This window comes from Macaca thibetana, chromosome 3 (assembly GCF_024542745.1).
Source record: "Macaca thibetana thibetana isolate TM-01 chromosome 3, ASM2454274v1, whole genome shotgun sequence".
Classification (NCBI taxonomy): domain Eukaryota; kingdom Metazoa; phylum Chordata; class Mammalia; order Primates; family Cercopithecidae; genus Macaca; species Macaca thibetana.
In genome coordinates this window covers 120,119,285-120,407,642 of record NC_065580.1, presented here as the reverse complement: position 1 = coordinate 120,407,642, position 288,358 = coordinate 120,119,285, and the positions used below count along the sequence as shown (strand labels likewise).

The window sequence follows — 288,358 nt, the reverse complement described above, 5'->3', positions numbered from 1 at the left end:
TGTGATGTGGTTGCAGCCCCTGTTTCCACCAGGAGTCATCCTGCCTCTGGATCACAGCTTCCAATCCCTGGGATCTTCCTGAGCTTTGGAGTTCTGGGCATATCTGGCTTAGACTCTCACCTTCTACTGGCACTGTGGAAAGGTGCTCACCTTTTTTATTTTTTTATTTTTGAGATGAAGTTTCACTCTTGTTGCCCAGGCTGGAGTGCAATGGCATGATCTTGGCTCACTGCAACCTCTACCTCCTGGATTCAAGCGATTATCCTGTCTCAACCTCCTGAGTAGCTGGAATTACAGGCATGCGCCACCACGCCTGGCTAATTCGGTGTTTTTAGTAGAGATGGGGTTTCTCCATGTTGGTCAGGCTGGTCTCGAACTCCTGACCTCAGGTGATCCACCCACCTCAGCCTCCCAAAGTGCTGGGATTACAGGTGTGAGTCACTGCGCCTGGCAGGTGCTCCCCTTTATGCCATCAGCCAAGGAGACCACATAAGTCAGTACTTTTCCCCCACCTCAGCACGGTTGCTAGCTGGAGAGGATGAACAAGCATTGCTTCTAAATGGAATGAAGTTTACATTTGTTTGGGGAGCACCTTTCTCTCTTGTGGTGATCTGTCCCTCAGAAGTTGGTTACTGGCCTGCATTTTCCCAAAGGCCTGGTAGCCTGATTTCAACCTGAGAAGTGGTTCCTCTTTGGCATTTAAAGACCACTTCAGTTTCCGTTGCCACGTGAGATGTGCAATCCCAGATTGCTGAGCAGGGCTTTGGCCACAGGCTTCCTGCCTGCAAAGGAGAGCCTGGTTTTTTATTTGAAAGAGAGCAGGAGGCTCTTGTGTAGAGAGTAAGGGGAAATCATTAAGTTGTCCATAGTTACCAAAGGATATGTAAGAAATATGTTCTCTAAAGTGGAAATTGCTACCCTTGGGTAACAGGAAAAGGCTGACCATTACATTATAAGTAGGAAATGGGAGATAATGAAATCGATGCCAAGCACACAGTGCAACCTCGATAAGGGAGTTTGCATCACAGCCCTCCCAATTCATTTTCACAGATGGTTCTTCTCTCAGGCATTTAAACTTTGTCTCTAATATTAATCGGTGAAATGAAAAAAGAGATTTGCCCAGTTGTGGTTATTGTTATTGGAGACTAATACCAATAAAGTGGTAGTAAAATATCCCCACAATATCCTCTAACATTGGAAACAAGCTCAAGGGCTGAAAGCTGACTTGTGAATTCCCCCACCCTCTCAAATGCTGCTGGTTCTAAGGTCTTGTGGAAATGAGAGAGAAGTCATTTCATTTAAGTCTTAATGGACCCGAGCTTTAAACAGTCGGTGTACACAGCCTCAGCATGTCAGGAGAGGCCATAGGTAAAGTCTGTAAAAGAGATTGGCACACCAAATGATTCACCCAATATATTAGGTAGGCAGCTGTAATGCAGGCTCCTTCCATATACGACTATATTCACAGAAGGTCTTGATCCTCAGTGATCGTTATTATAGAATTGTAATGCCAGCAAGTACCCAGAGACCACCTCTTCATATCACAGGTCCAGGCTGTTCCTTGGCCTAGCAAGGGATAGTCCACAGGTTAGGAGCCAAGCTGGGAGAAAGACTCCCAACTCCCATCCCAGAAGGAGTGCCACACAGACCCCCACAGCCCAGCCCTACCCGACCTATCCTCTGCTGTCATGGTAGCTGTAATGTGAGGTCACCAGGGTTCCCAATTCCCCTGGCGGTTGGGGAGGCCTTCACAGTCAGGTCTGTGGGACTGGTGACTTCTGGAATCTTATACCCATGGTCCAACACACTGCCTGTGCTTGGAAATGGCTGTAATCTAACCTAATATACACACAAGAAAACCAAAGGTATCCTCAAAGCATGATAAAAGAAATGGATGGTGTGAAGCTCCCAGTCAGCAGCAAACCCCAAGGGCATGGAGCTCCGGCCTGGATTCCTCAAGACAGAGAGCCATGGAGATGGCAGTGCTGGGTTGGGCCGAGGTGTCACCAGATCCAGCCCTCATGTCAGAAAAGGAAATGTTTGGGCCCCAGGGGAAATGGCTGGTCCAGCATCACTGGGGACATCAACTGGCTGAGCCAGGCTAAGGACCCAGGGTTTCTGGGTGCTTGGCTGCCACACTCTCCCTATGGCACCTTGAGGGGCACAGAGCACCCTGCTCTGGGTCAGGGAAGGACAGCCTCCTGAGCTGCCTGGATGTGCTAGTTAAGGCACTCTGGGGCCAATCAGAGTCACCTCCAGGGAGTTTATGTAAAACAGCAATGTTTATTAAGGGGAGGCACAGGTCTCTCTCTGAACCCACAGGAAGCTTTCAGCTTTTTTGCACTACCTCTGTCTCACACACACACATATCTGTTGGTGTCTGACTCTTTCTCTATAGACCAGTGTTCTTTGCTCCTCACTGCTTATGGTAGAATATTCCATAAATTCACCCAGCCAAGACTCTTTCCATCTCAACTCCACAGGGATGCTGAGTTTGAAGGTGCTGGTCTCTGATGCTCACCTGCAGTTGCAGGTGGGGGCTGGCAGGTACACCTGGTTGAAAATTGGACAATGAGAGGCTGTTCCTGAGACTCCAGGAACTTGGACAGAGTTGTAAATGGACTCCGCAGACATGTCAATAGGTGTCACTACATCTAGGGATCTGTGTCCTTCCCCAACACCCAAGGCAGCCTCACCCAATCCAAGTACTTACCAACCTTATGTTTCTGTCCTCTCCACTCCAATGACAGGCACAGGGCCCTAGAGGAGTGAATGGGGGACTCGCCACATGCTCACGCAGCCCTGCCTTTGCAGGCTCTGTCCTCACTCCAGGGTCACGCGCACCCCTCGGGAGAGATTCCGGGAAGCAGCCTTTCCTGCATTAATGGCCATGATGCTCCCTCTGTCCAGTGGGAACCTCCAGCGGGCCAGTGTTGGGGATGTGCGTATCAGTGAGGTGAAAGGTCTTCTTCTACAAACTGCATTCTGGCTTCAAAATAACCCAAGTTCCCCCCCTGGAACATGAGCATTGAAGTTCATGGTCCCTGACAGCAGCCACGGGGAATAACAAGGCATGTGAACGAGGAGCCTGGGAGGCAGCCCATGTCTTCTGTGTATTGAAAGGCAATTTCCCAACTCTCCTTTCTGGCCCACTGTGCAGTGCTGCCTTTTCACAGGAATTTCTGAACTGTCCCCAACTGGTCTCCTGGCCTCCCAATTCCCTATTCTCTAATCCAGGCTCTGCCATTGGCTCTACCGAGCTTTACAAAGGTAACTGTTTCCTTTTCTGTTTTAACCCTACCAAGGCTCCCCCAGGCTGATGGGTTCAAGTCTAAGTTTGAAGCAGAGCTCTAAAGCCCTGTGTGACCTGGGGCCTTTGCCCTCCAGCCCTCTGCAGACATGCTCCAATCCTGGGACCGCAGTGAGCACTCCAGCCAGTGCAGAGCAAGCTGGGGGGCGTGGCGAGCCCATCTCCAGTGACAGGCGTGCTCTCTGAGGGCTTCCTGGGCCTTTCTCTCAGCAACTCCAGCATTGGGACCAAGGCGGGGACGTTACGGGTCCTTGATCCTGTTTGATGCCATGACTCTGAGTGGTGAGGGGACATAGATCTATTGCAGTTTTAATTCTGATGGGTGAATTACCTAGTTTTGGTCACACAGAACTTGGCTGCAGTTTTAGAAATTAAATGGTGCGTCTCCACATCTCTTTATTACAACTGTTGTTACTTAGGCCCCAGGAAGTGCCAGGGTCCAAAACTGTAAGCAACAGTGTCTGAGGACTGTAAGGTATGGAGGGACCAAGGAGCTCATAGAACTGGCACTGATTGAATTCTTGTCAATGCCCGACTCTGCTAGGCCATTTATAGATTATCTCAGAGGGACAGATGGAAAAACTGGCAAAGATAAGGCGAGTTTAATGACTGCTAATATCCAGAAAAGGACAGGCCTCAAGGGAAAAAGCTATGGGGGAGAGAGGCCTGCTCAGAAGAGCGCGGCAGAACGCAGGCACATGCCGCACTTGTCTCCACCTCAATCTTTGCTGAAAGATGAATCCTTCCTGGAAAGCATCATGCCACAGTCAATAGGATTCACCTGTCCAGGGCTTGCTGTGAGCAGAGTCCCTGTGCTCTCTGGAAAGCAGAGGCACATGGCTCTGGGGACACTCTCCCCAGCTTTTCACCAAGGAGGAAAATAAATGAGGCCTGGAGAAATCCCTGGTACCTCTAGGTCTGGTATGGGAGCAGTTCTGTCGGAGTTCCCAGTCGTACCGCCCCATCTCTGAGGCTCCCCTTTGTGCTAAGAAGGGTGTGGGGACCCCAGAGAGTATAGCAGCAGCTGCTCCTACCCAGGCACCTGGGGGCAGCTGATTGACCAGAGACAGCTTCCTTCCAGAGAGAGGCAGTGCCTGAGGCTCCCTGGAAAAACACTCAAGTGCCTCAGCCCCTTAACAAAATGTCCTTCCAGAAACAAGAACTTTCTCTTTTCAACTCAATTTCAGTAGCTGAGCACCTGCCAGGCTATGCTTCAGGTCCAACTTCCTCATCTTCCTTGTCCACCCCGATGCGATCTCCCTTCCCAGGGGCTTATCAGGCCTCAATGGATTTGACAATGACTACTTGGCCTGGCTTCAGTTTCCTGCAGAGGCCAGGAGACCAACAGCTTCTTCCCTTCATGCTGCTGAGTTGATTAAAGTAGCTCGTCTTTATTTAGTGGGAGCTGTGAGCCAGGCAATGCGATAATTTCATCATTTTATGTACTAAACCTGGTGCTACCCTCTGCTTTACGGATGAGGAAACTGAGGCACATAGGAGGAGGTGATCTGCCGGGATTTTGCCCAAGACAGCTGGAATCCCAGGGTGTGCTTCAAACCTACACTCTTTCAGGTCCTTTCTGGGAAACGGAAGGCAGCTTGTGTGAGGAGATCCACGGAGGGGTTGTAGGGGGAGGGAAGAGAGCACAGTAGAGGACACAAGATGCAGCGTGTCCCCGAGTGGCCAGGAGAGGAGCTCAGCCCCTCCCACGGCCCTGGGGTCAGCACCAAGGCCTGGTTTGTGTGAGGGACACGGTGTAGACAAAGAGGGCTGGGAGGATGCAATTGCCACAGTGTGTGGTGGTGGATTGTGCTAAATTTGTTGAGACTGATATGAAGAGGAGTGGGGAGTGAGAAGGCACAAAAATGTGCACATGTGGAAAGGCCCAGAATAGCAGAAGGGCCTGCACTCTCCAGCCAGGGAGGCGAAAACCCGTCCCACTGCCTGGAGCAGACCTTGTTGGGAGGAAACGGAGGCAGCTGGTGAAGACCAGGCGCTCTCCAACCCTGGGCAGTTCCTCTCGTGTAGAAGCCAAGGTACGGATGTGGTTTCCAACTCTCTGGAGGCCCCAGAAGATATGTATCCTGGCCTCATGCACGCTTGATTGAGAGATAAGTGTTGGCATGGAACCGAGGGGAGCGGGGTGCCCAGCACATGTCCCCACTGCTCCCCACTGCCCAGGCTGATGCCCGAGGTCCCCCTGCCTTATGCACCCTGCTCCTGCCCTGCCCTTCCCCTAACCCACATCCTGCTGCTGCCTCAGCCCGGCTGGAGCCCCTGCCCAGGCCAAGCACTGTGGCTATGTCTGTCCCATGACCACGGACAGGGTCCCTTTCGTTCTCCTTCCTACCTAGGCCACATCTGTTCTCTGTGGATAGAGAAAAGCCACAGTGTGAGAGCAGAAGTATTGGAAGGATGTGTGCCCCGTGTGCTCACCTGCCCGCCTGTCCCATCTCCTGCCCCATCCCCTGCCCCGGCCTGCCTCCCACTCTTTCTCTAACACCTGCCCCATCCCCTGCCCCAGCCTGCCTCCCACTCTTTCTCTAACACCTGCCCCATCCCCTGCCATGGCCTGCCTCCCACTCTTTCTCCAGCATCTTCCCGTCCCTCTTAGTTCTTGCTCCTGTGCCTTGGGTCAGGCCATCCTCTCCCCTCTGCAGGATGCAGGGCTCCCATCTGCCCTACCCACCCTCCCGGCTGGGCTCTACCTTAAGCCTCAGCTCCAGCTTTGTCTCGTGGGCTGCTCAGGGCCAGCCCCGCTCTGTCCCCTGCTGGGTACTCTGTCATATACTTCCTCATTTTATTGGCACCATCTCTTTATGCATCTGTTGTTCTTCACTGAATATATGGTAACCTCACAGACCTGGGCCATTGCTCCTTCATCTTTTCATCTCAACACATCTCACAAGAGCCCTGTACAGTAGAAAGAGTGGCCCTCACAGGGCTGACCATGCGCTCAGGCTGGCGGTCCTCTTCCCAGCAGGCTCTGGGAAGTGAGTGTCAGCTCCTGAGTGCACCCCTTGGTGGTCTTGGGATTGTCTGCCAACATCCCCTGGTGTATCGTAAACAGGACTGAGAGCTTACGAAAGTGCTCTGCCACCTCTAACATGAGCTTCAGCCTGCAGGTTATCATTATCCACGCAAGACCTGTGGCAGGATGGCACGTGGGCAGGCCTGGGTAGAAGGAGAGAAGAAAAGGGGAAAGAAAAGGAGACTGGGAGGGTATAGGGCAGGTAGGTTCTGCAGGGGCCATCGGATTCTACCTTGGTGACAGGAAGTTGCCTCACTGGCCCAGGTCTCAGCTTCCCTAAGCATGGGAAGTGACCCTTTGCCTGCTGGGGTGCTAGAAGCATTTGCAGTCAGCAGAGCCCAGAGCATGCGTGCTGACACCTGTCTCCTGATGCCAGCATGCGGACACCTCCTCCTGATGCCAATGTGTGGACACCTCCTTCTAATGCCAGGGTGAGGGCGCCTCCTCCTGATGCCAACATGCTGACACCTGCCTCCCAATACCAGCGTGTGGACACCTCCTCCTGATGCCAATGTGTGGACACCTCCTGATGCCAGCCTGTGGACACTTGCCTCCCGATGCCAGCATGTGGATGCCTCCTCCTGATGCCAGTGTGTGGACACCTCCTCCCGATGCTAGTGTGTGGGCACCTCCTCCCGATGCTAGTGTGTGGGCACCTCCTCCCAAGGCCAGCGTTTGGCCCCTGCCTCCCGAGGCCAGAGTGCAGACACCTCCTCCTGATGCCAGCATGCCAGCACCTGCCTCCCAGGGCCAGTCGTCTTTCCTGCTGCACTGCAGGTGACTCCTGGTTGTGCCAAGTTCCATCTGTGGAAGGGGCTCCCTGGCAGGTAAACATATGGAACCAACCTTGCTGACTGCAGGTCTACCCTTAAATTTGGCCGAATTCAGCTGAGTCTGTCCTGGAGTGAAATCCTCCTGCCAACTGGAGGGCAGGAAAGGGACTGGCACACACGACCTGGCCTCCAGACAGCTTCTCTGGCCACTTGTGGATTCCTTGGTGTTTCTCCCTTCTATCTCAGAAGCTGCCACGTGCATCAAAGCTGTTCTTATGGTTGTGTACAGATCTCGCCTCTCCGTACCAGACATGCTTTGATGTTTTGAAAAAGTCTTTAGAACCAAGCACAAGATTTTGTAGTTGTGACTAAGGAAGGAGATAAACAAACCCAACAATATTATTACAAATAAAATTCTACCACTTTGCCTTTGTTGAGTAACTTCAGCTTATTTGATACCAGCTTATGAAGAAGGACAGTTAGGTATTTATTATGGCATTTTAAAGAGGGCTAAAGTGACTTGTTCACACCTAGAGAGTGGCAGAGAAAGTGTTAGAAGTTCTGTCTCTAGTTCATATGCTTCTCCCACCCTGGTGAGCAGAGACCACACATCCCGTCTTGGCCATGCTGTCTTCCAGTGTTCAAGAAGAGTGAGGTTGAAGGTAATCTTGGGTAAGAGATTTCTGGATGCAGCAGGCCATTGCACAAGGCTGCTTGGTCAAGCCTTCGAGTGTCCTCTCTGGCTCATGCTGGGGACACAGTTATTGCAAAGGTGATGCCCGCACAGATAAGGAGAGATTTGCGTAGTTCCTCAGCCAGTTTGCACACATTCCCATTTGACCCAACTCTCAGGTCATGAAACCACTCGCTCACGGGAGAATTCAGTGAAAGGCAACCGTCCTCCCGCCTCCTTCAAATTCTGTCTAATTCTGACAAGTCGCTGAGTGGTCAAGCACAACTCCTAGTGGGCAGAGAATGTTTCACTTTTATCAGCAGAATGAACCATTGTTAGGAATGCATGTTCTGGAGACACAGAGGCCCAGCTGCCAGTTCCATCATGTTCTGTGTGACTTGGGCAGATAATTCACTTCTCTGAGTGTTAGTTTCTACTTCTGGAAAATTGTGATCCTGATAGCATTTATTTCAAAAGACTACTGTGAAAATGAATTAGAGTCACATATGGGAACCGTGACAGCCGTTTAAGTGTGAGCTGCGGATGCTGTTTCTGGCACAGCCCTTGTAACGCAGGGTGGTATATGGAGACGCATCCTATGAGACAAAGTCTCCAGGTCAGTCTTTTCCATCCTCTAGGGAATCATTTTATTTGTACTTCAATGTAAAGTATGACTTTGATAATTATTTTTGCAGAGAGTCATTAATAAGAGGATGGCATGAATGAGCCCCGGCAGTGACTCACGTCACTCTCCAGGTTTTCTATCTCCATCAGAAAGGATGGGGTTGGGTTGTGTATGTCCTCAGTCCCTCCTGCCTCCCACTTTTCAAAAGGCTCAGGCTACAGTCAGTGTGTGTAGAAGAAAGAGTGGAAAGGTATGAGCTCTGCTCAGAGAAGCACAGAAGGAAAACGTCTAACCAACAGACTCAGTAGGGAGACGGAGCCAGGAGTCGATGGAAGTGACAGCCAGGCACCGAGGGGTCCACGGGCAGGATGTACGGAGCTGTGAACCCCTGCCACTATGCTGGAGCACGTGGCGTGTGGTAGTGACCCTGGGCAAAGACCACATGAAAAGTCACAACTAAGTCTTACACACTTACAAGACGTATGCACTTATTCTGTGTGAGTCATAAGGCCACCTTGCCTACATGACCTGCCAATTCAATGAAAAATATGCTAAATTATAGCAATCAACCCTGTGTAATAAATATTTTGTTCTCTGAGGAAAAACCCCAAAGGTCTTTCTAGCAGGCAGGCATTTACGATTATGAAACACTCCCCTCTGGGTCTCCCACGCAGGTTCTGGGATTCCACACTGACTGCTGACTATATCAGACTGGAAATAACCACAGCTCTAGTCCCACATCTACCATGTGTGTGCCCTTAGACAAGATTCCTCATCTGTATATTACCTGCCTCTTATTCTATAATTTATTATGTTATAATGACCAAATTAGGGATAATATATACCTATAAATTACCTTTTTTTCAAACAAGGTGTCATGACCAAAATAAAGACCTGGTGTTATGTATTTGAAGCCACCTTACATTTTTGCCTTGAAGCCTTTCTAAGATTCTGTTAAAATGTTTGAAAATATTTTGTTCCTAAAAAATAGACACCAATACTTTTAGACGACAGTTTCTTGAGAAAAATGTGGAATAAGTAAGGTCGTGAAAGTTCCTTATTGCAGACGGCATCACAGCTATGGCTGCACTGCTATGGCTGAAGCCTGGAATCTGAACAGAATACAGAAATGCTTTCTTTCATGCTGTGTTTTTCTCCTCGAAGAGAGAAAAGATAACTATTTCGATCAAACAAGATGGTCCACCTGTTTCGGCTGTGGACTTGTTCTATCCACTGTTGTTGGACAGGACTCAGGACACGGGGGTGCCCTTCTCAGTTAATAAAGACAGCGATGGCTTTAATTAGTGCTAAGGGCATAAAGAAAGAAAAGCTGGCTGGGTGTGGTGACTCATGCCTGTAATCCCAGCACTTTGGGAGGCCGAGGCAAGTGAATCACCTGAGGTCAGGAGTTTGAGACCAGCCTGACCAACATGGTGAAACCCCGCCTCTACTAAAATTACAAAGATTAACCAGACGTGGTGGCGCATGCCTGTAATCCCAGCTACTGGGGAGGCTGAGGCAGGAGAACTGCTTGAACCTGGGAGGTGGAGGTTGCAGTGAGTCAAGATGGTGCCACTGCACTTCAGCCTGGGCAATAGAGCAAGACTCCATTGAAAGAAAGAAAGAAAGAAGAAAGAAAGAGAGAAAGAGAGAGGAAGGAGGAAGGAAGAAAGGAAGGAAGGAAGGAAGAAAGGAAGGGCGGGCACAACAGGGACAAGGTGAAGAATGGCAGATGACAACCTGGAGAAGCAAAGGGCTTCTTATGTCTCAGATGACTTAGACCAACAGCCCCAGCGCCACGGAAAGGGCAGCCTGTGGTGGGAGGGAGGGCAGATTAGGACAGCCTGGGCTGTGGGGGCTGACTGCATGAACTGAGAAGGAGGCACCTTTTTTTTTGTTTGTTTTTTGTTTTTGAGACAGGGTCTTGGTTGACAGGTACTATTCTGTACCTAAGTGTGTGTGCGCCCTCAGCTGACATCCATCTTTTGCCAGAAAAGTCTTGATGATGTTGTCCCTCAAATCTCCTGTGCAGTGCTGGGATTTCACACATTGGGCCTTCCCATGGCATTTCACCCCAGAACCCACTTTTTATTCTCCCTGCCTGACCCCAGCACGCCTCACCCAGCAGTTAGTTTTGAGGGACAATACTTTAAAACTTCGTGGCCTCCCTCACCCATCTTCTGGCAGCCAGCCTCCTGTCCTGGACTGACGGTGGCCCTCCACCCAGGTCCCTGCTCTCCCTTCGCCCTGCATCTCTCTTCCACAGAGCGTGTCAGCTCCACAGCATCCCCCAGGGCGGCAGGCCCGACTCACAAACCTCCTGGCTTCCCCTAATTCTGGGAGTCAGAACCAACATCCTTCCCAGCCGAGTTTCCCACACCCCACCCAAGGCCGCTTCTCCATCTCCTCCCTGCCTTTCCCTTGGCCTGGAACGGCCACTCCTTTCCCCCAGGTCTTGCTCAAATGTCACTTCCTCAAAGAGGCCTTCCCTGCCCACACCCGCTGGCCTGCGCCACTCAGCTGGAGTAAGTCTCTTGCCAGCGCCAGTGGGAAAGAAAATATCCGCATTCAGGTTTTGTCTTTGCTGCTGTTTCTGGTCAACTTCCTCTCATTGGAAGCAACATTCCCTGAGGGGAGTTGGTTGTAGCCTCCCCAGTTTCAGCCCCAGTGCTGCAGCGATGCCAGCCTTGGAGTGACCACAGGGTCAGCCCAGAATGAATGAGTTTGAGGTGAACAACCTCATACCTGCTTTTCCTAACCCCTCCTCTTTAAGCTCCTTGATGGAAATCTTTGCTGGTTACATCTCTTTGCATCTATCTCTGCCTGCTCCAGCACCTTCCTCTTCCCCTGCCACCCTCCCGGGAGCATGAGCTCCCCATACGCTGTGCACCCCAGGGTGTTTCTGCCCAGGGACAGGCTAATGTGCAATGAGGGCTGCGGCCTAACATGGACGAGAAGGCCTTGGGTCCTGGTGCCAGAGCACTCACCTCTCCCTCCTTCTTTGGCATCGTGGCTTTCCCCATGGAGGTCCCATCATCTGCCGCTGCTGCTTTGCCTTAGAAAACTCAGGGACACTCACTGACTGCCCCTGTTCCGTGCCCCTCATGCGTCCATACCACGTGGCAGCTTACAGGGTACCCACTCCACGCGGGAGCTTAGGCAGATCCTGATGGGACAGAGAAACAAAAGGAAAAGCCTGTTTCCAGCAGCATTCCAGGGGGTTCCTCTCCTAATCCAGGGGACAGAGGAGCTCACCAGTGATACTGGTGTGAGGGGAGAGGTGTGGCGATAGAGGGTGCTGTGGGAGTTCCAGAGGACCCCATCGACCTGGTGGGGGCTGGGGTGGGTAGCCTAAAGTCGATTCCTTCCCAGATTCACCTGGCCCAGCTCCTCCATCCCAGGAGGGACGCCCTGGCTTCCTTCTTTTGATCCCCTATTCTCCCCCAGCCCGGCCAAACTCTGTGCAATGTGATGAGTTGCTCCGTGTTTAGGGAAGCGAGTCATCACAGGTCCAGCACCCTTCACAAGCTGCCCCATGTTTCTTTTTAGTGTCACCCCACCCCCAATTTTGCACACACTATACACACTGAAACCTCAGTTGACTTCCGTGGCCAGCTATGCAGGGTCTTGTTGGCCAGGCTGCTCCTCTGCCTGGAATAACCTCATCTTCCTCCCTGGCAGGCAAGTGTGAGTCACACAGGGCTTCAAAACATACTAAAATGTCACCTCCTCTTTGAACTCACCTGCCCCTCTTCCTGGCTTGCCCTCCCCCATCCACAGCCGATGCTGTCTCCCTTTGAACTCCTGTCAACTGGGTAAGACTTCGGTGCTGGCATTGCCTAGGTACGTCGTAATAAACAAGTGCTTATTCACAATAGCAAAACCAACCTGGAGCCCATCAACAGTGGCCTAGATAAGGAAACATAATACATATACACCGTGGAATACTACACAGCTGTAAAAATGAAATCATGTCCTTTGCAGCAACATGGATGCAGCTGGAGGCCATTATCCTGAGTGAATTAACACAGGAGCAGAAAACCAAATACTACATGTTTTCACTTGTAAGAGGGAGCTGAACATTGGGTACACATGAACATAAAGATGGCAGCAACAGACATGGAGGATACTAGAAAGGGAGGGAGGGAGGGGGAAAGACTGAAAAACTACATATAGGGTACAATGCTCACTACCCAGCCGATGGGATCAATTGTACCCCAAACCTCAGCGTCATGCAATATATGCACACAACAAACCTGCACATGTACCTCCTGAATATAAAATAAAAGTTGAAGTGAAAGATAGAAAGAAAAAAGAAACAAAGAAAGAAAAAGAGAGAAGGAAGAAAGCGAGAGAGAGAGAGAAAGAAAGAAAGAAAGAAAGAAAGAAAGAAAGAAAGAAAGAAAGAAAGAAAGAAAGAAAGAAAAGAAAGAGAAAGAAAGAAAGAAAGAAAGAAAAGAAGGAAAGGAAGAAAGAGAGACGGAAGGAAGCAAGAGAGAGAAAGAAAGAAAGAAAGAGAAAGAAAGAAAGAAAGAAAGAAAGAAAGAAAGAAAGAAAGAAAAAGAAAGAAAGAAAGAAAGAACGAACGAACGAACGAACAAGTGCTCCGTGAGTTCCAGGAAGGCAGGAGCTGATTTCATTCCCTGCAAATCCCTGTGCCTGGCTCGGTGCCAGCACACAGTGGGTGCTCAAAACATACGGCCTGATGGAAGAAGATAATATGCTTCCATCACTACAATTGTGAAGTCCTTTAAGATAGCAATGTGATAGACTTGACCTCTGTAGAAAGCAAAGCCACGCTGAATAGAATCAGCTGATTTTTTTCTTTTTTAAACATCTGGCGAATGATTTCATGGGATCTGGCTTCAGTTTCCTCCCCCAGATCGTGATGCGGAATTCTATCTGTGGGCTCCACATTGGTTGATTCAAGGACCTAGTCAGTACTGCCACCTGGTGGCCGTTTACCCCATTTGCAGACTGGGCTCTTAAAAACACCCGCACAGTAATTCTGCAATCATTATTTATTTATTTTGGTAAAATTCCCATTTTTCCCCCACTCACAGGGGAAGAAGAAATAGTTTTTAGTGTGAGAGGGAGAGGATTTCCTCACCATTATTTCCCTCCTAAAATCCCATCCCCACCCAGACCTGCACAGTCCACAAGGAGAGCCCATGAAGAGTGGCCTGGCCTTGGTGGAAACCCACAGCACCCTCTGGCTGTCTGCACTTACGCATCTCCGCATCTCCGAGCAGAGCAGAGATCGCCTTGTCAGACCTCCCGCAGCGACGTAAGCCTCAACTCCAAGGTCAGGAGCAGCTCCGGCTGGGGGGGGGCAGCGACCTGTTCTGTGCTCTGCTCCAGGCCCCTAAATGCAGCATTTGATTTCTCTTAGGACAAAATGAAGGCTTGTTAAATATATGTTAAAAAAGTAAGCACAGCCAACCAGTGCCACTCTCATTGCTTTACCTTTCCTTGCAACCCTATAACAGTCAATGGAAAGACAAAATGTGAGCTGCCAATTTCTCCTTCCTGGGACTTCAGGTCGACATCTCCTCATTACAGCCATCATTCCAGAAAATAATGACTATGCTTTTTGTTCTTTGATATTGCAGTGATGATCTAAGCCCTTAAATGCAGGGATTAAGTTCCCCTAAAAAACTAGGGCTATGTCGGCAGGCTGGTCAGACTGTCTGGAAGAGCAGCCAACAGGAAGTCGTAGATTGTCTGTGCTTCTTCTGAGTTTGGATGCGTCTTTACCAGAAAACTATACTGCCTCTGACAGCAGCTTTCAACTCATGATCCTGCCTCTTGTCCCTCTTAGCAAACCACTACCAAGTGGCATTTGAAGATATCAAAAAGTCCCAGCATAGAATTGCTTCATTGTGAGTGCTGGTGGTGTTGGCACACAGTGGGTGCAAAAACGTGGACCCAATGGAAGAGCATTTGCTTTTATCACTCTACAACTGTGAACGTCTTTATGTTTTCTCTGTACCTGAATTGTAGCAAGGCAAGGATTGGGGCTGACTCTGGGATTTGGGGACAGTTAAGGCAGCCAATGGAGTCTGTTGGCAGGAGTATTTACTAGTCCTCCTGCAGGAAACAGAAGGAGGGACCCTGGAAGTGAGGTCCCTGGGGTTCTTGGTTGAGGACTTGAAAGAAGCGAGAGAAAGATGGATCTGAGCCTTTTAGCCTATCTTCATCTGAGGTGAGGTTGTTTTGCTTTGGACCCTACATTCCCAGCAACAGGCTCAGGGGGTACCTCTACAGACCACACAGGGAAATTCACTCATTCATCCATTCATTCACTTAGACAACCGATGATCATAAACAGTTTGCTGCAAGGACTATGCTGGGTGCTGGAAATAGGGGGCAGAGAGAAAATCACCATGGTGCTTGTTTGCAGAAAGCATAGAGCCTCATGGAGGGAAATGGAGATTAACCAAAGTATCACATAAATGACTGTATGATTACAACTGAGAATATTATGAAGGCAAAGAACCTATTATACAAGAGCATAGAGCAGAGGAGCTTTACCCAGCCCAGCAGCCAGCCAGGCTTCACAGAGGAAGGAAATCTTGTATGGAGAACTGATGGGTGAATGGAAATTTACTGGGTAGTGAGAGGGGAGAAGAGAGCCCCCGCAACCTTCTGGAAGTAACAGAGCTACAAAGGGAGAGGGAAAGAGATCTGAAAGAGGCAGTGTGCGGGATAGAGCCTGGGGGAGAAGGCACAATTAGCGCTGGGCGGTCGCCGGCCTGGGCGAGCCTGGTGGACAGCAGCCTACAATGCATGGCCAACCATGCTGAGCTCACACAGAGAATCGTATGAGAAGAGTGCAGGCTCCTCATTGACACACAGGATCTCTGTACTAGAGCAGTGCCTGAGGTAAAAGATTAATAGCTGCGTAATAAATTGTTGAATGAGTAAATGGAAAAATGCTTGGTCTCAGCCTTGGCAGGTGGCTTCTAGCAGGGAAAGCTCCTAGCTCCCTTAGTTTTTCTTCCTTTCCTTATCCTCAAGGAAGAGGGATGCTTTTGTATTGGTCAAGTCCAGGGATATTGATTGGGTCATGTGGTTCTACATGAGCATTAGGCAGAGAGATACAAAATAAACAGGCATTAGGGTGAACACTGTTCTATGCTTTTGCTCTGGTTCCTGTGTTTTGTATTTGCTTCTCCTTGCTGAACATTTTTTCCTGTTACCATCAAAGGGGTAAGAATAATAACAGGGCTAGGCTGAGGAAAACAAAAAAGTAAAGTGGTTTTACTCCTGCTCCCTTCAGTTCAGGCAAGTGGCGTCACTGAAGTGATTCTATGTGGCTTTGAGGCCAACAGTGACACCCAGGATTTTTCTGCTGAGGTTTAGCTTCCCGTGGGAAGCTTGCAGGGGTAGGTTGCTGACCCAGGGTCAGATTCAAAATTTAGGAATGCTAGGTGTCAGTCAGTAATCTCTCTCTCTTCTATTTTCACTCTTGAGGACGGTGTATGACAGTAGATAGTATCAGAGGTGAGCATACAAGAGCAGAAGAATGCAATGTGGCTTTGGGGCTCTCCCATCAAGAAGTGGGGTCCATTTCCTGACCTCTGGGATCTGGACTCAGGAGCAGCCTGTGACTTGCACTGACATCAATGGATAATGAAATGGATGGAGACAGAGTTGTGCAAGTTCCAGAAGCTACGCCTTGAGAGCTCTTGCAGATTTTGCTTTTGACCTCTTGAAACTGCCCTGAGACCACTGGGAAGGAATGCCTGTCTGGTTTTCTGGAGGAAGAGAGTCACATGGAGAAGAACTGAGGCAGCCACCAACTGCCAGACATGTGACCACCAGCTCTGCTGACCCCACAGCTCAAAGAAGCTGCACAGATGAGCTGAGGCTACACTCTTCAGGGAACAATTCACGCAGTCCTGAGAGACAGCAACTGCTTGCTCTTCTGAGCCACCAGGCTTTGAAACAGTTCATTGCTTCTTTTTCATGACATACTCTAATTGCATCATCTTGTTCAAGCTCACAACAACCCTGCAAGGCTCTTATTAATTTTCCACTTTACAGATAAGAAAACCGAGCTTCACATAGTAGATGCAAAACCATTAAGTGGCAGGACTGGAATTTGCACTCACGTCTATGTGGCCCTAAAGGCCACCCTCTCCCCATTTCACTGGCCCATCAAAAACCACAGAGACCAGATAACAAGAGCTCGTCATAGTGCTGACAGCAGAACTGAGGTCCCAAACTGCAGCGTGCTCTGAACTCTTCTGGTCACAGAGCAAAGGCCATCGAAAGGGATCAATAGAAGACACAGGAGCTTCCAGAATGTCAGAGAAAAAGGATGGGCTTGGACTTCTATTGACTTCATTGAGTCAACACAGCAGTCAAAAACTGTTGTGATTGGGGACCCACACCCTGTCTGTTCTTGTTGATCTTTGGACAAACCATTGCAGCAGACTGAAACTTTCAAATAAAGCTTAGAAAAGTGAAAAAAGAAAGTGTGGGAAGAACACCATAGTAAAAGAAAATAGGAGAGATAAATAGTGAGGCAAACGTATCACTGGCATCATGGTCTATCAGATCATGTGCTCAAAATAAGGTTATGGATTTATTCTTAGTGGAAGGACTGGGGCTCATGGCCCGAGTATCATTCACAAAGAAGCCAGAAAACTCCATGTGTCCGCGTGGCCAGAGGCAGGAATGCCCCTGCAGGCACTGGATCGCTAAAGCTGAATACCTGCCAGAGAAGCTTTGCTACCCTAAAGCCAAGGCCAGGTCTTCTAAGAACGCACCAGACCAATAAGGTAACATGTCCTGTGATGGTCTGGTATGGTTATGTGCTTTGCCTAGAATCCAAGATTGCATTATGATGGAATTTCTGATATAGAAAAATTGTAATGTTCAAACATTGTTTTTGAAAATAAAGTGCTTCTTCATTAAAAAATAGTTTAATTGTGGTAAACTACACCTAGCATAAAATGTACCATTTCAGACAATTTTTAAGCATATAGTTCTGTGGCATTGAGTACATTGACACTGTCGTGCAACCATCACCACCAGCCATTTCCAGAACTTTTTCATCTCCTAAACAGAAACTCTGTATTCATTAAACATTTAATCCTCATTCCCACCTCCCCTTATCTCCTGGTAACCACCATTCTACTTTCTCTACGATTTCCAGAACCTTTTCATTTTCCTAAATGGAAACTCTGTATTCATTAAATATTTAGTCCTCATTCATTCTCACCTCCCCCTATCTCCCGGTAACCACCATTCTACTTTCTCTATGAATTAGACTACTCTAGGGACCTTATATAAGCGCAACCATACAGCACTTATTCATTAATGACTGGCTTATTTCACTTGGCTTAATGTACTTAGGGTACATTCATGTCATAGCATGAGTCAGAAGTTCCTTCTTGTTTAAGGCTGAGTAATAGTCCATATTGTGCGTTTACCACAGTTTGTTTATCCATTCTTTTATAGATGGAAACACCCACCTTTTGGCTATTGTGAATAATGCTGCTATAAACATGGGCATACAAACATCTCTTTCAGATCCATTCTTCCGGGAAGATACTGAGAAGTAGACTTGCTGGGTCATATGGTAATTCTATGTTTAATTTTTTTGAGGAACAGCCATGCTGTTTTCCATAGCAGCTGTACCATTTTATATTCCCAACCAGAATGATGATTTCTTCACATCCTTGCCAGTGCTTGTTATTTCTTTTTTGTTATTTTTTTAATTTTTTTGAATGAGTAGCCATCCTAATGGGTGTGGAGCTTCTTCATTTTATAGAATAGGAAACCAAGACATAGCAAATGTTAAAAGTTTCCCTGTGGTCACACAGCTAATAAACGGCAGAGCTGAGAATTGTACCAAGGTGATCTAAATCCAAGGAGCAGGATTTTAAAGTTTTTCTTTCCAGGTTAATGGTGGACAACCTCAGGCTTATGGGATTTCTGCTAATTGTATGGAATTGCTCATCACTGGGAGGCTTGTTCAGCATACGCTGAGGTGAGGAGGAAAACATAAAATACTTCCATCAGTGAGAAGTGAGTCTGCATTTGGTTCACTCAAAAACAAGTCGATAACCTGGAACAGATAAAATCAGAATAACTCCTGACCTTTGGTACAAACGCCAAGGGACTCGAATGTGGATAATTTTGGAAGCCAACTGAAGAGTTGAATTATTACTTGTCTCAATGCTTCCTGCTTTCGGTTGGTTCTGGAAATGGAAGTGCCAAGCCCTGCCAGGAAGTCTTCTCTCGTGGTTTTACTGGTCAGGGCTAATTTAGGAAGTGCTGGAAATCTCGTAGAAACCCCTTGGGAAATTTTTACCTTGTTTTCCTACATAAAAAGTTCCACTCAGTTGTAAAACCTCAGAGATGACATCTGGCCTCCCCACTGGCTTATCTGGGCAAAACCAGGTGTCTTTTCCCGGTGCAATTCAGTATCAGGCATCATAACCTGGGCCGCTTGGGCTGTTCCAGGAGACGGGAGATGTTTTGCCAGGCATTTTGCAGGTTCATGCAGGCGCCTTCTTCCCAGTCCACTCACACATTGCTCTATGACATGGTTGGTAAGATTCCCATCTCACTGTGCAAGACCTTAAGGCTCAGAGAAAATGGGCCAATTTATCCAACACTACCCAGCTAATAAACAGGAAAGTCAGCACACAAACCCAAACACATGTCATTCCCTAAATTATGCTTTTCTCTTTACCCCTCTCTGTTGAGAAGTATCAGAATAATTCCTTTATTTAAGGAGATTTGAGTTCTTACTGTAACATGTGCAATCTTAAATTTCTCCATCAAATAGAAAACACACATGTGGCATGAAGTCCACACTCAGGCTCCCATCCACGCCCAGTGGCTTCTGAGAGTCTCTCCTTTCCTTATGCAATGCCACCTGCAGCCCACCGGCTCCTTGCTGCTCCAGGACAGGCCTGCGCTTCTTGCACCCCCTACCTGTCCTCATGCTGTTCCCTCTGACTGCAGTGCTCCTGCTCATGCCGTTGTCTTCACTTGGCCGGGTCCTACTGATCATGCATGCCCTGTCCAAAGGACCCCCAAAGAAGCCATTCTCTTTCCCTCTTTTCAGTGCTCACAGCATGTGCCCTGGACCTTTTTCTTATGCATCACTGTCTCCCTGCCAGCTCCATGCATGTCTTATTTCACCCCCAAGAAGTCCTGGATGTGAAATGCATGGCAAGCTGAGGACACACCTGGGAGTTCAGGAGATGATGTGAAAGATGGGCCAAACAGTGACAGGGGTGGATGCAAAACAATGGCAAGTTCTATGCAAATCAAAGGAGAAAGGAAAATGTGAACTTGCATTAGAAAATGAATAAGATTTAGAAACCAATATTTGGGGTCGGGTGCGGTTGCTCACACCTGTAATCCCAGCACTTTGGGAGGCCAACGGTAGTGGATCACCTGAGGTCAGGAGTTCGAGACAAGCCTGACCAACGTGGTGAAACCCCGTTTCTACTAAAGATGCAAAAATTAGCCAGGCATGGTGGTGTGTACCTGTATTCCCAGCTACCTGGGAGGCTGAGGCAGGAGAATCTCTGAAACCTGGGAGGCGGAGGCTACAGCGAGCTGAGATCACACCACTGCACTCCAGCTTGGGCAACAGAGTGAGACTGTCTCAAAAAAAAAAAAAAAGTAAAAGTAACTAATATTTGGATGGTGGAGGTTCAGGGCTGTGGAAACAGGGTAGGCAAACATCAGGGAGCAGAGAAGAGGTGGGCAGTCCAGACATGAGGAGCAGGCCCATCTGGTTAAGGTACAGGTTCCTATTAGGACTGACCCAAAGGTAGCGCTGCACTTGTACAGGGTGCCAGACGAGAGACACTTGCCATCAGCAAGAAACAAAATTTTAAGTTTCTTTACAAAACAAAGAACAAAACATAAAGTGAGTATTATTATGTATGGCAGTCGAAAATCAACCATTATTAATACATTTGTTTAATAAATATTCGAGGGTGTTTACCACATTTAATGAATAAGTTAGCCTGTCTTCCTGCCCTCATAGAGCAGATAGTTGAATAAGAAGAATCAGAAGCAAGTCCATTCATTGTCTTTTCACTTAACATTCATTTTGAAAGGATGCCTAGTAATTAACATTATCGAGAAAATGGAATAATCATTTTATCCTGGAAAACTACATCCTACAGGCTTAGTTTTACTGGTGGCAAAATTTTATTCACATTTGCTCAAGAGTACACTTTAAAGGTGGAATATGAAAAGATAAAATTCTAGTTCATTTTCCTTTCCTTAAAATCAATTTTAATAAGTAAGAGCTGAGTGTCTCATGAAAGATTAATCTGATTCTATTCCCTTGAAAAATTAAAAGGTGAAAAATCTTTTACTTATGTGCTATTCTTTTTCATAAAGATACAAGAAAAAAACTTGGCATCTTGTTTTCTAAATCTATGATTCAAATATGCTCTCAGCAGTTTGGAAATTACATGTAGGGTTTGCAAACTCAATTTACATATCCAGCAGTAGTTTGAGTTAAAAAAAATAAATTAGAATCAAAACATCACCTTTCTCTGGAAAACTAAGTACCAAGGCTGGTGGCAACCCCTTGCATGAGTCATGACGATTGCTTTGAAGGTCATTTTCATACTCCCACCCCACAGAGCGCCAGGCGTCAGTTGCCTGCAGCAGGCAGGCCGCTGAGTCAGAGTGCGGCCCTCAGCCTGTCACCCACCTGTGCCCTGGCCTGGTGGCATGACTCATCCCTGAGGCCCAGCCCCTGTGAGCCTCCTGATCCTCCTCCGCAGGATGTGATCTTCCTATCTCCCAGTTCCCAGGCTGAGAGGGCCACCCCCAGGTCTCTTCATCTCACTGGGCCAGGAACAAATGAGCTATTTTTAAGTGGGAATCAGTTTCTGGAGGTCTAAGTCAGTCTTGGGAGTAGATTCTCACTCCTCTGTTCTTGGAGACAAAACAATGTGGAGTTTTTAGTCATGTCGTTGCTTCAGACTAAGAAAATCTGCAGTTGGCAATGGTGAGAGAACTCTCTCTTCCTTGCAGCAGCAAGCCTTCCTGCCCAGGTGACGGTGATGGCCTTAAGAGGCCATCTGTTCCCCTCTCCTGTGGCTCTGAATGGTGGGCAAGGTCGGGCTGGGCCATGGGTCCTGAGGAGAAAGGGGCGGTTCTGGCAATATGGCAGCTGCATCGGGGCCTAGGACAGGTTGAGCCTGGAGGCAATAATGTCGAGTCAGGTTGGGAGTAGGGGTAGCTGAGGTGTGCTTCTGGTTTTCCTCTCTACGTTGCCATCTTCTTTTGTGAGCCAGCCTGAGGAGAGTCTGTTAGAAGTGACAGGTGTGAGCATAGCTGGGCTTTCAGGCTAAAGGGATGAGTTTTGATGGTGATCTCATTGAAAGCAGACTGAAGACTTCTAGAAACTTGGAGGGGTGAGGAGAGCGATGGCTCCTGTCAGGGTGGATCTGAGAGAAGCGAAGCTCTTCTGGGAGCAGCTGCTGGCAGGATGGGACCCATTTTGTTCTTGCTCAGAGGCTGGGCTGCTGGAGACCAGTCGTGTTTACATTCTCCTCATCACAGTGCATTTCTATTACAGACCAAGTGTCATGACATCCTAAGCCCAAGGTTTATTCTTACATATCACTGGTGAAGAACCTAGCTTAGGATCACATGCTGTGAGAATCAATGCGGACTGGAAAAGCCAGGACCCCCTGAGCAAACAGCCAGCCAGTTTAGACTGTCCCTGAAAACCAGGGACAGTCGGGGTGGCAATTTTCCCCATATTTGAATATTAACAATATAGCCTCAGCAAACTGACATCTCCACCTAAATGAATTGCTCAGGCCTTCTGTAGAGAGAATCGTGTGTCCATATCCTTCTTCAAAGTGATGGTTAATTTTGTGTGTCAACTTGGCTACACTACACAGGCCAGGTTTTACTCAAATAACAGTCTAGATATTGCCTTCAAGTTATTTTTTGGATGAGATTAACATTTACCTCTGTAGATTTTGAGGAGAGCAGATTGTCCTCTGTAATGTGGGTGGCCTCATTCTCTTCATTGAAGGTCTTAACGGAAGAGACTGAGTCCCTGGGAAAGAGGAATCCCTGCCTCCAGACTGCCTTTGGACTTGAGCTGTAACATCAGCTCTTCCCTGAGTCTCCAGTCTGCCTGCCTGCCCTGAAGATTTCAAAACGGCTGGCTCCCACTTTCTCATGAGCCAATTCCTTAAAGTAAATCACTCTGTAAACAGACAGCCTATTGGTTCTGTTCCCTGGAGAACCCTGACCAGTGTACCCTGTTGGGTCATGAATATAAAGCATACGAACATGTTTCAGGATCTCACATCTTAAAAGACAAAATAAATCTGTCCCTCGGTCTCACCTCTCCACCAACTCCTGGCCCATTTTTCTCCTGAGGTCACAGGAAATCTCCATGTGGGCCTGGCTCCTGGTTGCCCAGCAGTGCCGGGCATGTACTCTGTCTCAGCCCTGCCATTGAGTCTCTTCCCTCAGGAGATGGCTCTTGTCAGGGCCCTGAGGATCCCAAGCCACGATGGCTGCCAAGGTCGTGCTCCATTCTTCCGGTCTGATTCCAACCACTTATCGGCATTTGGCACCACTTTCTTTTGAAAACTGCTTTTCCTCCAGGCTTCTGTGGACTCTTACCTGGTGGATTTTCTTCTGCCTGTTTCCTTCCTAGTTTCTTACTCATGGTGCTGAAATAGGGCAGTCCCCCCTGGGCTCTGCTCTGGCCCTCTTTCTCCTTTACTACTCTTCCCAGAACCTCCTTCAGGCAAGGTTTGTCCTGATGACCCCCATTCTGTCTCTCTCATCCTGGCCCCTCCCTGAAAATCCAGACCCGCACCACCACCTGCACACCTGGCATCCTATGCAGGCTTCTCATAGGCTTCTCCACCTCCTCAGGGGCAAAGCAGAGCTCGTGGCTCTCAACTCCAGTGAACTGATCTCGCAGTCTCAGTAAACAGATTGACCCAGTGGCTCAGGCCACCCACAGGCATTATTCTTCCCCTCCCCACATACTTCAATGTGTGGTAGTGTTATTGAAATATAATTTTATGCCGTAAAGTTTACTCACTTAAATTGTACAATTCAATGTTTTAAAATATATTCACAGAGCTGTGTAATAATCACTACAATGTAAGTTTAAAATACTTTCATTCATTATTCGTAGTGACTAGTAATCATTCCCTATTTCTTCCCCCAAGCTGATCTCCTCCCCAAGTAATCAATAATTTACCTTGTGTCTCTATAGAGTTACATGTTCTGCACATTTTATATAAGTAGAATCATACCCTCTGTGGCTTGTGACTGACTTCTCTCACTTAGCGTGATGTTTCTGAGGTTCACTCATGTGGTAGCATGTACCAGTACTTCATTCTTTTCATTGTCAAATACAATTCCATTGCATGGACCCACTACATTTTGTTTATCCATTCACCAGTTGATGGACATGTGGGTTGTTTCCATCTTTTTGCCATTATGAATACTGCTGCTATGAACATTCATGTACCAGGGTTTGCAGGACATAAGTTTTCATTTCTCTTGGCTCTATACCTCAAAGTGAAATTGCTGGGTCATATGGTAACTTTATGCTCAATCATTTAAGGGACTGATGACAGACTTTTTCCCAGAGTGGCTGCACCACTAGCAGTGTATGAGACTTCCACCTTCTCTACATGCTCACCAACACTTGTCTACCTTTTTGATTACATCTGTGCTGTCGGGTGACTGATTTGGTGTCCAGTGCTTTGCTGTTCCAATCACCACTGCCCAAGCTTTGGAAATATTCTTGCATGAGAAATCATCACCAACCCAGCCACGACTTTTTAGTAGCTACTGCAGGCAAGTTCCTTTTCTGATGCTCTGAGAAGGCTAAAGAAAAGAGACAAGATGCAATCTTTGCTGTAAAGTGCCTAAATATTTGTTTTTGAGTTAAATACCTTTTAAAACATGGATATTTAGGGTGGGATTATATGAAATCCAGTTAAAAAAAATCAATGGAATGTTTTCCTGGGATCTAGAATCTGAGCAGGCATTGGAAGGATGGAGAGGATTTTGATGGCTATAGGGAAAATAGGTCTTTCCTGGAGGATGCAGTAGCATGAAAAAATACTAACTCTCTAAAGGCAAACAAAGCAGTTTGGTTGCACACTAAGGCTCAGGATACTTCAGTGGTATCCTAGTTTCTGAGATTGGGGGTTACCCTCTGAGAGGTACAGGCATTCCAATTGCCATATTGATATGGCAGCTTCGACAAAGGGAACATTTGGTCATTCATTCCCATTTTATGACTCTTCCCCTGACCTCTTTCCCGTCTCTGCATCTTACCTCATTGTCTGCCCTCCACTCCAACACTGAGCTATATCCCAGTCCTGCCCAGTACCCAACTTTCAACCTGATTTTATGGGTGACTTTCATTAAATAAATGAAAAGAATACTATTTAGGGTTCCCCCCACTCCCCAAGACTACATTAAAATATATTATGCCTATTGGCTATCACTTAATGTTCATATCAAAACTTCTTGCTTCAGGTCAAAACAGAGAGAGAATTGAATGAATTGCCAGGTCATTTTGCCAATGGGGAGGTTATCATTCTGAGTGGTAGAGTAAGGGCTGGGACTGTACTTTAGGAAGACTGACGTGGCAGTGTGTGAAGGACGGTTAGAGAATCAGTGAGTGAAGACCAGGTAAGGAGCCATGGCTTCAACCAAGGTTTTAATTCCTGAAAATCTAACTAGAAAAAAATCCCGTATATCACAGGACAAGTGTGAGTTGTGGAGCTAGAAGTGACTGGACGTGGAAGGGACTGGGGAAGCCAATATGCTTCTTAGCAGAGCTTATTTTTCTCTGACAATATATCGTAGTCTCTCACTCTTATCTGTGGTTTTGCTTTCTTCAATTTAGTTACCTGTGGCCAACTGCAGTCTGAAAATATTAAATGGACAACTCCAGAAATACACAATTCATACGTTTTAAATTGTGTGACATTCTAAGTAGTGGAATGAAATCTCGCGCTATCCCACTCCATCCCACCCAGGACAAGAATCATCCCTCTGTCCAGTGTATCCACACTGTCTCAGCCACCCACTGTGAGTCACTTCACGCTGCCTCATTTATCAGATCAACTGTCACATCATCACAGTACCTGTGTCAGGTCACCCTTATTTTACCTAATGACAGCCTCAAAGCTCATGAGTGGTGATGCTGTCATGTTGTTATAATTGTTCTATTTTAGTATCAGTTATTGTTATTAATCTCTTACTGTGCCTAATTTATAAATTGAACTTTATTATAGGTATTTTTGTTTGGGAAAAATAGTATAGAAAGGGCTTGGTACTATCTGTGGTTTCAGGTATCCACTGGGGGTCTTGGAATGTATCCTCAGAGGACAAGAAGGGGCTATTATAATGAGGTACTAGCATTTCAACAATGTCTGGTTTTTCTTTGTTGTTTTATTTATATCCACCACAGCTTTGTATGGCAGAGACAGATAGTCACCTTGGAAAGGATCTACTTTGTTAAATAAGGTGTTATTTAAGCAAAACATCTTACAATGCAGAAGGATAGAATGAGACTTCTCATTTACCTCTAAACACAGCCTCTTCCATTAGGGATGCAGAACACTAGAGCAACTTAGAAAAGGAACCCAAGGTATGTGGGTAGGAAGGCTGAGACCCTCACATCCCTCTAGCTGGGGTTTTAACTTAGCTTTGCTGTTTCAAAGGAGCTGATTCAGCAGGAGGTCAGGGGCCCAGCTGACACCTGACACACAAAGGTCAGCTGCTTAGCTGACTGCCCCATGATGAGAGCTGAAGGTGAGCCACTCTGGGAGTGGTGAGGGCACATGGTGTGTGAGCCAAGAGCACATCCTGATCATGGGGTCCAGGTACAAGCACCAACATGGCATGTGTTGGTGCCTGGACCAGCCCAGAATTACTGCCAAGTGGGTTCTTTAAGCTGACAGAACCCACTTCTTGCAGCACCACCACCCAGCAGCAAGTGAGTGGAAAGTATGGTGGACCCACCAGGTATCCCATTCCCTATCTTTCTGCTGCAGCCTGGAAGCGAGACTGACCCCTTGGACCAGGTGACCCTCAGCAGGTAAATGCAGGCCTTGCTAATAAAAGATGTTGGGGGCTCGATCAATTAACCAGGAAAAAAAGCATGCTTCCATCTGTACTCAAAGCTGATAAAACAGGTCACGTACAGATATTTAAAAAACGGTTTTCTACTCCAGTATATAAAAATAGCTTTGCTTCTTCAAACATAGCTAATGGCCCATTAGCACTCACGAGGTACAGAAAGACTGACGGAAAGCCAGTATTCATAAGTTTTCTGTATTTGTGAAGGAATTATCGGTGTATCCTGAAAATGCTAAGCAAGTGTTAAGTAATGTGCCTGCTCTATGTGGGTATCTCTTTCCCTGGATGGTGTGCCCTCCCCCATTCAGTGTGATTGTCAAATTTCTGCTCTTTGACTCTCCTTAGCTCTGTGGTCCTGCGCAAAGCTGTACAAATTCGGCATGGGTTCCAGGGTTCTTTGTCCTGTGCCCGCCCCATCCTTCTTGCAATGGCTGTGACCTTTTTGTCTATCAGCAAAGGGAAGGGGCAAGTCTGAAAATGGGTCCCAGGTTGATGATCACAGTTTTTATTGTCTGAAATCTAAGCAAAATAATGTCAGCATTCAGTCAGTTCAGCTACTCACGTTGAAAAGATGTGCGAGACTCAATGAGACGAGAAGCCAGGATCACCTCCTTCTCACATTACTGACTGCTTGGAAATAGTTTGTCAAATTGTATTTATGGTGAGACAGGTTCAAACAGCAGCTTTAGAGCTACCCGCCTGGAACTGTATTGGAAATGGGAAATGATGGGAGCAAGAGAATAATAAAGGGTCAATTAAGGCTCCGGGGAAGATAGGAGAAAAGACAAAATCAGAACGAATGCTAAAATGAATCTGATTTTTTTTTTTTTTTTTTTTTTTAACTATCTTAAAATATAAGGGGAAAGGAGTGCATCAAGAAAAGTAGCTCTGTCAGCACGTGGAGAAAGCAAACTCAGGATGCATAAAGTAACAAATTAATAACATTAATCATAGTCATCATAGCTACCATTTGTTGAGTGATGACAAGTTAGTTAATAATGTTAATCACCATAATCGTAGGCACCATTTGCCAAGTGACTACTCTGTGTTACTGATGGTGGAGCTGGTATTTGAGCTTATGATTTCCAACTCCTGAGCTCCGCTGTTTCTACTTCACCACTGCCTCTAAATGCGGGGACAAGGATGGAGACTCTTTGCCCAAATGCTAGTCTCTCCTGAGTCTGAGTTAGTGAGCCATTTGGGATCTCCAGTGCACCCTGGCCCTGTCAAGCTCATGGGAACTAGGAGGGCCATGGATAGGAACTCCAAATCATCTTTGGAGATAGCCAACTATTTCAGAGAGCCAGCCTGGATTCCTGGCAGCAAGCAGAGAGAGGCCAGGCTGGCCAGTGGGAAGTGATGCCAGGGATTAGGAACAAGGAATGCAAAAGAACAAAACAGGGAAGGGGAAAAGTTGCTGGGCCCTATTGGGCCGCTGTCCTCCATGCAGCAGTGGAATGTAACTCAGACATGCCCACTGGCTCTGATACCCTGCTGCTGCTCATTGGGCACCTCCTGAGGCCGTAACTCCCTTGCACTTCCAAGTTGGTTCAGTCAAGTGCTGTCTGCATTTAAGGAGGACTGAGGCAGAAAGAGAGTGACCATCCATGCCCAGAGGCAGGTGCTGTTAGTAAGGCCTGTGGGAAGCTGGCTGCCAGCAGTGGCTGGAGCCAAAGGTGGGCAGAGCTGTGGGAGCCAGAATGCAGCAGGTGGTAGATGAGGAGGAGTCAGAGCCTATTCATTATTCATCAGGAGGGCTTGCACCCTGTTAGTGTAGGGAAGGGGAGATATGCCCACCACCTTCTGAGGATTCAGCAACTGAGTCTTTAAAATAAACTGACAACAGGCAGACTAACAGGAGAAAAAGTAGACAAATGTATTATGTGCACAGGGGCATCACAGGAAATAAAAGTGAATACTCCAAAACCCAGCGATATGGTATATGGGTCCCCACCCAAATCTCATCTTGAATTGTAGCTCCCATAATTCCCACGTGTTGCGGGAGGAACCAAGTGGGAGATAATTGAATCTCCCACAAGGATAGTCAGGATAATTGAGGGTGGTTTCCCCCATACTGTTCTCATGGTAGTGAGTAAGTCTCACGAGATCTGTTGGTTTTATAAGGGGAACCCCTTTCACTTAGTTGTTATTCTTCTCTCTTGCTGGCCATCATGTAAGACATGCCTTTCACCTCTGCCATGAGTGTAAGGCCTCCCCACTGTGTGGAACTGTGAGTCAGTTAAACCTCCTTTTCTTTATAAACCACCCAGTCTTGGGTATGTCTTTGTCAGCAGTGTGAAAAGAGGCTAACATACCCAGTGAGATTTAGAAGCTTATATAGCCTCTTCATGGGGGAAAGGGAGAGGGTTGTAGGCAACATACGTGAGAGTAATGATTTTTTGGAGAAAGGCAAATTGGCCCTTAGGAGAATAGACGATGGTTGGTGACAAGGTCTGTCTGGGTGTGGTATCACTTCAGCTTTCTCCCCTGTGATGAGAGTCCATCTTCCCTGGATAATGAAACTCCCTGGAAAGGGATTGATGACAACTGAGGTCCTTTGGGAACTCTATCTTTGGACTGATAAGGAGTGTTCATGCTGTTTTGCAAGTGCCTTCAGCTCAGTAACAATATACCAAAGCAGCAGATTTGGGGGTTGCATTTCCTGAACTCCCTCATTAACAATTTTTTTTTCCCAAGATGGTAACTTCCTCCTAGCTATAAATGGATCAAGGGCAAGGAGCATTGCTTGGGAAATCCCCAAGAGTCTGACTGGCAGCTAACAGCCAATCAGTCCAGCATTAGAGCAAAAGCCAAGTAACACTTTATCACATTTCCATAGAGCTTTAGTTTTCAAAATGCCTTCATGCGCACCAATTCATTCCACCCTCATGGAACTCTGTTAAGTCATCACTATGAGCCCCACGTTACCAAGCAGAAAACTGAGGTCCCAAATTTTGCACAACTTTTAAGCAAGGGAGGACAAGTCCAGAACTCTTGTCTACCAATTTCTGCAACTTGGGCCATTTTTTTTTTTTTTTTTGTCTGAGACGGAGTCTCACTCTGTCACCCAGGCTGGAGTGCAGTGGCGGCTCACTGCAAGCTCTGCTTCCTGGGTTCACGCCATTCTCCTGAACTTAGGCTGTTTTATGTGATGATAAAATGTGGATGCTTATGCGTGTATGTTCCAAGACAGTAGTGAGAATACTTTGCAAATAAAATCTACCCAAATTCCTCCACATGTGGTCTATTTAGTTAGTAGTGTGCTTTACAATGGAGAAGTAGGGCGTGGGAAGAGAAGGTAGCAATGGTTGGTCTTCCTCATGAAGAAGTACTCATAACTTTTCTGTTTTCGTTTTGCACTTTAACCAAGCAACACTATATTCCCCTTACAAAACAAATAGAGCTGTGAAGATGTTTCAGATTCCATGGGTGATTTTAAATACCATTATATTTCATGTATCAAGCATTGCTCTCTTAACTGAGTGCCAGGTACATGCTACACACCTGTGTCAGATATTGCGTTTAGCTCCACAGCAGCCCTGACAACATAAGAATCATTATCCCTGCTTTATGAATAAGCCTGAGATTTCCAGAGGCTTAGCATCTTACACTGAGGCATGCAGCTAACAGCCAGTCAGTCCAGCATTAGAGCAAGAGCCAATTCCACATTACCTCTGGAGAGAGAGGGGAATAGAAGACAGTTATATTCAAGTCATATAACTGGAATCACTATGTTGGGACAGAGATCTCTGATTCTAAAGCAATAGAAAACCCTGATGAGGACCCTATTCAAAGTTGTAGACTGGCAACTTCTAGTTGCATCCTCACATAGCAGAAAGCAGAGCAGAGAGAAAGCAAGCACGTGCGCTCTCTCTCTCTCGTGTTTTTTAAAATAAGGGCACTAATCCCATTCATGAGGGCTCCACCCTCATTACTTGATAACCTCCCAAAAGCCACATCACCACATATCGTCACATTGGGATTAGGGCTTCAACGCATGAATTTTGGTGGGGGATGCAAACATTCAGTTTATTGCACTGAACGTGTGTCTATTTGGAAAATTTAATGAGCTAGTGCATTATCTAAAAGGATCAAGTATTTATTTTAATAGGAATATATTGTTAGTACAGCTCACTAGATACTGGGAGATGGAGGGAGTTACAGAGATGAGTGAGATCAGATTGTTGCCTTCGATGGTGCTTACTGCTTACACTCGAATAGGAGGTAGACATGTGCATAAACAATGGAAAGTGAGGTGGGGCAGGACAGGCCAAGTAGGAACTGAGAATGAGAATACCGCCTATTAGCTGGTGGGAATACCACCTGGTTTTCAGGCTGTGGCCCCATTACCTGATAACTGGGGGTAGAGGACCCGCTAAAGACGGTAGCCAAGGAGGCTGGTTAGTGTTTGGTCATTATGGACCCATTAAACAGCTATACCCTAGTCCTCCCGGGGATTTAAAAAACATCTTATTTCCCAGCAATCTGAAGGGCCTTGTTCCTCTGTTTGTTTCCCTCTTTGAGAAATAATCGTTCTCATAATTGCTACACACTCACAATCAGATGTGATGATTTAGCAGCTGATCGTCCCTGTTATTCCTCTCTCTTACAACAAGAGATTATGGAAGCACATATGATTATTATTAGTATGAATCTTTAGAATAGAATTAAAAACTTTTTAAAAACTTCTTATTCAAAACCATGGCATTTGAATAATTTTTGGGCTACCAAACGGAATTTATTTAGGCTAGTTTAAAGGCTAATTGATACAATTTCAATTTCAAATTGAAACACTACTTATAATGCATTGTCATTCATCTTAATGGGTGTTAATGTTGAAACATAATTGCGACTCTTTGAATAAGAGCATCATTAACCCCGTTATTGCTGATCAATGTACAGAGATGCTCTAATAAAAACGCTTGTCCGGTATGACTGGATGTATGATCTGGTATCTCCAATCACGAGCATTTGTGCAAGGAAAAGGGGCCTGCCCAAATACTTTAATGTGTAACTTTTGGATGTTGAGGAAATAAATGATCTAACACATGAAGTGCCTAACATTGTGCCTGGAATGTAATGAGTACTCAACAAACAACTCAGTGGGTAGTAGATTGTGATTTTTGCAGCTGCCCTCTGAAAGTTATTATCTTTATTTTCTTTTCCCAAGCCTCTCAGAGATTCCCACTGGATCTAGACTATATGTTAGCTACAGAAAGTGTCCTGGAATGCATATTAATTGTGGCTGGGCACACTGGCTCACTCCTGTAATCCCAGCACTTTGGGAGACTGAGGTGGGCGGATCCCAGGGTTGGGAGTTTGAGACCAGCCTGGCCATCATAGTGAAACCCTGTCTCTACTAAAAATACAAAAAATTAGCTGGGTGTGGTGGCAAGCACCTGTAATCCCAGCTACTTGGGAGGCTGAGGCAGGATAATTGCTTGAACCTGGGAGGCAGAGGTTACCATGAGCAGAGATCGCGCCACTGCACTCCAGCCCTGGCGACAGTGCGAGACTCCATCTCAGGGAAAAAAAAAAAAAAGAAAGAAAGAAAAAGAATGCATATTAATTGTGATGGTCACTAGCTATTGCATTTCTTGTATATAGCAGGCACTCTACAAAATCTTTGTTATATAGCAATACCACAGAATAGGTATTATTATGCCACTTTACACACGAGGACACCAAGTTTCAAAGATGTTAAAGAAAAAGTCCCGAATTCACACACGAAGTGCCCATTAAGTGGCTAAGCTGAAATGTCATCTGACACTGTGGCCCAGGCTCTTAACAACCATGCTACCACCCACATGGAGGGATCTTCAGGGACAGTGGGTCACGTCTATCTCTGGTCAAAGTTCATGCAGCTCCTCAAATTTCCAGAAAAGGAAAGTGAATCGGCCTGGCTTGCTCTGTCATGCAACCACTGCCCTTTCCAGTTCCCCTTGCCTCAGGCTCCCAGCACCCAAGGAGCCCAGAGCCCACCGCTGTGACCATTTCCCTGAACTGACTCTCCTGCATCCTTCACTATAGTCATCAAAAACACAATGCACTCCACCTCTGCATTCACGCTCGCGGGTTGCAGTTCTAGAGTATTACTGACAGCCAAAATGTTAGGCTTTATCTTTCCCAGATGGTATTCCTTGAAGGTCTCTAGTGGGTACCTAACACCCTACCTCTTAGGGCCATCCCATTTGAGCTCATTGAGGTGGTGAGTGCATTCAATGCCTCCTACTATCAGCCAGCCAAGCTTTGCTTCACTCTCATTTAACCTGCATTTACTGAGAGGACGTGTGTGCAGGGGCTGTGCACTCTGGGTAGTTGTATGTGGACAGATCCAGCCTCTTTTACCAAGGAGTTGCCTGCAGTTTAGTGCAGAATTTCTGGTATAAACAATACAGTAGTACAAGATAATTACTATAACTATTTATTTTAATTGCACACTATGTCCTTATATTATGCTAAGTATGTGCTTAAGATTCAGTCCTCACAGTGTACTCGAAGAAGTTAGGAATATTCTTACTCCATTTTACATATGGGGAAACTGAGGTCTAGAGAGATCAAATAACTCCCTCTAGATTCTAGATTACTTGGTGGTGATAGAGTTAGGGTGTCCATCTCACTAGTCGACCCGCAGAGCACAAGGTTCAAAAGGCCTTACAGAGGATGACAAAGGAGAGAAAATTCCACCACTGACTGGCAAAGCAAGAGAAGGCCACACGGAAGAGGCAGCGTCTAATTATAATCTTACAACTTGAGTAAGAACATGCAGGTGGACCAGAAGACCTAAAAATTCTAGCTGAAGAAAGAGTTTAAAGCTGGGTGGAGGCCAAGGTCGTCTCATGTTGTGGGAAATGCTTGTGGTGTTACTCAAAGCAAGGTTCCTGGTGCAGGCGGGGGCAGTGGGTGCTAGAGAAGGGAAGTGGCAGAGCTGAGGCTGGGCATGTCAGGGAGGGCCCTGCGGGCTATGCAAAGGCTGGGGAGCCCTTGAGGAAGTTGGAGACCCAGGTTAGGAAGCTCATGGTGCCTGTACCTGCTGCAGGGAACAGGGTGGACTGTAAAGAAGATACCTGGGTGTGGGACCAACTCCACAGCTACTGCCGTGGCCCAGGTGGGGCACAAAGAAGACCTGAGGGCAATGGCAGCAAAAATGGAAAAAAGGTTCACTTACTCAATGGGTAGAATGATCAGGACTTCGTGAATAAGTGGACCTGTGTGTGTGGTCGGAGGAATGTATATTTAATGTGCTTTGCATGATAAGCAGCAGAAACTGACTAATGCGAGCAACATAAGGACTGTGTCTGAGGGACACAGTCAGCGCAGCTCACACATATGAAGAGCTGGCATCCCGGCTGCACCAGGGATAAGGCCCAGAGACCCCAAAGGCCTCCAGAATCAACTTTCTAGTCATGCTCATAATGGGATTTGGGTACAAAGTTCCATTTTGTCTTGTCTCTCTTTGACTCTAAGTGTGGCTGAATACCTGAAATACCTGCTATTAGGAGAGACATATGGCCATATCTATAGGAAGCATGAAGTGGGGGCATGGAGGGACAGAAATTAAATCTATTTCCTGGAGGATTGCATGAAGTCAGGTCAAGGGTCCTCTAAGAATGCAATCTAGCCTTCTACTCTAGAAAGGTTTGAGGTGAGCTTTCCATTCTTAAAGCAGAACAATATTTTTTCATGGGTGAAAAATATTAAGATTTATAACATATTAGCTATGATTGTAAAACACAAACCAATTTTAACTCCTCACTATTTAAAAGGAAGTTCATCCATAGCGGTAGTTCTCCCTGGGCAGACTGGGGTGGTGTCAGCCCACTGAGCGTCCGGAACACAGTAACTGCCAGAGTTTGAGGGTTGAGGCGTGGGAACAGATGGAGTCCAAGCATGTTGGCTGAACGTCTAGTGGAGGAGGCATACATTTAGGAGGTGACACACCTGGGACTTTAGCCATGATGGTTACTAGCTGTGTGCTTTGGAGCAAAATTACTTATCTCTGTGAATCTCTATTTCTTCAGAAATTTCAGCAAAATATCAGTTCCAGACTTCACCTCCTTAGAGTCTGATTCAGTAATTTCTTATGAAGTTCCATATTATGAGCAACCACAGTTAAAAACTGATGTACAGGGCTGGGCGCTGTGGCTCACACCTGTAATCCCAGCACTTTGGGAGGCCAAGGCAGGTGGATCACTTGAGGTCCGGAGTTCAAGACCAGCCTGGATAACATGATGAAACCCCGTCTCTACTAAAAATAGAAAAATTAGCTAAGCGTGGAGGTGGGCACCTGTAATAACAGCTACTCAAGAGGCCGAGGCAGGAGAATCGCTTGAACCTGGGAAGTGGAGGTTGCAGTGAGTCCAGATCATGCCGTTGCATTCCATCTGGGAGACAGAGCCAGACTCCGTCTCAAAAACAAAAACAAAAACAAAACAAATAAACAACAACAACAACAACAAAAAACTGATGTACAGGAAAACCCTCAAATTTTCCATGGTCATTTATTTTTTCACTCATTCATTCAACTCCTGTTTTTCCAGCACCCACAATGTGCCTGGGCCTGCGCCTGGCACTGGGGCCAGAGCAATGGAGATGACACATAGGACTCACTATGTCATGGAACTTACGCTCTTAGATGTAGTTATCAATAAATTAATCTGGTCGGAGAAAAATGTCACATCAGCTGTAGGATGGTACCTGATTATCACCTGCTGGCAGCTCCCTGAAACTGCCTTAGCTCCTGAATCCTCAAATGCTTTTATTAGCAATTCTAGAGCTAAAGAAAATCTCCATTTACTACATCCAAGGACACTTCAGTTGCAAATAAATATTCAGCAAACTCACTTCACGTATTACTGTGGGACATTTCAGTAAGCACTGTGTGGGGAGAGGGAGGCCAGCATGGGCCATATGCAATGTTCTTTCTCCAGCCCACCAGTTCTTCTGCTGTACCTACTAAATCACAAGACAACTTTTGTGCTACCTCGTGGCATGTTTCTGAGCATAAATGCGAGTCCCTGGTATTGAGTCGCTGCCATGTGAATGAATGCTTTCCCCCAAAGGGTCAGCTCCTTCCTTCAAGGGGATCATGAGCAGAGCTGAAGTGTGTATCCATGGTCGTGCCTCCCACCAGCTAGAAGGATGAGAAGCAGTTGTCCTTGCAGGTTAGAAACTGCAGACTGCTCCCTCTGAATACTATGAAGACTTAGAACATAGAAATGAGCTTTTTAGACAATTAGGGAACTTGATAGCAGATGAGACTCAGAACTGAATCCAGCAATGAGATGGTTAACATGGACAGCCTGAGTGATATGCATTTCCTTGGGAGCAGAAGTAAGGAGCCCACATGGGAAGAGCCTGGCAGGGTGGAAAGAGGAAGCTGAAGCCTGTGCTTGTGTGGTCTGGGCTGGGGAGGCGTGCAGCATGGAGGGCCAGGACAGGAACAGCCAGGACTTGTGGGACTCTGCAACGCTGTTGCGTTCACAGTGAAAAATAAAGTGACTTGAGAAGCTGAATGTTTTAATGCAGGTTCAAGGGATATGTGCCTCTCTTGGCAGAAATGAATAAGTGACTATTTTAGTTGACAATGACTTTTTTGTTTTTTTTTTTAGACGGAGTCTCACTCTGTCGCCCAGGCTGGAGTGCAATGGTGTAATCTCGACTGACCGCAACCTCCGCCTCCTGGGTTCAAGCGATTCTCCTGCCTCAGCCTCCAGAGTAGCTGGGATTACAGGCATGCGCCAGCATGCCCAGATAATTTTTTTTGTATTTTTAGTTGAGACAGGGTTTCTCCATGTTGATCAGGCGTCTTGAACTCCCGACCTCAGGTGATCCGCCGCCTCGGCCTCCTAAAGTGCTGGGTGTGAGCCACCGCACCTGGCCCTTGACAATGATTTTTATCTGGCATTCCTAATGGCCCTAGCGCCCTCAGTGCCTCTGTAAGGGGCGGGTGGTAGTAAATGTTTGTGAATGAACAACTGGCCTACTGATGGGATTATTGAATAAATCCTAGAATCGTGATTATAATAGTAACAAAATGAAGCAGTACCAATTGCCAACATTGGCTTTGGTACAGTGGAGATGAATTTGGGCCTGGAGGAGGGCCTAGCTCTCACTTCAGCATGGACTAGTAAATAAGAACAAGAATGTTGGTATCGACTGTCTTGGGTTCAACTCCCAGCTCAACCACCTGCTAACTGTGAGACCCTGGATGTATTATTCAATCTCTCCATTCTTTGGTTTCTAAATTTAAAATGAGGTGTAATAGTACTGTCTCTCTCTCTCTCTCTCTCTCTCTCTCTCTCTGTGTGTGTGTGTGTGTGTGTGTGTGTGTGTGTTAAGGGAGTTATATATGTGAGATGCTTAGAATCATGCCTAGAACACAGCAAGGTCTGTGGAATTATTAGCTATTATTATTAGTTGTAAGAGACAAATATACAACATGGGTAAACAGCATCTGGCACAAAATCTCTGTTCAATGCTTATCACCTGTTTCAGACACAGGCTAGCTGGTTACAATTTTATACTGTATTTCACTTCCTTTCTTACCCCCTCACCACTTAAAAATAAATTCAACTCCAAGTATATTCCCAAATCAAATTATATTTAAGATTTCAAATAATTCAGCAGTTACCAGGCAGAGGTGATTGTTCAGTAAGGACAGAATGCACCATGCCCTAATAATTACAGTTTTTAAAAACCTTGGCATTTGTGTTCCCAGTGTATGGAATGGTCCTCTGCCTCAGGCACTTCAATGGTCTTTGATCAAATGTCATAATTTTGCCAGGATCCGATGCATCAGAAACCCACATGGCCATGCTCACAGACACTCTGAGGGCGAAGGGCAGGAGAGACCCCGCGGCGTGGTATTCCAGGAGCCCCTTCAAACCAGGACCACCGCAGAGTCAGCAGCTTCCTCCCTGAGGGGACAGGGGAATTTTAAAGTGGGACCCTTGGGCAATCCCCCGGCTCTTACCCAAACGGTCACAGGGTCTGCAGTGGGTGCAGGACAGTGATGGCTTCTCCTGAGAGGAAATGTGACCAGGGAGAAGTGCTGGATAAAGGGAACTTCTGGGCTGGCTTTGTCCAGAAATTTCCTGTTGAGTGTTTCACTTCACGTTTAGGAAAGGATTGAGGAACTCTTGGGAATCCAGTTAACAAAGGTTTAGAACGCAATGAAAAGAAATTCAACACACATGTCTGTCTCTCAGGGCCTCCTGGGACATGCTGCTGCACGCTAAGGCCAAGGAGACTTGAGTTTTGGCCTTTCTTCTAAGAAATGGAGACAATTTTACATCCTGTCTTAGTTTCTCAACTTGCTGATGGTCCTGAGCACGCACTTGGCATTTGTCTTTTTTTTCCCCCTTTTTCCAGGTTTAAAAAGAAGAAAAAGACAGGAAATACTGGAAGTGGTTCATTTCTTCATGCACACCCATGCCTTTTTGCAAAGTGCACCAGAATAACCACCACCCTTCCACTTTCCTCCAAAATGCTTTCCTGCTTATTCTAACGCTTCATACCAATAACCTTGTCCCAGGCCAGACCCATTGAAATTAAGCAAAACAAAACAAAACAAAACAAACAAAACAAAACAGGCCAGACCAATGAATGTAATACCTCTATTAGAATATGCATTAGAACATCATACAGAAAAGAATCTATATCTTTCAAGGAGAGCATTTTCTTAGTACTTCTCCATAGGTTTCAGAGAGCAATTTTTGGAAGACTGGAGAGAAAAAAAAAAAAAAAGTGCAGGTTTTCTTTTCATTTCATGGATCCTTAACCCATATTTAATGCAGGCTCTGGATTTTAGACACAGCAAGTGTGCTTGTAATTATTTCAAACAGTTAAAAAAGCTAGTTAATGATGTTCAACATAAGTAATCATGTTAAATAGTAAAATTTAATTTCTTAAAAACTTAAATCCTCATATCTTCTGGAATGCATTGTACTGTAGGATGTCTGAGTAAATTAAATTCTCTCCTGCACACTAAAGCATCAATTTCCTTATGGTAATTATCTGCTAGATTGGATCTGTCAGAGGCAGGGAAGCAAGCCTGACATTATACCCTCTTTACAAAAAATGATTACAAAAAATTAAGACGAATGAGTACAATTAAGGCTGTGGCTGGTAAGCCTCTATAAAGCTCTCATGGATCACTCTACAGAAGATACCATTGTACTGGGGACTAAGCTTTTAATGACTAGCCGTATAATCAGGTGAAGTCCATTAAAGAAGGGCAGAAGTAACCGATCACAGAGATAACAGCGAGAAATGATTTTCCGCCAAGTAGAAGCAATTTATTAAACACAAAAACGCATTTTCTAACGGAAGTGTCTGGATGGATAAGGAACTTGGTAAAGGTGACAGGATTTATTTCCTGGAAAGTTTGAAAAAATGGTAATGCACAGGGGTCTATGTGTGCTTTTTCTTTGCCTTTGGAGTCTCAGAGGGTTCCAGGTGGAATTCCCCAGGGTTCTGGCAAAGCCAGCTGCACAGCCAAGTGCCTTCAGGGTCATGCTGCCACCCGCCTCTGAGTTCTCTGGTCTAGATTCCTCAGAAGCTAATTTGCCCAGAGATATCTTTCAATTCTGCGCTGGGCTCTCATGGACTGCACCGTGGATAACCGAACCGTTCATCTGCTGTTGTCAAACCCAGCCGTGTGTGGAAGCGCTTATGGAATATAATTGCATGGCTATCAGGGCCAGCACATCAGTTTAATTAACTCTAAGGCAAAGAAAAAGCAAAATCCCCATGGAATCATGAGGAAAGCTGCCTGATCTCAGGGCATACATTAATAAAGAAAAATGCCTGAGTTGGCGTTCAAGGCCCAGGAGCAGCTACCATCTGGCCATGTCCCGAGTCCCTTCCCTGCTGTCCCAGAAGAGCTCTCTGCTAGTCCTGGTCATGCCTTTTTTAAGGGGGTATTCCTTTCCAAGGACTCTCTCCTCCTTGCAAGTGACTGAGATTGCGGGTCAATCCCTGCTCTGCAGTGTTCTTCCCCTCTAGGTCTCAGTTTTCCTGATCTGGAAAGTGGGATCATTAATGACAGCATGACCTGTCAGGTTTACTGGAGCATACAAGAGCTCCGGGCTTGTTGAGGTGCCGGCACATACATACTATCTGGACTGCAGGATGGCAGCCTTCACCTGGCTTCACCATCAGCTGTGTGTGGCCATCTTGTCCCTTCTCTGTGAGCTCTGTGAGTGTCAGGAAAGTGTTTTGTTTCCCATTGTATTCTCAGCACCCAGTACAAATGCCAGCAGATAGTAGATGCTTTAAAATTACTATTGAATGAAAACTGTGAGGGCACAATTGGAATTTTTCTAGTCATGAGTGAAAACAAGGGGCAATGAATTTTCATTTGTAAGCTTCGGTTTACCTCCATTTGAATGCTATAGATAATCTGGTGTATGGCTTTCTTGCATCTCTGGTACTAACAAAAGCACACAAGCTTTGGGTGAGCTGTGCACATTCAGACTACTAGCTTGCAGACATAAAAGCTATCAGCTTAACTCATGCTTCAGCATGAAGTGTATGTGAGGTAGTTTTCCAATGACAGTTTTCCCGTGGACATGCATGGCATTTCCTGAGGCAATCCCAGGAGCACAGGCAGGCTTCTTCGGGAGAAGTAGCAGCACCACTGAAAGTAGCAGCACCAGGCAGAGGCCAGCTCAGATGGTTATTCGAGGCAAACTGTCATCTCAGTCCTCATCATGGTGTTCGGAACTCTTCGAAGGCTTGTCTGCAGGTTCAGCATGAGTTCCTTCTCTCCCGGCCTGCTCTCTCAGCAGAGCACCGGGCCCAACTGGGTCTGTGTCATTGTTCACACTTGGCATGTGGTTGGCAGGCTTGATCCCTTTCTTTATCAGAAAGACCCCTGAGCATTCTTAAGGTAAAGTTCTCTGAGATGGCTTTTCTAATGTGCTCAGGGAAAATAAACTGCTTTCATTAAACTTTGTTTATATTTCCATAAAAGCACTGCCAGCTAATTGGGTATGTGTCCGTTGCTCCAGGGAGTTAGTTATTTGAAAGCACAGGGCGTATTTTTTATTCTCATCAATGGTCTGGAAATCTTTCCTGATATAACTGGTAGGCAATAGAAAATGATCTTACTCTTAAGTGACGATGAATATAACATGTGTCCAAACGATGGTGCAAATAAGTATTTAGCTATTTGATTGAGCAAGCCACGTTTCCCTCTAAACCCTGGAACCCCGATGGTCTGCTGATTCCTTTCTGGTCTCTTCCCTTATTCCTCCCTGTTGTCACTATTGGTTATTTCTCATAGCATAAGTTTTGTTTGCAACTGTGGTAAAATACTCATAACGTAAAACCTATCATCCTAATCATTTTTAAGGGTATATTTAAATAGTGTTAAATACCTGTCATGCAACCATCACCACCATCCATCCCCAGAACTTTTTCATTCTCCTAAAGTGAAACTCATTAAACACTAATTCCCCATTCCCCTCTCCACCCACCAACCCTAGGAAACCACCGTTCTTCTTTCTGTCCATGAATCTGACTTCTCTAGATACCTCATATAAGGGGAATCATCCTATATTTGTCCTTTTGTGACTGCCTTATTTCACTTAGCACCATGCCTACAAGTTTCATCCATGTTGTAGCATGTGTCAGAATTTCCTTCATTTTAAGGCTGAATAATATTCCACTGTATGTGTAGACTACATGTTGTTCATCCGTCCATCCATTCATCAGTAGACACTTGGCTTGCTTCTACCTTTTGGCTATTGTGGGTAACACCACTATGAATGTGGGTGTACAAGTATTTCTTTAAGATCCTGCTTTCAATTCTTTTGGATATATACCAAGAAGTAGAATGACTGGATTATATATTTAGTTTTTTGAGGAACCAGCAAATTGTTTTACACAATCACTGAACCATCTTACATTCCCACCATCAGTGCACAAGGGTTCCAATTTCTCCATATCCTCACCAATATTTGTTATTTTTATGTATGTATTTATTTTTTGAGACAGAGTTACACTCTTGTTGCCCAGGCTGGAGTGGAGTGGCGTGATCTTGGCTCACTGCAACTTCTGCTTCCCAGGTTCAAGCGATTCTCCTGCCTCAGTCTCCTGAGTAGCTGGGATTGTGGGCATGCACCACCACGCCCAGGTAATATTTGTATTTTTAGTAAAGATGAGGTTTTGCCATGTTGGCCAGGCTGGTCTCGAACTCCTGACCTCAGGTGATCCACCCACCTTGGCCTCCCAAAGTGCTGAGATTACATGTGTGAGCCACCGTGCCCAGCTGTTATTTTTAATTGTAGTCATCCTAATAGGTGTGTAGTGACATCTCATTTTAGTTTTCATTTGTATTTTCCTAATGATTAGTTGATCAGTTTTCATATGCTTGTTGATCATTTGTGTATCTTTTTTGGAAAGACATTTATTCAAGCCCAATTTTTAATTGAGTTATTTGTTATTGCTGAGTTATAAAGGTAATTTATATATTTCAGATAATAGTCTCTTATCAGATATATAATTTGCAAGTATTTTTTCCATTCTGATAGTTGCCTTTTCACTGTTGGTAGTGTTCCCTGACACACAGAAATTTTTAATATTGATGTTATCCAGCTTAATTATTTTATTTTTGTTACCTATATTTTTGATGTCATATCCAAGAAGGCATTGAAAAATTCAATATTATGAATCTTTTCTCTTATGTTTTCTTGTAAGAGTTTTCTGGGATGGATGTGGTGGCTCACGCCTGCAATCCCAGCACTTTGGGAGGCTAAGGCGGGCAGATCACTTGAGGTCAGGAGTTCAAGACCAGCCTGGCCAATACGGCAAAATGCTGCCTCTACTAAAAATATAACAATTAGCTGGGCGTGGTGGTGCACGCCTGTAATCCCAGCTACTCAGGAGGCTGAGTCAGGAGGATCGTTTGAACCTGGGAGGTGGAGGTTGCAGTGAACTGAGATCACACCATTGCACTCCAGCCTAAGTGACAGAGTGAGACTCTGTCTCAGATTAAAAAAAAAAAAAAAAAAAAAAAAAAGTTTTCTGGTTTTAGGCCTTCCATTTAGGTTTTCGATCCATGTTGAAGTAATTTTAGCATATGATATAAGTCAAAAGCCCTAATACTTTTATATAATAATATAAGTGTTATGCTAACAAATTTTGGTCTTTTTAAAAAAATTTATGAAACTCACTTTTCCCTTAAAAGAGCGAGGAAGGGGTAAAGATGACACTGTGACAGACAAAAGAAATCTTATCTTACCACATTTGTATCCAATGACACCCAACTCAACAAATATTTGTAAACTTTGAGTACAAATTTATATAGAAGCAAAGATAAATGCATGCCTTGGGTTTGCACCAGAGTGCACTCTGCTGGAATGTTTGCATTTAGAGCAGAATCTTACTCCGTAATTGACAGTACTGCAAAGTCGAGAGAGGAGCTAGTGACAATGGTGGGAGAAAGCTTTTAGAGACATTGTTGTTGCAATGGGAAATCTGGGGAAACCACTGTTTTTCTGTGTTAAACACTTCCATCACCATTGTGGGATCAGGACATGAGGGAGATACTGTCTCCCAGGAGGACTGAAATGAGTGACCAGGCCCAATAAATTCACATGAAAGTCTTTGAAACTAAAGAGAATTAATGCAAATGGACAGCCTAAGGTGCAGGAGTGGGACCATAGACAGGAAGAGTGCTGAGAGTCAAGAGCTGGAAAGAAGAAACACATTAGAACAGGTGAAGTGCTTGTTTAATACCTTTCATAAACCCTGTGCTATCTGTGGGCAAGTTTCTAGGAGGCCTATTTGCATGAAAGCCCTATGTTCCTGAGCAAAATGGTGAAGGAAGCACCAGGGATGAGAGATCTGGTCCCTGTACCATGGGAAGCTAGACCTGGAGTCACTGGGTACAGTGAAATCTACCAGATAAGCAGACTCTGGCTGGACTGCCTTGGCCTCCCTGGGCTCCAGGTCTGGGCCATTGATTCTTGAGAATAACTTGGGTATAGCACAAATTAAAGCTGACTGAATGCCCTTGGGTTCTCCCAGACACCCAAATCCCTAACCTCTCAGTGATGTTATTGGATGGGGCTTAGGCAGCTATGACCCTTGAGGTTGTGATCTACTTCCTGAAAATGTATGAACTGAAGTCCAAGGTGAGTGAAACTTCTTGGCTGGCTTTGTGCTCAGGGCTCTGCATGTGAGTTCCTCCTCTGTGACTCTGAAATGAATACCCAGAAAGATGACATATACATCAAAATCATCATGACGCTTATCTATTGCCATAAATTGGAGCTTATACCCCTCCCAAATTCATATATTGAAATCCTAACACTTAAGGTGAGGATATAAAAAAGAGATGAGGTCTTTAGGAGTGATAAGGTCATGAGGGCTAAGCCCTTGTCAGTGGGATCAATGCCCTTATTTATAAGGCCCCAGGGAACTTTCTTGCCCCTTCTGCCATGGGAAGGCAAAGCTGGATGGCTAGATCTATGGGCACCTTGACATTGGACTTCCTAGCCTCCAGAACTTTGAGAAACAAATTTTTGTTGTTTATAAACCACTCAGCTTAAGGTTTTTTTTTTTTTTTTTTTTTTTTTTTTTTTTTTTTTTTGAGACAGGGTCTCACTCTGTCACCCAGGCTGGAGTATGGTGGTACGATTATGGCTCACTGCAACCTTGACCTCCTAGGCTCAAGCGATCTTCCAACCTCAGCCTCCCAAGTACCTGGAACTACAGGCATGTGCCACCATGCCCCGCTAATTTTTGTTTTGTTTTGTTTGTAGAGATGGGGTTTTGTTATTGTTGCCTAGGCTGGTCTCAAACTCCTGGGTTCAAGCCGTCTGCCTGCCTCTGTCTCCCAAAGTGCTGGGATTAAGGGCATGAGACACTACACTGGCCAAGAGAACATTGTTGTATCAACCTAAAAAGACCAAGACACCTGTAATTTCAACAAGCACCTGAAGTAATCTACACAGTCTTTATAGGTGCTTCATGGTTGGCAAATATAGTCAGTGATATTCTTGTTAGTCGCAATATCCTAAAGATGGAGATGAAGAACTTCGAAAGTGACAACTTCGCTTCACAGAGGGGTCACCTGAGGCCCAGAGATAACACGTGACTTGCTGGAGCTGACTGAAGGCAGAACTCGCTGTCATGGGCCATCTTTGCTACATCATTTCTGCTCCTATAATTCCTTATAGGCTAGTTGACAGGATTTAGTGATTTCTCAGACTATCATAAAATGCATGCTATCATATCAGGTGCTTTTGCCTAAGTAATTATAGACTAAGTTTTAATTATTTAATTGGCTAAACAATGTTTTGACATGGTGGCAGTCCATACAAGTATTTAATTATTCTGTAGGAAAGTTAATAGCAGGAAAGCATAAACTGTGCTTCAAAATGAATTCAGGAGCCATCTAGGATGTTAAGAGGAGACCTCACCCTCATTTTATGTAAAATCAAGGGAGCAGGTTTTTACTTAATAAACAGATGAAAATACTTTTTTCGAATTAAAATAGCAAAAAGCCAGCTTCATAGTGAAAAAATTTGAGAAGACTCCATGGTGCATTCTCCTTCCCGAACAAAGACACGGATGCAAGTAAGGGGCCCTTAGTGACAGTGGAAATTCTCGAAGACTAGAGCTGGAATAACATGGGATTTTGTCATCAGCGGACAGCATCAGAGGGCAAAGGCTTTGTATAGTGAACAGCTTCCTCCTACCTGGCCAGCTGTGTCAGATTCAGAAAGGAAACTTCCTTTATTTTATTCTTCACTATGCCTCAGCTGCAGCACACTGCCTGAGGGTTTTACAAAAGCCCTCACTGTGACTGTCTCCTGGCAAGCAGGCCTATCAACATGCAAGCTTCTCCCACAATTAGCACACAATGGTGCTCATTCCATACAAAAATCTTCTCCAGGTGTCTGCACAAGTGACCATCCTGCAGAATTCTTTTTAGCCATGCTGTGTGCCAAGGACTCACTAAGGACTCACTTCCATTTGTAGGTAGAATGTAGTGTACGTTTTCCTGAGACATAAGAGGCATTTAATAAATGTTTCCTAAAGTAGTGAAAGATTTAAGTCAGTGAGTTTGGAATTTTTTCAATTCATCCTCAGCATTTTAGGAATCATATGAGACAAGACGGTAGAGGTGTAAATAGATACAACATTCTCTGTCTCATATAGGTGAACTTCAATTTCCTTCTTGTAACTTTGGCTGAGTTTCTGAATATATGCCAGGCATTTTTTTTCTACCCTTAGAGGACATAGTTTCCAGCTGTTTAGGACCAACGGGGCATACAGATAAAATATGTAAAAAATTCATTAATAGATAGATATGTGCATAGGGTGCAATGAAAATGATAAGAAAGGAGTCATTAATTCCCCCAGTGGGTTAGGAGGACTTCACAAAGCATGGGATACTACCACGGGGTCTTTTAAGTTTAGGGTGAGAAAGTTGGTGGGGAAAGGCAGGCACTCTGGGCAAAGGCGAGAGAACCTATAAAGAGGTGTGACACAATTCCTGGCAGCTGCCATGGCAGCAATGGGATGGGATGGGATGGGATGGTGGCAGGTAGAAGGTAGCCTGGAAAGAGAGGAGATGGGGACCATGTGACCATGTTCTGAGAGACCACTGTGTCCTGAATGGGCTAGAGGTTTGTTGTAAAGGAAATAGGAGCCATTGAAGTATTTTTAAGCACAGAATTAAATAAACAAATTCATATTTTAGACCAATCATATAGCAACACTGAAGAAGATGGATTTGAATGAGGATCCATGTTCCCCAGAATAAGAGAAGAGGGAGAAACGGATTGGGGGGGGAGAGAGAGAGAAAGAGAGAGAGGAAGAAGAAGAAGAAGAAAAAGAAGAAGAAGAAGAAGAAGAAGAAGAAGAAGAAGAAGAAGAAGAAGAAGAAGAAGAAGAAGAAGAAGAAGAAGAAAAAGAAAAAGAGGAAGAAGGAGGAGGAGAGAAGGGGAAGAGGAGGAGAAAAAGGAGGAGGAGAGAGAGAGAGAGAGAGAAAGAGAGACCCCACTGAAAGGCTATTACAAAATATCAGGCATAAAACAGTGAGGGTCTAAATTAGAGGAAAATGAGAGACAGGAATGGAGAAAAGAAGATTTAAAAAATTAGTAGATATATTTTTTAATATCTAGATGCAGGGTCCCTGACTACAGAACTGGATCCCTGGATGGGGTATCAAGATTTATTTGTGGGTCACCAGCAGATAGAAGCCAACTGAACACACCTTAGTAGGGCAAGTTGCACACGAATATTATCTTCCTGTGTTTAGTTTCTCTCCTATTCAGAACTTCCTGTAATTGATTCAAACTCATCTTAAAACACTCAGAAATATTTATCAATCTTTTTTGATTGTTATTTACAGGGAAGAGTCCAAAGTTCGCATACTGGCATTTAAGGATCCTTTAAAATCTGGCCCTAGCCTGCCTCCTATTTTCCCTGTACCTGCAGTTCTCAAAGAGTCATTTGAGAAAACTCGAGATACCCCGCACTCATTCAGATATCTGTGAGGTCAAATCACAGACAGGAAAAAAGTCCACTGGGAGTGTGTATTTGGTTGAAGTGTTTGACTAGAGAAGTAGAACCAGTAAGGTACCTATGTTATATGTGTATGTGTATGTATGCGTATGTGTATACACAAACACAGGTAATTTTTTAAATGATCTTAGTACAGAGTGGGCTGGCTAAGCAGCCTATACCAGGCTGCCCCAATTCTGAGGCTGGAGCCCGAAGCCTACTGGCAGGCTGTCAGGCAGGAAGATCACTAGCAGCCTGGAACCACAGTGCTGAGCTGGACAGACAGAAGCCTGTGTCTGCTCTTGTTGCCACTGATCTTACTGACAAGGGCACGTGGTGAAAACTGGGGTCCTTCCTCAGGGAGCAACACACACCTGGCCCAGGAGGCAGAGAAACTGAGGAGGATTCCGAAGAGGGGCCTCTGTTCCCAGCATTTGACAAACAGCTGGAGAAAGTGTGTGTAAGATACAAAATGGCCATTGCCTCTCTCCCACCTTCTAACTTTCTTCCTGAGAAAATCTCCCTTATAGCCCACTCTTACCAAAAACATGCTAGAATGGAAGTTCTGGGGAATGGAGTTCGACTTGGCCAAGATGATGCATTACAAAACCATCACAAAGCAATGGGCCAATCAATTTTCAACAGAACAGTTTCCAACAGCATACGGCAAATAATTTTGCAAAAACTACCTCTTGTCAATTTTTGATACAGAATCAAGGAATAGTATCTGTAATTATCCAAAAAAATTAAAATATTCCTCTCCTTACTAGTTAACTGTGTGAAGCCTGACTTCCTTCATATTCTTCAACCCAAAACACCTATTGCCACAGATTTGGAATGCAGAAACAGGCATGAGAATCTGGCTGTCTTCTGTTAAGTCAGACATTAAAGAGATTTGCAAAAATATACAATGACACTCTTCTTATTTTTTTTTTGTTTTGGGAAATATAGTTATTTTATTTAAAAAGTAATTATTTGTGTTAACATAAAATGACTTTATTATTATGGTTTCAAAATGCATTGATCCAGATTCTGAAATTTCTCGATTTTAATTTATAATACAGTAAATATCAATAATGTAACCCATATGATCAAAAGTCCTTGGGAACCTTAATAAGTTTAAATGGTGTTAAGAATTCCTAAAATCAAAATGTTTCAGATCTCCCCACTTGATGGAGGGAGTCATCAGTTCGAGCGTCTCAAGTGGAGCCAGGAATGTTCTCCTCACTCCTCCGCCTCACAGAACTCCTGATATTCTTCAGGGCTTTGCTGAAGTCATTGACCCCAGGAAGTGTCCTGTTCTCCCTTGAAGCGGGAGCCTCCATTTCTCTCTTCAAGTTTCTTACATAATACATTCTTCTCCTTGGACCTTGCCTCGCCTGTGGGATTTATCTCTGCAACCAGAAAACATCACATGCCCCTGGGGAACCAACCTTCCTTCCCTCCTTCCTTCCTTCCTTCCTTCCTTCCTCCCTCCCTCCCTCCCTCCCTCCCTCCCTCCCTCCCTCCCTCCTTCCTTCCTTCCTTCCCTCCTTCCCTCCCTCCCTCCCTCCTTCCTTCCTTCCTTCCTTCCTTCCTTCCTTCCTTCCTTCCTTGCTTCCTGTGTTCTCTTTTCTTTTCTTTTTTTTTTTTTTTTTGGAAACAGAGTCTTGCTCTGGCGCCCAGGCTGGAGTGCAGTGGTGTGATCTCGGCTCACTATAACCTCTGCCTCCCAGGTTTAAGTGATTCTCCTGCCTCATTCTCCCAAGTAGCTGGGATTACAGGCATGTGCCACCATGCCCAGCTAATTTTGGTATTTTTAGTAGAGGCGGGGTTTCACCATGTTGTCCAAGCTGGTCTGGAACTCCTGACCTCAGGTGATCTGCCTGCTTCGGCCTCCCAATCTTTCTTTAATTTCTTTTCTTTCTCTCTCTCTCCTCTCTCTCCCTCCCTATTTATTTATTTATTTTTCTTTTTTTGATCAAGCTCTCCTGTGTGTCTCAGACTTTTGGAGACACATCCTGGGGTTCATATGCCTCACACTTTAGGAGACACACCCTGGGGGGTCTGTATGCTTTAGGACTTTAGGAGACACACATGAGAGCTTGATTTTGAAAAAAGAAAGATGGTGGCTCCTCATATTCCAGGCTGATGTATTGAATTTCCAGATAAGCAGCCCCAGAACTGTTCATTTATTCTGAAGGGGAATGTGTACAGAGAATAGGATGTTCTTTTGAAAAAAATTTGCACTTCCATGTGACGTGGGGCCCCAAAATTGGAATTAGCGGTATTTTCACAGAAATAGTTTCTCTCTTTTAGTAATATTTAGAATGAGTGGTACTTGACTAAATATAGTTCATAGTCATTTGCAATCGGAATATCAGTGGTCTGACACTGGTTGGAGGCAGATCTCTGCTAGATACCTCAACCCACCACGAGCTAGTGTGTAACCTTGGACATGCTGTCTGGATTCTAGTTTCCTCATCTGTAACATGTAAGAAATGATACCTACCTTGTAGTGTGGTGAAATAACTAGATGAAATACTACCAGCAGACCCACACTGTAAGCAATGAGGCTGCGGAGCAGAGGGAAGCAGCAGACAAGAGGGATGCTGACCAGAGCAATAGATGAAAGAAAATGATCCGAAGGAGAAAACACAGTGAACAAAAAGGGAGTAACTGGGAGGACAAACACAGAAAAAGTATTGGAAATTTCTGACTTTCCATCTTATGAATTTTAGGACTGCTTGGAGTCCTGGGTGACTAACCATCCATCCATCCATCGATCTATCCATCGATCCTTGTTGCAGATATTTGCAAATACCTAATAGTACCTGGCTACATACATAACCCTCATTCACACCAAAAGGAATCAAACATGACTTTCAACAAGAGGAATAAAACCAGACTTGAAGGATCAGGGAAAATAATACATAAACAGGTCCATTCATGACAATGAGATCACTGCTATAACATAGTACAGACAAAACCTAAGTAAGGCGATATTGGAAGTAACATAAATGTGGGGGTTTGAGAGCTCTGGATTCTAGGCTGGCTCCCAGCCTCCAGTGCTGCTGCCCACATGAATCCTGGTATCCCTGGCTCCTCAGCATTGCCAGAGGCCCAGCCTGTCTGGAGTAAGAGGACTTGGTTGGCCGGGCGCAGTGGCTCACACCCATAATCCCAGCATTTCAGGAGGCTGAGGCGAGAGGGATCACCAGGTCAGGAGTTCGAGACCAGCCTGACCAACATGGTGAAACCCCATCTCTACCAAAAATACAAAACTTAGCCTAGCATGGTGGCGCGTGCCTATAATCCCAGCTACTCAGGAGGCTGAGGCAGCAGAAACACTTGAACCAGGGAGGCAGAGGTTACAGTGAGCCAGAGATTGTGCTATTGCACTCCAGCCTGAGCGACAGAGCAAGACTCTGTCGCAAAAGAAAAAAGGAGGACATGGTTTATCGCGATGGCTCCTGGGGCTGGGCAGGGTGGGGAAGAGCTGCTTGTTACACAGACAGTACCTGCAGGCCAACAAGGGGTGCCAAAGCGTGTTTCAGAGGACAATGATTTTTAATATTCAAGATTGTATTGATTGCTTCTAATGTGCCAGGTACTTCTGCATATTCTTTTCTTCAACACCCACAACAACCCTGTATCTTCCTAGTGAGAAATGGGAGTCTTTGAGGACATAAATTCCATGGCACAAATCAGCGTGAGTGCTGGATCCTATGCCCTAACCTCTCCTGGAGCAGACTCTGACGCAGGCCAGGTGCATGGCTTCCCGGGTAGGGCCTAGTGCAGCATACAGCCACGGTCCAAGGGAATAGGTTACGGCTTTATGGTTTTACTGGTATTTCCATGTGAACTTTGAAGTTCTAGAAAGTTAGAAACTTAGGGAAATAAAAGCTAAGTATTAGGGAAAATTTCCACCAAGAAGGCAAATACTCTTGCCCCACAGCCAGAGGGAGGGGTACGTGAGCGTCAATCTCAGCACAGTTGGAATTTCTAGGTTCCTGCATGCGCAGAACGGCTGCTCCTCTCCTCACCCCTGCTAAACGTCCCTCCTCCTGCCTCTCCCTGCCCCCTTCAGTGCTGCCCCTCAGGCAGGAAGTGAACAGGAGCAATTCACTCACAAGAGGTGCCTCCGGGGAAAAGGGGTGCCTCTCTGCAGGGTATGCCAGAAAGGAAGGGGTGCTGTCACTGTGAAGAGGGCTGGGGCTTGCTTTCAGGAGCCCCAGACTCCAGGAACCTTGAAGGACAAACCATGAAGAATTGAAAGGAACTAGAATCAAACCACAACCAACATAAACACGTCACTGCCCTGCCTTAGCTAAGCTAACATTTTCAGCAGAAGAGGGTGAAGGTTTTGTAAAGGTCCTGGTGGTTTGGAGAAATACCCCATGCTCTCACCTCCACAGCACCATGGAGTTCACGCCTGAGCTCCGGGAGCCCTCCCCAGGGATAGCCTGGCATCTGGCATGAGGATCTGGCTGTCAAGCTGCAGGAAAGGCTGGGTCATGCACCCATGGGCAGGGCATGAGCCTTCACAGAGCCTGGACTCCATCTGGGGAGAACCTTCACTTGGTTCCACTGGTTTTCAGAGCCAAGAACTAACTTAACTGCACAAATGGTCAGAGTAGCCCCAAAAGAGCAGCAACCACTTGTCCTTGGATGATTGTGAAGTCCCCTGTGTGTAGATCAAAGGAATCCACATGTGCTCAGGTGGGGCATTTACGCAAGACAGCTCCTCGAGAACACGAGAGGAAGGCGCTGGCCTGCCAGGCCTGGCAGCAGCTGTAAGGGAAGCACGCCTTGGCCCAGTCTCTGCTGTGCATCCCCTTTTCTGGGTCTCCTTCCTTCCCTACTTGCTTCCTCAGCTCCTTGGCTGAGGTTCCCGTCATTTCAGGGCTCTGCCTGGACTTCCGGGGTGTCTGAACACCACATGGCCATCCCCTTGTCATCCTTGGAGTCACAGGAAGCCCAGTGGCTCTTCCTCCCCTGTGTGTATTTCAGCTGGGTTTAAAGCTTTTGCAGGAGAGGTCCTTTTATTTTGCTACTGGTAAATTCATTATTAAATAATTCTTGAAGAGATACAGGCCACTGATTTTCTGCAATTTGCATCACCACACTTTAACTTATATTGAAAGCTGAGCCTTTTGGTCTTCTCGTTTTAGAAGTATATTAATATTTCTGTGACCTTTCCCAGATGGCAGTTGAGACATATTCTTTTAAATAGCAAGACCAAGAAAACCAATAACCTAAAATGAATATTTCTGACCCTAGTTTGATGAGCAAATTAGGAAAGATAAGTTTTTTTTCCCAAAGAAAAAATAAGTCAAGGGGACTTCTAAGTTCAAATAAAATGATATGTCTATATCTATCCATATTCCAAGATATTCAAATATGGATAGATACACAAAATATTGAGATATGAATATATTGATATATAACATGAATGTATGAATATATCCATATTCCAATTTTTGTAGACATGGATTCAGATATATCTTTTAATATGCTGTAGCACTTTACACCCCTTTAAATTCCATATTACACCTTACATAATCTGCTTGCATATTAAAAGGATTACACATTTAATATTTGGATGACAAAATGAAAGATAAGAGAAGCTTTCTGCTCAGCGTGCAGGGCAGCTGCCTCGAGATAGATCAACAGTGAGTACACAGCACCTTCTCTGTCTTCCTGCTGAATGCTCCTCTGTTTCCATAAACATTGGTCCAAGCGTGGCAGAGCCAAACTTGAGAATAAAACTTGGATTTAGGCTGGGCGCGGTGGCTTACACCTGAAATCCCAGCACTTTAGGAGGCCAAGGCGGGCCTGATCACGAGGTCATGAGTTTGAGGCCAGCCTGTTCAATAAGGTGAAACCCCGTCTTTACTAAAAATACAAAAAAATTAGCTGGGCATGGCAGCACGCGCCTGTAATTCCTGCTACTCGGGAGGCTGAGGCAGAATTGCTTGAGCCCGGGAGGCGGAGGTTGCAGTAACCCTAGGTCACGCTACTGCTCTCCAGCCCGGGCAACAGATTGAGACTCCATCTCAACAACAACAACAACAACAACCCTGGATTTGATTTTGCAGCCATGAGCCTGCTTCCTGGAGGGTCCCAATGGCTGAGGAAGGTAGAGTTGCAGTGGTTTCTCCCACCCCTATCCACATTGCTGAGCTCAGTTCAGCATAACCTGGACCTCACGCTTTGAACACTGAGCTTCTTACCAAGGCCTGTGCCTTAACAGAGGCCACTCCACCATGATGCATGCCAAGGAAGCAACCGGAAGGCCAAGACTTTCCTTAGAGACCAGTCCAGGTGCTCCCAGCAGCGTTTGACATGACTGTTATCATTGCAGTCTATTTAGGAAAGCTTTAGATTGTGGACTAGGAGTCTACAATTGCTCACATGGTCTTAGAATCATCCCAGGAAAGGACCCATAGGGGATCTACCCTGAAACACGGACTTTTTAGTCAACTTCTCAGGGAAGACTTTGGTTATATCTGTCTTCTTAGATAACTGAGTATGAAAGCATAGTACTAAGTCATTAAATGTTGGGGAATATTTACTCAATATACTGATTTGTGTTTGGAAGTCATTCTTTCGAGCAGGAATTGGACAACGGTCAGTGTTCTGATACCACCCCCTACCCTCAGCTATCAGACATCAGTTCTCCTTAATTTCTGCTTTGTGCAGCACAGTTCCCACTCAGCCCATAGCCCTGCCCAGAGCTCAGCAATCCTGCATTGGAGCTGTGCTTAGCATTGCGGGGTTGCCATCCCAAGACTATGCCTGGACCCTGCCCATGGGTCCCTCCAGAGCAGACAGCCTCTAGCTTGTGACACTGGCCTTCCAGTGCAGATACCCCAACCTTCCACAATGTGCACCCTGCAACCTCAGGGCACCACACCCTCAGCGTCTCTTCCCCACCCCTCCTCTGCCCAGACACGTCTTCCTGCTTGTCCTCACCCGGCCCTTTGCTGTCTCACTTTATCTTTTATCTTGTGGCTCTGCCCACAGAAGACACAATAAAAACAATCTACCAGCACTAGAAACATAGATTTACACTGAACACTTTTTAGGGCTTTATTTCCAAAGTGTGCATGTAAGGAAGTAAATCTGTTTCCATTTTACAGTTTATAGACTAGAACCAATGGGGTTTGCCCTGGAAACCCAGTCTGGGTAACCAGCCAAGTCTGGGCTGGCACAGAGGAAACCAGCACTCTTCCTGTGCACCTGTAATTAGCAGGTAAGATGAACAGGGCTGAAACAACTCTTCACTGTCAATTTCACCACTCCATGAGGAATCTACATTTATAGAGGGTGAAATGGGAATTGCTTTGACAACAGTAATTGTGAGTATCATATTTAAACCAACCATAATTAAAAAAAAATACAATGGCGTCAAATAAAATCACAGTATTGTTTCTGAGTACCATTTGGATATGATGCATTTTTACACAAAGTAAAAAACAAACAAACAAAAAAAACACTGAAAAACCATGTCACCCAGCCCAGAGTCTACACTGTGCTAATGGGAGCAAATAGATTAAATTTTGAGTAAATTTGGAAAATTTTCACTTATTAGAAAATAATTCTGGGTTGATAAGTTATTTCTACTATTGGATAATTGCCTTCTCTGACCATAAAGGCAATTTGGACAATCATTAGGAGAGGGGTCTAATTTTTTTCCCTAAAACCAATGCTCCATTTTGTGCATGAAACACTCAGGGCAAACAAGTTAAACAGGAAGTCATGTAGGTTTTAGATTTTTCTGTGTCCACTTTAAGACCTTACAGTATTAGGAGATACCTCAGATCCTTCAGGAATAGAAAAGATACAAATTTTATTAAAATGTTGCTAACGCAGGAGGAAGCAGGCACACAGCCCTCAGAGTCATCAGTGGTTGTCAAACTTGAACCTGGGTCAGGATGACTCCTTTAGTGGCTTATTCAAATGTCAGTTTTAAATGTGGAACCCTGGCTCAAGTGTTTAAGCTATCAGTTAATATATTCATTCACTTCAGCTTTGAGCTCCCTGGCAGGCAGGGGGAAGTAGAAGCACTTTACCTTATGTAATTTCACTCCTGTATATATTATAAACCAGCAGATTTTAGAAGAGATTGAGGTGGGTGACTTACATGATTCTCATACTCTAAAACCAGTTTTTTTTTTTTTTTTTCAGGAGGGGCAATCATTTTTCTGTTTCTAAATTATTAAAAGAATGTTTTGGATAGTTTCTTATGTAAGGACCTTTGAAGAGAAAGGGCATTGACTTTATTATAACTTCTCAAGTTTTCCGGTTTTTAAGAATACATGCCTACTGTAGTAACAGTATAAAAGGGCAATCACCTGTAATCTCAGGACTAGTAACTAGTAACCTTTTCTCTACATTCTTCTATGTATACATATATTTAAAATTTAAATATTAAATACACACTGTTGTAATACTTGCTTTTGCATTTGCCAATATTGCATATATATTTTTTCATGATAATCAGTATGAAGCTGTATTATCTTTTTAATGCATATGTTTCAGTATATTAATGTACAACAATTTATCACATTTTCTCTCTCTCTTTTTTTTTTTCTTGAGATGGAGTTTCACTCTTGTTGCCTCAGCGGGAGTGCAGTGGCCCAATCTCGGCTCACTGCAACCTCCGCCTCCTGGGTTGAAGTGATTCTCCTGCCTCAGCCTCCTGAGTAGCTGGGATTACAGGTGTCTGCCACCATGCCTGATTAACTTTTATATTTTTAGCACAGATGGGGTTTCACCATGTTGGCCAGGCTGGTCTCAAACTCCTGACCTCAGGTGATCTGCCTGCCTTGGCCTCCCAAAGTGCTGGGATTACAGGTGTGAGCCACTGCACCAGGCCTATCACATTTTCTTTTGATGGGCATATTGTATTGAACTATGCATCTCAATAGGGAAGACACTAGGTTCAAGAGACTGAAGAAGACACCCAGAGACAGCAAATGAGGCATGGGATTTTATTAGGAGCATACATACAGGGGAGAGAGTCCAATGGAGGTAGGCTGGATAATAGGACTGCCTTAATTACAGAAATGGTGGTGGTAGCCTGGACAACATATAACCACATAACCCAGTGGCGGCAGGCTGGGCAGGAAAATTGCAACTGCTTGCAAAGAGCATGCAGTTTATATAGCATTTTCACTTAACATCCTCCTCCTAGTGAACTCCACCTGCCAACCTTCATGTACCCAAAACTCAGCGCCTCAATCTCTTGTTCGGTCATGTTCCACAGGATGTGACAGGGGCTCAGATGTTTATCATAGATAAGAAACCAATCTCTGTGTTGGCCACTCCCAGATTCCTTAGCTCAGAACACACATCAGGTGCGTCTGCCATAAGGGTCATTCCAAGAGTATGCTTAAGTTATTGCTATCAGTTGTACTTACCCTACAGCACAGTAAGTTGTTCTCATTTTCTCTCAGTTAAATAAAATGCTATACCTTTAATTCTTTATGCAAATATATTTGCTTACTCCGTGATTATTTGCTTTGACAAAATCCAAAAAGTGAAATGACCAAGTTGAAACGTATGCCACTTGTGAAAGCTCTTAAAACGTTTTGCCAAATATCCCCTAGGAAGGTGTTACCCATGTGAACGCCTACTGGTGGTATACAGACATCTATTTCTGCTCATCAGCACCAATTTGTGGGTAAAAAGTAAAATACTACGGTCAATTCTCTAATACTACTGAGGTGTAAAGATTTTATTGGCCATTCATATTTCTTATTTCTTGTTAATATCCTTTGACTTGTTTTTACTAGTATCATCATTTTAAAATCATAGGCTGTTTTTACAATGAGAATATGAATCCTTTGACATATTTTCCTGGCAGTTTTATCTTAAAATTTTGGTTGTATTTTTTATTTTGAAAGTAGCTTTTTATCTCCTTCAGTGTCCTTTTGGGAAATTTTTTTCACACCCTCCACCTTATAAACCAATTCCCCTGAATTTCTGAGTAATCTGTAACTTATCTATTTAAGTCTGTATTCCAAGAACAATTCAGTTAGTGGATCTTTTGTTTCAAATAGTTGTCCCAATACCATCTATTGAAAAAAACCTATCCTGTACTCAGGGGTTCAAAATGCTTTCCTCCGTTTGATTCTAGTTTCCATTCTGCTCTGTGTTGAGTGCCATATTTTTTCATATTATTGTACTTTTGTAATATTTTAATATGCTGCATTCTAACATCCTTATCTGCTAGAATAAGAGTATTAGCATGGATTTTCTTCTGTCTTTCATTTTCTTTCTTTCTTTTTCTTTCTTTCTTTCTTTCTTTCTTTCTTTCTTTCTTTCTTTCTTTCTTTCTTTCTTTCTTTCTTTCTTTCTTTCTTTCCTTTCCTTTCCTTTCCTTTCCTTTCCTTTTCTTTCCTTTCCTTTCCTTTCCTTTCCTTTCCTTTCCTTTTCTTTCTTTCTTCTTTCCTTTTTTTTTGAGGCAGGGGTCTCACTCTGTAACCCAGGCAAGAGTGCAAGGGCGCCATCACGGTTCATTGCAGCCTCAACTTCCAGAGTTCAAGCGATCCTCCTACTTCATTTTTTGACTGTTTTGTAGAGAAGAGGTCTCACCATGTTGCCTAGTCTGATCTTGGACTCCTGGGCTAAAGCAATCCTCCCGCTTTGGCCTCCCAAAATGCTGGGATTACAGGTGTGAGCCACTGCCTGGTAGCATGCATTTTCTGTCTCAGGTGAACTGTATAATTTATAACATCTTTCACCTAAATGCTATAGAAAATGCCACAGTTCTCTGTATTTGGGTCATCTCTGGGGATAACTGAAAGCTGAGAGGGTGACTTTATAGAGAAGATGGTGCCTGGAGGGTAGGGAGTGAGAGGCAAGTTGTTAGTCCGAGGAAGCACAGTTGTGATGGCTCCTGGTGAAAGAAATCATGCAAGACCACAATTCAGAATCTGAAGAGCTGATGCATATCCCTGAGACTATCTCCCATGGCTTTTGTGACTTTTAGTTGTAATGTTGACCACAGAAGCCCAAATACTACAACTTACACCCACAGGTCAGGGTCAGGAACACTGGTAATTCTATGTTCTTCCTTGTTGTGACTGACCTTGGATTCTAGGTCTGTGGTGAGCAGTATTTGCATTTTATCATCACAAGTGAGAAGTCTGAACAAGTTAGAGTGCAAATGAAGAGTCACCATCTCTCTTTTTCTGAATGAGGTCCAGGGATGCTACAGACAAAGCCAACATCCTTCTAGAAGCAGCATTTGGGTGTTCAAGTGCTCTGACAGGTGTCTAGGTATCTGCACTGTAGAGAATGAAAAAGTTATCTTAGCCTGGAAAATGCTAAGATCCAGTATTACTGAAGCCCTGTCCAGGCCCTGAGTGATGAAGAGGTGTCTCAGATTTTGAGCACCACCACCCCCTGACAAAGTGGGCTGCCAGGGATGTTTACTGCAAAATGTAATCTCAGGTACCTACGCTAATCTGCTTCCTGAAGGAGGATAACACTGCCCCATTTGTGTTTTGCTGAGAACGTTTCAGACTTGAAGATTTTTATTTGGGTCTGTTTTTTTTGTTTTTGTTTTTTTTTTCCAATTTACTCTTTCTAAAAATAATTAAACTACAAGATTGGGTTCAGGGGGTGCCATTCCTTTTGCATGCAGGGACGTCCGCCCTCAGGATGGATGGCTGTTGCCCTTCCTCTTTCATCCTGGTAGAATACTCACCATCCAAGTCTGTGTTGTTGTTCGTTGAGGCAATACATGATTCCATCACAAAGGTAGCTGACTTCTCCCTTTCTGTGGGAAAATCAAGAACAAACTACCCCCGAAAGCATTTACACATTTACTTGGAGTTCTGAGGTATAACTATCTTGATCTGAATTTCTTAGAAGAAGTCAGATAGAAACCCTGAGACACTTCAGAAAAGTCTAGAAACACAGGGAGGGTTTTTTTTCTGTTTCTTTGTTTTTATAATTCATTGAAGGTTATCCAATCTGCTGAAAAAATGGAAGAGTAGGAGAGATATAATATTTAAATTTAGAAAATCTCGGTTCTAGTTATAACTCTACTAATTACTAGTTGTGTGACCTTAAATACTTCACTTTTCTTGGCCTTAGTCTATTTTATTCATAAAATGCAAGATATTTGTAAAATGCCTGCTACGAGAATTTATTACGAGGTTGCAGGATCAAATGAGCTAAGGTTTTCAAAAGTACTTTGTAAACTCCAACAGGCTTTGTGTATGTGTATGTGTGTATGCAAATACTATGTAAATATACTTTAGGTGTATATTCCGAAGACCAGAGGGCTCCCCCTCAGCCCACATGCACCCCTGAGAGATTCTGCGAGCTGGTGCTCTCTTTGGTCAAGGCCGGGTCAGGCCACACTCTAACCCAAAGTGGTCCTGACTTAGACCTCAGGACCCTCATGGGGCCTGGGGAACGCTTCTCTCTGAAGGAAACACTGGAGCAGGCCAAGAGAGGGTAGATGTTGTCCCCTTGTGTGATGTCCCCTGCGAGAAAAGAAGAACGCACTTTCTCAGCTCAGTGTTCCCACTGACAGCATATGGATTTTTGACTTTGAGATTCTAAAATCTATGGTCTGCTTTCTGCTGTAGAATCCCTGCACTGAAGTGGTCCGATGTGAAACCTCTAGTTAGACCCAATAATCCAACCCTAAAGAGGAATCTTCTGCAATACAGTCCCTGTTCCCCTGCTGCCGGCGGCTTCGGAGACTGAGCCGCGGCTGGCCGGCGCCCCGGGTCCAGCTGAGCGCTGCCTACCGGAGGAGAGAGGCGGGGCTGGGCAGGGATGCGCAAGCCAGCGGAGAAGAGCACGGACTCCACCACACTGCGCAGCCGGGAGAAGCCGCCTTTATTTCCCACCTCCGCACAGGCCTTCCCCAGGCAGAAGCCTGGACAGCCGGCGCCGGGCAGCCTCCTCTAGTAGTCTATGGTTTCTTTGTCCTTCTTGTTGAAGGGGTTGTAGGGTTTTACAGTTGTGACCAGTCGAGACAGGGGAGCCTGGTGACGGAAGAGGTCAACTGCCATTTCTTTCTGTAAGACGCTGAGGCAGCATGGGGAGAAAAGGAGGAAAATGAGACATAAAAGACATATAAAAACATACAACCTCATCCAACAAATGATACCCATGTGCGGGAAGGGGAAGAGAGCGCGCACTGCAGGCAGGGAGCGAGGATGACTCCTGCTGGGGAGCTCTCGGCTTCAGGGACTGCACCTCTGCGCTGCGCAGAGTTATGGTGGGTGCTAGGAATGGGGGTGATCTGCAGAAAGCCACCCAAGGAACCCGACCGCATCGTGTCTGGGGAGGGCCCAGGGCACGCAGGCGAGAGCTCTCCGGGCTGGGCGGCCGTGGGAATTAAAAGGAGTGTCCTCCGAAGAGGAGTGAGAGGTGGACAGACAAGGCACAGGGAAGCCAGGACAAGACATGGGGCGGGCAGACCTCGCTCAGAGGGTAAGAGGGAACATACTTGCGTCACTCAGAGGCCTGGAGAAGACATGGGTGACATGGGAGTAGGGAACCCGGGCCTCACCCAGTGGCCAAGAGGAAACATGGGTGGAGTGGGCCAGGGCCTCACCCAGAGGCCCCAAGAGAAGACATGGCTGGGTCACTCAGAGGCCAGGAGAAGACATGGGTGGGAGGGGCCCGGGCCTCACCCAGAGGCCAAGAGAAGACATGGGTGGGTCACCCAGAGACCTGGAGAAGACATGGGTTGGGAGACCTGGGCCACACCCAGAGGCTGGGAGAAGACATGGGTGGCAGGGACTCAGGCCTCACTCAGAGGCCAGGAGAAGACATGGCTGGGTCACCCAGAGACCAGGAAAAGACATGGGTGGGAGGGGCCTGGGCCTCCCGCAGAGGCTGCTGTTGAAGGGTGAGCAAGGCCTGGTGTACAGGACTTTACTGGCTCTGCCAGAGCATTTAAGCTGCCTGTTCCCAGAGGGGGCTCATGACTGGGCTTCATTTTACTTTGCTTGTATACCCAGTAGGAACAAATTTGCCCTATCAAGTTTGGTGTGATAACTAAAATAATGTTGTTTAAAAAAGCTTTGAAAATGTGGAATGCTTTGCAAGTGATGTTTTATCCCCTTGGGTTACTGGCATTCCCAAACTCCCTATTCTGCCTGGAGGTGGCTGTCCCAGTATCACAGGAGTTGGGCCAGCTATTATGAGCAATCCCACAAGCCCATGGCCTGAAGTAATTTTGCTGTGAATTTGCTGCTATTTGAATCACACACACAATGCAGTGCTTGTATTAGCAGTGAGTTACAATGCTGGCATGGGAGATTAAAAAATTAAAAATAATTAAAATTAACCTTCTATATAGCGACTCCGTCAAAAATGGCTTTGTTTTATGCTATGATCACCTTGAACTAATATTTTATTTTGCTTTATATATATAAATACACACATACACACACATATATATATTATATGTTGTGAGAAATGGCTGCAGAGGTGGGAAGGCAAGTTTCTGTGAAGGTTACATTCTGGTGGGAAGGTGTGGGCAAGAAACACTGGACTGTCCTGGAAAAAGGGAGCTGGAAAAATCATTTGTGCCTGTGTTCCCCTTGCTCATGACTTTGGAGATTGGTCACATCGCTTCTTCTCCACCTCCAATACACCCCATCTCCTCACTTCAAATCTCTTTCAACTGTCCCTTCCTCTCAGTTTACATTCCATCCCAATATTCATCCTGAGGCACTGTGGGGGCCCTATGTACTTTGCTCCAAATATGGTGTGGGAGTATATGGCCATGGACCCCTTTGTATCAACATTTGAGGCCCAAACAACTTAAAACCTCCAAACCACCAGTACAATTTTCTCGATTACAGAGATCCAGCCAAATGCACTGTTCCTTGTCTCTGCATCAAGAAGATTCAATGGCCTCTCTCTTGTCCCCCTTCCAGTGTACAGCCTGGCAGGCAGGAGCATGTCACTTGACTGCTGGTGTCAGAATCCAGAGCCAGGAGGTTCAGGTTCAGGAGAGAGTGGGCAGGAAGGAAGTGAAGGCAGGAGGCCCGGGAGATTAGCTGTTTGCTTTTTCAAGAAGTTTAGAGGTGAAAGGAACGAGAGGGGAGAACAGGGTGGCAGCTCACAGGGAAGCCACAGGAGACTTTGCTGGGGTTCTTCATAAACAACTGGCCAGCTGGGAGAGGCCAGCACAGCGGGGCAGAAGGGAGGAAGCAGGACTGATGGGAACACAGGACTCAGAGCTCAGAAATAATGATCAATATTTTAGAAAAGTAAGAGCATGTCTTCCTGGGGGAAAAGGGAGACAGCAGTGATGGAAATAGAGCCTGGCATGTGGAGAGGAAGAGGGGACACTAGCAGGGAAAATGAAAGGGTCACGTTGGGTGCCCCAGCAAGCAGGAAGCAAGGCCAGCTGAGAGGGGTGTGGGGAAGGGACTGGAAGCTCGTGTGGCACAGAGAGGTTTGAAGACAGCCACCACAGGAATGGCATTAGCTCTGAATAAGCGAGGAACCCATTGCAGAGGAGCAGTGAGAGTACAGTAGCAGCTAATATTCAGGAGTTCCCAGGGGATGCCCGTGTGAAGACGACTTCTTAGAAATAACAGGAAAAAATGCATCAGATCAAGCAGAAACAGTCAGAAGGAAGTTAGCTCACTACGTTCTCATGACACTCATCAGAGAGAGAGATCAAGGCTCATACTTTCACTGGAAAGTTTTAGAAAAATAAATTATTGTGTTAAATAAAATCAGAGTGATACTTTTTGATGTGAAGAGCCTGGAAGGCCCAATTTTCTGACCACAAGGGCCAGGCCTTCCTGCTAGAGGGCACTGTCCTTATGAAAGCACGGTGAGTTTTTACACGTTTTAATTCCCTCCTGCCCCTCTGCACTGTGCTTTTTCGTGCCAGAAAAAGCCACCACTTGCCAGGAGCTGCTGTTAGGGCAGAAGGCAGAGGTGCAGGCCTTGACACCTGGGCCCAGCACAAGCCATCACTTAGTTGTGGGTGACACTTTGGTTAGTGTCACTTTCTCTAGCGTGTTATCTGCACCCTAAGAATGAGAATCCCAGAGACGCTGCCTCAGAGGGCGCTGGGTTCCCATTCGGGCCATGGATGACAGCTGTATGTGCACTATGTGTGTATATTGAGGGCCATGGATGGCAGCCATATGTGCAGTATGTGTGTATTGAGGGGGATTGCGAGGACCCCCAAGAGTCAGCTATGGCCCTGAATCTGAATGTGAAAGTCTGGCTGAAAGATACAAGTTATATTCTCTGGGAGTAACAGTAAGGGACAGTTTTTCATTTAGAAATAGAGATTTATCTGAAAGATAATAGGAACCTTTTATCACACATTGGATGGCTTGATTATGCGTTGTGTAGATGTGTTAGAACAATAAGAGATCTGGGTGGGGTCTGAGATTTGGGGGTGAGAAGATGGATTGTTAAGAAAAAAAGAAAAGGGATTAGCAGTGTTTATATCTGCACTGACAAAGAATCTCTGGATCGGATCCCTCCTAAATCATGAACCAGCCACAAGGTTTCATCCCAGCTCTCTTTGGACGGTGAGTCTAAATGATCAATATAAGGATGTATTTAATTTTGACATTGTTTTATGTCCCTCACATGAAGTAAATATATATTGCTTGTCTAAATGTCTACCAGCTTTGCCTTTGGAAATGGATTTGTAACATTTCAAAATATGCCTTGACATTGGCCTTGGCAATGATTTCTTGTGTATCACACCCAAAGCTTGGGCTGCAAAAACAAAAATAAGTAAATATGACTATGTCAGACTAACACACTTCTGTGCAGCAAGGGAAACAATCAGCAAGATGAAAAAGCAGCCTACATACTGGGAGAAAATATTTGGGAACCATATATTTGATAAGGGGTTAATATCCAAAATTTATAAAGAACTCATACAACTCAATACATATAACCCAATTTAAAACAATTTAAAACCCAATTTAAAAAATGGGCAAAGGACCTGAACAGACATGTCTCCAAAGATAACAAAAATGGTGAGCCGGTATATGAGAGAGTGCTTAACATTGCTCCTCAGGGAAATACAAACCACAGTGAGATATCACCTCACACCGATTAGAATGGCTGCCATCAAAAAGACAAGAGATAATAAGTGTTGATGGGAGTGTAGAGAAATGATAGACTGTTGATGGGAATGTAGGTTGGTGCAGCCATTATGGAAACAGTATGGGGTTTCCCAAAGAAATTAAACATAAAAATAACGTATTCCTTCTCTGGAGATATACTCAAAGGAAGTGAAATTACCACCTCATAAAGATATCTGCACTCCTGTGTTCATTGCATCATATTCACAATAGCCAAGATATGGACACAACCTAGGTGTCTGTTGACAGATGAATGGATAAAGAAAGTGGAATATTATTCAGCCTTAAAAAGGAGGAGATCCTGCCATTTGCACTACACGGATGGACCGGGAAGTCATTTTGCTAATAGACACAGAAGGAAACATGTTGCATAGTCTCACTTATTTGTGAAATCTAAAAAAGAAATAAAAAGTGAAATATACAGAGATAGTGAATAGAACAGTGGTTATGAGGGATTCGGTGGAGGGTGAGGCAAAAGGAGATGTAGGTCAAAGGATGCCAAGTAGCAGACACGCAGGAGGAACAAGCATGAGACATAAGATCCATCATGAGGACTATAGAGAGTCATAGTGTATCGTATTCAGGATTTTTGCTAACTGAGTAGATTATAGCTGCTCTGACCACAAGGGGAAGGGGAAAATGGGTAACTATGAAGATGACAGATATGTTCACTATAGTAACCATTTTACTATATACCCATATCTCATCGTAATATCATGTTGTTAGGATGATATACACGACAGAATTTATCTTTTTAAAATACAGGCAAATATTGAGACTGGGAAAAATGTGTCTTGAGAAAAAACCAAATGCAAGTTATTAGCCTAGAAAGCCATTGACCTCCTTTTAAAATGTTTCTCATCAGATGGCCTGGAGAGATGCTAGACAATTACCAATCCAGAAAGTGAGAGGCGTTGATAAAGCCTCCTGTTGGCAGGCACCTTAGAAAAGGCCACGCACACAGGGCTTGTGGGATGCATAGAATTGTCTATACACGGTGGCCTACAATGGGCTAGTCGGGGCCTGAGAGCTGCCCCCTATGGTGCCTTTACTGTGCCATGAGGAATGCTTGCTGCCCTCAATTACCTGGCACCAAGCCCCACTCCTTCAAGTCACTGCATGAGCCACTCCTCTGTGAAGTCTTCTTTAGTGCCCCCTCCCAGAGCTGCAGGCAGCTTGTGTGTGCCTCAGTTTCCTTATCTGTAAAATGGGGATAGTAACATTCCCTTCCTCACAGGATTCCTGGGACCGTGACATGAGTTAGCACCCACAAAGCACTCAGCTAACAGAAGTGATTATTAGTGTTAAGACATTTTTCGTCATCCTCTGCTGCAATTGTTTATTTCTCATTGCGAGATGGTGAGCTCCTTGCAAGCAGTTCTTGTGATTTATTGGAGCACAGTAAACATGCATTGACTCAATAAAAGGTCATGTGAATCCACCAGCAAATGGGTGAATGAATGAGAGGATGAGCAGCTGGGTGGACCAGGAGCCACAGCCCAAGAGGCCCATGCATGGCAGCTGCTCCCATTCACAACCATTGCCTTTCTGAAAGTTTAAGCAGCTGATCAGAGCAGGAGCTCGGGCTTGGTACCCATGGCCTGACAGTCACCTCCTCAAAAGCTCTCCCTGACCAGCAAGCTCAATAAGCCCCTTCTGAGGAACTCTCTCCTACATCAGTCTTTCTTCTTCATTTCACTAGCTAAAGTTATTATTTCATTTCTTCACATTTCTTCAGTTACTCGTGTGCTTCTTTACTGTCTATCTTTTGTACCAGAAAATAAGCTCCTGAAAGCCGGGACCTTGTCTGTTCATCCCTGTATCTTCAGTGTCTTGAACAGTACCTGGCCCAGAATTGATGCTCAATAAATATTTGATAAGGCCAGGCACAGTGGCTCATGCCTGTAATCCCAGCACTTTGGGAGGCTGAGGTGGGCGCATCACTTGAGGTCAGCAGTTCGAAACCAGCCTGGCCAACATGGGAAACCCTGTCTCTACCAAAAATACAACAATTAGCTGGGCGTGGTAGTGCATGCCTGTAATTCCAGCTACTTGGGAGACTGAGACATGAGAATCTCTTGAACCCAGGAGACAGAGGTTGTAGTGAACTGAGATAGCACCACTGCACTCCAGCCTGAACTACAGAGTACTCGGTCTCAAATAAATAAATAAATAAATAAATAAATAAATAAATAAATAAAATGTGTGATAAACAAATGACTCCTCTACCAAAAGAATGTAACCTAGGAGAACAAGCTCTCCTTTTGGAGGAGAACTGCCATCCCTCTAGTCTGCCTTCCGACTGTGCTAGCATATTCATCTGCACTGGGCCAGCCACTAGACATCATTCAGACTGTGTTTGCATTTTCCAAACCATTTGCAATGCCAGGAATTCCATCAGGTGCTTTCAAATTTGAGTTATAATAAATGAGTAACGATGTGCTCCTTCTCACTAGTAGCTTCAAATAAAGGAATCTTCAGTAACCTTGCATCTAACATCTCCTGTTTTCTGGGATTTTTTTTTTTTTTTTTTTTTGAGATGGAGTCTCACTCTGTTGCCCAGGCTGAAGTGCAGTGGCACTCTTGGCTGACAGCAACTGCCACCTCCTGGGTTCAAGTGATTCTCCTGCCTCAGCCTCCGAAATAACTGGAATTACAGGTGCCTACCACCACACCTGGCTAATTTTTGTATTTTTAGTAGAGACAAGATTTCACAATGTTAGTCAGGCTGGTCTCGAACTCCTGAACTCAAGTGATCTGCTCACCTCAGCCTCCCAAAGTGCTGGGATTACAGGCGTGGTGAGCCACCATGCCTGGCCACATCTCCTGCTTTCAGTCTGCAAAATGCAGGTTTAAAAATATATGTGACTTTCAACAGAATTTTGTCTTTTCTAAAAAATAAGGTGACTGTTACAAGAAGTAACTATCTGATGTATGTTCCATGTGTCTTCTGATGGTCATGCAGAAAGGTAATGTGTGTGCACAGCTGTGAGTCTAAGAAGCAAAGATGCCATTCCTCTAAAGTGCCTGAAATACCTTCATATGCCCCTTTTGGCCACATTCATAATAACATTAATCTACACCTGGTTTTCAGTGTAATTTTGGGTAAGATTCAAAAGGGAAACACATACAAGGCTTAATAAAGTTCCCCTCAGTAGGAAAACGGAAAATTATCTTTTTTCTGTTTCAGACTTGATGCCACATTTTTAAAAACAATGTAAATTTGCTTTTACTATTTAATTGTTCTTTAATGGAATAAACATAATTAGGATTTCCCCTCCTAATGTATCTGAGCAAATTGAGTAAGAGGCTTCATACTTACCGGTGCAGTTCTGAATCTGGTGATGGGGTTGTTGATGGAATATTAGAATTTGCTGGGTGGGTGGCTGTGAAATGAACCTTGCCGGTATATCCTGGAATATTTGCAGCACTAAAGTGAAGAGTTAAGAGAGGAGGAAGAGAGGAAATTAAAATGATGATTTGTGAAATTGTCATAGTAACTAGCACCCAAATATGAAAAATATAAAGAAAGATGCAGTCTAATTTTTTTTTTTTTCCTGTATAAGGTGTGGAACTTGGGCTGTCCAAAAAGGAAAGAGTGCAGGCTTGGGGCATGCTCATGCACAGGTACTTAGATAACAGCCCTACGCTGGGGTCAATAAAATGTGTTTCAAGTTCATGTTTTCGTAATATTTTAAATTTCCATGTCTTTTATAAACATGACTCACTGCTGACTCTGTTTCATAATGAAGGAAGATATCAGGTCCTCACAGAGCAGCAGACCTATATCCCATATATATTTCTGTAATGCAGACTCTAATATTAATGAATATGCACACTTACATTTACAACATTGTTACTTTTATCAAATATCTTTCTTATCACCATTAATGTACTGTACTACAAATTTCAGATGATTTCCTAAAATTGCCCATTGGAAACAAATGTACCCCAGCATTAATTCTACAACAGTCTGTTTAGTCGAACTCCACTGACTCTTCTGCTTCCCTGTTCTTTTCTCCACCAGGAACAGTGAGAGATAAAAGGAAAACACAAGCGTGAAGAAGCCGTTCTTCAGTGTGTGTAAAAGCTCTCTCTCTCCAGAAAGGGCAAACGAGTATTCAAGAGAAAGGTTTAAGTAGGTAGTTCAGAGGAAGGAATGTGAAGAATAACGAATATTCTTGCCATGATAGCACACAAGGTGGTTTACACAGATTATTTCCTAGGAGGTGGGTAAGGCTTATGGGACAGGCCCAGCGTGAAGCTCCGTCCTGTGTGCTGCAAGGAGTTGAGGAAAATAAGATTTAAATTGTATTTCAAAGTCCAAGAACACACCATTTGCAGATCATGGGGCTCTGTGTAACAGCCTACCATCTTTGCAGAGTCGTATCAAGGCCTTGGCCTCAGCTCACTGTGCTGGCTTCAGGAAGGAACGAGAAAGGCCACCATCATGAACTTGCCCCCAGTGAGGAAAGGGCCAGTGGGCAGCTTGCACATTTCACTCATCTCAGTGGCTTTCACTTGCCATCCTTGGGCCTTTCTCTGAGAGCAGGACATCCCTGTGGCATGGTTCCCTATTCAAATTGGCGCCCAGACAAAATGCGACACAGTAGCAACAAGAAACCTCTGTGGGTGGTGGAGGAATGGTTCTTCAATGGCTGCCTTGGTTATATCCATGACCTTCCCACACGACCAGTAAGCCAAACAAAGCCTTCTCCAGGAACCACTTATCTTAGGAGTAATTTTCAAAATTTGGAACTTATAGGAGTTGCTCCTGAAAGTATCAGGTGACAAGGCAGGCAGAAGAGAGGTTAGTGAAAGGGGTGTGTGCTTAAGGGTTGGGAGGAAGATTCAGACCCCAGTTCCCCATATCATCTCTGGGATCTGGACTAGACATAGTCTTTTGGAGCCTCCTAGCCTCAGCCTGACCCCAGGTAGTGATACCAACCAGAAGGACTTGGGTGAGGGAGAAGTGGAAACAATGAGAAGGGTTCACATAGCAATTTCTTGGTGCAATTGATTTGTGCAAATATCAATATGTTAGGGGGAAAATACGTATCAGGCAGGGAATTGCACTAATAAATCTCCTAATTCTCTTCCAGTTATGTAATTTATGACTCTGTTGGTGATGACTTACTGGCTTGCAGGTGATATAATCAAGGACACCCAGAGACTAACAAAGTGAAGGGAAATTACACCTATGGCAACAGCAGAATAAACAGTACAAAATAACCGATTTTGTGAGACTAGGTAAGTAAGGCAGCTAAAGACTGGGGGAAGCTCACTGCATCGAGAAGCAGGCTTCTGTGGCAAGTCTGACTCTGCCCCTTAACCAACTGTGAAGTTTTACTCCAGTGAAGAAAGCTCTCTGGGCTTCAGCTCAGTCAACTGCAGCATGAAGACAACAACACTAACTTCTTAGGGGCACTCTGGGGATTAGAGGAATTAAATGAATGTGAAAGCAGCTAGCAAATTGTTAGCACTTAATAGATGCTAAACTAATTTCAATTGAAATACAGTAATTTAAAGAAATAAAACATTTACAAAATAAGGGCCATGCACATGGAGATTGCAAAGTTTATCCAGTACAGACAGCTGAAAAGATGCTGAGACAGAGGTTTCCAATAGTGCTGCACACTGATATCTCAGGGGCATTTTTAAAGGTACCAATGCCTGGCTCCCACCCCCACAGTTTTTTTTTTTTTTTTTTTTTTTTTTGAGACGGAATCTTGCTCTGTTGCCCGGGCTGGAGAACAGCAGCACAATCTCGGCTCACTGCAACTTCCGCCTCCTAGATTCAAGTGATTCTCCTGCCTCACCCCCCTGACTAGCTGCTGTTATAGGCATGTGTCACCATGCCCAGCTAATTTTTGTATTTTTAGTAGAGATGGGGTTTCACCATGTTGGTCAGGCTGGTCTCGAACTCCTAACCTCGTGATCCGCCCGCCTCGGCCTCCCAAAGTGCTGGGATTACAGGTATGAGCCACCGTGCCTGGCCCAGCCCCACATTTTAATGTAACTAGTAAGTGGTGTGGCCTGAGCACTGGGACTTTTGACAGCTCTCCAGATGATTCTCCTGTGCTGCTAAATTCAGGAACCTCTGTTTTAGAGTCACACTGTCAAGCTTGCTGGAGGGACCTAGGTGAGTGAACTGAAGCTGCCGAATTCTAGGCAGTGCCCTGCAGGATTTCTTGGAATTTTGTTGGAAAAGTGCAGATGTAAGTTAGAGAGGTAACCCAGAATGAGGCAAAGTTATTCATGCATGCGTCTCTCTGTCAACCATTCATTAAAGCTTCCATGCATGTTACAAAGGAAATCCCCTCCATCTGTGTGAAAGGTTTTTTCCACTGCCTTTGAAAACACCTGCAGAATTAAAATGCCTCTAAAGTCATATCCTCCCATCAGAGCAGTTAATAAGTCAGAGGGATGGACACAGGCCATCTGTCAATCACATGAAGGGCTTGATAAAAAACATTGCACAGCCTCTGTGCCTCTGTGGCATGCAGGTTATTGATGCTAAATGGTATCATATGTTACATTGTCTTAATGCTGTTAGATTACATCATATTTCATAATAACATATCATGAAAGGTAGACTGATTAGCTGCTCAGGCTTGAGAATGAATTCACTTGCATAATAAACTGCCAAATACTTGAAAACGAAAGTCCTCACCCACACTACTTCTAAATCTATTCCATTTAACCCTGGCACATATGGCCATAGCAAGGGGAATTTTGCCATCTTAAGTGCAATACGGTGACCTTATATTAAGAGGAGAATACTCTCTGGGGGACACTTTAGACTGCTGCTGATAGGAGATGTTATTTTTCAGCTGGAGGGAACAAAGCTATTAAAGATACTGAAACATACAAGCTGAGAAATGGATTTCCAGATTAGTCGCATGTTCAAAGAATTCCACTCCCCATTTCAGGAAAAGAAGGAAAAGAAGGAAAAGAATTCCACTCCCCATTTCAGAAAGAAGCAGAGACCCACTTAAAAATAAGAAGTCTTCATTTTTACCTTTGCTCCACAGCTTCCAGTCCTTTAAACACCTTATTTTGTACTCCCTAGTTCCAAATAAACCAGGATTTTGTTCACTAATTGGTACATTTGGATTGTATCAAATTGTATCAAATGTATCAATGTTCACTAATTGATACATATTATTGCCCAAGTCTACAAGGAATTGGTTCTCAACAAAGCATGATAAAATAGAAATTAAGTAATTTAAGAAAATCAAGAAGTTTAGTAACTCAGAAGAAGGGAGTACAGATGGTATGTAAGTTAAATATGAGACAGGAAAAATGTGGAGAAAACCATGTTATATGTAGAATATAGTAGTGTATATGTGCATAAAATTTAGGCATGCATACAAATTCTCACTCTACACTGTAAACATGACTAATAGTCATTGAGTATGTTCTGTGTTCCAGGTACCCTTTTAAATGCTTGATGTAAGTTGACTACACAATAATCTTGTGCCATAGGTCCTATGATCCTGCCCATTTTATAGATGGAGAAACTGAGGAAGAGAAAGTCTAAGTAACATGGCCAGCACCAACCAAGCTGGCAAGTGGCAGAACTGGACCTCAGTGTGATTGAACTGAATGGGAAGGGCCATTGGCATTACTCCCAGCTCAGCCAGGAAAGCCTTGTTAGCTCACGGCGGGCTGCATTTATACAGGGTGGGGTGTAAGTGCAGGTTCAAATCAATGTGACAGTCTTTTATTTAGAGCCATTCTATATCAGGTACAGTTCTAGACAGATATCAAGCTGATTTAGCTCCCAACAGCTTTCACACTAATACTTTTAATTTAAAAAATGCACATTTAAATGTTTAAAGATCCCAAGTGGACAAAGACCGTGGATACGACATAAGGGAGGGGAGTGTGAGACAGACACATTTAATTTCCAGGGCTGCCCTGACCAGCTGTGTGAACTTAGACCTCAACTGAAGTTTTCTCAGGCATCTCACCTATGATTGGCCATCAGTCAGGGTAGCTGCACTCCCTTGGAGGGTGCTGGGGACAATGTGATACAAGTAAAGGCCTGGCACAGTGTCCAGCGTGCAGCAGGTGCAGACCCATGTGAGAGGAGCAGCAGGAGATGGATGGGAGTTAGGGTGGGCAAGGGGAGCACAAAGTGGGAGAGGGAGGAAGAGTAGTAAAGTCCAGGCTTGGACGTTAGGGAGGGTCAGCCTAGAGGGCTGGGAGAAGGGAAGGACTACGGAGAACTGTAAAGGGGATGCAGCTGGAGAGGAAAAGACAGGAGTCCATTGTGAGTTGGGCTTTTGTCTGATTTTATTGTTCAATGACAAATGCAAGTAAAACTGGAATCATTTTGCAATGACTTTTGGTCACTGGATTGCATTTTTCTGAATATCATAAGATGTCGTGGCCACAAGATGTATTTTAGGAATTACAGGTTTATTGATTATTCTCTTCATCTAGTGGGTATAGTCTTTCCTCCTGTTTTCTTGGGATCTTCAATTCTTCCATTTAGAAGGGAATGTAGAAACAGTATAACTCAAAGCTTTTATATTATAACTGAGGCTGGAGCTCCAAGAACCCGTTATTTGCCAAAGGCAGAAGCCACGTTTAATGTGAGTTAAGGCAAGAGCTTGCCCTGGGGATTAAGAGGTCAGTTCTCTGGACTTTTTACCACTCATGAAATGAGTGACCTTGCCTCTTTATGTCATTTCCTCTGGCCTCAGCCTCCTCATCTGCAAAATGGGGATAGAACTGCACCTTCACCTCTGGCCTCATCACATTATTTGAAAAACAAATGAGGGAGTGTGTGAAAGTAGTCTGAAAAGGCAGAAGTGTTGGGCTGATCTAAGGAACTACTATTCATAGAGTTATTCTTTAACCTGGGTTGTGGTAAGGTTTTTTTGTTAAGCTGCAACACAGTCCAGTGGCTGACAGGGAAGCCCCCTTTTGGATGGGAGACATTTGTCAGCGGCTGCCTGGGGGTCCATGTTGGACAATTCCTCTTTATTTGCAAATGCTTCCTCAGATATCATTGAGGTCAAAAAGCACAGTAAATGTGAAACCTTGTAACGTCCTGAGATAAAAGATTATAACTTAGTGGAGGATGGTACCTCAGAGGCAGCTGCCTAGTTTGGAAAAACAAGCAAATGGTGACTGCAAGTGCTGGGTTTGGGGTCAGAAGGCATGGGCTGTGCTGCTCTGTTAGCTGGGCCTGCACCTCACCTGTGCTGAGCCTGTTTATTCTTTGGAAACACAAGGGAGAGATGCATATATGTTAGATCCCAGAGCTCTCTTCCATATATGTAAGATATATATACACACACATACACACACACACATACACACACACACACACACACACACACACATATATATATCTACAATAGAGTCCATTACCAAAGAAAAAGCACCCCAACACCTCTTTCCATATCCTTGGGAAAGGACACAGATCTGCCATTACAGATCATTCAGTTATCATGTTCCTTGTACTGATGACTCATGACTGCAAAGCACTGAAGGTATATGGCACTGTAAAATGGTTACTAAAATGGACTGAGCTTCTCTTCAGACTTGTTCACTGAGCCCTTGCAAAGAATATGGATCTTATATTGAAGAGGATAAAAACATCAGATTTGAAAAACAGGATTCTTTTTTCTCTTTTTTTGAGACAGGGTCTCTGTCACCCAGGCTGGAGTGCAGTGGCGTGATCTCAGCTCACTGCAACCTTCGTCTCCCAGGCTCAAGCGATTCTCCTGCCTCAGCGTCCCTAGCAGCTGAGATGACAGATGCTCAGCACCAAGCCTCGCAAATTTTTTTGTTTTTTAGTAGAGATGGGGTTTCACCATGTTGGCCAGGCTGATCTCCAACTCCTGACCTCAGGTGATCCACCCGCCTTGGCTTCCCAAAGTGCTGGGATTACAGGTGTGAGCCACTGCGCCCGGCGTGATTAAACAGGATTCTTATCTCAGTCTTACCTTAACTTTCTGCTTGACACAGATTATAAGTGGGGATGAATTTGTATCAGTTAAAAAAAATTCCTGAACACTACCCAGATCCAGTCAACAGTACATGTTTGTTGAAGAAACAAAGAAAATTGTTTAGCTATACTGAACTTCAATAATTTTTGTTGAACCCAATGACTGTTTTGGATTCTTTCTATTTCCTAAATTAGTCTCAAGTTATAAGTTAGGAACTGCAGTAGAAACCGTAGAAACCGCATTAATATTTCGAGTTCCTGAACTCTAAATGTCATTTAATAACTGCGCATGCCTACCAAATTCGAAAATAATTTTAACAAGAAAACTCAGGCAACAATTTCATTTTTAGTGGTTTGTTCTAAAAGAATGCATGGATAAGTGTACAACATATATGTAGAGGCTGCTTTTGCTATATTCTTTACAACAAGAAAAGTAGTCAGGGCTTGGGCTACATAAACTTGTTATAGACTTGGTGGGATACATCTAGCCATTAAAAAGATTTTAATATGGAAAAATATTTAGTGCATATTTCAATCTTACATACACACATACACTCCACCTATGCATGCACACGCGATACACTTGTACATATATGTTGCACACATTCATAAATGCATGAGGGGAAGAGTCTAAAAAGAAATCAAACTTTTAATATTGGAATTGAAAATGAAAGGTATTTTACTTTCTACCTTCAAAAATATCTGAATTATTTTCATAATGAACATTTTTGGAAAAAAGTGGAGCTTCAGTGTTAACATTAAAGGTGAGCATAAATACTGAGCATAATCACGGGCTCATCAAACCTCTGTAAATTCACATAACACTTCAAGAAAATGATAGCCATAAGTTTAAGAACGTTTTAAGAATGTTTACATATTCTGACCCCGGAATCCTTTTGGAGGAGTGTCACTTAAGTAAATAACTTCAAATCAAGAAAGAGTCATATAAAGAATATTTGGGGGCATGATTTACCATATCAAAAATGGAAACAATTTACATATGTAACCTAAGTGAATGAGGCAGTTACAGTACATCTACACAAACAGAAGCTATGATAAGCTCATAAAAACATGTACCCATAATTATGTGGTAATGTTATGGTGGTAAAAATGTTCTGTGTAATGTGATCATAGCTATATAAATATACATAAGCAAGATTAAAAGTGTGTATGACAGATGGAAATATGCCAACATGTTAATAATAGTTATATTTTGTGCAAGAGTTTGGTTATTTTGTTATTGTTATTAATATTTCTGTACTTTTTCTTTAATGATCAGATTCAGTTCTACAATAAAAATTAAAACTACTATTTTTAAGCTATTAGCACAATCACTACCAATATAAAAAACACAGAGCATGTCAGATGACTTAGTAACCATAAAACAAAATTAAATGATGAAGGAAATTTTTAAAACTTTTGCCCTGTAGGAAAATTGGTGATTCCAATGCTGAAACCACTTGAACTAGAGAGTAAATGGCCTTGACCCTTGCCTGAAATATGGCTTTTGGGCTGGGTGTGGTGGCTGACACCTTTATCCCAGCACTTTGGGAGGCCAAGGCAGGTGGATCACTTGAGGTCAGGAGTTCGAGACCAGCCTGACCAACATGGCGAAACCCCCATCTCTACTAAAATTACAAAAAAATTAACCAGGCATGGTGCTGTGCACCTGTAATTCCTGTTACTCAGGAGGCTGATGCAGGAGAATCACTTGAACCCGGGAGGCAAAGATTGCAGTGAGCCGAGATCACACTACTGCACTTCAGTTTGGGTGACAGAGTGAGACTCTGTCTCAAAAAAAAAAAAAAAAAAAAAAAAAAAAAAAACAGAAAACAAAAAAAAAACAAAAAGGCTTTCACTAAAAAGGCAAGGGTATAGCAGGGCTTCCCAGCCATGATTAAGTGCCACCAATCATTTAAAAAACCCCTAAAAATACCATAAAGCCATTTCTCTTCAAGAAACTTTAAGATGAAAAAATTCAAGAGGAGACATACTTGCGTTTGAATAGGATGGTTCTCTATTCCTTACTTGGCACAAAGTAAGCTCATGTACTCGTATGCAAATGACATCATATTGTTTGTATTCTCCTGTACTTTGCTTTTTAGCTCAAGCAGTATTGTGGAAACTACATAATAATTTGTTTAGAGATTCATATGTATGTATCAAAACTAGAAAGAAAACTAAGCAAAAGAAAGGCATAAAGTCTAACGAGTTTAACTTCTGAGCTGGGGAAGCAGAAGCATGGGCAATGAAATTGGGGCTACACACATGGTTGAAAACATTTGAGTACGATTCTGTGTGTTACTAGGTGGGGGATAGACAGGTGTTTACTTATGTTATTTGATATGTCATATGTGACACTATATCTTTCTGTGTCTGTCAATATTTTATAAATAAAAATGAAAAGCATTTCTTTGTGTTAACAGGTTAAGATTCCGTTAAAAATTGACAGCGAATCAAAAGAAGAAACTTTGCAACCTTGGAGGCCCTCTAGTGCCCAAATCAGATAAGTACAATTAATGTCTTCAATTCTTTTCTATGATTCTCTCAAAATATCATTTGCTTAAAAACAGAAATTAACAGCAAGATGAGGTAGGAATGCTATACGCCCAATTTATTGAAGTTAAGTGGTTCATTTTTACGTCAGATCTTTAAAATGCTGCCATACTGCTCTTCACTCTCTTTGAAGAAATGACCCCAAAGAATGTTTTGATTCTTTAGCAAGAATGTTTCATAAAACATTTCAAAATTTAGATGTACGTATCAAAGAAGAAACAGTCCTAAATTGTTGTGCCCGAAGAATATTTTAAATTGGCTTTCTTCCTATATCCTTCCTTTAGATTTTTAGAATTATTATGTGTAATAGCAATGATTTCCTTGCAGAATGTACGGAAGAATCCAGCCCACTGACTCCTTCCTCAGGACGAAGCACGGCACGACAGCCTTCAATTTCCTATGTGTAAAAGTGATTCCTCTCGGCCGGGCGCAGTGGTTCATGCCTGTAATCCCAGCACTTTGGGAGGCCGAGGTGGGCGGATCACGAGGTCAGGAGATTGAGACCATCCTGGCTAACACGGTGAAACCCCGTCTCTACTAAAAATACAAAAAATTAGCCGGGTGTGGTGGTGGGCGCCTGTAGTCCCAGCTGCTCAGGAGGCTGAGGCAGAAGAATGACGTGAACCCGGGAGGCGGAGCTTGCAGTGAGCGGAGATTGCGCCACTGCACTCCAGAGCCTGGGCGACAGAGCGAGACTCCGTCTCAAAAAAAAAGTGATTCCTCTCTGTTAGTGATCAGCCGTTTCTCAGATACTTTACAAACATTAGTGATCCCTCCACGATCACCTCGCTTGGTGGCATTTTTTTTCTCACAAGTTTCGGATGAAGAAACTGAAGTCACAGAGATGAAGTGACTTGCTCAAGGGCCCCAAGTGAGTCAATCTCCAAAATCTCCTTTGTGACAAACCACATTTCTTTTAGGAAGCAGGTATCTTTCTTCTTCAGCTATGTTCAATAAAAAGCCACGTTTAAATTCCTTCATTTATAGTAAAGTCCATCATCATATTTCATTCTCAGTAATAAAACATGGGAAATAATCATGAATGGAACTCACCGACTTGTGTTTGTATAAAGAGGCTTAGAGCACCGCGGCTTGGCTAGCGATGCGATGTCTCCCAACGGGTTGTCAACATCATCAGCATTTGTAGACTGCACATGACCACTGTTAGAATGGAAAGGAAAGAAGGCATACGTTTCTTTATAAGAAACATAGAAGAAACCGTTGAACAGTATTCTAACTTCCAAAGGAAATTTATTTGCCAAAATAGATCAAAGGCTCAAAATGCAAAATGTAAAGCATAATGATAGAGCAATTTTCCTTAAAATATATAAAGATGATTTTCTCTTCCTCAGAATGAGCGGTGCCATGCTCCTTGATGTTAAGTTTGAGCCAGAGTGAGAGTAAGGGCTGTTTTGTGTTTCTGAACAAAGAAGCGGGCTGTTCCTGTAGCCCCAGCACAATTCCTTCTTTGGAGACTGGCTAGAGGTTGGGCAAGGAAGAGGCGGTATGCTGGAGATAATAAGGCTAAGGGTGGATGGAAACCCTCGCGGGTGCAGAGGGGCTTGGGCAACAAGCCACGTGCCCTTGGGCCTGAGAGAAAATTGAGAGGCCGAGTTAATGTCAATCAGAGAGAGTTTCAAGGACTTCTGGGGCCACTGGTAGAAATACCAGTCAACTGCAGAGCAGGAGAGGCCGAGTAATGGGAGGGGTTGGGCCAGGACTAAAGGTCCAGATCCCTCCTCCATATTCTTGGATCTACTTTGTTTCAAGGTTTTTCTTCCATTTAAAAACCAAGAAAAGACCCCAACTGGCAGATAATGTACTTTTTTGCCATCTATGGAAAGCCGGCATTAAATGTAGAAAATAAGAGGTGATATTTCCTGCACTTCACTGTTAACGAGCGCCTCATCCCTTCTGCAATTAAAACAATTTTCGTGATTCATAACACCCAATAGTGGTAGCATCCAAGGTATTTTATTTCAAAAGGTAACCTATTTGGAAAAACAAAAAAATACCACTCTTTCTTTCTCTCTCTCTCTCTTTCTTTCTTTCATCAAAACCAAACCTCAGATGGGACTTCTGACATTAAACAGGCACTGTGTGCCATGTAAACATTAGAAATGTGTTACAATGCATAAGTTGTCTTAAAAAGTGAATACAACATGAGTAAGCTGAAAGCAACTACAACCAAAATATAAATCTGATTTTTTTTTTTTTTTTTTTTGAGATGGAGTTTTGTTCTGTCACCCGGGCTGGAGTGCAGTGGCGCGATCTTGGCTCACTGCAAGCTCCGCCTCCCGGGTTCACACCGTTCTCCTGCCTCAGCCTCCTGAGCAGCTGGGACTACAGGCGCTCGCTACCACACCCGGCTAATTTTTCTGTATTTTTAGTAGAGACGGGGTTTCACCGTGTTAGCCAGGATGGTCTCGATCTCCTGAGCTCGTGATCCGCCTCCCAAAGTGCTGGGATTACAGGCGTGAGCCACTGCGCCTGGTCAAATCTAAAATTTTTTTACAAGACTGAGAAACATTACTTACGTGTAGAGAGGAATATATTTACTTCTAGAACTTGAACTCACACTTCAAAAAAAGAGAAGAGAGGCAACTGGGTTATTTACATTAAGTTAATAAACATCAAATTATTACAATATTTCTCTAATTAAGATAAGAGCCTTCAAAGATATCTCATAGGAATTGTCCTTTAAAGGTTTGTGATTTTGAACAGAGACTATTTAAGGATGTAGTTTGCTTTCTCCAGAATGTCAAATAAATGGAACCATATAATAAACTTTTGGGTCTGACTGCTTTCAAAATGTGTTTCAGATTCATTTATATTGTTGTGTATTGCATTTGTTCTTTTTCATTGCTGAGTAGCATTCCATTGTGTGGGCATACTTTAGTATCTTTATCTATTTACCTACTGAAGGGCATCTTGGTTGTTTCTAGGTTTTGGAGATTATGAATCAAGCTGTTATAAACGTTCACATATAGGTTTTTGTGTGGGTTCTTGGAAGGAACATTTACATACAGGAGGCTTCCATTGTGAATAGTATGCTGAAGAATTCTGAGGTGTGGCAGTGCTGACTAACACACATAGCTTTTCATTTGCCAGCTGACTTATAATCAATAAATTAAGTGGATACATGTAAACTGGAATAAAAAAATTATCATCTCCCTGAGCTATTTGCCATTTTACCACATGATACGTAATTAAAAATACCAATATACCAATTAAGTTTTAGAACTAACATTCACATGTTAAGAATTAGTACAAAAAAATTACATTTTAAAAAAGGTATTCAAATGGGATTATCATCAATTTCAGCATGCTATATAAACAAGAATCTCTTTTTTTGGTTTTTTGATTTTTTTTTGAGTTGGTGTCTCGCTCTTGTTGCCCAGGTTGGAGTGCAGTGGCGCAATCTTGGCTCACTGCAACCTCAGCCTCCTGGGTTCAAGTGATTCTTCTGCCTCTGCCTCTCGAGTAGCTGTGATTACAGGCACCTGCCACCACATCCAGCTAATTTTTGTATTTTTAGTAGAGACGGGATTTCACCACGTTGGCCAGGATGGTCTTGATCTCCTGACCTCGTGATCTGCCTGTCTCAGTCTCCCAAAGTGCCGGGATTACAGGTGTGAGCCCATGCACCTGGCCAAGAATCTTAGAATTTTAACTATTTCAATATTTTATTTAAATGATTACTATTCAATTTACACGTTGGAGTCTATAGCAGGGTATTTTACACATTTGACAAAATCATACTTTAAATAATTTTTATCAAAAATCTTACACATCATTTTTAGATATGGTTCAATAAAATGGTAGTTTTCGGACAAGACTCAACATTCTTCTCCGTACTGTCACTATTTGCATTTCTAGATCCAGCAGTCAGACTTGAGTACAGTATTGTGTATTTCCATTTCATTCTTTTTTCTACCAGTTACCAAAAAAATCCCCTTTAAAGGTCACTTTATACTACTTTTATTGAAGTGATGCAATTGTTAAAGATTTTAAAAATGATATCCTTGATATTGATTTTTGATAATTAAAATTTAGCAAAAACTCTCATTAGTTTTGCTGTGGACCAATATCTCCTCCATTTTGCTTTAAATTTAATTTGCATTAGGTAAATATAAAGTTAAATATATAAGATTAACCATTCCACTGAGGTGATGATCAAATTGATCATCTAAAAACCAGAAAATCAGATGAAATTCCAGGGAGCAAAAGATAGAATGAATAATTTTTTTCCAGAATAGCATGTATTTTTCGTAAGTGATGTCTGTCTCTCTCACGCTATTCTTCATAATTGCCCACAGTAGTTATTGAAAAATACATAGTTCCATTTTAAAATTCCATGTGATTTGCTTTTATATTTCCTATTCAACTTTATTTTTGCAAAATGCTGATTGTGATTCAGCACTCACAGGCTTTACCCAACAGGCCTACAAATCACTCATTACACTGTTTAGTAAGATCCTCTCATTAAACTGAACTAGCATAATTGCTTATTTATGTTGGGAAAATGGATCCCTAGCTTTATCATAAGTAAAAATCAAATGCTTTAAAAATAATAAATGTGAAAAGCAAAACTTTGAATATTTTAGAAAAAAAGTTATAAAAGGAGGATATCTTTATTCTTTCAAGGCAGGGAAACAGTCATTAAAATCTTCACAAAAACAACAAAACCTGAAGAAAAATATTGATGAATTTAGTTACATTAAAATTCAAAACTTCAGATAAGCAAAAATAGAAAAGTCTTAAAATAAAAAAGTCACAGACTAGAAGGGGATACTTTGATGCATATTACCAAGAAAGGATTTTTACCCAGCATATTGAACAGAAAAGTTGTGACAATCAATAAGTAAAAATCCAACAGCAAAAGGGACAAAATATATGAGCAGGCAAGTTACAGATGTGAAAATTCAAACAGGTCATAAACTTGCAAAAACTGATCGTTAGTAATCAAGTAGATGTAAACTAAAATCATAATGGAGCACAATTTGTAATTCATAAGATTGGATTTTTTTTTTTAATCTGAAAATTCTAAACACTGGCTGTGATGTGCAGTAATGGGAACCCAAGCACTTATAATGGGAGATTCCATTGTTAAAACTCATTTGGAGAAGAACATGGCAATATGTAAAAAGCAGAGAAGTACACATCACATGACCCAACAATTCTAGACATAAATATGAGTATATAAAACTCAGAAATATTTTTACACTTAGGTATGTGAAGGCATGTGGGCACTGTACCAACTATAGTAAAAATCAGAAAATTATGAGAATGGATGAATAATTTTTGGCACATCCATTTAAAGGAAGACTCTACAACAATGAAAACAAATGCCTAGAAACACAGATGTCAACAGGTATGAATCTTACAAACACAAATATAAATTTTTGTGTAAATTAAAATAATGTAAAACTAAATAATGTAAAATTAAATAATGTAAATTATTTTATATCAATTTTTGTATCATATAGTTACTTTGTGTTCTATTAATGTTTGAAACTATGACTTTATTAGTATTACTTCCTCATATGTACTTTTTTATATGAACAAAATATAAACTTGCATAAATATATGTATGATACCACTAATACTGGGTTTATAAACAAAGAACACAATTCCATATATTGGTTAACAATAACACGTATGTCTTAAAAAATTAAAAGAATGCATGAAAATGTGAACGTCAAATCGAGAATATTAGTCATGCTCCCTGAGGAAGATAGATGTGCTTAGAAAAAAGTACATAGAAATTTTCCATTGTGTAAGTAATATTTTATTTCTGAAGTTGGGGAGCAGATACACAAACTATATCACATTCTTATACATTTTTGTGTACATAAAATATTCAAAACTGAATACAAAATAAAAACAAAGATGATAACCTGTGTTGTGGGTTGTGTTAAGAACAAAAATGAAGAGACAATATTGTGATGTTTTCGAAGGCAGAAACACCAAGTTTTTTTAGACTAAATGTGAAAATTACATGTAAGGAAGTAGTAGTAATAAAACCATAGTTTCTAACATTAATAGAACACAAAGTAACTATATAATACAAAAATTGATAGAAAATAATGTATAATCTATTTTATATAAAGTCCATGGATTTTAGCGACATTATAATTGCTTATATCAAATTGTTTATAAAGCCCTCCCTATTTTATATTATTTTATTTATTTATTTGAGATGGAGTCTCGCTCATTGCCCAGGCTGGAGTTCAGTGGCGTGATCTCAGCTCACTGTAATCTCCACCTCCTGGATCCAAGCGATTCTCCTGCCTCAACCTCCCAACTAGCTGGGATTATAGGCAGGGTTTCACCATGTTGGTCAAATTCCTGACCTCAGGTAATCCTATGCCTAGGCCTCCAAAAGTGCTGGGATTATAGGCATAAGCCACTGTACCCAGCCTATTTATTTATTTTTAAGGCAGGATCTTGTTGTGTCACCCAGGTTGGAATGCAGTGGTGCAATCATGGCTCAGTGCCGCCTGGAACTTCTGGGCTCAAGGGATCCTCCTGCCTCAGCCTCCCGAGTACTTGGGACTACAGGTGCACCACCATCCCTCTTGGCTAATTAATTTTTATTTTTCTTATTTTTGTAGAGATGGGGTCTTACCATGTCTACAAAAGAGAAATTATAACTCATTTTCAATTACAGACCATCCAGGGTGGTCTCTACCTCCTGGGCTCAAGTAATTCTCCCACCTTGGCTTCCCAAAATGCTCCAATTACAAGCATGAGTCACCGCACTGACTTTTCCAAAATGGTTATGGTACATCCAATATTCTAAATGTTAAGGAGGGTAAAGAGAAAGTAAAGGAAGCAGGCACACTGAGCAATTGTCCTGGGATTTGGGTCATCTTCCCAGCCCTAAGGATGTGAGTCAGGGGGGCCCTGGGTTGCTCTCCATCAGAGAACATATTCCTCACCCACCCCTCTAAGCCATGGGCTACAGCACCAGCTTCTTAATTATAATACATGATAATGAAAAACCTAGTGTGAGAACTTCAGGAGATAAAACTTACAAATTAACTGGTTTGACTGGTGCCAAGAAAGATCTTGTTTGAAATCTGTCCCAGAGCTCACCAACCATCTAAAAATAATCATCAAAATCAATGACAGTTAATGAGCACATTATAATTTCTGGTGGATAAGTTCCTGTGCCCTTGACAGTCCTTTCCACATCACAGCCATGTCCCAGGCTCTCTAGGAAACACATTCTTCAAGCTTTCCTAGCACTTCATGGATTCAGTCTGGAGCCACTCATGGTCTTTGCTTTGGTCTCAAACTTCCAATTTCAATTTGTTTTCTCATAGCTGGAATCCATCTCATTATCCACCTGTTTCAGATCGAAACCCATGTGGAAGGTCTGATTTTAGTTTTCATCCTTAGCTACTGTTCTGACTTGGATCCCCTGTAGCCTACCCTCTGCAAACTCAGGCCAGTCTCCCACTTCCAAACCAGGCTAGATCCTAAGCTTTGAATCTCATCTGGCCCAAGAAGGACTTTGGATGCTAGTAGAATTTAACGCCAAGGAATGTGTAATGAAAGGACCAACTTTCACAGGTATAAAAACATTTTAAAGTAGTTTAGCAATCCTTTAAAATTAGCTAGATGAAACCATATATATTTATCTTTTAATTAACTTTTTCTATGTGAAAATCTCAGGTTTGAGTCTTTATATTAAAGCCATGTTTTCCCCCTTTCATTATCATTTTCCTCTGTAAAAGCTGAATAAATTTTACAAGAAAATACGAGCTTCTTAACCTATCATCAATGGACTTCTTGGGATCTATATTAAGAGCTGTATTTCAATATAATTGATTTTCTTTTTAATCTTATGGATTTTATGTACTCAAAAACTTCATTACGGGAAACAGTCCAAGGGCTTAACAAGACTCCTACGCAGTGAGAAGTGGCACAAAAGGATAAAGGAATCAATGGAAGTAGAAGGTACTTTGCAAGCACAAAGCTGAGACATCTAATCCAGTGTTGGGAGGTCAAAAGTGAGGGCTACAATAAGACCTGAAGAAATTCTTGAGATTCACCTGGCATAAATAGGGAGAGTGAGGAAGGCAGTGGAACACTCTTTGCAAAGCACACAAGCTGGAAAAGAGCATGGCAGACTTGAGACTTGAGAGAAGCTCAACAGAGATAGGACACAGAACAGTGAGGAGTGATGTTTGGCCAATAAAGTGGAACAGTAAGAAGTAACAGTAAGAGAATGGGACAGGGATGAAGCTAAGGAGGGAACCATGGACAAATATTGGAGAATTGGATCTGTGTCATGTCAAGGAGTATGGATTTTTTTTTTTTTTAATAAAAAGCGATGGGTTTAATCAGTGGAGTAACACAGATTCACACATGAGGAAAAGTTATCTGGCTATGGCATAGATATGATAATTCATGTGATAAATTCTTCTTGATACTCAGAAATGAAAAGAATGAGTGTCACTAGTGAAAAGTTGGTATGCTTTGTTTTATCACATAATAAGTGATAACATCAGATAGCAATCTATGGATCTTCTCTTTTTGCCATGAAAAGCACAGAGCTAAGATCCAGATCCTGTGTGAAGAACCATCTTCAGCATAGGTTATCTGGTAAAATTATTTCTGTCTTCTTCATTATTTACTCATTCTCTTGCAATTCTAGAAATAAACACAGTCATTGCAAATGACTTTTGAGAAAGAGGTAGTCTTTATATAATCAATAAAAGTTTTAAATATTGAAAATATCAAAGTATTTGCAGTCATCAATAACTTGTATGATTATGGAAATTTCAACTCCATACATATGTGTGTGTGCGTGTATGTGTGTGTGTATATATATATATTTACCTATCTTACATAAATTTACTTCCTTATGTATTGTTAACAACAAGATAAGTATTATTTTGACTTAAAGTTTTGGAACTCATTTCAGTAACAATGAGAAATACGGAGAAGTCTGCTGACCTGAGTTATTGCTGGCAACCCTTTGTATCTTTTCAGAGTAAAACACTGTGAGATGGGGTCAGCGGCCTTTTCCAATGTTGTTTCTTCTGGAACAAGTTTTGGTGGTAGCATCTTATCCCAAGGAACATCTTCATAAGCTCTATGAAGTTATTAAATAGAAACATCTTATGAAAAGCATATTCAATTGGTAAAGTTTATAACAATATTATACTGTGATAAGAAGAATCTGAAGATGACGCCGAGGACCCCTGCCCCTTGGTGTGCATACCATATATAATCACTTCCCCTGGACAGTAGGCAGAGGAAGTGATTATGATGAGATAGTACTCCTGTGTTATGTGATTTTATATGCCCCAAGAGATTGGCACATGTAGTAAAGGTCCCTAATCGGTTGAATTTGAGTTAATCAAAAGGTGGGATTGTCCTGAATAGGCCCAATCTAAGCAAGCAAGCTCCAAAAAGAGACACGAAACGGCAACACATGCTCTTTGTCTGCCCTTGAAGAAACAAATATCAGTCCTACAGCCACAATGAATGGAATTCTGTCAACAACCTGAATGATCTTGGAAGATGAGAACCCAGTCTCAGCTGACACCTTGATTCCAGCTTTAGGGAACCCTAAACAGTGAACCCAGTTGGAATATGCCTAGACTTCTGACCTACAGGACTGCCAGATAACAAAAGCTACTAAATTCCTGCAGTCTGTCACACAGAAATAGAAAACTTACATACATCTTACAGTTTCCAAAAAAATGCTCATTTGACCTTCAGAGAATACCATTAATTTACAAATAAACTATGGCTTAGAAAACTGATTTCCTTTGCTTACGGTCAGCTATTGATCAAAGTCAGGACTCAAATCCACATAATCTGCCTCCTAAGATTCAGCAGCATTCCCAGTATTCCACACTAATGCAGCCAAATTGCACAAGTTTCTTTTAGCATGGTTGAAGGGCTTCAGCCATCCTATGAAATGCAATTATTTCACATACACACACACACACACACACACAAAATATGGGGATCTTCGGAGTTTTGAAAGTTGTTCTTTTTCACAGGCATATATGACAGACACGGTGAAATCAATTCCAATTTGATTGAGTGAAAACCATACAACCCGCATTCTAAAGACTATATTATGACAAGATGGATGGATCCCCAAACCTTCTCCTGCCCTATCCACACTTAGTGCGAAACTTGATCTTTCCATTCTCTGGACAAGGCATACCCTTCCAAAAATTCCCCTGTCAGTCAAGTCATTTTTAAAAGAATTATCAGTGACTGTTACTTCCTCAACACATATTTGTTCAGAGTTGACTATATTTCAAGTCTTGTGCGAGGTGTTTATGATACAAGAGTGAACAAGAACCAATACAAAAATTGTCTCTACCACATAGGAATGCTGTGAAAATTAAAAAACATAATATTGGAAAAGTTAAATAGATCAGTGATGAGTCCATAGTGTTTTTGTTGTGTGTGAACACATTTTGAACTTACTTATCTTCAAATTAGTGTCATAGAAGTACTAAATATAACAAGATATTTTAAATCATAGCAAAGTCTTAAATGTTTTCTAACATATCTGACTAGTATTGTATGTAAGAAATTAATCCGTGAGTTCAATGAAAGCTTAAAAGATACCTCACTGTTTGAGCCTCTGATAAATTTCATAAATATTTTAGGAATTTTCCATGAAGGTAATAAACTTTTCCCTAAGGATACTTTTATATGTTTCAAGATAAACTACTTAATACTCTGATTTGATACTTTGTCTTATAATAAAACTTTTCCATTCTGAGTGAAGTATCATGTCCTTAATCAAAATATTAACTGTTTCTGAGATGATCACAGAAATTTTTAAAATTAAAATCAAGACAAGAATACAATGGGAAATAAACCCAAAAGTGAGAGAGGAATTTAGGGGTCATTTAGTTATCAACCTTCATTTTTAAGATGAGAAAATTGAGACGAAAAAGAATGGAGGATGCCAAAGTCCCACATTCAGCAAGCAGGTATGTTTTGAGCCCTAGAGTTGGATTCAAGATGACTGATGAACAAGGCTTTTTTCTCATGTTGTTCTAATACTTTGAAATCCAACTTGATATCATGTTTTTAAATGTTTTCATAACACCCCTGGGATAGTAGGCATTCATACATGTGTTTCATGACACTATGTTTGGTCATGGGTATACTTTCAATTTGAATGAGAAAAAAAATGAAGTTGAAATGTGAAGCCTGTCTGAAGTGTTCAAAATATGTGAAGAACAAAAGAGTGGGCAGACATGAAGTGCTTTGAGGTCCACACGTGTTGTCATTTTTTTATTCTTTTTGCTGCCTCTCTTTCCCTCTTCATCCATTTCTCTGTGCCATGCCATGTGTTTTGGCCTTCACTCTATCACTCTGCTGAATTCTAAATCCACTAGTAAGCCCCATTATCCATTCTCGGGCCTCATCCCACTTGACCTATTTGCATCATGTGAACTGGCATTCATTACTCCTTCCTGAACACATCCTCAATATGCCTTCCAGGACCTAGACTCTTCATCTTCCTCCTGCCTTACTGGTTGCTCCTTCTCAGTCTCGATTGCTGGCTTTTCCTCTTTCTTTCTCTTTTTTAACGAGGTGCAAAGACTCAGTGCCCTTTGCCTGTCTGACTACACTTCTCCTTTAGTGTTCTCATTCAGTGCCATGGCTTTACATACCTTTCTATAAGCCATGACACCCAGGTTGATTTCTCTAGCCCAGGCCTCTGCCTCAAACTTCAAATCCATATTTCACGCTGCCTACTTGACATATCCATTTGGTTGTCTAATAAACATCTTTATACTCAATGTATGTAAAACTGACTTTTCCACTGCCTTCACCCTGTTATGAAATGGCAACCTCAGTAGATCCAGCTGCATAGTCCAAAGGTTTAGAATCATTTTTGAGTCCTCTTTTTTCCAGATTCATCACAATCAGAAAATTGTGTTGGCTCTACATTCAACATACATCCAGAACTCAACCGTTGCTTACAAATTTTTCTGCCAGCACTCTCCCCCAAGATACCATTATCTCTGTCCTAAATGACAACAATAACCTCCTAACTGGTGTTCCATCTTCTCTCCCCTGCAAAAATCTACTTTGAAAACAGCAGACACCATGATTGCTACCTTCATGTACAAGTCTGATCTTTCCACTTCTCTGCTAAAGCCTCATGTCACTCAGAATGACAGTCCAATTGCTTAAAGTGTCCCACAAGATCTGGTTCCTAGTACTTCTCTGACCTTTCCTTTTGCTACTCCCTCCTCTTACCCTACTGTTACCCTACTCCAGGCACCCTGGCCTTTTGTTCTTTCTTAACATCTTAAGCACACCTCTGACCTGGGCTTTTGCTCCATATTCCTTCTTCAGGGAATAGAGTCACTCCAAGTCTCTGCATGGGTGCTCTCTCAACTCCTCCAAATTTCTGCACACCCCTCAGCACCTGGGGAGGCCTCCCCACGTCTCCTACTTATTACTGAAGCCTGCTACCCTGTACATGTGGGACTCCTGATCTTATCCTGTTCTACCTTTTCTTCGCAGACTTATCCATCACTTTCTAAGATATAGTCTGTTTACTTTCTTAGTGTATTTGCTTATTATTGTCTGTTTCCCTTTTGATATGGTTTGGCTGTGTCCCCACCAAAATCTCACCTTGAATTGTAATAATCCTTACCTGTCTAGGGTGGGGCCAGGTGGAGATAATTGAATCATGGGGGCAGTTTCCCCCATACCGTTCTCGTGGTAGTGAATAAGTCTCATGAGATCTGATGATTTTATAAATGGGAGTTCCCCTGCACAGGCTCTCCTGACTGCCACCGTGTAAGACGTAACTTTGCTCCTCCTTGCCTTCTGCTATGATTGTGAGGCCTCCCCAGCCATGTGGAACTGTGTCAATTAAACCTCTTTGCTTTATAAATTGCCCAGTCTCGGGTATGTCTTTATCAGCATTGTGAAAACAGACCAATATACCTTTATAATGAGAGATCCTGAGAGCAGAGATCTTTGCCTACTCACTGATGTAGCTCATAGTCTAAGACATAGATTCATAATAGGTACTCAATATATTTGTTGATGGAGTCAATGAATTCTCCCCTTTAAACTTTCTCTGTCTTGACTTTCTAGGATGCTGTACTCTTATCCCCCTTTCTCTCTCTTTGACCATTTACTTTCTGTTTTGGTTTTATTCCTCCATCAAGCATAGGTGTGCCTTAAGACTCTTCTTTCAATGTTTATTTTAGCAATCACTATAAGTAAATGTCTGTGTTTGATGTTCTCTGGGTCACTCATGAGATCCAGAATATTGTAGACATAAAGAGGATGTGTCATGAAGGAAAAAGAAATTTCCAAAATCAAAATTCCACTGGGAAAACTGCTTACTTTTGTGTAGAGGACTTGTAAAATGAGTCCTTTGCATTGCATTTCTTGTTTGTTTGAACAAGTGGTTCACTTTCATCCTAGAAGGCATGAACAATAAGTTAAAAGAGACCAAATATAAATGGAAATTGCTATTGTTTTCTAGTCATCATGTTTTCTTTTGGGTTCCTCTTTCTTCGTATTTCTTCTTTCACTCACCTCTTGCATTGACCAGATTTAATGCTTCCCTACTTTTCCTCTCCTGTTTAAGGAATTTACATTGTTTTATTGTCATAATCATTAAATTAAAATTCACAAAAAGTATATTAAAGTTAGTGGAAAGTGAGAATTTAAGAGAAACCACTTGAATTGCAAATATCAGCAAATACTTAGTTTTAGCACAATGTAATTAAAACATTTTTAAAACGTATTGTCTTTTCTTCTAATAACTTAGGGAGAGTAGTTATGAGATACTTTTCTCTATCTTCCAGTTATTTTATCAAAATTAATTAACTAATTATTGTTATAATAATTATTATCTTTAATGGTTACTATTTATTTCAATTTTCAATGATATTTTACCAATTCTTTGCCTCCTTTTGCTTTTTTATTGTACTTGTTTTTTCTCCCCTAGCAACTTGGTTCCATTTTGTTTTTGCTGAATTTCAAGTTTTGTTAATTCTTTCACAAATGTAAACTTTTTCTAGTTCTATGTTTTAATTCACCCCCAGTTTTGAAAAATGTTCTAACTTGGGTTTAAAATTCTAGTTCAATTCTAGTTATGATCTTTTTAGTAACAAATTTATCTAATTGATTTCAAAGATGTATTGTTGCTTTTAAAATACACTGAGTTTAATTGTTTGCAGGTATTCTGTGTCTCTCCCCTTTGCTTATATTTAGGACACTATCTTTGTCTTGAGATTTTTTACAGATTCAATAGAATTTGTTTAGGAAAGGATGTATTTTTGTTCATCTGGCTTAGGACTTGTTATACTTCTTTGATTTAACAATTCATGACTTTCATCAAATATTTCTCCATCTTTATCTATTTACTGTCAATGAATTATAATTATTCTCTTCTTTTAGAATTACTACCAGAAAAATATTGGACTTTTCATCCTGTGGTTCATGTCTCTTAATTTTGCATTGGTTTGTCTCTAATTTCCATATATACCTTCTACTCTACCACTATTAACTTTCATATTTTTAAAATGTGTTTGTGTTGATACATAATAGATATACAGATTTTGGGGGTAAATGTAATGATTTGATACATTCACATACTCTGTAAAAATCAAATCAGACTAATTGGAATATCTATCACCTTAAATATCTATCTTTTCTTTATGCTAGAAACATATGAATATTTCTCCTCTAGTTATTTTGAAATGTGCAACAGATTGTTGCTAACTATAGTCACCCCACTGATATATCAAACACAGTCTTAATTATTGAATCTAACTGTATATTTGTACCCATTCATCAGCCTCTCTTTATCCCCCCTCCACACCCCCTTTCTTGGCCTCTGGTAACCACCAATCTACTCTCTATCTTCATGAGATCCACCATGTTAGCTTTCATATATCAGTGGGAACAAGCAATATTTGTCTTATGTAGTTGGCTTATTTCATTTAACATAATGACCTCCAGTTCCATCCGTGTTGGTACAAATGACAGAATTTTATTCTCTTTTATGGCTGAATAATATTCCATTGTATGTACATACTACATTTTATCTAGCCATTCATCCACTGATGGACACTTAAGTTGAGTCCACATTTTGCCTAATGCGAGTAGGGCAGCAATAAACATGGGAATGCAGATGTCTTTTTGATATATTGTTTTCCTCTCTTTTGGATATATACTCAGTAGTGGAATCACTGAGTCATACAGTATTTCTAGTTTTAGTTTTTTGAGGAACCTTCATACTGTTTTCCATAGTGGGTGTACTAATTTACATTTCTACCAACAGTGAATGAAGGTTTTCCTTTTTCCATATCCTCACCAGCATTTGTTATTCTCTGACTTTTTGATAAAAGACATTTTAACTGGTATGAGATGATATCTCATTGTGGTTTTGATGTGTATTTCTCTGATTGGTGATGTTCAGCATTTTTTTCACCTGCCTGTTGACTATTTTTATATCTTATTCTGAAAAATGTCTATTCATATGTTTTGCGCCTTTTTAATCAGTATATATATAGCAAAAGATATGAATAGACATTTTCAGGATAAGACATAAGACATACATATATATACACAAAGCTATAGAGTTGTGTGAGGTCCTTATATACATTCTGGTTATTAATCCTTTGTCAGATGGGTAGTTTGCAAATATTTTCCCCATTCTGTGAGTAGTCTCTTCACTTTTTTATTTATTTATTTATTTTTTGCTGTACAGAGCTTTTTAGCTTGATGTAGTCCCATTTTTTCTATTTTTACTTTTGTTGACTGTGCTTTTGAGGTCTTACACAAAATATATTTGACCAGACCAATTTCCTAGATCATTTCCTCAGCTTTTTTTCTAATAGTTTCAGAGCTTCAGATCTTAGACTTAAATCTTCAACCCATTTTGACTTGATTTTTGTGTATGGTGAGAGGTAGGGGTCTAGTTTCATTCTTGTGCTGATGGCTATACAGTTTCCCCAGCACCATTTATGGAAAAGACTGTCCTTTTCCCATTGTGTATTCCTGGAGCCTTTGTTGAAGTTGAATCGGTTGCAATTATGTGTCTTTATATCTGGGTTCCCTAATCTGTTCCATTGGTCTCTGTGTCTGTTTTTATACTAGTACCATGCTGGTTTGTTTACTATAGCTTTGCGGCATATTTTGAAGTCAGGAAGCTTTCTTATTTTGTACATTATTGCTTTGGCTTTTCCAAGTCTTTTGTGTTTTCATATAAATTTAGTATTTTTTTCTATTGCTATGAAGAATTGACTTTTCTGTTTATGATTTCGTTTTTTACTTTTTTCTACTCCATGTTTAAACCTGTTCATTATATATTTTTAAAAATTCATCAAAGGTATATCTAGCAAAATAATTTTCTCCTTTACTCCGTTAGTATGTTAAATTACATTGATTAATTTTTAATGGTAAGTGAATATTTGCATTCCTGAGATAAAGTTTACTTGATTATGATATATTTTTTCTATAAATTATTGTTTTTTATTTGCTTTGTAAAGATGTTTGTGTTTGTGTATATGAGAAATATTAATTTATGATTTCCTCTTTTTTTGTAAAATCTATGTCTGATTTTGTTGTATGAGGTAAAGTTAGACTCCTAAAATTGTTGGAGAAGTACTCCCTCTTTTATTTTCTGAAATAACCTACATAAGATTGGTGGTTGTTTCCTGAATATCTGATAACATTTATCAGTAAAACTATCTAGGCCTGAAGTTTTCACTGTGGTAAGTCTTTTGATTAAAAAAAAAAACAGAACTCCATATATAATATATACATATATGCATTTATCATATTCTATTTTATCTAGTATTAATTTTGTTAACTTGTATGTTTAAAGATTTTGTTCATTTTGTCTAAGTGCCAAAAGAACTGGCACACAGAAGTTTGTAATATTTCCTTATCCTTTTTTAGGATCTGTAATTTTTTATATTGGTAATATGTATTCTCTTTTGCCTGATCAGACTAACAATAAGTCTATCACTTTTGTTAATGCTTTCAAAGCAAAACCTTTGGGCTTTAAAAAATATTTAATTGAAAAATAAATGTATATATTCAAGGTGTTCAACATGATGATTTGATACATGTATACATTGTGTAATGATTATCACAGTCAAGTTAATTAACACATCTGTCATCACCCATTGTTATCATTTGTATGTATGTATGTGTATATGTGGTGAGGATGCCAAAAATCTGTTCTCTTGTCACATTTCAAGTAACAAATACAGTATTATTAACTACAGTCCCCATAATATATCTCTGGAACTCATTCATCTTAAAACTGAAAGTTTATACCCTTTGACCAACATCTCTCATTTTCTCCACCTCTCAGCTCCTGTAAACCACCATTCTACTCTTTGCTTCTATAAGCTTGACTTTTTAAGATTCCACATATAAGTAAAATCATGCAATATTTCTGTTTCTGTACCTGGTTTATTTTACTTACAGTGTCCTTCAGGTTCATCCATGTTGTGGTAAATGGCAGGTTCTTTTTCTTTTTATGACTGAATAATATCCTAACATATATATTTATACACACACACACACACACACACAGACACACCATATTTTCTTTATCCATTCATTTGTCTGTGGACACTTAGGTAGGAAATAACTTTTGACTTTTCAAATTTTTTATCTTGTATATCTATCCTCCATTTCACAATTTCTATTCATATCATTTTTAAATTTTCTTCCTTCTTAGTTTTGGTTTAATTTAATCATTTTTCTAGTTTCTTTTTTTTGGATTTTTTTTTTTTTTTTTTTTTTTTTTTGAGACCTAGTCTCACTCTGTTGCCCAGGCTGGAGTGCAGTGGTGTGATCTCAGCTCACTGCAATCGGCACCTCCTGGGTTCAAGTGATTCTTGTGCCTCAGCCTCCCAAGTAGCTGGAATTACAGGCGCCCACCACTATGCCTGGGTAATTTTTGTATTTTTAGTAGAGACAGGGTTTCACCATGTTGACCAGGCTGGTCTTGAACTCCCGACCTCAAGTGATCCACTCACCTCAGCCTCCCAAAGTTCTGGGATTACAGGCGTGAGTCACCACACCTAGCCTTTAGTTTCTTAATATTGAAACATTATTATTAATTTTAGATCTTTCTTGTCTTCTAAGATAAGCAAATAAAGCTAATGTTTCTTCTTAGCAGGGTTTTAACTGCATTATACAAATTTTGATATGTTTTCTTTTGCAATAAGTTTAAATATTTTCTAATTTATCTTGTGACTTCTTCTTTGACCTGTAGTTTATTTAGAAATGTGTTTAATTTTAAAAGATTTGATATTTTCCTAGATGTCTTATGATCATTTATTTTTAATTTGGCTCTGTGGTGGCTAGAGAACATATGTGGGATGAATTCAATACTTTTAAATGTATTAAGACTTGTTTGTGTTCTCACATATCATCTATAGTAGTAAATATACCATGTGCATTTGAAAAGAATATTTAGTGTTTGTTTGGTGTAGTGTTCTATAAATACCAACTACCTGAAGGTGATTGATGTGTTGTTTAGATCTAGGTATTTACTAGTTGTTTTGTCTAGCTGCTTCATCAAGTGGACAAAGGTCTTAAAACCTCCTAAGGTGATCAGTGGAATTGTGTACCTCTCCTTTTTGGGTCTGTTCATTTTTGTCTCACGTATTTTGAACCTTTGTTACTAGATGCATACACATTTATGATTGTTAGGTTTTCTTGACAAATTAACTGTTTTGTAACTAAGCCATGACCCTCTTTATGTCTTGTAACACCCTTTGTCATGAAGTCTGTTTAATCTGATCTCAAAATAGCCACTAAAGCCTATTTATATTTTATTTACATTGTATGTATTTTCCATTGACTTGCTTTCAATGGATTTGTATCTTTATATATCTCAAGTATGCCTCTTGTAAGTAGCATATAGCTGTGTCTTGCTTTATTATCTATTCTGACAATGTCTGCCTTATAATTGGAATGTTTAGTATATTGCCATTAATGTAATTAATGTAATTATGATATATTTAGATTAAGTGTAGCATTTTATTACTGGCTTCTGGAAAACCCTACCTTTCTACTTCTCTGTTCCTTTTCTTTCTGCCTTTTTGGGAATTATTTAAATTTGTCTTTTTGCTTTTTAAGAATTCCAGCTTAAGCCATCAATTGACACTTTAACTATACTTCCTTACTTTGCATTTTAGGGACTCCTCTAGAGAAAACAATATGCATGTTTAACTGTCCACAGTTCACTTAGAGTTAACATACCACTTCACATAACATGTACAAACATTGCAACCTTATGTTAATTTATCACATGTTTTCATCTCTTACTCTACAGTTGTCATACATACATTCAGAGGACAATGTTATACTTTTATTTAAAACAATCATATGAACCTTAAATAAAAGGAAAAAGGTAATATTTTGTTAGGCAGGATTTCTTTTAGTGTACACTTGTTGGCAATAAATTTCCTTCATTTCCTTTACCTGAATTTTTTTATCATTTTAATATATTCATATTTAAACCCCCAAATATATCCATATTCAAATCCCTGGAACCTGTGAATATGTTACTATTAAAAAAGAACAGCCGGGTGCCGTGGCTCCTGCCTGTAATCCCAGCACTTTGGGAGGCCAAGGCCGCAGGATCACCTGAGATCAGGAGTTCAAGGCCAGCCTGGTCAACATGGTGAAACTCCCTACAGAAATACAAAAATTAGCTGGGCATGATGGTGAGTGCCTGTAATCCCAGCTACTCAGGAGGCTGAGGCAGAAGAATTGCTTGAACCTGGGAGGTGGAGGTTGCAGTGAGCTGAGATCATGCCATTACACTCCAGCCTGGGTGACAGAGCGAGATGCCATCTCAAAAAAAAAAAAAAAAAAAAAAAAAAAAAAAGAACCTTGGATAAATTAAATGTAGCAGTGTTTAATTGGGCAGAAAAGAAAGATTCGTGAACAAGGTAGTACTCAACACAAAAGCCATTCAGAGAGTTCCACTGCAAAATGTGGGCAGGGAATATTTATAGCCAGGAAACAGAAGTGACATACAAAAATAGTCTACGTGGTATAGTTCCGTGTTTGCCTTAGTTTAACATGTTTTGCTGGTTTGCAGCCTGTGTGATTGGCTGAAAGCTTGGCTGCTATGATTGGCTGCAACACAGCTGCATGTTGTAAGAATTTACTCACAAGTTGTTAGGTTGCAGTTGGTTCACATATAATTTAGATTACAGTTTATTACATATGTAGGTTAGTTTCAGGCCAAATCTAATTTAATTTAACAATTATTCTCTTTTGCTCAGCCACTCAATTTTGAGAGAGTGACCAAAACCTTAGCACTGACACTCCTTTCTGTCACCTTCATAATGGACTTGTTTGGTCTCTGTATAACATTCGCAATTCATTATATGAAATTAGTTGGATGATTATGTTTTCCTCATGTTTTTGTTACTCTAAGTGTAATGAGATCTTTTGATGTACAAAGGATGGCTATAAATGAGCATTTATGATTCTTAAGGGATATAACACACAAGGGAGACCACTATAATGGCTATTGAGAGGATAATATAAAGAAAGAGGGGAAGTACACTATTTAACAGGAATCTCTGCAAACTAAACTCATCAGAACAAACAATTCAAAATTCAAGCAATAAAGACAGTTCAGCAGTATTTAAGTCTTAGTGGTCATAGTCTGTGTTTGGGGTGGAGTGGCAATTAAGAACAATAGTGTGCCGTAAAATGGTCTGATTTAAAGAGATACCTATTTTTGTAGTTAGCCTGGTAATATCAATCGTAGTAATCTGCAGATGATTAAATGAAACATAGAGATGAGAAAATCTTAGACTAGCCAGCCTTCCCATCCACCATTCGGGATGCCTGCAAATCAGCTGTTAGCTACTTCCATAAACACATCATGTGTTTCTTTTCCCTGAGAAATGTCCGTGGTGCATTCGGTGGTAGTATCTACAGGAATAGCAGTGTTGGCTACCTTTTAAATTAAGCTTTCTGTAGTAGTAAAACCAGGGGGAAGATAAGTGCAGCACTAAGTTCTGTTTAGCACCACATGCAAGATCCCAACATAAGCCAAGAAGAGATCTAACACTGTATGGTGTTCCATTAAGTGTTTTTGCTGAACATGACTTTTTTTTAATCCCCCTTCAGGAGAGTGGCTTCTTCCCATTTAAACCCTGGAAAATATAATTGGCTACAAATTTCAAGATGTTCTCCCAATTTATGGATTACCTTCAAATTCCATACAACTGGCACCATCTACCAACAAGAGTGAGCATCCAGGAACCTCATTAGAAACTTTTCTCAGTGGAAAGTAACTTATCTTCATTCTACTTTAAGGTTAGTATTAATTTTGGTTATTGATCACTTTGGCCTTTGATTATGGAAGGTATTATTGAAACTTTCAGAGAAAGCTATTTGGAAGACAGGAGTGAGCCAGGCCCATTAGCAAGATATGAACCAGCAAGGAGGCAGAACACAGTAAACAAATTCTCCTCAGACCCGATGTATCTGCAGGCCCCCAGGAGCTGGAAAAGAGGGCCACCTGGTGGCATGTGAGCAGAGGCTAGTTACACTTTTTCACCCGTAGGCCTACGTAGCTCCTGAGCCAGGTTCGATGAGAAATTTATTTTCTGTGTGTAGTCCCTTTAAAGCATGCTGGAAGGATGCATAACCATATTCAGTGGAACAAGACCTTACTGGATTTAGCCCAGTGACATCATACAAGCAATTAGTTGTACCCCCATAAGTGATCCCCAGATCTTGAGTATTCAATGCCTGGAAGCACAATATACCTTTTATAGGCATCACTCGGATAGGTTTTTTTTATATTTGGTAGCCATTCTGTTATTAACTGGAAAGGTCAGAGTATTGTTTTCAATAAGCACAGGAAAGCAAGTAGCAGTCATGTCTAGAATATCAATTTCCACTTCTCCTTTGAGGTTTTAGCATGACTGCCACCGGTAACACAGACAAGCAGTGGCATTAGTGGAATCGTTTCCTAATTTGGGGGCATTAGGTACAAATTTAATAATTGTTTTGGTTTCTTACTGGAGTATAAGCCTTTGCTAAAGCCATCCACAAATTACAGTCCATGGCTTTTCCTGTAAAGAAAGGGAAGGATTAGGATGGCAGAAATAGAAAACAGAGGAAAAAGGATAAGGTTTTCGGTTTTCATCATGTCAGAAAAGTCTTGATCTATGGCCTTAGGGTAGCTGTCAATGTCTAGGGTGCCATCTGCTTCTGGGGAAAAGTTTTCCTGGTCAGGTTTACCTTCAAGTCTCAAACAGGTATACATTTCCAGGAGCTTGGAGGGGCCCTTTTGAGTTGTAAGATGTGAACCCAAGGGTAAGCCTTTGATATTTTACTGCAGCACGGATGGCAAGTAGAATTTGGTATGGTCTCTTCCAATGGGGATAGGACCATGGGTTCAATGAGGTCTCTGATGTCATTTTCAGAAGATCCAATCTCCAGGTTCTGGGTTTTGAAAGGTTTGGTTGTTCTCAGTCTGTGGGTCATGGAAGATCTCCTTTACCTCGTGAAAATACACTTAGACATAATGCATTAGGAGAATGGAAGATACATGAGGTTCTATTATTAACGGCATATGCCTTCCAGGAACTTATTCCATAAGGAGTCAATCGATGTTTTCAATTGGGGGTGGATATGATGACCATTAAAGCCGAGGTAATATCTTTGGCCAATGCAATCAAATTGATTCAGTTAATTTTGCCCATTTCAGCTGTAAAATGTCATTTATCTTTTGACCTTTCCAGAAGACTAAGGGTAATAGGGACAATGGTGATGACATTGTGTGCATAAGCTTATTCAACTGCTTTCTAAATTGTCCAGTGAAATAGGTTCCTCTGTTGCTGGAGATTTCTCCAGGGATGTTCCATAAAGGAAATACTTTTTAAATAACTTGTCTTGTTAGTTACCATGATAAGATCAGCTTTCCCAGATGGGAAAGCTTCTATCCATCCAGGTAACATGTAAATATACTGATATCCCACTGAAAATGACAATTGAATAAAGTCCGATAGTGAAAACACACCACCTGAAGTTTTTATTGCTTTCACAGGATTATGAGTTTGACAAACCAAACATTGGTTATAAGCCATTTTATCAATGTGATAACAGTCACCCCATCACTGTTTGTTCGTAATTTGGATCATGCTATCTGTTACTTGATGAGTTGTAGAGTGAACAGCTTTGTGGAGTGCAGAACTTTTAACAGTGGAAGCTTCAAGGACTCAGGAAGTACCTGAAGGAAGTATTAGGCACCCATCTGAGAGCTCTTTGAGTTCACGTTTAACACTGAATTTACAGCCTTTCAGGTATCAATTTTGTTTTTCCAAATCAGGCACACTTAGCAGTTTGTTAAATAGGTCACCATAGGTGAGTTGACTTTGATCAATCTTGTAGAGTTTATTCAAATTTTATATCCTAACAGTTTCAGCACTAGCTGATTAGCATAGAAATCTGTCAGGGAATTCCTTTGATATTCAGGTTTAGTTTTACAGCTATGACCTTCGATCTTAATAATGGCAGTTCATGATGATAAGAGGATAGCAGAAAGGAGTGCATTTGCTTGGAGACTGTTTTTAATGGGGGGGGGTCCCCCTCTTTGTTTCTGTAACATGTCAAAATCATGGACTACTCCAAAAGCATATAACTATCTGTATAAGTGTTCACTGACTTGTCTTTAGCTGTATGTACAAGCTTAGGAGAAACTGACTTATATTGGGTAAGAGTTCTCTTCTGTATTAACTCATTTCAGGTGATAAGATCATACCCTGCCTGGTATTTTCCTTCTGAGTTTTATAATAAGACCCATCAACAAAAAGTATCAACTCAGGATTATCAAAGAGATTATCTCACATATGAACATGAGGAGCCACTATTTCTAACACTACACTCACAATTGTGGTCTTCACCTGCATGAGGCAGAGGTAGTAGAGTAGCAGGGTTAAGTAAGTTGCAACATTTTAGATAGAAGTTAGGAGATAGGAGAAGAATTCCAGAAGATGTTAATCTACTTGCTGACAAATGCAGAGTTTGAATGGAATTTAATATATATTTTTTGCAGTGTGCAAGACTTGCAAATAAAGCTTGTGTCTTAAAAGCGGCTCAGATGAAGCTACCAGTTTGGCTGCTGCTTCTACTGCTTTTAAACAATTAAAATATGCCTTAGCTACTAAGTCCAATCACAGGCTATAAAATGTGATTGGCCTCTTTTTCCTTCATGTGTTTGGGTAAGTACTCCTAATGCCTGAATGTTATTTTCATGAATGAACAGGGTGAAAGGTTTAGCATAATTTGGAAGTCCTAAAACTGAAGACTGTTGTAAGGCTATTTCCATTTGCAGAAAAGCCTGCTCATGGCTGTCTTCTCAAGGTAAAGGCTCTGATACTGAGTTTCTAGTAAGCTAATCCAATGGTGAGGCCATTAGGGCAAAATGTAGGACCCAGCATCTGTAGTATCCTGCACGCTCGAGAAAACCTCTTATTGTTTCTTTTTTTTTTTTAATTTATTAATTATTATTATACTTTTAAGTTGTAGGGTACATGTGCATAACGTGCAGGTTTGTTACATATGTATACTTGTGCCATGTTGGCGTGCTGCACCCATCAACTCATCATTTACATCAGGTATAACTCCCAATGCAATCCCTCCCCCCTCCCCCCTCCCCATGATAGGCCCCGGTGTGTGATGTTCCCCTTCCTGAGTCCAAGTGATCTCATTGTTCAGTTCCCACCTATGAGTGAGAACATGCGGTGTTTGCTTTTCTGTTCTTGTGATAGTTTGCTAAGAATGATGGTTTCCAGCTGCATCCATGTCCCTACAAAGGACACAAACTCATCCTTTTTGATGGCTGCATAGTATTCCATGGTGTATATGTGCCACATTTTCTTAATCCAATCTGTCACTGATGGACATTTGGGTTGATTCCAAGTCTTTGCTATTGTGAATAGTGCTGCAATAAACATACGTGTGCATGTGTCTTTATAGCAGCATAATTTATAATCCTTTGGGTATATACCCAGTAATGGGATGGCTGGGTCATATGGTACATCTAGTTCTAGATCCTTGAGGAATCGCCATACTGTTTTCCATAATGGTTGAACTAGTTTACAATCCCACCAACAGTGTAAAAGTGTTCCTATTTCTCCACATCCTCTCCAGCACCTGTTGTTTCCTGACTTTTTAATGATCGCCATTCTAACTGGTGTGAGATGGTATCTCATTGTGGTTTTGATTTGCATTTCTCTGATGGCCAGTGATGATGAGCATTTTTTCATGTGTCTGTTGGCTGTATGAATGTCTTCTTTTGAGAAATGTCTGCTCATATCCTTTGCCCACTTTTTGATGGGGTTGTTTGTTTTTTTCTCGTAAATTTGTTTGAGTTCTTTGTTGGTTCTGGATATTAGCCCTTTGTCAGATGGGTAGATTGCAAAAATTTTCTCCCATTCTGTAGGTTGCCTGTTCACTCTGATGGTAGTTTCTTTTGCTGTGCAGAAGCTCTTTAGTTTAATTAGATCCCATTTGTCAATTTTGGCTTTTGCTGCTGTTGCTTTTGGTGTTTTAGGCATGAAGTCTTTGCCCATGCCTATGTCCTGAATGGTACTACCTAGGTTTTCCTCTAGGATTTTTATGGTATTAGGTCTAACATTTAAGTCTCTAATCCATCTTGAATTAATTTTCGTATAAGGAGTAAGGAAAGGATCCAGTTTCAGCTTTCTACTTATGGCTAGCCAATTTTCCCAGCACCATTTATTAAATAGGGAATCCTTTCCTCATTTCTTGTTTCTCTCAGGTTTGTCAAAGATCAGATGGCTGTAGATGTGTGGTATTATTTCTGAGGACTCTGTTCTGTTCCATTGGTCTATATCTCTGTTTTGGTACCAGTACCATGCTGTTTTGGTTACTGTAGCCTTGTAGTATAGTTTGAAGTCAGGTAGCGTGATGCCTCCAGCTTTGTTCTTTTGACTTAGTGTTTCTTTTAACTGTAGGCCAGGAAAAATTTTGAGTAGTTTTTATTCTCTCAGGCAAGAAGAGAATTGCTTCAACACTCAGGTTACGTCCTACCAAGTGAACAGTTTTTTCTTAAAAACAGAAGTTTTTCCATTAAAACATTGTGACCCTTATGAGGCCAGCAAGTTGCCATAAAAGGGTATTGAATTTCTCCCCTCTACTTAAGAATAGTCTTAGTTATTTCTGACTCTTTGTTTTTATGTATCTATTTTTTAAAGAACTTTTCAAAATCCCACAAAAATACAGGTAGAATATTGATTTAGATGGCATTGAAACTGTTAGGAAGCTCTAAACTTTTTAAACATTTTAAGTTTCCAGTCCAGAGAATAGCATATTTCCCTGTCTGTTTAGGTTTTAGATTTTCTCTCAACACATTTACTAGTTTTGCCATAGGATTCTTGAATATAGTTTCATAGATTTATTACTCAACAGTGAATAGTTTTTGATACAATTTTAAGTGATAGATTAAATGTTTTAAAACTTTCTGTTTCTTGCTGATATTTAGAATATAATAAATGCATTTCTGAAAATGTTTATTTCTGAAAACCTTCTTCAGTTTCTTTATATCGTAGTAATTTAACTGTATAGGCTGGAGTCAGTGGCAGATTGCCTGAGCTCAGGAGTTCCAGACCAGCTTGGGCAACATGGGGAGACCCTGTCTCCACAAAAAATACAAAAATTAGCTGGGCATAGTGGTGCATGCTTGTAGTCCCAGCTACCTGGGGGGCTGAGGCAGGATGATGGCTTGAGCTCAGGAGATTGAGGCTGCAGTGAGCTGTGATCATGCCACTGCACTCCAGCCTGGGTGACAAAGCAAGACTCTGTCTTAAAAATAAAATAACGGTAAAATAAAATGAAAAGTAATTTAACTACATATTTAGTTGGATTTTTACGTACATAATCATATTATCAAGAATAACCATGTTGTTTAGTCACCTCCAATTTGTATACCATTTTTATGTTTGCTTGATTGGGCTGGCTAAGAACTTCAGTGCTTAGGTGAAGGGAGGAGGAGAAAAGAGGATGTGAAAGAGGACATACTTGCTTGAGACTGACTACAGAGGGGAGGCTTTCAACATTTCACTGTTTAATATTGTTTGATTTACCTTTTCACAGACTTCCATTAATAATTTAAGGATAATTTCAATCCTATTTATCAAATTTTTTTTCATATCTTGAGATGAGTAAATGACTTGTATTTTAATCAGTTAATACAATGAATCACATTTACCCATTTTCTAAAATTAAGCAAACCTTACATACCTGAAATAAACCTAACTTTATAATGATGTATTAACCATTTGTATATTGCCATATTTTAAATGTGCATATATGCTTTTATTTTTTACCAGGCATCTTTTATTACGAGTTCTAGTTTAATTTTGTTCCTATCAGAGAACATCTTTCTATAATTTCAGGTCTTTCGATTTCATTTGATTTGTTTGATATTCCAGAATATAATTTATCTCAGTGAATGTTCTGTGTGCCATTGTTATTTATATTAATTAGATCAAGTTAGCTGATTAACGTTTTTCATATGTTCCATATCCCTCTGTTTTTTCTGTCTACCTTTCCTATAAACTGCTGAGAACAGAGTTTTGAAGTATCTACTAACTGTAAATCTGCCTTTCAGTTCTATCAGTTTTTGCTTCAAGTATTTTGAGTTCTGTTATTAGGTGTATACATTTTAAATATATTTTATGTTCATTTTATGGATTGATCCCTTTCTTATTGTAAAATATCTGACTCCTTAGTAAAATTTCTTGTTCTGAAATTCACTTTGTCTAATATTATTACAGTTAATTCTGCATTAATTTGACTAGTTTTTGAATTATATACATTTTTACATCTCACCTTAAACTTCTATTTATATTTCACATGGTTTTCTTGTGGTCAGCATATAGCAGGGTCTTAATTTTTTTTCTTTTTTTTTTTTTTTTGTCGCCCAGGCTGGAGTGCAATGGTGCGATCTCAGCTCACTGAAACCTCTGCTTCCCAGGTTCAAGCGATTCTCCTGCCTCAGCCTCCTGAGTAGCTGGGATTACAGGCGCCCGTCACTATGTCTGGCTAATTTTTGTATTTTTAGTAGAGACAGGGTTTTACCATGTTAGTCAGGCTGGTCTCGAACTCCTGAGCTCAGGTGATCCGCCCGCCTCGGCCTCCCAAAGTGCTGGAATTACAGGCATGAGCCACTGCACCCAGCGAGGTCTTAATTTTTTATCCAATTAACAATTTGTGACTTTTAAGTTCACTATATTAAATTCTGTTTAACAGTGGACATAATTTGGTTTAAATCTGTTTTTTTTTTCTATTTGTTTTATGTACTCGATTTTTCTTTTGTGTTACTTTCTTTTGAGTTAGTTAAGAATTTTTTTAATTTTAAAATTTCATTTTATCTTCTATTATCTTACTACGTATGCTTTACAATTTTTTTTTCTTTTCTGTTGTTGCTATCTCTCTAGGATTTATAGTATAGATATTTTACAATATACATCTTTAACTCCAGGGTTTACAGGATAATAATATATCATTCCAAAAATAGTGCAAAAAAGTTTAAACAGCATATGCTCATTTTCTTTGTTGTCCCTTATACTACTGTCACACAATTTACTTTTTTATATGCTATAAACCTGAAACACATTACTATTATCGTTGCTTTAAACAGTGATACTTTAAAGAACTCCAAGATGAAAAATAGTATTTTATATTTACCCATATGTTTACCATTTCTGTTAACCTCAATTTATTTCATTGTGTAAACTTGAATTTTCATATACATTATTTTCTTCTGTCTAAAGAAATTCCTTCAGGTCTACTTTCAGCTTTGTTTTTATAAAAATGTTTTATAAAATGTTTCTATTTTGCTTCTAATTTTAAATATTTTTATTGTTAGTTAATATCTTCTTAGTTTCTTTTTATTTATTTTTGTTACTTAAAATATATGCATTTATTTTCTTCTGGCTTGCACAAACTGACAAAAAGCCAGAAGTCATTCTTACATGTGTTTCTTTGTAAATATCTTTTCTCTAGTTGTTTTTAAGATTTTATTTTTATCGCTGTTTTTCAGTAACGTCATTGATGTGTTTTGGGCATAATTTTAAAACATTTTTATACAGATTGAAATTTGTTGAATATTTTGTGTCTTCAGATTTATAATTTTTATCAGTTAGGAACAATTTGTGTCATTGTGTCACCAACCTTTTTTTTCAACTCACTTTTATTCTGAGACTCCAATGCATGTATGTTAGACGTCTTACTAGATACTGTTCCACAGTAACTAATGCTTTATTTTGAAGCTTTATTTTCTCTCTTTTCATCTTGAATAGTTTATGTTGTTATGTCTTTATTTTTACTGATCTTTCATCATGCAAGATCTGCTCTGTTCTTAAAACTACCAACTTATCTTTTACTTCAGATGTATTTTTCATGTCTAGAAGTCCGTTTGCATCTTCACATCATCCCTTGTTATCATGGTTATGATTGTCTCTATGATCTGAACATATGAAACAGATTTGTAATAGCTGTTTGAATACAATAGTTGCTTGGTCCTTTACGTCTATCACTCATAGGACTGTTATTATTGACTGATTTTTCCCCTATGGGCAATATTTTTCTGCTTCTTTGCATGAAAAGTAGTTTCATTTTATTTTTTAAACTGATAACTTATTTTGGACTTTAAGTTGTTGGTTGGTTGCTGGAAGTTGTTTTATTCTTAAGTTTTGGATTTTTTTCCAGCAAATAAAGTAATTGGAATCAGTCGGGTGCTTTTAAAATTTGAGAAAGTCCAGAGCAATCTTTAAAGTTGAACTAGTTAAGCCTAACTACAAAGGTAATATCCTTTTGAAGATCTGACCTGATGTACCTATGTACTATAAAGTGTTTTATTCTAGTTTGTGGGGACATAAAATGTTCCCTGTCCTCTTTGAGTTTCAGGGAAAGCTTACGCCCATTTCTTTACAGTGGGTTTTTCCTTAGCTTTAGTAGTTCCTTCTTTTGTATACACAGATCAGTACCCAAAGACCCGAGCTATCTCTTCTGCATATTTCCAAAGCCCCACTGCTCCTCCACATCCTCATAACTCCCTCTTTTCTGTCATCTTACCCTGCAAATTCTCCATTCCTTGGCTTCTCAGAACTCTAATCTCTCTCTTCAATCCAACAGGAATGTAAAGCTATGTTTGGGTTTCACTTTCCTGGACTGTGGCTTAAAAACTGCCCACCCCAGGAAGCAAGCTGGTGTAATTGTAGGGCTCACATTGTTAGTTTCCCTTCTTTAGAGATCTCAGTCTTTAAGTGCCTTTGGCCAGTGTCTGGAAATGATTTTTTTTTTTTTTTTACAATTTGTCCAGTTTTCTATTTGGCTAAAGCAGAAAAGTAGCTTGAGTGCCTGTTACTTCATCTTCTTTAATTTATTCATTACTTTGCTTATCATTTTTTATTTTTCTTTCCATGCTTTCTTTTGATTTACTTTGCTGTTCATTTTGTAGCTTTTCATTCACCTGGGAAGGGTGCTACTGGCATCTAGTGGGTGAGGTCAGGGGTGCTGCTAATCATCCTACATTGCACAGGATAGTCTCCTTCAGCAAAGAATTATGAAGCCCAAAATTCTGACCATGCCAAGGTCCAGAAACCATGGTTTAACACATTCTGTTCCACTGTTTGGTTTTTGTTCTTCAGGAACTCCAATTATATGTATATTGTTTCTTCTTTGTTTATCTTCCACTTCAACCACCTTATCTTTAACACTTTCAAATATTCTTTATCTCATGTTCATTCTCTTGGATGTTTTTCATTTTTTATTCAATGTCTTTTATTACATTTTTGTTTTTTTCTGTTTTTCCTTTGCACCATTTAATTATTATTCCAAGATCAATTTTTATTATTTTTTGTCACTGATTATTTTATTTGTATTTAATTTTTGGAGTTCTGTATGAAGGCAGACCTTTATAATCTCAAAGACTTATTTGAAAATATGTAATTCAGTTTGGAGTGTTGTAGTACAATGTTTCATTTACTGCTAAATAGTTGATGTGGGAGTAACTGTCTTCACTAGATTGTTTTGATTCTTGTTTTTTGTTTCATTACAGTTGGTTGAATTTTGAATAGATTTATTTTATTTTCTTCCATTCATTTTGTGGATTTTGTGTGGTTTGCAATATTTTTAATTTAATGTTGCTTTCTCTGTCAGTGTAGGAAAATACAATGTCATGTTGATACAGGAACTAGAAACAAATTGTTTAATCAGATAGTAAGGGCAACAGAGTCCTTGGCAGGGTTTCCCTTTTAACAAAAAGCAGCACCCAAATAATTTATTTTCTAACAAAGATCAGCCTGAAAAATCCAGCTGCAAACATAGATAAGCAAGCTCGAAGCTTGCATGTGTGAATGCCGACAGCTGTGTTGATAGGGAAGGGCTACCTGGAAGCCAGGTATATTCAACATGGAGGCTCCATCTTCCCTTTTCTTTGTCACCACGCATACAGTAAAAAGCAAGCAACAAGGTGCCAGTCAGGTAGAGAACCCATCTACATAATAAGATTAGGGTGGCAGTGGCCAGATTCTCATGTGCTATGCAAATGGCACATCTGGTTCAGCCAATTTTGTGTGCCCTATGTAAATCAGACACCATCTCCTCAAGCTTTTTTCACTGCGGAAGTAGGAACCCATTTTCTCCAGGACCCCTCTCTGCACAGAGAGCTCTTCTCTTTCTTTTGTCTATTAAACAACCACCTTGTCCTCACTCTGGTGTGTGTTAATTTTCCATGGCCATGGGACAACAAACCTCGGGTACTACCCCAGACAATGACACCATTTCAATATATATATGTATCATATATATGATAATATAATGTTATCATATATCATATATAAATATATAATATACATTTTATTATGATAAAGATATTACATATATATTTATTATATGTTAGTTGATGATTTACAGATTATAAATATATATTTTACATATTATATATTAGCTTATGTTTTTATATATAATCATATATTATGTAATAATACATAGTAATATATATCTAATTATATATTATAATATATAATAACATGATTATATATATTATGCATGTTAGATATCATATTAGTTATAACTATACATTATAATCTATATCACATAACGTATAACATATTTATATATAATATTTAATATATAATATATGATGTATATATTATAGATAATATATAATGTATATATTATAGATAATATATGATGTCTACACATATAATATATTTATATAATATGTAGTATATATTATATATAAATATAAGTATATAATATATGAAATGTAAAAGTGGTAAATATTATATATAAATATAAGCATATTATATATCAAATATATAAATCTAATGTATCATATACAAATATATAAATATAACATATAGTATATAATATAATATGTAAAACTATATATCAAATATATAAATATACAATATATAATATATAAACTATATACAACATATTAAATATGAATATATTATATATTAAATATATAATAAATATAAATATATATGTTAGAACTCCTGCTGTAATCTATTATTGCTATGTAGAAAAGATCTGTCAAGCCTTTGAAGGTAATCTGTGTTTTTTCCCCTACCTCTGGCTGCTTTTAAGATATTATCACTGATTTTGGTTTTATGAAGTTTTTCTCTGGTTGATTAGGTCTTTACTTTTTAAATTCTTCTGTATTTTACTGCACTCAAATAATATTAAATGAAGAAATTTTACATTTTTAAAATATTTATTAATTTTTTTCATGTTTCTACATGATTAAATACAAGCTTTATTTATTCAGATTTGGAATTACAAAATATTCAAATTGACTACAGCAGAATTGATCCTCAATTCCCAGAATTTTTTGAATGATTGTGTACCGAAAAATCCAGTATAACTTACTTTATTTATTCACCAGTCCTTTTATTCCTGAGATTCTTATAAAAAGTATTGCTTTATAAAAGTAATAGTGTTCTAAATCTGAGAATATAAATTAACATTATTCAAATTAATGTCAATGTTGTATCAACAATATCAATGCCGTATCTATCCGTAATATCACATCAGAAAAATTACAGCTTATTTTATTATTTTGGGTTATTCTACATACGTAGAAATTATTAAATTGCAATTTGAGGTAGCTATAATAAAAAAAAAATCTCTTTGATTCTGACCCTAGTAACCAAAACAATTACCTTATTTTAAAACAGTGTTGGCCTGGCACGGTGGCTCACACCTGTAATCCCGCACTTTGGGAGGCCAAGGCGGGAGGATCACTTGAGGTCTGGAATTCGAGAACAACCAGGCCAACATGGTGAAACCTGTCTCTACTAAAAGTACAAAAAATAATCAGGCGTAGTGGCACATGCCTGTAATCCCAGCTACTTGGGAAGATGAAGCATGAGAATTGCTTGAACCCAGGAGGCAGAGGTTGTAGTAAGCTGAGATCATGCCACTGAACTCCAGCTGGGGCGACAGAACAAGATACTGTCATAAATAAATAAATAAATAAATAAATAAATAAATAAATAAATACTGTGTTAACTTGATGAAATGCTGCCTCTGACACTTAAAGGAAAACATTTCTTATTATTCTTTAGGCTAATATTTATTTCATGAATGAAGTTATGTTTATCTCCTTTTCTAAAATAAAAATATTTTCAACATAAAACTATTTCTGAGCCATAAATAGGTAAATTCCAGTGAAAATGGTTCACATTTTGTAAACAAGTAGGCCCTGACAACATTTTATATATCATAAATCAATCTTAATGGGGAGGCCTTATTCACTTTTATTTTAAAAACATAGTGCAATACTAGAGCTACTGGTGTGAGGGTGCTTAATTAGCCAGAGGCAAAACAAGCCTGAAATTAAGTGCTAGTAATTTATGTTAGTTTTCTAAAATTTAAACAGGTGTCTAATAACAGCAGCTATGATATGACCAGTCTAATGTGCTAAGAAGTGTTTTGTACTATACATCAATCCATATAATTTACTTGTGTCCGAAGAGGCATTTTACAACCCAATCCCCTAAATAATGTCATTAACTTTTTTTCTAATTAATTAGCTACATGTTTCAAATAGATACAAATTTATGTCTTAAGTAGTATGTTTGAAACTAATATAGTAATTTCTAACAAAAATATCAGGGTAGGTATAATCAATGTAAGTATCACTCTTCATAATAACTCCCATCAGCCTGAGTCATCGTAGTCTGAAATCCACCAGTTTTTATTGCCCTTTATCAAAGGGACAATTACTTTTTCTAAACCTTTGTTTAAATCTTCTCTAGCAGTATCTGAAATTTATGTCATATTTTCTATAGTTCACATGTTTGTTGACTATTATCTTGGTATGCTATATCGTGATAATATAGCATAATCTTTCAGGGGAATCTAGGTTTTTCTCTAATACAGTATCTCTTCCACTTTCTGATTATATTCCTACAAACTCACTTGTACACATTATGTATCTTCAGTTTCTTTATAAAATGTTTTCATTTCCAGGTACTCAAATTTATCATCTACCTAATATCCTTGCTGTCTATCTTCACTTTCGAGTGGCTATTTTCTTGCTGGTGCATCTTCTCTCTATTGCTGTCTTCTACATGTTGTGTGTCTACTATTTCATAGAGAAGGGACTAAATTTGCTCTTTGATATCTTTACTATACTTGAAATCTGATTCAGTTGGAATCTCTACCTCTAACTCTAAATGTTCCTTAGTTTCTACTGATAAAAGTAATCACATTGAAGTAGAACTTCCTTTATGTACTAATAAAACTTTAGCATTATCCACATTAAGATTCTGCAACACCATCAGCATCATTCAATGCCTCAATTTCCAGAATTTCTTCATATTTAACAAGACCTGACAAAATATGGCTATTGATGTCCAGATTCCAAATAATGCAATTACCATAATCTATGTTGAAAAATGAACTTTCAGATTTTTCCTTTTTCCATTTTTATGTTCTCCATGTTTTGCCTCCTTTAACTTGAGACTTTTTCTGCCACTACTCTTGGTGCTGGGGCTGAATGCTTCTGTTGCTGTCACCTTTGGCTTGTTTATTTGGAACCATAACTCATCCTCAATGTACAGCAGAGAATGTGAGGGGATGCCTCAGTGAGCTATCAGAAATAAACATTCAGTGGATATAAAAATTGTATCTTAGCTTCTGCTCTATTTCTTCTCTCTTACACTTTTGGGATTCCAAATAAGCATGTGTTCTTTTTTCTCCCTATATCTCCTAGTTTTGTGGCTTTCACTTCTGTATTTTTCATATTTTTGTATATTTGTGCTTCATCATAGTTTCTTCTAATTTATCTACCAGTTCCCCAATTCCCTCTATAACTGTGTCTAATCTATTACTGAACTCATCTATAAAGTTCTTTTGTTTATTGTATTTTTCAGTTCTGGAATTACTTTTACCCCCAATTTTCTTTTCTCTTCCCTTCCTTCCTTCCTTCCTTCCTTCCTCCCTCCCTCCCTCCCTCCCTCCCTTCCTTTCTTTCTTTCTTTCTTTTCTTTCTTTTCTTGTTGAGACAGAGTCTCACTCTGTCATCCAGACTGGAGTGTGGAGTATAGTGGCACTATCTCGGCTCACTGCAACCTCTGCCTCCTGGGTTCAAGCGATTCTCCTGCCTTAGTTTCCCAAGTAGCTGGGACTACAGACATGTGCCACCACACCTGGATAATTGTTGTATTTTTAATAGAGATGGGGTTTTGCCATGTTGGCCAGACTGGTTTTGAACTTCTGACCTCAGGAGATCTACCTGCCTTGGCCTCCCAGACATGTGCCACCACACCCAGATAATTTTTGTATTTTTAATAGAGATGGGGTTTTGCCATGTTGGCCAGGCTGCTCTCCAACTCCTGACCTCAGGTGATCCGCCCATCTTGGCAGCCCAAAGTGCTGGGATTACAGGTGTGAGCCGCTGTGCCTGGTGTAATATTTGTATTTTTAGTAGAGATGGGGTTTCGCCATGTTGGCCAGGCTGGTCTCAAACTCCTGGCCTCAAGTGATCCTGCCTTGGCCTCCCAAAGTGCTAAGATTACAGGTGTGAGACACCATGCCCAGCCCCTCCCCCAGTCTTCTAATTTCCATTTGGTAATTTATAATTTTTTTACAAAAATTGTGAGCTCATTTTTTTTGTCCTTGAACATTTTATGCATATTTGCAATGTATGGACTCAATGTGTGTTTCTGTTTTCTTTCATTTCTGCTGATTCTCACTTACAGTGTACTTTCTCCTTATGTGTTTGTATACTGTTAATTATGTGTTGAACATTACACTTTAAAAGTTTTTGGCTGGGCATGGTGGCTCACGCCTGTAATCTCAGCACTTTGGGAGGCGGAGGCGGGTGGAACAGCATCAGGAGATCGAGACCATCCTGGCTAACATGGTGAAACCCCGTCTCTACTAAAAACACAAAAAATTAGCCGGGCGTCGTGGTGGGCGCCTGTAGTCCCAGCTACTCAGGAGGCTGAGGCAGGAGAATGGCGTGAACCCGGGAGGCGGAGCTTGCAGTGAGCCGAGATCGTGCCACTGCACTCCAGCCTGGGCAAACCAGCGAGACTCTGTCTCAATAAATAAATAAATAAATAAATAAATAAATAAATAAATAAAGTTTTAATAAAAATACTTTGAGATTTAATAAGATAATATCTTCCTTCAAAGAAAAATGTTGTTTACTTCTGTCTGATTTCTGGAAATGAGAGCAGTCTAGTATCACCTTCATCCTAGTTCAGGACTGGAAGTTTTCTTGTTTACTTGGATTAAGCTAGGCTGTAGTCTGTTCAAGTGCTTTCTATTATTAACCTATCCTTACTTGTAGGATTCAGGCCTCCAAGTATTCAGCCCACAGTCATAGGTGTTTTTCATGGATCATTCCAGCTTCTGATCTTTTACTCCTATGAGACCACCGAAAGTTCAAATCAAACTTTTGGTTGCCTCTTCAAAAATTACAAATTCTTTCAGTATCAAAGTGGCCCTAAGTGCTAGGCTTAAATTTTAGAGCGTCTATCCTCTTGTTGGCCTAGTAATTTCTCTCTACCTTATTAGAAAAAAGGAACATTAATCCAGTTGTTTTGCCATTGGAAATATTGGTCCATATTACTTGGCTTCCACTACTGGAAATAATACCTAGATTTATTCACTGCTATAAAAGGTCTAAACGTATTTTAAATTTAAATAAGTATGCTAATAAGCCTTTCCATGACAAGTTCCTACTTCAGAATTCTAGTTTTAAAATAGTTAAAGCATGGAATCTTGCCATAAATTTGTAGCATAGATTTTTTTTAAAAAGGCAACGAGGTCTTCAATTTCTTATAAGTTTCACTTTGATTTGCTCTCACAGGATTTACCTACAGGACCAATGGATCTTTTGATAAGAGTTTTAAGATAGAATAAGTAAAACTAATCAATAAAAATTTTCATTACCCTTGCAATCACATTATGAATTTTGTCTAAATTCAGAATAGCCTAGAACAGACAAAATTGCCACTATTTCTAATACCATAATTTTCTTATAAAAGAAAAATGTGTAGGACAAAGAAAAACATAAAGTCCTACCATGTGTGTGACATCCTGGTTAAAGGAGGCATTGAGGACACGTACTTTAAATGACTCATGCTCTTTGTTTCATGGCCATGTACTGTAGTACAGCTGTTAATATGTGAGAGGTATGCCTCATTTCCCTTTGTGGTAAACTAGAAAGTGTTATTGTGAAGGAAAAGGTGAGAAAAAAAGAAATCAACATGGCACTATACGGGTAAATTCCCAGGCAGATGAATTTTAGAAGAAATACATATAGGAGTTACAGAAATGGAAATTGATTCTTTACAATGTATTCATACATTTACTGCTAATGAATATGGGTTTTTTTGAGGTAATAAAAATCTAAAATTAGATTGTGGTGATGGTTGTACAACTCTGTGAATATTCTAAGAACATTGAATTGCACACTTTAAGGGACTGAATTTTATGGTGCATGACATATATCTCAATAAAGCTTTTTTAAAAAATGTTTTTATATCTCTGTGTATGTCTTAGGAGTCTTTAAGTATCTCAATTTAAGTGCCAAGAATTTAGAGACTATAAAATCTACACAGGAAGATGATTAAGAATATATTCCTTAAATTCTGAAAAATATTTACGTTAAAATTTTGGTTTTATATTTATTATCTGTCTTATCAAAAGTCAGTTACTCAACATCATTGGGCTTCTGTTTTCTCAAATGATATGAGAATAACAACACTACTGGTTAAGGAGCAGGGATTCAGACAGGATTGTTGTTCAAGTGATATATTGTGGGAATGTCCTCAGGCCAAGGGGAGTGAAGACAGTAGAATAGGAGAAGGAAAAGAAGTTAGTGAGAATGCAGTCTCAGCTGGAGAGTAGCATTTATCTGTTGCCCTAAGAAGTCGGTCAGTCATTGACCAAAATCTGAAAGAGACAGCATGAGAAGGTGCAGTCCTGTAGTCTTGTGGCTGTTAGCCTTTCAGTGGTCATCACTCATTGCTACTGGGAATAGACACACTTGCCAGTGAAGGGAGTCTGTGATGGGCACCAGCTGCATCTACTACTCACTCCTCCCCCATGTATTGTAGGAATGATGCAAGGTAATGTATAATATACATTGACTGCAAGGGTCTGCACAATACCTGGAACATAAGAAGAACTATATACATAGTAGCTATTCGTCTAGGGCATACAATATCTAATAACCAAACAATGAAATAAACTAATTACATATATTGTATAATAACACCCAGCAAGAAAATCTTACTGCACATGTTGCCTCCTCATCAAATGTAAATATGTGACTTATTGAGCGTCCTTCATGATGAGGTTGTAAAGGAGTAACCTTCAGCGGGCTTGTCCAACCTGAAAACACAAAACAAGTGAATGGGATTTTGGTTAAAAACACAATAAAAGTTCTTTTTCAACAGAAATATTTACTGTTAGAAGCTAGACTGTGTGATTGTAATTCATTTTTTAATGGATTATTTAATAACTTTTCTGGATCTTTTAGCTGTGAGTACAGAATAGCTCTGGAATTTCTATGTGAGCCTAATTATAATAGTGCAGAATCACTTGTTATTTCTTACTTATTATTGGAAGATACCTATTTGGTACTATACATCGATGTATGTGCACACAGACATGTTGGGGATGGTGATGACACAAGGTGAGTCTGGTTATTTTGCAGATAATTCATGTAATGATAGATCAGAAGTCCTAAAAAACTAACAAATATAAAAAGCAGCCTTCAAAAATATTTGGTACACTGTAATTGGAAGCTTTTATATAAAGATGAAAAACAGGGGCTCCTGGTTTTGAGGTGTCCATAAGCAAATAGAAAGTACAAACATATAAGTAGATAATTTCAATATGGTATGGCAATACAGCAATAGCTGAGCTCAGAGTGCTGTGGGGGGTGCATAGGAAGGATACTTAAGAATACCTAGTCCAACCAGGTTGTCGGGGCTTAGGGACATCTCCCCAAAGATAACACCTGATCTAATCTTGACAATTAAGTAGAACTTGGATGAAAAAGGAGAAGTAGAGGAAGGGTAGTTGTTCCAGGAAGGGAAACAGTATGTGCAATGGTAGTCCTGCTCTGCGAGAGCCTCTTCATGTATATAGAAATTAAAAAATGTTAGGTATAGCACATTGTAAAATGGTAGATGGGAAATGGTAGAAGATAAGCAAAAGAAATAGTCCAAGGTCAGGGTATGAAAACCTCGGACTCAACCTGCAGATGAATTGCCCTTGAAAGGTTTTAATAAGAGAGATTGATTACTTTGGTTTGGGCAGGTGACTAGCATAGGTGAACTGCAGTGCCTCTGGTAGTTTCCATAGAGATCATTTCTCTCATCCCATGGGGGCTTCTGACTTGGTCCTCTACCTCATAGCTTTGTTCCACGAATTAATCCAACTTGGCAAAATGTAAATTTAAAAGTTAAAATTTGAGATCAGGATGGACAGCACAGAGATGTTGAAGCAAGAGAGAGATGCATTGTGAGAGGTGCTTAGGGAAGGATAGGAGCTCCACGGTCATCTGTGGGTGCCACTCTGGTGGAGCTCTATCACAGATGCCATCTATCTAATATTATATATTGTATATATAAATATTATATATGATCTTATATACTTACAAGTATATACATTATATATTACATATAATATATACTTACAAGTATATATATTATGTATGTATGTAAATACTTACTTGCTTGGGTTCCAGAGTGACCTTCCTGAGTTATTTGACCCATCTGAGCCTCATTTTCCTCACCTTTAATGACTATTGCCAGAGTTATAAAAACTATAATTAATGAATACAAAGAAATAAGCGAACTATGGCATGTAGTTTAAGTGCTCAACATGTTTATTAATTAACAATTAGTAGTTGTAATATCATTAGTATTTTTAGTACTAATGTAGTAATGCTATTTTCATGACGATGATAATGATGATGATTGATGATAATTCAGTCAATGTTTGACTGAGAAACTCGGGACAGAATCTGCAATGGGGATTTGCAAAGGAGGAATACAGAACAAGCGGATGCTGGATAGTCTGTGGGTTTAGAAGGGCCAGTTAGAGAGTAGAGTATCAGTGGACCTCAGTGCACCATTGTTGACTTTGAAGCTTGAGGCAATCACATGAGTAGGATATGGGTAGCCTCTAGGAGCAGACAGAGTCCCCTGGCTGACAGTGCATGAGGAAATAAACAGTTTAGATGAAAGAAACTGGATTCTGCAACAATCTGGATGTGCTTGGAAGCTGATTTTTTCCCCAGACCCTCTAGATAAGAATCAAGATAACACCTTGATTTTGGCTTTATTTATTTATTTATTTGAGACAGAGTCTCAATCTGTTGCCCAGGCTGGAGTGCAGTGGCACGATCTCTGCTCACTGCAACCTCCACCTCCTGGGTTCAAACAACTCTCCCACCTCAGCTTCCTGAGTAGCTGGGATTACAGGCACATGCCACCATGGCCAGATCATTTTTGTATTTTTAGTAGAGACGGGGTTTCACCATGTTGGCCAGACTGGTCTTGAACTTCTGACTTCAGATAATCCGCCTGCATCGGCTTCCCAAGGTGCTGGGATTACAGGCATGAGCCACGGCCGCGTCCGGCCAATTTTGGCATTATTATTATCATAGATTCTAAATAGAAGACCCAGATGACATTCCCCAGACTTCTGATCCACAAAACTGTGATTGATGGGCTTCACTGTAAACTTTCCAGTTTGTGTCAATTTGTTACAGCAGCAAGAGAAAACTAATACAGACATAGAGGTGAGAGGCCAAAGCAAAGGGAGGAAAGGAATGCTGAATCCCATAGTAATTTCAGTTTTAAGAACCATGAGGATGATTCTGTCTGTGACACAGCGGACAAAGAAAACTCTCTAGAAGTCTATTGTGCCAAGAGCAACAGGATGGCATTTTGTGGTATCTATCTTATTTGGAGCCATTCAAACAACTGCTTTGAAAAAGCAGGAAATTAGGAGAATAATAAAACTTGAATTCTAACGTTAAGACAGATTAGAAGGACTCTGGACAATGAATTACACCTCAGAGTCATCAAATTTAAGTCTAAGTATGAGGATATCCTTTCCTCCACTCTGTTTCAGTATCTACTATTTGAAAAGCAAACAATTCTGAAACTTAATGGCTTAAGTCAACCACTTATTCTCTCCCGGAATTCAGAAGATAGTTGGGGGTGGTTCTTTCACGTGGTGTCAGTTTCAATAGCTGCAAAGGTTCAAAAATGGCCTCACCCACATGGCTGGCAAGTTGGTATTGACCATTAACTGGGGGTTTAGGTGGGCATACCAGCAAGTGTCTTGTATTTGTTTCTGTGGGCATAGGTTGGTCTTTCACAGGATAGTGACTGAGATCCCAGAGAAGACTCTGAAGAGGACTAATCCCAATGTGCAAGTGCTTATCAAGTCTCCATTTGCACAATGCTTACTAACTTATAATTGGCCTAAGCCAGTCAAATGTCCAGGCCCAATGTCAACATGGGAAGTAAACAGAGTTTATTGGCAAGAGTGGCAGGCACATGCAGGAACAGGGTGAATTGCTGAAGATCACTTTTGGACGAGCTACCATTCATCTCTTCTTCATAACTCACCATCCCACTTCATCACTTTCATACCAAAAAGTAAATGTCAAGTCTTCTGTTAAGGAAAGCACTATAGTATTTTCCTTACTTCTTAGGAATTTAAAATGTTTAAAACCATGATCATATTTTTATTGTGAGAAGGATTCATGTGTAACCTATAAAATGATATGAGTTTGAGGGCATCTGCCATGAATCCTATTTTCCCATAGGCCCTGTTATTTTTATTGTAAAATATCATAATATTGTGCTTTTAAGGAATGCAAAAACTATTATAGCAGAAAAATTCAAGAACCATTCTCTGTATTTTGTCTTCATGTATTTTCTACCATCTACTGGTTATATATAGGTTTTAATAACACCTAAAATGCCCTTTGTTAATGGTCTTACTTGAGTTATCTTTCTTAATACAGCTAAAGTAGATCATGTTTTTTGATTTTTAAAAGGACAACTTTAGGTTTAGTTGTTTGTACATGTTGTTTTTCTATTCTCTATTTTATTTATATGCACCTAATATCAGAGATTCAAAATACAAGAAATAAACATTGACAGAATTGAAAAGAAAACTAGGCACTGCTACAATAATTATTGGATACTTTAATATCCACTTTCAGTAACAGAATGATCAGACAAAGATCGATAAGGAAATAGAGAATTTGAACAACACTATAAAACAATTTGACCTAACAGAACAATTCACCCAACAACAGCAGGATATACATTTTTCTCAAGCACACATGGGACATTCTCTAGAATAGAAAATATTTTAGGCCACAAAACACTTCCTTATAAATTTAAAAGGTTAAAATCATACAGTGTCTTTTCCAGTCGAAATGAAATGAAACTAAAAATCAACAGAAGAAGGGAAACTGGAAAATTAACAGATATATAGAAATTAAACATGATGCCACGAAACAAAGGATCAAATAAGAAATCATAAAGGAAATGGGAAATTATCTTGAGAAAAATGATTTTTGTTTCTTTTTAGACAGAGTCTCGCTCTGTCACCCAGGCTGGAGTGCAGTGGCATGATCTCGGCTCACTGCAAACTCTGCCTCCCAGGTTCACGCCATTCTCCTGCCTCAGCCTCCCGAGTAGCTGGGAATACTGGCGCTTACCACCACGCCCGGCTACTTTTTTGTATTTTTAGTAGAGATGGGGTTTCACCATATTAGCCAGGATGGTCTCGATCTCCTGACCTCGTGATCCACCTGCCTCAGCCTCCCAAAGTGCTGGGCTTACTGGTGTGAGCCACCGCACTCAGCCGAAAAATGAAAATTTAAACAACAAAATTTATGGGGAATGACCTTAGCAAGATGGCAGAGTAGGAAACTCTGAACTTCCTCTCCCCAATTAACAAACTGATTCGGCAACAATTCATGAACAAGTTGCCTTTGTGAGAAATACAGAAACTAACTGAAAGGCTCCTGCACCTTGACAGAATGCAAAACAGATGCACTGAAGCTGATATGGAGATTTGAGTCACCCTCTTGCAGATTCCCTGCCCCTGGTGCAGTACCAGACAATCAGGAAGAGATTTCCTAGCTCCCATATTCACTCAGGATGTTCTCCCCTCGATTGGTTCCCATGTTTAGCACCCCAACTTTTCCAAGGGGGCTCCCCCCAGGACTGGCTTCTGTCTTGCCAGTCCTGGAGCCCTGAGGGGTTTGATACAATCTAATGATCCCAGAGTGAACAGAGATTGCATTCTGGACTGGTAGATAGCACAGACTCTCCCATATGCTCAGCACAGAGTAAGCAGATTTTAAATAATCCTCGCTTTCAGCCCCTAGAAAAGGTTGATTCACTCATGTGTTCAGCCCCCCAACTTCTTGGTAGTTGCCTAAAGAACTAGGATTTATCTTACCAGTCCTGGAACTCTGATAAATTCAACATAGTTTAACCCCCTGGGGGAAGACGCAGAAAGCAGGCTAGGCTTGTAGATGCCACAGATCTAGATCTAGAGATAGTCATCATAGATCCAAGAGTTGATTCAGGATCGCAGCTTCTCTGGGGCTGCCCCAAAAAACAGTATCTGTCTCACCAATCATGAAACTCTGATGAATCTGGCACAGTCTAGTTGCCTATGGGATAATGGAAATGGGAGTTTGGGCTAGTAGACACCATAGCTCACCCCCTCCTCAGCATAGAGCAAGTGAACAAAAATCCCATCTCTCAGATTCCCTTGGGAAGGAAAACAGTTGGCAGAGGTTCCCAAATCTCTGGCCAGGCTGAAGGGTGAAGGTCTTCTCATTTTCAAGACCAGGTCATGAAGAATGGAAGAAGTGCCTGTTTTGTCTAATGTGCGAACACCTCTACAGTCAAGGAAAATGAAGAATCAGGCAAAGATCCTCCAAACAAAGGAAGAAGATAGATTTTCAGAAACCAATCCTAATAAAATGGAGTTAAATAATGTACCCGACAGAAAACTGTCACAAAAAAATGTTCACCAAGGTCAAGAGAATCATAAATGCAGGAAGAGATAGACAGCAATACAATAATGGTAGGATATTTTAGTACCTCACTTTTAATAATGAATACAACATCCAGACAGGAGATCGATAAGGACATAGAGTACTTGAATAAAACATAGGCCAAATAGACCTCATACACACAGAAATTTTGGACATATGCTACAACATGGGCGAACCTGAAGGACATTATGGTAAGTGAAATAAGCCAATCACAAAGGACAAATAATATGTGATTTCACTTAAGTTAGGAAACTTAAGTAGTCAAAATCATAGATAACAGAAGATATAATGGTTGTTGCCAGGAGTCCATAACTCCTGGCAGGGAGGGAAATAGGGGGTTGTTTAATGGGTAAAGAGTTTCAGTTTTGCAAGATGAAGTGAATCCCAGAGATGGATGGTGGTGATATTTGCACAGTATGAATATACTACTTAATACTAATTAACTATAAAAATGGTAGTGGTGGGCCGGGCGCGGTGGCTCACGCCTGTAATCCCAGCACTTTGGGAGGCCGAGGCGGGCGGATCACAAGGTCAGGAGATCGAGACCACGGTGAAACCCCGTCTCTACTAAAAATACGAAAAATTAGCCGGGCGCGGTTGTGGGCGCCTGTAGTCCCAGCTACTCGGGAGGCTGAGGCAGGAGAATGGCGTGAACCCGGGAGGCGGAGCTTGCAGTGAGCCGAGATCGCGCCACTGCACTCCAGCCTGGGCGACAGAGCGAGACACCGTCTCAAAAAAAACAAAAAAAAGGTAGTGGTGAATGTCTGTATCACCCCAAATTCGTGTGTTGAAGCCTAACTCCCAATATGATGTTATTTGGAGGTGAAGCCTTCGGGAGGTAATTAGCTTTAGATGAGGCAAAGAAGGTAAGACCTCCATGATGGCATTAGTGTTAAGTAGAGGAAGGGAGACTAGAGCACTCTCTGAGGATGCAGGGAGAAAGAAGCCTTCTATAAACTAGAAAGAAGGTCTTCACCAGCAATCAAATATACCGATTCCTTGATTCTTGGCTTCCCAGCCTCTAGAACTATGAGAAAAAATATCTGTTGTTTCAGCCACCCAGTCTTTAGCATTTTGTCATGCAATGTGACTTAATACAATGGTTTAAAAAAAGAAAGACATACAAAGTGGTATCAATATTGATATCAGGAGGCCAAAGCGGAGGACAATCAAGGAAGTGACAATAGACAAGCTCTATTTCTTCTGTGATAACAAAGATTGGATCATCTACTGCAATGAGAGGCAGAGTTCTATAAAGGATTTGAATATAATTAGAATAAGTTTAGAAGAGTTAATTGGTAGATGATAAAAAGAGGCAACTGGATCAAGAAAGGAAGTGCTAAACTCAGTAAAAGGTCTACACAAGTTTGGAATGGGGCAAGAAGAAATCAGCAATATCATATTTTATGATCTTTCTTTGATATTTGTGAAAGTCCACTGAAGAGCATACCGGTGTGTGATGAAATTAATTCTGAAATGTCCGTCTTTATGAAAATGTATTAGAAATAATGTGTTTTTAGGTTTAAAACCTGAAAGTACTTATCATTTACAATTAATGATTGTTTCCAGGATGTACAAAGTCATTGAAAGCCTAGGACAAATTATATTGAACTCTGTCCCCAAATTGCAGGTATTACTTTTTGAAACTCTTAATAGCTAATAATAATAGCTACTATTAATGAAATGTTTTATCAGGTTTCAGGGATTCTGCTAAGCACTTTACAAGTGTTAATTCATTTGACTCTTAAAAATGTATAAAAGAAGTACTATTATTCCTAATTTATGTATGAAGAAACTGAAAATTTTGGACTTCTTACAATCTGACATTAATTCTTTATTTTAGGTATTTTTACATGAATTACATAAAATGGCCCTTACTATTATCTTATGAAGTTTTACTCTTAGGTGAGTTTTACAAGTGAGGATACACAGGCATAAAGAGAATAGTAACTAGCCCTGGGTTGTACAGCAACGTAGTTTTTTGCCAGAGTTCAAGGCTAGATAGTCTGAGTATAAAGCCTGTTCTCTGAATTCCTCTGTTTCACCGATTCAGGCAGTGAAATACATGGGATAGATGAGCTCCATACTTGGTTCTGACTTGGTGGTGCAAAGTCTGTTAACACCATTTTATCCCTATGTTAGCTTTGCTAAATCATTTCTTCAACCTATCATTTCTTGGAATAATGTTTAAAAGTCTTCTTCCTATAGCATCTGGTCCTTTCCTTTTCACAAGCTAAAAAATGTTGATCTTTTTACATTCCTGTCTGCCAGACAGCTTTTATACAGGAAATAGTACCTATGGCTTTCTTTTGGAGGTGTTTCTTATCATTTAGAAGAACTCCATTTATAGGAGTTCTTACAGAGAAACCACATGGTGCAGATGTCAGTAAGGAGTCATCAATCCTGCCTCCATTGGTGTGGAGCTATTTATGCAGTTTGTTTCATTTCAGCTTCTGTTCTTATTGGAACCAAAAAGTTTATGTTCAAGTACTTAAATTTTTCCCATTTTATTTCAATCCTTAAAACTAACTCTTTCATAATCATCAGTGAATTAATTCTTTCAAAGCAGAGAGACAGATAAGGAGAATTCTATAAAATTATCAAAGTGATACGTAAATTCCCCTGTGGTAAAACAAGCTTATCCATATATCTAGAATAAATAATGTTATATAATCTATGTGAATCACTTAATGAATATTCTTTTCTTAAAGAACAAATTTTCTTTTACAAATAAGTTTATAAGGTTTATCATTCCTTTCTTATAATCTGTAATTTAAAAATAAAACCTTTTTCACATCATTGTAATTTTGTAAATTTAACTGCCTAAATATTGAATCTTATGTCCATACTCTCTTCCCTCGAGTATTTAAAAAATATAAAGTTCATGTCACTTCACTTACCTCCAAGTCTTGCTCTGATAGAAATGTCCGGCACTCCCCTGGAATTCCATTTCCTGTTCTGTTGCAGTTCTTCTGATAGAATTTTTTGCCTTTTTATTGTTGTTTGAAATCCTGTGTCTGGTCTGGGAACTCGATGTTGAGGTTTCACATCACTAAAATCCACTAGGTTTGGTATGGTTCTGCCAATGCCAGGATTTAAATCAGCATCACCACCAGGACTCATAAACCCTGAACAGGAATCACCTAAGGTCACATCATCCCGAAGTGGAAATAATGGATAATGTGGCCCATATGGTGGGGGATAAGGATAATGTAAATGATAGTCTGGCAAAACTGAAGGGGGATAAGGGTGAAATTTAAGAAAAGCAGGGTTGCATTTCTTTTCAAATCTGCCATAGTTATGTCTGTTCTCAAGACCTTTCACAAAAGGCATGTTCATTTTTCTTAAGAGATCACAATAGTGTGGGTAATCTATATTCTCAACAGTTCCTGAAAGGATGGACCTTTTAGAAATACTTATCTTTCCAGGTGTGTCCTGAATCTCTACATCCATGGCCTTTCTCTTTAGAAGTTTTGATAACTATAAAGTATTTCTGATAATTCCTTTATCTTTAACTATATAAACTCTATTTCCAATAACTCAAGATCGGTGTTAAACTAGTATAAAATTGACTCAGCTTTCTAAATGTTGGCAGATAATTTTGATTTTCTTTTTAAGGTAAATATTTTCCTCCACCAAAGGAAGAATAGGGCAATGAAGGAACAGGACAGAAGGAGAGAAAAGCAGAGCCCTTGTTGCTTGGCAACGGCTAGAACTCTTAACACATTGAACGATTTATTATGTACATCATAATTTAATTCTTAAGAAAAACAAAAATAGCCTTGGTACTAGTATTTCCATGATACTTTTCTCCCCGGTGCTCAGGAAAGCTGTGTTCATTTACTTATTTTAAAATCTTCCATAAGTTGGTATTTATGGGTATAAAATATATTTAAGGAGGGTAAATAAAGCAGTTAATTCAGTGACAATATATTTCCCAAAAGTATATATGTGACTACAATTAAGTATTTATAGATATAACACTTGCTATCTAAATAAATGTAAATATAAATGCACTGCAAAATACAAACAATACTAAAGTTAAATTGGTATATCTAATTTTTTTTTTTTTTTGAGACGGAGTCTCACTATGTTGCCCAAGCTGGACTGCAGTGGCACGATCTTGGCTCACTGCAAGCTCCGCCTCCTGGGTTGATGCCATTCTCCTGCCTTAGCCTCCTGCGCAGCTGGGACTACAGGCGCCTACCACCATGCCTGGCTAATTTTTTGTATTTTTAGTAGAGACTGGCTTCACCGTGTTAGCCAGGATGGTCTTGATCTCCTGACCTTGTGATCTGCCCACCTCAGCCTCCCAAAGTGCTGGGATTACATGCGTGAGCCACCGCGCCCAGCCCCAGTATATCTAATTTTTAAGAAAAACAGAAAATTATAATGAAAGTACAGGTACATATTTACATACCCTAAATTATCTTTACTTCCCTTAAATTTACCATGGTGTCCAGAGTAAGAACAGTAAGAGTTTTAAATTCATTTTAGGAAACCACAATGGGTGTCAGTTAACTGTCTACACACACAATATCATTTAAATCACTAATATATTGGTTCACTTAAAAGTTCTTTTACCTGAATAATTTCATCTTGCATGAACTACTATAAGAGGAAATCCAAGTATTAGAATTTGGGGTAAAAGTTCACATCATCCTTACTGCAGCAAAAATGTTAGAACAGGCAAGATTCTAGCTTTGAAGAGTAAGGCACATAATCATTAATCCGGCCAACTGTCAAGGGTGATATGCTTGGTATAATCAGAATGCCTATGCCCCACTGAAAGTCTTCACAATTTTGAGATATATTATTAAACAAGTGAGGAGATTAAATTAGGTGGTTAGACTGTCAGTCTTAAATCCCTGTCAGATCATAGTATATCAAGTGACAGTTTTTAGCCCACCCATGATCACTCATTTCTTCATATCAAAAGTGATAACTCATTTGTAATTAGGCATTCTATATTTAGTTGCTCAAACTTCATTCTTCAGTGTATTTGCACCAACTGCTTTATTTCTATCACAGGTCTGCTCCCATTAAGTAAATCCTTCCAGCAGCAGAAAAGTAGAGGCATGAGTTTCTTTCAATTTCTCTAAAACAAGTTCTGGCTATAAATGGCCTCTTAGGCTGTGTATGGGAAAAAATAATCCCCATAACTTTGTACTTAGAATGAATCCTTTACAAGAGACAGATTAACAAGAGAAAAACAGAAGTTCATTAATATATTTCATTTATATATGAGGAACACCCAGAGAAAGAGTAGTTCTCAAAGAAGCATCTTTGAATTCCAGCTTGTATAGCATCTTCAACAAAGACTAGGAAATTTTTAGAGATGTGACAAAGGAAAACGACTCTGAGTCTCTATAGGCAGTGACTTGGGCTAAGCAAACAAATAGCAGACAAAAGATGGTTAAAAAAAAAAGCTAATATTAATTCCTCTGGTATCATTTCAAGGCTAATGAGGGTCTGAAGCTGTCTTCAGTGGTTAACCTTTATTCTCCCTGGTAAAGGAGCAGGGCAGGATACCTTTTGTCTTTCTAAATCTATGTCTTGCTTCTAGGTAAAAAGGGAAGGTGGACAGCTCTCCTGCATCCGCTGGTTGTCTTCAGGGCAGCAATCCTTCATATTTGAGAAGGTATATTCTGGTCTCCCACACAGGATAGATGGTTTTGTATGTTTTGCTGAATTTAGGTGATACTATAAGATGATTTTCCAGTCTATTTTAGAAAGTAAACTTCATCTATGGTTGTTTCCTCTGTCCTTCCATCAAGCTTCTTTCTGAGGCTGAAGGCCTTACTTACCTTTAATTCCCACGTGTATTGCATTTATCTCCCAATTAAGTTCCACACATCCATAAAATACTAGCTGCTGACATTACTAGATCAAAGCAATCCACTGAGGGCTCTACACGTCTTAACTCATACATTCTCACTATCGGTTGTTCGAAACTGGGTCCCACATCTACCACCTGGCTTACAAAAAGGGCCTTCCCTCTGATCACAAACCCTTTGCAAAGGTAAAAGCACTGGCTTTGAGGCCCAACGATGCTCTCTCAGCTCTAGGATCTTGGACAAATCACTTATGTTCTTGAGGATGCCCTGCGTGGCGGTGTTGTCCTGAAGGCCTGGGGGCCGCACAGCAAAGCAGGCGAGTGCAGGCCCCACCAGCTACGTGGAGACACAGGCGGACCCCCAAGTCTACCATCCCGGCGGAAGTGGGAGCACGTCCATCAGGTCCGTCGTTCCGGTCCTCCGCCCGCCAACTTCCGGCTGCAGGTGGAGGCGCGTCGCTTAACGACCTTCCGCGCGGACGGTGGGCAGCGACGGCGGCGTGTGGATGGAGGCCTCGGCCCTCGGCCCGGCGCGGCGGGGCAGGCGGCGGACCCGGGCCGCCGGCTCCCTGCTCTCTCGGGCCGCCATCCTCCTCTTTATCTCCGCCTTCCTCGTGCGGGTGCCCTCATCAGGTGAGGGTCCGCGCCGCCGGGCCAGCTCCGCAGGGACAACCGCAGCTTCCCCCACTCTTCGAATTGCCTTTTCTTGTGTCACGTGCATCCCTGTTATATAGACACCTTGCTCACTAATACGTGACAAGAAAGGTTTGTTTTTTATAGAAGTAGCACTCTGTATTTGCATAGAAGAGTGAATGACAGGAAATTAAGGTATAGATAGATCACCCACAGTTGAAGTTTTAAAATTAAATTGCTTTGTTAATAAACTCCTTGATTCAGTCCATGGGTCATCTGCCAGGTTTGCATTTCAGTGTGTGAACTCTGTAATGATGTGCTCAGTGTTTTTCAAAGTGAATAGGCAACGTGCTGCTTTGAAATTATCCGTGATGGTGGAGCGCCATCTATTGGTTTTAGCTGTAAAATATAGGAAATAATGCGATTTTAAAGTTTTGACCTCTCAAGAATTGAAGTACTTTTCTATACTGTTTTAAAAATACATTTAAGGCAGGGCGCGGTGGCTCACGCCTGTAATCCCAGCACTTTGGGAGGCCGATTTGGGCGGATCACAAGGTCAGAAGATCGAGACCATTCTGGCTAACATGGTGAAACCCCATCTCTACTAAAAATACAAAAATAATTAGCCGCGCGCGGTGGCGGGCGCCTGTAGTCCCAGCTACGCGGGAGGCTGAGGCAGGAGAATGGCGTGAACCCGGGAGGCGGAGCTTGCAGTGAGGCGAGATCGCGCCACTGCACTCCAGCCTGGGCGACAGAGCGAGACTCTGTCTCAAAAAAACAAAAAAACAAACAAAAAAAAACGAACAAAAAATACATTTAAGATACTGATGAACAAACACTGAGGAAGGAAGTGAAAATTTAATTGAACTGTTCTTTAACTAGAAAGGTTTGGGCTGCATTATTTCATGTTGAAATTCTAGACTCATAAAACAAAATATCTCCCAGAATTGATAAAATCACAGATTTGCTTCATATGAAAAAAGTTGTTCAAATAAGGAATAATGAGAAAAAGAAGTCCTCCAAGAATATAAATGTAAAAGGAATGTGGAGGTAGGCAGGGGATGGGGGAGGAGAAAGTAAGTAAATAGAGTCAATAGAGATTTAAAAATCAAAGTCCAGGCATCAGAAATCCAAAGATGATGATTCTATAAGTATATGAATAACTGATAGCCATCAATTGCCATGTAGGAGAAAGAAGCTTCTTGGATATGGTTCATGGTCGCGTATTAGGTGTGAAAAGGTTTTTATTTTTTTACCTGGTGATCTTTTGATGAAATGAGATTAGACCTTTGAGGTATAAGAAATAGAATAAGCAGTTAGTAGCTTATAAGTGATGAATAGTGAAGGCCTCTTATATACCTTTTTACAATTTTTACAGTATTCTCGTTTTCTACAGTAACTGTAAGGATGGAATTATTATTAGTCCCATTTTGCATATGAGAAAACTGAAACTCCTAGAGTCAAAAGTGATTTTCCTAAAACCAGTACATGGCAGAATTAGGATTTAAACTCAAGTCCTCTGGCTTTGATACCACATCCTTTTCTTTGCACTTTGCTAATCCTGTCTGCTAAAGGCTATTTGGGTATAATGCTTTATTGCATTTTTATACTGCCCCTCACATTATTATGCCCATCACATTTGCTCATTTAACAATGAAGACTATCAGAATATGTTTCACAATTGTTATTTAATATTTACAATGTGTGAGGTGTTGTGTTTGATACTGATATTTGATAAGTTAACATAAACATTGATCCCACTATCAGTGGAGCTTATAATCTAATAAGGAAAATGATATGTGTGCATCAAGAGCTATAGTACAATGTAAGCCAGTGTCTACAAGGGTTTTTCTGATGTTCTCTTATAGAATTTTTATAGTTTCAGGTCGTAGATTTAAGTCCTTAATTCATCTTGAGTTGATTTTTATATAAGGTGAGAGATGAGGATCCAGTATCATTCTTCTGCATGTGACTTTCCAATTATCCCAGCACCATTTAGGCAAAGATTTCGTGACCAAGAACCCAAAAGCAAATGCAACAAAAACAATGACAAAAATGCCAGACTTAAGTAAACTAAAGAGCTTTTGCACAGCAAAAGGAACAGTCAGCAGAGTAAATAGATAACCCACAGAATGGGAGAAAACCTTTACAATCTATACATCTGACAAAGGACTAATATCTAGAATCTATATCTAGAATCTACAAGGAACTCAAACAAATTAGCAAGAAAAAACTCCCAACAACCCCATCAAAAAGTGGGCTAAAGACGTGAGTAGGCAATTCTCAAAAGAAGTTATACAAATGGCCAAAAAACATATGAAAAAATGCTCAACATCACTAGTTATCAGAGAAATGCAAATCAAAACCACAGTGTGATACCACCTTACTCTCGCAAGAATGGCCATAAACAAAAAATAAAAATTAATAGATGTTGGTGTGGATGTGGTGAAAAGGGAACACTTCTGCACTGCTGGTGGGAATGTAAACTAGTACAACCATTGTGGAAAATTGTGGAAATTCCCTAAAGAACTCCACATTGGAACTCCCGAATGTAGAACTACCATTGGATCCAGCAGTCCAACTACTGGGTGTCTACTTGGAGGAAAAGAAGTCATTATATGAAAAAGATACTTGCACACACATTTTTATAGCAGCACAATTCACAATTGCAGAATCATGGAACCAGCCCAAATGCCCATCAGTTAACGAGTGGATAAAGAAACTGGTGTATGGTGTATATATATAAATTGTGTGTGTGTGTGGGGGTATATATATATACACACACATAAATATACGTGTGTGTATATAAATATGTGTATATATACGTATATGGAATACTACTCAACTATAAAAAAGGAATGAATTAATGGCACTTGCAGCAACCTGGATGGGGTTGGAGGCTATTATTATAAGTGAAGTAACTCAGGAATGGAAAAACAAAACATTATATATTCTCATTTATCAGTGGGAGTTAAGCTATGAGGATGCAAAGGCATAAGAATGATACAATGGTCTTTGGCGACTCGGGGTGGGAGAAACGGTGGGAAGGGGGTGAGGGATAAAAGGCTACAAATTGGGTTTAGTGTTATGTGAGGGGTGCACCAAAATCTGAAAATCCTTACTAAAGAATTTATGGAACCAAATACCACCTGTTCCTCCAAAACTTATGGAAATTAAAAACAAAGAACTATAGTACAGTGTAGAATGAGTGTTATTAAAAAGGTGCTGGTGATGTACTGTGGCAGGTAAGAAGTGCTAAGGACAAACGAGGTTTGAAGGAGAAGGGACTTGTGATTTGCGTCTTGAATTGTGGGAGATGTGAACTTCTAATAATGAAGAGAGTATTCTAAATGGATTTAGAAAAAATCAGAGGTGAGATATAAAATGGAGAAGCAGTAGGTAGATTAAATTTATCAGATCGTTTGAGGGGGAATAGAGTTGGAACAGTGATATCAACTGTCAGAGGAGATTGACTTATGGCTCTTCCCCTCAACCAATACCAAAGATACTGTAATACTATACTTGAATATTTTAGAATATCTAATGAGACAAATTGTTGATCATTTTTTTTTTGATAGTTGGACACTTGGTTCGATTACCAAGAGGTTTTCGCTTGACCAAAGATTCAGTGAAAATAGTGGGATCGACACATTTTCCAGGTATTCATGAATATATTTTCACTAATTTTTAAATAAATTATTAGCATTTGTTTAAATTTTATCAGTCTTGTCCAAAAGGCTAATGTTCTTCAGTTATCCTAGTCTCCTAAGGCCCTTTTCTTCCTAGAGAAGTGTATTAAAGTTGTTTGCATATGGTTAGACTCATCCAGTTCTAATACTGTAAGCTATAACTGCATAAGTGTACAAAGAATAATTATTTCTAAAAGTTATCTAAAGTTGCCTGTAGTGGATTTTTATTATATAATAATTAGCTATAATACTAAGTGTATGTAGTGCAAATATGGTAATACAAATCATACATATTTTGGATTCAAAGATTTGCAATAGTCACATGAAGTGTAGCAACTACAGCTTGTTTTGGTGTTTTTTAAGTTGTAGCAAATTCACATGCCATAAAATTCTTCCTTTAAAGTGCACAGTTCAGTTGTTTTTAGTATATTGACAAGATTGGACATATATTGACAACTGTTACCCCTATCTAATTTTACAACATTTTCATCACCCCAAAAAGAAAGACCTAATCCATTATGCAATCATTCTTCAGCCCTGGAAACTACTTATCTACTTTCTGTCTCTATAGTTTTGCCTGTTCTGAAAATTTCATATAAATGGAGTCATACACTGTGTGCCCTTTTGTGTCTGTCTTTCACTTAGTGTAATGTTTTTGAGGCTCAGCCATGTTATAGAGTGCATAAATACTTCATTCCTTTTTAGGGTGAAATAATACTCACTTCTCTACCTAGCAGTACATATGGGACATATGGTAACTCTATGTTTAATATTTTGAGGAGCTGCCAAAGTATTTTTTAAAGAGCCTAAGCTATTTTACTTTCACACCAGCAATGTATGAGGGTTCAAATTTTCCAATATCCTAAACATTGTTATTGTCCATCTTCTTTTTTTATAGCTATCGTAGTATGTGTAAACTGGTATCATTGTGGTTTTGATTTGCATTTCCCTAATGACTAATGATGTTGTAACTCTTCATGTGTTTTGTGGCTATATGGATACGTCATTTGCAGAATACCTATTCAAGTCCTTTGCCCATTTTTAAATTGGGTGGTTTTCTTTTTGTTGTTGAATTGTAGAGTTCTTTATATATTCTATATATTGGATATATGATTTGCAAATTTTTTTCCCAGTTGGTGGATTGTGTTTTCACTTTCTTAATGTTTTCTTTGAAGCATATGTTTTAAACTTTGATAAAGAAGTCTAATTTCTATTTTTTATATGGTGCTGGTGCTTCAGGTATCATATCTAAGAAATTATTGCTTAATCAGTGGTTACAAAGTGTTATTCCTATATTTCTTTATAAGAATGTTGTAGTTTTAACTCTGACATTTAGGCCTCTGATCTATTTTGAGTCAATTTTTGTGTATGGTGCAAGGTAGAAGTCATACTCATTTTTTAGCACATGGCTATCCAGTTGTTTTATCACCATTTGTTGAAGAGATTATTCTTTTTCTTTTGAATTGGCTTGGCACTTGTATTGAAAAGCAATTGGCCCCAGATGTATGGGTTTATTTTTGGACTTTAAGTTCTATACAATTGATTTATATATCTATTCTTATGCTGATACTTTGCTATCTTGATTATTGTTGCTTATAATAAGTTTTGAAATCATTAAGTGTGAGTCCTTCAAATTTGTTCTTTTTAAGATTGCTTTGTCTTCCCTGGGTTCCTTGCAGTTCCGTATTCTAGAATCAGCTTGTCAATTTCTGCAAAAAGGTCTATTGAGATTTTAACAGGTATTTCATTGAATCTGTAGATCAATTTTAGGAGTATTGTCACCTTAACAATATTAAGTCTTCTTATCTGTGAAATTGGGGTGTCTTTCCATTATTTCAGTTTATTTAGATCTTTAGTTTCCCTGAATTATATTTTGTAGTTTTCAGTGTACAAGTGTTACATTTCTTCTGTTAAATTTACCCCTAAATATTTTATTATTTTCAATGATATTGTAAATGAATGGTTTTATTCAGTTAGTTTTTGGATTGGTCATTGCTGGCATGTAGAAACACAATTGATATTTTCATACTGATGTTATGTAAAACTGGTATCAGTTTTCACCATTAAGTATGATGTTAGCTGTGAGTTTTTTGTAGAGGCCCTTTATCAGGGTTACGGAGTTCCCTTCAATTCTTAGTTTGTTGAGTTCTTTTATTGTGATAGGGGTTGAATTTTGCTAAATGCTTTTTCTCCATGTATAGCAACGATAATGTGTTTTTTATTCTTTATCCTGTTAATATGATGCATCACATTGATTTTCGTAGTTTGAACTTGCTTTGCATTCCTGGGATAAATTCCAGTTGATTATGATGTATAATCCTTTCTTATGTTGCTGGATTTGGTTGCTAGTGTTTTCAGGATTTTTATGGCTATGTTCATAAGGAAAATTGGTCTGTAAATTTCTTGTGATGCCTTTGATTTTGGTTTTAAGATAATACTGGCTTCATAGAACAAGTTGGTATGTAATTACCTCCTCTTCTGTCTTTTGGAAGAGTTTGTGAAGGATTGTTTTGTTTTGTTTTGTTTTTTTTCAGACGGAATCTTGCTCTGTTGCCCAGGCTGGGGTGCAGTGGCCGGATCTCAGCTCACTGCAAGCTCCGCCTCCCGGGTTTACACCATTCTCCTGCCTCAGCCTCCCGAGTAGCTGGGACTACAGGCGCCTGCCACCTCGGCCCGGCTAGTTTTTTGTATTTTTTAGTAGAGATGGGGTTTCACCGTGTTAGCCAGGATGGTCTCGATCTCCTGACCTCGTGATCCGCCCGTCTCGGCCTCCCAAAGTGCTGGGATTACAGGCTTGAGCCACCGCGCTCGGCCAGGATTGTTGTTAATTCTGTTAATTGTTTGGTAAAATTCACCAGTGAATTCATTTGGTGCTGAATTTTTCTTTGTGGGAGGTTTTTTGATTACCAGTTTAATCACTCATTTTAGGCCTATTCAGACTTTCTATTTCATTATGACTTTTTAATGGGAAACTATTAATCAAAGGTTACTTGTGTGGGATGAGTTGCTTCTCTCTTGCTACTTTCAAGATTATCTCCTTGTTTATGGATTTTGACAGTTTGATTATGATGTATCTGGCTATGGATTTCCTTTAAGTTTATCATAATTGGAGTTAATCGAATTCTTGGATATGTGGATTCATGTTTTCAATCACATTTGGGATGTTTTGTCATTATTAAAAAATTTCTTTTTCTCTCTCTCCCCTCTTTCGGGACTCTGATTATGCATACATTGATATGCTTAATGCTTTTTCAAAGGTCTCTTGAGTTACTGATGTTTATTCTTTTTTTCTTCTTTTTCTCAGACTGGATAATCACATGTTGACCTATCTTCAAGTTTGCTAATTCTTCTGCCTTCTCAATTTGCTATTGATTCCTTCTAGTTAATTTATCATTTCCGTTATTGTACTTTTTAATCTGCAGTTTATTAAAAATAATTTTTGTATCTTTATTATTTTCTATTTGGAATATCATACATTCTTTATTACTTTCTTTGATACTTTCTTTTTTTATTGGTTTTCTTTGATTATATGTGAAATATCTAACTTAAAATCTTTATCCAGTAAGTCCAACATTTCGTCTTTCTCCAATAATTGACCTTCCTTGGAGTCTGTTTCAGTGGGTTACTTTTTCTATGCATATGGCCATATTTTCTTGGTTTTCTGCATGTCTCGTATTTTTAGTTGAAAACTTGACATTTACAATAATATAGCAACACTGGAAATAAGATTCTTTCTACTTCCCAGAGTGTGATGTTGCTGCTGTTTGCTGATATCATGTATTTGTTCAGTGAGTTTCTGAACTAATTGTGTAAGTTTTGTATTCTTTATCACATAGCCGCTGAAATCTCTGCTTAATTAACTTAGTTAAGCTAATGATTGGACAGAGTTTTTATTAAACATCTTGAACCAGTTAGTCTCCTAGTCTTTGCTGAGGGTGTCTTTGTGCATGTTGTGACATACTTTTCAGATAGTTGGCAACTCTACCTTATCATTCACTTTACGCTGTGCAGAACCTCAATTTCAGCCAAAGGAGAGAACTTAAGGCCTCTTCATCTTTACTGAGTATACAGATTGTCCTAGGCATGTACACAGTCCTTTGCATGAATATGTCCTGCTATTTTTTCAGGAATATTCAGAACAATTCAAAGTTCCTGTGGACATGACATTCCCCAGCTTTTCCTCTTAAGGGTTTTGGTTAGCCTATTGTTTTCCCCAATTGTTGTTCACTATATCAGGCAGTTCACAAAGTTAAATGAGGGCCTCTAATTGTTTTTAATGAATTATTTTGGGGAAAAGACTTTTTGCAGTAGGCGAAGTCCAAGTCAGGTCAAGTATGGACAGCCTTTAATGTGAGATCTTCCAGGATGTTGACTCACAGGTCGCATACTGATAGTACTCTGGGAAGGAGGCTTTGAAGGCATTCTAACCATGCCTGCCCCTTCCATTGGCTGCCAGGCCGCTGGTTCTCACTGGGATTGTAAACTGTTGGTTGTCATGGCTCCTTATTGCAGAGCTGGGAAAGGAGGCATGGAAATCAGGCACGTTAAAATGCTACAAGCTCACTGTTTCTACCAATTGTAATTAGTTCCTTAGGGATGCTGGAACAAAAGAACCATAGACAGGGTGGCTTAAACAACAGAAATTATTGTCTTACAGTTGTAGTGGCTAGAAATCAAAAATCAAAGTGTTGACAGAGTTGGTTTCTTCTGGAGACTTTGAAGAAAGAATCTGTTCCAGATATTTGTCTTTGGCTTTTAGATTGCCATCTTTTCCCTATCACTCTGTATCTTCTTCCCTCTGTATTTTCTGTTTCCAAATTTCCCCTTTTAATAAGGGGATCAGTCATATTGGATTTGGACCCAGCCTGATGACTTCATTTTAACCTGACTTCCTCAGTAAAAACTATTTCTAAATAAGTTTATATCCTGAAGTACTGGAGATTAGGACTTCAACATATTAATAAGAGAGGGAGGACACAATCAACCCATAAATCAGATCCAGTTGTTTTTCTTGAATAAATGTTTTCTGGATTGCTATATTTGATTAATTTTGAGTTTGAGTTCTGGAAATGTTTATTGTGATAATTTCTACATTTTTCCTCCTTACTTTTATGAAGGAGATAATTTTTGGAGTTCCTTATTCTGCCATTTTTATTGATCTCCCCAGTGACAACTTTTAAAGCTGAATTATAAAATGTTATCTGGGTAACTAATTTCCCTTTTATTTTCTTTTATTGTATAATATTAAATTTATTCTTAAAATAGATTACCATTCCAATTCACTAGGTAGTTCTTATATCTCTTGAGTAGATTATTATATGATATTTCATTGGTTTTGGCCCATAATATACTGACTGCATGATTTTTTGTGCCTTCCGTTTCTTCTGTCATGTAAGGTCTTGGCATCTGTCTGTGTTGGCCACTTTTCAGATTTGTGACCCTCTTTTTAACTTGTTCACCTTTTGCATATTCTTTTCAGGTCAGTTAGTTTTCCATTTTCATTAACTCGTGTATTCACTGAGCCTTTATTTATATTTTGTTGCACTTTTAGTTTATTCTATTTTTTTTTTTAGTGTATATAATAAACGCCATTTTGTATTTTTTTTTGGTACCTGTTCAGAAGTTTTCTGGGACTGTATATTATCCAGGAGAAGAGGTTTTAGCATCATAGGACCTGAGCATTCTCAATCTCACTGACGTTGCTCTTCAAAAAGGCTGCACCAGTTCACACTTCCTTCAGTGGAACTTGAGGGGGTCCCATTTTCCCACATCCTTATCAGCACAAAATTTTACCCAACTTTTTCCATATTTGCTAAGCTGAAGATTATGTTGCCTCTGCCCATTCTTTTCTTTGTTGTTTTCAAAGGAGTTCTTTTTCATATTGTTTATATTCCAGTTATAAATACGTTATTAACTTTGTGGCAAATATCCTCTTCCTACTGTCAAATTTGTTAACTTTGCCTGTGTTATACAGGATCAAACAGAAATTGTTACCATTAAGAAGTTGAGTTCAGTAGTTTTATATTTGTGCTTTTTGCTAAAATAATTTTCTATAACTGGTTCAGACAAAAAGGTATTATTTTCTTTAAATAATGACTTGCCTTCAGGAATTCAGTGTACCTGGAATTTATTTTTATATACAGTAAGAGGTATAAATCTAAGTTTACTTTTGCATATATTTTGAGATAACTTTTAACTATAATTTATTGATAATCTATATTTTCTCCAGTGATTTTAGGTACCACGTCTACCACATATATATCAGTTATTTATACCAATTTGATTTTTTTCCCTAGACCCATTATTTGTTCCTACACCAGGCCTCTCTTTTTTAATTTAGTGTAAATATTAATATATCTCAATAACTCTTATTGCTAGTCCCTCCTCTTTGCTTTTCTGTTATAGAATTGTTTCAGATATTTATGAAGCTTTAATCTTCCTAATGGATTTTAGAATCAGTATTGAAGAGCTTCTTAAATAATTTCTTCTGGGATTTTGCTTATGTGTTGATAAATACATTTGGGAATAAATTGACATCTTTAAAGTTACGTGTATACAATGATGATTATGGCATTGTGGTCTAATTTTATGTCTTTTGCTAGAGTCTAAAGATGTTCCCCATATAGGTCTGATTATAGAGGGACTTTTGTTTATTGTACTCTAAATATTATCTTCTTTCCTGCATAATGGTTTAATGCATTATTGTTGATGTAGAGGAATATTATTTGTTTTTGTGTGTTGATCTTGCATTGGGAAACTCTTCTGGATTCATGTATATTTGCTGTGAAATAGGTACAGGGATTAGTGGGGGCGAGAGGAAGGGCACAGTCATGGTATGAGGTACTGTCAAGCCAAAGCGCAAAGGATATACTTATGCTGAGTTTCCAAATATGAGGAGGAACTTACACCAATAAAATTACAAAAGAATGATGCTGTGTGCTGCTATGGCATGGTTAGGGCAGAGGGTGTGAAAAGAGGTATACTGAGATATATGCAAAAGACAGATCATGGAGAGTGGTGCCAGTAAATCATGCCGAGGAGTGAAAATTTATGGGGTAAGCATTTATTAAAGAAGTTATTAAAGAAGTTAGGCAATCTATTAATGCAAGCATTTCATTAAAGTATTCAAAAAGAAAAAAATCACCTCAATCAACGTAGAAAAAACATTTCTTAAAATTCAGTGCTGATTTATGTTTATGATAAAAACAAATAACCAAAAACAGAGGGGAACTTTCTTAACCTGTGGAAGGGTATGTACCTAAAAGTACATTCAATAAACATCATGCTTTATGGTAAAACTTTAGAGGAAGTCTCTTAAAAGTCAAAGAGAATTTTGATTCTCTTTATTTTACTGGATCACAAAAATCTTTGTATACAGTGTGTCAGTGAAGAGTTGCCACGCAGTGTCTAAAGGGTTGTTGGAACCTTTCCTAAAAGTTTGCTTATGAGTAAACTTAAAACAATGGAATCTTTACCGAGTTCCTTTTGTATTTTCTAAAGGATACTAGTTTTGCTTACTTATCAGGATTTAAATTTCAAAGCAAATGAAACAAAATGCTTTAATATTTAAAATCAATACAAGCATAAATTTGCAGACTTTTTAATCACTTTATCATTTTTATTCAGTACATCATGCTACATCATTGTGAATAATGCATTATTCTGCTAATCTAAACAATTTTAAAGCTCTAATCATGTTTGGTGTCTTTACAAAACAGATAAAGTGTAGATATAGTATTAATACTTTGTTATTGAGATAATATTCTGAGAATAAAACAGGTTAGTGTACAGGAGCTCTGAGTGAAAAGTACTAACACATTATGCTCAGGTTGGGGATACATGTACACGCACATACATGCATACACATATATACATGCAAATACATAATATATTTTTAATGTTAATTACATAGAATGCAATGAAATTTAGTTTTTATCAGGTAATAGCAATAATTCAAAGTACTCTTATTATTGCATGTAACCCAAACTACAATAATGTACATTATAGAGAAAGAAAAGAATGTAAAATACTATTGGAACATTTTAAATATTGTATTTTCAGTGAAAGTGTATGTCATGCTCCATCAAAAGAGTCCACATGTGTTATGTGTAACGCAACGACTGCGAAATGCTGAACTGATAGACCCATCATTCCAATGGCATGGGCCTAAAGGAAAAATTGTTTCAGGTAGGATTTTTTTTCAATTATTATAATTAAATAAATGTATCTGAGTTGTGTGCAACACAAAAAGAATGTTTGTATCTCATACATATTTATGTTATTTCCTCAATTCTTTTTTTTGCGATTTCCTTCTGGAGTTAGAGCTAGCAATGTAGATAGTGTTCCCATTTTTACGTATTTTATTTTGATACAGAGACATACTCTAAGAATGAACTGTTTAGAGGGCTCTCAAAGCATCTATAATCCCCAAAAGGTACTTTTTTCACTTAGAAATTACTGTTTGTATGACTGATTTGATCAATATTTCCTCTAGTCACCTTTTTGTTTTTTAATCTTGAAATACAGATTTTACTTTTATTATAATTTTTTAATTGGATAAAAGCTGATTTTTAACACTGTAGTTTTAAAAAACTACAGTTAACTTAGCTGACTTTGTTTCTAGCCTTGCATAAAATATAGATTAATGAGTTTTCATTTTGAAGATCTGTTCAGTCATTTTTGTATACCCTCAGAGAAAATTTTTCTTTATTGCTCTATATACCATATTTTCTTTCCTTTCTTTTTAAAAATCTTATTGGTATTTTGAGATCGTGTCTGTGGATAAAAACTTACAGGCTTACTTTATTTTCTTGGATGAAAGAGAGCAATATATTTATACAAAGACTTGCGAAAGAAGCGTAGGAAATAGTAATTTTTAAATATGTTTTAATTCATATTTATGTAGCTAAGATATCTCAGCTGTATGTTTCTGTGATATTTATGTTGATTCTAAAATAGGTAATTTTAAAGAGTTAATCTCCTCTTTGGGTCAGTCTGTGTTTTTCTTAGGACGAATTATTCATCATTCATTTAGTGAGTGACTACTTGATGGAAGCTGCTGTGCTAGGTTTTATGGGGGATAGAAAGATCAGACATAACCTCTGCCTCACAACACTAGCAAAGTAGGAATGATTGTGCAGTTTGTTCATGAGATCAGCAGGACTCATTAACAGAAATTCTAATAGGTTTTGCAGCTTATATAAGTCACAGAAGTGGTCCAGGTGTAAAAGCACCCAATACTGGAAATACAATCAGATTTTATTTTTGTTGCTCTCTAATAGTAGCACATAATGTAATAGAAACGTGTATATTGAAACTCTGCAAGTTGAAAAATAGAAACATTTAAGCATTGAATTTTTCTATTGTCATTTGTTGCTCCTTTGCTTTGGAAATTGAAATTTGAAATTTTTTCTTCAAGGTGCCATGCCAGGTCTTGCAGTTTATATTGCAAATATAGTATGAAATTCAATTTATCCTTTAAGTAGGAGCAATATTTATTTTACTCACTTTTATAATAGAAAAGTAGGTATTCATAAATGTAGTTATTTCCAGGTAAAGATACAATCCTGTTACTACGTTGGTTTTTACCTTTATAAAAACTATTCTCAGGGAATTCTGGTATTTTAACTTTATGATTATATTATAGTTTTCAATACAGTATTTTATCATAGGTCATTGTCTACCAGTTGTAAAGCTTATTAAGAACACTATACTTTTTATTTCAGAAAGGACTGGAAGAGGTCTAATTTCTTAAAGTTTGAAGAACAGAGAAGCTTTTTGGACTGTAGTTTAAACTACACTGTACTTATCATTTTATGAATATCTCAAAGATAGTTTCCCTTAATTTGAGCCAAATAAATCATGTAATTATGTGATTACTTGTACATTCTTTTGGAGAAAATTCTCAAGTTGTTTGGATGTGTTATGAAACATAGGGAGCAAATCTTAGATTTGATGTCTCTCTTTTTCTCTGTTTCTGTTCAGTATTGTTTATTTACAAAGAATTGCCTTTATTGCAATAAGTTCTGTACCTCCCACTCTGACCCTAATACTATTCTGATGAATTAACTCTTTTTGGTGTGTGGACTTTCCTACTTTTCTAAATATTCACACAAACATCTGTAAGTACTCACACATGTGTTCAGCTTTCCTACATCAAGCTATTAAGTTACCTTACATAGTTGCCATTTTTGTGTATGTGTGTGGTGAGAACATTTGAGATTTACTCTTACAAAATTTCAAGTATACAATACATTAATGTTAACTGTATTTGCCATTCTATACATTAGGTCTCCTGAACTTATTCATCTTATAACTCAAATTTTATACCCTTGGACCAAGAACCACATGTCCCCAACCCCCAAGTCCCTGGTAACCACCATTCTACCCTATATTTGTGGTAGGGTGGAGTGTAAGTCTGACTTTTATATGAGTATTAGTGTGACTTTTTTAGATTCCACATATAAGTGCAGTCATGTATATATGTCTTTCAGTTTCTGCCTTATTTTACTTAGTATAGTGAATTTTATAAAAATAATAAACAGGTAAGATTACCATGTGTCAGATATTATTCTAACAATTTACACATATTAATTTTAACAATGACCTTTTGCAGTAATTACAGCCATTTTCTCCATTTTATAAATGGGAAAATAAAAACATTAAGAGAATAAGGTACTTTCCTAAAGTCAAATGTCTGAAGTCTTTTATCAGAGTTCATAGATATAATCTCAGTGAGATAGGAACACACCATTTTATGAATTTTGGTAGATTGTATCTTTCAAGAAATTTGTCCAACATTGGATTTTTAAATGTGTTATATTTATATGCATAAAGTAGTTTGTAGTATATTGTGTTATCTCTTTATAGATAACAGATTTCTGGTTTTCAGAATCTATAGTGATGTGTCCTCATTCACTCCTGATGTTGGTTGTGTCTTCTCTCTCTCTCTCTCTCTCTTTTTTGTTCTCTCTTACTAGTGATGTTGAGCATATTTTCATATGCTTGTTGTCCACATGTTTGACTTCTTTTGAGAAGTGTCTGTTCATGTCTTTTGCCCATTTTTTAGTGGAGTTGCTTGATTTTTGTTTGTTTTGTTAAGTTCCTTATGGATTCTGGTTATTAGACTTCATGGGAGGCATAGTTTGCAAACAGTTTCTCCCATTCTGTAGGTTGTCTGTTTACTTTGTTGATAGTTTCTTTTAATATGCAGAGCTCCGTAGTTTAATTAGGTCCCACTTGTCTGTTTTTGTTTGTCTTGCAATTGCTTTTGGAGTCTTGTTCATGAAATCTTTGCCAGTGCCTGTGTTCAGAGTGGTGTTTCCTAGATTTTCTTTTAGTATTTTTATAGTTTTAGGTCTTATACTTAAGTCTTTTAAAAATTCTTCTTAAGAATATTTTAAAAATTTTTTAAAAAAAATTTTTGGATACCTAGTAGGTGTATATATATATATATGGGGTGGATAAGATGTTTTGATACAGGCAGTCAGTGTGAAATAAGCACATCATGGAGAATGGAGTATCCATCCCTTAAAGCACTTATTCCTTAGGTTATGAATATTTCAATTACATTCTTTATTTTAATATATACAATTAAGTTATTATTGACTATAGTCATCCTGTTGTACTATCAAATAGTAGGTCTTATTCATTTTTTCTATTTTTTTTGGTACCGATTAATCATCCCCACTTCCCCACAAAACTCCCCACTACACTTCTCAGCCTCTGGTGACCATCCTTCGACTTTCTATGTCCATGAGTTCAATTTATTTGAATTTTAGATCCTACAGACAAGTGAGGACATGCAATGTTTATCTTCCTATGACTGCTTATTTCACTTAACATAATGATCTCCAGTTCCATCCATGTTGCTGCAAATGTCTGGATCTCATTCTTTTTTATGGCTGAACAATACTCCATTGTGTATATGTACCACATTTTCTTTATCCATTCATCTGCTGATGGACACATAGTTTGCTTCTAAATCTTAGCTATTGTAGGCAGTGCTGCAACAAACAGGAATGCAGATATCTCTTCAATATACTAATTTCCTTTCTTGTGGGTATATACCACGAAGTAGGATTGCTGGATCATATGTTAGCTCTGTTTTTAGTTTTTTGAGAAACCTCCAAACTGTTCACCATAATGGTTGTACTAATTTACCTTTCCACCAACAGTGTACAAGGGTTCCCCTTTGTCCACATCTTCACCAGCATTTGTTATTGCCTGTGTTGTGGATATAAACCATTTTAACTGGTGAGATGATACCTGTTGTAGTTTTGATTTGCATTTCTTTGATGTTGAGCACCATTTCATAGGCCTGTTTCCATTTGAATGTCTTCTTTTGAGAAATGTCTATTAACATCTTTTACCTATAGTTGTTTGAACTGCTTGTATAATCTGGTTATTAATCCCTTGTCAAAGGGGGTAGTTTGCATATATTTTCTCCCATTTTGTGGATTGTCTCTTCATTTCATTGATTGTATCCTTTGCTATGCAAAACCTTGTTAACTTGATGCAATCCCATTTGTCTATATTTTCTTTGGTTGCCTGTGCTTGTGGGGTATTGCTCAAGAAGTCTTTTCCCAGACCAGTGTCCTGGAGATTTTCCCCAATGTTTATAATAGTTTCAGAGTTTGAGGTATTAGATTTAACTCTTTAATCTATTTTGATTTGATCTTTGTATATGGCAAGAGATAGGGATCTGGTTTCATTCTTCTGCATATGGATATCCAGTTTTCCCAGAACCACTTACTGAAGAGACTGTCTTTTCTCCAGTGTATGTTCTTGGCACCTTTGTCAAAAATGAATTCACTGTAGGTGTGTGGATTTGTTTTTGGGTTCTCCATTTTATTTCATTGGTCTATGTATCTGTTTTTATGCCAGTACCATGTTGTTTTGGTTAGTATAGCTCTGTAGTATAATTTGAAGTCAGATAATGTGATTCCTCCACCTTTGTTCTTTTTGCTCAGGATAGCTTTGGTTATTCCTGGGTCTTTTGTGGTTCCATATAATTTTTACGGTTGTTTTTTTCTATTTCTGTGAAGAATGTCATTGGTATTTTGATAGGGATTGCATTGAATCTCCAGATTGCTTTGGATAGTTTGGACATTATAAAAATATTGATTCTTTCAATTCATAACACAGATTTTTTTTTTTTTTTCATTTTTTGGTGTCCTCTTCAGTTTCCTTCATCAGGTGTTTTATAGTTGTCATTATAGATATCTTTCACTTTTTTGGTTAAGTTAGTTCCTAGATGTTTAATTTTATGTGTGACTGTTGTAAATGGGATTACTTTTTTATTTCTTTTTCACATCGTTCACTGTTGGTATATAGAAATGCTACTGATTTTTGTATGCTGATCCTGAAATTTTACTTGTTTATTGGTTATAGTTTTTTCATGAAGTCTTTAGGTTTTTCCAAATGTAAGATCACATCATCAGCAAACAAGGATAACTTGACTTCTTTCTTTCCAATTTGGATGTCTTTGTATCTATCTTGTCTGATTGCTCTAGCCAGGACTTCCAGCACTATGTTGAGTAATGGTGGTGAGTGGGCATCCTTGTGTTCCAGATCTTAGAGGAAAGGCTCTCAGTTTTTCTCCATTCAGTATGATAGTGGCTGTGATCTGTTGTATAAGGCTTTTATTATTTTGAGGTATGTTCCTTCTATACTCAGTTTTTTTGGGGTTCTTATCATTAAGGGATGTTGAATTTTATCAAATGCTTTTTCAGCATCAGTTTTGAAGTTTAATCAAAACATGATCATTCATGTTTTTATTCTTCATGCTGTTGATATATCACGCTGATTGATTTGGTATATTGGAACCATCCTTGCATCCCAGGAATAAGTCCTACTTGGTAATGATAAATGATCTTTCTAACCTTTTGTTGAATTCAGTTTGCTAGTGTTTTGTTGAGGATTTTTGCATCAACATTCCTCAGAGATATTGACTTGTAGTTTTCTTTTTATGATGTGTTTCTGTCTGGTTTTGGTATAAGGGTAATACTGGCCTTATGAGTTTGGAAATATTCCCTCTTCTTCTATTTCTCAGAATTGTTGGGAGTAGGATTGGTATTATTTCTTCTTCAAATGTTGTTTGGTATAATTCAGCAGTGAAGCCATTGAGTCCTGGGCTTTTCTTTACTGGGAGAGTTTTAAGGCTTCAATCTTGTTACTTGTTATTGGTCTGTTCAGCTTTTGGATTTCTTCCTGATTCAATCTTGGTAGGTTGTATGTATCTAGGAATTTGTCCATTTCTTCTAGATTTTCCAATTTATTGGCATACAGTTGCTCATAGTAAACACTAGCGATCCTTTGAATTTCTGCAGTATCAGTCATAATGTCTCCTTTTTCATTTCTGACTTTATTTGGATCTTCTCTCTTTCTTAGTTTGGCTAAAGGTTTTTCAATTTTGTTTAACTCTTCAAAATACCAACTTTTTGTTTTATTTATCTTTTGTATTTTTTATCATTTAAAATTCATTCATTTCTCCTCTGATCTTTATTATTTCTTCTACTAATTTTGGGTTTGGTTTGCTCTTGCTTTTCTAGTTCTGCAAGATGCAATGTTAGATTCTTTGAAGTTTTTCCCCTTTGTTCAATGTAGGCACTTATAGCTATAAATTTCTATCTTAGTACTGCTTTTGCTGTATCCCATAGGTTTTGGTGTGTTGTGTTTCCATTAACATTTATTTCATGAAAATTTTCAATTTCATTCTTAATTTCTTTAATGATCCACTGATCGTTCAGGAGCATATTGTTTAATTTCTATGTATTTGTATAGTTTCTAAAATTCCTCTTATTATTTATTTCTAGTTTTATTCCATTGTGGTCAGAGAAGATGCTTAATATTATTTCAGTTTTTAAAAAATGTTTTAAGACTTGTTTTGTTACCTAACATATGATCTATCCTTGAGAATGAATCTCTATACTGAGGAAAATAATGTGTATTCTGCAGCTCTTGGATGAAATGATCTATAAATGTCTACTGGATGCATTTGTTCTGTAGTACAGATTAAGTCTGATGTTTCCTTGTTGATCTTGCTGTCTGGAAGCTCTGTCTAATGCTGAAAGTGGGGTATTGAAGTCTCCCGCTGTTAGTGTATTGAGGCTGTCTCTCTCTTTAGCTCTAATAATATTTTCTTTATATATCTGAGTGCTCCCATGTTGGTTATATACATATTTACAATTGTCATATTCTCTTTCTGAATTGACCCCTTTATTATTATATAGTGACCATTTTTTTCTCTGATAGTTTTTGTCTTGAAACCTATTTTGTCTGATATAAGTGTAGCGATTGCCACTCTTCTTTGTTCTCCATTGGCATGAAGTATCTTTTTATACCCCTTTATTTTCAGCCTATGTGCATCTTTATAGGTGAAGTGTGTTTCTTTTAGGCAGTAGAGGGTCTTGTTTTTTCATCTACTCAGTCTATTTTTTTTAATTAGAGAATTTAGTCAATTTACACGTAATGTTATTATTTATAAGTAAGGACTTACTCCTGCCATTTTGTTATTTATTTTCTGATTTCCTCTTCCTTCTTTCTCTCCTTTCTGTCTTCCTGTAGTGAAGGTGATTTTCTCTGGGGATATGATTTAGTTTCTTGCTTTTTATTTTTTGTGTATCCATTGTATGCTTTTTGGTTTTAGGTTACCATGAGGCTTGCAATTGCTATCTTGTAATCCAATATTTTTACATGATAAAAACTTAACATTGTTTGCATAAACAAAAAGCAAACTAATAAAAACTCTATGCCTTAATCTCCCTGCTTTTTAACTTTTGTTTTTTCTATTTATATCTTATTGTATTGACCGTGTCTTGAAACATTGCTGTAGTTATTGTTTTTGATTGGTTCATCAAAGACTAGTTTACACATCACAGTTACAGTGTTACAATATTCTGTGTTTTTCTATGTATTATTACCGTAATAATTATGTATTTTGTACCTTCTGGTGATTATTTATTACTCATTAATGTTCTTTTCTTTCTAACTGAAGTACTCTCTTTAGCGTATTTTGTATGAAAGTTCAGGTATTGGTGAAATCCCTCAGTTTTTGTGTGTCTGGGAAAGTCTTTATTTCTCCTTCATGTTTGAAGGATATTTTTGCCAGATATACTATTCCACGATAAATTTTATTTTTCCTTCAGCACTTTAAATATGTCATGCCACTCTCTCCTGGCCTGTAAGGTTTCCACTGAAAAGTCTGCTGCCAGATGTGTTGGAACTCCATTGTATGTTATTTGTTTTGTCTTTCTTCTTTTTGGATCCATTCATTAACCTTTACCTTAGGGAGTTTGATTATTAAATGCCTTGAGGTAGTCTACATTAGGTTAAATCTGCTTGGTGTTCCATAACCGTCTTGTACTTGGATATTATGACTTTGTCTAGATTTGGAAAATTCTCTGTTATTATCCTTTTGAATAAACTTCCTACCCTTATCTTTTTCTCTATCTCCTCATTAAGGTCAATAACTGTTAGATTTGTTGTTTTGAGACTGTTTTCTAGATCTTGTAGGAATGCTTCATTGTTTTTTACTCCTTTTTCTTTTGTCTCCTTTGTGTATTTTTAAGTAGTGTGTTTTTAAGCTCACTAATTCTTTCTTCTGCTTGATTCATTCTGCTGTTAAAGGACTCCAATGCATTCTTCAGCATGCCATTGCATTTTTCAGCTCTGGGGTTTCTGCTTGGTTCTTTTAATTTCAGTTTCTTTGTTAAATATATCTAATTCTGAATTCCTTCTCTGTACTATCTTGAATTTCTTTGAGTTTCTTCAACATAGCTATTTTAAATTGCCTTTCTGAAAGGTCACATATCTCTGTTTTTCCAGAATTGGTCCTTGGTATTTAGTTTATTTGTTGAGGTCATGTTTTCCTGAATGGTGTTGATACTAGTAGATGTTCTTTGGTGTCTGGCCATTGAAGAGCTAAGTATTCACTGTAGTCTTCACTGTATGCACTTATTTGTAGCCATTCTTCTTGGAAAGGCTTTTCAGTATTTGAAAGGACTTGGGTGTTGTGATCTAAGTTGTATCTGTTTTAGGAGGCACCATTCTTCTTGGAAAGGCTTTTCAGATATTTGAAAGGACTTGGGTGGTGTGATCTAAATTGTATCTGTTTTAGGAAGCACCTCAAGCCCAGTAATGCTTTGGTTCTTGCAGATTCATAGAGGTATTACCTTGATGGTCTTGGACAAGATCCAGGAAAATTCTCTGGATTACCAGGCAGAGATTCTTGTTTTCTTCCCTTACTTTCTCCCAAAACATACAGAGTCTCTGTCTCTGTTTTGAGCCACCTAAAGTTGGAGGTGGAGTGACAATAGCACCCCTGTGGCTACCACCACTGTGATAGAAATAAAGACTTTCCCAGTGACTACACTGGGTCAGACCTGAAGCCAGGCCTGCTATAACCACTCCGTGGCTCCTGCCTGTGTTTGCTCAAGGCCTTGGGGCTCTCCGATCAGCAGGAAGTAAAGCCAGCCAGGCGTTTGTCCTTCCCTTCAGTGCTGCAAGGTCCCTCAATCCCTGGGTGGGTTCAGAAGTGCTGTCTGGGATTCAGGGACTAGAGTAGAAAACCTGAGAAGTCTGCCTGGTGGTGTATTATATTGCAGCTGAGCTGGCAATCAAAGCAAAAGACACACTCCTTCCCATTCTACCCCACTACTCTTTCCAAAGGGAGAGGAGCCTCACCTGATAGCCACCACCACCACAGGCCAGTAGAATTATTGCCAACTACCACCAATGTTCCCTTAAGGCCCATGCTTCCTGGCCTGGGACTTACGCTTCAGGGCAGTGGACTCTCTTCTGGCCCCAGGGCAGGTTCAGAAATGCCATCCAAACATCAAGTCCTGTTCACTGGGGACCCTGAGAGTCCACTTGTTGCTCTCCCGCTCTGTGTCCATGCTGGTACTTAAGGTGTAAGACAAAGTACCCTTTAGTTTTCCTTCTGCATTTCTCAAGCAGAAGGAGTTTTTCCCCATAGCCACCACAGCTGGTCATATGCTGAGTCTCACCTGAAGTGAGCAAGTCTCAGAGGCCTACCCAAGGCCCTTGAAGTTGTACCTGGGTATCGCTGCTGGTTATTCAGGGCCCAAGGGCTCTTCAGTTAGCAGATGATGAATGCTGCCAGGACTGGGTCTTTTTCTTTAAGGCAACAGGTTCCCTTCTGGCTCAGGGTATGTCTAGAAATGTCTTCTTGGAACTAGGGCCTGGAATAGGGACATAACAACTCTGACCAGTGCTCTATCCTACTCTGCCTGGGCTGGTAGCTTAGATGCAAGACAGCATCCTCCCCACTCTTTCCTCTCCTCTCATCAGGTGGAAAGAAGGGGTGCCTTTTGGGGCTGCAAGCTGTGGAGCCTATGGTTAGAGGAGGGGTGATGCTAGCCCTCCCTTGGCTTCCCCAGCTGGTGTCTCAAGATGTTGTGTGCTCCCTCAGTTCACTGTCTTTGGGCCTACTTCAGCACCAGGACTCACCTATGTTTTGCAGCCCTATGACCTAGATTGCCTTTCAAGTTTACTTGGAGAGTAAACAGAGTGCTGTAGACCTTGATGGCAAGGTTTGTAGGCACTCAAGTTCATATTGCTGGGATTGATGATTCTCTTCTGGTTTGGGCTGGTTTAAATGCTCACTCCATGGGCAGGTGTCAGCTGAATTTGGTCTGCTTTTCCTTTCTGCTCTAACAGGACAGCTCTGAGCTCAATACCTCACAATTGCTGTGCTCTCCCTCCCCCAGTACTCACAGACACTAATTGCACCAGGCCACCACTGTGGGGTATGGGGGTGGTAATGGGGGAGGGGTGGCATTGGTGATTTTTGGATTTTTAAAAAGTCTTTTCAGTGCCTCTTTTAGTGATATTAGAACAGGAATTAAAAGAAATTAAAAACTGTATATTCAGAAACTTAGTTTTATGTAAGAAAACCCTGTTCCCCCTGAGGAAAAGAAAGAGCTGGAGTCCTTTAGAATTAACTGCCTGTTTTTCTGTGGCTAGTGAGCCTTATCTCTCCCCCTTTCCCAGGCATTGTGAAGATGCTGTTTTTCTAGCTGTGCAGCTTCAAGGTCACTAGACAGATAAACTCAAGTCATAAAACACGTTTTTCCTTGAAAAGTAAAAATGATGTAATGCATGTCTCAATTAATTGAATAACTGTCTTTTCTCGCTTCTGTGATATGCTTCCCCCTACACAGATCTCCCCCACCCCACACAATTCTTAAAAGGTAACTTGACTCTTTGATCAGGGCTCAGTCCTCTGGATGTTAATCCAACTGGGCTGGTTCACCTGCATAATAAATACCCTCCTGAACCCTATCAGTCTCTCTGATTCCTTATCAATCCCACTACATTTCTGGGGGGTCGTCTGGGATTGGAGATGACAGATTTACTGTTTCCTTTGCCTTTGGGACTAGAGGCCCAGGGCCGGGGGAGACCTGGCATCCAAGGCATGCCACGGGAGAGCTTCACCCGGATGGAAACTGGCTCTCCCCGCATCCCAGCGCCATGCCTGGCAGTGCAACGGAACCGGGTATGGGGCTGCGGGACAATACCAGCACTTCAGGAACTGCAGTAAGGAGTAAGGGCCCAAGGCAGGAAAGCTCGTCCCATAGGGATGAAGGGGAGTTTGATCACCTCCCGGGTAACAACCACTAATCCAACCCAGAGTGGCTGGTGGTGGCAGGAGTGGCCTGCCAATTTGGATGAACCTCGTGTCCCCACTAACAAAGTGAAAGTGGTTCACTGGATCTGGAGACAGGAACTGGGAGTTGTGGGTGTGTGTGAACCTACCTGGGATATGAGAGAGACTCATTTCGTTCAATGATGAGTCCTGGGGTAGGAGTGGTGTGTGTATGTGTGTGAATGTGGGAGCCTAACTAGGCTCACCCGTGACATGAGAGAGGCTCGTTTTGTCTGATTAGGAGTCCTGGGGCAAGGGAGGTGTGTGAAATGGCGTGAAAGAGATGATCTCGGGAGAGGCCAACGTGGGGAGTGACATGGGGAGGCACAGATCCCTTAGCGTGGGCTGTGTGCTCCAAGGTGAGTGTGGGGGAAATCAGACTGAGGACATTGCATAAAGCTGATAGGACTAGCTTCGTAACCGCAGTAGGCTGTGATGGGAAGGCATGTTCCTGGATAAGCAGTGTCCGAAACTCCTGTAATAGGACCCGGTCTGGTGGACCTGAGAGTGAAAGTGAGAGTGAAAGTGCTTTGCAAGGGAGGAAATGGGAGGGAAAGCGTCAAAACCAACCCCTTTGGAGTGCATGATAAAGAATTTAAAAAAAAGGATTTAGAGGTGATTATGCAAAAAAACTGGATGTTCAAAAGTTAAGGACGTACTGTGAATTAGTATAGCCCTCTTTTAGTGTCGGATGACTGGCCAGAGGCACTATAGAGAAATTGGTCCTGTGTTTTAAGGTGGTGACTAGGATTGGAGGACATCCAGGGCATTCAGACCTAGACTTTGTATTGACTCATGACTGAATGCAGCCCTGCCTAGCAGTTTATTGTAAAATGCTTGCAGCTCACGCCAAGAGAAATCAGCTGCACTGGCAGCTACAGAGTTAAAGGGAAAGTCACAGAGGCTTGTAGCACCACCAAGCCAATAGTGAAAGTAAAAATCAGCTGCCCCTGAAGCTGAGACAAAAAAATAAAGTCTCTGGAAAGGCAGAAAAACCAGTTTTGCGAGAACCACAGTAGGGAATAGAGACCCCTCCTCCCTACATTCCAATCTACCTGACTTTACCAAGGCTAACTGCCCCTAAGGAGTTAAGTTAAAAGGAATATAGGCTCTGGATTTCACGTGAGAAGGAGAAATCAGAGCTCAGGGAAATTAAAGTGAAGGGCTCAAAAAGTCAGGCCATCTCAGGTCTGGCCATGCCCAAATTGTGCTTATGCCTCTTAAGAGGACAAGAGGACCCCCACTAAGAGCCAGATGATGCAGTCCAGCTTCAGCACCTACAAAGGTGCCGAGAAGCACTTCTGCAAAGGGTAAAGTGTGGTAAAAGAAAAGGCAACTCATATAAAAATCTCAGAGGTGCTCCAGGGTGCAGATAAAAGAACCAGCCAGTTTTATAAAAGACTTTGAGAGGCATTTTGGTTGTGTACTCCGTTTAACTCTGAGGCTGCTGAAAATCAACACATGGTGAATACGGCGATTGTAAGGCAGGACCAAGGAGATATCAGGCATAAACTGTGGAAGTTAGAAGCTCCATAGGTGTGAATGCTACTCAGCTTATTAAAGTGTCTACTAAGGTGTAAATCAACCGAGATCAGAAGGCTGATCGGAGGCTTTAAAAAGGCTAATTTACTAGCAGCAGCCCTTAAGGAAAGAGAAGCTGGCTTTGCAAGGAGGCATGGATGTGGGCGTGAACGCAGTCATGGAACAAAGCTAATCTGGACAGGAGTTTGAAAATCGGCCGAGGCTAGAGGGAGATTAATGTGCATGGTGCGAAAGAAAAGGACACTAGAAGGATAAATGTCAAAAGAATAAGGAAAATGGTCAGGGCCATAGTATGAAAACAAACAAAGAAACTAACAAACAAACAAAAAAACACTGGCCAAGGGCTACTGCACCCAGAAAAACCCAAGACCCCCTGCACCTGCTGTGAAAGACAGGATATAAAGTGTCAGGAGAAAGCTCAGATCTACTCTAAAAGTGTCCAGTAGTTGGGCTTTTATGTGAGCCAAGAAGAAAGATGGCTTAGTAGTGAACAAACACAGGCTATTTGTGCACTTCCTGGTCCAACCACCTGGTGTCAAATAAGTGAGTTCCTAAGGGCAGCAAGGTTCTGCCGTCTCTAGATGCCAAATTTCTTGTTCATGGCTAAGCCATTATACAAAGCCACAAAGAGGAGAAAAAAAAGGAGCCCCTCCTCTAAGAGGCGAACCAGGAGAAGGCTTTAAAAAAAAAATCAAAGAAACCTTGACTCAGGCTCCAGCTTTAGGACTACCAGATCTAACTAACTAAGCTTTTCTTGTATGTCCACAAGTGAAAGGGAGGCTGTAAAGCTTCTAACTCTTAAGTTAGAACTTAGAAGGACAACTACTAAGTTAGAAGTCCTGAGAAGGACAACTGCCCTGCTCTGACCACACCGGTTCTAACTCTAACTCAAGCCATAAGATCATGGCATTGCCCAGCGGCATACTTATCCAGGCAATTAGATTCTGTGGCACTTGGATGGCTTCCTTATCTTAAAACACTAGCTGCCACTGCTCTACTGGTGCAGGAAGCTAATAAACTGACTTTAGAGACTGTGAATACCCTAAACCCAGCTACCTTGCTCCTCATCGAGTCAGTGCCAGGAGGCCCCCTTCATTGCTGCGTGGACATGGTAGATGAAGTGTTCTCAAGCCGAAGAGATTTGACAGATCGGCCCCTCGGGGACCCAGACATTGAATATTTTACTGATAGAAGCAGTTTCATACTAAAGGGAGTCCGCCGAGCTAGGTATACAGTGGTGACTTTGGACTTGGTAGTGCAGTCTTTGCCTACAGAAACTTCTGCTTAGAAAGCAGAGCTAATAGCTCTGACAAGAACTCTCTGGCTAGCAGAAGACCAAAGGACAAATCTTTACACAGATTCCAAATATGCTTCTGCTACTTTGCATGTTCATGAGGCCATTTATAAAGAAAAAAAAAAGATTTTAACTGCTGGAAGTAAAAAAATAAAGTACAAGGAAGAAATTATACAGCTTTTAAATGCTGTATGGGCCCCAAAAGAGGTGGCAGTGATGCACTGCAAGGGGCACCAAAAAGCAAGAACACTAAAGGCTAAAACAAAAAAGAGAAAGGTAAACATAAAGGCAAATGCAGGCTTTAAGTATGGCCATGCAAAAGATGCATGGTTAGGTATGAAAAAAATACCTATAAGTCTAACAGACCCGGTACACCCTTTCAAACCTAAGGACTTCGTTTAGGTTGAAAAATAGAATCTAACCACTCTAGGACCCATATAAGATAGGCCCCATATTGTGATCATGTCTACTCCCACTGCTGTTAAAGTTGCAGGTGTTACACCTTGGATTCATCATAGATGGCTAAAACCAGCGGCAGTAGTGACTCCCAACGATGACCAGTGGATTAGCCAACAAGACCCAGATCGCCCCACCTGAATATTCCTACGGTGAAACCCAGCCACTGGTAAGGACAACTGCCCTGCTTTGACCACGCTGGAGGCTGGTCAGTTTATGCATGGCTGAAGCTTGAGGATCCTGCAAGCTCTGCTCTAGTCACATCCCGAAAGCTGACTAGTTTATGCACAGCTGGAGCTAAGAGTACCATTTCTGGATAAGTAAATGTAAATATAATTTATAAGCCTAGTTATAGTTCTGTCAATACTGATTGTTCTGTTGTTATGTTATTAATGCAAATGCTGCAAATGTCTATGCCCAGAGGAATGTTTGCCATGCCCATGTGTAGTGTAAACATATTTCTATTACCTACACTGATGTTTTTACCATTTCTGCCTACACTAAAATGGAAGAAATCTCTAGAAGAATGCCCACACTGTGTAGATACTACCTGGGTAAGGAGTACGATAGTTACAACTCTACTGTACCATGCCTACTATAAATGTACAGGAACCAAGTTAGGAACCTGTACATACAACCAGACCACCTATTCAGTCTGTGACCCAGGAAATAATCAGCTATATGTATGTTATGAAGCTCTTACCCTATAAATTCTGGTTTAAAATACTTATTAAACCAGAGAAAAAAAAAGAGAGCTTTTAGCTCAAACCAAAGAAGACCCTCTCTCCTATAAAAGGCCTATTTCCTTGTACTTTAATGCCTGCCATGCTGCGTATGTTCATAATCCTAAAACAACCAGAAGCAGTCTGCAATGGTTTAACACAAGAGAGGCTTAGCAGCAGCTACCCTAAACATCTGTATGGAAAACCACAAATCGGATGCCCAGACTGTAACATTCAGTGGAATATGCTAACACAGCTCCAACACTTATATTCAGGAAGGACTGCTCTACTAAGTAGTATGTCAACCAAACGAAATTGTAAGACAAAGACATGCAATTCTTTAAATTTTACTGTCTTAAAGCCAGAGCTACCTTTTTGGTCTACAGGACAGACAGCACTGTTACAAGTTAAAAGATAAGGAACAGGTCTTGGAGTTCCACTACTAATTGTCAAAAAGACTAGAAGGGCTCAAATGCATCCAACCCTGCAATTCCAGGTCCATAAGTCATTCTAGAAGCATTTTAATCCGTCAGTGCCTGAGCTTCTCCCATCAACCAAAAAGTTATTTGCTCAACTAGCTGAAAACATAGCTGGCAGCTTAAGAATTTCCTCATATGTGTGTTTCTCCACATATATATGGAGAAACAAAAATTGGAGACCAGTGGCCATGGGAGGCAAAAAAATTAATGCCACAAGATAACTTCACTTCCCCTAACCCGGCCAGTGAACCAACAGCCTCAGCCAGTGTTTGGTTGTTAAAAACCTCCATAATTGAAAAGTACTGTATCACCTGATAAGAAAAGGCTTTCACAGAAGCAGTAGGAAAAACAACCTGCCTAAGGCAACAGTATGATAAATAAGACTAAAAACAAAACTCTACGGAGAAATGCCCAGAACACCTCCTACTTACCAGATCCACTTTCTCTTGATTCTCTAAACCACTCATGAGATCAACTAGAGGCTCCAAATGCTTGGAAGGCACCCTCTGACCTGTATGAGATCTGTAGAACATGGGCATATTGGCAACTGCTGGCTAAATGGATGAGGGCATGTGTGTTAAAAACAATCAAGCCATCCTTCTTTCTAATTCCTCTAAAGCAAGAGGAACTATTAAGATATCCAGTTTATGATAAAAATAAAAAAATAGAAGCATAATTACAAAAATAGACACAAACGTCAAAGAGATGTGGACATAAGAGACTGGAAAGATAATGAATGGCCTCCTGAAAAAATCATTAAATATTATAGGCCAGCTATATGGGTGCAAGATGGGTCATGGGGGTACCGCACCCCAATCTATATGTTCAACTGCATCATAAGGTTGCAGGAAGTTCTTGAAATTATAACCAATGAAACATCAAGGGCACTAGATTTATTGGCAATGCAAGCAATACAAATAAAAAATGCTATATATCAAAATAGTTTAGCTTTAGATTACCTCAGCCTCAGAAGGAAGAGTATGTGAAAAATTTAATTTAACCAACTGTTGCCTAGAAATTGATGATAATGGCCAAGCTATCATGGAAATCACAGCTAGAATGTGTGAGTTGGCCCATGTTCCAGTTCAGATTTAGTCCAGGTGGTCCCCGGATTCCTTGTTTAAAAAATGGTTCTCAAGCTTTAAAAGATTCAAAGCCCTCACTGGTAGGTTCTTGCTTATTCTTGGCATCTGCTTCATCCTCCCTTGCCTTTTACCTCTGTTTATTAGGAGTGTTCAGTCAACTATAGAGGCAGTAGTAACCCGACACACTACTGTGCAATTGATGGCACTAACCAAATATCAGCTGCTGCCAGTAGAAGAAAAAGCTTAGCTCCGTGAAAAGATGGCAAATAGTGGTGCTTTGTATTAATGCCTTTGTGATAAAAAGCACCAAATGGGGGAATGGAACAGAAATTAAAAGAAATTAAAAAATGTGTAAGCAGAAATTCAGTTGTATGTAAGAAAATCCAATTCCCCCTGAGAAAAAGAAAGAGCTGGAGTCCTTCAAAAATTAACTGCCTGTTTATCTGTGGCTAGTGAGCCTTATCTCTCCTCCTTTTCCAGGCATTGTGAAGACCCTGTTTCTCTAGCTGCAAGGTCACTAGACAGATAGACTCAAGTGGCAAAACATGTTATTTCTTGAAAAGTAAAAAATGATGTAATGCATGTCTCAATTAATTGAATAACTGTCTTTGTTTCTCACTTCTGTAACATGCTTCCACCTGCACAGATCTTCCCTGACCCCACAAAATGCTTAAAAGGTAATGACTCTTTGTTTGGGGCCCAGTCCTTTCGATGTTAATCCGACTGGGCTGGTGCACCTAAATAATATATATCCTTCTGAACCCCATCAGTCTCTCTGATTCCTTATCAATCCCACTACAATATGAAGTTAAAACCAGGCACTATGAGTGCTCATCTGATTTTTGTTATTAAGAGAAGGTATTTTTTCTGTGTATAGTTGTTAACTTGGTGTCCTTGCAGGAAGGATGTTCAATAGAGCCTTCTATTTAGCCATCTTGCTTTGCCCTTTCTCCGGGGGTCCCTTACATTTAAGTCTTTAATTCATCTTGCATTGATTTTTTATGTATGGTGGAAGAAAGGGCACCAGTTTCAATCTTATGCATGTGGCTCGGCAGTTATTCCAGCACCATTTATTGAATAGAGACTCATTTCTCCATTGCTTGTTTTTGTCATTTTTGTCGAAGATCAGATGGTTATAGGTGTGTGACTTTATTTGTGGGGTCTCTATTCTGTTCCATTAGTCTATGTATCTGTTTTTATACCAGTACTATGCTGTTTTAGTTATTATAGCCCTGTAGTATAGTTTGAAGTCAGGTAGTGTGTTGCTTCTGGCTTTGCTCTTTTTACTTAGGATTACTTTGGGTGTTCCAGCTCTTTTTTGTTTCCATATGAGTTTTATGGTAAGTTTTTTCTAATCTATGTAAAATTTCATTGGTAATTTGATGGGAAAAGCATTGAATCTGTAAACTGTTTTGGGTAGTATGGTTATTTTAACAATATTGATTCTACCCATGAGCATGGAATGTTTTTCCATTTGTTTGTGTCATCTGTGATTTCTTCAAGCAGTACTTTGTAATTCTCATAGTAGAGATCTTTCACCTCCCTTAACTGTATTCCTAGGTATTTTATTCTTTTGTCGCCATTGTGAATGGGATTGTGTTCTTGATTTGGTTCTCAGTTTGGATGTTATTGGTGTATAGAACTGCTACTGATTTTTATACATTGATTTTGTATCTTGGAACTTTGCTGGAGTTGTTTTTCAGATCCAGAAGCCTTTGAACAGAAGCAATGTTTTTTTGTTTGTTTGTTTGCTTTGTTTTTTTTGAGATGGAGTCTCAGTCTGTCACCCAGGCTGGAGTGCAGTGGTTCACTGCAACCTCTGCCTCTCAGGTTCAAGCCATTCTCGTGCCTCAGCTTCCTGTCTTATGTATGTTTTACTGTCTGCTCTTTCTGACTGCTTGTAATTAGAAGAGAGATGATTTCCTTGAAATGCATCAGGCTAGAAGGAGAGATGGAACTTAAAGTGGCAGTGTTTGTTCAAGATGATGGTGCTTCTGCTCTGTCAATATGGAGTAGCCAGGAGAAATCATTAACATCATTAAAATCAACCTTTATTAGCTGGGATTACAGGCATGCACCGCTATGCCTGGTTAATTTTAGTATTTTTAGTAGAGATGGGGTTTCACTATGTTGGCTAGGCTAGCCTTGAACTCCTGGCCTCAAATGATCTGCCTGCCTCGACCTCCCAACATACTGGGATTATGCGTGTGGGCCACCACGCCAGGCCACGATGGAGTTTTCTAGGTATAGAATCAAATAGTCTGTGAAGGCATATAATTTGAAGTCCTCTCTTCCTATTTGTATGACTTTTTATTTATTTCTCTTGCCTGATCCCCTGGTTTGAACTTCCAGAACTATGTTAATAGGAGTGGTGAGGGTGTGCATTCTTTTCTTGTTCTGGTTCTCAAGGGGAAATGCCTCTAACTTTTGCCTGTTTAGTATGATGTTGACTGTGGGTTTGTCACACATGGCTATTACTATGTTCTCCTTTGATGCCCAGTTTATTGAGGGTTTTTAACATAAAGAGAGGTTGAATTTCATTGAATGGCTTTTCTGCATCTGTTGAGATGATCACGTGATTTTTGTTTTTAGTTTTGTTTCTGTGATGAATCAAATTTATGATTTGTGTATGTTGAACCAACCTTGCATCCCAGGGATAAACCCTATTTGATTGTGATGAATTAGCTTTTTGATGTGCTTCTGGATTTGCTAGGCTAGTATTTTGTTGAGGATTTTCGCATCTATGTTCATCAGGGTTATTATCCTAAAATTTTCTTTTTTCATTTTGTGTCCACCAGATTTTTATATCAGAATGATACTGGCTTTGTAGAATGAGCTAGGAAAGAGCCGATCCTCCTCAATTTTTTGGAATAGTTTAGCTAGAATTGGTACCAGACCTTCTTTATATGTCAGGTGGAATTTGGCTGTGAGTCTGTCTGGTCCAGGGCTTTTGTTGTTGATGGGTTTTTAATTACAGTTTCAGTGTCAGGACTCACTACTGGTCTGTTCAGGTTTTCAATTTCTTCCTGGTTCAATCATGGGAGAGGGTGTATGTTTCTAGCAATGTATCCATTTCTCTAGGGTTTCTAGTTAATGGGCATGGAAGTGTTTGTAATAGTCTCTGAGGGTTTTTTATATGTCTCTGGGGTCAGTGGTAATGTCCCCTTTGTCATTTCTGATGGTGTTTATTTGGATCCTCTCTCTTTTTTTTTTTTTGCTGTATTAGTCCAGCAAGCAGTCTACCAGTCTTATTTATTCTTTCAGAAAACCAGCCTTTGGTTTTGTTGATCTTTTGTATGTCTTTTTGTGTCACAATTTTGTTCAGTTCAGCTCTGATTTTGGCAAGCCTTGGGGGATGGTGTCCCTGGCCATGCTCCACTGCAGCAGGTCCCATGGCAAATACTCTGGGTTCCATGCAGGGGAGCCTTGTCCCCACCAACCCTCCCTTGCCAGCCCAAATATCCATGGATTCTCCTGTAGCTAGGATTCTAGAGGTCCGTAGTGACAGTGGGCCACTCCATGTCTATTTAACTTACCCCTTCCCCAGGAGCCACTCAGGGCGAGGAATAAGTCCTGATGCTTGGATACTCTGTGCAGGGTCCCCAGCTTCTTGCTCCTTCAGTCCAGGGTCGGTGTCCTACCTCTGTCTACTCTCAATGCCTTCCTTCTGAACATCTGCTCAGAGTGTGCTGATCTTCTTGATGGTCTTATCTCTTGGTGGGAGAAGCTCTTGCTGGCCATGTCTGGTTGGCTATCTTGGCTCTGAGCCCCTTTATTTTTTAGATCTACTTAAACATTTTTTAAATAAGAAGGCAGTCAGGGGGCATTTTATTATAGATTGTATACTACTACATTTTCTGGCTGTCATAATGTTTAGTGTTGTAGTAGGCATTTAGGTATATATTTTGATACACCTATTAATTGCTTTCTTTAGTGTGGAAAACATTCATTTCAAATGATTGCCAAGGAATATGTAATCTCATTGATGACGTAATATTCTATAATTTCTTTAAACTTCATGAGAACCCTTTATTATATCTCTACGAGGTGTTTCTGCTGAAATACATAGTGAACTCTTGCAAACTGTTGACTTCGTTTATAAAAGACTTGGTGTGTTAGGATAAATATGTAATATTTCATCAAAAGATAATCATGAAGAAATAGGCATTACAATAGAAATGTATTCTAAATTCATATCACGTTTTTCAGCATCATCCAGGATATAGAAATGGAAGTTCTCAAGGCATAATGCTCTATGTAAATTCCTTGATGGTGGGTATATCCATCTGTTCATTTATCTTCCAATACCTGAAGCAGGGCTTGTATGTACTAGACACTCAGTAAATATTTATTGAACAAATAAATAATGAAAATTTCATCCCTATGAACACTCATCATTTGTCTTGGAGAAATATTTCAACTTAAAATTTATAAGCAATAAATCGTTTACCTAAAATAGAAAAAAGAAAAAAGGTAGACAATTATTTCCTGATGTAGTACTTTCACTTCTGATGAATGGAATATCAAATTATTGACTAAGCAAATTTTAATCTAAGAATTTTTCTAATTAAAAACTGTGGTTATAAACTTTCAGAATAACAGATTTATAGCTTTTTCAAGTACTTTAGCATTCATTGTATTTGTTATACAGAGAAATCCTGTGAGATAGGCTATCATATATTTTGGTTTTTCGTTGTACAAATGAGGGAACTGGATCTCAGAAAAATTAATAGGTTACTCACGGTTACAGTTTGTGAGAGGGAAAGGTAGGTCTGAGACCCAAGTGTCAATGCCTCCAAAGGCAGATTTACTTTTCATTTCACAACAGAGCTTTCTCCCTGTATGACACTTAAATAATGAAGTATGTTGAAATGAAAAGGGTGCTTACATCCCATTCTAACCCCCAGCACTGCAACTGTGTGATTATGTGATGTTGGGCAAGTCAAGTGATCTCATATCCAATATTTTTCTTCTTCTGCAAACCTCAAATTTATAAGCTAAATTTTGCCTTTTATCATATGTAGTGATAAGAAATCTCTTGTTAGTGATTATATTCTGATAGCCTTTGTTCTGGGTGTATTATTTATTTGTTTCATATATAGTTTGTAAGCTTACTGAGGGCCTAATTTGTCATTGAATATAAATATAATCATGTTAAAGTATGTGTATGTATTTATGTGTATATATTTGTATATATGTGTACTGTATTTCTGATCGTGCCCAGTTCAATGCAAGGAGCAGATTAGGAGCATATTCTGTATGTATCCTTGTTAGTCTCTTTCTACTTCGGCAACAATGTAATTGATGAACTCTGGTTAGTGAACATCTGTCAGTAAGAAGGTTATCCTGGCATCCACTGTTAGCAGACACCAGATGCAATGTCCTAGCTATGCCCCCTGCTCCTTTCATTGACTGTGTTGGTAAATTATGATGGTTTTACCTTGCCGAGAAAATGTTTTGGTAGTTGTCTCATGTAATTTAAGCAACTCATAACTGTATCTTATTCCTTTAGTAGAAAACCGCACTGCACAAATAACATCCACAGGAAGCCTTGTATTCCAAAATTTTGAGGAGAGTATGAGTGGAATTTATACATGTTTCCTCGAATATAAACCTACTGTGGAAGAAATTGTTAAACGTCTTCAACTAAAATATGCTATATATGGTAAGAAGTAAAGTTAGTTGTGTTTTAACCTTCCTTAATTATTTTAAACATTTAAATATGTTTAAGTAGGTTTGTCTTAAAGGGACTTTATTTTTAGTCTCATTTAATTAAAAAAGAATTACTGCCTCCCTATGTAAGTACTTTGTAAAGGGTTAGTGGTGAGGGCACAGAATGGTTAACAGATCGCAGTCTTTTTTTCTTCAGGGGAATGTTGACATGTACACACAGATGAATTTTAGGGCCAGGTATGTATAAATGTTTTCAAATTATTACGATATTATGGCTTGTACTATATTAAATTCTAAGTATTTTAAATTTGAGAATCATGATTTCTGGTACACTGCCATCCCCCAAAACAGGAGCGTGAAACACCACTGTAAATTCCTTTTCTGGCGGGTTGACCTTTTGAGGCTTACAATTGGCAGAGGTCAGTTGATATTTGTAAGAATTACAGAAAGAGGAAAGAAACATGAAAAGGTGGCTCTCCAGTCAAGACAGGTTTATTTTAGAAAACAAACCTGAGAGATGCCTTCTAGCTGAGTTAGGTCAGAGGCACACTCTCTTACAGACTAAGAGTTTTTAAGGATTCAGGGTGGGAGAGTTTATCAGAGGCTTGGACTGCTTCTGTGTCTCTTTGTTGTGCTTATCTGGGAGGGAGAGTTGTGTGTCTGTTCCCATGCATCTTTTTGCAGCTGCAGGCATATCCCCCAAATCTGCTTTTAGCTTCTCTATCGTGCATCGGAAGGGAAAGGGAAAGGAATGTGCTTATTAAGGCCCACTGTTTTATTTTTTTTTGAGACGGAGTCTCACTCTGTCACCCAGGCTGGAGTGCAGTGGCGCCATCTCAGCTCACTGCAACCTCCACTTCCCGGGTTCAAGTGATTCTCCTGCCTCAGCTTCCCGACTAGCTGGGACTACAGGCACATGCCACCACACCCGGCTAATTTTTTGTATTTTTGGTGGAGATGGGTATCACTGTGTTAGCCAGGATGGTCTCAATTTCCTGACCTCATGATCTGCCCACCTCGGCCTCCCAAAGTGCTGGGATTACAGGCATGAGCTACTGCCCCTGGCCAAGGCCCACTGTTTTACTGGGACCCGTTGTATAAGGGTGAGGTTTGGCAGTTACCCAAGAGACTTTAACCCATCTCCCTCTGTGCCGCAGCTCTCTTATCTGTGTTTTACTGTCTGCTCTTTCTGGCTGCTTGTATTTAGAAGAGAGGTGATTTCCGTGAAATGCATGAGGCTAGAAAGGGAACTAGAACTTAAAGTGGCGGTGTTTGTCTGAGATGACGGTGCTCCTGCTCTGTCAATATGGAGTAGGCAGGAGAACAGCCTGAACCCAAGTTGCTTGTAGGTTCCATCTCACTAGTGGGACCCATGTGTGGCAGACAGAATAATGGCTCCTAAACATGTCCATATCTAGTCATATCCAGAACATGTAAGTGCGTTGCCCTACATGGAAAAAGGGATTTAGCAGATGGATTGCGATGAGATTATCCTGAATTATCTGGGTGGGTCCAGTAGTAATCACAGGGTTCCTTCTAAGAGGAAGGCAAGAGGGTCAAAGGCAGAAAAAGGAAATGTGCTGACAAAAGGAGAGGTTGCAGTGATTTTCTTTGAAGATCAAAGAAGCCACATGCCAAATAATACAGGCAGCCACCACAGCTGGAAATGGCAAAGAATTGGATTCCCCCTAAAGCTTTCAGAATGAGTACAGCTTGATTTTTGCTTAGTAAGACTCATTTTGGATTTCTGATCTCCACAGCCTTAAGGTCCTAAATTTGTGGTGTTTAGAACATTAGGTATGTGGTAATTTGTTACAGTGTCAATAAGATAACTTATACACCATTACTTTGACAGCAAGGGTGCCAAACAACTGGCAGAATGGTTAGTGGTTTCTTGATAATATTTTGGTTAATCAAAAAATACTTTCCCATATAGCCAAAGAGAGACATAATGTTTTGGTAAGATAATTAACTTTGTTAGGCAAATAATTCGTTTAAACCTTTTAATCAGTCATGTTTCATTTTTGTTACATAGTAGTTATCTCTCTCTTGTTACTTCATGTACCTAACTTATAATAAATGTACTTCAGAATCACTCATAAGTACATATTCACATATGCTAACAAATGTAGAAGTGCCTAAAATGAGTACTGGTTTATAATAATGATAATGATAGCTAATATTTACTGAGCACTTATGATACACCAGGTGGTGCTGTGATTTTACATGTAATTATTACAACAACAGCAAAATCCATATTTATGTAATGCTTGCCTAGTGTAAGCATTGTTCTAATTTATTTATATTAAATGTATTTCACCACAAACTGTGATGTAGGCACTGCTATTTTTGGTCTTGTAAATGTAAGGAAACAGAGTGGTTAAATGACTTTCTCAAGACCACGGCTATTAAGGAGGGGAGGGGAGAACTCAGATTTCAATTTAGGAATTCTGGTCCTAGAGTTAGTATTCTTATGCTTTATGGTATCCTGCTATGTATACCACTGTTATATGAATGCCAGCAGGATGAAGACCTGATTAATAAACTGACTTTGAAGACCTACTCTTTTAATGCTTAAAACCAATGCAATTGATTATATTTTATTATACATACCTCCTTTAATCTTTCTAATAGCTACATGGTGTTTCAGATTTTATTTGAGCATTCTTCAGTTAATTACTATTTAGTTTGTTTCACATTTTCCCTACCTCAGATGGTACTGTGTGGAACATTTAAATATGTGTCCATCCATCCATCTGCCGTTGGTCTGTGTATACACACACATACACCATACCCCCTCACCATACTAACATTGCTGTATTTTGTAAGATAAGTTGTTAGTCTTTCAGAAAGATGAATTCTGTAAAGGAAAATCTGCAGGGAATTCATAGTGCTATTTTGGTTGATTCTTTTGTATAGCAATTTGCAACCCTGCTGTAGTAGATGAGAACCTCAGTTTCTAAAACTCCTTTAATGCTGTATTTTGAAGTGTTGCCAATATGATAAATTAATGGTATTTTATAGTTTTAATATGCATTTTTTGGTCTTTGGTGGGTTATTCAAATCTTATTTGTGTGAGCTCTCTCTGTGCGTATGTGTGTGTGTCTGAATAGCTATAGAGAGATGTATAGCTATGTAGATATTAATTTTATGTCAAATGCATTGTATTCTGTATTTTGTTTTTAGCTTATTAATCTCTTATATTCTAAGTAAAGGATAATTCCAAATTTTAAAATTTTATATAAACTACAAGTGGCATTTTCTTTTTGACTCATGTTTTTTACTGTGTTGAGCAAGATATTCACCATTACCTGGATTGTAAGAAGTAAAATCAACTTATAATTTTCTATATATATTAAAAACCATTAAAAATTTTAGAAAATTACAGAATAAAATCAAGAATTGTTATCAGTTTTGAATATGGCAAGACACTAAATGTATAAAATGGTGATTCATTGCTTTAATATACACTTCCTTAATTATTAGTAAGTTAGAACATCTTTTCATATTTTTATTATTCAGTAGATTGCCTTTTCAATTCAATTGTCATCTTCCTTTTGCATAGTTTGTCTTTTTCTTACTAATTTTTAGATATTTTGCTGTTCTAGATACTAGCTTTTCCTTATGCATGCTATAAATAATTTCTACCTTCTCTCACTTAAGATGTTTATACTAACAGAAGTTTCAATTTTTTTTTTTTTTGTAATGAGACCTATCAGTTTTAATTCTCTGAGTTGTTTTGCTTTTGTTTTGTTTAGTTTTGTTTTCTAAGAGATTGTTTCCTATCTAGAAAATAAAAATTGCCCAGAACTTTGGGAGGCTGAGGCGGGTGGATCGCTTGAGACCAGGAGTTCGAGACCAGCTGACAAGATACAGAGCAGTCCCATCAAAAGAAGGATACCTTGTGTTGACCTTTTATAATTGAACCCGCTTTCCCTCCTACCTCCATCCAGAATTCCTGGCAACCACCAATCTTCTCTAATTCTGTATTGTCAACATGGAAAAACACCATCTCTTCTAAAAATACAAAAAAATTAGCCAGGCGTGGTGGTGCATGCCTATAATCCCAGCTACTCAGGAGACTGAGGCCAGAGAATCACTTGAACTGGAAGCTGCAGTGAACCCAGATCATGCCACTGTATTCCAGGCTGGATGACAGCGTGAGACTCTGCCTTAGAAAACAAAAAAGAAAAAGAAAAGAAAAATTTTTTCCTATATTTTCTAGGCCTATTTTTAAAAATAGGAATAAATTAACATCTTTTATTTGTTAGACAAAGAGCAATGTTCAATATAAATTTTCTCAAGACCCTTAAAACCTGTGAATTTCTGGCCAGTTCACAAAACCGTAAGATGACACTTTTCAGCATGAAGTAAAAAACAGTCTGTCAGCTCTAAAGATGTTACAGAGCAGAAATTTCCAAATGTGTTATACAAGCTTTCTGGGCAAATGAAAAATCTATCTTCTATGATATATGAACAAAAATTCGCAAGATAAGATTATGTTTTGACATACTTAACAAGCATTCCTTCTTTGTCTCCAACAAACAAAGCTAAGGAAATAATGTAACCATTTTTACGCAGAAAATTAAGGCTGCAGGTCATACACAAGAACAGAAGTGCTTGAGCATTGAAACTGTTCTGCTTCATTGTCATACTCAAATTGTTGACTCTTAAACCATTTTCAGTTAAATACAAGGAAAGGTTATTGCATGTTCAGCAATTACTAAGTTTTCAATAATTTAAGGTCCAGTAGCTTAGAAAAGTAGACTGAGAATGGTTCTGAAAAGGCAAGTTAAACCTTAGGCCTGTTTTTTCAGGTTAAACTTTTTGTTTTGAGATAAATGTAGATTAACATATGGTTGCAAGAAATAATACAGACAGATTCCATGTATTCATTAGCTAGCTTCCCCAAATCATAATATCTTGTAAACTAAGATAGTGATTTTGTCACAGTCTACCCATCTTATTCATATTTTTCCAGGTTTATGTGTACTTTTGTGTGTGTGTGTGTGTATGTGTGTGTGTGTGTGTAATTCTGCCATTTTTATCCCATGGGTAGACTCAGGTATCTACAACCATAGACAAGATACAGAGCAGTCCCATCAAAAGAAGGATACCTCGTGTTGACCTTTTATAATTGAACCCGCTTTCCCTCCTACCTCCATCCAGAATTTCTGGCAACCACCAATCTTCTCTAATTCTGTATTGTCATTTCAAAAGTATTATACAAATACAGTACTATAGTACATAATCTTAGGGGATTGACTTTTTTTCATTTTTCCAAATTCCTTGGAGATTGCTGTAAGTTTTGTGCATCTATCACACACTCTTTCTTATTGCTGAGTTGCATTCCAAAGTATGCATATACCACAGTTTGTTAAATGACTTACCCATTGAAAGATATCTAGGTTGCTTTGAGTTTTTGGCTGTTGCATATAAAGCTTCTAAGGACATTTGTGGATTGTTTTTCTATAGACCTAAGTATTTATTTCTGTGGGGTAAATACCTAAAGTGCAGTTGATTGATCATATGATAGTTGCATATTTAGTTTAATAAGAAACTGCCAAACTGTATTTCAGAATGGCTGTACCATTTTGTATTTCTACCAGCAATATAAGGATAGTCCAGTTACTCCATGTCTCCACCAGCAATTGGTGTTATAATTATCTTTTGTTTTAGCCATTCTGATAGGTGTGAAGTAATATTTCATTATGGTCTTAATTTGCATTTCTATACTTTCTAATGACGTATTTAATATATTTTATATTAATAAAATATATTATGAGTTTATTTGCCATCTGTACATCCTCTTTGGTAAAATTTCTGTTCATATCTTTTGACCATTTTTTAATTGGATTGTTTGGTATATTACTGTTGAGTTTTTTGATATTTAATACACATACACAGATAGATAGATACTCTTTCTTTGTTGGATATATATTATTTGTAAGTATTTTCTACCACTCTGTATTTTGTCTTTTCATCTTCTTGACAGGATCTTTGCAGAGCCTGTTTTAAAATTTGGTTTATCAGGTTTGCTTTTGTGAATCATGCTTTTTGTGTTAAGATGAAAAATTATTTGCCTCATCCTAGATCCCAAAGATATTCTAAGTTTTTTTTCCTAAAAGTTTTGTAGGTTTCCTTTTTTTTAAAAAAAATTATTTTTATTTTAAATTCTTGGGTAATGTGCAGGATGTGCAGGCTTGTTACATAAACATGTGCCATGGTGGTTTGCTGTACCTATCAGCCCATCACATGGATAGTAAGCCCAGCATGTATTAGCTATTTTTCCTAATGCTCTTCCTCCTCACACCACCAACAGGCCCCATTGTGTGTTGTTCCCCTTCCTGTGTTGATGTGTTCTCATTGTTCAGCTACCACTTATAAGTGAGAACATTTCTGTTCCTGCATTAGTTTGCTGAGGATAATGGCTTCCAGCTCCATCCATGTCCCTGTAAAGGACATGATCTTGTTCCTTTTTATGGCTGCATAGTATTTCATGGTGTATATGTACCACATTTTCTTTATCCAGTCTATCACTGATGGGCATTTGGGTTGATTCCATGTCTTTGCTTCAATGACATGGAATAGAATGATTTATATTTCTTTGGGTATATACTCAGTAATGGGATTGCTGGGTGAAATGGCATTTCTGGTTGTAGACCTTTGAGGAATTGCCACAACATCTTCCACAATGTTTGAACTAATTTACACTCCCACCAACAGTGTAAAAGCGTTCCTGTTTCTCTGCAACCTCGCCAGCATCTGTTGTTTCTTGACCTTTTAATAATTGCTATTCTGACTGGTGTGAGTTGGTATCTTATCATGGTTTTGATTTGCATTTCTCTAATGATCAGTAATGTTGAGCTTTTTTTCATATGTTTGTTTGCCCCATGAATGTCTTCTTTTGAGAAGTGTCTGTTCGTGTCCTTTGCCCACTTTTTAATGGGATTATTTGTTTTTTACTTGTAAATTTAAGTTCCTTGCAGATTCTGGAATATTAGACCTTTGTCAGATGAATGGAGTGCAAAGATATTCTCTGTAGATTGCCTGTTTGCTGTGATGATAGTTTCTTTTACTGTGCAGAAGCTCTTCAGTTTAATTAGATCCCATTTGTCAATTTTTGCTTTTGCTGCAATTGCTTTCAGTGTTTTTGTCATGAACTCTTTGCCCATGCCTATGTCCTGAATGGTATTGCCTAGGTTTTCTTCTAGGGTTTTTATAACTTTGGGTTTTACATTTAAGTCTTTAATCCATCTTGAGTTAATTTTTAAATAAGGCATAAGGAAAGGGTCCAGGTTCAAATTTCTGCATATGGCTAGCCAGTTCTCCCAGCACAGGTTTACTTTTTATATTTAACTATGGGATGCATATTCAGTTAATTTTTGTGTAAAGTGTGCTGAGGCTTGGTTTAAGGTTGATTTTTATTATTTTTATTTTTTACATATGGATTGAACATTGCTTCAATGTTATTTCCTGAAAAGGATATCCTTCTTCCATTGAGTTGTTTTTGCATCTTTGTCAAAAATCGGTTGAGGATATTTGTGTGGGTGCTTTTTTTCTAGGTTCTGTAATTTCTTCCATTGATTTATAGGTTTATACCTCCTCTACCAGTACTGTACTGTTGATTACTGTAAGGATATAGAAAACCTCAATACTAAGGAGAGTGTTCTTTTCAAGATAGTTTACAAGAATAGTCTTTGTTATTTAAATGTCTGTCCCTTTCTATATAAATTTTTGAATATTCTTATGTACATCAACAAAATATCCTAATGTGATTTTGATGGGAATTACATTCAATCTATAGATTAATTTGGGGAAGAGTTGCATCCTTACTATACTGTGTCTTCTAGTTTATGAACATGGTATGTCTATCCATTTAATTAAGTCTTTTATTTTATCTGCATATACATGCTTTGTGAAGTGTATACTAAGAATGTTATTTTGATTTTTTAGAATAATTATAAATAATATTACATTTTACACTTTGAATTACACATATTTATTGCTAATATGTAGAAATAAATATTATTTTTGTGTTGATTTTGTATCCTGCCACCTTGTCAAAGTCACATAATAATACTAGATTTTTAGATTTTTATAGATTCTTCATGAGATATTCATGGCATGTGGACACAGAGACAGAATCTGTATATTTGTTATTTATTTTTGTTTTTTTTTTATTGAGGAGGCTAGGACTTTAGATACATGTTAAAAAAGTATGTTGAGAGTGGGCATCATTATCTTTGTCTTAATATTAGAGGGAAATAATCTAGTCTTTCACCATTGAGTATATATAATGTTAGCTGTGGGTTTCTTATAGGTGCCCATTATCAGATGGAAGAAATTCCCTCATTCTACATTTATATTTGCAGATTGGTTTTATTGTAAAAGGATGTTGGATTTTGTCAAATGTTTTTTCTTGCATCAGTTAATACAAATGTGTTTTTTTATTTTGTACTTCATTACTATGGTTTGTTACATGAATTGATTTTTTTAAATGTTAACCCAAACTTGCATTCCTGGGATAAATCCCATTTAGTCATGGTGTGTGATTTTTTTCAATATTTTGCTAGATTTGGTTTGCTAGTATTTTATTGGGAATTTTTGCATTTGTGTTCATAAGAGATACTGGTTTATAGTTTTCTTGTGATATCTTTGGTTTAGATATCAGGGTATTACTGGCTTCATAGAATGAGCTGGGGTGTATTCCCTTCTGTTCCAATTTTGAAAGTGTTTGTGAAGAATTGTTGCTAATATGTCTGTTTGGTAGAATTCATCAGTGAAGACATTTGGGCTTGGGTTGTTTTCCACAGGTAGTTTTTTGATTACTAATTCGACCTTTTCGTTACAGGTCTATTCAGATTGTCTATTTCTACTTGAGTCAGTTTCAGTAGTTTGTGTCTTCCTAAAGAATTTGTTTTATCTAAATATGTCTAATTTGTTGGCATACAGTTGTTTGTAGTGTTCCTTTATATTTCTTTTATTTCTTTAGGGTCAGTATTCTCTCCCCTTTTATTTCTGATTCTAGTAATTTGAGTCTTCTATCTCTTGTTTTTGTAAATCTAGCTAAAGTTTGATCAATTCTGTTGATTTCTTAAAAAACTGGTTTTGGTTTCATTGATTTTCACTGTTTTTTATTTATCACATCACTTATCTCTGCTGAAGTCTTTATTATTTTATTCCTTCTGCTTGCTTTATATTTAGTTTTTCTATTTTCTCTTTCTTTTTCATTGTCTGAAGATAAAAGATTAGGCTACTTGAGAGCTTTATTTTATAATATGCCATAGGCATGGCATATTATTTCCCTCTAAGTGCTGCCTTACCTGCATGCCATAGGTTTTTTTATGTTTTGTCTTCATTTTCATTTGTATCAAGATTATTTCTAATTTATCTTTCAATTTTTTCTTTGACCTATTGATTATTTAGGAGTCTGTTAATTTTCATTTCTGAGTTTTTCAAATTTCTTTTGTTACTGATTTTTTAATTTTACTTTATCAGAGAAAATAATTTGTATTATTTCAAAGATTTATGGCTTAGCATATACTTCATCCTTGAAAATGTTCCACGTGTATTTGAGAAGAATGCATATTCTGCTGTTGTTAGCCGGTTTACTATAGATGATTCTCAGATCTATTTGGTTTATAGTGTTGTTCAGGTCTTCTGTTTCTTTATTGATCTTCTTTCTAGCTTTTTTATTCATTATTGTAAGTAGGATATTGATGTCTCCAACTAATGTTGAATTATCTAATTCCTCTTTAATATCTGTATATGTTTATAATTGTTCTTTCTTCCTGATATATTTACCTTTTTATCATGATAAAAGTCCCCCCCCCCTTTTTTTTTTTTTAAGTAACTTTTTGTTGTTGTTTTAAAGTCTGTTTTTTTGGTTTTGTATTTTTTTTTGTTTGTTTGTTTTTTTTTCAGTGTTCCCGGTACCTGACTCTCTGTAGGAGAAGTGTAGTCTGTATTTCTTGAGAAATGTATCTACACTCAGTATGCCTAACTCCTCCTTTCACCCTCAGTTACCCTCCCATTCTATTCTGGTACTTGCATCTGCAATTGCATGAAACTACTAAGGTTAAGGTCATCAATAGTGCCCTTGCTGTTAAATTCAATGGAAACGTATTTCTCATTGTCCAGTGGTTCTGCATCCAGTGCTTCCTCGTGCACTCCACCCACCGGGCCTCTGTTCCAAATCAGGTGTTCTAATGACCTATTGTGATATAGAGATATTGCCATACATTCAGGAAAGCTGTGGGGGACTTGGTTTAGATCCTGGATGCAAAGGAGGAACTTTGATCATTTTCTCATGAGGCACCCTGCTTGTTATGAGCCATAGCTTCAAGCAGCGATTGTAGCCATTTGGGTTTTTTTTTTGCCATTTGGGTTTTTTTGCTTCTGTGAGCAGAGTGCTATACTCAGTCCCTAGTTTTATTCTGTGAGCCTGGTTTTAGTCCCCTATCTCACATAAAAAACATGTAAGACTATTCTCCACAGAGGCCAAGTTCCTGCTGCCACTTCTCTGCTACTGGTTCCATAGACCAGCAACCCTATGACATTTTCCCCATGTTGTATATGTACTCTGCTGTGTGGTCTGTAAAAATATCCATCTCCTTTTTGACCTGAGCCTTGGCTTTTTGGTGTTGTCCTTTAATATATCACTAGCGTTAGTGTATAATTTTATCAGAAAGGGTGTGGAAGCATGATATATTGTGAAGACATCTCCTACCATTTCTTTTTTTTAGTTATACTTTTAAGTTCTGGGATACATGTGTAGAATGTGCAGGTTTGTTGCATAGGTATACACATGCCATGATGGTTTGCTGCACCCATCAATCTGTCATCTACATTAGGTACTTCTAATGCTATCCCTCCCCTAGTTCCCCCACCAGCCGAGAGGCCCTGGTGTGTGATGTTCCACTCCCTGTGTCCACGTGTTCTCATTGTTCAGTTCTCCTATATGAGTGAGAACATGTGGTGTTTGGTTTTCTGTTCCTGTGTTAGTTTGCTGAGAATGATGGTTTCTAGCTTCCTCCATGTACCTGCAAAGGACATGAACTCATCCTTTTTTATGGCTGCATAGTACTCCATGGTATATATGTGCCACATTTTCTTTATCTAGCCAATAATTGATGGTCATTTGGGTTGGTTGCAAGTCTTTGCTATTGTGAATAGTGCTGCAATAAACATACATATACATGGGTCTTTATAGTAGTATGATTTATAATCCTTTAGGCATATACCCAGTAATGGGATTGCTGGGTCAAATGATATTTCTGGTTGTAGATCCTTGAGGAATTGCCACACTGTCTTCCACAATGGTTGAACTAATTTACATTCCCACCAACAGTGTAAAAGTGTTCCTATTTCTCCACATCCTCTCCAGCATCTGTTGTTTCCTGACTTTTTAAGGATCACCATTCTAACTGATGTGAAATGGTATCTCATTGTGGTTTTGATTTGCATTTCTCTAATGGCCAGTGATGATGAGCTTTTTTTCATATATTTGTTGTCCACATAAATGTCTTCTTTTGGAAGTGTCTGTTCATGTCCTTTGCCCACTTTTTGATGGAGTCATTTGTTTTTTTTCTTGTAAATTTGTTTAAATTCCTTGTAGATTCTGGATATCAGCCCTTTGTCAGATGGATAGATTGTAAAATTTTTCTCCCATTCTGTAGGTTGCGTGTTCACTTTGATGATAGTTTATTTTGCTGTGCAGAAGCTCTTTAGTTAAATTAAATCCTATTTGTCAATTTGGCTTTTGTTGCCATTGCTTTTGGTGTTTTAGTCGTGAAGTCTTTGGCCATGACTATGTCCTGAATGGCATTGCCTAGGTTTTCTTCTAGGATTTTTATGGTTTTAGCTCTTACGTTTAAGTCTTTAATCCATCCTGAGTTAATTTTTGTATAAGGTATAAGGAAGAGGTCCAGTTTCAGTTTTTTGCATATGGCTAGCCAGATTTCCCAATACCATTTATTAAATAGGTAATCCTTTTCTCATTGCTTGTTTTTGTCAGTTTTGTCAAAGATCAGATGGTTATAGATGTGTAGCATTATTTCTCAGGCCTGTGTTCTGTTCCATTGGTCTACGTATTTGTTTTGGTACCAGTACCATGCTGTTTTGGTTACTGTGTAGCCTTGTAGTATAATTTGAAGTCAGGTAGCCTCCAGCTTTGTTATTTTTGCTTAGGATTGTCTTGGCTGTATGGGCTCCTTTTTGGTTCCATACAAAATTTAAAGTAGCTTTTTCTAATTCTGTGAAGAAAGTTGATGGTAAGTTGATGGGGATAGCATTGAATCTATAAATGACTTTCAGCATTATGGCCATTTTCAGTATATTGATTTTTCCTATCCATGAACATGGGATGTTTTTCCATTTGTTTGTGTCCTCTCTTACTTCCTTGAGCAGTGGTTTGTAGTTCTCCTTGAAGAGGTCCTTCACATCCTGTATAAGTTGTATTCTCAGGTATTTTATTCTCTTTGTATCAATTGTGAATGGGATTTCACTCATTATTTGGCTGTCTGTCTATTATTGGTGTATAGGAATGCTTGTGATTTTTGCACATTGATTTTATATCCTGAGACTTTGCTGAAGTTGCTTATCAGCTTAAGGAGATTTGGGGCTGAGATGATGGGGTTTTCTAAATATAAAATCATGTCATCTGCAAAGAGAGACAATTTGACTTCCTCTCTTCCTATTTGAATATGCTTTGTTTTTCTCTTGCCTGATTGCCCTGGCCAGAACTTCTGATACTATGTTGAATAGGAATAGTGAGAATAGTGCCAGTTTTCAAAGGGAATGCTTCCAGCTTTTGCCCATTCGGTATGATATTGCCTGTGGGTTTGCCATAAATAGCTCTTATTATTTTGAGATACATTCCATCAATACCTAGTTTATTGAGAGTTTTTAGCATAAAGGGATGCTGAATTTTATCAAAGACCTTTTCTGCATATATTGAGATAATCATGTGGTTTTTGTCATTAATTCTGCTTATGTGATGGATTACGTTTATTGATTTGAGTATGTTGAACCAGCCTTGCATCCCAGAGATGAAGCTGACTTGATCATGGTGGATAAGCTTTTTGACGTGCTGCTGGATGCGGTTTGCTAGTATTTTACTGAGGATTTTCGCATTGATGTTCATCAGGGATATTGGCCTGAAATGTTCTTTTTTTGTTGTGTCTCTGCCAGGTTTTGGTATCAGAAGTATGCTGGCCTCATAAAATGAGTTAGGGAGGAGTCCCTATTTTTCTGTTGTTTGGAATAGTTTCAGAAAGAATGGTATCAGCTCCTCTTTGTACCTCTGGTAGAATTCAGCTGTGAATCTGTCTGGTCCTGGGCTTTTTTGGTTGGTAGTCTATTACTGCCTCAATTTCAGAACTTATTATTGTTCTATTCAGGGATTTGACTTCTTCCTAGTTTAGTCTTGGGAGGGTGTATGTGTCCAGGAATTTATCCATTTCTTGTAGATTTTGTAGTTTATTTGCCTAGAGGTGTTTATAGTATTTTCTGATGGTAGTTTGTATTTCTGTGGGATCAATGTTGATATCCCCTTTATTATTTTTTTATTGTGTCTATTTTTCTTTCTTTTCTTCTTTATTAGTCTGGCTAGCAGTCTATCTATTTTGTTAATCTTTTCAAAAAAGCTCCTGGATTCGTTGATTTTTTTTTAAGGGATTTTCATGTTTGTATCTCCTTCAGTTCTGCTCTGATCTTAGTTATTTCTTGTCTTCTGCTGGCTTTTGAATTTGTTTGCTCTTGCTTCTCTAGTTCTTTTAATTGTGATGTTAGGGCGTCAATTTTAGATCTTTCCTGCTTTCTCCTGTGGACACTTAGTGCTATAAATTTCCCTCTAAACACTGCTTTAGCTGTGTCCCAGAGATTCTGGTACATTGTGTCTTTGTTCTCACTGGTTCCAAAAAACTTATTTATTTCTGCCTTAATTTTGTCATTTACCCAGTAGTCATTCAGGAGCAGATTGTTCAGTTTCCATGTAGTTGTGCAGTTTTGATTGAGTTTCTTAATCCTGAGTTCTAATTTTATTACACTGTGGTCTGAGAGACTATTTGTTACGATTTCTGTTCTTTCGCATTTGCTGAGGAGCATTTTACTTCCAATTATATGGTCAATTTTAGAATAAGTCCAGTGTGGTGCTAAAAAGAATGTGTATTCTGTTGATTTGGGGTGGAGAGTTCTGTGGATGTCTTTTAGGTTCATTTGGTCCAGAGATGAGTTCATGTCCTGAATATCCTTGCTAATTTTCTGTCTCATTTATCTGTCTAATATTGACAGTGAGGTCTTAAAGTATCCTACTATTATTGTGTGGGAGTCTCTAGGTCTCTAAGAACTTGCTTTATGAATCTGAGTGCTCCTGTATTGGGTGGATATATATTTAGCATAGTTAGCTCTTCTTGTTGCATTGATCCCTTTACCATTATGTAATGCCCTTCTTTTGTCTTTTTTGATCTTTTTTGGTTTAAAGTCTGTTTTATCATAGACTAGGATTGTAACCCCTGCTATTTTTTGCTTTCCATTTGCTTGGCAAACATTCCCCCATTCCTTTATTTTGAGCCTGTGTGTGTCTTTGCATGTGAGATGGATCTCCTAAATACAGCACACCAATGGGTGTTGAGACCAGCTAGGTCATGGAGACCCTAACCCAGCGGTGCTAGAGGAATTAAAGACACACACATAGAAATATAGAGTGTGGAGTGGAAAATCAGGGGTCTGACAGCCTTCAGAGCTGAGAGCCCTGAACAGAGTTTTACCCATATATTTATTGACAGCAAACCAGTGGTAAGCATTGTTTCTATAGTTTATAGATTAACTAAAAGTATTTCTTATGGAAAACAAAGTGATGGGGTGAAACTAGGGATGGTCTCTGGCTAGTTACCTGCAGCAGAAACATGTCCTTAAGGCACAGATTGCTCATGCTGTTGTTTGTGGTTTAGGAATGCCTTTAAGCGGTTTTCCTCCGTGGGTGGGCCAGGTGTTCCTTGCCCTCATTCTGGTAAACCCACAACCTTCCAGCAAACCCACAACCAACCAGCATGGGCGTTATGGCCATCACAAGCATGTCACATTGCTGCAGATATTTTGTTTATGGCCAGTTTTAAGGCCAGTTTATGACCAGATTTGGGGGCCTGTTCCCAACAGATGGGTCTTGACTCTATTCTATTTGCCATTCTGTGTCTTTTAATGGGGGCATTTAGCCTGTTTACATTTAAGATTAATATTGTTACATGTGGATTTGATCCTGTCATTATGATGCTAGCTGGTTATTTTGACTGTTAGTTGATGCAGTTTCTTCACAGTGTCAATGTTCTTTACAATTTGGTATGTTTTTGCAGTGGCTGGTACAGGTTTTTCCTTTCCATATTTAGTGCTTCTTTCAGGACCTCTTGTAAGGCAGGCCTGGTGGTGACAAAATCTCTCAGCATTTGCTTGTCTGTAACGGATTTTATTTCTCTTACGACGCTTAGTTTGCCTGGATATGAAATTCTGGGTTGAAAAATCTTTTCTTTAAAAGTGTTGAATATTGGCCCCCACTCTCTTCTGGCTTGTAGGGTTTCTGCAGAGATCTTCTGTTAGTCTGATGGGCTTCCCTTTGTGGGTAACCCGATCTGGCTGCCCTTAACATCTTTTCCTTCATTTCAACCTTGGTGAATCTGACAATTATATGTCTTGGGATTGCTCTTCTCGAGGAGTATCTTTGTGGTGCTCTCTGTATTTCCTGAATTTGAATGTTCACCTGTCTTGCTAGGTTGGGGAAGTTCTCCTGGATAACATCCCTGAAGAGTGTTTTCCAACTTGATTCCATTCTCTCCGTCACTTTTAGATACACCAATAAAATGTAGGTTTGGTCTTTTCACATAGTCCCATATTTCTTGGAGGCTTTGTTTGTTCCTTTTTATTCTTTTTTCTCTAATCTTGTCTTCATGTTTTATTTCATTAAGTTGATCTTCAATCTCTGATATTCCTTCTTCTGCTTGATTGATTTAGCTTTTGATACTTGTGTATGCTTCTTGAAGTTCTCATGCTGTGGTTTTTAGCTTCATCAGGTCATTTATGTTTTTTTCTAAACTGGTTATTCTAGTTAGCAATTCGTCTAACCCTTTTTCAAGGTTCTTAGCTTACTTGCATTGGGTTACAACATGCTCCTTTAGCTCAGAGGTTTGTTATTACCTACCTTCTGAAGGTAGGTAATACCTTGATACCTGGTTTTCCTCATCTTCATCAATTTATCTACCTTTGGTCTTTGATGTTGGTGACCTTTGGATGGGGTTTTTGTGTGGACGTCCTTTTTTGTTGATGTTGATGCTATTCCTTTCTGTTTGTTAGTTTTCATTCTAACAGGCCCCTCTGCTGCAGGTCTGCTGGAGTTTGCAGGAGGTCTACTCCAGACCCTCTTTGCCTAGGTATCACCAGCAGAGGCTGCAGTACAGCAAAGATTGCTGCCTATTCCTTCCTCTGGAAGCTTCATCACAGAGGGCACCTGCCAGATGCCAGCTGGAGCTCTCCTGTATGAAGTGTCTGTCGACCCCTGCTGGGAAGTCTTTCAGTCAGGAGGCATGAGGGTCAGGGACCCACCCACTTGAGGAGGCAGTCTGTCCCTTAGCAGAGCTTGAGCTCTGTGCTGGGAGATCCACTGCTCTCTTCAGAGCTGGCAGGCAGGAATGTTTAAGTCTACTGAAGCTGCACCCACAGCCTCCCCTTCCACCAGGTGCTCTGTCCCAGAGAGATGGGAATTTTATCTATAAGCCCCTGCCTGGGGCTGCTGCCTTTCTTTCAGAGATACCCTTCCCAGAGAAGAGGAATCTAGAGAGGCACTCTAGCTATAGTGGCTTTGCAGAGCTGCGGTGTGCTCCACCCAGTTCAAACTTCCAGGCGGCTTTGTTTACACTGTGAGGGGAAAACTGCTTGCCCAAGCCTCAGTAATGGCAGATGCCCCTTCCCTCACCAAGCTCAAGCATCCCAGGTCAACCTCAGACAGCTGTGTTGGCAGCAAGAATTTCAAGCCATTGGATCTTAGCTTAATAGGCTCTGTGGGGGTGGGATCTGCTGAGCTAGAGCACTTGGCTCCCTGGCTTCAGCCCCCTTTCCAGGGGAGTGAATGGTTCTGTCTCACTGGTGTTCCAGGTGCCACTGGGGTATGAAACATAAACTCCTGTAGCTCACTCGGTGTCTGCCCAAATGGCTGCCCACTTCTGTGCTTGAAACTCAGGGCCCTGGTGGTGTAGGTACCCAAGGGACTGTCCTGGTCTGCAGGTTGCGAAAACTGTGGGAAAAGGGTAGTGTCTGGGCTGGAATGCACTGTTCCTCATGGTACAGTCCCTTATTTCTTCCCTTGGCTTGGGGAGGGAGTTGCCCGACCCCTTGTGCTTCCCGGGTGAGGCGACACCCCACCCTGCTTCAGCTCGCCCTCTGTGGGTTGCATTCACTGTCTAACCAGTCCCAGTGCGATGAGCCCGGTACCTGAGTTGGAAATGCAGAAATCACCTGCCTTCTGCATTGATCTCGCCGGGAGCTGCAGCCCAGAGTTGTTCCTATTCGGCCATCTAGCCAGCCACTTAAAGTCTGTTTTGTTTGGTAATTGTGTCACCACTATTGTATTCTTGTGATTGCAGTATGTGTGGTATATCTTTTAACATTCTATTACTTTGAACCTATTTGTATCTTTGAATTTAAAGTGCATCTCATGTAGACAATATATAGCGTAGTTGGATATCACTTTTTAAATCTAGTCTGACAATCTGCTTTTTGATTGGCTTGTTTAGTCCGTTAACATTTAATGTTATTATTGATATACTTGGATATACTTTGTCATTTTACTTTTTGTTTCCATGTTCTTCATGTGTATTCTTCTATTCTGCATTAATTCTGTTGAATTAAATGAATATTTTCTAATGTGGTATTTTCATTTCTTTACTTTTTGCTGTTTATTTCCAGTTCTTTATTAATTTCTCTAGAGCTTGCTGCACACATATTAACCTATCAGAATCAGTTTTAGATTTATACTAATTTAATTTCGGCAAGCTATAGAAATGTTACTTTTTTGTACTTCTGTCTCTCTGTAATTTACGGTATCAATATTACACATATTATATCTTTAGATGTTACAAACTAAATACTACCTTGTTATTATTTTATGTAATTTTGTATCTTTCAAATAAGCTGAGAGTAGAAAGGATAGGAAGTATATATTTATAGGTTTTGTCATATATAGCCTTCTTATTTATCATTTGTGGTTCTCTTCATTTGTTTCCTGGATTCAAGTTACTATATGAATTTTTTTTTAGCCCAATACAGCTTCTCTCACGCACCTCTTTTGTGTTATCATTGGCAAATATATATATATTTATGTGTTATAGGCCCAATTTATACATTATGTATAAATTCTTCTGTGAAATTGCTTTTAAATCAGTAAAAGGGAAAAGAGTAGAAGAAATGCATAGTTGTACTGTCTTTTTGATTACATAATTACCTTAATTGGTGCACTTTGTTTTTTTGTGTGTGTGGATTCAGATACTGGCTGGCATCACATTTTTTTATTCTGAATGACTTCTTTTGGAATTTATTTTAAGCTAGGTATGTGGCAAATATTGCTAATTATTTATCCTGCCAGTTTAAATCTACTCTTGAGCCCTCTTAGTATTTTTACTTTTCATCTCTTGCATTTCCATTTCATTCTTTTCTGTAATTTCAGTCTTTATTTATATTCTGTATTTGATGTGATTTTATAACCATATCTTCTTCAATTTTGGTTTCCTTTAATTCTTTTAACATATTTATAATGAATTATTTGAAGTGTTTATTTTTTTAAATCCCACATCTGGTCACTGTCACAGATAGTTTCTGTTGCTTACCTTTTTCCAGTATATGTCCTGTTTCCTTACGTGTGTTGCAAATTTTTGTCAGAAACTTCACATTTTAGATAATATAGTTATGTGTTTCTTAATGATGGGGATATGTTCTGAGAAATGTGTCATTAGGCAGTTTTGTTTTGTGAACATCATAGGGTATACTTATACAAACCTAGATAGTATAGCTTACTACACACATAGGCTACATGGTATGGCCTTTTCCTCCTAGGCTACAAGCCTGCACAGCATGATACTATATTGAATATTGTATATAGTTGTAATACTGTGGTATTTGTGTATCTAAACATATCTGAATATTATAAAGGTAGACTAAAAATAGGATATTATCATCTATGGGACTAAGATTGTATATGCAGTTTGTTGTTGACCAAAACGTAATTATGCAGCACATGACTGTATATTGTAGCAACTCTGAGGTGAAGTTGCTGGGTGAAGCCTCTGATGTGTGTCCTTGAAAGATGCAGCTTGGGTGTACCCACAGCAGTTTTGGCAGGGCCGTCTCTGACTGTCTCTTTTCTGAAACATACTCACTCAGGTGACTGATCTATTGCTTTCAACAGTGCCCTAGGAAATAAATTGCTCTACTGATCCAGTTAAATTTAGGTTTCTTGAAGTATTAGTTCTTTAGGTCAGTGTTTGAGATATGTTCTGATCCCAGTATTGCTTCTCCCAGGTGACTCCTGTGTTGCTGTCTCGCCAAGTTGTAGTTTAGCTTATAACTCCAGTGAATCTGTGAATCTCGTCTTAGTTGAGCTTGTCTACACTTACACGCAAGTGAAACCAGTTCCTTTGAGATTCAGAGCTTTCTGTTCTGCAGCCTGGTTCTCTTCCCTGGGGAAATTCTCTGAGCGATAGCGCTGAAGCTGAGGCTGGGGACAGTGGTGTGCTTCTTTCTGGGTGACACCCTGCTTTAGGAGCTGAGCACTTGATGTAGGGGTAGCAGGAGCCCTAGGTATCATCAGCTTACAGTCCTGATGTGGAACCCTTACACCACGAATTGGGGTAAGGGTGATGGAGGACTCAGTATTCTCAGTGTTCCTCTACCTAATTTAGAGCCTCTGTCTCAGGAGTTGGGACTAGGTGGAAGAAGGTAGCTATCACCTCTCAGCCAGATTCACCTGGAACTTAATAAATTCAGCAACACGGAGCTGGGGGTAGATGAGAAATGCTGACATCCTTCCTTTCCCGGGAGATAGTCTATTAACTGAAAGCTGGATGGGGAAAGAACCCTATGTTAGGCTGTAGAAATCTGGAATGGAGTGTCTCTCTCCCTCTCCTTGAGCTGAGGGAAGGGAGGAAGGGAGCAGGTCTTGGTTCATATGCTTTCTTCAAATACTGTTTGATATGGTTTGGTTGTATTCCCACCTAAATCTCATGTTTAATTGTACTCCCTAATGTTGGGGGAAGGACCTGTTGGGAGGTGATTAGATCATGGGGGCAGATTTCCTCCTTGTGCTTGTGATAGTGAGTTCTCATGAGATCTGGTTGTTTGAAAGTGTGTAGCACTTCTCCCTTCACTCTCTCTTTCTCTCCTGCTCCATCATGGTAAGACCTGCTTGCTTCCCCTTCACCTTCAATCACGATTGTAAGTTTCCTGAGGCTTCCCTGCCATGCTTCCTGTACAGCCTTCAGAACTGTGAGTTAGTTAAACCTCTTTTGTTAATAAATTACCTAGTCTTAAGTAGTTCTTTATAGCAGTGTGAGAACGGACTATTACACTATTTTTACGGACATTCGATAGACTTCTTTGAATAAATGTTTATTTTTTCTATGCCCTTAGGACAATTTCCAAAGACTGTTTAATGGTTGGTTTTTTTTTTTTTTTTGGAGACGGAGTCTTGCTCTGTGGCCCAGGCTGGAGTGCAGTGGCCGGATCTCAGCTTACTGCAAGCTCCGCCTCCTGGGTTCACGCCATTCTCCTGCCTCAGCCTCCCGAGCAGCTGGGACTACAGGCGGCCGCCACCTCGCCCGGCTAGTTTTTTTGTATTTTTTAGTAGAGACGGGGTTTCACCGGGTTAGCCAGGATGGTCTCGATCTCCTGACCTCGTGATCCGCCCTCCTCGGCCTCCCAAAGTGCTGGGATTACAGGCTTGAGCCACTGCGCCCGGCTAATGGTTGTTTTTAAAAAAGAATTTATAGCAGCTTTGTTGGAGTTTGCAGAGCTCCTCCAGCTGTCTAGTCAGAAGTCTGTCTCCTACAGTTATTTTTTTAGTAGTAGTCATTACTTTATTCAGTTTATTTCTTCTTGCACAAATTATAATAATTCATATTATGAATAATAATTTTTCTCCTAGAAATGGTTTTAATCCAACTCTCCAAATTCATTGACATGAAGATATTTATAGTGTTTTATGTAGTCATTTGTTTTTTCTTTATATATTAAATTTTATAGCTTTTTTCTGTTGTTTAATTAGTACATTATTTGATGTTTTTCTTATGTATCATGGAATTTACTGTCCTTCTACCTGAATTATAATTTTTTTAATATTTCTCAGGGATTCATTCCTTCTTTGATTTTTCTTATTCTCTTTCCCTAACTTGCTTTCTTGTGTTAACCTTGTTCTTTATGTAGACTCTTGAGTTGTACAATTAGCTCATTTATTTTCTTTTTATTTTTTGGGTAAATCTAGTTAAGACTATAAATTTACTTTTTATTACTATAATTGCATCCCACAATTACTGATATGTTTATCATCATTTCTAAATATTTAGTCATATCTACTATGATTTATAGTCATTTATTTAGTATTTTATTTGTTTAAAAATATTTGAGGGATTTTTGTTGTTGATTTTTATTTTGATTTTTTTGTGTGTCAGAGAGTGTGGTTTACATATTATAATATTGAAGTTTTGGATTTTGTTGACTTCTTTCAAAGCCTCCTTTTGATTATTTTTATTTCTGGAATGCTAATTAAACATATTTATTGGCCAGGCGTGGTGGCTCATGCCTGTAATCCCAGCACTTTTGGAGGCTGAGGAGGGCGGATCACAAGGTCAGGAGTTCAAGATCAGCCTGGCCAATATGATGAAACCCCGTCTCTACTAAAAAAAAAAAAAAATGTAGCCAGCTCAGTGGCAGGCGCCTGTAGTCCCAGCTACTCGGGAGGCTTAGGCAGGAGAATCACTTGAACCCGGGAGGTGGAGGTGGCAGTGAGCCGAGATCAAGCCACTGCACTCCATCCTGGGAGACAGAGCAAGACTCCATCTCAAAACAAACAAATGAACATATTTATTAGGATTTCTTAACTTATCATTCAAAACCTTTAGCTTGTCTTTCATATACCAGAGTCTTTAAATGTGGTGTATTTTAGGTACTCTCATACGATTTACCAAATGTTTCTTCAGGTATGTTATGTCTGCCATTTAGCTTATGTATTTCACTTAAGTTATTTATTTTTTAACTTTGGTGATTTTTTTCTTTTTATTTCAATGACTATATTTTCATTCTCCAATATATTAGACCTTGCATTTTTATAATCCCCACTTGTTTTTGGTCATATTCACCTGTTTTTGTTTTATAATTTTCTGTTCTTAATTTATTCCTTTCTTTAACATTTTGAGGATTTACATTTTTACATTTTATTATATTTTAATAATGTACGTATACTTCTTTGTATCCTTACCACCAACAAAATAGGTTTTATTGCTCTTTATATAGTGGGTGTAAAAAAACTGTATCACTTATAATTTGCATTTTCCTTAATACTGTTATCTTTGAGCATCTATTTATATATGTTCATTTTCCCATATAAGATTTTCTATTTATATATTTTGCCTATTTTCCTGTTTTTGTGCTCTTGTCAATTTCTAACAGTACTTTGACTATAGATCAGTGGTTCTCAAATTATGGTCTGTGAAACTCTGGGAGTCCCTGAGACACTTTCAAGGGATCAGTAAGGTGAAAACTAATTTAGTAATTATACTAAGATTTTATTTGCTATTTCTACTGTGTTGATATTTGCACTTATGGTAGGTAAATTCCTGTCACCTATTTAGTAGAAAGCAAGGCAGTGGCCTTGAACTGTACTGGCAATTGAATAACTTCTTAGTTGAGACGCTGCTGAAAACAAAAGCCAGGTTAACAAGGAAGAAAGTGGCAGAAGTTTATGCATGTGCTGTACCTATCATGCTGGAGAGGCCTCAATTCAAAAGTATCTCCTATTGGTACCTTAGGGGCCTTGCTTACGTAATATTTTAACAAACAGTCATAAATCCAATTTAGTGACAAAACAAAGGAGAGAGCAATTCCAGTCTTCTAAAAGGTTAGAAAATGTGGGATGATAGTAAAATCTGTTCCCAGATTCCTTTGGTGCCTGCTGGTGCTTTCTCTGGACAGATTAGCAAACGTTATCTCCAGTAAGGAAGGATTGGTGTCCTGCCATTGGGCAAATGGAGGCTAAGGCCTGAATGGTCCCCTCCATTTTCAGCGTCTTTAACCTTACAGCCCTCAATATTTGGGGGAGAAATACTTTGTTTTTCTTCAGTCCCCCTTTTACAGCTTTAGTTTTAGAAAGTTTTACATATTAAAGTCCAAGTTGGTAGCTTTGGGGAGATTTGGGTTGGAGGTTCTAATCTGGCAAAGGGGGAGAAATAGATTGAAACAAGTAGAAAGCAACAAATTGGGTTCCATGTCTTACCGAATGAGTCTCTTCGTCTTGAGAGTAATTAGCTTAGTTGAACAGATGAGCCTAATTTCAGGAGGTGGTGTTATAGGTGAATTTTTTTCAAATTTAGTCTCTATCTGGTATAGGCACACTGGTATTTAGTTGGCAGCATTTTTATGGAAAACACAGAAAAACAAAAATTAATATCTGGAGCAGTCTGCAAACTAGTCTTTTGAGTTTGGAGGGCAGTCAGCTGAGAATATTTTAGATTTTGACTCAAAAAATTTCAGTTGGGATGGACAGGGAGTGGCAATTTGATAGATTTTCCCAGATTGTCGTTTGAATCGGGTTCCACTGAACTTTCTGTACATACATAAGTTGTTGTAGTGATTTCTCCAAAGTTTATATCAGGTTGTCTAGCATTAACTTGCAGGACTTTAGGAAAAGCAGTTTTGATGTCTAGGGATTTAGAGTCAGATGAGTGAGTGGGAGAAATATTGGAAATTTTAGTCTGGAGAGTCATAGTCAGATATTGGAAGAAACTAAAAATTCAAGATTCAGCCTAGATAATTTTTTAAAAACCCTCAAAAGCAAATGGACAAAGCTAGAATCTAATAACGAGCGCACTATAGTTTTTAAATTTTTCTTGAAACATAATTTTTCTCTCTCTGGTCACCTGTTTCTACCAAAGATCACAGTGAGTCCAGTTTTGTTGTAAAATAAGTTTTAGCCTCATTATGGTTGGCTTGATTAGTTATATAAACTGTAGCAAGGCCGGATGCAGTGGCTTACACCTGTAATCCCAGCACTTTGTGAGGCCGAGGCAGGTGGATCACTTGAAGTCAGGAGTTCAAGACCAGACTAGCCAACATGGTGAAACCCCATCTCTACTAAAAATACAAAAATTAGCCGGGCATGGTGGTACACGCCTGTAATCCCAGCTACTTGGGCAGCTGAGGTGGGAGTATCACTTGAACTTGGGAGGCAGAGGCTGCAGTGAGCAGAGATGGCACTGCTGCACCCTAGCCTGGGCGACAGAGCGAAACTCCATTTCTAAATAAATAAATAAACTGTAGAAACAATAATGATTGACCTTATTATAGGCTCTTTTAAAGTTGGCTTTGCTGGAACTTGTCATAAGGAAAAGACTTTTAAAATACTCTCCAGGTTAGGAAGTCAAGCCATGGACTCACCCTCAGATTTTACCTGTAGTACTTGAGTGAATTTTTTTCTTGAAGTCCCCAAAGTATTTAGAGTATTCTGCACTTCTCAGAAACTGATATTTTTTTTACCTACCACAAGGCTAGTAACCCTGTAAAGGAACCATGTAGACAGCGTACTTGGCCAGTTTTTCCAAGAGATTAATTGGATCCTAGTTAACCTTTAGTTCCTTAAAGCAGCCTGGTCATACCTGAAAATGTGACATCCCAATCAAAGCCTTTGTAATATGTGTTTTTAACTGTGTCTTATTATGAAAGGAAACAGATTCTTATTAATGTTATGCAAATAACTATATTGCCATAAAATAAAAATATTTATGGTTAGTTTCTCAATTCAGAAGAAATCAGAGAGAAAGGTAAATGTTTTGATTTTGCTAACAAAAATATACTTTACTCAATTCCTGCAAACTATAAGTAGCTTAAAAAAAAAAAAAGCTTTCTCGACTCTGGAAAAAGAAACAAAAAATAATTAGCAATGTTTTCAACAAAAAGTCATTAAAAATCATTTTAGTCCTGCATCAGTTGAGTCCCACATAATTCTTTTTCTGCTTGATGTTAGATTAGCAATTTTATGAGTCCAGTTTTTAAAATGGGAGTTATTCAAATTCTTAACCAGTCTAATCGTGTTATCTCAGTGATGTCGGAAAACTGTACTTAAGTGTATTTAAAGTCTATTCCATGAATCTTCTTGAAGACACTTTAGGATTTGCAGAGAGCTTTTGAAGAAAAAACAAAAGCAACAGAATAAAGCAGTAACACATCCAGAATGTTTATTAGGGACCAGTTCTGCAGGCACTTTTGCCTAGCAACTCCAACAATCTCAGACTCCCAGAAGGCGGAAAGATGTTCAGTGCATCAGGTGCTTAAAAAGACAGTTTTATCGTGAAGAAAAGGATTCCTGTCTTGTGGAGGGAAGTGTTTACCAGCCAAGGGCTAATCCTGCAAGCAGCCTCCCACCTGCAGCGTTAACTCTTTTATGCACATAAGCTGATCCTGAATTGTTGCTGGTTTGTGTGTACTTCTGCTGGATGCTCAGGAGAGTATACTTTTGATACAGTGTTTCAGAGAATTTGGGGGATATTTTGACTTAAATTCAGACTTAGTTCTATTTCAGGAAATACCTTCATATGGGTCAGATTTCTGGAGAGAAAAAGTTTTCTTTCTTTGTCCCCAGTCATACTGTGACTCACTACAGTTTCCAGCTCTAACCCTTCAGGTTCAGTTATTCTATGTGATATTTGTATATATTACATATCTTTGATATTATAAGTCATGATATATGTATGTATATATGATAAATGTGTACCTACGCTGATGGATGAATCAGTACAAAAAGCATGTTAGAATTCCTGTTCAGAAATGAAACCTATAGAGGTTTCCTTAGCAATTAGAAGCTGTCTGGTCTCTACTCCGAATACAAAGATGGACGGTAGCTAACTATGTGTACTTAATTTTAGCTTAAATGTGTAGGTAGGAAAGTAAACAATGACTGGGTGCACTTCAGTGTATGCAGGAAGCTTTTCCTGAGCATAATCCAGGAACAGGCAGGGAAGTCTCCCTTGTTGGACAGAAGTAGCAACAGAGCGCCCTGTTTTGGAAGTTGAACTTTTCTGACTTTTGGTATTGTAGTGAATTTCTTTTCATTTTTATTTTTCTTGTGTCATTTCAGTGAGAATTTGGGATGGTTAAAATATATATGTGTGTGTGTGTGTGTGTGTTCTCAGTTCCAGCTGTTGTACTCAACTCAATAAAACTAATTGTGTATCTATTAGAAACGTATTTTTGAATATTGTTCATAATTGTATGAATTTAATTTCTTCCAAGATAAATATTTAACTTAGAGAAGTGCTATACCTGAGTTTGAGCAGCATAGTGTTGAGGTTAATAGAATAGGCTCTGGGACCAGGCTCCATCAGTTACAATCTTAGTTTTGAAAGCATAGGCATTGGACATGTGACATAATCCCTGCCTCCCTCAATTTCTTTATGACAGATAGAAAATCTTAATGATGCTGAGAGATTCAAATGAGTCACTATTTGTAAAGTGTCAATCATAGTATTTGGTACTTAGATAAGTGTTGGTACTTAGATAAGTGTTGGTACAAGATAAGTGTTGGTGAACTAAAAATAAATATAATTGTATCTAAAAACATGTGCCAAGAATTTATACCAAGTAATCATATTTCTTAAATAGTTACAATATGTTTGAATTATTTAAGTAACCATTTTTTGTCTTTCTCTTCTTAATTTTTTACAGCTTATCGTGAGCCTCATTATTATTATCAGTTCACAGCTCGATATCATGCAGCTCCCTGCAACAGTATTTATAATATTTCTTTTGAGAAGAAACTTATTCAGATTTTAAGCAAACTGCTTCTTGACCTTTCATGTGAAATTTCCTTACTTAAGTCTGAATGCCATCATGTTAAAATGCAAAGAGCTGGTTTGCAAAATGAATTGTTCTTTACATTTTCAGGTAAGTCTATACAATTTATTAGAAAAGCAAATGGAGAACACATAACTAAGAGTTAAAAAAATGTTGTTAATTACTCACAGCATTTTTACAATATAAACACTATACATCTGAATATATTTTGTTCTCTACTTTGACTTAGTGCTATTAACCCCTCAAATAGAATTCTACTGATTCATGTACTAATGAAAAGTTTGCTCTCTCAATAACACTGTTATGATAATTTACTGTAGAGTGGAATTTAGTGTAAGGAAAGTCATGCTATTTAGGTTTAATGATTTAATTTGTAAAATCATCTTATTATAAGATGGGTTAATATCATAGACCAGAGGAAACATTCAGCTTAGTATGCTTTTCTTGATAATGTGGAGTAGAGGCCCAGTATTTTCTGGAAAACAAAGAATTGGACTTTATACTTATACCTTTATATTTATCTTTATATTTATAATGGTTTATGAATGACCACTTAGGAATACCCACCCATGTGTTTTTAAGAGGTCCCAGTGACAGTAGGGCACCCCTCCCCTTTCATCACAAATGTTACTGCTTGCTAGTTTCCTACCTCCTTTTTTAGTGTTTTTTTTTTTTTTTTTTTTTAAATCATTATTTATCTGCTATCAGAGTTGGATTGTATTTAACCATTTCCCCAACTTTCCCTTCTGTTTCTTTTTTGGCCATCTAGGATTGAAGTTTTAGAAACACAGTTGAGAGGCATGAAGCTTTAAGGGGAAAAAACAAGAGAAGTTCAGCCTCATTTTCTGTCTTTTATCTCCTTACTTTTCTCCTGTCTTCCCTTCTTTTCTCCTCTCTTTCCTTCTCCTCAGCCCTCCCCTCCCCTCACTACTCCTTTTCCCTTCCCTGCCCTCCCCTCTCTCTCCTCTTCTCCAGAAATACATTGAGAGTTTTTCTCCAGCCCCTGGGTCTGTCTAATAGGTAGATCAGGTCTTAGAAAACCTGAAAGTGTGGCTCTCTTCAGGTTCAGCACTTTGGGAGGCTGAGGCAGGTGGATCACTTGAGGTCAGGAGTTTGGGACCAGCCTGGCCAACACGGGGAAAACTGCCTCTACTAAAAATACAAAAATTAGCCGGGCATGGTGGCGTGGGCCTGTAGTCTCAGTGACTTGGGAGGCTGAGGCAGGAGAATCACTTGAACCCAGGAAGCTGAGGTTGCAGTGAGCCGAGATCATGCCACTGCACTGCAGCCTGGCTGACAGAGTGAGACTGTTTAGAAAAAAAAAAAAAAAAAAAAAAAAGCTGAAAGTGTACTGGAACTTATAAAAGAGATGATATCCAATAGAAATGAAGCATTATGAGACTTGATTTGCATTTCTCCAAAGGCAAATGTTGTTGAGCATCTTTTCATGCGCTTATCAGTCAGTTGTGTATCTTCTTTGGAGAAATGTTTATTCAAGTCCTTTGCTCAATTTAAAATTGGGTTTGTGTCTTTTTGGTGGTGTTGTAAGAGTTCTTTATATATTCTGAATACTGTATTCTTATTAATATGTGATATGCAAATATTTCTTCCATTTTATAGGTTCTTTTTTCACTTTCTTAATAATGTCCTTTGATACCCAATTGATTTTAATTTTGATGATGTCCAATTTACCTGTTTTTTCCTTGTGTTTCTTGTACTTTGGGTGGCGTTTCTAAGAATATGTTGCCAAATCTGAGGTCATCAAGATTTACTCCTTCTGTAGTTTTAGCTATTACACTTCGGTCTAAGATTCATTTTGAGCTAATTGTGTATATAGTATGAGGTATGGGTTCAGCCTTATACTTCATATTTTGCATATGGCTATCTGGTTGCCCGAGAACATTTGTTGGAAGAGACCATTTTTTTCCACATTGAATCGTCTTGGCAACCTTGTTGAAAGTCAGTTAACCATAAATATATGAGCTTATCTCTAGACTCTCAATTCTATTGCATTGTTCTGTATTTCTGTTCTTATGTCAGTATACCATTTTGATTACTGTTTGATTTGTGGCACTTTGGAAATTGAGAAGTGAGAGTCCTCCAATTTTGTTCTTCCTTTTTAACACTGTTTTGGTAATTTGAGATTGTTTTTAATTCCATATGATTTTTAGCATCTCCTTCTCCATTTCTGACAAAAATCACCATTGGCGTTTTGATAGGGATTGCATTGGATCTGGACATAGCTTTAGATATTATTGCCACCTTAACAATATTAAGTCTTTTAATCTGTGAACACAGGTAGCTTTGCATTTATTTAGAACTTGTTTAATTTCTTTCAGTAGCATTTTACAGTTTTCAGTGTATAAGTATAGTGCTGTAACTCTTGACAAATGTATTTCTAAGTATTTTATTATTACTGATGCTATTATAAGTAGAATTTTCTTAATTCCCTTTATACTTTGTTCATTGCTAGTGTATAGAAATACACTAGGTTTTTTAAAAAATGGATTCTGCATCCTTGATTGAATTCCATTGTTAGCTCTAATAGTGTTTTTGGTTTTGTTTTGTTTTTGTGAAATCTTTAGTAGTTTTTGTATAGAAGATCATGTTGTCTGTGGATAGCAATAGTTTTACTTCTCCCTTTCCACCCTGGATACATTTTACACCATTTTCTTGCAAAATTGCTCTTGCTTGAACTTCTAGCACAATGTTTAGTAGAAGTGGCAAAATTGGCATCTTTGTCTTGTTCTTGATCTTAGGAGGAAAGCTTTCAGTCTTTCACTGTTGAGTATGATATTTGCTGTGGGTTTATAATGAAAGGATTTTGTATTTTGTTAAATACTACTTTTGTATGAAATGAGATTATCATGTTTTTTTTTATTTTCACCCTGCCTTCTATTAATGCGGTGTACTCTATTTTTATTGTTATATTTTCAACAACCTTTGCATTCCTGGATTATACCCTACTTGGTCATGCTGTATTCTTTACCATACTACTGGAATTGGTTTGCTATTTTTTTATTAAGAATTTTGCATTCATAATGGATATTGGCCTGTAATCATATAATTTTCTGGCATTGGTGCCAGGGTAATGCTAGCTTCATGATATGAGTTAGGAAATGTTACTTCCTCTTCTATCCTTTTGGAAAAAAGTGAGATGAATTTTATTTAATTCTTCTTTACCTGATAGAATTCATTACTGAAGCTTTTGGATTCTGGGTTTTTCTTTGTTGGCAGGTTTTTGATTACTGATTCAAACTCTTACTTAGTTATAGACCTATTCATATTTTCTGTTTATTCTTGAGTCAGTTTTGGTAGTTTGTGTGTTTCTAGCAATTTATTTCATTAGGTTACCTAATTTATTGGCCTACAATGGTTTATAGTGTTCTCTTGTTATCCTTTTTATTTCTGAAAGGTAGGTAGTAATGTCTCTGCTTTGATTTCTCTATGTGAATGTTTGTCAACTTTATTGCATTTTTTCCAAAAACCATTTTTTTATTGCTTTTTCTCTTCTCTAGTTTATATATTTTCTACTCTTTATTATTTCCTTCTTTTTGCTAGCTCTGAGTTTAATTCATTCTTTTTCTAGTTTCTTAAGGTGTGACATTAAGTAATTGATTTGAAATCTTTCTTCTTGTTAAGTATAGGTGTTTACTTACACCCATACATTTCCTTCTGAGTACTGCTTTAACTGCAACCCATACTTTTTGGTAAGTTGTATTTTCATTTTCATTCATCTGCAAGTATTTTCTAACTTCCCTTACACTGTTTTGTGACCTGTTTGTTATTTAGAAGTATGGTGTTCAATTTCCACATGTTCGTATACATTCTAGATGTCCTTCTGTTAAGGCTTTCTGATTTCTTTCTTTTGTGGGATAGAAGTCTAGTCCAAATGACCACCAGGATGGCTAAATAGTAGAAAGAAGAGATTTATTGTGACATCAACTTGCAGTTTGGGAAGATATGATCTTTGGTGTGGACTGAAGGCACTCTGTCTTCCAAAGGGAAAGGGTCTGTATTAACAATAGGGTCTTATGTATTCAGCTTGTTTTGGGTAAAGCTATAAATATTTATGAGGGGGGTTGAACACATGTACAATGGGTAGACATATATGTAACTTACGTTCCATGTTCACTTTGGGGTGGGTTTTAGCATTAAAACGAGGTAGAATTTGGCTCTGTCTATTGAAAGGCTGACTATAAAACACAAAGAATTTGTTCAGTCTCTATTAGCTTGCTGAAACTGGCTTAAGGCTGCAGTTGCCTTTCAGGAAGGAGTTCTTGTAAGGCAGATTCTCTGTCCAGTCAGAATTTTAGTGGTCTCGGTTGTAAATCAGTTAGGAAGGGAATCTGGCAATTTGTCTGATAGCTCCTGTTAAAGGGTTTAGCAAGGTGTGTTTGCATGCGTGTGTGTGTGTGTGTGTTTTGTACCCATAGAAATTTAGGGAATTGACATGCCAGCTGAGCCCTGAACCTTTAGCTCATAGCTAATTTTTGTTTCCTTAACCTTGGGGTCCATCTTAGTTGATAAAGGAGCATCTATTTTTGTTTCTCAGATTACAGAAGCTACTTTATATCATTTTCATCTTCTTATACTTACTGAGACTCTTTTGTGGTTACACATATGGTCTACCTGGAGGAATGTTTCATATGTACTTGTGAAGTATGTGTATTCTCCTGTTGTTGGGTGGAGGGTTCTGTGTATATTGTATAGATCTAGTGTTGTTCAAGTACTCTATCTGCTTATTGATCTTCTGCCTAACTTTTATATTCATTATTGAAGGTGCGGTATTGATGTGTTCCACTATTATTATCTGCTTTTCCCTTCTGTTCTGTCAATTTTTGCTTCATATAATTTGGGACTCTGTTGTTAGAGGCCTATATACTTATAAATGTTATATGTTCTTTAATACATTGGCCCTTTTATCAAAATATAGTGCATTTCTTTGCATCTTGTAACAATTTTTGACTTAAAGTTTATTTTATCTGATGTTTGTATATAGATCTGTTTATATTTTTTGTTTCTTCTTGAGTTTTGATAGTAGTGTGTTTCCAGCAATTTGTGTATTTTATCTAGATTTGATGACTATTTGCACAAAGTATCTTTTTTCATCCATTTACTTTTAATCCATGTTTTTTTTGCTTTTGCACCTAAAGTGAATCTTTTGTAGACAACAGTTAGATCCTGCATTTTTATCCATTATGTCCACTTCTGCCTTTTAATTGGTGTCTTTAAATTAAGCCACTTACATTTAAAATTATTACTGATAAGGGAGGACTTACTTTTGCCTTTTTGCTACACATTTTCTATATTGTGTGGGGTTTTTTTACATTAATTGACTATTTTTAGAGCAGTTTTTACTTTACAGAAAAGTTAAGCAAAGTATAGACACACACATTTTTACATGCATATTTGTATGTAAAAAGTCATTAACAAACCCAAGGTCACTTTTTCTTCTTTGTTTCCATCTTTCCAGTTTTGTGTATTTTACAGGTATCTCTGTGATTATATTATGAAGTTAATTTTGGTTAAAGGTATAAGTCTAGATTTATTTGCATGTGGATATCCAGTTGGTCAAGCATCATTTTTTAAATGACTATATTTTCTCTTTTGAATTGCTGTCTTTTCCTTTGTGAATGATCAATTGAGTATATTAACATGCGTATATTTCTGAGATTTCTGTTCACTTATATTGGTCTCTGTCTGTTCTTTCATCAGTACTATACCGTCTTGACTTCTGTAGTTTTATAGTAAGTCCTCTGTATTTATAGTCAGTCCTCTGTATTTCTTGCCTTTAATAATGTGTTGGCTGTTCTAGGTCTTTTGCCTTTTCATGTAAATTTTAGAAGCAGTTTGTAGATAAGCACAAAATATTTTATTGATATTTTGAGTGTCATTGAGTTTAAAGTACATATCAAGTTGGCAAGAACTGACATTGTAACAATAGTGGATCTTCCTATCTATGAACATGGAATATCTTTTTATTTACTTAGGTCTTTGATTTTTTATCAGAGTTTTACAGTTTTCCTCATATAGACTTTGTACTTATTTTGTTATATATTTCATTTTTGTTAGTGTAGTGGCATTGCATTGTTTTCAAATTACAGTTGTTTATTACAAGTACATAGGAAAGCAATTGACTTTTTAAAACAATTTTTAATTGTATAATTTTAAGATGTACAACATGTTTATATACACACATATGTACACATTAAAATAATTACTGCAAGTCAAGCAAACTAGCATATCTATTATCTCACATCATTATCTTTCTTTCCATCTCCAACCCATGGTAAGAGCATGTAAAATGACTCTTCTTGCAAGTTTTTAGCATATAATACAGTATTATTAACTAGAGTCCTCATGTGGTACATCAGAACATTAGATCTCTAGATTTATTCATTCTTCTTAACTACAACTTTATTCATTTTGATTCACATCATTACCACGACCCCTGCCCTGCCCCTGGGTAATCACCATTCTACTTCCTGATTTTATGAATTTAGTGTTTTTTTTTTTTTTTTTCTTAAAGTGAGATCATTCTGTATTTTTCTTTCTGAGCTTATATTATTTCACTTAACATATGTCCTTTAGGTTCATCTGTATTGTTGCAAATGGCAGGATCTCCTTTTTTAAGGCTGAATAATATTCCTCTGTGTGTGTGTGTGTGTATGTGTGTATAATGCATTTATTTATTTATATTTATCCAGTCATCCATCATTGAACACTTAAGTTATTTCCATATCTTGGCTGTTATGAATAATGTTGCAGTGAACATGGGAGCACAGATATATGTATGAGGTTGTGGTTTCATTTCTTTTGGATATGTAGTCAGAAGAGGGATTGCTTGGTCAAATGGTAGTTGTATTTTTAATTCCTTTAGTAACTTCTATACTGTTTTCCACAATTGTTGTACCAATGTACATTCCTACTAACAGTATACAAGGGTTCTGGTTTCTCCACACCCTCACCAGTACATTATCTCTCATCATTTTGACAGTAGCCATCCTGACAGGCATGAGATGATATCCTATTGTGGTTTTCATTTGCGTTTCCCTGATTATTGGTGATGTTAAGCATTTTTTCCTTTTTTTCTTCTTCTCCTTCTGGCATTACCATTTTGTATATTATTCAACTTATGTTATTATTCCACAGTTCTTGGATATTCTTTTCTCGTTTTTTTTTTTTTAAATTATGTTTTTGAGAAATTTCTACTGATGTGTTTTCAAGCTTCGGTCTATTTGATTCTTTCCTCCAGCCCACTGATGGGCTCATCAAAGGCATTCTTCATTTTGGTTAAAGTGATTTTGATATCTAGCATTTCCTTGTGATTCTTAGAGTTTCCATCTTTCTCACTACATTATCCATTCTGTTCTTGCATCTTGTCCCATTTTTTCCATTAGAACTCTTAGCATATTATTCATAGTTATTTTACATTTCTGTACCATAATTCCCAAATCTCTGCCATATCTGAGTTTGGTTTTGATTGTTGCTCTGTTTCTTGAAACTGTGTTTGACTTTTAGTATGTTTTCCATTTTTTTGTGTGTGTGTGTGTGTGTGTGTGTGTGTAAAGCTGACCAGTATGCACCAGGTAGTAAGAAATTAGTTAAATAGTTCTTTTAGTGTGTGATAGTTCTGTTTATCTGGCTAGGATTTGGGCTTTGTTTACTGTTTATTGTAGTACTAGAGGCTACATTTTTTTTTTATCCTCTTGTTTTTGTCTTTCCTATGGTCTTTGGGTAATATGGAGACTTTTTCTTGAGTAAGACTTGAAATGCTTTCCATTATAATACCATGGCATTATACGGAACTCTGTAAATATAGTGGTAATATATGCATGTATGGGGGGTAAGCATCCTGTAAGTCTGTGATTTGCTCTGTTTTTTCAGAGGGCCTGTGTCCTTTGCCTGAGACCTTCACAAGCGCTTCTCTTTCTTACTTTACACTGAGAAGGCTAGAGAGGGTTTGAATTTGGTATTTCCCTTCCCCCAGGTCATTGAGGCTCTGGTAAAAATGAAACTTTGTTAAGCTATTTCTCTTGAGGCAGGGTTTCCAAAATACTAGTTTTACTTCAGATGCTCTTGTTGTACTTTGGTTTGGTTTACTTCCAACTGGTTACTTTTCTCCTTCCCTTTGCCAGAAGCACAAGGAGATTTTCCTCCAGTCTTAACCCTGAGAACCTGTTGGGTTTCCTAGACATAAAGCTCATGAAAGTTTGGAAGCCCTCGCCTGCCGCCCAAGAATGTGCCCCATTGCAGTTTTAACGGTGGAGCTTGTCCACCCTGAGCTTCTTAGCAATTATAATTTAAATTATCCTGGTAATGGCTCCCATAGCAGGCTTCTGCTCCTGGTAAGTTGTGATTCTCTGTATACACCTATCTGCCTCTACATTTTTGGAAGCTGCAGTTTTCCCAGTAACCTCAATTTTCTGATGGGTCTAAGAAAAGTTGCAGATTTTTTTGTTGTTGTTGATACAGGCCTGACATCTGACAAGTTCCTTAGATGTCAAATAGAAACCAGAAATTGTCTCATATCTTTTTTTTGTTTGATTATCCCTGTTACTACCTTCTTTTGTGTTTAGTTATTTATAGAGTACCATTTAAATTTCCTTTTCATTTCATTTTATTAATATATTTTAGTTACTTTCTTGGTGGCTAACCTGAGAACTGCAATTAGAATTTCAAACTCATAAGAAGCTAGTTTGAATTGATTCCAGCTTAGTTATAATAGTATTCCAAAACTCTGCTCCTGTGAAGGTCACTCCTCTATGTTGTCCCTAATTACATTACTGTATATTGTGTATCTACTAACATTGATTTGTAATTATTGTTTTATTCATTTGTCATTATTATCATATAAAAAGATGAGTGATAAAGAATAGTGACTTTTATATTTATCTATATTTACCTTTTATGTTTACCCAGATGTACTCCTATGTAGTTACTTTTGCCAATATTCTTTTTTTTGTGTGTAGTAACAAGTTACTATCTATTCTTCATCAGCTGTTCATTTTTGGAAGACCTTAGATTCTCCTGCATTTTTGAAAGCTTGTTTTGCCAGATACAGGATTCTTGGTTGAGTGTTTTTATTTCAGTTCTTTAAATATATTATCCCGCTGCCTTCTGTCCTCTGTGGTTTTTCATGAAAATCTGATGTTCATCTTATTGTGGACACCTAGTATGCGACAAGTTACTTCTTTCTTGCTGCTTTTAAGATTCTCTGTCTTTTATTTTTTAAAAAAATGGTTGCCCATTTATTATAAATGATACTACAGAAAATACAGATATGCTGGCAGATGGAAAAGATGCACAGGGCAAGGCATGTGGGAAGGGGCCTGGAGCTTACATGCTCCCTTTGGGCATGCCACCACCCAGTATCTCTGCATGTTTAGCAACCTAGAAGCTCCTGTCTTTGATTTTTGAAAGTTTCATTATAATTTGTCTCAGTCTGGGATTCCTTGTGTTTACCCTATGTGGATTCTATTTATCTTGTATGTGTTTTATAAAATTTGGGGAATTTTGGCCATTATTTCTTCAAATACTCTTTTTACCACTTTCTCATTTTTCTCTCCTTCTGCGACTCCCATCATGTATATGGTGGTACACTTGATGTTGTTACACAGATGTCTTAGGTTCTCTTCACTTAAATTTTTTTTCTTTCTTCTCTGACTGGATAATTTCAGTGAACTATCTTCAAGTTCACTAATTCTTTTGCTTACTCAAATCTGTCATTGAAAATGTTTAGTGAATTCCTCATTTCAGTTGTTACAATTTTCTGCTCCATAATTTTTATTAGATTTTGTTCTGTAACTTAATTTTGCTTTATTGATATTCTCTATTTGTGAAGGCGTCATTTTCCTTATTTTCTTTGGTTCTTTGTTCATAATTTTCTTTAGCTCTTTAAGCATATTTAAGATAGCTGATTTAGCGTTTTTGTCTAGCAAGTCCAATGTCTCTTTCCTCAGGGACAATTTCTATTATATTTTGTTCTCTGTGAATAGGCCATACATTCTTGTTTCTTTATATAACTTCTATTTTTTTTTAAAACTTTACATTTTAAAATATTTTAATGGATACTTTTGAAATCAGATCCTTCTGCCTGTTCAGCGTATTTGGTTGTTGCTTGTGTGGATTGTAGTTGTTTGTTTTATAATTTTCTTCATCTTTTGTCATGTCCTCTGAAGTCTGTCTTCCATATACTTGAAATTTTGTTACATATTTAACTTTTGAATTCTTTTTAACCTTTGTGGTCAGCTACTGACTTAACAGATATTTTCTTAAATTCTGTGTTGAAGTCATCATTTGTTGACTTTGCATTCACTTGGTTGTTGTAAACATTTGATCATTTTCTGGAGTTCTGACAAAAGTTGATTCTGGCCATTTTTGTTCATTTTTTTTTTCATGTTTCTGTGGAAAGAGGTGGCCAGCAGTTTTCCTCTCTGCTATTTTCGCTGGAGTCATTGCTATCTTCTTTATTTTTTAATCTCATAGAAAACTTATCTTACAAAAAGCTAGGTGATTGTATACAGGATGAGGTTAGTCAGCTAGCCTAAAGAGGGGATATGCAAGAAGCTCAGGAAAAGATAGCTGATGCAGACAACATGAGTGTCGTGTGGTTTGCCTGATATGGTGGGGATGGATGTAGTGTCTGTTGTCTGTTAACACCATTAATACTGGATTTGGGCTGAACCAGTCTCCTAGATATTTGTTACTTTAGCAATCTTTTATGTATACTGATTCTGAAAAGATAGATTAGAAAATACCTTGTATTTCTTTTGATTCTATGTTGTGGTTTCTGACAGTTTTGCATTAGTTTCATGAATAGTAGATCTTAATGAATTTTTAAAATTGCCTTAAACTTTTATAAGGATTCAAAAGTAAGAAAATTTTACATCATCATGATGATTCAATCTCATAATCATGTTATGATGCATTGGTAGACTCAGGTCTGCCACCTTCTGAATTACTTTGTGGACAATCCATTAAAAAGCTGTACCTTAGGTGTATAATATTTAAAAGACCTGGCTACAGTTTACTAGTGCTTTTCATAACTCTACGCATGTTTCTTTTTTTTTCTTTTTTTCTTTTTTTTGAGACAGAGTCTCACTCTGTTGCCGAGGCTGGAGTGCATGGGCATGATCTCAGCTCACTGCAACCTCTGCCTCCTGGGTTCAAGCGATAAAATTTAGAGATTTAACTTTTCTCGGGCCTGGATTTAGATAACTTCATTTTAAAAGGACTGAAGGTAAAAATAGAATATAAATAAAACCTTTTCTCCCCCAAGTCTGTGACCCTAGTTGGACCTCTGTCTGAAATTAACTGATCTAATTTTATAAAATCACTAGGTTGAATTTTGTTGTCTGTAATATTGTATAGTACCTCATAATATCAATTCAGATAGCAAGAGTGAAGTTTCACACCATGTATGGGTTTGGGAAGAATTTGAAAGAAATATGTTGAAACAACAAAATAAAGATTTCCCATTATTCTGGGAATATACTCCACGTATATTCATACTTTTACGATCAATTTTATGATCTTCATATCAATAGTTGTCCATCAGACATATTTTACATGACATACTAGGTAAATGTTGGTAATACAGAGTAAGGATCCCTCTTCAAGATTGTATTATGGTAAAAACAATATGCATATAATAATAGTACAACTTATGTAAATACTGTAGAAGAGTTACCAAGTGTTTTATGGGTTCTGAGGAAGTAAAGGTGTTATTAAGGAGATCAACAGTTAAGGAGGCCCGTGAAAAATTACTGGTGTTTTGAAAGAATTCTGTGGAAAATGAACAACTTAAAAGTCATGTACACAGGCATCATAGAGCAATATTTGGAGTCGAATAGCGAATGGATAGCATACAAGTAGAGTTATGGGAAAAACAAAATTGTCAAGATCAGTAGTAAATAAATTATAGAGATTTTGGTTGCTGAATTGAAGTATTTGGTTTTAAACGTATCCTCATAACTGGAAAGGGTGACAGAAATCACATTATTCAGCCCCTTGTTTTACAAATTAGAGTAGAAACCTCAAATGTTATTTTAACATTATACCTATGTTTATTAGTAGACCTCCTATAGAACTCAGGCTAGAAATCAGATTTCTTTCAATGTATTTTTTAAGTCTTGTAGTACAATAGGAACATTTCTCAGATGATCTTGCAGAGACAGTACTCATTTCTACATTGCTAAATTCAATGGGATTTTGTTGATTTTGTTCACTTATGTATCCCAAGCCCCTAGAGTAATTCCTGGCACACAGTAGGCTCCTGGCAATTATTTATTAAATAAATGAATGTGTGTCTGAATATAAATATTCATCATTTTAGTTACCATGGCCGCTACTAAAATCCAACCTCATTTCCCTTTCCAGTATTGTGATCAGAGTTTATCCTACCTCTATCATTTTGCAGCTAGAGATTAAGAATTGAGATAAATGACACACAGTATATTATATAGAGTTAAATACAATATTGAATGAATGCACATAAATGTATACATACCTATACATATGTATGTTATTAAAATTGAAATAAATCTGTTGCTCAGATTTTACAAAATCAACAGCCCAACATTATCAGGAAAGTTGATTAATTCTTAAGTTCACTGAAGAAATAAGGTTGTCCTGATTTATAGAAAGCAAATTGTTGACTTAGTTTTTTGCTAAAAAGAGTCATTTAGCACTAGGAAAATTGCTTAATATTTTAATGGAAGAGAAATATTAGAATATCATTTCATTTTTCAAAAGCCAATTTAAATATTGTAACAGAATACATTATACCCATGATAAAATATAATATATTTTCTCAGTTTCATCTCTAGACACTGAAAAAGGACCCAAGCCATGTACAGACCATAATTGTGAACCTTCCAAAAGACTATTTAAGGTATGTTATGTGAGGCTGGTAAAAGGAAAAAAAAAGTTAAATGAACATGCCCCATGAGTAAGTAAGCATCCTAGCTATTTATAAAATACATTGAATCCCCACAATTAAGGATTTCAACAATAAAAATAAAACTTTACCCACTAATAAAAGATAAGACGTTAATAGAATTTATAAAATACTTTCAAATTTAGCCTTTTGTAATGGGTTATATGAAGAATAATGGTTTTTCTATTTGTTTTGCCTTATTTGCTATTGCTAATTAATTTATAACTATTATTCAGATAAAATACTGTCCATGTTACCATTGTCCATCATAAATAACAAGCAAATTTGAACCATCTTTATAATCTATTTTCATATTGCTTTGCTCTATACCCAGCATCTTGTATCTATGCTTAGGATGAAAATGATGCTATATCTTCTAGAAGCAATTTAAATTAGTTGTTTTTTACATTATACTTAACATATTGTTCATGTTCAATAAATTTGTGACAATATTTTTCTATGCCTAATTATAATTTACTGACCATAAACACATTGTAAACAGTAATATTTTTAAATGTTTGGCATATATAATTATTTACATTATAATGGTTGTAAAGTGTTTCTACTAAAGGTATAAGTATTGTACACAGAGATCGATATCCATTATTTTTGCCTAGTGAAATTGACAAGGGGATTATTTCTTAATTTGTACTCAGTAAGCCTCCTAAAATGTAGCTTCAGTCAGGAATTCCCAACTCCTTGGCTACAGACTGATACCAATCCATGGCCTGTTAGGAACTGGGCCGTATAGCAGGAGGTGAGTGGCAGGCTAGAGAGAAGCTTCACTGTGTTTACAGTCCCCCATCTACATCGCTTGTATTACCACCTGAGATCTGCCTCCTCCTGTCAGATCAGATCAAGCGCAGCATTAGATTCTTATGGGAGTGCAAACCCTGTTGTGAACTGTGCATGTGAGGGATCTAGATTGTGTATTCCTTATGAGAATCTAATGCCTGATGATCTGTCACTGTCTCCTGTCAACCCCAGATGGGACCTTCTAGTTGTAGGAAAACAAGCTCAGAGCTTTCACTGATTTTACATTATGGTGAGTTGTATAATTATTTCATGATTTTTTTACAATGCAATGATATAAATAAAGTGCACAATAAATGTAATGCACTTGAGTCATCCTGAAACCATCCCCCGCCTTCCCAGTCTGTGGAAAAATTGTCTTTCATGAAACCGGTCCCTGCTGCCATAAAAGGGTGGGAACTGTTGGTCTAAGTCATCAGTTCACATATTATCTTATATTTCCATTTAAAATTTTTTCTTACCTGTCTTCCTTGGGATAGGTTTTCTTCTTTTTTACTCTTGAAATAAGATTTAGGATTTGAGGCACCATGAAGAGAGCACTTAATCTTAATTTTCTTCTCTCAGTTTTTAATATGTGAGTACTGTGTTAAACTTTAGTCAGTTATTACCTAATACATCTTTTACTCTTTACCAGTCTTAAACAGTCACAGACCCTGAGTTAGGATAATTTATTTGGAAATGGGGTTGGAATGTGTGTTCAAGCATAGGGATTAGGAGTAGGGGAAGGAATCTGACCCATTTCATTATTTTCCCTGATGGTGGGCTCACGGTGATAATTGTTGAGCTTTCTTATGTCATTTTTATTTATTCTTTTCTCTTTTACATTCAGGGGGTACATGTGCAGGTTTGTTACATGGGTAAATTCCACATCATTGGGGTTTGGTGTACAAATGATTTTGCCACCCAGATAGTGAGCATAGTACTTGATAGGTTGTTTTTCGAGCCTCCACCTTCCACCCTCAAGTAAGCTCTGGGGTCTGTTGTTCCTCTCTTTGTGTCCATGTGTGCTCAGTGTTTAGCTCCCACTTATAAGTGAGAACATGTGGTATTTGGCTTTATGTTTTCTGCATTAATTTGTTGAGGATAATGGCCTCCAGCTGCATTCATGTTGTTGCAAAGGACATGATTTAATCCTTTTTAATGGCTGCATAGTATTCCATTGTGTATAGGTACCACATTTTCTTTATCCTGTCTACCATTGGTGGGCATCTAGGTTGATTCCATGTCTTTGCTATTGTAAATAGTGGCAGTGAACATATACACCCATGTGTCTTTATGGTAGAATGATTTATATTCCTTTGGGTATATGCCCTGTAATGGGATTGTTGGGTCAAATGGTAGTTCTGTTTTCATTTCTTTGTGAAATTTCCAAACTGCTTTCCACAGTGGCTAAACTAATTTACATTCCCACCAGCAGTATATAAGTGTCCCCTTTTCTCTATAACCTCGCCAACATCAGTTATTTTCTGACTTTTTAATAATAGCCATTCTTACTGGTTTGAGATGCTATCTCATTGTGGTTTTGATTTGTTTTTCTATGATGATTAGTGATGTGGAGCATTTTTTCATATGCTTGTTGGCTCCCTATATGTCTTCTTTTGAGAAATATCTGTTCATGTCCTTTGCCCTTTTGTTAATGGGATTGTTTGTATTTTGCTAGCTGATTTAAGTACCTTATAGATTCTGGATATTAGACCTTTGTTGGATACATAGTTTGCAAAAAATTTCCCCCATTCTGTAGGTTTTGTGTTTACTGTGTTGATAGTTTCTTTTGCTGTACAGAAGCTCTTTAGTTTAATTAGGTTCCATTTGTCTATTTTTGGTTTGGTTGCAATTGCTTTTGGAGACTTCATCATGAAATCTTTGCCAAGGCCTATGTTCAGAATGGTATGTCCTAAACTTTCTGCTAGGGTTTTTAATAGTTTAAATCTTTAATCCATCATGAGTTGATTTTTATGTATAGTGAAGTGAAGGGATAAGTTTCTATCTTTTCTACTGAAAGGCAATTTTATTGCTGTGCTTTATATAGAAACACAAAATAATTTTTAAAGCTTCCATACGATGAAGCTTTGAATACAAGAGGTCTGTGGTTTCATTAAGTTCATTTGTTCCTTTTCCTCCCCAAATACCTGCTTTCTGACTTTTCCTGTCCTTTGGAAATTTTTTTAAATGCAGTATGTTTATCTTTCTTTCTTCTTCAGCATAGAATTTCTTATTTGGCTTGTTACAGCAAAATAAAGAAGAGTGGTGCTTTTCTGTCTTGATGATAGTATAAGAACAGTATATTGGCATATAGGAAAAAAATTCAGAATTTGCAGGCAATGCTATTTTCACAAAAGCACCTTCATTTAAAAATCTGAAAAATTACTTGATGTATTTGTCTCATCGTTGGTCTCATTTGCCTTTCAACGTTAGTACCTTTTCATCTTGTATTAGCATCTTATATATTATTAAATACAATCTTTTGATTTTAGGAAGATTTAAGTAGCTGAAATTGTCTCCAGATTACACTAAGGCCAAATTTACTTTGGCATACTTGTCCCGATGATGTTGTATCTTGCTTTTAAATATTTGTTCTAAATATGTTATATTAGGCCGGACGTGGTGGCTCAAGCCTGTAATACCAGCACTTTGGGAGACCAAGGCGGGTGGATCACCTGATGTCAGGAGTTCGAGACCAGCCTGCCCAACATGGAGAAACCCCATCTCTACTAAAAATAAAAAAAATTAGCTGGGTGTGGTGGTGGGTGCCTGTAATCCCAGCTACTCATGAGGCTGAGGCAGGAGAATCACTTGAACCCAGGAGGCGAAGGTTGCAGTGAGCTGAGATCACGCCATTGCACTCCAGCCTGGGCAACAAGAGCGAAACTTCGTCTCAAAAAAAAAAAAAAAAAGAAAAAGAATAAATAAATAAATATGTTATATTTCTTAAGTGTATCATTTTCGTTCCACTCTTCTCTGTTTTGTCAATCCTTATGCCAGTTCCATACTTTCTTCATTACTTCGTCTGTACAGTGATTCTTTTGTCAGTAGTGTTTTTACGTTGATTTTTTGTCAAGGTTGTTCTGGATATTCTAGGTTCCTTTCCTTTCCAAGAAAATTTAGAATCAGCTTGTATGTCAGTTTTCTCAAAAAGGACTGCTTTGGTTGGGATTGGAGTTTCCTTATTATCAATTTGGTGAGAAGTGCATTTTAATAGTATTCAATCTTCCAATACCTGAAAATGCTACATCTCTCTCTCTAGGTTTAAAAAAATAAATATATAGGATTATTTGGAGATGAATAATGTATTGTCTCCTCCTTCAGAGAAGTTCATGGGAAAGTAGGAGAACCAACATGTAGACAAGTTACCTTATGTATGCAATGTGGCAGTTAACTGTAACAGAAATAGGTAAAGGATGATAGGATAATATATAATTGATTAATATTTTTCTAGAAGTCGAAGAAGGAAAACAATGCCACTGCCATATATAACAGATGGTATTTACTCATTCATCCATTTATTTTAAGTATGTTTGCAAGTTAAGCTATCATAGTGTCATTATATTCAAATAATTGTATAATTACTTGACTCAAGTGTTCAGTTGAAAATCAGACCAAGTGGAGCTTGATTACAACCCAGAAAGTAATCTATTTAGAGTCTTTCATATTGGGATCATCTCTGACATATTTATCACTCTTAAGAAAGATGACTAATATTCCCTAATATTAAAAATAATGATTTTAATTGGGTAAAGTTTATATTGGAAAATTCATAATCCATTTCTTTATCTCTTTACAATGTTATTCATAAAAATTAGTCTTTGAAAGAAGAAATGCCATTGTCTTCTGTTTTTCAAAATAGACTATTATTACCTAGAATTGGAAATAGTATAATAATAAATATAAGAAGACATTTGCTGCTAATGGCTTTACACAGAAATTTTATTTACAATATATTTATATTTGTCTGTGTAATGGTGAACTTCTGTACGTGCCAAAAGAACTTCATTACATGTTGTTCTTCATGAGCTCTCCCATGGAAATTATTCTTTACAGTCAGAGAAATGTGATGCCTTTCTTCAGTCACTGTTACATTATGCAGGTTTTTATATTTCTCTTTTTCAGCTTCACACATCAAGTGACATTATAACAACTATACTGTAAAATAATTTAAATAACTATATTATAAAATAATAGAGCTTGGGTTGGAACAGTCTTCTATGTAACAATTTTATCTCTGCAGATTTAAATATATTAATTTGAAAAAATTATCTTCTTTTTGCATTTTTTTATTGTAAAGGTCTTTTATGTAATTTGGGCTAAATTTATTCCTAAGTATTTTGTGGTGGGTTTGGATGCTATTTTAAATGGAATATTTAAAAATTCACTTGATAGTTGTTTCAATTTCCAGCAGATATTTTCATATTATCCTTGTATCATGCTACTTTGCTAAATTAACTTGTTAATTATAGTAGTTGTTTTATAGATTACTGAGGTCTATGTAATCTATCATTTCATCTGCAAATAGAGACAGTGTTACTTCATTATTTTTATTTTTGTGCATTTTATTTATGTGTCACATTTTCTCTGAATACCTGTAATCTACAGTACAACATTGAATAGATGTGACAAGAATGGGCATCCTTTTCTTTCTCCTGATCCTAAAGGGGAAAGTACCATCTAGCATGATGTAACCTCTAGGTTGTAACCTCTAGGTTTTCATAGATACCTTTTATCAGAATGAGAAAGTTCTCTTCCCTATTTACTGGGAGATTACATTACGAATGGGTGTTACATTTTTCAAATATTTTTTCTGATCTTGTTGAAAACAACTTTTATCTGTATTATATTTGTTAATGTCTTATTAAGGATTTATGTATATATATATATATATATATATATATATATGTTATATGTCATGTTATTTTTTGTAATGTCTGCTCAGGTTTTGGTATTTGGACTATGTTGGCCTTGTAAGATGACTTGTAACTCTTTCCTTCTCTTGTATTTTCTGAAAATGTTTTTAGTTATTAGTTTACTTTTCTTAAGATGTTTGATAGAATGCACTAGTTGAAGCACTGGGTCCTGTAGTGTTCTTTGTGGGTAGGTTTTCAATAAGAAATTATTTCTTAAGTACATGTAGAGATATTTGGATTTTCCTGTTCATTTTGTTCACTTTTAGTGAGTTGCATGTCTCAAAAATCTCATATATTGAATCAAAATTTTCAGATTTTTCTGGCATGAAATTGCTTCTAATATTACCTTTCTGGTTGTAAGATTTGTAGTGATTATCTCTCTTTTCTGATATGTTGAGTGGTATGTGTTCTCTCTCATTTTCAGTGTTTTTCTAATTTCCTTTTTTTTTTTTTCTTTTTTGAGACAGAATCTCTGTTGCCTAGGCTGGAGTTCAGTGGTGCAACCTCGGCTCACTGCAACTTTTGCCTCCCAGGTTCAAGCAATTCTCCTGCCTCAGCCTTCTGAGTAACTGGGATTACAGGCACACACCACCACACCTGGCCAATTTTTGTATTTTTTGTAGAGACGGGGTTTCACCATGTTGGTCAGGCTGGTCTTGAACTGCTGACCTTGTGATCTGCCTGCCTTGGCTTCCCAAAGTGCTGGGATTACAGTCATGAGCCACCATGCCCCGCCCCTTCTTTCTTTTTGATTCTTGAGTTAGCTTAATTTCCAGGTTTTGGGAATTTTTCCTAATATCTTATTATCAATTTCTAGTTTAATTCTGTTTTGGTCAAAGACATACTCTGTATATTTTAAGTCCTTCTGAATTTATTCAACATGCTATCTAGCCTTGTGGAATATATTATGTACATGTTAAGATACTGTGTAGATGTTAGGTGTCATGTTTTATAATTAACTAAAAGTGGATGATAGTGTTGTTCAGATCATCTTGGTCATGAGTTGGCAAATTTTCCTTGTAAAGGACCACATAGTAAATATTTTAGACTTTGTGGGCAACATGGCTGTCTGTTCACCTTGCTGATTATTTCCTTTGTTGTGCAGAAGCTTTTTAGTTTAATTAGGTCCCATCTGTTTATCTTTGTTTTTGTTGCATTTGCTTTTGCATTCATCATCATGAACTCTTTGACTAAGCCAGTGTCTAGAAGAGTTTTCCAATGTTATCTTGTAGAATTTTTATGGTTTCAGGTCTTAGATGTCAGTTTTCGATCCATCTTGAGTTGATTTTTGTATCAGGTGAGAGATGAGGATCCAGTTTCATTCTGCTACATGTGATTTGCCAATTATCCCAGCACCATTTGTTGAATAGGGTGTCTTTCCTCACTTTATGTTTTTGTTTGCCTTGTTGATGATCAGTTGGCTATAAGTATTTGGCTTTATTTCTGGGTTCTGTATTCTGTTCCATTGGTCTACATGCCGGTTTTTATACAGTACTATGCTGTTTTGGCAACTGTAGTTTGTAGTATAGTTTGAAGTCAGGTAATGTGATGACTCCAGATTTTTTTTTTTTTTTTTTTCTTAGTCTTGCTTTGGCTATGTGGGGCCTTTTTTGGTTCCATATAAATTTTAGGATTTTTTTTTCTGGTTCGCTGAAGAATGATGATGGTATTTTGATGGGAATTGCATTGAATTTATAGGTTGTTCTTGATAAGATGGTCATTTTGACAATATTGATTCTACTCATCCATGAGCATGGATGTGTTTCCATTTGTTAGTGTCATCTGTGATTTCTTTCAGCAGTGTTTTATAGTTTTTCCTGTAGAGATCTTTCAGTTCCTTTGTTAGGTATATTCCTAAGCATTTTACTTTTATAGTAGTTGTTATAAAAGGAGTTGAGTCCATGATTTGATTCTCAGTTTGGTTGTTGGTGGTGTACAGCAGTGCAACTAATTCGTGTACATTGGTTTTTATGTTTTACATTTCCCGTCAAAGATGTGATAATTTTTTAGTAATTTTCTATAAGGTATGAAATTTAAGCTAAAGAATATTTTATTTTATTTTATTTTATTTTTTGCCTATAGATATCCAGTTGCTCCAAAATCAGTTGTTCAAATGCTGTCTTTTCTCCATTGAGTAGCTTTTGTACCTTTGTTAAAATACAGTTGAGCATATTTGTGTGGGACTATTTTTGGGTTATTTATTCTGTTTCATTGTTCTATGTGCTTACGTGTCTTGTAATATCACATGGTCTTGACTACTGTAGCTATCTAGTAAGACTTACTAATGGTAGTGTTATTCTTCCCACTGTTTTCTTGTCAAGATTGTTTTAGCTATTTTAGGGTCATACCTTTCTGTATACATTTTGAATAAGCTTGTATATGTGTACAAAAATCATTTTGGGATTTTGATAGGGATTGTGTTAAATCTATATATAATTTTGGGGAAAACTTACATTTTTACTATATTGATTCTTCCTGTGCATGATTATGATATGTCTCTACATCTTCTTAGACCTGCTATTTCCTGTATCAGTATTTTGTAATTTTCAGTATACAGATCTTGTATGTGTTTTAGTAAGTTTGTATATAATTATTTCCTTTTCTTTGGAGTTATTTTGAAGAATGTTATGTTTTAATTTGGATTTTCAAATGTTCATTATTAGTGTGTTCAAATGCAATTGATTTTTATGTGTTGATATAAGTTTCCTGTAAACTTGATGTATTCAATTATTCTAGACTTTTTTCATTTTGTTTTGTTTTGCTTTGTTTTACATTCTTTGGGATTTCCTATCACAATTACATCAGCTGCAAACTGAGATAGTTTTATTGTTTCCTCTATGTTTTATTAATAGGGAGTAAGTCTCATTTGTGAGATGTTTAGGGATGGTTCTAACATGACCACAGAAATTGTATTCAGAGAGATATATGAAATTAAAGGATTTTTAATACTCACCAGCCCTAGAAATGGGGGCATGGCACAGCAAGCAGGAGGTCTTGTGGTAGGAGCTTTCAGAGAGTAAGTACAACCAAGCAGGTGGGGAGCTTGCTGGGGTAAGTGGGGTGCAGAATGAGAGACAGGACTAGAGAACCATTGGGCAAATGCCTTAATCAGGGGACAGCAAGAAGGTGAACTTGTGGTAGGTTCATTGTTGGACCTAGCTACCTGGGTGAGGTGCTCACAGTCTGTTTGAGGGGATGTTGAAGTATCAGGAGAGTATTAAGTTTTAAGAATTTACAAAACATACTCAATTAGTATGTGCCTTTTTTTTTTTTTTGAGACAGAGTCTTGCTGTCGCCCAGACTGGAGTGCAGTGGTTCTCGGCTCACTGCAACCTCTGCCTAGCAGGTTCAAGTGATGATCCTGCCTCAGCCTCCCAAGCAGCTGGGATTACAGACACATGCCACCCCACCTGGATAATTTTTTTGTATTTTTAGTAATGACGGGGTTTCACCATGTTGGCCAGGCTGGTCTCGAACTCCTGACCTCGAGTGCTCCACCTGGCTTGGCCTCCCAAAGTACTGAGATTACAGGCATGAGCCACTAGTGCCTGGCCCAGTATGTGTCTTCATTTACTCTTTTGCTTATTGCAAAATGAGCACTGTGCCCGGCCCAGTATGTGTCTTTATTTACTCTTTCGCTTATTGCAGTGGCTAAAACATCCAGTACTGTGCTTAATGAAAGTGGTGAGGATGGACATCTTTTCCTTGTTCTCCAGCAATGGGGAAAGCATTCATCTTTTCACCATATTGTTTATAGATGCTTTTTAGAAATCATTTTGACCATGTATACGAGGACTTATTTCTGGTTTCTGTATTCTGTTCCATCAGTTTGTTTGACTGTCTTTATGCCAGTACCACACTGTTTTGATTACTGTAACTTTGTAATAAGTTTTGAAATCGTGGTGTGAGTCTTTCAACTTTTCTGTTCTTTTTCAAGATTGTGGGGCAAGTAAGGGTCTCATGAGATTTCATATGAATTTGAGTTTTTCTGTTTCTGCAAAAAAAAAAAAAAAAATTGACATTGGGATTTTCATAGGGATTGTATTAAATCCATAAATAGATTTGGGTTGTATTAACATCTTAAATGTGTTAATGCATGAAAGTGTGACATCTTTTCCTTTATTTGTATCATTTTAAGTATTTTTCAGCAACATTTTCTAATTTTCAGCATACAAGTTTTTCATATCCTTGGTTAAATGTTTTAACTAAGTGTTTTATTCGTTTTTGATGCTATTGTAAGTGGAATTGTTTTCTTAATTTCCTGTTGATATAGTTTGTTTTTAATATATAGGAAAACAACTGATATTTGCATGTTGATTTACTGTCCTGCAAGTTTGCAGAAATCTTTTATTGCAGTGCTTTTGTGTTTTTTGGTGTGGAATCTTACAAATTTTCTGTATGTAAGATCATGTCATCTGTAAACAGAGATAGTTTTATTTTTTCCTATATAGTTTGGATTTATTTTATTTCATTTTCTTGCCTAATTGCTGTTCCTAGGAGTCCTGGTGCTGTTTTGAAAATAAGAGGCAAAATCAGTCATCTTCGTCCTATTTGTAATCTTAGTGGGAAAGCTTTTAGTCTTTCAATATTGAGTATGATGTTAGTGGTGGACTTTTGTTATATGGCCTTTATTATGTTGAAGTAGTTTTCTCTTATTCTGAATTTTTTTAGTGTTTATTATGAAAGTGCATTAATTTTTTTAAAATACCTTTTCTACATCAGTTGAAAAAATGTATGTTTTTTTCCTTCATTCTGTTGTGATATACTACATTGATTGATTTTTGTATGTTGAAACATCTTAACATTTCAGCAATAATCATTCTTGGTCATGGTGTATAATAATTATTTTAATGTGCTGTTGGATTCTGCTTTGTTGAGAATTTTCTATCTTAGTATTCCTCAGGGATATTCATTCGTAGTTTTCTTTTCATGTAGTCTTTTTCTTGCCTTAGATTAGGGCAGTATTGGCCTCATAGAATGAGTCTAGAGGTTTCCGTCTTCTGCAATTTTTGAGAGTTTAGGAAGATTGGTTTTAATTCTTCTCTAAATGATCAGTGATTTTACTGCCAATAAAGCCATCTGGTTCAGGGCTTTTCTTTGTTGGAAAGTTTTTGGTTACTGATTCAATTTCCTTACTAGTTACAGGTCTACTCAGGCTTTCTGTTTCTTCATGATGCAGCCTTTGTAGGTTGTATGTTTCTAGGACTTTGTCCATTTCATCTAGGTTATCCAATTTGTTGACATACATTTTCTCTCAGTCCATTTGGAATGCTATAAAAATACCTTAGAAGGGGTAACTTACAAATAATAGAAATTGTATTTATCATAGTTCTGGAGACTAGAAATGCCAAGCTCAAGGCTTCAGTAGATTTAGTATCTTGTGAAGGCTCACTGTCTGTTTTATAGATGGTGCTTTCTCTTGGTTGGTTCTCACATAGTAGAAGGAAGAACAGCTCCCTTCTTCCTCTTTTATTAGGGCACTAATCCCATTCATGAGGGCCCTGCTCTCATGACTTAATCACCTCCCAAAGGCCCTACCTTGGCATTTAAGTTTCAACATACAAAGTTTTGCAGGACACATTCAGACCATAGTGCAATTGTTTATATTATTTTATTTTTTTACTTTCTATAAAATGGGTTGTACTTTCTTCATTTTCAGTTCTGATTTTAGTTTTCTTCTCCCTTTTTCTTAGGTAATTGAGCTAAATGTTTGTCAGTTTTGTTGATCTTTTCAAAGAAGCAATTCTTGTTTTGGTTAGTTTTCTGTCTTTTTCTATCCTCTATTTTGTTTATCTCTGCTCTAATCTTTTAAATTATTTTCCTTTTGCTATATGTAGGTGTAAATTGTTCTTTTTCTAAGTATTTAGGTTGTAAAGGTAGGTTACTGATTTGAAATGTTTATTCCTTGTGTAAGCATTTATAGTTATAAGTTTCCTTCTAAACATTGCTTTAACTGAATCCCATAAATTTCCCTTGTGCTTTCTTCTCTGACCCTTTCATGTTTAGGGATATATTGTTTAATCAATATATGTGGATTTTCCAGTATTTAATTTAATAATATTAAATTAGAAATGGAAAATTGATTGGAAAAGATACTTTGTATTATTTCAACCTTTTATATTATAAATATTTGTTTTGTGGTTTTACATATGGTCTGCCCTGGAGAATGTTCCATGTGCACTGTAGGAAAAAACAGTATTTTGTCATACTGGGTGGAGTGTTCTGTGCATCTTTTAGGACCAGTTGGTCTATGGTGTTGTTCAGATTCTCTGTATGTACTGATCTTCTTTTCGGTTGTTCTGTCCATTGTTAAAAGTTGGGTATTTTTGTTGTGTATTTCTCTCTTCAATTCTGTCCGTGTTTGTTCCATATCTTTAGGTGTTCTAATGTTTGGTGTGTATATATTTATGATTATTATAGCTTGTTGTTGAATTGGCCCTTTTATCGTTATATAATGCTATGTCTCCTGTAACCATTTTTGACTTGTCTGTTTTTTTCTGATATTAGTATGCTCTTTTTTGGATACTATTTTCCAAGGAATATCTTTTTCCATCCTCTCACTTCAACCTATATGTATTTTTAAATCTAAAGTGAATTTCTTACAGAAAGCATGTAGCTAGAACCTGATATTAATGTAGGCAAAACACATACACACACACACACACACACACACACACACACACACACACACACACATTGTTATGAAGTTTAACTGATTTATATTTAATGTAATTACTATTAGGGAAGAACTTACTATTGACATTTTGGGGGGTTTTTGTATGTCTTAGAGCTTTTTTACCCCTCTTTTCCTCCCTTACTGTCTTCCTTTTTGTGTAGTTGATCTCCCACAGTGCCATGCTTTGTTTCCCTTCTCATTTCCTTTTGTGTATATTGTATAGATATTGTATTTGTGATTGCCTGGGGCATTAGATAGAACATCTTAAAGTTATAACTATCCATTTTAAACTGATAACAACTTAATGTCAGTCACATGCAAAATCTATGCTCCTTTACAGCTCTGCACCCTCCCATCATATTTTGATGTCACAAATTACAATTTCATATTCTGTGTGCCAATTAATATACATTTATGCTTTTGGTTTTTAAATCTTTTAAGAGTTAAAAATTGACTTACAAACCAAAATTTCAACAATGCAGGGTTTTATATTTTTCTGCATATTTTTGTTTACAGAATTACTTTATATTTTTGTAAGACTTTGATTTATTCTTTAGAGACCTTTCATTCCAAGTAGACACACTCTGCTGGTGGTAATGAACTTCCTCAGTTGTTTATCTGAGAATACTCTGATTTCTCCTTCATTCTTTGAAGGACAGTTTTGTTATATATGTATAATTTACAGTTGACAGCATTTAAATTTTTTTTTTTAGCACTTGAAATATATCATCCTACTGTCTTCTGGCCTCCATGTTTTCACTAAGAAATCAGTCACTGATCTTACAGAGTTTCTCTTGTGTATGACAAGTCAGGTTTCTCTTGCCTTTTTTTTTTTCAATGATTCAGTTGTTTTCTTTGACAGTTTAATGATAAATTCTGCTTATATTGTATTTTTAAATTATTCCTACTTAGCGTTCACTGAGCTGTATGTATTTGTGTGGCCATTTCTGCCTGTATAAATTCGGAAAATTGTGAGCCATTATTTGTTTAAATAAACTCTCTGCCCTTTTCTCGCTCTTCACCTTGGATTCCCATAATGCTTATGCTGATCAACTTGATATGGTATCTCACATATCGCTTAGGTTCTATTCATATTTCTTCATTTTTTCTTCTTTTTCCTCCACAGATGCTAATTTCAAATGACCTATTTTCAAGTTGACTGATTGTTTCTTCTGCCTCATTGGTTCTGCTGTTGAATCTCTGTAGCAATTAATTTTTCACTTCAGTTATTGTACTTGTAACCTCCAGAATTTCTGTTTGGTTTTATTATTTCTGTCTATTTGTAGATTGTGTTAGGGTTTTCCGGAGGGACAGAACCAATAGGATATATGTGTATATAATAGGGAGTTTATTTATTAGGGAAGATTGGCTCACAGAATTATAAGGCAAAATCCAATGGAAGGCCCTCTGCAAGCTGGGGAAAGACAGAAGCCAGTAGTGGCTCAGTCCTAGTACGAAAGACTCAAAACCAGGGAGGCCAACAATGTAGCCCTCAGTCCGAGGCCAAAGGCCTGAGAGTTTCTGGAAGACTGCTGTTGCAGGTCCCAGTCCCTGAGTCCAAAGGCTGAAAAACCTGGAGTTAGACAGGAGGAAAGGAGGCAAGCATCTGGCATGGGAAGAAAAAGAGAGCTAGAGGACTCAGCAAGCAAACTTATCCCACTTTCTTCCACCTGCTTTGTTCTAGCTGTGGTGGCAGCTGAACAAAGTGTCCACTCACTTTGAGGATAGGTCTTCCTCTCCAGGTCGCCTGACTCATATGTCAGTCTCTGCTGGCAACACCCTCACAGACACACCCAGAAAAATGCTTCACCAGCCATCTAGGCATCCCTCAATGCAGACATGCTCATGTTGTTATTATTATTCTAATTTTGTTCATAAACTGCTTTCCTGATTTTGTTCATCTATCCATGTTCTCTTTTATGTAATTAAGCATATTTAGGGAAATTTGTAAAAATTATTTATCAATTCAGTAAGAGATGTGTGTTTTTTAGGGCTGGTTTCTGAAGATTTATTTTTATCTTTGGAATGTGCAATTTTTTTTCCTGTTTCTTTATATACTTTGTAAGCATTTCTTGAAATTTGAGTGTTTAACAAATAGCCACTTTTCCTTGTCTCTGTGGACTGGCTTAGTGCAGGAGAAGTACTTCCCCAGTTACTCCATTATATGACGTCTGGGTCCCTTCAGACTTTTTCTGCAGTTCTAGCATACCACATCACCTGCCTTTGCTGTCAGTGGCCTCCAATCTGCTATCCAAACTATGCCACTGTTTCTATCAGCTCTCCAGGTCAGGTGAGACAGAAATTAGTCTCTCAAGTAGTTCCCCAGACCTAGAATGCTATAAGCACATTCTACACCTTTTCTTCTCTCCCTAGGTGGGAATGAAGAATTGGGCATCCTCACGTCAACTGCACTGTGCTGTGCCACTGGAGGTGAGACGTGGGATAGTCCGAGCTAGAGTGAGCAAAATGTAATGACGTTTTCTACCCTTCTAATTGCAGCTCTTTCTTGGTCGAGCATTAAAGTTAGGTTCTACAGCTTCTTAGCTGGTTTCTAGAGTTCTTACAAAGCCACTTTAATCCATGTATTATTGTTTATTCAGGGTTTCCATGGGGGGAAAAGGACATGAAACTTCCTAGTCTGCCGTCTTATTGATGTTACTTCATGTGGAATTTTTATTTCATTTTCAAATCAAATTAGAATCCAGAAGAATCAATTCATAATAATTCTATATTAACAGTATATTTGTGTACTTCCTATACCATTCTCAGTGCTGGTATGTCTTTTAGGGTTTTTCCTCCAAAACAAGTAGGGAATTATTAGCAAATTGTGTCTGTAAAATAATTTGTGTTTTAGCTTGGGAATAACACATTGCATTTTTGCATGGATGAGAACATACAGTAACTTTTAACCTTAGTTTCAGATTTTTTGGTAACATATCAATTATTTTATCAATGAATGTTTTATCCCAAATATTATGATTTTTACCTTGCTGGGTGCTGGGAATTTTGATATTCTTATAAATGTTCCTGAGCTTTGTTCTAGAATACAAGTTATTTGGAAAACAGCTTGATTCATTCAAGTATTGCTTTTATGACTTCTAAAGTAGGATCTGAGCAGTATGTTTAGGCTAGATCTAATTATTCCTTACTTCTAAGACAAGACCTTTATGCTTTAGAAGTCCTGTGAATTTTCAGCTTTTCTATTCTGGGTGCTATTAAGAAGTAGCATTTCTGACCTGGTGTGATTTTCAGATACTTTATCCTTCTGGGTAGTTCTTTTAAGGTCTTGGGAAGATTCTGTACATATGCTGATGAATACTCAGCTAAATACATGAGGATGAGCTGGGTGTGGTGGCTCATAACTGTAATCTTAGCACTTTGGGGAGGTTGAGGCAGGGGAGTCGCTTGAGCCCAGGAGTTCACGACTAGCCTGGGAAACGTAATGAGACCCTGTCTGATATGATTTGGCTGTGTTCCCACCCACATCTCACCTTGAATTGTAATAATCTCCACATGTCAAGGGCAGGGCCAGGTGGGGATAATTGGCTCATGGGGGCAGTATTTCCCATACTGTTCTCATGGTAGTGAATAAGTCTCATGAGATTTGATGGTTTTATAAGTGAGAGTTCTCCTGCACAAGCTCTCTTGCCTGCTGCCATGTAAGATGTAACTTTGCTCCTCATTTGCCTTCCATCATGATTGTGAGGACCCCCACCCATGTGGAACTGTGAGTCCATTAAACCTCTTTCCTTTATAAATTACCCAGTCTCAGGCATGTCATTATTAGCAGTGTGAGAACAGACTAATACACGCATGTCATTATTAGCAGTATGAGAACAGACTAATACACTGTCTCTACAAACAATTAAAAATTAGCCACGTATGGTAGTGTGTGTGCCTGTAGTCCCAGCTATTTAGGAGGCTGCCTTGGTTGTGCCACTGCATTGCAGCCTGGGTGACAGAGCAAGACCTATCTAAAAAAATACATGCATACATTCATATAAAATAAGTATTAATACTTGAGGATAACCCTCACAGTTCTGAGGACTCACTCTATGCAGCTGTCTCTTTTTTTTTTTTTTTTACATTTTACTACTAACAATAGTCATGTTGGCATATTCCCAGATTCTAATTTCCATCTTTTCAAGTCAGGGGTCCTCCTGGGTTTCCCATCATTACCACAGCTAAAACTTGTTCAAGGTAGCAAGGTAAAGTATTCAGACACCTGACCTTATTTGTTTTGTGCTCTTAAGGAATGGATTATTCTCTTTCGTTGCAAGATGCCCAGTGTCTGTCTTGCAAACTGTTGTTTCATATATTTTGTCTGTTTTTTGTTTATATCAAGTGGCAGTCCCTGTTACTAATTATTGGCCAGAGGCAGACGTTCTCAGTAATTTTATGTTCCTTGCATTACCAGATACAAAAAAGAAGAACAGGTTTTCTTTTTTCCCCCACCTATATGTGTAACAAATGAAAAACTGATGGGAGTGGAAAGAATAAGGAAAAGGTGTTCAATTATTTCTGCCTTAAATTGTTTAAAGTTTTTGTCTCCAAGCATTAAAAAGCCTCCAGGAGAAAATTTTAGGTTTCTATCATAGCAAATACTGTACAATTCATAAGGTGAGGTTCTTTGAAGTCTCTGATTTTATTATGGTAAAATTTTGTAGAACTTCCCCAGAAGTTTCAGTTCTTCACTTTTGCACAATAAGATGAAAGATTAGTTTATTAGTTTTTATTAGATTTATTGATAAGACATTTTATGTGTCAGAGAGTGAGAAATAAATCTGATTAAAATTTGGGGACCTTCTACCTCAGTGAAATTTCTAGGGGTTCAGTGGTATGAGGCCTCTTGAGATAACACAGGGCAAAGGGTATGTTGTTGCATCTGGGTCCTCCTTCAATCAAAAAAGGGGTACAATGCCTAGTAGGCTTATTTATATTTTAGAGGCAACATATTCCTCATTTGGGTGTGTTACTCTGGCACATTTACATAGTCACCTGATAGCTGCTAGGTCTGATGGGCCCAGAACAAGAGAAATGGATCTACAACAGATCTAGGCTGTTGTACAAGCTGCTGTGTCATGTAGTCTATATGATCCAGCAAATCCGATGGTGGTTGAAGTATCAGTGGCTGATAAGGATGCTGCTTGGAGCCCTTGACAGGCCCGAATATGTGAATCATATCACAGACCTTTAGGATTTTGGAGCAAGGCCCTGACATCTGCTGATAATTACTCTCCTTCAGAGACACAGCTTCTTCTACAGGGTCTTAGGAAATATTGAATGCTTGACCATCGTCCACCAGGTTACCATGTGACCTGAGCTACCCATCATGAACTGGGTGTTAGCTAGCCCACTAAGCTATAAAGTTGATCATGCACAACAACACTGTTATCAGATGGAGATGGTATTCACTTGATTGGGCCTGAGCAGACCTTGAAGCACAAGTAAATTAATGAAGAAGTGGCTCAAATGCCCATGTTCCCCATTCTTGCTACACTGCTTCTCTCTCCCAGTCTTTACCTATGGCTTCATGGTGAGTTCTCTATGATCAATTGACAGAGGAAGAGCTCAGGCCTGGTTTACAGATGGTTCTCAACAATATGCAGGACCACCCAAAGGTGGACAGCTGTTGGACTACAGCCTCCTGCCTGGGACAACCCTGAAGGACAGTTGTGAAGGAAAATCTCAGTGGGGAAAACTTTGGGCAATGCATCAAAATTGTGCAATTGGAAGGAATAATGGCCAGATGTGGTATTATATATTAATTCTTGGGCTGTCGCCAGTGGTTTGGCTGGATATTCAGAGACTTGGGAAGATAATAATTGGAAATTGGGTGACAAAGATACTTGGAGAAGAGGAATGTGGAAAGACCTCTTTGAATGGGCAGAAAGTGAAGATATGTGTGTCCCATGTGAATGTTCATGGGTGACCACAGCAAAGGAGAATTTTAATAAGGCAGGGGATGGGATGACCCCTTCTGTGGATACTAATCAGCCTCTCTCCTCAGCCACCACAGTCATGTCCCAATGTGCTCATGAACTACATGGCCATGGTGGTGGGCATGAGATTATGCATGGGTTCAGCAATCTGGATTCCCATTCACTAAGGCTGGTATGACTGTGGCCACCACTAAGTGCCCAGTCTGCCAACAACAGAAACCCACACTGAACCCTGTTACATGACACCATTCTTCATAGTGATCAGCCAGCTACTTGGTGACAGGTTGATTACATTAGGCCCCATTCATCAGTGAATGGGAAGATTTTTGTTCTAAGTATTTCTTACTTAATGTTGTTACAGATGTTTTTAAATTTTATTGTATAATTGCTTTTAATATAGAGAAAAACATTTATTGTTCATAGACTATAGTTGGTGACTGCTTTTCAATCCAGTTAACAATCGTTTCATTTTAATTGGAATGTTTAAATTAATTGCATTTAATTTCGTTATCCATATATTTGGATTTAAATCCACCATCTTTCCATTTCTTTCTATTTTTCCTATCTGTAGCCCTTTTCCTTTTATTTTGCCTTCTTTAGATTGTGTCTTTTAAAAATGATTCCTTTTCATAGCTCTACCTTGGTAGTTTATTATTTACATATCACAATTATTACTCTATGTGGATTGATTGTCAGCATTCTCTTCTGTATAATTTATCCTGGTTTTCTGTTTTTCAGATTTTCCTCTTTTAATTGATTAAACTTTTTTTTACCATATTTTTTCTGTTGTTTGATGTTGTACACTTTAAATATTTATTTTAGTGGTTTTGCTTCAAGTTTTAACATATATACTAGGCAGCAGTACTGAAAGTTAGTTTATTTTACACTGCTGAAAAATGCAAGGCCTTAAGAACCTTTAACTCTCCTGACTTGCTTTTATCTTTCATTGTTTTAGTTTCTAGTGTTTGAGTTCTATTCTTTTTATTTTTCTACTTATTATTGAGATTGTTTCAGAATATCAGTGTCTGTTTAGATTTACCCACAATTTTATTTATTTATTTGCTTTTCTTCTTATATTTTAGTCCTTCGTTCTCTTGTCATTTTTCTTCCAGAATTTATTGTGCCTCCCAGATCTGAGTATTCATTGGCTGTCAGCAGTTAAGAAAAATTTTCAGCCAGGATTGTTTTGAAAAGTCCCTTTTCTACATTTGCTTTTGTGTTCAGCAGTACACTTGCAATAAATACATTTTATGTAAATTATATCTCAATGAAGTTATCTAAAATAATGAAATTTCTATTCACTATAATTTGGATTTTCTCATTGATTTCTCCATCTCTCTTTTGTAATATTCTTTTCTAGCTGTTTATGTTTTTCATGTTGAATATAATCTTCAGATACTCATTGTATTTCATTGTTGTGGCTACATTTAGGTCTAATCTGCTGCTAAAGCTGTCCATTTAATTTTTAATTTCACTCCATTCATTATGTGTATTCAAATAATTTATTTTTCAAATGTGTTTTCTCTCTTTTCATGATAAAAATTACCTTATGTTTTCATTCCATTTTAAGCTTATATATTTTAAAATATACTTTTAAAGTCATTCTGTATTTTACATAACTGATATTCAATTATATGAATTGCTTGATGATCTAATTTGGCTGTTGTGGCTTCAACTGTTTCTTCATTTCATTATTTACTTCATAATTCCGGTTGATAAAGTCATGCTTTTTAGACCTTTATCAGTAAGTAGATAGCTACTTTGGTCTAAGAATTCACACTGGAGTTTTTCTTCTCCAACTTCTTTACCCTCCCTGCCTCTACCACCCTCTAAGAATCCTTGTTTTCTCCCATTTGTAATCAGTTTTATTTTCTTTGTCCACTGTGAATTAGGGACGTAGCTATCATTAGGTTTGTAGTTTTCCCCTCAGTTTTAACTCTCATCTCCTTTTCCTTCTTTCTCTCCTTTCCTTCCTACATTTTTGCTTTTCTTTTTCCCTTTCCCTCTCTTTCTTCCCTTTCTTTCTCCCACCCTCTCCTATTGTAGAAATGCGACTATACAAAGTCTTTGTTTCAATTAGGTGATTTTTGACAGGAGGTTTTTTCAAGGTATGTAGTACACCACAAGGTTAAAAATAGACATATTTTTCCTATTTTTAAATTTCATTTCTACCTGCCCACTCGCTGTTTCATCTGCTTTTTTCAATGAGAAATATACTACTTAAAAAAACTTAATATACCAGTTTACATCTCTAATAATTTCAAAATATAAATTACAATTTGTCTTTAATCTTTCTTTTGAAGAGCCTAATTTTCTAGTGCATGTTTCAGTTTCTGGAGAAAAAACATAGTGAAGAATGGATTGTTTTGCTTTTTGCTTCAGGATTGAAGTTGTCCCCACATTGCAAAGTGAAAATTTTCTGATCTGAAGTTTTAGGATTAATTGTTTATTAGGATTGAATTCCAACTTTCATAGAATTCAAATTGTTATATAACCCTTACTTTCTTCCTCATTCCTTTGCTTTTGCTCTCAAATTTAGCTCTATCTCATATATCTCTAATATGAGATCTCATATCAGTAATATGAGATCACATTATTCCTGTTCTGATGTTCCTAACGAAAGAAGGACAATTTTGAGTTTCTGATTAATCATTTTTATAGTTATCTGTAGAGACTTTATGTTATAAAGTCTGTACACCCCTACCTCTTATTTGCATTCTGATCATCAAAATAATCCCTTTTTCTATAAAAATTCACATTTCTTTCCAGTTCATTCAAGACACTTTGTGTTTCCATCTCCTTTCAAAAATTATTTTTCCAACCCCTTTTGATTATTATTGTCATTTATCCCAGAGATTCCCAAATATAGGTGTTAATCAGAGATACTCAAAGTACTCTATTTTTTAGGTATAATATCTGTAACACCTTGTAAATACTAGTTCTCTCCTAGTGGATATTTGAGCCTTAGTTAGACTATAATCTTGTATGGTATCTGTTGCCTATCCTAAAACGCCCATAATGCTAGTTGCTGCCTTCTTGTTAGACTAATTAGTTAACTAATCTTGTTAGACTTCTTGTTAGGTTTGTTAGACCAATCTAGAACATATATTAAAGCTGTTCCAGTCATATTTATTCCCAATGAGTTTGGCATGGTCAGTAGGACAGATTGTAGTAATTAAAATAAGCTGTTCATTTTCATGCAAGAATGTACATATTTTACAGATTGCTCATTGTTGAAACGGTAAGTTTTTTTTGTTTCCTGAACCATTGACCAATTATTGTAAAATATAATCCCGCTCATATATACTTAATCCCTCTATAAAGCTTTTCTTTACAGGGGGCTTTTTTTCAAAGGAGTCCCAAGGTTTCAGTGTGCATTCCAAAGGGGTACAGACTGAAGATGAATGGCTACTCATCTAGAAAGAGGAAGAGCTACTCATCCCAGTTTCCCTTCTCTTCCTAGTGAATACCCAGAGTATATGAGGGAGAGAAAGTGAGGCATCCTTCTTTCTTTCATCTGTCCTTGTATCCCTGAGTCTGGTGACTGTGACAGGGTGCTGTCCATGGCTTTCACCCATGTTAACAGAGGGTGCCCAAAGGGGTGGGAATATCTGCTCTTACCCACATATGCCCTATTCCCTCTGCTGTCAGTAGCCTTTGAGTTTTCTAGGCCTCATTTATGCCATGGATACTAGCATGGCATTTATCCTTTAAATGGGAGACTTGGCTTAATCAACAGGAATTAGTCATGCTTACCCGCTCTGTGCCTTTTAACTTCCATTATTGTCTGCCTCTGGATCCCTTAGATCCAGTTCTCTTCCTAGGGCTTTGACCTGAAGCTTGGAATTGAATTTGGGACAAAAATGTGTTTTGGGGAGATGGCATGGACTCTTTAGCATAAGCTGAATGCTAAGGTGAAGCTGTAAAATTGAGTCCTCTTCCAACAAGGGAGAGAAAAGGATATCCTGTGACATGCCAAGAAAACTGGTGGCTATAGTTACGCTTGCTAAGATTTGGGTGATGGGTCTTGACTTTGGCTCCGTTAAGGAAAACTCCAGGTGATGAGCACCCTATTTATTCCTTTCACATTTTCAGGATAATTACTCAGAACTAGAATATTGATTCAGATTTTTACATTACCCATACCCTTTTTTACCTTCTGGTCTGCAGTCAGAGATTGCTGGTTGTTTCACAGGAATAAACAGGGTTACTCTAAAATGTAGGCAAAAACTTAAAAGCAACTAATGAGTGTAGATTTTCATGACAAATGTATGATAAGTTCTGAAACAAAATTTCTGTCTCTCTGGTCCTCATTTTTGTTAAAAACAAATCATGATAGGACTAATTTGTTTGCAAAATAGACTTCAGTCTTTTTTTTTTTTTTTTTTTTTTTTTTTTTTTTTTTTTTTTTTTTTTTGAGACGGAGTCTCTCTCTGTCGCCCAGGCTGGAGTGCAGTGGCGCCATCTCGGCTCACTGCAAGCTCCGCCTCCCGGGTTCACGTCATTCTCCTGCCTCAGCCTCCCGAGTAGCTGGGACTACAGGCGCCCGCCACCTCGCCCGGCTAATTTTTTTGTATTTTTAGTAGAGACGGGGTTTCACCGTGTTAGCCAGGATGGTCTCGATCTCCTGACCTCGTGATCCGCCCGTCTCGGCCTCCCAAAGTGCTGGGATTACAGGCTTGAGCCACCGCGCCCGGCTAAGACTTCAGTCTTATACTTGGCCTGATTATTTGCATAAAGTGCAAAGAGAATAATTATTTTTACATAGACCTTTTAGATCCGCTTTGATGGAACTCTGTTCCACAAGGAATCTCAGATAGGACTTTGTAAAGCCAAGCCCAGCCATGGGTTTGTACCCTCAAACCTGTGAGTTGGGCAAAATCCTCTCTTTTTGAGGTTCCTAGAGCATGGGGTTCTTGGGCCTGTTAGAAACTGACATTCTTTACTCACCGCAGATTAGGAACCCCATACAGGGACTGTGTACACAAGGGATGAGGCCATTTCCTCCCATGGGACCTTTATCAGCTCTGCAAGTTGAGCTTGATTCCTTAAATGGAAGCAAACCCTTCCAGTCAAAGCTTTGGTAAAACAACCAGTTTCTCCAATTGCGTTCCTGTTGCAAAAGAAAATGGATTCTTATTGCACTGATGCAAACAACTATATTGGCATAAGTTAAGAATACTCAGAACTAGTTTCCCAATTCTGAAGAAGCGATGCAGAGAGAGAGACACAAATATGCTCCAAATTTTGTTCATAGGAGTATAACTTACTCAATTATTAAAGGTCATAAATAGCTCAAAATAAGCTTCCTTGACTCTGAAAAACAAAACAAAGATCAGCAATGTTCCAATCAAAAGTCATTACTGAAAACCTTACTTCAGTTTTCTATTAGTTCAGTCCATTCAGTTAACTCTTGTTTTGCTTGATATTTGTGAACATTTCAGCTCTTCATGAGTCCTGTATGTTTTTCCTTTATTCCAATGTCACAATCTCCAAAGTTTTCAGAATCCTGCATTTGAGACCACCTGTCAGAGTTTTGTGACTGATTATAAACCATCCTTTGAAGAGGATTAAAATAAGGCAACAATTATCTGTGAATAACAAAATGTCCATGGTAGTTACAGTTTGAAACATGATTAACAAAGAAATTTGGTTATCTCCGTGGTTCATAATAACTTAGCATAATGACCTTAATTGTGATTGATAGCATATACTCAGAATTTTAGAAATCCCATACAATTTTGGAACATATATTAACACTATTACATAAAATATAACCTAAATTAGAGATTAAGCATCATTTTGGCAATCCCATGTACCTAAGCATGTCAGATAATCCTGTTTATCACTCTTCTAGATGCTTCAGGGGCCCCCTGTAGCATCAAGCTAGGTGTCAGGAAAGACAGTTTTTGAAACTGAAGTTTGATTTGGGAAGGCCTGTTAAGTATGTTAGAGGTTTAAAACACTTGATGATATGAAAGAATTCCAAATTTCCATATTATTTATTTTTCCAAAATGATGACTTAGGATTTTTTTTAAAAGCAAAAACCTCTTATAACCCTTTACAGATTTAGCTAAAGAGCAGATTAGTGCATTAAGAGTATTTTGTTGTGCTTTTATTTTAATGCTTAATTTACAGACAAACCATATAATACCCTGTTGAATTTAATGTATCCACACATGAAATTTCTTTTGCAAGATTAATTTTTACAGTTTTTCCACAACTTGTTTGAACTTTTAGCTTTATCTTATCAAATTCAAAACAATCCTAAATTAACCCTAGTCAAAAATTTACATTTTGACAACATCTGCATTTTACCAATAATCTTTAAGACTATTTTTATTTTTCAAAAATTAATGTCATGTGAACTAAAAGGTACCACAGCTTTTATTTTCCTTTTAAAAAATATTTGATCCAAGTGTTTATCATTCTTTAAAGTCAGTTAATTAGAGCTCTTTTTTATAGACATCACACACACACACACATGCACACTCACACACAAAACACATATATAACTACACAGAAAGGCAGCAGAAGAAGATTCAGTAACTATAAGACTTTTCGTTTGCCAGTCTCCTCATTGGATTATTGGCCTCTGGATGGAACTCTCTAAGGCTAGGAAAGGCTTAAAGCAAGGCTAGGAAAGCATGCAGTTTCCAGGGCCTATTAAACAGGTATAGCTGGAAGATAAAAACAGATTTTGAGAGGGATCTATCCACCTCTAATTCCTGGGGCTTCTTTAAGAAAACAGAGATCTCTCCCAAAATGGAATTTGTGGCACCTTTTCTGTTTTTCCCAAGGAGTCCCAGGCCATGAGAAATCATCTTAGGGTGTCTCATGCATGCATTAAGATTGGCAAGGCAAAATGGAGAAAAATAGTTTAGTCAGCTGAGAAAAAAATCTTTTTCCAGGAAAATAAAGTTCAGGAAGAGAAAAACATAAAGGCCTTTTAAATATACTCGTAACTTGGATATCCATTTTGAATTAAGCTGAGTGCTCTTTAAAAAAAAATCCTTTTAAATCCCTTATTACTTGACTTTATCCATGCCAAACAGCCAATATTTGTAGCTTTGAAACTTTATCAAAGGTAATCTCCCAGGTGCTCAGAGAGGAAAATTCAAGGCGGTTGGTGGAGGGTAAGAGAATCAACAAATGTCAAAGGTCACACAGATAGCAAACCAGAAAGGACTCACTCCTCTAAGCCAAGATTTGAACCCAGGCTGCCATTGTAAAATGTTGGAGGCTAAAACAAAGCACTGCCACCTGCTTACAGTAAGATCATGCTTCCAAGGACATAAAACAAGATGAAGGCCTGCAGCAAAGTTTGCCACTGACCAGTTTACCAGACTGGCTTTAATAGAGGGCCTGTGGAGTCCTGGGCCCATTATCGCATCCTTAGGTACCCCTCTTTTTGACAGAACCATAAAGACATGTAAAGCACTCCAGATTGGCTGTAACTTAAGACCAGCCTCACAAATCCTTTTTCATAAATAAAACTTTATGGAGAATATAAACAGTGATAGTTAGGGTCCTGGCCTAGTAAAATGTCTTCTGAAAGGAAAAAAGCCTTTCGTGTAAAAGTTAACTCGACTTGGTGGAGTAAAAAAAAAATAAGAAAATAAAAACAGCTTAACGTTCAGGGCTGTGTTAACTGGGGGAAGAACCTCTTATTCTTGTGCAAATGGTTTCCTCCAACAAAGAGGGAAACTTAATTGCTGTTTCTTCCCTGGGGCTGGAACAGAGCTGGACCTCTTGGCCAGGGGAGGGGAAGACCCTGTGGACACACACGTGGCAGGGAATGCTGGCCAGCCTGCCATGCAGGACCCTTTGGGCATGGGCCCCAGCCCCAGCTGGGAGGGAAGGGGGAACAGGTGATGCTGCTTGCCTTTTAGTCCCATGGGTGCCTGCGGCCATTGGGGTGGGGTGGTGCCATTACAGTCCTGAAAAAAAGAAGGAAAATGCCATAGAAAAGGCTAGGTTAGACCAAGGTTGACATTCCTGACCCCCAAGAGCAATGGTGGGTAGGGGATGCAGTTTCTTCTACTCTCAGAAGTCCAAGGACAAAAAGGCTCAGATACAAGAGGGGAAAAGATGCTTTGGTCTGCATTTTACTCACCTTTCCTCATGTCCCCACATGGGCCACCAAAATGATGCAAGATATTTTGCTCCTTAGTTCAGCTAAAATCCAGGTCCTTATCACACAACCAGGAAAAATTAGGCATATGGACACATTGAAAGTTTGAGGAGAGCGGAATTTATTAAAGAAAGCTCTCAGTGAAAAAATAGGGGTTCTGCCAGCAGGCTTCCAACTCACAGATTGAATACCAGATCACCACACATATGAGCTGAAGAGGACCCTTCTCACTGCTTAAGGTGTGAATCCCCACTGGCTGCACCCCCTTTTCCCAGTGTGCAGGCAGGCCCCCAGTCTGTTGCCAGCATGCACAGACAAGACCCTGGGCAGGTTCCCACATCTGCACAAAAGCATCTGATGTAAACACTTGTGGGGCAGGTCGGGGATTCTCCAGGGATCCTCCCTTATCTGCCTCCTGCATCTATCACTAGGTTTTCTCAGGTCTAACTTCATTTAGGTTTTTTTTTTTTTTTTTTTTTTTCATGGGGTATTAGAAGCCTAATTAGGCTCTGTATGACCTAATCTGAGTGATTAGGAGTGTGTCTCCTGACAGTTTTAATTATAGTCTCAAATTTAAATGCAATTACTTTCATAACACATTTATACATATTTTGAATATCCTTTATCTGAAATGGTTGGAACCAGAAGTATTTTAGATTTCAGATATTTTCAGATTTTGAAATACAGTAAGTCTTCACTTAATTTCATCAATAGACTTCTGGAAACTGCAACTTTAAGCAAAATGACATATAACAAAACAACTTTACCACAGGCTCAATGATATAAATGAGAGTTAAATTCCTCTGGCATATTTCTGGTTGCAAAAATGTAACCACATTTCAAAATAAAGACCCAAAACACTTCTAATATTAAACATTGAAATAAATGTGAGAAACACATATATTTAAGAAAGAGTAATGAAAACAAAGTATGATAATTATTTACTTGTTCCAGTTCAGTGTCACTGGTGGCTGGAGCCTATTCAAGTAGCTCAGGGCTCAAGGTGGGAACCAACGCTGGACAGGATACTATTCCATCACAGGGGGCACTCACACACATCCACGCTTACTCCTAGGGGGACAATTTAGCCATGCCAATTAATGTAACATGCATCTTTGAGATGTGGGAGGAAACCAGAGTACCTGGAGAAAACTCATGCAGACCTGGGGAGAACATGCAGACTCCATGTGCACAGTGGCCTAGCTGGGAAGCATTTTTTTCTCTTCAACATTATAACAAAATGACATTGAAGGAAAGGATATTATTTGAGGACTTGCTGTATTTGCATATATATAATGAGATATCATGGGGATGGGACCCAAGTCTAAATAGAAAATTTATTTATGTTTCATATATACCTTATACTAGTGGTCCCCAATCCCCCGGCCTTGGACTAGTACCAGTCCATGGCCTGATAGGAAACAGGCCACACAGCCAAAGGAGAGTGGCAGCAAGCGAACATTACTGCCGGAGCTCCACTTCCTGTCAGATCAGTGACAGCATTAGATTCTCATTGGATCACAAACCCTATTGTGAACTCCACATGCAAGAGATCTAGGTTGCACGTTCCTTATGAGAATCTTAATGGCTGATGATGTAAAGTGGAACAGTTTCATCCCAAAAACATCCTGCCAGCCTGGTCTGTGAAAAAACTGTCTTCCGTAAAACCATTCCCTAGTACCAAAAAGGTTATGAACCACTGCCTTATACAGATAACCTGAAAATAATTTTATGCAGTATTTTAAGTTACTTTATGTATGAAACAGTTATTTTATCACCCTTTGTGGGTGTTTTTGCATGGGAGAATCTGGGCATTATAGAAATTGTAATGGAAGGAGTGTAACTTACAAGATATTGGAAGAACTCAGTAGACATGAGGTGCACCATTAGTGGTTATAGATCAGCCTGTGTGGTCCATTTATCCCTGCTCCTGACTAGATTGGAGGTGCAAATTAGTGTGGCAGAGTGGAGTAGAACTAACTAGCTTGTAGCAGTTTGAATTTATGCATACCTCATACATGAATGCATAGATTTTAGCAGTCAGAGAAGTCTAAGGCTCTTGTTAATTTTAGGAGGCAAGCCAGTATAATTATTACAAACATACAGATAATTACAGATCAGAATGGTGCTTTTTTTGACTTAATTTTTGAAACAGAGCTAGAAGTTGTAATGTGTTATATTTTTTCTTGTTTTTAAATTAAATTTTTCTTTGTGAAAAGAGTTGATGTTGTGCCTCAGGATAAGCTTCTTACAGATGCTTATAATATATTATTTTAAAGTACATTACATTTCTTATCATTCAATCAATTTCAAAGAGCTTTCTTGATTTTGCTCATATACTTATCCATATATTATTCAAAATACAAAGGGACCAAAAAGTTTGGTTATATCTTCAAATGATTTCTTTGCATTGTAATTGGAAGTACATTTAGAAATACTTGATGTGTATAGATGACATCTTTTCAGTTTTGTGTGTTTTATTTATATTCTACGAGTGCTAGAAAAAATAACGACTTTGAGACTTTGTTTTCTTCAAATTGTAAATCCACATGCATCCTTATTTGTTCTAAAATTACATTTTTTATGGCTAACAATTCATCAAATTGTATTTATATTTTAGGCTAAAAATCTCATAGAGAGATTCTTTAATCAACAAGTAGAAATTCTTGGCAGACGTGCAGAACAATTACCTGAAATATACTATATTGAAGGTACTCTCCAAATGGTTTGGATTAATCGCTGCTTTCCAGGGTATGGAATGAATGTCCAGCAACATCCAAAATGTCCTGAGTGCTGTGGTATGTAATGAATTATGATTTCATGTTTTATATTGTTGAAAATTTACTTATTTTCATTAAGCCTAAGTGAATGCGTATCACTTATTTTTACCATCATTTAGGTATTTTTTCATAGTTTATTTAAAGTAGTGTATTTGAAAAGACTATGTGAATCTAAAGATGTGAAAGAAAAAACAGTCTGGCTTAATTTTGGCCTTGGTATTAATATTACAGCAAGGGAGTTTAGGATCACTAGGCAGTTATCTGGGAGGAAACACAAATAATAGTTATGAGTCACTTAGAGTTCCTGACTTAAAAAAAAGCCAATTAACTATCTTTTAGAATCTATTATTGATGAGTTTAGGTTTGTATAGTCTACAGTAGACATCTTTGTGACTCTTTCCTTCCTTTTGAAATAAGTATATGAATTGTTTTATTACCAATTGTTTTTTCTAACTTTTGGTCCTAGCACTACAGTATCTGAGCTGCTCTCTGATGTTTATTCTTTCTTTTTCATCTTTACTATAGAAGAGAGTTCTGTAGAGGCTGTTGATTTAGATTGAGCACATGAATTCAAAGTCTTTGCATTTCTATTATTGAGAGGTTAATGGGCCAATTAATTTTCAGTCTTAAAAGACTTTTAAAAATTTATACTAATGTCACTAAATTTATACCTGTCTTAGTCTCTTTCATATTGCTGTAAGAGAATACTTAAGCCTTGATAGTATATAAAGGAAAAAAGTTTATTTGTCTCATGATTCTGATGGCTGAAAAGTTTGAGATTGAGCATTCAGTGATGGCCTTGGTCTGCTTCTACCTGTGGCAGAAGATGAACGTGAAGGGGAGCCTGAGTGTGCAGAAATCACATGGTGAGAGAGGAAGCCAGAGACGGGGGCAGGTGCCAGCCTCTTTTGTATAGCCAGCTCTCACAGGAACTAATAGAATTAGAACTCGGTCACCCCTGAGGGAGGGTATTAATCTATTCATGAGAGATCTGCTCCCATGACCCAAACCTCTCCCACTACACCTTACATCCCAACACTGCCACATTTGGAATTAAATTTAAACATGAGATTTTATGGGAATAAGCAAACCATATCCAAATCATAGCAATATCATTCTCATTAAGTCATTTCTAATTGTTCTTTTCTCCTTTCTTTCTGCAATTTAAGTTAGATTAAAAGCCTTTTCATAAAATAGACCACTAAATATTCCTTTTACTTTGTTTTCTTTGATTTGGCTAGAGTTATCTTTATAACTTTTTGTGTTTCGTTATTGTTTAAATATGTGAACTTTCAAAAAAATACAGTACCAAGGTATATTATGAAATAGAATACAAATTAAATAACTTCCAACTGTTAACTCTGTAACTATTTTTAAAATTGTGGTTATATATATTATTTTATATATATAAAAATCACTGATTTTAAATATATAATTTATATATAAATCATATGATTATTTATATCATATAATATATAATATATTTATGTATAATGTAATATATACAAATTATAAATATTTATATATGCCATATATAGATCATATATAAACATAAAATATATAATTATACATTGTATATAATTAATAATATATGACATGTATAATTACTGATGATATATATAGATAGTCTGAAACAGACTATGACAGGTATAAATTTAGTGATATTAGTGTAAATTTTTTAAACTTTTAAGACTGAAAATTAATTTATATATTATATATGTAAATATAATATAATGTAATATATTACATATAATACATATTATATATTACTCCTGAACACAAATATATAATATTATATTATATATATTATATATATATATATATATGAAACTCCAGAACACAGATAAGGGTAAAGAAAAACATAGAAATACCCAAAAATAAACTGGAACATAGTAGTTAGACTGTCTATTACATGCATTTATATCATTATTCAAAAAAGACTTAAGATAAACTAAAATTGTTAAAATATTTGCATCTCCTTAATTATAAGTATTTTGAAAGTGTCAAACATAGCTCTTTAAAGTGAAGTAGTAGTTTTAAATGTCAGAATTACACATAATTTTATCATTAAAATTTTGTTTGTATTTAAAAACTTTGGGTAACAACACAATTGTAATGTTTTCTAATTTCATCATGTAATGATTACACTCAACTTATGTGCTATGCTATTTGATCAAGTTAATTAATTGTTTTTATTCGTGTCATAAGAAGTATATGAGAAAATTTAACATGAATCTCAAAAATATTTTCTGTCTCTAAAATACTGTTTTGTTCTTCTGAATATTTGATCTCTGCCCACGGAGTTTATATACTTAAGAGATGCATCCATGAAACAATTAGGGAACAAAAGGCTGTTAAACTTAAAGGAAAAAATACAAGAAGATTATATAAAGAAAACTGAGTTAGCAATAGGATAGATCAGAAAGGTTCAACGTAATTGTGATACGGCTTTCTTGGTGGGTCTTTGAGTCTTGAGGAAGTTACTTTGCAGTATACCAGGATAGCAGGTACCATCCAAGCAACAACATGAATGAGCATCAAGTTTATGGGGGGAAATTTTGCTTAAATAAAATAAAATTTATTTTTTGGATTTTATGGGCTCATCATCATTGCTCAATAGACTTATTAATTAGTGAGTTGCCAAATTTCATTTTGTGCCATCTTATGGTTAATAAACATTTTAATTTATAATTGTCTTTGTGTTATTCCTGTTAAGCAAGATTCAGTTCCCTTAATGCAATATTCAGGACCCCATAGGATAATAATAATTTTTGTTCATTTTACAGAAGGTCATCACTCTAACATTTTAGAAAAGCATATAACTACTCAAAAAGATACTTAAATGTTTCTCTGAATAGAAAATGACTTAACAAATTACCCTGTGTTTTAAATTAGGATAACACTAGTTAAAAGACAAAATTAACACAGTAAATGAACTTAAAATCTATTCAAGTATGAAACTACTAGATAAAATGATGATGAGCTCATAAAATATATGAGATATTTCATAAAACAACTTCGTCCAGAATAAAATGATATAACATGTTTATATTCAACAAACAAGATTGAGACAAAGCATGTTTATGACATAAGGGAAGTTTGTTTACTTTCTCCATAGTAGGTGAAAGAAGCACCAGATTTGTTCTTTTCCTTTGGATATCATTCTTTACTCATTTAATTTTACTTTCTAGATGGCAGACAAAGCTTGTTTCCTTATAAATTAGTGAAGACTTGACATTTCTACCTACATTATTTTTGTTTTTCCTAACTTATTTAGTAATTTTAAATTAAGTTGTACTGCAAAGCTTCTCTGTGACTTGACATTTAGTGTTGCTTATTATGTACATCTATTGTTAGTCAGTTTTGGTACTTTAAGGAGAGATTTATTAAATTTGTGAGTTATCAGTATCTTATAATGTTATAAATTATATAATATACTACAACCAAAGACCAGCCAAATATTACATTGTTTTTAAGAGAATATTGTTAAAACACAGATTCTGAAATGCTTTACTTTTCAATTTCTATTATTTCTGTTTTTGTGTAGCTTGTATATTCAACTTTCCCCTATTTTATTTCTACTAATTTTTTTTCAAAAAACAAAAAAAAAAACCCAACAAATTTGTAGGTCCAGTAACATTCTTTGACATAATACCCCAGTTCTCCTTCCTATTTTTTTTCTGTTTAAACTATGGCAGTGGTTTTAAAACTCTTACGTGTGTATCAGAATTTCCTAAAGATTTTCTCAAAATATATCCAACGTTTATGAATCAGACATCTACATTTATAAGCTTCCTAGGTGATTCTTATATACACTGAGTTTGAGATATCTGAGTATTAATGTTGATAAGGCAACACATAGATAGAATGTCAGAATATTAGTTTTGATAAGGCAATACCTTGTCAGGATGTCCACGCTTCTACTGAGGTAGCAGACTGTTTGCCATTGATTATTATGGATTAAATATGTAGCTCAATAATAAATTGGACAACTTTTTTTTCCTATTGCTTTCTCTTTTTTAAAAAAACGAATAGCTGGCCAGGCGCGGTGGCTCAAGCCTGTAATCCCAGCACTTTGGGAGGCCGAGACGGGCGGATCACGAGGTCAGGAGATCAAGACCATCCTGGCTAACACGGTGAAACCCCGTCTCTACTAAAAAAATACAAAAAACTAGCCGGGCGAGGTGGCGGGCACCTGTAGTCCCAGCTACTCGGGAGGCTGAGGCAGGAGAATGGCGTGAACCCGGGAGGCGGAGCTTGCAGTGAGCTGAGATCCGGCCACTGCACTCCAGCCTGGGCGACAGAGCGAGACTCTGTCTCAAACAAAACAAAACAAAACAAAACAAAACAAAACAAAACAAAAAAACGAATAGCTATTGCTTATTCAAGACTTTTGATAATCACATGGAAATTCCAGTAGGGAGTTCTTTCATTGTGACACAGATACTGTGTCAGTGGTCAGAAATGATTAGGTTACAGGTTAGCGTATTTAATCATCTTGAGATGGTTTTATTAATAAACTGTACATTTGTACTTTTAGTTAATTATGCAGGAAAAACAAATTGTTTAGTAGGTGAAATTTTTTTTTATTAAAGCATTTCAGAGTCAATAAATTTATCCTACTCAGACTTGCATCCCTGATTTTACATCAGAGGATCAGAGACAAAAAAATGTTTCCTTTGCAGCTTTTTCACTACATGTATGTAAATAGTTTCTATTATCAGTATGAAATAAAATTCATCTGCCTTTTAGACCCACAAAGACATTGTTCTTATTTTGAATCATTATATTTCTGAAGAAACTAAATAATTGAAAAATCATGGCCAATGGATAGGTCATTCTATGGATTAGCAGTTTGGAATGCCCAGATTTTCCTTAAATAGATACATTTTATTTTTATTTATTTACTTTTTGAGATGGAGTCTTGCTCTGTCACCCAGGCCGGAGTGCAGTGGCGCAATCTCAGCTCACTGCAAGCTCTGCCTCCCTGGTTCATGCCATTCTCTTGCCTCAGCTGCCCAAGTAGCTGGGACTACAGGTGTCCACCACCATGCCCAGCTAATTTTTTGTGTTTTTAGTAGAGATGGGGTTTCACCGTGTTAGCCAGGATGGTCTCAATCTGCTGACCTTGTGATCTGCTAGCCTCGGCCTCCCAAAGTGCTGGAATTACAGGTGTGAGCCACTGCACCTGGCTGATACATTTATTTTCAGTAAGAGCAGTCCATGTAATTTGAAAAACTTATTTGAGTGAAACTGTCTTAGATATGTTGAAAAATTAACAATATCATGAAGACTTACTGGGTCAAAAGCTAAAAAACAAAAAGTAGTGCGTCTCCTGGCCATGCTGGAGTAGCTTGTAGCAGACCCAAGCTCTTTCTGGAAAAACTAGAAAAAGATTGTAATAGTAGATTAAGATGCGTGATTTAATAAAATTTAAAAATTACTCATTCTATTAAAGACATTGGTAAAATGTCAGGGCATGAGGATTCAAGAGGCAGCATATCTCCCTTCCTTTCTATCATGGATAGAAGGGGTGTGTGGAAATGCATGACAGATACCAAAAGGCAATAAGATGACATGTTCATGTGCTGAAATCAAACAATTGTCAACTTATAATGCTATACCTGATGGAAATATCATCATACATGATGGAAAATCAAAACACCTTTAGGCATAATATGTGAGAGAATTGTTGTAGGCAAATCTACACTCAAAGAAGGACTAAAGGGAATTTTTCAGTTAGTTTAAAATGATCCCAGGTAGAAACATGTTCATGCAAGATGGCATAAGGGGCAATGGAAAGGAAAAACATAGAGATAAATGTAAATAAATATTGACTAAACAAAAATATATAATGCTTTATGTGCTTAAAATATGTAGCACTAAATATATGATCATGGTAACACCAAAAGCAAGAGGGAGTAAATAAAATTAAAATGTTTTCAGTTTCAACTATTGTCTAGAACTGGTATAAGTAATGATTTGTATTAGATGTAATAGTAGATTAAGATGTGTGATGTATTCTTTAGGACAACCACTAAAAGATAGTAAAATAATATGTATGTAACAATTAGTAGAGAGGAAAAAAAAAGTTACCTCAAAACTCCATTTTATTTATCCAAAAGAAGCCAAGTTGGAAAGGGGACAAAAAAGTACAATTGGAACCAAAAATATTTCACTGAAACGATCAATTTAAATTCAGTGTGTATGGCCCAGAGTCCCATCTCTACTGCCTCTTCTCCTGAGATACTGGAGACCCGAGGTGACTCTTATGAAGCATTTGTGACCTATGACCTGAAGGAATTAGATTGGTATGCAGGATACCAGGACATCCTGGAAGCCGAAAAATGATAGCAGAATAGAGGCTTTGCCAGCACACCTCAGCCACTTGGAAACAGCAAAATAGTGTATATAGAGAAAATTCACACTGAGAATGTTTATACAAGGAAGAACACGGGAGTTCAATATAAAAGTGAAAGAAAACTTTGTATTCTGGGAAAAGAAGATGGGCAGTAGCCCACATGAAGAGGTCCAGTGGAAAATTGTGTGAAAGCCCAGTACGTGAGAGGGAGAGTGAGTGTCTCTGTGATACACATTCCCACTGGGTAGCCAGGCAATCCAGGCCACAGCAGAGCTCCTTGACCCTCTCAAACCCTGAATCTGACTTGGGGAGCAGTCAGGAAACTATGAGAAGGAACAGCACCGGGAAGTGTACCAAACATGCTCCTGGACCTGGGCACCAAAAGAGGAAGCCATTTCTTTCCTAGATCCTAGAGAATTGCTTGGGAACATGCCAGTTAGCAACAGTGACACTCACTGGTTTTGAGAATCTCAGACTGGGGATTGGCACTCTGGTCTTGAGCAGGGTAGGAGCCCCCATAGCCGGAACTGACAGATGAGTGCAACATCCCTGACCCCCGCCACCTTCATGGAACTGTAGCAGGAAGCTATTTGCCTGAGTTTCACAGACTGAAAGCAAACTGCTTGTGACTTATTGTCCCCACTTGCTGCCAAGGTCAGGGCATGGGAGGGAATGCCACTGGGTCCAGAGGATAAAAGCAAAGTGGGTCCCACAACTGCTCACTAGGCTGTGGAGGTAGTCACTCCATTTCCCTGTGCTAGGTCTTTGGCATGGCAGCAGTTCTTCCAGTCCTCACTGGGGCATTTCTCTAGGAACCTGAGAACTGCTACCTGACCCCCATCAGATCTGGTGCTTGCATGTCCTGCACCGGGGGACTTGAGTGCAGGTTTGCCCAGCTCAGTCCTGCCCAGCTTGGCCTCCCGCCTGGGCTGGGCAAATCTGCACTCAAGTCCCCCAGTGTAGGGGATGGAAGCACCAGATCTGATGCTATTTTATTCCTTTGTCTTAAAGTCTTGTTAGAAAGTAGTTTGAGACTACAGAAACATGCATATTCATCACACATTTGGCAAATGTGTGGACAAAGTTTAACATCAAATGATGAACTAATTTTAGCATCCAGTGATAATTCCTGCATGTGACAATTGTTTCTGTGTTGTTTGCCTAATGGCAGTTTCTTTATTCATTATTCTATATTTATTGATTATAATTCTGCTCTAAGGGAAAGTTACATTCTTTCCCAATTTATTATTTTTTTGCCATTATGGATTTATGAATATTGTATTCTTTTAGTTATTTTTCATTGCCATCATTATTATGTTGTTCAAATTATCCAAAATTTCACCATTATAGTTTATCTAAAGTAAAATGTGTACTCATTCAATATACCCTCCTCATTTTTTTAGCAATTTCTCACTTTGTGGCTTCATAACATGTTCCAGGCCTGCCTTCTAATTATCCTGCCCAAACCTTCTGATTAGCCATGTCTCCCAGAAGCTCTGCTTTTTTTTTTATTGGTAAATTATACATGGCATAAAATATAGAATTTTAACCATTTTTAAGTGTAAAATTCAGTAGTGGTAAGTACATTCACCATATTGGGCAATCATCACTATCCATTTAGGATCTTTTTCATATGGCTATCAAAAATTGTATTAATTAAACAATAACTCCATTAGCCCTTCCCTTCATCTCCCAGTAATCTCCGTTCTGTTTTTGATCTCTATGAATTTGTATACTATTGGTACCTTATATAAGTGTAATCATACAGTATCTGTCTTTCTGTGTCTGGCTTATTTTAGTTAAAGTATTTTTAAGGTTCATTTATATTGTAGCCAGTATGAGAACTAAATTCCTTACGGTAGAATAATATTCTACTACATTTATCTGTTCATTTATTAATGGGTCTTTGGGTTGTTTCTATCTGTTGGCAATAGTGAATAATGCTTTTATTAGCATTAGTATACAGTTATATGAATCCCAACTTTCAGATATTTGCATATATACCTAAGAGTGGAATTACTGAATCATATGGTCATTCTGTGAGAGGTCCAACTTTTTCACAACAGCTGCACCATTTTATATTACCACCAGCAATATACAAGCCTTCCAGTTTCTCCATTTCCACACCAACACTTACTTGTTTGTTTTCTACACTAGCCATCTTAGTGAATGTGAAGTGTTCCTCATTGTGAGCTTGATTTGCATTTCTCTAATGACTAATTGATACTGAGCATCTTTTCATGTGTTTATTGGCCATTTGTATATCTTCTTTGGAGAAATGTCTGTTTAAGTCTTTTGTCTAATTTTAAATTAGGTTGCCTTTTTGTTACTGAGTTTTAGGAGTTCTTTATATATTCTAGATATTAATACCTTATCAAATGTGTGATTTTTCAAATATTTCTCCCCATTCTGTGAGTTGTATTTTTACTTGCTTGATAATGTCCTAAGTGCACAAAGCTATAAATTTTTGTTAAGTCCATTTTTTTCTTTTGTTGCCTGTGGTTTTGTCACCATATCCAAGCAGTAATTGCCAAATTCAGTGTAATCAGACTTTCCCCCAGAAAAGCCTGATGACAATGAATTTTTCCAATTGGAGTTAAGTCTAGATTTTTTCTTCTGTTGTCTATGGTTTTGTTACTGTATCCAAGGAGTAATTGCCAAATTCAGTGTCATCAGACTTTCCCCCAGTGTCATTAGGCTTTCTAACAGTTTTAAATTTTTAGTTTAGGTGTGTTACTTACTTTAAATTACTTGTTTGCTGTGTAAGGTAAGGGTCCAACTTCATTCATTTGCATGTGGATGTCCGGTTTTCACAGCACCATTTGTTGAAAAGACAGTCTTTTACCCATGGAATAGTCTCAGCTTCCTTGTCAAAATCAGTTGACAATTTGTGCAAGTGTTTTTTTTCTGGGCCCTCTATTCTGTTCCATTGGTCTGTATGTCTGTCTTTATGCCAGTATCACACTGTTTTTATTACTGTAGCTTTGTAATACATTTCAAAATCAGGAAATGTGGATTCTTCAACTTTGTTCTTTTCTAAGATTGTTCTATTTGTGGTACCTTGAGATTCCATATGAATTTTAGGATGAGGTTTCCTATTTTTGCAAAAACATGCTTGGCATTTTGATAGGTACAATACTGAATCTGTAGATTGCCTTGGGTAGTATTGCCATCTTAAAAATATTAAGTCTGCCAATCCATGACCACACAGATATTTATGAGTTAATTTGTTTCAACAGTATGTTTTAGATTTCAGTGTACAAGCCTTTTGCCTCCTTGCATACATTTATTCCTAAGCATTGTATTCTTTTGAATGTAACTGTAAATGGAGTTGTTTTCTTAAATTCCCATTGGATTATTCATTGCTAATGTACAGAAATGCAGCTGTTGTTGCATGTTGATTTTGTATGTTGCACCTTTACTGAATATGTTTATTAGATATAAACAAGATTTTGATTTTTTTAGAATCTTGAAGATTTACACAAAGATGATAATGTCATCTGTGAACAGATAATTTTGCTTCCTTTCCAGGTGGATGCCTTTTGTTTATTTTTCTTGCCCAATTTCTCTGGCTAGAACTTTCAACAGTATGTTAAATGTAAATGAGGATAGTAGACACCCTTGCCCTGTTCTTAATCTTAGGGGAAATGCCTTCATCATTTCATAATTGAGTGTGATGTTAGCTGTGAATTTTTCATATAAAGTATTACCATGATGAGAGAGTATTATTCTATTCATACTTTGTTGAATATTTTTATCAGAAAAAGAGGTTGACATTGGACAAGTGGTTTTTCTGCATCAATTGACATTAGCCTGTAGTTTTTTTGCTTTTCATTCTGCTAACGTAGTATATTGCATTGATTGTTTTTCATGTGTTAAATCTTTCACGCATTCTGGAAATAACATCTTCTTGGTCATTGTATATAGTCCTTTACTACGTTATTGAATTTTGTTTTCTAATATTTTATTGAATTTTTGAGCAGTAATCATAAGGGATATTGGTCTGAGTTTTCTTGTAATGTCTTTTCCTGACTTGGGTGTCGTGATCATAGTGGCTTCATAGAATGAGTTAGGAAGTTCCTTCCTCTGCAAACATTTAGATTGTGTATAAGGATTTGTGTCACTTCTTTAAATGTTTGTTTGAAATTACTGGTGAAACCATCTTGCTGAGCTCTTCTTTATAACAAAGTTTTTGATTACTGATTCAATTGCCTTACTAGTTATAAATCTGTTCACATTTTCTATTTCTTTTGAGTCATTTTTTATAGATTATATATTTCTATAAAGTTGTTAGTATTATCTAAGTTATCCAATTTGTTGGCATACAGTCGTTCATAGTATTTTGTTATTTTTCTTTCTGTTTGTATAAAATCAGTAGTAATGTCCTGACTTTTAAATTGTGATTTTTAGTAATTTGAGTCCTCTCTCTCTTTTTCAGTCAATTTAGCTAAAGTTTGTTCCCTTTTTTGATCTTCTCAAAGAACCAACCTTTGTGGTTTTTTTATTTTATTTTTTTCTATTTCCTAATTTATTTCCCTCATTATGGTGATTCTATGTTTAGTTTTATCTCCTTTTCCTGATTCCTTAAAGTGTAAATTAGTTTACTGATTAGCAGTCTTTTCTCATGTTTGATGTATGTGTTTCCAGCTATAAATATCCCTCTTACCACTGCTTTTGCTGGATGGCATAAGTTTTTCTATGTTGTGTTTGCATTTTCATTTGTCTCAAGGTATTAACCTGTTTCTTTTGTGGGTTTTTAAATTTTTTTATTGATACAGGGTCTTGCCTTGTCACTCAGGCTGGACTACAGTGACACAGTCATGGCTCACTGCATCCTCAACCCCCTGGGCTCAAGTGATCCTCCCACTTCAGTCCCCTGAGTAGCTGGGACTAGAAGCATGCACCACCATGCCTGGCTTATTTATTTATTTATTATTCTGTAGAGACTGGATCTCACTATATTGCCCAGGCCAATCTCAAACTCCTAGGCTCAAGTCATCTACCCACCTAGGCTTCCCAAAATGCTGGAATTACAGGTGTGAGCCACTGCACCTGGCTGCTTTGGTGTTTTCTATTTTGACCCTTTGAGTGTTTGATTGTATTGTTTAATGTCCACATATTGTGATTTTCAGTGTTCTTTAAACGATTGATTTCTAGCTTTATTCTACTTTGATTAGAAAATATACTTTGTATGATTTCAGTATTTTTAATTTATTTGAACATTTTGTGATTAAGCACATGATCTATCCTGAAGATTGTTTCATGTGCCCTTGACAAAAAAAAAGAAAAATAAATGTATATTCAGCTGTTGTGTGGAGGGTTCTGTATAATACTCTTAGGTCTAATTGGTTTATAGTGTTTTTTAAGTCCTCTATTTTCTTATTGATCTTTTTTCTCAGTGTTCATTCATTATTGAAATTGGGGTACTGAAATCTCCAACTGTTACTGTAGAACTCTCTATCTCCCTGTAATTCTGTCAGTGTTTCCTTCATATATTTTGATTCTCTATTTGAGTATTTTAAGAGCTGCTGAGACTGAGTTTGTTTTTCTGTACATCTATTGAGAGATTGTTTGATTTTTCTTTCTTAATTTATTAACATAGGCCACACATGTGGCTCACACTTGTAATCCCAGAATTTTGGGAGGCTGAGGTGGATGGATCACCCTGAGGTCTGGAGTTCGAGACCAGTCTGGCCAACATGGCGAAACTCTGTCTCTAATAAAAATACAAAAATTAGCTGGGTGTGGTGATGCATGCCTGTAATCCCAACTACTAGGGAAGCTGAGACACAAGAATCACTTGAACTCGGGTGGCGGAAATTTCAGTAAGCTGAGATTGCGCCAGTCACTGCACTCCAGCCTGGGTGACAGAGAGAAACTCTCTCTCTCTCTCTCTCTCTCTCTATATATATATATATATATATATATAAATATATATAAATATATATATATAAATATATATAAATTTATTAACATAAACTTTTTAAACTCTTAAATCAAATTTGCATCTCTGAAATAAACCCAACTAGATTCTTATATATTTTCATTTTTATACAGTGCCATTTGCTAACATTTTTGTAGAAAGTCCTTTTTCTGCATTTATGAGAGACTGGCTGTAACCTTCTTTTCTCATACTTTTCTAATCAGGTTTTGACACAACTTTATGTCAACCACCTTAAATTGATGCGTGATTTATCTTTCTTTTCTCTATTCTGCATGAATTGGAATAATTTCATCCTTATGTGGTTTTTTGTTTTTTTGTTTTTTTGACCATGCTATTGAAGTTGTCTGAGCTAGGTTTTCTTTTTGGAAGATTAATTTGAAGAAATAATCTTCTCTTTATATTGGTTATGATATCATTAAGATTGTATATTTTGTGTCAGTTTTGTTATATTTTCTCTTGTTATTTCCATCTTAAATTTAAATTTAATGGATAGTTATATTCAGGTATATAATTTAAAACTTATTATGTTATAACTTACTACTTAAGATACATAGATCTTGTGGGCAACTACAAGAACATTTAGATATATATTGGCTATAAAAATATTATATAGTATTATATATCATATATATTGTATTATATATGTATGTATAAAAATATGTATAAATAATATATATATCACTAATCACAAGTTTACATCAATAGAAGGAAAATTTTCAATATTACAGTAATTTTTCCATCAGGTCTCATTATAGTCCATCCTGGCCCAGAAGTAATTATTAATGTGACATCTATCACCATAAATTAATTTGCCTATTCTTGAACTTCATTTAAATGGAATAACAATATTATGTCATCTTTTGTGACTAGCTCTTGTATTCATCCTATGTCTATGAGATACGTTCTTATAGTTTTATATGATGATAAATATTTTCTCCTGATATGCAGTATGCTATTGACTAGAGTCAGTTTACCCATTCTGTTGCTGATTGGAATTCATTTGTGATATTATTAATAGTAATTATTAGCAATTACTATTAATTATTAATAGCTGTGATATTATGAGTGTAATTGCAAGTCGTGTTATTTTTCATGTTTTCAGAAGAAGTATTTTCCTTGAGTATATATCTATAAATGGAATGGCTGAGTTACAGGCCTGGCATATTATACTAACTTTAGTAGATACTGCTACACGATATTTTCATGTGCTTGCATGATTGTATTTATATCAGTAATTTATAAGAGGTCTAGTTTAAGATTATATGTTAATTAACATTTAATTAATCAATTCCACATATCTTGATTTTTTTGATGTAAATCTGCCAATTCTATTGTTTTTCTTCAGCTTAATTTTTGCTCTCCTAGGTTGCTATATTTTTAGATAAATTTTAGAATCATTTCATAATTTTTACAAAATACATGTGAGTGCTTTGATTTGAGTGGAGTTTAAAATATAGATTAATTTTGGAAAATTTGCATTCTTATAATATTGGTTCTTAGAATCCATGAACCTAATATATCTGTCCTTTTATTTATATCTCTTTAAGTTTCAGGAAAAATATTTTAAATATAATGGCTTTCAGTCTAGAGGTCACACACATTACTGAGTTTGGAGTATTTCCTGATTTCTTTTTTTAGTTCTTTAACTTAATAATTATATAGAAATGTGTTGTAATTCTGAGCATTTGGTAATTTTCCCAATATGTTTTTTAAAAAAATTAGTTCTAAATTAATCTGCTGTCATGAGAAAAAATACTCTATTATTTTGTCTTTTCATACTTATATTTAAGTATATTATAGTATGCTGTTTTGGTTACACAACTACCAGTAGTTAGTATTTGAGCATATATTTTTCAGGGACATAATTCAACCCAGCACAACCTGCCCTGTGGTTGTGGCTCTCAAAAATTGCTGGCAATCCACTCGCAAAATATATTCACACTGTGCCAGATCTTCAAAAATCTCATCCCACCCAGGCACGGTGGCTCATGCCTGTATTCCCAGCACTTTGGGAGGGCAAGGCGGGCAGATCACCTGAGGTCAGGTGTTCAAGACCAGCCTGACCAACATGGAGAAACCCCGTCTCTACTAAAAATACAAAATTAGCCAGGCGCGGTGGCGCATGCCTGTAATCCCAGCTACTCAGGAGGCAGAGGCAGGAGAATTGCTTGAACCCGGAAGGTGGAGGTTGTGGTGAGCCAAGATGACACCACTGTCCTTCAGCCTGAGCAATGAGAGTGAAACTTCATCTTAAAAATAAATGAATAAATAAATAAATAAAATAAAATAAAAAATCTCATCCCATTGCAACATTAACTCTAAAAGCTTACCTAAATATTATCACCCAAGAAAGTCCCAAATTATCATTATCTAGGTCATGTCAGTCTTGTATGGATGAGACTCTAGGTATGATGCATCTTGGTGCAAAGTTCTTCTCCATCTATGGATATATGGTCATAGAAAACAAGTTACCTGCTTCCAAATTAAAAGATTGGGATATGCATAAGATTGATACTCTCATTCCAAAAGGAAGAAATTAGAAGAAAGAAAGGGGTCACTTATCCCAAGGAACTTTGAAACACAGAATCATTAGATTTTAAGGCTTGAGAGTAATCATCTGTGGTTTTATTCTCTGCCCACCGGACCTGCAGAAGCTCTGCCCTCTGGGCTCATGAAAGCTCCATTCTTCCCTACCTCTAGAACTATTAATATGGCTGGATCAGCCTCTGGGCCCATTGCTCTTCCATCAGTCATGTTTTTCTTTTTCTTGAAGAACAGCACAAGCTTGAGGCCAGGTAGCTCTTTTAGCCCATTTTCTGCTTGTAGAATTTTGGAAATCCATCAGTCCTCTTTCATTTTATCTTTCCTCTGTCTCCGTTAGTCTAAGTAAACATTGATACAGCATTCTCAAAAATCTTGTCTGTGCCATGGAAATTTACACCATTAGATGGGGGATCCTCCACAGAACTTTCCCGCATAACCCCATTTCTGTTGTGGGCTTCTTGGATGTTTGACTAGATCTGTGAGTCACAAAACTAATCTCTGCAGCAAAAGTTGTTTATTTCTTCTTAGAAAAGTTTTGATTGTTTGTGTCTTTCAGGTAAAAATTTCTGTCTAGCATTGCTTTTGTTGCACCTCACAAATTTCAACATGTTGTATTTTCATTTTCATTCAACTCAAAATGCTTAATAATTTCACTTAATTTTTTTGAGCATTTGGTTGTTTAGAAGAGTGGCATTTAATTTCCAGATTTTTAGGGGATTTCCAGAGATTTCTGTTTTATGGAAACCTAATTTAATTATTAGAGAATGTACTTTGCATGCCTGAATACTTATAATTTAAAATGTTTTATGGCCTGGTATATGGTATATATATTTTGGTAAATGTTCCATTTGTACTTCAAAAGAATATGTATTTTTCCCTCATGTCATATCTATATATAGATACATATATATTGATACTGAGAGAGAGTGAGAGACAGAGACAGAGAATGGGAGGAGAGTTCAGCAAATATAGATTAGGTCAGTTTTATTGTTAATTTTACTTAAATCTTTTATGTCCTTTACTGATTTTATGTCTACTTATTTTGCCAATTATTTAAAGAGGGGTATTTTATCTTTATGACTAAAATTATGGAAGTGTCTGTTTCTCTTTGCAGTTTTATGAGTGTTTGTTTCAAGTATTTTTAAGTTCTGTTATTAAGTATATAAATGATTAAGATTTTTATATGCTCCTGGTTAAATCCACTCCTTTATCATTATGAAATGTCCTTTATTTTTTGTAATAGGTTTTCCTCTGAAATGTACTTTGTCTAATCTTAATATTGTCATTGCAGCTTTCTTTTCATTATTGTTATCATGGTGTGTCTGAGTTGTTTATGACTCCATTTATCTGACTTGACCTATTAGGTCCAATTTGTGTTTTTTATTTTGGTAGTTGCTTTAGGTTTATAGTATGTATTATTAATTTATCTTAGTCCACCTTCAGGTAATATTATACTTTATATATAATGTAAGAATCTTAAAATAGTATGCTTTATTTCGCCACTTCTGACTTTTGTGCTCTTGTAGACATCTGTTTTAGTTTTACCTATGTCACAAATCCTGCACTACACTATTGTTATGCTTATTAAACAGTCAGTTATCTTTTATGTGGATAGAAATAACAGCAAAAAAATCTCATGTATTTACTCATGTAACTACCATTTCCAGTAGACTTCATTCTTTGGTGTAGACTATTTCCATCTGCAGTAATTTTTCTATGGCCCGAAGGACTTAATTTAATATTTATTTTGGTATAGCTTTGCTATTGAGGAATATTTCCTTTTTTAAATATATCTAAATGTCTTCTTTTACTTTAATTTTTGAATTATTTTGTTTGGTGGGTATAGAATTAAGAGTTGATAGTTTTTTTATTCTTTATATCTTGAAATTGTTGCCCCTCCTGTGTCTTTTCACTGTGATTGTTTCCAATGAGATATCTGCTTTCACCTTTATCCTTATTTTTCTTTTTTGTCTGATGATTCTTTTAAGGTTTTATCTTTATCATTGCTTTTGAGGAATATTAGTATGTTGAGCCTTGGTGTAGTTTTCTTCACAATTCTTTCTTTTGTTTTGGCACACATAGGTAAGTTGTTTGGAAGCAGTTTAATCATTTCTGGTATTGCTCTTAAGATTTATTAGCTGGGCCAATTATTTGTTTACATTAATTATATTCCACTTACTGGGACAAGACTTTTCAATTTGCTCTGTCAGCCTGTCATTCTTGGTGTTTTCAAGACTGACTCCTGGGAGTATGCACTATTCTCATCCCTGTGTGAACATTGGGTTGTCACCTTATAATATGGCAGACAAGATCCAAAGTTCATATCCTAAGGAAACAATGGAAATCCATGATGTTTTTATGACCTAGCCTCAGAAGTCACCTAGTGTCAGTTCTGCCATACCCATAAAGATCCTCTTATGTTCAAGAGAAGGTAACTCAGACCCCACTGCTGAATGAAGTCACATTGTAAGAATGTGTAGAATTAGCATACGGTATTTGCCATCTTTGGAACATGCCATTTGCCAAAAAGTCCTTTGCATTTCCATATAGATGTTAAAGTTAGCTTGTCAATATCCATTTTCAATAAGCGAGGATTATTTGAAAAGAATGTGGCTTCATGTCTGTAAGTGTGATATATATCTCTCTCTTTAGGGATTCTTAAGTTTATCTCATCAGTATTTTACAGTTTTCATTGATGGTGTCTAATACATTTTTTACCCTATTTTAAATTGAATTTTTTATTTCAATTGTTGGCTGCTGATATAAAAATGGAAAATGTGTTTTGTATGTGGGCTTTGTTTCCTGTGACCTATTAAACCTATTTCTAGGGGAAAATTTGTATATACCTTAGGATTTGATACATAAATCATCATATGGTCATTAAATACAGTATTGCTTATTCCATTTAACCTTCATGGTGTCTATTTCCTCATTATTTCTATTACAGAGCCTAGAGCCTCGAGTAAATATTTAATATAAATTGTGAGAATAGCTATGCTTATCTTTCCCCCAGTTTTAGAAAGAAATCATTCAATGTTTTACCTTGAAACAGGTGTTAGCTATAGAAATTTTTTAGATACCCTTTATCAGATTAAGAAATTCCTACTTATTCTTAGTTTACTGAGATATTTTATTGTGGATAAGAGAGTTGGATTTTGTTAAATGCTTTTCTCTGTTATTGAAATAAAGTAGTTCTGTTTAATTTGTTGAAATATGCATCGAACCTTACGTTCTTTTTTCAAACTCCACTTTATCATCATCTATTGCTGTATCTAATTTGCTAACATTCTAAGCATTTACATTATTTATATTACATATTTTATTATAAATCCTTTTTCATTTTTATTATGCTGGCCTTTCAAAAACAAGTTGGGCAGTATTCTTTCTTCTTCCATATTCTGAAAAAATAAACCCATAATAACAATTTTTTTTTTTTGCTTAAATGTTTCATTGAATTCACCAGTGAAATCATCTGGGCCTAGAACTGTCTTTGTGAGACAATATTTTAATCCTCTTTATTTAAATATAATGTGTTTATTTTATACATGTAATTTTAATTTTAAACATTCCAATTTTAACTTTATAGCTCAGTGAGTTATGGCAAGTATCAGAACTAACATTTAACTAACATCAGTTAACTAACATCACTATGAAGATGCAGAAATTTCCATAACCCTAAATGATTCCCTTATGCCATTTCACAATCTCTACCATCACTTATTAAATATACCACTATTTATTTATCTGTCCAACTCTTGATCAGCATTTGAGTTGTTTCCAGGTTTTGTCTTGTGTGAATAAAGTTGTATGGACATTTATGTGTTAAGTTTTTATATGGTTATATGTTTCCATTTCTTTTGAGTAAATACGTAAGAGTTAAATTGTGGAGTGATATGGTAAATATAATTTAAAATTGTAAGAAGCCCCCAAACTTTTACATAGAAATTGTGTGATTTTCCACACCCACCAGCAATGTATGAGATTTCTAGCTTTTCAACATTCTCAGAAGTGTTTTCTATTGTCCATCTCTTAAAATTTTAACCATCCTAATAAGAGTATAGTATTATTAATTTGCACTTAATAACTAATGATATAAGATATCTTTTCATTTGCTCTTTGCACATTCATATGTATTCCTTTCTGAACTGTTTGTTCAAACCTTTTCCTGTATCTTTTTATCAGGTTATTTTTAAAAAATATTTCCTTATAAGATTTATTTACATATTTTGGAAACAGGTCTCTATGTGCTCTGTCTTCATTTTCTCAGTGGTATCCTTCAAATATCAGAAATTTTAATCTTGACAAAACCAAGTTTCTCAAATTTTTTCTTAATGTTCCAAGGATATTGTGTCTGTCCAAGAAATCTTTGCTTAGATCAAATTCATGAAGACCTTTTTCTGTTTTCTTCTAGAAATGTTGACTTTGTATCTTGTGGCCTTGCTAAATGCAGTGATAGTTCTAATAGTTTACTTTTGATTTTTAGGATTTTTCTTTATACCTAATCATATTCTACAAGAATAAAGACAATTTTACTTTTTTCTTAAGATCTATTTGCTCATTATTTCTTTTTATTGCCTCTTGAGACTATTGTATTTAGAAAACTTTAAACAGAAGTGTTAAGAGTGGGCATGCCAATCTTGTTCCCACTATCAGAGCCCTCATGCTTTCATAATTAAGCATGACACTAGTTGTGGGCTTTTCATAAATGCCATTAATCAGGTTGACAAAGGAAATTCTGCTTCCTATTTATTTTTATTTTTAATCATAAATCAGGTTGAATTTTTCCTAATGTCTTTTACACCCCAATTGAGATGATCACATGGTTTGCATCTTTTATTATGTTTTTATGATGCATTGATTGATTGGCATATGTTAAAGCAACCTTACATAAACTCCCCTAATATAAAATACACATGATCATTTAAAAATATATTTTTAATTTTTATATGCTATAACATTTTAAGGAGTTTTGTGTCTAGATTCATGAGGGACTTTGGTCTATGGTTCCCTTCTCTCGTAAATTTTTGTAAACATTTAGTGCTATATTAAGGCACTGCTATTTCAGAAATGAGTTGCAGTTCTTCCCTCTTGCCTTTTCATAAATGGTTTATGTAAAATTTAAATTCTTGTTTCAAATATTTAATTCTTCATCGAAGCTGTCAATGGAGGTTTATTTCAGTTTTGGTTTTCATGGAAAAGTTTGTATGTGTTTATGTATGTGTGTTTGATTTATTATGGCTCTTTGGAAATGAAATATTTCTTCATAAATATCATGTTTCAAACACATAAAATAACAGAAATGATAGGGGGCAAGTATTCATGAATCATCCATTGAAAGAAAATGTCATATTCTGTTACTTGCTTTACATTCTAAGATTTAGGGCAACTTTAACAAGACACAGGTGACACCTCCTATGAAGTCCTCAACAATCTTACTGTCTTCCCTCTCTCCTCAGATATATCCATTATCATAGATTGGTCTTTTTTTAATCCTAATTAAAAATTTTATGCTATTAACACTTATTGGGATCATGAATAATGACAAATAGTATTGTTTTGCATGATAACAGCAAAATAAATGATATTTTGCCTTAAGTAACTTTTGCAACTTGTTTTATTTTGGCTCAACAATGACATACAATTAACTAAACATATTGAAATTTTACAGTTTAGTGACTTCACATGTATATACCCATGCAGGCATCACAATGGTCAAGAAAAGTCCCATGTCCTGTATTTTGCTTATGCCCTTTTGTAATCTACCTTACCTCTCAACATCTGCTCCTAGGCCTTGATATGCTTTGTGTCATTACAGATTTGCATATGTTTTTGTAATTTTATACAAGTAGCCATGTAGTATATATATTCCTTGTCTGAATTTTATTAGTCAGCATAATGATTTTGAGAGTCATCCATTTTGTTGAATGTATTGTTTGTCCCTGTTTATTGCTGAATAGTACTCCATTGTATGGGTATACCACATTTTGTTTATCCATTCTTTCACCTGATGATGGACATTTGGGTTATTTCCAGTTGTAGGCCATTATAAATAAGGCTTCTATAAATATTCCTGTACAAGTCTTTGTGTGGATATAGATTTTCGTTTCTCCTGGAAAAATACATATGACTGTGATTGCTGGGTCATATGGTTAGTGTATGTTTAACTTTATTTATTTTTAAGAAAAGCCAAATTCTTGGCTTTTGTAAGCCAATTGTGTCTATATTTAGGAGCCAACAATTGGCTTTATAAAGTGGCTGTATAATTTCCACTTGTGTTAACTGTGTAACACACTTATAACTTGTGTTATACAGTATAACTTGTGTTATACAGCAATATGTGAGGTGACAGTTGCTCCAAACCCTTTCCAAAGCATGATGTGGTCAGTCTTTTTCATCTTAGCCATTCCAGTATGTGTGTGTTGTGGTATCTCCTGTGGTTTTAGTTTTCATTTTCCTGGTTAAAAGATATCTTGAGCATCTTTTCAAGTTCCAAATGGCTACTGGCATGTGTTTTATACTTTGTTCAACTATCTTTCCCATTTTTAAGTGGATTGTTTGTCTTATAATTATTGACTTACAAGAGTCCTTACAATAGTATGGACAAAAGTCCTTTGCTGATATATGTGCTGTGAGTATTTTCTCTCAGATTGTGGCCCACATTTTTGTTTTTAAACAAAAAAGTTGGATAAGTATATTTTATTTATTTTATTCAATAGTTTATGTATATGTTTGTGTTCTAATACACCTTATCTTGCTCTGAATTCACAAAGATTTTCTTCTGTTTGCTTTTTTCTTTTTCCTTTTTTTTTTTTTTTTTTTTTTTTTGAGACCGAGTCTCACTCTGCTGCTTAGGCTGGAGTGCAGTGGCACAAGCTCACTGCAACCTCTTTCTCCCAGGTTCAAGCAATTCTCTTGCCTCAGCCTCTGGAGTAGCTGGGATTACAGGCACGCACAACCACGCCCAGCTGTTTTTTTCTATTTTTAGTAGAGACAAGATTTCACCGTGTTGACCAGGCTGGTCTCGAACTCCTGAGCTTAGGTGATCCACTCACCTTGGCCTCCCAAAGTGCTGGGATTACAGGCATGAGTCACTGCGCCTGACCTCTGTGTTTTTTAATAGTATTTTGGATTCCGCATTTAGGTCCATGATCCATTTTGAGTTGATTTTTCTGTTTGGTGTGAGAAAAAGGTTGATGATCATTTTTTACTGTAAAGATATCATAATGATCCAGTACCATTTGTTGAATATACTTTTCTTCCTCTATTAAAATGCCATATTGCCTCTGTCAAACATTCAGCCAACTGCAATTATGTGCATTTAATTATGCTCCATTCATCTATGTCTGTTATTTGAACAATACCTTGTCTTGATTACTGTAGCTTTATAGTAACTATTGAAATAGCAATGATAATCCTCCAGCTTTGTTTTTATTTTAAAAATTGCTTTTTTTACTGTTTTTTGAATTACTGTATGCATTTTAGAATTAACATATCAATTTCTACAAACAAGTCAACTGTAATTTGAATTGATTTCAATGACTCTAAAGACAAAAGTAATTAAATGTTATCTCAAATATATTTAGTCTTCTAAATAGTGAATATGTTGATTCTCCATGTGTGTAAATTCTTTTTAAATTTGTCTTTGGGATGTTTTGTAGTTTTCATTTCAGATTTCCAGCAAATCTCTTAGATTTATTCATAAGAATGTTATGTTTTATTTGCTCTCTTTTAAATTGAGTTATTTTAATGGTTATTTGATTTAATTATTTGATTTAATTTTCCAGTTAGCATGTTATTTGATTTAATTTTCTAGTTAGCATGTAATAATATGATTGATTTTTTAAAATATTAACCTGGATCCTGTGATTATGCTTAGTTCACTGGTTAGATATCATAATTATTCTGTAGATCCTTTTAAATATAAATATATGTTCTGCAACAGATTTAATTCTTTATTTCTGCTGTTTATGCTTTTTTTTCTTGCTTGCTTTATTGCAATGACTAGGTCCTCTAGTACAGTATTACATAAAAATGTCAAAAGAAGGCATTCTTGTCCTTTTCCCAATGTTAGAGGAAAAGTAATAATTATTTCACTTTTAAGTATGGTATTAGCTGTAGGGTTATCTTAGATGTTCTTTGCCAGTTTGAAAACCGACAAAGAACATCTGAGAACACTTATTGTATTAGTATAGTAATTTGCTTTGATTGACCCTTTAATGTTGAACCAAGCCTTGCATTTCTGGGAGAAAAACCTATGTGGTCATGGTCCTTTTATTTATTATTTGATTTGTTAGTATTTACACCTTTTTCAAGAGTATTTTTCTGTATTTTTAAATAATGTCTATGTCGTCATTTTGGATTATGGTTATGCTGGCATTATAAAATGAGTTGGACATTGTTTTCTCCTACTATTCTGAAAGTGCTTCTATAGGATTGATATTATTTTGTCCTCTGATACTTAATGGAATTCACTGGGTTACCAGCTTGTTCCATTGATCTACGCGTGTATCTCTCCACTAATAAAGCACTGTCTTAGTCTGTTTTGTGCTGCTATCATAGATAAAACAGAATACCACAGACTCCATGATTTGTCATGAAAAGACATTTATTGGCTCACATTGCTGGAAGCTGGGAAGTCTAAGATCAAGAGTCTGGCATCTAATGAGGGCCTCCTTCCTGTGTCATCCCATGATGGCCAAAGAGAGTGAGATGGAGCAAGAGACTGACCTCTCAGCCTCAAGCCATTCTATAATTGGCATTAATCCATTCATGAAAGTCAAGTTATCATGACCTAGACACGTCCCATTAGGCCCCACCTCCTAACACTGTTGGATTGGGGATTAAGTCTCCAACACATCCTTTTTGAAGATATATACCAATCATATACCATTTTGACCTTGACCCCCAAAATTCATGTTTTTCTCGCGTATAACATAGTCATTTTTCTCCAGTAGCCCCACAAGTCTTGTTTCAGCATCAACTGAAAAGTTCAAAGTCCAGAGTCTCATCTAAATCAGATGTATATGGGTGAGACTCAAGGCACAATACATCCTGAGGCAAATTTCCCTCCAGCTGTGACCCTGTGAAATCAAACAAATTATCTACTTCAAAATATTATGGTTGAACAGGCATAGGATATATTTCCAAAAGGGAAAAATAGGTGAGAAGAAAGGGATAAATGGCTCTAAGGAAGTCCAAAACCCAACAAGGTAAACAACATTAAATCTTAAGCCTCCAGAATATTTTTCCTCGACCCCTTGTCCTGCCTTCTGGGCACATTGGGGTGGCAGTTGTGCCCTCAAGGGGTCGAGAAGCCACACTCCTATGGCTTTGTTGGGCATAGCTCAAGCAGCAGCTCTTGTAGGTTGGAGTCAGATGCCTGCTGTTCTCCCAGGCTGGTATTGGACTCGGGTAGCTCTACAGAGCTGGCTCTTCCCTCATAACACTGGGCATTCCCTAGTAGGGACTCTTGTATTGTGGCCTTGCTGTCATGGCTCTACTATGCATTACTGTAGTGGAGACTCTCTGAAAACTCCAACCACACAATTCTGCTGGGCATTGCTGCAGTAGAGGCTCTCTGCCGTGACTCTGCCCCTATGGTAAGTCTCTGCCTGGGCCCCCAGGTTTTTCACAACAAGGTTCTTTGAAATAAAGGTGGAGGAAGCCATGCCTCCACAGCCCTTGCATTCTGCCTGCCTCAAGACTTAACACCACATGGGCACCACCAAGATTTGTTGTTTGTATTCTTACAGTCAGTGGCTCAAGTCCTATCTGGGGCCTCCTTCAGCAACACCTGGGTGACTGAGGAGCCCTGTGTCAGAATGCAGGGAGCAGAGACCTGAGACTTCCCTGGGAGGCAAGCCTCGATGTCCTGAGGGCCCACTAGGCCTCTCTTTTCACGTATATCCTTCCCCAGATCTTTGCACTCTGGGCCTGTGATGCGAGGAGTGACACTCTGGGCTTGTGATGAGAGGACTGTTTTAGCAAAAGTCCCACTTCTCAAAATCAATTTTTGATCTTATTCCACTCTGTGCTGCTGTAATAGAATATCTGAGACTTTGTAACTTCTAAAGAACAGAAATGTATTTCTCACAGTTCTGGAGCATGGAAAGTCCAGGATCAAGGTATTGACATCTGGTGAGGGCCTTCTTATTGTGTAATCTTATGATGGAAGTGCAAAGAGAGGGTGTGAGACAGAGAGAGAAACAGAGACAAGGGGGCCAAACCCAGAATCCACCCCCATGATAATGACATTAATCAGTTCATGAGGGCCAAGCCCTCATGGTCTAATCACCTCTTAAGGATCTTACTTAATACTGTTACAATGGCAATTAAATTTCAACTTGAGTTTGGAAGGGACAAGCATTCAAACCAGAGCAAACCCTGTCTTCATTACTATGGTTAGTAAGTCTTAAAATTGGTGGTGGGATTTCTCCTACTTTTTTCTTCTCTCACAAAGCTAATTTTAGCTATTCTAGTTTCTTTGCTTTTCCATATAAAGCTTAGTTTATCTGTATTTACGAAAAAAATTATTCTAGGATATTCATAGCAATTGTATTAAACTTATAGTTCAACATAGGATTTGTGGAATTTTCATAATTTTACTGTATTAAATCTTTAGATCCATGAACATAGCATGTCCATCTGTTTATTTAGGGCTTTGATTTCTTTCATTGGTAGTTTGTAGTTAGCATCTTATAGGTCTTATACATGGTTGTTAGATTCATATAGTTATTTCATTTTGGAGGTAGTTATTATAAGTGGTATTGTGGCTTAAATTTTGGTTTGTAATCGTTTATTGCCAGTACTTAGAAATATGGTTTTTGTTCATTGCCCTTGATTACAACTACTTTGCTAAATTTACATATTTTTGGAGACTTTTCAAAAATAGATTTCTTGAAATTTTCAATGAGGGCATTGATATTTAGAAATTTCCATTTTTTCCTAATAAAAGCCACATGTAAAATGATAATTTTTTCAAACACTGCTTTAGATTTATCCCATTAATGTCAGTGTTATATATTCATTGTTATTAATTTCAAAATATTTTTAGATATTTAAGGTTTTTCTAGATAACTCAGTGTTCTTGATATTTATATAGTCAGAGGACATTTAAATTAATTTGATTGATTTTGTGGCTTGTTATATCTGTATTGTTGAAGGTACCATATCTGATTTAAAAATATGGATATTTTGTAGTTGTTGATTGTAGGATTCTATAAATGTAAGTAGATTAAAGTGGTTGTTTATGATCTATAATTTCGTCAGGTTTTTATTCTTCTGAGACTGTTATTTCACCATATATGTCCTTCTGATGGATTATCATTATGAAATGTCTCTTTATGTCTAAATTGCTGTGTTGCTTGAATTTTATTTACTTACATTAGTGTAGCAATTCTGGCATTCTTTTCCTTACTGTTTGCATGATAAGGCTTTTCCCCCCTTCAATTACTTTCAACCTGTCTATTATAGGCAGCTTATGCTTGAATCTTGCTTTTTTAGTCTGTCAATGTCTGCCTTTCTTTTAAAGTGTACATATTGTTTTCATTGTTTTCCATTTGTCTCCTCTCTTCTTTGATCTTCTCTTTCTGTCTCGTTAGAATATTTTTAATATTATAGATTAATCTGTTCAGTTGCATTTGTGCTGTATTTAATTCATTTAATTTTCTTTTGACTACATGTTTTTGTATGTTTTAGGTAGTCTACAGATTAAAGTATACAAATTTATAGTTTCACTGTCTACTTAATGTAGTACAACATTACATAAAATGTAGGATCCTTACAATCATTGAGGCTCTATTACCCAGCTACCCTCTCACTGCTTTTTATAATTGTCATATATGTTATATTTATATAGATATGTTATATGTATATGTGTGTGTGTATATATATAAACACTGAAAATTCCTCAAAACACTATTGTAATTTTCGATTTGAAGAGTTTTACATATTTTAAAGAACTTAAGGGGGAAAATGTCTGTTGGATGTACCCGCGTTTACCACTGTTGATGCTCTTCTTACATTTCTGCAGATCTGAGGTTTCCTTTTTTATTTTGTTTTACCTGAAAGCATTTTCTTTAGCAGTTTTTGTAGAGAAGGTATGCTGGTGGCAAATTATCTTACTTTTCCTGAATCTCAAGGCTTTCCTTTATGTATAGATGTCTGTTCTTCATTTCTTGAAGGATATTTTCTCTGACTATAAAATTCAGCATTCTCAGCACTTTTTCTCAGCCCTTAAAAGTGGTGTTCCATTGTCTCCTGACCACCATGGATTCTGATAAGAAATTCCCAGTGACTTGAATTGCTCTTTCCTTTTACATTATTTGTCATTTTTCTCCAGCTACTTTTCAGATTTTTGTCTTTTCTCATCAACATTTTGATTATGTTTCTAAGCATGGTTTTCTTTGAATTTATCCTTTTAGGGGTTCTTTGTGATCCTTAAATCTGTAAATTTATCTTTTTCACCAAATGACATATTATCGTTTTAAAATATTGCTGGATTTTCTATTGCCCCCTCTTCTTTTTGGACTCTCCTTCTGTAACAACTCATAGTTCTTGATATTGTACACTGCTTGAGGTTTGTTCTGTGTATTCCCCTATTGTTTAATTTTTTCCTTTCCGTTTTTCAGTTTGATTAATTTATTGATCTAAAAGTGTTCTGACTTTGCTGCTATCATCTCCATTCTCTTGTTGAGTCCATCCAGTGAATTTTTTATTTCCAATATTCTATATTTAAATGTTGAGTTTTCTAATTTTTTTCTAGTTGTTTCTATTTATCACCTACGATTTACTGTCTGTCATTCATTTTAAGTATGCTTTCACATGTCTTATGTAATGTAGTTATCGCTGCTGTTTTAAAGACATTGTTTGATAATTCACACTTCTGTCATTTTGAAGTTTGCATGTTTTGTCTTTACCCTTTTAATAGGTCACATTTTCCTTGATTTTTCTGTGTAGACTTAGTTTGTATTGTATGTTGTAACTGTGAATGTTATATTATGTGTCCTCTAGCTTCTGTTATAATCTGATGGAGAAGGTTGATGTTTTCCTTTTAGCAGGAAATCTATCCAATTGTATTTAGGTAATGATAATTTAGATAAAGATAATTTTATCTTTCCTTCTGTGGGCAGTAATTGAAGTCCAGTTCAGGTCTCAAAGACTTCGTTATGCTGATTTTGGGTCTTTCTCATGCGTCTGTGTTCAAGGGTTAGGCTGAAATTTGTATGGTTTCAAATCTCAGTTCAATTCTTAAGTCTTTGCTGGTTTGGATCTATCTGGTGTAGTGTATGTGTGGTTTTTGGGTTTGGCTAAGCTTTATCCAGGCTTGTACACAGAATTAGTGGAACCGTTTCTCAGCTTCTCTCCCTTCCAGGATATCTCCTTTACATCACAGTATTATTTGGCTTCATTCTTTGGTTTCATTGGCCAGAAATATGGCAGGCCTACTATCCAAGTTTTACCTACCTGCCCAGTGCTGTTCTGCAACTCAGTTCACCCTTGTGGTAATAAATGTGAGAGAGAGAAAATGTAAAAACAGACAAACAGAATGGACACTCTTCCCTGTGTGAGTTGTTTCTTTCAACCGCCCTTCTAAATTCACTTGAATCTCTTCGCTTTTTAGAGTACTCAGGTAGTTATTTTACAATATAATTATTTTGAGTATATAATTGTAATCAATGGAATGGCTGGATATTAGTAGCTTAGACCATAACAATAAAATGGTAACTCCATGTGTAAAGGAGTTTAATTACAATTCAGTGGCTAGTTGATACAGGGCTTTTCAGATTTTCTGAGTCTGTTTTGATAATGTATATCCTCAAGAGTTTGTCTGTTTTATTTAGATGTCAAATTTATTCCACAAATTGATCACAATGTTCTCTTATTTTCTTTCTAATATCATAGGATCTGCAGTGATGTTTTATCATTAATTCCTGATATTATCCACCTACATACGTTTTTTGTTTTTAAGTTTTACTAAATTTTAATTGGAAGTTTATCAATTGTATTAGTCCTTTTAAAGAGCCAGCATTGTATTTATTTTCTCTTATCTGATTTCTGTTTCATTAATTTTAGCTAATACCTTCAACAGTTTCTAAAGTCTTTCCTTTCTTATCTGAAAATTAATGTGCTCTTCTTTCTTTAGTGTTTTTTTTTTTTTTTTTTTTTTTTTTTTTAAATGGAGTCTCACTCTCTTGCCCAGGCTGGAGTGCAGTGGCGTGATCTTGGCTCACTGCAACCTCTGCCTTCCAGATTCAGGTGATTCTCCTGCCTCTGCCTCCAGAGCAGCTGGTATTACAGGCACACACCAGCACGCCCAGCTAATTTTTGGTATTTTAGTAGAGACAGGGTTTCACCATATTGGCCAGGCTGGTCTCGAATGGCTGACCTTGTGATCTGCCTGCTTTGGCCTCCCAAAGTGTTGGGATTACAGGTGTGAGCCACTGTGTCTGGCCCTTTCTTTAGTTTCTTGTGAGAATAGCATAGAACATTGATTTCATACCTTTCTCTTTTTTTCTTATGTAAGTATTTAAAGCCTTACATTTCTCCCTAACATTGCTTTATCTATAGCCCACTAATTTTATTTTTATTGATTTTTAAGTTTTTGGTAAGTCCAAAATATTACTGAATTTTGTAATTTTATTTAGCCCAGGTCTTATTTATTCGTATATTGTTTAATTTTCATAACATCTGGTCAATTCCAATATAATTTTTGTTAATCTACAACTAAATATCTTATGTTCAGAAAACATATTCTATATCAATTCAGTCCTTTCAGTTGTTCTAAAGATTGTTTTCTGGCCAGAATTCTGGCACATCTTGATAAATGTTACATGGCCCCATGAATAAAAAGTTTATTCTGATATTTTTGGTTTTAGAAGATTAATCTTCTATATCCCTGTATTTTTTTATTTTCAACTTGTTATATCAGTTTTTGAGAATGGAATGTTTGAAATTCCTAGCTATCATTGTGAATTTGTCTATTTTTCCTTTTAGTTTTGCCACATATTTGAAACTCAGTAACTAGTGAAATAGACATTTAGGATTGCTATATTTTTCCTGATCACTTCCTCCTCTGTCATTATGTAGTACATTTTTATATTCCTGATAATATTTCCTACATTGAAGCCTATTTTGTTAGATGTTAATATAACCATTCCAGCTTTCTTATGTTTAGTGTTTATATATTGTACCAGTTATTTAGATCCTGTAAACACTTCTGCTTTGCCAATTTGCAAAGTTCTTGGTAATATACTTTGATGGACAAAATCTTAATTTTGATGAAGTCAAAGTTACGTGTGCTTTCTTTTGTTACCCATGTTTTTGGTGTCAGATCTAAGCATTTATTGCTGTATCAAAGGCATGAAGATTTAGCCTTATGTTTTGTTCTAGGAATTTAATAGTTTTAGCTCGAATTTATTGAGGTCATAAATCCATTTTGAGTTGATTAATGTATTTGATATGAAATAGCGGTTCAACTTCATTTTTTTGCAGTTGGAAATCCACTTGTCTCTTTACCATTTGTTGAAGAGACTATTATTTCCATAATTAAAATACTTGGCACCCTTATAAATAATGAGCTGGTCATGGATATATGCACTTATTTCTGTTCCATTGGGCTATATGTCTGTCCTTATGCCTTTACCACATTATTTTGATTACTATTGCTTTGTAGTAATTTTTGAAATTGGGAGTTATGCATCTTCCAACTTTGTTTTCCTTTTTCTAATTTTTTTTGCCTATTTAGTGCCCTTTGAATCCAACATAAATTTGAGGGTTGGCATTTCCATTTCTTCAATAAAAGCTGTTGGAATGTTGACAGGGATTGTATTGAATCTCTAGATCCCTTTGGGTTATATTAACATCTTAACAATATTAAATGTTTATTCTCATGAACACAGAATATTTAGGTCATCTTTAGTTTCTTTCAGCAATATTTTATAGCTTTCAGTGTATTTTACCTCTTTAGTTGCAGTTTGGTTTTGATTGTTTGATTATTTCCCTGATTATGGGTTATGTTTTCCTGCCTCTTTTTATGCACGGTAATCTTTGTTGGGATTCCAAACATTGTGAATTTTGCCTTATTTGGTGCTGGATATTTTGATATTCCTAAAAATTTGTTTCTTCTGAGTCTTTGTTTTCACATGCAATTAATGCATTTCTTGGAAGCTGTTTGATTATTTTATGTCTTGCTTTGTAATTTGATAGGTGGTTCTTGTTCAACATTCATTCCAGAGGTAATTGTTTCTTACTGCCTTTTCAAGTGCTTTACCCAGTGTCCTTTGAATTTTGAGTTTCTCATCCTGGCTATTGGGAACAGACACTGTTCATTATCCTGAGTGACTGCCAGGCACTATTCCCTCTATTGCTATCAAAATAGATGTTCCTCTTCCCAGCCTAACAGCTTCCTCACACATACCTGCTGATTCTGTTGTGTAACATATGTAGGAGAAATATTCTACTCATCTCCAGGGTCCCCTGTGTATGTAGCTATCTCCTCTCTGGGACATAGTCTTAACTCCAGCAATGTTGGTCTTCTCTGACTCTTAGGTTGGTCTCTTCAATTGAGGGACTTTGCTGGGCTCCACCTTAGTTCCCTGTAACATAATTTGAAAACTCACTCAAGACAGTAAGCTATGGAAGTTAGTTTACTAATTTTAGGCTCACAATTGTAGGGCTCACATCTTCTGTTTCTCATTTCCAAAGAATCACAGTTCCTTGTGGTTTGATAATTAATGTCTTGAAAACCATTTTTTTCCATGTATATTGAATGATGATTATTATTCTTCGTTGTTTCAGGCAAGGTGATACATGGATTTCCTATTATTCCATCTGGTAGTAGCTCTCTTCAGGCTAAGGAATTTCCTTTAGTCTTTCTTTTTTTAACTTTTATTCAGGAGTACACATCCAGATTGATTCTATAGACTGCATGTTGCAGGATTTGGGAGAACATATTATTTTGTTACCTGGATAATATGTCTCTCTAATTTTTATTACAAATTGTTTTTTTACCCTTAGTTTTGAAAGTAAAATTTACTTTTATATCTAGTAAACCATTGCTCCATTCTCTTCTAGCATTTATTGTTTCTGATGAGAAGAGAGCTTCTAGTTATATAAATCCCTCCACCTTGCCTGTAATACGATGGGCTTTTACATTTATTTCCTGTATAGCTTTGAGAATTTCTCTTTATTAAAACTCATTTATCTTTATGTTAAACTCATATAGAAATTCTCAAAGCTACACCGGAAATAAATAGCAGTTTGACTCTGTAGTGCCTAAAAGTGGAGTTCTTTGTATATATTGTGTGGAATGTTTGCCAGGTATCTTTGACCTGTTAATTTACGTCATTCATTAAATTCAGGGCTTTTAATTATTTATTTATTGTTTTATGCATGATTGGCCTCTCCTTTTGATTATCAAATACACATGTGTTACACCAATTTATACTGGTCCACAGATTAAATGAAGCTCTATTTATTTTTTTAATTGAGTTGAAATTCACATTAATTAAAATTCACTATTTTAATGAGAACAATTTAATAGCATTTAGTACAATCACAATGTTTTGCAAATACCTCTGCCAAATTCCAAAATATTTTAATCACTGCAAAAAGGAAACCCTGTACTTATTAAAAAGTTACTCCTCATTCATGTCTACCATTACCCCCTGGCAACTATCACTATGCTTTCTATCTTTATGGATTTATTTATTCTGGGTATTTAATATAAAACACAACAATATGTATTATTTTGTATCTGGCTTCTTTCACATAGCATATTGTTTTTGAGATTTGTCTGATGTAGCATGTATCAGTGCTACATTCTTTCTTATAGCTGAATAATATCCCATTTTATGTATATATACAATTTGTTTATCCATGCACATTTGGTTATTTCCATATTTTGGCTACTGTGAATACTGTTGCTGTGAACATTCATGAAAAGTATACACTTAAGTGCCTATTTTCAGTTCTTTTGGGTACACACCAAAGTGGAATACTGGGTCATTCCACTTTATTCTATTTTCCACTTACTTTGTGTTTAACTTTTTGAGTATAAGCCAAACCATTTTTCACAATAGATATACCATTTTACAATCCCATTAGTAATGTATGAGAGTACCTGTTTCTTCACATCCTGGCCAACACTTGCTATTTTCCTTTTTTTTTTTTTTTTTTAAAAAAGTTTATTCTAACCATTCTAGCATATGTGAAATAGTGTCTCATTCAGTTTTTATTTGTATTTCCTGAATTATGATGATGTTGAGCATTTTTTCCTGTGTTTGCTTGGTGGGCATTTGTGTATCTTTTTTGGAGAAATGTCTACGTAAATCCTCTGCCAGGTTTTTAACTTGGGATTTTGTTTATTTGTTTTTGAGTAGTAAGGGCTCTTTAGATATTCTGTATGTTAGATTCTTAGCAAATATATGCTTTGCAAATATTTTTACCTGTTCTCTGCTTTTCTTTTCACATCCATAATATTGTCCATTTGGTCACCGTTTTGAGATGAAGTCTAATTTATACTTATTTTTTATTGCTTTTGCTTTTGGTGTCATATCTAAGAAACCATTGCAAAATCCAAAATCGTGAAGACTTACCCCTATATTTTTTTCAAAGTGGTCATCAATGCATTTTGAGCTAAATTTTATAAATTGTGTGTTGTAGGAATCCAACTGCATTATTTGACATGTGGCTATCTGGTTGTTCCAGAATAATTTGCTGAAGAAACTGTTCTTTCCGCATTTCATTGTCTTGGTATCCTTGTTGAAAATCAGTTGTCTTAGATGTATGAGGTTATTTATGAACACTATTCAGTTTCATTGGTGGTAGGCCTTTCCTTATGCTAGTACTACACTGTTTTGATTATTATGGGTTTGTAGTAAGTTTTGAAATTTGGAGGTGCAACTGGAAGCTTTGTTCATTTTTTAAAATATGTTTTGAGTATTTGGGACCCCTTGCAATTACACTTGTTTCTTCTTAGGAAAGTTTTAGCTGTCTCATAAGCGTGAAAAAAAAATCTAATATTTTATTTCAATAATTTCATATTTTTGTTCCTTTACTCTCAGGTCTATGAAGTAAGGGTATATACCGTATTAATTTGTGTATTTATATGTGTATATATAAATAGACATATACATGTACTAACACATATAAAATACATATATACACACATCTTTTAAAGAATTATGTTTTTTCTTTTACTGATTGTGATTATTACTAAAACTGACAAAAATGTCTTATGTATAGAGATCATTGTTTTTATTCTTGTTAAAAGCTGCCAGTTTTAAAATGGTTTGTCCAGTTGAATAAAATAAAATTGTCATGGTTGAGATTTTGTGATTGCTTTGCATATGTATATATTAATTTGGCTGAAACTTATATTTTTATGTTAACAGCATACAGCTGGATTTTTAAATACCAAGATTGAGAATCTATCCAGTCAAGACTGAGAATTTATCTAATTATAAATCTATCCAATTATAGTTATTTTAACCTATTCACATTATTATAGACCATATGTGTGAAATTTGTTTGTACTTTTCTGATTATAACACTATTTAAAATTTATATTTTTGTATAATTTTCCATTATATGAATATATCAGAGTGCATATGTCTGTTTTATTGTTGGTTGAAATTGATTGTTCTTAATTTTTTGCTATGACACACAGTGCTGTAATGAACATTTTTGTTTATATATTCTGTTCAAGATTCTTAAAGGTCTTTATCTAATATTGGGTCACAAGATATGCAGTTAATTAAAATATATCAGACTATTTTTCACAGTTGTTTTTATTAATACATTTCCAATAGTAGTGTGGAAGAAACTCTTATTCCATATCTATGTGAATTCTTGGCATAATCAAATTTTAGATATTAGCTAATTTAAATATACGAATGCATATATATAACATTTTTATTATGGTAAAATGTACATAACATAAAATTTAACATTTTAAGTGTATTTAAATGTATAATTTAAATACACAGTGGCATTAACTACAGTCCCACTGTTGTGAAATCATCATCAGCATCCATCTCTAGAATTTTTTTCAACTTCTAGACTGAAATTTGATACCCATTAAATAATAACTCCCCATTCCCTTCTCCCTCCAACACCTGAAAACCAGCATTCTACATTTTTTCTTGACAAATGTGACTACTCTAGATACCTCATATAAATGGAATCATATAGTATTTGTCTTTTTATGACTGGCTTATTTCACTGAGCACAATATTTTTAAGATTCATCCATATTATAGCATGTGTCAGAATCTCCTTCTTTTTAAGGCTGAATAACATTCTATTGTACGTATACACCACATTTTGTTTTCCATTTATTCATTGATGGGCATTGGGCTGCATCCACCTGTTGGCTATTGTGAATAATGCTGCATTAAACACAGGTAAGCAAATATCTGCAAGATCCTTTTAGATGTATACTGTGTTAGGCTGCCATAGTAAAATTGCATGGAATGGGTGGCTTAAACAACAGAAATTTATTTTCTTGCAATTCTGGATGCTAGAAGTCCAAGATCAGTTTCTGCAGAGGGCTCTCTTCTTGATTGCAGACAGCCACCTTCTGGTATTGTCCTTACATGGCTTTTCCTTGGTGCATATTCATTGAGAAAGAGATAGCAGTGTTTCTGGTCTATTTTCTTATAAGGACATTAATCTTATCAGATAAGGGCCCTGCCTTTATTACCTTATTTAAATTTATCTCCTTAGGGACCTTATCTCCAATATTGCCTCATTGGAGATTAGGGCTTTAATATATCAATTTGGAGGGACACAAACATTAAGTCCATAATGTGTACAAATATCTCTTTGAGACACTGCTTTCAATTCTTTTGAGTATATACCCAGAAATGGGATTGCTGATTCATATGGCAATTCTATTTTAATTTCTTAAAGAGCCACCATACTGATTTTCCATAGCCACTACACCATTTTACATTCCCATCAGCAATGCACAAGTCTCACAATTTCTCCATATCCTCACTAACACTAGTTATTTTCCATTTTCTTGATACTTGTCGTCTGATTGTGTTTAAAGTGGTATCTCATTATGGTTTTGAGTTGCATTACCCTAATGGTTAGTAGTGTTGAGCATCTGTTTATACTTATTGGCCACTTGTATATCTTCTTTGGAGAAATACCTATTCAAGTCTTCTTCCCATTTTTTAATTGGGTTGTTTGGTTGTTGAATTATAGGGGTTTAAAATTTTTTAAAAAATTAATCACCTATCAGACATATGATTTGCAAATATTTTCTCCTATTTTGTGGGTTGCCTTTGCACTATATTTGATAGTGTCCTTTGATACACAAAAGGTTTTATTTTTGTAGAACCCAATTTTTCTTTTATTTCTTGTGCTTTTGGTATCACGTAAAAGAAATCAAAACAGGGAGAAGGCAGAGTAAGATGGCCAAATAGAACCCTCCAGTGATTATCCCTCCTGCTGGAACACCAAATTGAATAACTATCCACACAATAAAGCACCTTCATAAGAATCAAGCATTAGCTTGGATACCAGCTCTGTGGAGGAGAGCAACAAGTGGGCTCCTGGAGTCTCCAGGTCCAGGTCATTGCTCCTGGATAGCATTTCTGGACCTTCTCTGAGCTAAGAGGGATCCTACTGCCTTGAAAGGAGAGGCTCAGGACTGACAGCATTCACCACAAGCTGACGGAAGAGCCTTTGGGCCTTGAGTGAACATTGGTGGTAGCCAGGCAATACTTGCCGCAGGCCTGGGGCAATGATGGTCACAGAGAAAGACTACTCTGCTTGAGGATAGGAGAGAGGGAAGAGTGGGAAAGACTTTATCTTGCAGCTTTGGTGCCAGTTCTGCAGCTGTAGAATAGAGGACCAGGTAGATTCCAGTCCCTGGCTCCCAGCTGGCATCTCTGAACCCAGTCAGGGCTGAAGGAAACTTGCCAACAGGATATGAAGGATATGAGCCTGGCTGGACTCACCACCTGCTTATTGTAGAGCCCTTGGGTCTTCAGTGAACATAGGTGGTAGTTAGGCAGTGGTCACTATGAGTCTTGGGTGAAACCCAATGCTATGTTGGCTTCAGTTCTCACCCAGTGCAGTCACAGGTGGTGGTGGCCACAGTCACCCCTCCTCTTGTTCCAGTCAGCTCAGTACACACAGAGCGACTCTGTTTGTTTGGGGGAAAATAAGAGAACAAGAGTCTCTGGCTGGTAATCCAGGGAATTCTTCGGAATCTTACCCAGGACCTCCAAGGCAGTGCATCTGCAAGTCTGCCAGAGCCACATTGTTACTAGGCTTGGAGAGCCCCTTAATGCAGATATAGCTGCAGTGACCAAAGACTTCAATCACAACACTGAAGTCTCTTTGAATACCTAGAAGGCCTTCCCGAGGAGGATGGGTACAAAAAAGCCCAGACTGCAAAGACCATGATAAATACCTGACTCTTCAATGCCAAGACATGGACAGACATCTACAAGCATCAAGATCATCCAGGAAAACATGACCTCATCAAATGAACTAAATAGGGCACCAGTGATCAATCTTGAGAAACAGATGTGTAACCTTTCTGATGGAGAATTCATAATAGCTATTTTGAGGAAGCTTAATAGAAGATAACACAGAGAAGGAATTCAGAATCCTGTCAGATAAATTTAATGAAGAAATTGAAATAATTAAAAAGCATCAAACAAAAGTTCTGGAGCTGGAAAAACGCAATTGATATACTGAAGAATGCATCAGAAACTCTTAACAGCAGAATTTATAAGCAAAAGAAACAATTAGTGAGCTTCAAGATAGGCTATTTGGAAATACAGTCAGAAAAGACGAAAGAAAAAAAGAATGAAGCATGTCTAGAAGATCTAGAAAATAGCCTCTAAAGGGCAAATCTAAGAGTTACTGACCTTAAGGAGGAGGTAGAGTGAGAGGTTGGCGTAGAAAGGTTATTCAAAGGGATGGTAACAGAGAAGTTTCCAAACCTAGAAAAAGATATCAGTATTCAAGTACGGGAAAGGTTTGGCCACCAAGCAACTTTAACCTAAGTAAGACTACCTCAAGACATTTAATAGTCAAACTCCCCAAGGTCAAGGATAAAGAATGGATCCTAAAAGCAGCAAAAGAAAAGAAACAATATACAATGGAGCTCCAGTACATTTGTCAGCAGACTTCTCAGTGGAAACCTTATAGGCCAGGAGAGAGTGGTATGACATATTTAAATTGCTGAAGGAAATAAAGAAAAAAACTTGTATCCTATAGTGGTATATCTGGCAAAAGTATTTTTCACTCATGGAGGAGAAATGAAGACTTTCCCAGAAAAAGCAAAAGCTGAGGGATTTCATCAGCACCAGACCTTGCCTATAAGAAATGCTGAGGAGAGTTCTTCAATCTGAAGGAAAAGGATGTTAATGAACAATAAGAAATCATCTGAAGTAGATACACACAAAAAAAGAACATTATAATACTGTAATAGTGGTGTATAAACATATCTCGAGTAGAAAGACTGAAAGATGAACCTATAAAAATAATAACTACAACTTTTCACAACACTGTATAATAAGATATAAATAACAAAAAGCCAAAAAGTCGGGGGGGATGAAGTTAAACTGTGGAGTTTTTACTAGTTTTCTCTTTGCTTGTTTGTTTATGCAATCAACATTAAGTTGTCATCAGTTTAAAATAATAGGTTATGTGATATTATTTGCAAGGCTGTGGTAACCACAAATCAAAAAACAAAACATATATATATATATCACCAGAGAAAATCACCTTCACTAAAAGGAATACAGGAAGGAAGGAAAGAAGGAAAAGACTACAAAACAACCAGAAAACAAGTGACAAAATGGCAAAAGTTATTCCTTATGAGTAATAACATGGAATATAAATACACTAAACTCTCCAACAAAGAGACATAGAGAGCTGAATGGATAAAAACACAGGACCCAACATTCTGTTGCCTACATGAAACACACTACACCCAGACAGACATACACACAGACTGAAAATAAAGGGGTAAAAAAAATTTCATAAAAACCAGAAAAGAGCAGGAGTAGCTATACTTATATCAGAAAAAAAATATATTTCAAGATAAAAAGTATAAAAAGAGACAAGGTCATTGAATAAAGAAGTCAATTCAGCAAGAGGATATAACAATTCTTAATATATATGAATCTAACACAGGAGCATCCAGATATGTGAAGCAAGTATTATTAGAGCTAAAGAGAGAGACCCCTATACAATAATAGCTGGAGATTTTAACACCCTACTTTCAGCATTGGACAGATTATCCAGACAGAAAATCAACAAAGAAATATCAGGCTTAATCTGCACTATAGAACAAATGAACCTAATAGATATATTCACAGAACATTTCATCCCACAGTTGCAGAATACACAGTCTTCTCCTCAGCCCATGGATAATTCTCAAAGATAGGCCTCTTCTCCTCAGCACATGGATAATCCTCAAAGACAGACCATATGTTAGGCCACAAATCCAATATTTAAAAAGTCAAAAAATTGAAATTATATCAAGTATCTTCTCTGACCACAATGGAATAAAAGTAGAAATCAATAACAAGAGGAATTTCAAAACTGTATGAACACATGGAAATTAAACAATATGCTCCTGAATGACAAGTGGCTCAATGAAGAAATTAAGAAGGAAATTTAAAAATGTCTTGAAACAAACGAAAATGAAAACATGAGGTACCTAAACCTATGGGATACAGTGAAAAAGTACAGGAAAGTTTGTTACAATAGGCACCTATATCAACAAAAGCAGAAAAACTTCAAATTAGCAACCTATTGATACATCTTAAAGAACTAGAAAAACAAGGGCAAACCAAACTCCAAATTAGTAGAAGAAATAAAGATCAGAGCATAAATAAATGAAATTGAAATAAAAAATACAAAAATCAATGAAATAAAAAGTTATTTTTTAAAAAGATAAACAAAATCAACAAACCTTTATTCAGACTATGAAAAGAAGATAAAATAAATGAAAGTAAATAAAATCAGATAAAAAAATAGACATTGCATCTGCTGCCACAGAAATTCAAAGGACTAGTAGAGACTACTATAAGCAACTATATGCCAATAAATTGGAAAACCTAGAAGACATTGACAAATTCTTAGACACATACAGCCTACCAAGATTGAACTGTGAAAAAATCTAACAACTGAGGAGACCAATAACAACTACTGAGATTGAAGCTGTAATAAAACAGGTCACTTCAGCCAGGCCTGGGAAGCTGTGAACTCATTTACCCAACATAAGCCGGACTTAGCACTTCAGTTCCCATCTCGTCGCCAAAATGGTAAAGCCCAAGTACAAAAGGACAGTGCACCATCAACCTCTTCAACACAAGCACAAACCCAGACTGAGTCCAGGAAGCAGGAGGTCAAAACACGAGGGACCAGGCCACAGTCTCAGGCCTGAATATGTACAGGCAAAAGAAATGCAAGAACAGTTGTGGTAAGATCATTAAGCCCCTTGAATATCAATCAAAGGTGGCTTCTGGCACAGTGATAAAAGTACAGCCAAATATTAAATGGTTTGAAAATGCACATGTGATTAAGCAGTCATGATTACAAAAACTTCAAGAGGAAGTGGATACAGTTACGAAGGATTCATACATAGTTGTCATGAAGCAAAGCAAGTTACCAATGTCTCTTCTCTAAGATTGAATCCAGCCTCAACTCAAAGGTGCACATTCCTGATACTGAAAGTTCCTGATACTGAAAGTTTTAAAACTACATTTGGCCCTATGTCACAAAAGAAGCAACCAAATTTATTTTCAAGTGATATGCAGTCTTTTATAGAAAATACTGAAATGTCTGCTGAGAGCTATGACCAGTTTCTATAAAAGATCATGATTCAGTAACTGAAGACACTGGTGTGATAAATGAAGCACAAGAAGAGATATGTAAAAAGGGACAGTCCAAAGGAATATAGAATGAGCTCTCCAGGGTTATAGATTCACCAGATGCTGTAGTTCAGGTTGCTGATGCTAGAGATCCAGTGGGTACCCGTTCCTCTCACATTGAGCCTTGAGCCTCACTTGAAAAAGAATAAACCTTGGGAACACCTTATGTTTGTACATAACAAATGTGACCTTGTTCCAACCTGGGCAACAAAATGATGGGTTGGATTAGCCAACACTTGCTTTCCATGCAAGTCTTACTGACCCCTTTCACAAAGGAGCATTTATTCAGCTTTTGTGGCAGTTTGGAAAGTTGTACACTGACAAGAAACAGATGAGTGTTGGGTTCATTGGCTATCTAACTGTTGGCAAGAGCTCTGTGATATAAACATAGTGTTCCAAGAAAGTTTGCAGTGTGGCCCCCATTGTAGATGAAATATCTGGAAATACATTACCTTGATATATTGGTTATGCTTGATTGACTGTCCAGGTTTGGTTTACTCTTCCAAGGACTTGAAGACAGACATTGTACTAAAAGGAGCTGTTTAAGTAGGAAAAATTAAGGCCCCTGAAGACTGTATTGATGTATTTGAACAAGTAAAGCAAGAATATGTCAGCAAGACATAAAAGATTAATTATTGGGAGAATGCTGAGGACTTTATTGAGAAGCTAACTTTCTGGACTGGAAAGTTACTGAAGGGTGGAGTAACTTACTTACTTACTGACTGTGGGTGGATAGTCCTCAATGACTGGCTGAGGAGGCTGGATTCCCTTCTTTGTCAAGCTGCCTAATAGAGAGCCCCTTGTGGGCCCCCAGCTTTCACCTTCCTAGTCTGTGAAAGTTGCCACAGAAGCAACCCAGAACAATCCAGAAGAGGAAGTGACAGAAGGAATACCAAAACTGTAGGTGAAGTGACAGAATCTGTGATTGAAAAAGAAAAAGAAGAGAATAGTCATTGGGATGCTAACTCAGAGATGCAACAGATTCTTGTGCATGGGTTCAGCAACTTTGGCAAACCCAATGTGGTGCCTCAGTCTTCTGGGGATGACCCAGTTCCTGTGGATATGTCATATCTGGAGAAAGAGCTTGAGAGCTTTTCTACTGAAGAAGAGGAGCAGAAGCAGGAGATGATGAAGAAGAGTTTTACTAGGAATCTGAGGAAGGACATATGGAAAAATCACACCAAAGCCATTATGAAAGCTCTAGATGAGAATATTGCTAAATATCAGAAGTTTTTAGACAAAGTTAAAGCCAAAAAGTTTTCAGGAGTCAGAATATCCAAGGGACTAAGTGAAAAACATGAAGAGCAGAGAAAAATATCTGAAGAAGATGTAGATGATGCACAGTATCTACCAAAAAAGGAAATAAGCAGAAGTCACAGAGGGAAGAGGAACATTCAAGCAAAACTTGCAGGATGCTTACATCTAAGGAATGGAAGTGAGCAGTACAGCAGCAACAATCCGAAAACATTTGTGTGCACTACTGTGAAACACACAATGTGAAAAATACAAACGAGAAACAAAAGAAGACCAGTGACTCAGAGGGACTGAAGTACAAACACAAAAATTCAGATACTAGCAGTAACGTTTAAAAGGTTGTATGTTATACAAAAATATGCCCCCCCCCAAAAAAAAAAAAGAAAAGAAAAAAAGAAATGATTGTGAAACCCAGTATCCTGAAGCTTTTCACCAATGTCATCTTCTAAATGTTCTACAGTTTTAGCTCTTAAGTCCTTGATTCATTTTGAGTTAGTTTTTGTATATGGTCTAAGAGTCCAACTTCACTTAGTTGTCTATGTATATCCAGTTTTCCCAATACCGTTGGTTGAAAAAAAGTATTCTTTCCCTATTGAATGATCTTGGCATCCTTTATGAAAATCATTTGTCCCTATATGCAAGGATTTATTACTGGGCTTTCTATTCTGTTCCATTAGTCTGTATGTCTGTCTTTTTGGCAGCACCACACTGTTTTGATTATTGTAGCTTTGTAGTAAGTTTTAAAATCAGAAAATGTGACTTTCAACTTTGTTTTTCTTTTTCAATATTTTGGCTATTTGGAGTCTTGAGAAGGATTTTTGGTTTTAATGAAAAAAATGTTATTGGGATTTTGATAGAGATTGCATTGAATCAATAGCTTTGTGTAGTGTTAACACCTTAATATTGTGTTCAACCCATGAACATGATATGTCTATTTATTTGTGTCTTCTTGAATTTATTTCAACAATTTTTGGTAATATATAGTATACATTATTCCAACACCTTGGTTGAGTTTATGGTGAAATATTATTTGATTGTATTTTAAATGGAACTATTTTCCTAATTTCCCTTTTGGATTGTTTATTGTTAATATACACAAACAGAGTTGATTTTTGTGTATCAATTTTGTATGCTACTACTTTGCTGAATTTATCAGGAGATTATTAGAAAAAGACGCAGTCTCTTTTCACCTAAAATACAGTTGTTATGGCCGTGTGTGAAGCACATTTGGTTCCTCCTGTAGTGTTGACCTCTTGTGGCTTCTGCTATATGACTTAAAGCAGGGGTCCCCAACCCCCAGGCCAGGGAACATTACTGGTCCATGACCTGTTAGGAACCAGACTGCACAACAGGAGGTGAGTGGCAGGCAAGTGAGCATTATAGCCTGAGCTCTGCTTCCTGTCAGATCATCAGTGGCATTAGATTCTCATAGGAGTACCAACCATATTGTCAACTGTGCATGCACGCAAGGGATCCCGGTTGCACGCTCTTTACAGGAATCTCAGAGTAAGCAGTTAAAACTTTCAGTGTGGCCGGGCACGGTGGCTCAAGCCTGTAATCCCAGCACTTTGGGAGGCCGAGACGGGCGGATCATGAGGTCAGGAGATCGAGACCATCCTGGCTAATATGGTGAAACCCCGTCTCTACTAAAAAATACAAAAAACTAGCCGGGCGAGGTGGTGGGCGCCTGTAGTCCCAGCTACTTGGGAGGCTGAGGCAGGAGAATGGCGTAAACCCGGGAGGCGGAGCTTGCAGTGAGCTGAGATCCGGCCACTGCACTCCAGCCTGGGCGACAAAGCGAGACTCCATCTCAAAAAAAAAAAAAAAAAAAAAAAAAAAAAAAAACTTTCAGTGTATGATTCCATTTACATGAGGTATGTAGATTAGTGAAACTCATAGAAACCAAAGGTATAATGGTGGTTGCCAACAGCTGTGGAAACAAGGAAATGGGTATAGAGTTGCAGTTTTGCAAGATGAAAAAGTTCTGTAGATTTGTTGCACAACAATGTGAATGTACTTAATACTACTGAAGTATACACTTAAAAGAATTGAGATTGAAAATTTTATATTATGTGTATTAGGAAATACTACTTATTAACTTATTCTTTTTTCACAGTGATCTGCAGCCCTGGATCATATAACCCCCGTGATGGAATTCATTGCCTTCAGTGCAATAGCAGCCTGGTGTATGGAGCAAAAACGTGCTTATAAGCCATTATCTTCAGTTATTCAGTAGTTTATTAAATGCAAAGTATATATTTGAAATATTAACATATAATAAATCATTATTATGCCAAAATTAATCACATTTTACAAAAAATGGTGTCATCATTTTAATCAAATACTGTATGTCCAAGTGCTTTATGAGGGCGAAAATCCCCTAGTCTTTATCCATTAATGCTAAACCTACATATGATTCTAAAATATTTCTTGTACCACTGCATTTAAAAAATAGTTTCAAATATACTGCATCAAGCTAGCCCAAAAGATTTTTCAAGATTTTTCACAAATATTCTGTTTTATTTTTACTATATGTTCACTAGATCCAGGCCACCATATTATTCTATAATAACTTTAATTTCAGCTTGTGTCATTCTTTTGATTTAAATTTATGGGATTTTATTCATTCTAGTTTCACCTTTCACAGTTTAAAGCCATATTTAAGCCTGGGGTCTTATTGCAATTTTTAGCCTCTTTAATATAAGGCCTAGTTCAAACACACTGTAGATTTTTAATATAGCTCAGTGTGACTATCTTAAACTTTTCAATTTTAAGTCTCTTAAATTACCTTTTCGGCATTTTAGAATGGAGTAATTATTCTATGTTCCTAAATTAATAATTGAACTTTCTTAGTGGAAAGAGAGAAAGAGAAAGAGAGAAAGCGATTTCTTTCCCTGACAATCCCTCTAGGAAAAATAATCAACAGTTATCACAACCTTTATTTTATTTCTTCCACTAAGAAAATGAATATTATGTAACAAATATCACTTGTACCATCACTAATACTTATCCTGTCTCACATTGGGATGCTATATTTGAATATGAAATGTTATCAAAAATTAAAAGATTTAAATTCTAGGAAAATACATGAGTGATTTAGAGAATTAGTAGTTTCTCAATTTTTCTTATTATTGTTTTATTTATATTTGTATCAGCTTTCTCTCTCTGGATGCACTGTTTTGCTCTTCATATTTCCTCTCTTAAGACATAAACGTTTGTAAATGGCAAACATACCCCATGTTGGCTCTGGGCACAAATGTGCAATACATTGACAGGAGGACAGTTCATCTATACATAGGATGTGTTCGACTTTTAAAAAATGAACTAGTTAATAAATTAGCCTCTCACTTTTCCATCCTATGTACAAATATAACTCTAGAATTCTAACACAGACACAAAGGGAAGATAAATAACATATGGCTGTACTTTGTGATTAGCCCTGGTAATGTTTTCTAAAAAAATTCCTTAGGCTTTCATCATCATGATGTAATTGTTTCTATACGGTTTAGAGACGTTTTTCAAGTGCTTTCTTTCCTCTAGTACGTGACATACTCACATTACACCGTGCGGGTGAGTTACTGTTCTTCCCAAAATTACTAACACATGTATTTTGCAAATAGTAGAAGACCTACCATGTCTCCACCTCTAAAAGCAGTGTAATCTACTAAAGTTTCCAAATTTCTTAACTGTATAATAAATAATGGATTAGAATACATATTCTTTATGTTTGCTTACTTTTTTCCTATATTTAAAATCTTTAATAATTTAACTTAATTTAACTTACAATGCATTTTTCTGAGGCATGAACAGCACCCCATCAACAGCCTGGGAAAGCAGAGGCAGAGTTGTTATTCCTGTGATAAGTACTGGGGATCGGAATGCAATCACGAAGAGATAGGTGACCCCAGATAAGAGGAGTGAACAACAGGAGTGGGATGAGAGCATATCATGGATTTTTAGCTACTGGCACACCAGAATGAGACCACACAAATATCTGAAGGCAGAACAAGGTTAAGACTTGTAAAGTTCAGGCAAAGAAAACAAGCTGTAGAAATTGAAGCAAAGGGCCGGGTGCGGTGCCTCATGCCTGTAATCCCAGCACTTTGGGAGGCTGAGGCCAGTGGCTCACAAGGTCAGGAGTTCGAGACCAGTCTGGCCAACATGGTGAAATCCCATCTCTGCTGAAAATACAAAAATTATCCAGGCGTGGTGGTGTGTGCCTGTAATCCCAGCTGCTCAGGAGGCTGAGGCAGGAGAATCGCTTGAAACCAGAAAGTGGAGTTTGTAGTTAGCCGAGATTGCGCCACTGCACTCCAGGCTGGCAACAAGAGCGAAACTCCATCTCAAAAAAAAAAAAAAAAAAAAAAAAAAAAAAAAAAAAAAAAAAAAAAAAAAAGAAAGAAATTGCAGCAAAGGACAAAATAGGAGAAGGAAGGGAAGCATTAATTATTTCTTTTTCTTGGGTCCTATAGTAAAATGTTCTTTGCTCTGTTATATCACTTATCACATTTATTTTAGTTGATTATGTTTGTCTTCCACATTCAATTATACTAGGATACTCCTAGCTTCATGGCCTTCTTCATAGCACATAGTTATATCCTTAATACTTTTTAAAATTAATGAAAACATCATTAAAGTTCTATGAGTATAAATGCTTGAGCAATTTAGACAAAAGTTGCTTCTATTAACAGGTAGGATGTGAAATGTTGAAAGTTGTTTAAAGTGATGACAATGTGTACAATAAAAATTATAAATGAATTCCCGAGAGATTATTGTCATAAAGCAGTTTCAAATGTTTTTTATTTATTTGCATCAAAATAGTATCTTACTTTTATATAATGCTTAAATTTTCACCAAACACTTTTTTAGCAATTATATAATCTGATAATTATACCAGTCTGTGAAGTTAGCAGGGCAAATATAATTCCCAGTTTTTATTTTATTAATTTGAATTATTCTTATTATAAATATGTAAGATGTGTTTATTTGGCAATATGGTAAAAGAGCCTTAACATGTTTGGTCCAATGGAAATTTTGGTCAATGGAAATTTTACTACAGAAGTAAATCAGAAATAAAGTGAAATATTACATCCAATGGTATTAATTTCTGTATTATATATAATAATGAAAAGGAAAATAATATAAATGAGTGACAATATAATTGGTTGAATAAATTATCCTGTTTCCATTTGATTGAATGTTATTGTGCCATTAAAATCACATTTACAAATTAATTAAGATTATATACACAAGTGTACAGTTGTTACCCATATTGTATGGATTTTTAAACCAAATGCACCAAAATGTTAACAATGGTTGTTTCATGTGATGGGATCATGTGTGAGTTTTTTTTATTTTTTTTTTTAATGCCCTGTGTTTTCCAAATTTTCTGCAGTGAAATGAATTGCATTCACAAGCTTGGAAGCAATAAATATACTTTGAAAAATTAAAATAGTAGCAAAGTAGAGAAGACATTGCTTATCTCTCCAATATCAATTCACTTCTCCCCTTCTTCCTAACAAAGCCCCAAGTTTGTTTACTCCAGAGAATGATTCTTTTTAGCCAGTCAACACATAGCTTTTCTGGCCACTGCCTTGTTGTGACCATGAGGTGAACCAGTTTGAGGATGAAGCCCACAATGAGGACACACAGTGAAGATAGGAAAAGAACTGGGGCATTGATGATGGTGTTGAGTTACTGTCCTTATTTGTACCTGAACCCTAGCCTGTCCTAGACTTCTTAGTTCTGTCAAATAAGAAAGTTTCTTTTGCTTAAGCAAGTTAGGTTTTCTGTTACTTGCAGCTAAAAATATTCTAATTGATACAGCATTAATTACAGGAAATTTGTAAAGTAGAGGGTTAGAAGTAAGGGGAAAATACCACTTATAGTTTCATAACCCAGATGTCAGCAATGTTAACATCTTGGTAAATTTCCTACTTTTGTGTGAATTTTTTATTCATGCTATAGGTACCATATGTAGTATTTTCCTTAATAGTATTATATATATATATATTTCTATACTATTTACGTCATTAACATAATTTCAATGACTACAGTATTTCATACATTTCAGCAAAAAAAAAACTATAATATGGTTTATTAGTCTGTTCTCACACTGCTAATAAAGACATGCCCAAGACTGGGTAATTTATAAAGGACAGGTTTAATTGACTCACATTTCCACATGGCTGAGGAAGCCTCACAGTCATGGCAGAAGGCAAATGAGGAGTAAAGTCACATCTTGCATGGTGGCAGGCAAGAGAGCATGAGCAGGGGAACTCCCATTTATAAAACCATCAGATCTTGTGAGGCTTACTATCAGGAGAACAGTATGGGGGAAACTGCCTCCATGATTCAGTTATCTTCACCTGGCCCCACCCTTGATATGTGGGGATTATTACAATTCAAGGTGAGATTTGGGTGGGGACACAGCCCTACCATATCATTCCACCCGTGACCCCTCCCAAATCTCATGTCCTCACATTTCAAAACCAATCATACCTTCCCAACAGTCCCCCAAAGTCTTAATTCATTTCAGCATTAACTCAAAAGTCCACAGTCCAAAGTCTCATCTGAGACAAGTCAAGTCCCTTCTGCCTATGAGCCTGTAAAATCAAAAGCAAGTTAGTTACTTCCTAGATACTATGGGTACAAGCTTTGGGTAAATACGCCCATTCCTAATAAGAGAAATTGGCCAAAACGAAGGGGCTGCAGGCCCCATGCAAGTCCAAAATCCAGCAGGGCAGCAAAATCTTAAAGCTCTGAAATGATCTCCTTTGACTCCATGTCTCACATCCAGGTCATGCTGATGCAAGAGGTGGGTTCCCACAGCCTTGGGCAGCTCCACCCCGTGGCTTTGCAGGGTACAGCTCTCCTTCTGGCTGCTTTCGCAGGCTGGCATTCTGTGGCTTTTTCAGGTGCGTGGTGCAAACTTGGTGGATCTGCCATTCTGGGGTTGGGAGGACGGTGGCCCTCTTCTCACAGCTCCACTAGGCAGTACCCCAGTGGGGACTCTGTGTGGGGGCCTCCCACCCCACATTTCCCTTCCACACTGCCTTAGCAGAGGTTCTCCATGAGAACTCTACCCCTGCAGCATACCTCTGCCTGGACATCCAGGCATTTCCATACATCCTCTGAAATCTAGGTGGAGGTTCCCAAACCTTAGTTCTTGATCTCTGTGTACCCACAGGCCCAATACCACGTGTAAATTGACAAGGTTTGGGCTTCTTCCCTCTGAAGCAATGACCTGAGGTGTACATTGGCCCTGTTTAGCCATAGCTGGAGCTGAAGCAGTTGAAATGTGCAAGGCACCATGGCCCTAGGTTGCACAGAGCAGGGGGTCCTAGGCCTTGCCCACAAAACCATTTTTTCCTTCTAGGCCTCCAGGCCTGTGATGGGAGGGGCTGCTGTGAAGGTGTCTGACATGCCCTGGAGACATTTTCCGATTGGTGATTAATATTTGGCTCCTCATTACTTATGAAAATTTCTGCAGCTGGCTTGAATTTCTCCCCAGAAAATTGGTTTTCTTTTCTATCCCATCATGAGGCTGCAAATTTTCCAAACATTTATGATCTGCTTCCTCTTCAACACTTTTCTGCTTAGAAGTTTCTTCCACTGGGTACCCTAAATCATCTCTCTCAGGTTCAAAGTTCCACAGATCTCTAAGGCAGGGCAAAATGCCACCAGTCTCTTTGCATAGCAAGAGTGACTTTTACTCCAGTTTCCAACAAGTTCCACATTTCCATCTGAGACCACCTCAACCTGGACTTCACTGTCCATATCACTATTAGAATTTGGGGCAAAACTATTCAATAAGTCTCTAGAAAGTTCCAAGCTTTCCCACATTTCTTGTCTTCTTCTGAGCCCTCCAAACTGTTCCAACCTCTGCCTGTTCCCCAGTTCCAAAGTCGCCTCCACATTTTCAGGTATCTTTTCAGCAGTGCCCCACTCCCAGTACCAATTTACTGTATTAGTCTGTTCTCACACTGCTAATAAAGACATGCCAGAGACTGGGTAATTTATAAAGGAAAGAGGTTTAATTGACTCACAGTTCCACATGTCAGGGAAGTCCTCACAATTATGGCAGAAGGCAAATGAGGAGCAAAGTCACATCTTACATGGTGGCAGACGAGAGCATGTGCAGCAGAACTTCCCTTATAAAACCATCAGATCTTGTGAGATGTATTCATTATCACAAGAACATCACAGGAAAAACTCGCCCCCATTATTCAGCTACCTCATACTGGGTCCCTCCCATAACATGTGGGGAATATTAAATTCAAGGTGAGATTTAAGTGGGACATAGAGCCAAACCATATCATATGGTTAAGCTGTTCTAATTGTTGGACATTTTTATTGCTTCCAAATTTTCACCATTATGTGTTGCATTACAGTTGACATCTTCTTACTTTAGATTTTGTGGTATTTTAAAGTTTTGGCGTTTTTTTGTTTTGTTTTGTTTTGTTTTTTTTGCGAAATACCCAGACGTAGAATTGCTAGGTTTAGGTATTTCTAATCTTTTGGATCATTTGCCAAGTGTATTTTATAAGGAGTATACCAATTTCTAGTACCACCAATGATATATCAGAATACATATTTTATTGCATGTTCTTCAGTATCATTTTTAAGTCATTCATTTAATGTGATATATGGAAATAGTTTCTTCCTCTATTAATGTTCATTTTTTTTAGTACTAGTGAGGTTTAACTTTCCTCCTGTAATAATGTTGCTGTTGCTGATGCTAGTTAGTTATTGAGTGTTTATTATGTGAAAGGTTTTGTTTGAAACCCATCACATAGATTTTCATATTTAATTTGCCTGAGTTTGTGAGTTATTGTTACTCTAATTAGTACATGAAGGAAATGAGTCACAATAATTAAATACTTTCCCACGTTTACATAGCTGGTAATGGTGAAGATGTGTGTCAGTTACAATTTGGTTTTGTGGCAAGATCCTGAGGGTCCTGATTCAGTGGTTCCCCTTAGCTGATGCAGTGGTTCTGCAGCATTCTCCTGATCTCGGACCACTTGTAGTCTTGCCCCCAGTCCTTAGTGCAGCTTTTGTCCTCATGGTTGCAGGTGCTTTTATGCCTTCAGGCTCTTAATTGCCTTTCATTCAGATAAAAACATAAAAATGAAAAACCCTCTACAGGACTTTTACATTATATTGAACAGAATAATGTCACAGGGTTACCTGATACTATAAGGCAGACTAGAAATTGATGCCTTCATTTTTAAATTCTCATTATTAGAGAAAAGAATTTAAAAGGGGACATGAACTTTGAATGAGTGTTGAACGGGCCAATGTCTTTTTCTTATACAAATCATCTCTTTAACTTGTGTGCGTTGATACACACCCTTCACATTAACATGTACATTTAATGTCCCCATTCTCCTCCACATGTAATACAACTTCAAACTCTCATCCAGTTACTGCATCTCACTGATGCATGTTGAGTCATGGATGAGATGTAGAAACTTGCATCAGGTCCAGGGCTCATATGGTCTAGACAGTTTATCTGCCCCCACCTCATAAACATGAGAAAGAATAGAGTAACTAATTTAAAACTCCCATGCAGAGAATGGAGGAAAGCAAAACTCACCTCAGTGCTTATCCAGGTGGACAAGATACAGTGGGACCTTCCTGCTATCAACTTGGTTTTAGTTTGTTGGTTGGTCCCTGGTTCTGTCCTGTGTGGTTGTCTTCCTTATTCCTTGCATTCCCCTTTCTGGAAGCTGCACTATATTTCAGTTCACTTTATCTGAGAAGTCAGAGGCCTAAGACACTCACAGGCTGTCATCGGCCAGATTTGGATTTTTCAGGGGCCGTACAGTTCTCTTTTGCTGGGTTGTGTTGTGTTGTATCATCCTGATCAAGCATGGTGACAAAAGATGCAGAGGTGCATCTCTCTTTCTTTCTTCATCCAGTTCATCTTCCTGTGATCCAGGGCATGTTCATATCCTTCCATGATTATGGACACATTTATCTGGCTTCTTTAATCAAGAAAGAGGCTCAATGCCTAAAATGAGGAGGACCCTCTTGATTTGGGAGTCAACGTTTATTTCCATCGGGACTGCTGCTCTTGCTCATTTCTTATGTCACTGGGAAGCCTGCCAATTTTGAATGAGGCTCAGAGCAGAAACTGGCTCTGCAACCATTCCAGGCCACTGTGAAAGGTGCTCTCCACTTGGAAAATGTGACCCAGGGGTACAAGCATGCTCAGAGTGTCATGGCAGATAAAGGTGTTGTGTGGACTCTTGGACAGGTTCTGAGAGGTGAGGATCACAGTGTGAACCTTTAGGATGTTAGAGAAAGCCATGCTATTCTCTGTAGATAACTATTCTCCTTTTGAGAAACAGCTTTTGGATTGGTGCTGGTTCCAGTTTGAGCCAAAAAGTTACTATGTAATCCGAGCTACATAGGTGTTGTCTAACCCACTGAGCCATGGAATTGGGTATGCATAGCAGCACTCTTATCCATTGGGAATGATATACCAGTGTGTACAAGATTGGACTCAAGCAGGTCCCAAGGGAGTGGTAAGTTGCACAAACAAGTGGCTCAGACCTTCATGGCTTCTGTTGCCATGAAGTTGCCACTTCAGCCTGCACCTGTGACCTCATGGGAAGTTCTTTATGATACCTGAGCATCACTTATAGAGTGGTGTACACGTATGTTGGCAGCAGCCACAAATAGCCCTACCCACAGAGGTGGTCCTGAAGGAGAGTGGGGAAGAGAAATGCCAATAGATGAGGCTCCAAGAAGTACACCAGTCTCTCCACCTTGTTGAGAATGAGAGATGACTAGAAGTATGGACCTGCACAGATTTTTAAGCAATAAGTCAACAATTTGGCCCACTGATCAGAAGCATAGAAGGAATAAGATTGGAAATTTGGTGACAGTGTTGTGAGAAAAGTGTATGTAACTAGATATTTCCAAACAAGCACACAGCATGTAGGAATGCACACTAATGAGAAACTCAGCAAATAACCTTAGTTAGTGGACAACATATCTCCTGTGGGCATTGGCCAGCCTCTTTCTTCCTTGCCAATAGGCTCATGAACAAAGTGGCCATGAAAACAAAGATGGAAGGTATGCATGATTACCAAGGCATAATCTAGCTACAACTCATTCTGAGTGTCCAGTTTTCTAACAGCAGAGTCCACCAAGGAGCCCCCAGTATGGCAACATTGACCAGGGAGACAGCCAGTCACCTGGTACCAGATTGATTACATTGGATCTAGTTCATCATGAGAGGGGCAATGCTGTGTTCATATTGAAATTTGATACAAATTTTCTTTCCCTGACTACAGTGTTTCTGCCAAAACCACCATCTGTAGACTTACTAAATAAATTCATTGCTGTCATATTCCTCACAGCAGTGCTACTGACCAGGGAACTCATGGTTAATGACATGTGGCAGTGGGCTCATACTCAAGTAATTAATTGGTCTTACCATGTTCTCCATTACCTTGTAGCATCTGGAATAACAGAATGGTGGAAGGGGCTGCTGAGGATGCTTATGGTGCCAGCTGGGTGACATCACTTAGTTGAGCTAGTGTAATTTCCTCCTGGGTGTGATTTTTTGCTCTGAATCAGCAACTAATAGCAATTTGCCAAGTCACCCTCTTTGATTCTATGCCCAATGGTGTTTTTGTGAATATTGTAAGGAGGGCATAGTGGAAGCCCCTAGAACTGTCGCTTCCAATATGACTCTAATATATGGTGCCGTTGCTTCCATGATTAAGATTCATGGGTCTCAGAATTGTGTGTGGGTTGGAGGGGTGTTGATGGGAATAGATTCTCACTACTACCCTGGATATCCACTAGCAAAACATTTGCTTCCTGTCTCTGTAATTTTGGACTCTGCTAGTTTGGAAGTCATACTTCCCAAGGGAGGAATGCTTCTAACAAACTATAAGCCAGGACTGCCACCTCATGTTTTTGAACCAGCTGGCACAAAATAAGTTACTGTACTGGCTGGAGTGATTGATCCTAACCATCAAGGGGAAATTGGGTTGCCATTACACAACAGAGATGGGGAGATCCTCTGTGGCGTATCTGAGTACTCTCTTGTCCTGTGGTAAAAGTTAATTGAAGACTACAACACCCAATATAGGTGCGGCTGGTAATGGCACAGAATGAAGGTACGACAGCTATGAAAATGTGGCTCTCCGACCTTCTGCTGTAAGGAGTCACTGACCAGTGGGTCCACTGCTGCACTCTGATTCCACTGTGTTTGTGCTGTGTTCATGCTTCTAGACTGAGCACAGCAGAGGCCTGCTGCCTGTCTTTCCTGGTTCTGTGAGAATTTCCTGTGGCCGCTATGGCTGGAGGGCCGCTCCTTCACAGCCAGTTGCTTCTCAAAGCTAACTGGAGTCTAAGGCCTTCCTTCCTCCCTGCTCTCCTGCATTATTATCCAGGTGATCTCCCAGCCTCTCCTCTCTTCCTTCCCTTTTTCTCTCACAGACATTTTAAACTATAACACATCTCTTACATGTCTAATCCTATTTTTGTGACAGTTTCTCAGAGGATCCAAGCTAACCCAAGTGATGCCAGGAGCCAGAAGTGGTCTGAGAATACAGGCAGTGGGATGGGGCTCTGTGACTCATTCACTGCCCATCCCGTGGGCAAAGAGGGTACCCTTCTGAGTGGCCTGTGTATGAAGGTGTGATGACTTAGGCCTAAGAAGGGGACAAGGGTGCCACCAAGGACAGCAAAATTGGCTGACTACTGTTAAGTGAAACAGATACTTTGAAAAGGAATGAGAAACTGAGGGCTTTAACAAGATTGAAGACTTTGGGAAAACTTACTGCTAGAAAAAGTGATGGGCAACACAGTAAATGAGAAATGCCTAAGCTGCAGGTGGTAGAAGAAGGAATAGAGAAGCTGACGGAATTGGGAATGCTGGAGCTGGTAAATTATGAGGTTAAAAAAACCCAACAGCGCATTATGTCCAAGAGGACTCAAGGACACACCATTCATGGCACTATCAGCGACACACTTGTTGTCTAAGCAGCACCAGCATCACTAAACACCTAATTGGTGGGTTTTCTCTATTGGCCAGGATTGATGGGAGGAAAGGTAGACATAGTAATGCAAGAACTGCAGGCAGATGGAATGCTTAACTATGGGGTGCCAAGTAACTACAGAGAACTGCCTGTTATGCAGAGTCCACTGACCTAACAGCGGTCCGTTCAAGACTGAGTCCAAGCAGGTCCAGAGGGCCCAAGTAAGCTACATTCGCTGACAGACCAAACACCCAAATTACCCACAGCAATCATACCATTTCCCTTCCCCAAGCTCACATGAGGAAAAATCCCAAGCTTGATTTATGGATTCTGTCAGTGGGTGAAGCCAAAAGTTGACAGTGACTGCCCTATTTTAGAGGGAGATCTGAAAGACAGTGGAGAGGGGAGAATATGTATAATTCTTAGACAGCAGCCAATGGTGTGGCTGCAGCCAGGGGCCTGGAAGGGAAAACAAAAAGACTAGAGACAAAGAGGTCTGAGGCAGAGGCCTTTGGATGGATACATGGGCATGTGTGCACAGTGTGAAGACTTTTCAATCACATAGTTAACACTAAGCAGAAAACATGTACTTTAAAAGAGGCTCTGAAGAACCAAGTAGGTAATTTTTCCAGGTGACTGGCATTGGCCATCTTTCATCATCAGCTCCACCAGAAACCCCACACAGACATATGGAGGGAGTGGCCAGGATAGAGCAATGGAGTGACATATGCACCCAATAGCATGGACACCTGCTTTCCCAGGCTTGTTAGCTACTACCACCTCTGAATGTCTAAGCTTTCTGGAACAGAGGCCAACACTGGGTCCCGATATAGCACTGTTCCCCAGGGACACCAATCATCCACTCAGTAGCAAATTAATGCCATCTGGCCCCTGTCCACTGGTTCATCTTTACAGGGATGTATATGTACTCATTGTGTGTGTGTACATACTATATCTGTGCGTGCGTGTGTGTGTGTGTGTGTATATATGTCTCACCACCACCGGGGGGCTAATAGGAGGGCTGATGCCTAAGCATGGAATCCCGCACAAAAGAACATATGACCAGGACTTAGACCACTTCTCAGCACAGGAGGTGCAGAAATGGACCAGATACCACCAAACAGGGGTCAGGAGTGCTGCCTGCTTTCATGCCTGGGGAGTGGGTGAAGAGGACAGCTCCTGCTGGGCCCATTCAAATCAGAGGTAGGTAGTTGTTTACCTGGAGTAGGGTGCACATAGCCAGAAAGGTTTTCTGCTGTTAGGTCATCCTTTTCCTGTGCGTTGGGTTTTCTTGGAGTGTTTATGGTTGGTGCCTGTTGGTGAGTCTGGGATTTATGGGAGGCAATAAGGAAACCATGGGACAGACTGGGGTGTCGTTCCTCAAATCCTGAAGTCCTTGGCAGCCCCCGTCTTCTTTCCAACTTTCAGAGTTTTTATTTATTTATTTATTTATTTTGAGACAGAGTCTTTCTCTGTCGCCCAGGCTGGAGGGCAGCAGTGCGATCTTGGCTCACTGCAAGCTCTGCCTCCCAGGTTCACGCCATTCTCCTGCCTCAGCCTCCCAAGTAGCTGGGATTACAGGTGCCCGCCACCACGCCCGGCTAATTTTTTGTAT

The 288,358-nt window shown here is 38.3% G+C and overlaps 2 protein-coding genes and 1 pseudogene across 6 annotated transcripts; 2 read left to right on the top strand and 1 right to left on the bottom strand.

The window, feature by feature from the left end:
• Positions 1-59,115: 59,115 nt before the first annotated feature.
• On the bottom strand, positions 59,116-125,323 carry SPATA48 (spermatogenesis associated 48). Its single transcript, XM_050785554.1, has 9 exons — positions 124,264-125,323; positions 115,544-115,641; positions 90,079-90,155; positions 85,678-85,816; positions 83,748-83,815; positions 79,245-79,286; positions 77,761-77,868; positions 67,507-67,614; positions 59,116-60,126 (listed from the first exon to the last, which is right to left on the bottom strand). Exons 1-9 carry the CDS (start codon positions 124,814-124,816, stop codon positions 60,003-60,005), a joined length of 1,317 nt encoding a protein of 438 aa, XP_050641511.1. The 5' UTR covers positions 124,817-125,323; the 3' UTR covers positions 59,116-60,002.
• A 2,313-nt stretch (positions 125,324-127,636) lies between these two features.
• Positions 127,637-276,776, top strand: ZPBP (zona pellucida binding protein). Of its 5 annotated transcripts, none has more exons than XM_050785557.1 (9): positions 127,637-127,832; positions 131,411-131,491; positions 139,583-139,708; positions 162,281-162,433; positions 189,409-189,627; positions 202,359-202,435; positions 217,241-217,297; positions 231,565-231,742; positions 275,853-276,775. In XM_050785557.1, the coding sequence occupies exons 1-9, from the start codon at positions 127,706-127,708 to the stop codon at positions 275,945-275,947; spliced, it is 1,113 nt and encodes a 370-aa protein (XP_050641514.1). In that variant the 5' UTR covers positions 127,637-127,705; the 3' UTR covers positions 275,948-276,775. The 5 variants fall into 5 exon arrangements, with proteins under 5 accessions (XP_050641514.1, XP_050641516.1, XP_050641515.1 ...); XM_050785558.1 differs by having other exon boundaries at positions 127,655-127,832; positions 162,284-162,433; XM_050785559.1 differs by lacking the exon at positions 217,241-217,297 and having other exon boundaries at positions 275,853-276,774.
• On the top strand, positions 267,310-274,145 carry LOC126951457 (nucleolar GTP-binding protein 2-like; annotated as a pseudogene).
• Positions 276,777-288,358: the final 11,582 nt, after the last annotated feature.

Coding starts and splice junctions, on each gene's coding strand:
- SPATA48 (XM_050785554.1), bottom strand. CDS start 124,816: ATGGATGTAGAGATTCAGGACACACCTGGAAAGATAAGTATTTCTAAA. Junction 79,287..83,747: donor CCAGTCAAACCAGTTAATTT/GTAAGTTTTATC, acceptor CTTTTTTTGAAG/TGTGAGTTCAAGTTCTAGAA. Junction 60,127..67,506: donor CCAGATTCAGAACTGCACCG/GTAAGTATGAAG, acceptor ATGCTGCCTCAG/CGTCTTACAGAAAGAAATGG.
- ZPBP (XM_050785557.1), top strand. CDS start 127,706: ATGGAGGCCTCGGCCCTCGGCCCGGCGCGGCGGGGCAGGCGGCGGACC. Junction 139,709..162,280: donor TAAAGGAAAAATTGTTTCAG/GTAGGATTTTTT, acceptor TTATTCCTTTAG/TAGAAAACCGCACTGCACAA. Junction 231,743..275,852: donor AAAATGTCCTGAGTGCTGTG/GTATGTAATGAA, acceptor CTTTTTTCACAG/TGATCTGCAGCCCTGGATCA.